The 229448-nt window shown below is 43.5% G+C and overlaps 19 protein-coding genes and 1 long non-coding RNA gene across 61 annotated transcripts; 11 read left to right on the forward strand and 9 right to left on the reverse strand.

Moving 5' to 3' along the window:
• Window positions 1–6776: 6776 nt before the first annotated feature.
• LOC120285085 lies at window positions 6777–27794 on the reverse strand. The gene is made up of 3 exons (XR_005544387.2): window positions 26079–27794; window positions 11629–11687; window positions 6777–9285 (listed from the first exon to the last, which is right to left on the reverse strand). It is a non-coding gene; the product is annotated as an uncharacterized LOC120285085 (long non-coding RNA).
• Window positions 27795–31011: 3217 nt separating this feature from the next.
• On the forward strand, window positions 31012–74638 carry LOC6727632 (regulating synaptic membrane exocytosis protein 2). 30 transcript variants are annotated; one of them, XR_005544358.2, is made up of 25 exons: window positions 31061–31408; window positions 32382–32592; window positions 38002–38992; window positions 39435–39639; window positions 41356–41481; window positions 41542–41898; window positions 41997–42594; window positions 52616–53607; window positions 54687–54933; window positions 55067–55372; window positions 55902–56515; window positions 56634–56771; window positions 56836–56970; window positions 57644–57829; window positions 59867–59989; window positions 60871–61263; window positions 61452–61795; window positions 62740–65336; window positions 65555–65680; window positions 66021–66270; window positions 69779–69956; window positions 70019–70186; window positions 70247–70378; window positions 71493–71656; window positions 71891–74638. XR_005544358.2 is itself a non-coding variant. In XM_039295941.2 (24 exons), exons 3-24 carry the CDS (start codon window positions 38883–38885, stop codon window positions 71891–71893), a joined length of 8328 nt encoding a protein of 2775 aa, XP_039151875.1. In that variant the 5' UTR covers window positions 31062–31408; window positions 32382–32592; window positions 38002–38882; the 3' UTR covers window positions 71894–74638. The 30 variants fall into 30 exon arrangements, 2 of the variants coding, with proteins under 2 accessions (XP_039151876.1, XP_039151875.1); XR_005544375.2 differs by having other exon boundaries at window positions 31062–31408; window positions 65254–65336; XR_005544360.2 differs by lacking the exons at window positions 66021–66270; window positions 71493–71656 and adding an exon at window positions 68450–68669 and having other exon boundaries at window positions 31059–31408; window positions 70247–71111.
• LOC27207056 lies at window positions 35609–37616 on the reverse strand. The gene is made up of 2 exons (XM_039295494.1): window positions 37603–37616; window positions 35609–35747 (listed from the first exon to the last, which is right to left on the reverse strand). The coding sequence occupies exons 1-2, from the start codon at window positions 37614–37616 to the stop codon at window positions 35609–35611; spliced, it is 153 nt and encodes a 50-aa protein (XP_039151428.1).
• Window positions 40257–41218, reverse strand: LOC27206446. Its single transcript, XM_016175512.2, has one exon. It carries the CDS (start codon window positions 41099–41101, stop codon window positions 40775–40777), a length of 327 nt encoding a protein of 108 aa, XP_016034232.1. The 5' UTR covers window positions 41102–41218; the 3' UTR covers window positions 40257–40774.
• LOC6727635 (protein tincar) lies at window positions 73763–136378 on the reverse strand. 3 transcript variants are annotated; one of them, XM_016175511.3, is made up of 10 exons: window positions 136065–136375; window positions 134377–134463; window positions 111419–111503; window positions 94751–95445; window positions 94372–94487; window positions 89442–89676; window positions 81231–83054; window positions 80083–80545; window positions 78223–78949; window positions 73763–77522 (listed from the first exon to the last, which is right to left on the reverse strand). In XM_016175511.3, exons 4-10 carry the CDS (start codon window positions 95058–95060, stop codon window positions 76677–76679), a joined length of 4521 nt encoding a protein of 1506 aa, XP_016034234.1. In that variant the 5' UTR covers window positions 95061–95445; window positions 111419–111503; window positions 134377–134463; window positions 136065–136375; the 3' UTR covers window positions 73763–76676. The 3 variants fall into 3 exon arrangements, with proteins under 3 accessions (XP_016034234.1, XP_039151877.1, XP_016034233.1); XM_039295943.2 differs by lacking the exon at window positions 111419–111503; XM_016175510.3 differs by lacking the exon at window positions 73763–77522 and having other exon boundaries at window positions 78727–78949; window positions 80138–80545; window positions 136065–136378.
• Window positions 136379–136703: 325 nt separating this feature from the next.
• LOC6727637 (chitobiosyldiphosphodolichol beta-mannosyltransferase) lies at window positions 136704–138449 on the forward strand. Its single transcript, XM_002102978.4, has 3 exons — window positions 136704–137413; window positions 137475–138035; window positions 138103–138449. The coding sequence occupies exons 1-3, from the start codon at window positions 136854–136856 to the stop codon at window positions 138320–138322; spliced, it is 1341 nt and encodes a 446-aa protein (XP_002103014.1). The 5' UTR covers window positions 136704–136853; the 3' UTR covers window positions 138323–138449.
• Window positions 138450–138701: 252 nt separating this feature from the next.
• LOC6727638 (transcription factor Ouib) lies at window positions 138702–140470 on the forward strand. Its single transcript, XM_002102979.4, has 4 exons — window positions 138702–138934; window positions 138989–139710; window positions 139773–139892; window positions 139950–140470. Exons 1-4 carry the CDS (start codon window positions 138818–138820, stop codon window positions 140272–140274), a joined length of 1284 nt encoding a protein of 427 aa, XP_002103015.1. The 5' UTR covers window positions 138702–138817; the 3' UTR covers window positions 140275–140470.
• Window positions 140471–140665: 195 nt separating this feature from the next.
• On the forward strand, window positions 140666–142400 carry LOC6727639 (zinc finger protein 705F). Its single transcript, XM_002102980.4, has 4 exons — window positions 140666–140971; window positions 141029–141867; window positions 141938–142051; window positions 142112–142400. Exons 1-4 carry the CDS (start codon window positions 140849–140851, stop codon window positions 142224–142226), a joined length of 1191 nt encoding a protein of 396 aa, XP_002103016.2. The 5' UTR covers window positions 140666–140848; the 3' UTR covers window positions 142227–142400.
• A 275-nt stretch (window positions 142401–142675) lies between these two features.
• LOC6727640 (transcription factor Ouib) lies at window positions 142676–144588 on the forward strand. 2 transcript variants are annotated; one of them, XM_016176512.3, is made up of 4 exons: window positions 142677–142898; window positions 142957–143891; window positions 143953–144075; window positions 144328–144588. In XM_016176512.3, exons 1-4 carry the CDS (start codon window positions 142785–142787, stop codon window positions 144452–144454), a joined length of 1299 nt encoding a protein of 432 aa, XP_016034235.1. In that variant the 5' UTR covers window positions 142677–142784; the 3' UTR covers window positions 144455–144588. The 2 variants fall into 2 exon arrangements, with proteins under 2 accessions (XP_039151878.1, XP_016034235.1); XM_039295944.2 differs by lacking the exon at window positions 143953–144075 and having other exon boundaries at window positions 142676–142898.
• A 67-nt stretch (window positions 144589–144655) lies between these two features.
• Window positions 144656–146316, forward strand: LOC6727641 (transcription factor Ouib). Its single transcript, XM_002102982.4, has 3 exons — window positions 144656–144892; window positions 144943–145955; window positions 146012–146316. Exons 1-3 carry the CDS (start codon window positions 144782–144784, stop codon window positions 146148–146150), a joined length of 1263 nt encoding a protein of 420 aa, XP_002103018.1. The 5' UTR covers window positions 144656–144781; the 3' UTR covers window positions 146151–146316.
• Window positions 146317–146485: 169 nt separating this feature from the next.
• On the forward strand, window positions 146486–149052 carry LOC6727642 (gastrula zinc finger protein 5-1). The gene is made up of 5 exons (XM_002102983.4): window positions 146486–146798; window positions 146881–147201; window positions 147284–148122; window positions 148180–148500; window positions 148562–149052. Exons 1-5 carry the CDS (start codon window positions 146763–146765, stop codon window positions 148770–148772), a joined length of 1728 nt encoding a protein of 575 aa, XP_002103019.1. The 5' UTR covers window positions 146486–146762; the 3' UTR covers window positions 148773–149052.
• Window positions 149053–149556: 504 nt separating this feature from the next.
• Window positions 149557–151674, forward strand: LOC6727643 (inhibitor of growth protein 1). Its single transcript, XM_002102984.4, has 3 exons — window positions 149557–149915; window positions 149996–150948; window positions 151010–151674. Exons 1-3 carry the CDS (start codon window positions 149774–149776, stop codon window positions 151214–151216), a joined length of 1302 nt encoding a protein of 433 aa, XP_002103020.1. The 5' UTR covers window positions 149557–149773; the 3' UTR covers window positions 151217–151674.
• Window positions 151560–152821, reverse strand: LOC6727644. 2 transcript variants are annotated; one of them, XM_016175509.3, is made up of 5 exons: window positions 152737–152821; window positions 152235–152513; window positions 152074–152173; window positions 151961–152011; window positions 151560–151888 (listed from the first exon to the last, which is right to left on the reverse strand). In XM_016175509.3, exons 2-5 carry the CDS (start codon window positions 152507–152509, stop codon window positions 151805–151807), a joined length of 510 nt encoding a protein of 169 aa, XP_016034237.1. In that variant the 5' UTR covers window positions 152510–152513; window positions 152737–152821; the 3' UTR covers window positions 151560–151804. The 2 variants fall into 2 exon arrangements, with proteins under 2 accessions (XP_016034237.1, XP_016034236.1); XM_016175508.3 differs by having other exon boundaries at window positions 152665–152787.
• A 457-nt stretch (window positions 152822–153278) lies between these two features.
• LOC6727647 (rho guanine nucleotide exchange factor 17) lies at window positions 153279–179498 on the forward strand. 7 transcript variants are annotated; one of them, XM_039294588.2, is made up of 18 exons: window positions 163075–163307; window positions 163738–163898; window positions 163971–165583; window positions 166999–169184; window positions 169243–169333; window positions 169400–169822; window positions 174061–174321; window positions 174454–174644; window positions 174708–175153; window positions 175218–175440; window positions 175519–175610; window positions 175674–176314; window positions 176374–176525; window positions 176587–176654; window positions 176713–176855; window positions 176917–177038; window positions 177095–177445; window positions 177505–179498. In XM_039294588.2, exons 1-18 carry the CDS (start codon window positions 163192–163194, stop codon window positions 177662–177664), a joined length of 7440 nt encoding a protein of 2479 aa, XP_039150522.1. In that variant the 5' UTR covers window positions 163075–163191; the 3' UTR covers window positions 177665–179498. The 7 variants fall into 7 exon arrangements, with proteins under 7 accessions (XP_039150523.1, XP_039150521.1, XP_039150522.1 ...); XM_039294589.2 differs by lacking the exon at window positions 163075–163307 and adding an exon at window positions 153279–153685 and having other exon boundaries at window positions 169243–169822; XM_039294587.2 differs by having other exon boundaries at window positions 163074–163307; window positions 169243–169822.
• Window positions 179499–184853: 5355 nt separating this feature from the next.
• Window positions 184854–198434, forward strand: LOC6727648 (octopamine receptor). 2 transcript variants are annotated; one of them, XM_016176515.3, is made up of 6 exons: window positions 184854–185328; window positions 189634–190318; window positions 192051–192153; window positions 192247–192372; window positions 193130–193313; window positions 194314–198434. In XM_016176515.3, the coding sequence occupies exons 2-6, from the start codon at window positions 189784–189786 to the stop codon at window positions 195256–195258; spliced, it is 1893 nt and encodes a 630-aa protein (XP_016034240.1). In that variant the 5' UTR covers window positions 184854–185328; window positions 189634–189783; the 3' UTR covers window positions 195259–198434. The 2 variants fall into 2 exon arrangements, with proteins under 2 accessions (XP_016034240.1, XP_016034239.1); XM_016176514.3 differs by lacking the exon at window positions 184854–185328 and adding an exon at window positions 188302–188644.
• A 1478-nt stretch (window positions 198435–199912) lies between these two features.
• LOC6727649 (probable G-protein coupled receptor No18) lies at window positions 199913–211611 on the reverse strand. The gene is made up of 7 exons (XM_039294526.2): window positions 211383–211611; window positions 209351–209514; window positions 208025–208501; window positions 207263–207365; window positions 206553–206678; window positions 203078–203255; window positions 199913–202410 (listed from the first exon to the last, which is right to left on the reverse strand). Exons 3-7 carry the CDS (start codon window positions 208431–208433, stop codon window positions 201493–201495), a joined length of 1734 nt encoding a protein of 577 aa, XP_039150460.1. The 5' UTR covers window positions 208434–208501; window positions 209351–209514; window positions 211383–211611; the 3' UTR covers window positions 199913–201492.
• A 2408-nt stretch (window positions 211612–214019) lies between these two features.
• On the reverse strand, window positions 214020–214837 carry LOC6727650. Its single transcript, XM_002102991.3, has 2 exons — window positions 214628–214837; window positions 214020–214548 (listed from the first exon to the last, which is right to left on the reverse strand). The coding sequence occupies exons 1-2, from the start codon at window positions 214787–214789 to the stop codon at window positions 214339–214341; spliced, it is 372 nt and encodes a 123-aa protein (XP_002103027.1). The 5' UTR covers window positions 214790–214837; the 3' UTR covers window positions 214020–214338.
• A 415-nt stretch (window positions 214838–215252) lies between these two features.
• On the reverse strand, window positions 215253–222723 carry LOC6727651 (lutropin-choriogonadotropic hormone receptor). 2 transcript variants are annotated; one of them, XM_016175505.3, is made up of 17 exons: window positions 222528–222723; window positions 219770–220152; window positions 219092–219246; window positions 218929–219003; window positions 218775–218852; window positions 218208–218282; window positions 218082–218147; window positions 217950–218018; window positions 217820–217894; window positions 217636–217753; window positions 217216–217577; window positions 217000–217152; window positions 216717–216862; window positions 216417–216645; window positions 216153–216348; window positions 215888–216084; window positions 215253–215832 (listed from the first exon to the last, which is right to left on the reverse strand). In XM_016175505.3, exons 2-17 carry the CDS (start codon window positions 220091–220093, stop codon window positions 215655–215657), a joined length of 2496 nt encoding a protein of 831 aa, XP_016034244.1. In that variant the 5' UTR covers window positions 220094–220152; window positions 222528–222723; the 3' UTR covers window positions 215253–215654. The 2 variants fall into 2 exon arrangements, with proteins under 2 accessions (XP_016034244.1, XP_016034243.1); XM_016175504.3 differs by having other exon boundaries at window positions 219770–220222.
• A 750-nt stretch (window positions 222724–223473) lies between these two features.
• LOC6727652 (gamma-aminobutyric acid receptor-associated protein) lies at window positions 223474–224111 on the forward strand. Its single transcript, XM_002102993.3, has one exon. The coding sequence runs from the start codon at window positions 223633–223635 to the stop codon at window positions 223993–223995; it is 363 nt and encodes a 120-aa protein (XP_002103029.2). The 5' UTR covers window positions 223474–223632; the 3' UTR covers window positions 223996–224111.
• A 1557-nt stretch (window positions 224112–225668) lies between these two features.
• On the reverse strand, window positions 225669–229162 carry LOC6727653 (chorion peroxidase). The gene is made up of 8 exons (XM_002102994.4): window positions 228868–229162; window positions 227774–228561; window positions 227217–227643; window positions 226783–227110; window positions 226547–226721; window positions 226326–226484; window positions 225952–226271; window positions 225669–225898 (listed from the first exon to the last, which is right to left on the reverse strand). Exons 1-8 carry the CDS (start codon window positions 229031–229033, stop codon window positions 225832–225834), a joined length of 2430 nt encoding a protein of 809 aa, XP_002103030.1. The 5' UTR covers window positions 229034–229162; the 3' UTR covers window positions 225669–225831.
• Between the last annotated feature and the right edge of the window lie 286 nt (window positions 229163–229448).

Consider the following 229448-nt stretch of genomic DNA (forward strand, 5'->3'; position numbering starts at 1 on the left):
AAACGATCTGATTTCTCGCTGTGCATGGGCATGACTTGCCCAAAGTTCGCTTTTCTCCCCCAAGTGAACGCTATGTACATATCTTACTCTCTCGATTGGGCTTATTGTTTTAGTTGCCTTGCTCCGCTTCGCTTTGAGCAGCTGCTATATAGACTTACATATATATATATATACATATACATATAGAGTCAACAGCGACTGGGCAAACAACAACTACAATCTACATACAGTTCATTTTAATTGACATCGATAATTAAAAAACTATTTTGAGTTTGACTTTTTGTATCGCCAAGTTTCCACCACGAGCTGAGCTAAGCAGTTTTCAGTTTTTCAGCAACGCTCTCTTTTAATTCCGTGAGCTTGCATGTTGGCTTTATGATCTGTAACCCCAAAAGCCTTTGTCTCACAGATACTTGCTCTACTTTCCCGCGTTTTCATTGTTTCTCAGCTGCAACCACTGAAAGGTCGAGGTGCTGGCCACTCGCCACTCGAGAGGCAAACCAAGTCAAGGGCCAAGCTACAAGTTTTGCCCCAAACAGCACCACCTCCCCCCCTTTGCTATCTTCTATATCTGCTGCTGTCGTAATTACCCAACAATTAATAAAGTTAACCACTTTCGTTGTTTGATATCTACCTCATTGCGCCGTCAAGTGCGAGGTTCTGATTACGAATCACGGAAAATATCTCGAGCTCATAAAAGTAAGCAACGCTATGAAAACCCAAAAGCCGTTCGCCTCTGACACACATAGTGTAATCGGTTATTGGTATATTGATAAAAAAAGAAAAGAAAAAACTAGAAAAAGAAATAAGTACTATATAAGGCGCTGTGTTATGATTCGGAAGGCGACGACACCACAAAGTTGGCTTTAGATAAGATTCTCTACCTATACAGTAGCAGCGGTTTAATTGAACTTAATTGAAGGTGGTTGATTGCAGTTCTAGATTGAAAAGAGCGCTGCTGAATTTGGTTGAAAGTCATTGGAATTGACAGCTAAAGTTATAAATAACATATAAAGTGCTTATTCACAGAAGTTCTCACTTAGATTCTTCTAATCATAACGCACTGCATAAGATATATTCATCGTTTTTCCTATGAGTCAGTTAAAAATATATTGATCTAGAGCAAACTGAGTTCTTGTTCCCAGAAGTTCCCAGTTCGTTAACAACCTCTTCTACTCATATTCCAAAACTATCACCTAAAAAAGTCTATACCCGTGTGTAATTCGTGGAAATAGTCGTTAGATATGTATACATAGATATTTGTACATATATACTTTTTATCGTCGCAACTAAGAGGCATTAAGTAAAGTCCCAGCTTTGGTTCCCACTGCGAGGTTTCCTCCACGGCAACTTGGGCGATAAGAGTTGTGTTCCCTAGGCATAATTTGTGGGTCAAGTACAAAACCACTGCGTGGCTGCAGTGGAGCAGTGGGGCAGCTCTGGTAATATTCAGCAGATCGCAATTTCAATTTTCACTTTTTGATTTCGAATTCCGCTAAATCGGTTTACAATTCGATGGTGTTTATCGATTTTCTATAGACTTTTATGCGGTGTTAATAAAGCCTTTTCAGACTTTTATAAATTTTGTTTGGCATAGACGAGAGAGCTCAGTTTGAATTTGCGGACCTTTGTAATTTCTTTGGCCGCTCTATGGTTATTGAAATATTTTACCTTTTTGTAGTTATTATTACTGCTGCTGCTGTTGCCAGTCACTTTTAACTGGTTTTTGTGCCGCGCCGTTGGTGTGTGGCTATAGTAGTTGTTGGATTGCTGGAGTTTTACTTTTCAGCTGCACTGTAATTGAAATTTTTGTAGCCGTTGTTGCTGTAGAGCATTTCAAATTGTTTTGCACCGCCCACTTTGAATTATTTTATTCGCGTTTGATATATATACTCTGGGGATTTCCACATATATATGCATATATATCGATATCGGTATTTTTATGTACGGATTTATGGGTTTTTCGCCTGTTCAGTTGGGTTTCGCAAATCAAATAATTTGTATCACAATTTTCTTTTTGGGTTGTTTTTCTTTGTATCGGTTTTTTCTTTCTCGGGATATATCCTCACTTTGATGCTACTGCGAGATTGAATAAATGGTAGTTAAATCATGGGTTGCGTAAACTTCGGTCATTAGCACTTCGTTTTGTCTTTTATGCAACATTAAAAACAAACACACGAATACACACATATGCATAATCCGAGAGTTGAAAGTTCTTGCAATGCGGCAAGAGTTGGCCATAATCAAATAAACCTGTTGGCTAAGACAAGAACGCAGCAGCAGCAGCAGCTGATTTATGTTGCCGAGCTGGGAGATATATGTACATTGTACACATATAGAAATATGTATATTTATAGAGCTAGCGTTTTGTTAACCGGTTCTCACAGCGCCTGGGTCTCGGATTCTTGGCCCGACAGCCAAAAGTCTTGGACTCGGCCAACAATTGATACAATTTGCGGGATAATTTTCTGCTGGCATTGCCGAGTTCTCTGATTTTCATGGCCGTTAGCGGGCGTGTGTGTGGGAAATTCCTCCCAGCTGCCGCCAGCAACCGGACTTTGGGGCCTGGGGCCACTTGCATAATGAGTGCAGCAACAGCGCAAGAACAGTGCAAGTCAACGACTTTCACACGCCCAAAAACAAATCAAAAAAACAAAAACCCAAACCATTGCCACAACCAAAAACCAAAAACCAAAGCCAAAGACTGCGAGCCTAATGAGGGGAAAGGCAGCAGTGCGAGAGTTGAAAAGGTCAGCGGCACCAGTGGTTGGAATGGGGGAAGAACGGCACAGAATTTACACTGAGAAAAAAGTAGGAAGTATCCCAAATAAAATAGTAAAGTTCTTTCCTTTTAACACCAAATACTTTTATGTTAAAATTACTAGCAAAACAATCTTAAATGAGCGTACTTGCTGTATGCAAATAATGAGGCAAAGGGGAGGATTTCTATATTATGTTTACAACTATTTTGCCCAGTGCATCCGCTGACCAAGTCCAACTCCAGTGCGATCCCATGTCCGCATTGCCTCAGCGGAAATAATCGTAAAGTAAGGTACCACCGAGGGCACCAACAGACACATAAAGACAAAAGCCAGGTTCAGCTGGCCAAGAAGAGGAGCGAGAAGAAGCTGAAGCGGCGGCTGGCGGTGCTACCAAGAATATGGTGGAGAAAAGAAGAGTATAAGCAGAGGCAGAAGCAGGACAGAAGTATCGGGCAATGGGCATGAAATAAAAGTTTAGCGCAAAGCGGAATTGAAATGGATGGCTGGCCAAGAACTAGACGCTCTCGCCTCGACTGTTGACTGTTGTCGACTGCTGTTTGAACTTGGCTAAAATAAATAAAGCCATACAACAGACCAACTGGGGACCAAAACTCCAGCTCCCAACCCCCCCTCACTTCCCGCAGATGTTCCCTTAGTTTTGGGTGTCAGAAAAGTTTTGTCGCTGGCAAAGTTAACATTTCGCACCCCAAATGAAAATGAAATAGTTTTCTTTTCGCTCGCAACTTTGCAGATATACCAGTTACTTTTTTTCGCCTGATGTATTGGATTCATAATTAAATTTGCTGCTAATTGTGCGGCGCTCTTAATGAAGACACACAAAAATGATAGCTGCCCCAAAGTTGTAAGGCTCCAGCTAAACGGACTTTCGACTTTTCCTTGGGAACTCGGAAATGGAAAGAAATTCCTCTACTCGTAAAATTGGCACTTTGCAATTGCAGCACGCAATTGCAGTGCGAAATCCATCTGGTTGGGTCTGAAAAACGGGGGGAAATGGAGAGCCGGGAAAGTCTAGCCCGTTGCCAAGGGCTTTGGATTTCAATTTGCGGTTGCAGCTGCTTTTCCCCTTTCCCCCCGCTACCCTATCCGCCAAATGAGGAAAATATTTTGCGGTTCACTCGCAAGATTATGGCCCAAGATTGCAATCCCTTAACTAACCAGCTAACTAGCAATCGCTGCGAAGAACTTAGAGCAGCAGACCTGCAGCTGGAAAATTTCCATAACTGAAAACGGATCTGCAACTGCAACGTTCGAGGTAAGAAAATTCGAGCTATGGAAAATATTTTGAATTTGGAGATTCGATAATAAACTTTTGTCACTCAAGTAAAAAACTTGTGAATTACTCAAGAGAAGATCAAATGGAACTTGATTTTTGGGTATCTGAATATTATTAGTCCAGATATTATGTAGATTTTTAGCTATACGCCCAATAAAAATTAGTTAAAGTGTCCAATTGGTTTTTATGAACCCACTCAATAAGCATATAAATGGAATATCCATAAAATGTTCTGCAGTTCCATTCAATTTCTCTGATCTTCACGCAAAATGTTCACTTCTTCATCATCAGATGTTCGCCTCTGAATTTGCATAGCTAAATATGTATTTAAATATTTATTTTTCAATTTTTTTGGTCCCTAATGAATTTGCTGGCTGTGCCTCTCTTATTGTCTTTTATTTATTATCTGTTTTGCATTTAACCCAAATAAATGGGCGAGCAAAAAGTTCTGAGTTTCGGAATCGGATTCGAATCGCGACTCGAGTTTCACATCGTTTTTTGTGGGTTTTAGAACGTGACTCATTTGTGTCTAGTGGCCGAGTGAAAACTGCACACCATGCACACCTTAATTTGTTAATAAACAATTACGCCGCTCGTTGTTGGCTCTTTAGTGTGGCAATTAAAATGTTGAATTGAAGCCCGGCTTGCGAAATGGAGCCGAAATGTATCGAAATGCACGAATTATACACATTCGCGAGTGTAATTGCCCAGTGTTTCCGCTTTTTGAGTTTGCGATATAGTTTTTTGATTTATGCGAATAGTTTCTGGTTGCGAGATAGGCCAATATTTCAGTTGGATATGTGTGCGTTTGCGTGTTTGATATTCGGTATTGCAGCTTTATCGCTCGACTGCCGTTCGATTGCTCGTCTAGTTTTTGATTTACAATATTTCGAGTTACGGCCGATTGTTAAGTTGCTGTACTAGTTGGTTTACTGCTACCGGTTGTAGTTACAGTTTGTTTATTATTCGGCTAGATTATTAGTAATATTAAACGGCCAGTTCTGAGAGTTCCGCACGAGACGAGCAGCTAACTGCGTTCCTGACATTAGACTGAAAACTGAATCTGAAGCCCGATCCGAACCCAAATCGCCTGAACTTAAAACGCTGCCTTCGGCTCTCGCTCGGCACTCGCTCGGCTGGGACGTCGACTGCGGCGCCGGCAGCGACAACAACGATTGGCCTCTCTCATTCGCTTACCTCCTCTCTCTCTCGCACTCTCTCTTAGCGGTAAAATTTCCGGAGCGCCATTCGGTGTTTTCCTTACATTTGTTTTGCTTTTGCGGTTCGCCAATGGCCCCCCAAAAACGAAAAGAGCGCGCGAGAGCTAGCTCCCACAGTGGATCCTAAGAGAACGGCCCCTGTGGACTCCATCTAGCTAAGAGAAAAGCGCTTAGTTAGTTTCTATTTCGGTTGTTTTAGTACTGCTAGCTGCCAGTTAAGTGTCCGTCCAAAAACGGGGGTGGAAATGGGGGTGACCACTTCAAACATGAAAGCGAAATGTCCTGAGACCCTACAAAAACTAGAAATACGCGGGTGCACTGAGAGAAATGTTTTATTTCAAATAAATTGGCAGAAACTACAAATAAAACTGCTGGGGAAGTGAGTTTTCAACGCTGACGATTCTACAGCATGGAAAAAATGAAATTCGCTCTTTCCATTTTTGATGTTCTTAAGTTACAAGAACCACTTTGCCATAATTTATACTAGCTAACATTTTATTTTTAGCTACATGATATAGACTCTGTCCTACTCTTACCATTTTTTCTTCAGTGCATCGCAATGCTCATAGAAAAATCGGCACACTGACAATAAATCACGTGCGGCTCTGCTTCCCTCAGGTGAATGACGGTGTGTGTGTCAGCTACTTTTCCAATCAAAAAGCAAAAGTCTCGTTAGGGTTGCTGCTCGGGGAGTTTGCAGTGTGTCATAGGTATGGTTAACAAATCATTTGCCATTTTTAGAAATCTACTTGACTCGCACACCAAGCTCACACAGCTCGGAATAGCCAGGGGGGAAAGGGAGGGGGAGGGTTGGGGATTATGTAAGAGGCAAGAAAACTCACTCGCTCGCTAACTAACCTCCCATCATACTCACCCTCCTCTTTCTCCTTTTCCCCTCGAGGAATGTGCCACGAATGTGTGGCAAACTGGATCGCCACAGACTGCAGCGAAAAAATTCGGGATGGAGGAGGCTGGCTGCTGGTTGGGTGGTTGGGCGGAAAAGTCTGGGAGTGTCGCCTAGACAGGCTTGCGGTTCAAATTGCCCGACCAGAGCCATGAACAACACTTAAAACTTTATTCGCTATATCCCCGCACCCCTGCTACTACCACTATTTTTTCCCGCTCCCACTTTTTCCCAGAGAGTTTCAGTTTTATCTCTTTGCTCCTGCTATAGTTTCTTTTCCTGGCGCTCTGGAACTTTGAAACTTGCACTTTTTTGGCCTGAATGGCAGGGGAGATGGGTTGGCAGTCAGGGGAGAGCACATCCACCACATGGGAGTGCTGTCCATGGCAGCGTTCATTAATTGAACAGCTCGAAAGCGCTCCCCGAGTGCTTGGCCACAAGTCTAAGCCCCAAAACACGCTTCCTGGCCACCAATGCACCATGGCGGTATTTTCATAGCCAGATCAAAGCTTTAAGCCATTGTAAACCTATTGGCAAGGGTTCAACAAGAGGGGATTTGCTCAATAGCCTATAATTAATATTTCAAACATTTCAAATTGTTCAGATATTGTGTGAATAATTCAGTTATGTTTTCCTGGAATCTACGGAGTGGCATAATGACGCCAGAACAAGCATTTAACTTATAAATAGTTAATAATCGTCCATTAAAATCTCCAATCGCAGCTCCTTCCACCAGCTAACCCCAACAATATTCAACAAAAAAGCGCCCACCCCAACGTTGTCACAATTTCTTTTGTTTTTCTTCGATAATTTGTCATAAAAATTGATCAAACAAGCCGGAATAATGACAAAATGCAATTTGCATGTCATGAATCGCCGCCCATCAGCCCTTCGTCAGCCCCCCAAACCATTTATCCTTGAAGGCATTGCATGTGTGTCGTGGATAAAACGGAGGGGAACTACATGTACACAACGACAGCAAGTCACGATAAACCATTTACAATATTTATTTATTCATAACTCACCGACTGGAATTAACTTTACATACACAAGATGGTTCAGTTTAGTTTGGTAATAGTTGGCCGGATTTAGTTGGGCTTTTTTTTTTCGAACGGCATTAGTCCTGCTGTTGTTTCATGTCGGGCCACGATTTCCTTGGATTTGCGTACACAAATTGAAAATTGTGGGCAGGACAGGTGGAATGGAACTGAGTCGAGGTGGAGGTGGAGATGGAGTTCCAGGAACTCTGACGTGATCCGTAGTCATAACTTGGTCATATTTATAGACTCTGCAGGGCCTAATCAGAGGAGGGGCAAGAGTGGGCCAGGAACCAATTCCCATTACCAATTCTTGTTTATGCATCGAAAACAAATTCAAAAATTGAATTTTCTGCCTTTCTCTTTTGGGAATCTAAACAGTTGAGTTCAAGTGCCTTTCGTTTCCTTTTCCCCCTCCCCCTTTCTTGCTCTCCCTTCATCTATCCTCTGCAGACACCATCCACACAGACCGCTGCTCTTAATGTTTGGCCAATTGTCCCAGGTAGGCGGCAGACATCAGGCAGCAGACGGCCAACATTCGATGGTCGATAGTCGACGGTCGACGGCCAACAGCCGGCAGCCGGCTTGTGCTGCTTCTTCCTCCTTTGGCGATGGCTCAAGCCAGAGAGATGGGACAGGTGCACTACAAGCACAGACTATCAGTACACTCAGAAAAATAGTTTCCTATTTTCGGGAATTTATTACAATGCGACACTTTAAAATGCCAAAAACATATTGAGTTTGATTCAGGAGTTCAGAATGACAAATACACTAATTTAATATACTTAAATATATCTCTATATAAATTTATTTCTTTCAGTGCACTTGTACTTTGCTATGGTTGTAACGACTTCGGGAAAAAGGGAAGCGTACTTGCTCACAAACACAGTGGGGAAAACAACACGCGGCACAGTCAGGTGTTTTTCTGTTTCAAGCCATATGCCCTATGTATTTCCCCGTGTTGTTTTCTTTTTATAGAGGGTTACTTTTTGGGCAGGGTGAACGGACTGAGAAGCGAACGTTTTCGGAAACCAGTCCGTCCAGCAAGTCCAACTCGAACTGCAAACCAAGTACGCCAGCCACTTGCAATTGCAATTGCCAGAAGACAATGACAACGGGGATCTGTGGGGCCCAGACAGTGGAGTAAACTGAGAGAATTCCGTAGTCAGGCCAGTCATTGCGGCACTTACTCGCCATGAGTTGGCCACTTTTTTGGGTTCCATTCTGCAGAAACAGCCGGACAATGGCAATGACCACGGCCTCAGTCCGGCAGTCGGCGCATAATGCAATAAACAATCACAGAAATGCATAATGCATGTCAGATTAAGAAATTATTAGCTGCATTCGTGCATTAGACTGTCTCGAGGAGGAAGGAGTTTGACTTGCAGTTAGGCGACTTCCTTCAAGTTCTAACTGGCTTTAGATGAAGGGGGATTCCTGGCTGAAAGGTCAATTATAGTGCAGGGAAAACCAGTTATGCATATGAGGAAAAAAATTGGTTGATGTGGTGCAAAAAAGCAATTATTAATATCTCTTAAATTTGTATGGAATATATATATACTTATTGGTATTGTGATAATGTCTATATTTTATAACTTTGTTTCAACTTAATACATTCAGTCTTCGTTGGACTTTGACTGATTCCCGACTGCAGAAAGATCTAAGGCATTTCCCATCTGATATTCCCCTTCATTTGAAATCGCACAGGATGCCATAAGAGCTTCCCCTGCTTTTGCCAAGCAGAATAGAACAAAAGTCTGTCATTCATTTATTTAGCTGAGCTCTAGCCAAAGCGACTGAATCGTGCTGAACTATACCGAACTGAACTGAACTGAAAAGAGCAGTAGCAGTGGGCGGATGGGTGGCAGCTGAGTGCCGCACTATAGCATACCACGTATTATCCGATCGGGAGGTCCGCAGATGGGAGAGACAAATGTTGACGGCCATTCTTCAATGCGTGCGCAGCGGCGAATGCTTCCGTTTCCGTTCTTAATAGCTTTATTGTGATTTACTCAACAACAAACAGTGGGGCCAGCTACTACAACTACAGCAATAGCAACAATAACAGCTGCAATGAGCGAAAGCAATCAACGGAATTACAATAGCGTTAAAAAAGACAACAACTGCTGTAACGATAACTGATAAAAACAGCATTCAATGATTGAGAACAATCGAAGGGAGAAAAGTTAAGCCCCCCCAAATAAAAGTGAGGAAAATTAAATGGGCGAAATTATTTTAACGGCCCAGGTGAGAATGGGCGCAAAAAGCGTGAAATATGGCAAGCAATCTTAAAGATACCCGACCCACCTACATATTTTACACTGCATTTTGAAGTCTGGTAAACAGTTAACAAAAAATAAAGAACAAGCTGCAACTTTTAAGGCCACTAGGTGAGCTACAACCCTTTTCTTGCATCACCTTTGCACTTTGAGGAAACAGGGGTGCGTACTGCCCGTCAATCAGGAAAACCAGGTACAACAACAACCATCCGCTCATGACTCGTCGACACTCCAAGAAAAGTTATCTAAATATTGATATAACAGAAATATATGGGTTATAATCTGCCAATTGCTTAGCTGAGTAGTGGGTATATGATAGTCGATACGGTCTCCTCTGCTTTTCTTACTGTTTCTTCAAAATATATAAAGTTTTAGAGTAAGAGTCCTTTACACACATTGTTATACATTTTATTTTACTGCCCTCCTCTTTAGTCAATTGACTTCAAGACTTAAGTGCCTTGCAGTTAAGTTCTATTTTTTTTTTAAGTGTATTTCCCTACCCCATAAACGGTCAATGTTCTGCCGCTTACGTCACTCGAAAGAAAACGGAAGCCTCATCCAAAACCGAAACTTGAATGTTTTGTTCGCCGTGTTGTCTCACTTTATGCCAAATTGTATGTGATACCAATGGGGTGTATAGGGCGGGCGGGGAAGCAGGGATATGGCCAGGCTATACTATGATGTGCCATATAGTGGATATGTCAGATGTCGGTATATAGCATATAGCATATGGAAAAGTGGTGGCTTCGCCGTTGCTGCTTTGTTGCTTGGTTGCGTTTCAAATGCTCAGCCAGGTGAAACGCGTTTTTTTTTCTGTCTCCGTCTCCGTGTCTCTTTGTTGTTGCTGTTCTTGTTGTCTGGGCCGCCAACTCAGGTGTGACAAATAATTATACATACCTGTCTGTATACAGGTATTAAGCATATACGTACGTACATACATTCATTTAAAAGAAGCGTCAGCAGCAAAAGTTCATTAAAAGGCGCACAATTTTCACTGCTAAAAAGAGCAAACGAGTTGAAGTACGATAATAACCCCAGTTCCAACATAAAGCACTTTTCAGCCCAAAGTGAGTTGGGTTCTGGAGTTGTCAACCTATGCCGACACTTTTCTGACTCATTAATCCCGTCGAGTTTGGGGCAAACACATTTCAATTAAAAAAGGAGCACTCCAATTGGACTGATTTCCATGCTGGCCGCAGTTCCGTTCGGTTGGATTTTCCGCCTAGAACGACGAACGAAGGCCAAATAGCGGAAAATGCAGAAAAATCTAGACCACCAATCGCTAGAAGGGAGCTGGCTGACCATGGTCCATGGTGTTTGGACCACGTGTGTGTTCTGTTTGTGGCCTTCTCAGCCAATTGTGCAACAATTTGCGGCACTTACGCCGCAGGGAATCCGCTCAAGACTCAGTGTGTGTGTATCTTTGGGCCAAGGGAATTCGGTTTCGAGTTTGGTACTAAAAGCAAAGTGGAGATGGTCAACAGCGGGAAACGTGGCCAAGTGCCAGGCTCCAACTGAGGACCAATCAAGCTAAGCGGTTTACAATCGAGATCAAAGAAAGTCACGGATAATGGCTTAACCAGCTGTGTGAGAATAATGTTTTCTAAGCCTCTAAACTGAATGGAAATAATGATGTAATACAATTGTAAATAGATCCCAACAAATAAGTTAAGCTTACACTGCTTTACTTCAAATTGCGCATTTATGAACTCATTGGCAATAACATCTGGATTATTGTAATGCAAAATCCATCATAGTGATTAATGCTGTCACTGGCCAAAGAGCCAATTAAACTTGGCTCAGCTCGACTGATTCGACTTGCGGTTTTCCAACTATCATCTATCATGCATCAAACTCTATCGACACACTTATCTATTTGCGTAATTTATGACTTCCTGCACGCTTTCATTCGAGATTAAGCTATCAAAACAGCAAAAGCCGCACAGCTTCCCATAATTACAACGTTTTCACAACGTAAATGAATATCCAATTGTTTCGATGAAGTCGAAATGTGCTTCAATTAATTGATTGCCCAGGGTCTTTGCATGCATAATAATATAATTTATGGGGCTTAGCAGAAGTAAGTGGCCGAATTTAAGATCTTATTCATATGTTAATGGATTACTACTCACCTTGGTTAACAAAATGTAAACAAATTGCTCGGAGCTTCCGATTGCAGCCCAATTAAAGTCTGAAAACGAAGAAATAAAGAAAATTGAGTCAGGAAGTTGTAAATGTACGTGAAAGATTTCCGGGTGACAGTCCGGCTTAATTGTAGGTCTTATTATATTTTAATTTGAGCTGCAGTTTCTGAGTATTTTTTGGATTTAACGAAAGACTACTCCCCTTTAAAGCTGTAGATTTTGGCACCACTCTAAACCCATCTCCATTTACCTCTGCCATTTAACATCCTTGCCATTTTCCGCAATCCCCAATACCCTCCTGTGCCTTTTAGTTTTATTGCACTGCAATTGCAAAATGCTCTTGCCGGGAGTTCAATTCAATTTATCTTTGATTTTCACGGCGCTCCACGAGAATCCACTCCATTGCACAGTTACCACACCTCAGTCGGTTTGATTAATTTTGTATATTTTTTGAGCTGACAGCTTTCGGTACGTTCAGCATCTTCTTATCCACTCGATTGCCCAGCCGGACTAATTACTCTTTTTCCACTTAGCCAAAAATACCTAGTGTCTGCCGTCCGGAATGCTTTTAAGTAAATTACATTTGCAATTAGCGACCACCGAAATCAATTTGCGTTCCTCCTGCTGTGCCATTGTAAATTGTAAATTTCGCCTGGCTCCTCGTAAATTCCTTTGGCGGCAAGCAACTGCATTTATGCAGCAGGCACGGAGAATCCGGCCAAAAAAGCGAAGAATGCAGCTGACAAAGGATCCCCACCGACTAAAGCTGCAAACCAGCCAAAGAAACACACAACGGGGCCAAAAATACACACACACACATACTCATGGACCACATACTTACAGGACCACAGCCAAAGGGCCCCCACAGGAGTGTCCTTGTCCCCCTGTTCCTTTTTGGCCATGTGAAAACAATGTCATTTTTACACTTGGTCATTTTGCCTTTTAGTCCTGTGCCGCCGCGCTCTTCTATTTGCCGGGTTTGTGTATATTTTTTGGTTCTCGGTGGAAATTTAGCATATGTTGCTTAAATGTTTAATGAAATCCGCCATAGTGCCAAACACAGAGTTGCATTTTAAAGCCGCCCGAAATCGCCTCTTCTGTATTTTTTTTTTTTGTTAGTTTTCCTGGTTTCCCTGGGCAGTGGAGGCTCAATTTTCTAAGCCAATTTTGTCGCACATCGCCCAACAAGTAAACAAAACCAGCAAGGACACTACAAAAGGGAGTAGGCAGTGGGGATTGGGGATATATGGGTTTTCAGAGGCTGTTCTTGGGGGCTTTTTCCAGGGATAGTAGAGCCTGCTGCACCACCACTGCCAGTGCATGCAAAGTGAATCTAATGGAATAGTCAAAACTTGCTGGCAAAGTGCTGGGAGCCCAGAGGCCCGTCAATCGCAATAGATTGTTATGGTTGCGCTGTGTGGATAGCTGGGTTCTTTCAAAGCCACCCAGAAGATAATCCCAAAGTGCCCAGCCGATAAGGTGTGGGTGTTTGGGCGGCTATAAAACAAATGCCCCGATTTTCAAAGGTTGATAAAAGAAAATTTAGTACAGGTTCGGTTTTTGATTCAGGGAATTTCGTAAAATGGCTATGAAGAGTTTTAAGTCTGCATCGACATTAAATTGAATACCTCAGTTTTCTTTTTAACATATTTATCTATAGCAACGTAAGCTGAAATATACCAAAGCCTCTTCTTATCGAACTGGAAAATGCTTGCAGCCTCGTTTTTCCCCACTTAAAAGCTTTAAACATTTCTTAGAAGATTTCCTTTGCCATAATTTGTAGTCAAAACAAACTCAACGAGTTTGGCAGAAGGAAACTCAACGGGCTTTCATCTTCCCCTTTTTTTTCGGAGCTCGCTTCAAAGCCAGCAATCGACAGGCTGTCAATTAAAATGGAAATGTTTAAGTTTCGTTGGCAATAAAAAGGCTGGCAGGACTCTTGGCCCAGTACGGAGGAACTTGGGTTGTGCTTGGCTGGATTCTAGGGATTGGTTTAGTTGGGTTCGGTTCGCTCATTCATCCAGAAAGAAAGGCAGTTCTTCCTGCTGCTGTTGATTTTGCTAGTACCTCCGTCGTCGCCCAGCTGTATCCCATTTGAACTTTGACCCAATTTGGTGTGTGCAGCGGCAGCGACGTCATCCAGGATTGCCTCCGAGAACTCCTTTCGTCCTTTGCGCAGGCAACTCCTTGTGCCTGCTCGCTGATTGCACGTGGCACACTCACTCTCGCACAGAGAGATATGGCACAGAGTGTGCTACAAATTGAAGTCTTCAGCAACGAGTCACGAAATCTAGAGTAGTAGTCTCTAGCACTGAATATGTGGCACATGGAGCGCCGGCACGTTGCACGTGTATTATATTTTCCTATTTCGCAATTCGCATTTCGTTTTCCCTTTGCTGCTGTTGAAAGGAAACTGTGTGATGTGCCTAGCTGTAGTCCTGCTACTGGCCTACACTCTGTGGTGCATACACTGAGCGAAAATGTAAGTACTTAGCGTAACAATAGCACACCTTTTTACACATCATTACTAATGCTTTTATAGCTACTGAACTCTTTCTGCCAATTAAGAATTGTAGATTTATTCAGTCTGATATTCTGAATGTCAATTAGAATATATGATTTCTCACTGTGTATTCACACTGCTAATAGCCGGCAGCTTTTTTAAGCTAGCTTTCCTCCTTTTCGCAGACAGACAGCAGCAAAGTGCGGAGACTTGTCCCTGCTGCAGAGTCGATTTTTATATGCAACTCTATAACAATTCCACAGACGTGGACGGTTACGTGCAATTTCGCCTGGGAACAGACAACTCCTCGTCGGCTTAAATACAAAGATCTCGGCTTTTCACGGCGCGCAAGGGGTTAAGTGCGGGAAAATCGGGTGGAAAATGGGGGCAGATATGGTGGGGAAAGGAGCACCTTTCGACTCCCCCTTTGCATTTCGTTTACTTTTATGAAAATGGCTTCCATGTGTTGGGGAGCGAGTGTTTTTAAGGATTGCGCCAATGTGTAATGAACTGCACAGTGAACTGGAGTGCTCAGTCTGTGTGCACTTTTCACTGAATTTTCCGATTCCTCAGATCGTCAGTACCTGAATTTTCCGCTACCTTAGTCTCTTCGGCCTTTTCCTCAGTTTCAGCGCTCGGTTTCAGTCCAGTTCGGACTTATTTGAGTGTGTTCGAGAGCTTCGTCATTCTTGAAAACTAATTTTATTTACAGGTGAAGCGTTGCTTTTACCTGACCACCCCACACCCCCCACCAACCACCAGCCCCATCCTGCCCGCTTTTAAACCCCTTTGCGCCCACACCCATGCCCCCTCATACCCCTTTTCCCTTGGACAGGCACTCGATTTATATTGAATAAATGCAAAAGGCGTGTTAATTGACAGACCATGAAGAAGGAAAAATATTTTTGCACTTTTCTCGCTACCCAGCCCCCCCTGATTTTCCCCCTCCCGCCCCAGCAAACTGAAAACAACAACAACAATTGTTGGTGAGGAGAAGCAGTCGAAGCTTTCAAGCTGCCTTCGTGCTGAACTGCAAAATGACCAGCTAAATGAATGGGGTAAAAATAAAGTGGTAGAAAGGCGGATTGTGGGGGGCTGTATAAAAAGCTGTTTGCATCGCTCGGTTTTGCCAGGTTTTGCTGAATGGGTCTAATGATTTGGTTATTCAATTTGTAAAGCAATCAAGGGGAAAGACGAAGTTGAATTGCAGCAGGAGCTCACTCGATTTAAGGAGTTATAAAGAAAGAATTGATGTTAATAATGCCAATGGTCTCGGAATTGCATTTCTAATGGATAATGTATTGCGCATGATTTATTGCGGCACTCGAACTACAATTTAAATGACCACTTAGAGGAGTGGATTTAAACTTCACTCGGAAAAAGAGTCATAATAATAACTTTTTCAAATTTATGGACCATTCGGTTTTGAGCTAATCCTTTAATAAGTAAATATGGCTGTTCATTAATGTGAGTACTTTATATGGCTTTTATATTCATATTATCAGAGCATTTAGACTTCGTTATTCAATGATCTCGAATACCTGATTATAAAAGTTCTTAAATTTGGGAATAATGTGCAAGTTTTGGTAAGAACCGTCCAGTCATTGGTAATTATGGTAATTTGTTGCTGCTCCTACTTAGCCATTTCTTCTACTTTTATTATTAATAGCCGTCTAAAAAGCAGAGGGAGTTGCGCACGGCGCCTATAAATCTGGCGGCCAGCGGCGTACATTTTACGACGCTTGGCTGGTTGCGTCTCTGCCTTCCGCTTTTCTCCGCTTTTCCCACTTTTCCTGCCATTTCCCCAGCGCCCGCTGGTCAGTTTAAGTTGCGTGCGGCACTAAATCGCTCATATTTATCTATAATAAAGGCAATTTCGAGCCATTCCCCATAACAGCCGCCACCCCCCAAGAGCTTCAAGCCACCGCCCCCACAGCCTGCATTTTCGTTGGCTAGAGGTACTGGCTGAAAAATCGATTAAACAAATTGAGTAAAGTGTTGCCAGTGCCTGCCAGGCACGCCATATAGCAGTATGTGGCACACGTATACACGTGGATGTAACCACAGTTGTACACAGGGAAAAATGTGCATTAAGTTGTATACCTAATACCATTGAGTATTGGGTTTTTAAGTAAATTCGAGAGGTGTGTAAAAGTATGCAACGAAAAAGTGTGTGTTTCTCTCAAATTGGCTTGAATGTATTGTTGCATACGTTCAGATATCTATACAAATGATATAAATATGCAATTAATGCTTTTTGATCACCGTACCATTACTATTACTATTTTAGAGAAAATGACAAACTAGAAGACCACATTTTTTCGCCCGTCTATAACTATGCCATGTAGGTGGGTACTGTTGGTCTATAATTATATGCCTGGCCCCCATTTCGCCGCCTCTGTTTGTTGGGGCCAACATGCGTTGCCTTGGCTACGCGTCGTCAATAAGCCAACCTCACTCACACACACTTAATCGCAAGGATACACACTTGGCCACAAGCACACACACACTCGCACTCACACTTACAGACAGGACACTACCGAGCATGAAATGCAAATAGTATTATTTATTTTTACTGTCCGCTTTGGCTTGGGCGAATAATTTAATGCTGCATATGAAGCGTCACTTGTTTGTAATTGAGTTCACTATCGCTGGTTATGATTAATAATTTACTGTGTCGGCAGTGAGCTTCCAACCTCAGTAATTGTTCAACTTCACATTAACCCGTGACATTTTAAAGCTCTTCACTTAATTTTGTTTCCACTGCACTCTGCGAAAATATCTTGGAAGGTTCCTGAAGATTCTCTTTGTTCCATTCTCACCTCGCGTGTCCTTGCGGCGAGTCCTTGCGCAATTTGACCGCAAATTTGTGGCAAAACCTCTGCGTATAACTTTTAATCTTGAAGATCTTCTGACCCAGCGACATTTTCCTACCTCGATCTTATGTCACCATTTTCGAGTATTTTCCGCCCTCTCTGTCTCTTAGTTCATTATCGATAGTTTCTTTTTCTTTTTTGGTTACGATCAATAAACTTGTGTTTTGCTACTGGTTAGCTGCTGTTGCGACTGCTGCCATTTGCCACTGAGTCCAACTGCCAACTGGCGTGCCAGGACAATGCGTGTTTTGTTTTGGCCTCCCCCAGTTCGTACTCGTATCCTAGCAATATGTTGGAGCTTTCACATTCCGCATTTTGCGTGCCAGCGCACCAGCACCAGCACCAAAGGTCCTTGGCTCGATAGGCTAAGCTGGCTAAGCCGCAGGGCTAGCACATCCACAGCCCCGTTTGGAAACACCTCCTGAAAAGCGGAAAAGTGGCTGGCGCTCGTCGGTAGTCAGAGAAACGCAGAGAGAAAATTCTAGAGAGAGTTGAGCAACTAAAAGCACTAAAAGTAACTTTCTCCAAATGGGAATATATTATATTCATTGAATAAAAAAAATGTCTATCTATATCTAAACTATTTGTAAATTATGCAAAGAAATTTAAGTTCTTATTTTTTACATTTTTAGTTTTTAGGTTTTATAACTAAATGAATTTTTGTAAGATATATTTCTCCCTCTTTGACTTTACTTATAGCCCTGTAGATGGCGCTTTTCTCGTTGTTTGGGAAGTAGCAACAAGAATTGGCTAGGCCGTTGCCAAGGCAGCCACCACTCACCAGCTCCATTCACCCGATCCGTTGCTAAATTGAGGCTTACTTAGTAATACATAAAAATATCCCACTTCTCCGTGCCGAAGATTTCAATTAAAGCCGACGCTTCAAGTGCCCGCAATTGCGGTAATTAGAAGAGCAATCACAGTGACAGGACCTACGCATATCGATATAATTGTGGGGCGGTGGTTGGGCGGTTGGCTTAGTTTCGGCGAAGTGCTGGGTGGGCTGGTGGTTTGCTGGGTGGTGGTTGGCTTAGTGGGTGGATGGATGGCTTCATTGTTTCAGTGGTTCAGTTGGTTCAGGTCAGACTATGCAAATTTACTTGGCACACATCGCTTTGTCCCTGTCTATGTTGCTTTCCCTTCCGGCCTTGCTCTCTGCTCCAACCCCCGCCCCAATCTCGTTTTCCCCTCTACCAATTCGCTGGCTCCTCCGCATTCGTGGCTGGCCATCGCTCGGCATAAATAACAAGAGAAACCTGTTAATCGGGCTAATTGCATAAATTATAATGGATAATGGGCACGCACAAATGGGGCACTGCAAGGACATTCCAGCCAGGATGGCAACTGAAATCGTTTCCATTTAAACCCAAAAAGTACCTAAATATAAATTTCAAGTTCTAGCTAATATGTAAAGTTAATAATCAAAATTTGAAGGTAATTTCCCAAAATATAGACAGCTGTTCAAAAATATATTTCTCCAGAATTGTAAGATTTTTAAAAAAGTATTTCCCGATCCGCCTTCTTCTACAGCAAATACAGCGACGTCAGCGGCAGACATCTCCAGCGGCGGGCCAACTTCAAAGTGAAAATCAATTTCTCTTTAAGCAATTTCCAATGGAATTGAATTTTCATTAGACAACAACGCAGCAGGAAGAGCAGCGAAATGGGGGAGGAATTGGCGCTCGGTTGCCGGGAAACGGCGGCTGGCGATTGAATTTCCATAAATCCCGCGCTGCGACCCCTTAACCCGTTTTGCCATTTACCGACACTTAAAGGCTCTCTCGTGCTTTGGAGCTGAAGTTTTGTTTGTAGGCGAGTTTTGGCCCTGAAAGAAATGGCTTGAAAGCGGCGTAGAAATGGGGTGGGTTGGGGCTGCTTTGATTGACGGCTGAGTCGCTTGTCATTTGCCAGGACCTGCTTGCCTCTGCTCCTGACAGTTTTTCGCCTATGATAAAAGCCAACTGCCTGCATAAATAACATTTTGAAGAATTGACAAATCGTAGAGGATACAGAACGTGCTGGCAAATATTTATAGAGGTCCCGTGCGTCAATGGCGGCCACAAGTATGTCACAAATAATTTTAATTATTTAGAAAACTCAACGGCAGACGCAATGTTCAAGCCGAGCAAGGACAACTATTCGACCAGAGGTCCTGCGAGAGCCTTCTACAGGATAAAGCTAACGAAATATATTTTATGCCATTCAAAACTTTCTCCCAGGACTCGACTCATCACAATAAATCAAATCAAAAGCTTGCGTAGCGAACAGGGGACAGGACCGACTGGTTGACCATTGTTCGGCTTGCCCTGTCTGCCACTCATCAATTTTTGAAAATTATTAAAAATTTAAATGGAATTCCGAAATGCTTGAAATGCACTCCACACACAAACACACGGCCACACAAAACCATAGAGAGCTGGCCGTAACAAGGATATGGCACTATATCCATCGTCCTTCGGTGGATGAGTTGTTGTCGTTATTTGTGTGTCAGCCATGTCAAACATTTTCCCATTCCATCGATGCCATGCGTATGAAATTTTAATTTTAATTGTTCGCCAAATGCGCCGGACAAAATAAGTTCACAGGACATATATACATGTATATGCATATGCACATGTGTATTTTCCATGTACGTGCATATATCTAAAGGATACTTGTTTTCGAGTGGTATGCCATTCAATATACGTATATTTACTGCCGTCGAGAGGCGGGGGCACTTTTTATATGACTGACATTTTAATGGCCGAAATGAAAAGCCTTTGACCGCCGGCACACAGATTTTCCAGCAATAAAAACGCCTTCAATAAAAATTGAAGAACAATTGCGGGCCACAAAGTCGCCTCCTTTGCGATGTAAAGCCCGTTTTAATGACTGCCACTTTATTGACTTTCTTGCGGCAGTCGAAAGGAAGGAGCGGCAAGGGCAAGGACCCAAAGTGTCCATCATTAGCCGGCAATCCGACCGAAAAAATCCATAATTATAATGCACCTTACATAACGCTTCATTAAGATAATGATAATGAATACGTGACCGCAAAGTGTGCGTTCGAAAGAGCGAGGCAGAGCACCACTTCCTGCTAGGTAATGGCACGCATGAGGATACCGATGGTGAGAGTGTGTGTGAGTGTGTGTGTCATTGTCGGATATGAGCTGCATAAGTGTGTGTGGGCATTTCTGAGAGTGGGCTAGTGGACTCTGCATATGCTTTCCCTGTAAATGTAACCAGGCCCGAGGCCAGAGCGCAAATGGCCAGCCAGCAAGTGGCATTAACCACTTACCGCCCCAAAGGCAGCGGCGCGACAACCCTACACTGGGAAAAACCAATGAAACTAAATGGAAATACCTGTCCTTAAACCACAATAAAGTATTTATGTTAGTAGTGCATCCTTGTGCTTTCAGTTTTGATCAAATGTGAATGCAGCTCAATACAGCAACTAATCTGTAGGTAGAAAGTCTCCTTATTGGCATATAATCTTATAAAGTTTTCAGTGTAACTAGAGCGGATCGGAATGTAGCAGAGGAGAGACAGAAAGTATAACTTGCCAGAGCCGAGTTGTAAGTCCTTCGTCCTGCAGACGCGCGTCGCATGAAATGCGGTCGATAATTTACATAAAAAACAACAAACACAGACAACGCACACCGTAAATGAAAATGAAATAATATTTCATCAGGCAAAGGACCATATATGTATGTAGCATGGAAAAGGACTTGTCAAGTGGCTATCTCTGGCTATTTGGTTACCTCAATAAAGTTGACCAACTCAAAAGTTTTGAATGAAAGTGATGGTTTTAATTAAATTGCTGTCCCCAAGGTATATGTGCATAGTTTTTAATAAATGGGTTATGCATTTTTAATTGATATTAATTTGTAATGACTTACACCGCATTAGGCTAAGGGCTTTTCCATTTGGTCTATCCACCCCTCGATTGGGAAACTTATTTCCCTTCGATTTCCCAATAATCATTACAAAGCAGGAAGAAAGAAAATAGACAATTGGGCGTGGTCAGTACATAAAAAAAACATAGGTAAATTGTGTTGGCGGCTCAACTTTAAGCTGTTCAGTCATTGAACCCTAAAGACAGTAAACAATAAAAATATTTAGGGATGGTTTGGAAAAAAAACAACAGGGTTGGATGTTTGCTGAATTGGGAAAAAGATGGCCAACATAATTAATTCACTTGCATGATAATCAAAATATCATTTGATTAATGTTGTGCCAACTCTTGTGGTTCGCCAAACACAACACAACACGAAATATTGTTTTCATATTTAAAATTAGCCAAAAACGGGTTGCTCGGGTTCGAGGATGTGGGAAATGGGAAATGGGTCCAGAGCCCATGCGAAATGAGTTTTATGTTAAGAGCTAATTTGGGCTAATGCCGTAAAATGTGGCGCAGTTAAACAAATGCCAAACGAGTGTGGATGAGTGGGTTATTTAGGGGTGGGGGGTGGAAATCGGGGTGAAGAGCAAACTTTCATCTCGCTACCGTGCTAAGGCTGCTTTTTAACATGCTCCTCAAAGTGTGCTACATAAAATTGCACAATATGCGCATAAGCCACAGGAATTGTGAGCTGGTGTGAGTGGGAGTGTATGTGTATGAGTGTGTGGGGAGGGGGCGGGTTCATTAGTGTGCGTCTGAGTGTGTCTGCAAGAACTGTAGCATACTTTTGTACGTTTGCCTTGCCAAAAAGATTTCATTATGTATGTGTGTGCATGTGGGCTCCACGCTGCGCTCGTATGTGTGAGTTCCCCTCCCTTCTCTCTCTCTCTCACACACTCTTCTTGGCTTCGTTTTCCTGGTCTCCTTCATCTGATTTTACTGCTGCTGCCGTGGCCGCCCGAGGCTTTCATTTTAAATTAGTCAAAATGTCAACTTGACACAGATTTTCGGTGCCCGCCAGCAATGAAAAGCGGTTTGTGGCTAAGACGGAAAGTGAAGAAAAGTTGCCCGAGCGGAGCCTTGAAGTCCGCATCTTTGGTCTTTCAATTAACTTCTAACTTATGAATCGCTCATGGGCGCATTAAATGCACTTGCTTGGGTCATCAAATGGGAATATTGGGGAGTTCAAGTATTTCTACTTGAAAATATCAATAATAATTGAATTATGATACTGTCTTTAGAATATGTTAGCTATACACGTTCTATTTTTGAACAAGTTTAATAATAATAAATGAGGCACTAAGATAAAAAGTATATTTTACAGTAGAACTAGTAATTCTCGTGCTTAACAGCATCACAAGCTGAGTACAAGAAAAGCCAAAAGCGGAATTCCCCGGCAAACTTTATTTTCAAGAGCCATCTCTTGACTGTATGAATGTTTAAAGTGAGCACTAAACGTTCACCTGATCACGCTGATTCGAAAAAAAACCCCTCCCCCCTTCACCTGTTCGGCTTCTTCGCAGACAAATATTGACAAAACATTCGCCATGCTCCTCTGCAGATTTCCCAGTGCGATTCCCTTCGCAGCTCCTTCCTTTGCTTATCTTAAATTACAAATCAGTCAATATCGAATTGAAGGCAAACAGAAAAGACAGAAGTGGAGGAAGGAATCCCGAAAAGCGAGGAGCACTGCAGCTGGGGAGCAATTGGCATGCACTTGAGCTGGAAATCAGTTTGCAGCTTGGATTTTCCTCCAGTCTGACTGGCTGGCTGGCTGGCTGTCCTTTGAGTGTCCCCGGCGCAGTTGAAATTTGAATTTCCCTTTGCGTGAAAATATGAGCAACTATTTGGGTAGAGCGAGCACCTGAATGGAACGGGAAGTGGGCCACCATCATCATCATCATCATTATTTGCATGTCTGGAGAATTAGTTCAATTTAAAACTCCTTGCGGAAACCTGACAGCTGTCCATGTAATTACGACTGGTCATCGCTGAAGGGGTTTTCCCAACCACACAAGTCGCCCCACCAAACATCTGTGCATATGTGATGTATTCTAAACTTTCACACTGACACATTAAAAATTAAGCCAAATGGGACAATTAAAAGGGAAAATTCACGTTAAGGGAGGTCCTGGGAAAGCCAGCAGAAGTTTGGGCACCGAAACGCCACGCCCTCCGGCCAGCAAACTGCCAATCAGCCGTCAAGCAGTCAGTCAGTCAATCAATTTTCCATGTATACTTAAACAAAGGTAGCTTTTTGTATATATATATGTATATGTATACATATCCCGGGCTGTAATTTCATAAATATTTAATGCGTGCTCGGGCCCGTGCTAAAGTATATAAGATATGATACAAATACATATAGACAGGAGCAGCCGTAAGTGACAATTATCCTTGTCTTTCTGCTCCCACCCCCTCGGTTGGTTTTTCTTCGCCTGCAGCGGCTGGGAAAATTTACTTGGACTTTTCCCCGGTCGTCTTCTTGGCCAGGTTAGCATTAAGTGTAATTTTTTGTTAGTGGCAAACATTTCATGAATTAACAATGAGCGCAGCTCGGAAAAAGGGCCTGGAAAAATCGAAGGGGGGGTGAGGCGGGGTTATAATAGTAGGAAAAGTGCGTGGCGCCGTTGGCAGTTAGTCATCTGAAGTTTTCCTGCCGCCGAAAAAATGAAATGTTCTACTACGTCATTGTCACACGTCTACATAGGGCTGAAGGACACAAAGGGCGGATGAAGGAGGCGGCGGTGGAGGGCTGAGGCGATGGGGGCGTGTCATCTAATGTAATGAAGCGTGGAAAATGGTGGGTGTTCGGTGGGTCAAAGGTCGCTCGGCTTTTTCGCTTATTACCAACAAAGCGGCAGGAAATTCTGTATGCCAGCCGAGTTCACTTTTCCCACTCGCATATGATATATTTGTGCGCTTGTCATGCGGCGCTTGAGGTGGCTAAAACGTAAGCTATTTAAATGATTGCTCTGGGCCACATACACACTCGAGGCACAGCTCAGCCTAATTGCGTTTGTTGTATTCAAGAGGGTATGCTACATGAATTTTGATTAATTCGCTGGAGCCAGCGATTAAGCTAGATTGTCCACCTGTAGGTAACGCACATTCACCTCCCAGTTTCCCAGTTTCCCCCAACTCCCAACCTCCCTCAACTGGCTTTTTGCAGCCCAGCTGATGACATCACCTGGCTGGCAATCGACCTGCGTGAGCGCCCAGAAATGCCATAAACCATGCACTCAAATTTTGAGCTTAGCAGAATGTTGAGGACTTCATGAATACCGCTTAAATACCGCTATATCCAGCACTCCATCCTGCGAAACTTTAACTAAGTATAGCGCAGAAAACATCAAGAAAATAAGCTCACGCAACAGAACGAGAACAAGCCTGAGAATCTGCACAAAAAGAAAAAACAATTTGCATGAAATGTCGACACGACTACGTGGAAAATTACCTTCACCCACTTTGGTGAAAAGTTCCGCTGGCATTACGTTGGCTAAAAAAGCCCGGCCCTGGCTACTTTAAGTTGGCCAAAAGAAGGCGACGCATTTCGCAACGGAAGTAAAGTAATTTTAAACCGAGTATTTTCATTGGAATGAATCTACATAAAAAATGCTTGCATATTTGGGTCATTAAATTTTGTAGCTACAGAGTTTTTGAAGGGGAAAGTTTAGTAAACGAAAGGAACTCAAGGTATTAAAGAACCTACATGTAAAATGTATCTAAGTTCTTATTGAATCTCCATTCGAATGTGAACTTTAAGCCAAATGAATAGCTGCAGAAGGCGAGTTTCCCCCTTTTATTAACACCTCCTTTCATAAAAAGCCACTTTAAAGAGCGTATTTATTACATAGTTGACTGAGGATGAGCTCAGTGTAATTATGATATCCAAGGCTACTTGGAGAGTGTCCTTTCATGTTCCCAGCGCCACTTTGTTGCTGCCGCCGTTCAGCATTTCCCGAAGCTCATTTTTGCACTCATTAGGGGCTGGCGCCCGAAAGTGTGCAGCGCCAGAACTGGCCAGTGGCGAGGAGGAAGACCAGTCCAAGAAAATGGCGAAAAGTGAGTGCGGGGAAAATGGGAAAGTGCGCGCGAAAAGGCGAAAAGTCAGCAGATGCTACTGGCCGCTGGCTGATGGAGAGCTCTGGATGCCGGCCAAATGAATTTTTGATGCCCCAAAGTGAGCCAGCTGCAGCGAGAGCGGCCTTAAAGTGGCCACAGCTCTAATGGCCAAAAGGTGAGCCAACTGAAACTCCAGTTCCCGGCCAGCTGGAGCATTTTTTTTTTTTTTAATCGCTTCGTTATTCCGCCGTGGGGTGCAGTTGCTGCAAGGCCAAAACAAACCGTTGCCAGTCGCGATAATTGAAAATTAAATTTAATTTTATGGCCAAAGTTAAACATTTGCTCAGTCGCGGAGAAATAACACGCATACGCACTGTATTCCCTGGCTCGCGGCTTCGTCATCGTAGGTGTCCTGCTGCCTGTGCGCCGTGTCCTTAGTCCCTTTTGCACCGTGTGAACCGGCACAATTGTTGCGGATTTTCGCAAGCGATAATCATAAAAATGAAAATTTTAATAGCGCGCGTGGAGACGAAGGCGAAAATCCCCTCTCTCTCCCCCGCCACCCTTCGCTTTTCCACCGCCTCTTGCGTGAGTGTCGGTTGATTTTTCTAGCTGTTTACCCACACACAGGCACACACACATGGCCGCCTATTGATTTTGTCCCGTATGTTGGTGCTTGCGGATGTTTGTGGCATGCTCCTAGGCGCTGCAGCAACAAATTTCACTTCGACAGGCTCATTATGGTTTAGCGAAACACGAATCCCCTCCAGACCCATTGGCGCATAAAATGCTGGGGTCCCGACCGGTTTTATTTTGGGCTGTTTTATGGATTACCTAAGCTCACACGCTTTAAGCAAAAAGTTTATGATTGCTTTCGGCGTATGGAAATACATCTGGGTGGCTTGCCAAAACCACAAAAGCATTCTCCGATTTGATTTTCTAATTAAGAGCCCTTTGACGTAAGAGAGCATGTCAATTAGTGTATAGAATTTTTCACCACATCGTAACTGTAACTAATGCACTGAAACATCATTTCTAACTACATTAATCCTTTTGTTTATTCCTCAGAAGGCAACCATTTTTAGTTAATGGTTTTATTATAGTGAAAACTTACCTTTTAAGAACTTTAGTTATTCTTCGATCCGTCGTCTGGAATTCAATGAAGTCTTCTCGTCATTTGCAATTGGTCCGCTTGATAAAGTAATTAATATTTTCGCGTAGCATTCATAAACACGCAGTCTATATAATTGATAAGTTTTCTAGTCGTTATAGTTTTAGACTTTTGCTGAGGCTTCCTCAATGATATGTGACAATATTGTTGTATATATCTCTTTCTTGTTATATTCGAGACAACTAATGTAAAACTTCTAACAAAAATTACTATTCTTTGGATTTTCTAAGGTAACTAGATCTTAGATAATTGTAAATTTAATATTTATATTTGCTCTTTGCAAGAGCTTTGATATGTATGCGATAATTTGCACAACTCTCCTTAGGCTAGTTCATTTGTTTTGTTTTTATTTTGTTGATAAGATAAAAAAGCTTGATTAGGGATTCAGCAAGCTTTTTGGGCGTTTTACATGATATGTTTACGTTACCATTCGTAGATTTTCTTAATTTCTTGAATTACATTTCTCTTTAATGTGCTAATTAATTATACTTTTCATATTTCACCTTTTGGCATTAAACGCTTTTACATGATATGTATGGTTATCGCATTGGTTTCTATTCTTTTAAGACAATTAAATATCTTTTAGTTTTTAGGTAATTGCTGGATTTATTTATCAGCTTTTCTCAGCTTTCTTTTTGTATATTTAGTTATTTAATATTTTCTATAGACTATAGAATGATATGTGTTGATATGAGTCTTTTCTTTTAAGTTACATTTCTAAACTTATATTTATTTTGCGTTTTTTATTTTGTCAGCATTCTCTTAAGGGCTTAACGTTTGTTTATAAAGTTTCCATCCACTGTGAATGTCGTCCACAAAATTGCGATGTTGTCTCTTGGACTTTCTCTGCGCCTTTCTCTTCCGGCTCCGGCTCTCTTTCGCAGTAATGGCTGCTTTCTCTTACTCCTCGAGCCCCCTTTCTCCAACTCCGCGACCTCCTCCGCGCTTTCTTCCTCTCGCTCTCTTTTTGCCCACGCTCCTTCTCCACCCCCTTCTCTTTGCTTTCACAGGCGGCAACGGCAGCGGCAGTTTCTCTATGTATTCGTTTTTTTTCTGCCGTTGTATTTCAGTAACTTTTTCCGATTCCGCTTTGGGCCCGCATTCGCTTTCACCGAAAAAAACCGTAGGCGCACAAACAACAACAACTCGGGCTGGAAATTATTTATTCAAGTCAATTAAGTTTTCATGCCCGGGAATTTGGCGATTTTCGCTAATTATCTCTGGCGCAGATTGGGTTAATCCGTATATCCTGGAAGATATATATAGATAGATATATCCTCTTTGCCGCTGCCGTTGGGCGCCCACACCCGTAAAAATAGCAAAGCAATGGAAATTATACAATCACTGGCTGCGAATTCGAAGCAATCAATTTTTGGTGGCACTCGCGTTTCGAAGAATTTCTCGATTTGGCTTCGGAATAAGATGGCTGCGCCCTGCGGGTTATGCAGCGCTTTATTTATTGCACAATTTGGATTTTGGTCTCAATTTGGCTATATTTTTCGGGGCTTTCACTATATATATCGCTGGCCTCTGTGTTCGCTGCGTGTGACTGAGTCGGAGTGTTTTCGTTTACTCAGGAGCCAGCGCAGGATGCGTGCGATGCCAGGCCATGAATTTTTCATCATCGGGCATCCTTATTAGAGATTTTCGCCCCATCTCGTCGAGATTGCTGCGCGCAGATCCAAAAAGCATCCAAGAGAGCGTAGAAAAGAGCGAACGGAAGTCCTGCGAGAGCGCCCACACACACACATTTGTTGTTAAGTGCTTGTTGTGGGTGGTGCATCTCCTTAATACTAACCCCCCCTGCCTTAAATAAAATTCTCAATTTTCCTCGGCCCTTGCATTTCGTTCAAGGCCCATCATAATCTCATTCAGGTATTTTTCCTGAATTTTTTCCTTGCTTTTTCGGGGGTTGTTTGGCTGTCTTCCGTTTGGGGGTCCGTGTGATACGGCAAGGGGCGGCTTTTTGGGGGTGGCTTTATCTTTATCTGTTTGTTTTTCGCTCTCTTGTCGCTTATATAGCTTTCACATTGTCTGCCTTAATGGTCTTGTCACTTTGACATATCCCGTAAGAGAGCGAAAGAAAGAAAGTGTATTAATTCTGCGCAGGTTTTTAGAGAAGACGAAAGGCGCCCTTTGGAATTGGTTGCTGCATCGGCTAAATTATTGACTATTTCCGGTGGATGCCTTGGCTAATAAAGCGAAGTTTCCAATTCGCCGCACAAGTGAATTGTTATGGCGCGCCGGCAGGTGTCGCTTTAGTTGTAGATGTAGATTTTCAAAAACATGTATATTTTTCTATTAAAATAAAAATATATTAAAAAATCCTTGTAAAAAATAATTGAATTTCTTTCTAATTTCAAATAAATCATATACATTTTTTTAAAATTTTATTTATATGACAGAGGTAGAATTTTTAAAAAAACACCCTTGTGAACAAATATGCATTTTGTTTGTGATGTAGCACAATCTGCACATTTTGTTATGATTAACCAATGTCTTAATTAATTATAATTTTTTGATAATATATAGTTTAATTGAACTTATGCTCATCCAAAACCAGGCAGTCTTTAATTTCCTGTGCAAATAGACCTAATATTCCATAGCTTCCACCAGGCAACAAAAATAACAAAATCAGCCATAACGATTGTTTGACAAACAATAATAGAAAAATCAAAATACATCAGGTTTATATGTGTACTCTTATATAAACAGCCTGATTACGCAGTTGAGCTTGCAAACAATAAATTAAATTACACCATAATACATTTGTGGGCTTTCACTTGTATTTGAAGTGCTTTGATTCACTTGCAGCTTGAAATCAACTAAGTTAACTCTTAGAAATTGTAAAGCATCTCTTCCTGCTAAATTACCTTACAACACAGAATTCGCTGGCCCCAAGAAAGTCTTCTCAAAAACTTCCTTTAGAAAGCCCCTTTGCAATCTCTCTCTCTTTAATTGCGCATTTCGACTTTTCTTGGATGACATCTGTTGGCCTTCCTGCCCTTCGTCCTAGCCCAAGTATGTTTTCTTCTTGTTTTTTTTTTTTTTTGGTTAAAATGAAAATCAATAAAAAGCTCAATGACGTCAGCCGCCCAGACACACACAAACGCACACACACGCACACTTACAAAGTAAGCGGCAACATCGGAAAATGCTGGCGGCCAAATACAGCTCCTGGCTCTCCCAGACTCCACCTGCCACTCCCCCCGCCCACGTAGCGTGCTCTCATCTCCGCCGGAAATCCAATCGCTCCCCTTCGTGTGCCAATGTGTGCATGTGTGTGTGTGTGTGTGCCGGCGACTGTGCGAGTGTGCGGGTGTGCGAGTGTTGTGAGCCGAAGACACTGCACGTGAGCAGGCTATCAGCAATGGAATAAGAGTTTCGACAGCCAGAATCGCGTTTATCTTTCTGTTTTCAGCTGTCATACCCTGAGAAAAAATTTGTAGTTGAATTAAATAGACTAAAGAAATATTTAATTAATTAAATGATATAGTTTTCTGAACAATAATAAAAATATACATATAACTTGTACCTAGATCTATTGCTTAGTATTTCTATTCTCTTACATGTTAGCAAAAAGCTAAAACAATTGTTATATGGGAATTTTATAGTTTAAAGACAAATTGTGATTAGCTTGAGTACAGAACACGCAATCTAGTTTGATTAAAGTGTCTGATTTATTACTTATTTATTTCTCTGTAGCTCTGCCACAGGCATCCAAAGTAAAGTAAAATGCACTGGGGCTAAAATTGGCCGCCGACTGGAACGGAAGGCTGGCCTGGAGTGGCTGTGACAATTTACGCCAAATCTCATGATGGCTGCGATAAGCTGGCAGATAAAAGCGATAGCAGCGACGACAACTCAAGCCAATTGCGACGAAATATGCAACAGAAGTGTACAAATTTTATGGGCTTTGTGTGTTGGATATTTTTGACAAGCACGTGACGTGTAAAGGTCAGAAGTTGGGCATCCAAAAATAGATTTGGCTCAAATGGATTTAAAGCAGATTTAAGCAAAAAAAAATCATTTTCAATCATATGAGATAAACAATTACCAATACCAATAATTTACATATATGCTATAATAATTTCTAGCATAAATACTATCATATTTATCTATCTATCTATTTCGCTGCTTGTTAACTTGTTCAAGTTTATTGCATTTTTAAGCTCGATTGAGCGCCAAATCTTTTCAATAACATTCGCTGGGAAGGGATCCTTTCCCTGCCCCTCGAAGTATGCAATAAAGAGCGATTCGTTCCAAATTGGCGCTGCTGCTGCTGCTGCAACACCATCCCCAAATGCAATGAAAAACTGTTTTTCTTTTTTGGCAACAGCAAGCAAGAGGGGAGGAAGTGAACAGTGAACACATTTCCATAAACACACACGCCCCCCTAAGATGAGGAGTTGAGTTTTATGAATATGCAACACGATGTTGTTGCTTAATGTTTGCGCAAAACAACCATATGAGCATGTAATGCCCAAAGGGGCGGGTATTTTGGGGGGTTGGGGAAAGTTGGAGTCACACACTCGGCAGTTAGTTTGTAGTAGGTGTTAAAATTGCACATGAAATATGAAAAGCCACTCATAACATTGAGAGAAACATGTGCTCCCACTTGCCTGGTTAACAACTCCCTGGTCAATTCACCACGCAAACGACAGACAGTTAAAGAGAGAGAGAGAGAGTCCCTTTTCATGAGAGAGTCCGAATGATACGGGGATAGCGAGAGAGAAATTCCTGAACTGCTGACGACAATCGAAGCGAATTCCTGATGTAGGTGGGCCATATCGTGGGCTATATAGCTTTTTCAGCTCCAGCTGCGGGTCCAGTTTTCAGTCGTTGTCGTGCCGTCGTGATGTCGTTGCCGTCGTCGCATCCGTCGTCGTTGTCGTTGTTGTTGTCGCCGCACTCCATCTAGTTGTTGTTGGTGCAGCAGGCAGTACAGCAACAGCAACAAATCACACACCAGCAGAAAGCAGCAACATCAGGCTTTGAGCGCCAGCAAACAACAATTAAACAAGCGAAAATTGCAGCAACAAACAAACGAAATGAGTTCGCTAAACGGAAAATTCATTTGCGCATATGGAATGCTGCACACATAGATATATACATATATAGCCCCGCATACAAGCATATATATATAGATATATACGTATATGTTATACACACACAAATCTACATAAAATCTAAGTGCAAACCAATTGTGATTTAAGCTAATGACCACAACCGCAAAACAGCTCCAACAACCAACAAGAAAGTGTATAAAAAATGTAAGAAAATTCTGCATTTTTCATTGGTCTCCTCGACAAAATTTGATTCGTTCATATTTTTTTTCCTGCTTTTTTCCGCCGTTCGTGAGCTGGTTGCTTTTTTCTGTACACACAACGCCACGCAATCCCACCCAAAACTCTCCTCTCTCCGCTCTCTTCTCTCCTCGACTTCTCGCCTCTGCGCTCCTTTGTTGTGTTGGCCGTGATCCTTTTGGCCAGGATTCGGTGCGGATGAACGCATTAAATATGCAGAAAAATAAAGCCATACACTCACACACTCAAGCAGGTCTACCGTAGTTAACGATTGTCCTTCATACTTGAGTTTTGTAATTATAATTTGAACTAGAGAAGATTTTATTTATTTTTTTTTGATTGCTTTGACAGCTCATAAACTTAATATAATTTCATATGGAAAAAAGTTACTATTAATGTGGGTGAAAAGTCCGAGGAGAGCGACAGTTAACGAGAGAGAAAGTTCACCACACACAATCAAAACTAAAGAATCTTAGCCAAAACAATTATGACAAAAACTAGTTACTAAACTTCCCATTTAATTTGAAATGCCTTGAAATTAAAATCCAAATCGGAGTAAATATTTTTTTTATGTACAACAGTGCGTATGATTAACTTGGCTAACCCGCGTTGGCCTTTGGCCTCCGTTCAGTGTGTGGAAACCCAGTATTGCCACAAAAACGTCCCAGTATTTCCTGCCAGCTGCATTGTGCTCTCTCAGTCGCTCACTCGCGCGCTCTCGCTCTTTTATTTCCCCAATGTGCGCGACTGTGTGTGTGAGTGTTACAACAATAGAGGCAGCATGCAACATAATTACAACTCAACTTCAACTTTACACTTAGACGACAAGCGAAGCTCGCTAGAGAAACAACAAATGTCGAGCGCCGTCTAAGTGTTTAACAAAAATAAGGAATACACATAAGTGATTAAAAGCCATAATTGATGTCTTTCTACCGAACAGTTTTCAAGTTTTTTAAGTATATGAAATTCAACCAAAGCCTTGTAAATAGCCAACAAAATAACTAAAGAACAAGAACTCTTTTCTTATTAAAAACAAAACAACAACAGCAAATAAAACCAAATTAATTAACTCAACTAAGGAAAGCCATAAACAACAAACAACGAACGAATAGACAACGCCGTTTACACCGCAACCTGATAGAGAAATGCATGTAAGTTGAACCAAAAGAAAGGGTATTTCGAGTTGTACCGAATGACTAGTCCTATGTACTGCAAAGTCAACGAATCAAGAAGCAACAACATCAACAGTTGCCCCAGACAATGACGAACAATGGCCGAGAAATTGCCACAGCATATAAAGCAAATTTAGCCCCTGTTCTCTCTGTTGTGTGCAGTTTACTTCTCTTTTGTGGCTGTTACTGCTCTGTTTACTGGGCAATAATGAATAGTAAATGTGGGTGGTGGGTAGTGGGTGGTCCTTCGATGGGCGTTAAATTTAATTAAAAGGTAAACTAGTAGCAGACAGCAACAGGCAGTCAGTTGGAATCGATTTTCCTTTTCACTCGATTCACTTGGCAAATGGCGAACGTCACTAGGCAACAACAACGAATCGCAGGAATGGGATCGTATCGGATGAGATGGCTATTTGGGTTGTGGATGGGTATTTTGCCCTACAGGACAAATGATGGTAATGACGACACACAAGCACCCACACACACTTGGGCACTAATACACTCGCCAAAATGGACGTCATAAATGTTTGACAATGCACACGGGGCGTATGAGTAATGGCAGTGAGCCCACAATTGGTAAAGGGCTTTGTTGTTTGGATACAAGTGGGCGTGGATGTGTGGGCGTACTGTTGGCTGGTTGGACATCGCTGAAACAACTATCTATTGACACTGTATCCCCCACTCATTTCCCCCGCATGTCGCCAACATTTTGAGGGGGTCAATGGGTGCATGAAATTGCTTTTTATGCTTCGCTGTCGTTGCTCGCCCCTCTGCCACTTTCACCCCCTCTTGGCCACGTCCATTGAACATATTCAATGCGCCTTGTTGGGCCAACTTTTAGCTACGTTATACCCTATATTACCCCCCACCCCCTCTCTGACAGGTTTTGTCGCTCGCATTTGTTCGCCGTTAATTGCATGGAAATTGTGCGCGCAATTGAAAAAGTTGAACAAGCAAAACGACAAAGTGGCATTGTTCCAGCTACCCTTTTCCGGGAAAGCCCACAGATATCCTTTTTGGCCCAGTCAATGACTTGTGTTCGCTGCAACTATGAATGAATAAGTGCAATTATGGGCTCTAGGCCCATGAATCAAACGAAAGGCGGCTAGTCGCGACTGTAGAATGGTCATTAGTCAGCAGGCTGGCGGGGCGAAAACCCTAAGACGTTCCATTTGGCAGGCAGCCGCAAAAAGTCACCAAGTCATTGCCTCGTTTATAGTTTTTGGCTGCAGCAACAACTAGCGTGGCAACTTGGCCACGTTTTCTTTTATGGCTCTATTGGAGTGTATAAGTGTGCGTGTTTATTTGTTTGTGTCCTGCGAGTACTACCAAAGTACAGTGCATTGCACCCGTTGGCTCGAAATGGCTGACGCCATGAAAACTCGCTCGCCAATTCAGTTATCTGCATAAATTTCGAGCGATCTCCATGGGCGGCGTGACGTCACGGAGACTGAAATACATATACGGCTCGATAAGGAAACCCCCCGTTGACAGGTGATGTCAGTTGATAAATGACCCAGTTCATAAACGAGCAACCAGTTGAAGCTTCGCCCTTTCAGTTGGCCAACTAAATGCAAAACTACGAAACGTGTCGCAGTGTTTTAATTTAAAGTGAAATTGAAGGAGATGGAATTGTTTTTCCGGGAATTATATGGTAGGAATGCAATGCCTGCTTTGCTTTTGGGTTCTTGAGAATTCGAGTTATTAACATTTACTTAATCAGTATTGCAGGGCTATTACTTTTTTTTGTCAACTATTCTGGACTTTCATGGACTATTATGATTTCTATTCTTACTTTAGATGTTTCATATTGATATAAGTCGGCTCTAAAACAAAACTCTTAGCACAAGGAATAAAGTTTTCACGTGACTGAATATTTAAACGTACAAATAATAGTTTTCATTTCATTTACATTTGAATAACACAATGCAGTAAACGTAACTTTATTTTCCATATTCCGACTTATAAATAGTATCTATCTTGCGACGATTTAATGAAAAGATTCATACCTGCATATTTAATTCATTTCGCCTTCGATTGCGGTTGGCCATTTAGCATTTTGACCTTTGCTTGATGGCTTTCTTGTGTTGCTGTGCACTTTGACTGCTCCGTGCTCATTTTCAAGCTTTTCCAATGTATTTCCGATGAGGTTTCCCTTCTGCCGGGCAAATTGTTGTTGCTGCTTTTGTTGCTGATTGCGATGGCTAATTGAAAGTGTCAATTATCAGCCGGGCAGGAGCAGCAGGACCAGCAAAAGGCAGAACTATCAGCAGCAGTGGAAATAGCAGTTGCATTTGCTGGCAGTGAACTTTCACATTTGTGCCCCTGCACAACCCATGTGTTGGTGAGCCATAACCAGCCATACCCTGTTCTGTGGCCCGCGGGGCGTATGCGTAATGTGAAATAACCTTGGCCAGTGGACAAGGAATGCAGAATGTGCACCCGCGCACCCGCACCCCTGGATTTTTCATTATTATTATAATTCATCCTTGTGCCTGATAAGTTTTCCCTCTGCCCTGCTTTGGGGTTTTCCATTGCTGCGCTTTTTTTTTCCTGCCTTAATAACTGCCATTGTGGTTGCTGTTGTTGTTGTTGTTGTTGTTGGTTCTAAGTTCGCGCGGTCAGCGCATGAAATTTTCTATCTACTGCGAAGCAGGTGGCTGGGAAATTCATAGCGGGAAATTCCTGGGAAATTCGCTCACTGCTCAGCAGTTAAATTGCTGGCGCCCTCAAAAGCGCGCGCATTAAGTCGAAGTTCGTGGTGAAATGTTAACCGCGCTCTCTTTCTCTCTCTCTCTCGTTTTCCCCATTTCTCTCCTGTGAGAGAGCCCAGTTAATATGCAGATTTTTGTGTTTTTCTCGCTCTATTTGTGGAGTAAGGCCAAAGGGAAATGGTTAACAGGCCGTGCCATATCAGGCACTTTTATCCATTGATTGAAGAGCCACAAGATTGATTTCTGGTATTAAATTTGCTCCTGCCAGACCGTAAGCGGTCCTATGTTTTTAGCTCCCTGAATGTCCTGCTCCTTGGTCGCCCATAAAGCAGCCACTTAATCCCCACAACCACCCAACACCCAACGAAACCATCAATTTTGCATGGCACGTTGGCGCTGTTGTTGCAGGCCGTACTGCATCTGCTGCATTATCAATTCATGAGCTCCCGCTGAAACACAAGACACCATACGTACCAGATACAAGATACACGCCATCGCCGGAGGACCTCTGTGGATGGCAGCATAAAGCAGGCCCATAAACACCATGGAAGCTGGATTTTATCTCGCTTGAACTACATAAGTTATAGGCCAAGAGGGGGTTGCAACTGCACAGGCAGAAATCAAAGGGTTAAAATCATTTTGCATATTAGGAACGAGGAACTGAATTCTTAATAAAGTAAAGTCTGAATGTGTTTAGTTGACTAAAGTTAAGAAAGTAAAGAAATTATATAGATGAATAGAATTTAGATTTCAATCCTATCATGGATTAGTTAGTAGTGAATTCAAAGTGAGCAAGCTGTCATTATTTAGGATCTTGACTTAAGATTGCTTAGTTTTATTGACATTTTGAAAGGACTCATTTTTCAATTAAGCAGGTACCTTTTTTTAAAATATAAAGCAAGCGTAGAATTTTTCTCGCACTGTAAATATGCGAATTTCTGCTGTACATGCCCCCTAAGGATGCGCCATAAAGCAGCAATAAATACACATTCATGAGAGAAATCAATCGCATTTTGCATGTAGTTGATGATTTGACATGGATTTTAATGATACGCCAACACAATTTGCTTGAAAGTGTGTGGGAAAAGTTGCAATTTTATTACTTTACGAGCGGAAAATTGTTTTCAGTGAAGGCCGGGGCCATAAGCATTGGCCATTTAAGTCGGACATCTCTGACCTGCTGTCCCTGCTGCAATATTCATGCAATCAAGGCTCCTGCTGCAATATGCTGCCCAAGCTGGTGTTCACCTTATCCCGGTTTGCTGCTTTCAAATGGGATTAGAGTTCGATATCCTGGCTAAGTCGCCTGTTTGCCGGGCATTGGGCCCACTTTATTTTGCGCCCGCTGCTTGACGGCTTTTAATTACGTTGGCTTGGATTGCTTCCTGGCCCATTGAATGCTAATTTCGAACGCCTTTCAGGCGGAGGAAATGAGGCACATGAAAGCATCTTTTGCTCTCCTGCTACTGAAGTGTCTGCTTCCGGTTGCACTCTGCACTCTTCCAGCGGGTTTGCCTATATAAATAGCCGTCTCGGCCTCTTCCCCCTTCCGACTGACACCCGCATCCCCATCCCATCCGCTCTTCCGTCTGGCCAGGCAATCTCCCATTTTGCGTGAGTGCCAGCAAGCGCACTGAAAAATAAAAGGGCTAACATACTTTCAATTAGAGGTAATAGTATTATATATAAATATTAATATAGTAATATATCTTTCAATACAGATTAAATTAAAATTTGTGTTAGTACCCTTTGCTAGCGACATTTTAGATTTTTATAAAGGTTTAAAAAGTTTAAAAGCAAATACCAATATTACTAGTAGATTTTTCGCTATTATAGCTATATAAGCAAAGAATAGGATTGAAAAGGGTTGATCTATTTATTATAAAGGTTTGGCATTCAACATATTTTCAACATACATTCAAGCATTCAAGCATTCAACATACATTCCAAGCTAATGGAATAATGTTCTATATGTGTTATATTTTTCTCGCAGCGTATTTGTGCATGGCCTCATATATATTTTCGCATTTTGTACGTGCGTCACGGTGTCAACCGCAGTGCCCCGTCGCCCCTCCTTGCTTCATGGTGCAGCCGTATCCTCCACGACCCCCTCCATTTGGCCAAGGGACCTGCCGGGTTTTTGCGGCTGGTTGTTTGCCCTGGCACGTTGATGGCCATAAATACAGTTACATATGTTTGCATTGCGGCCAGATACTGACCGACCCGGCATCTCGTTTGGACCCCTTTTCCCCAACTCCTGCCCAGTGCCACCCACCTTTGCCTGCTCATCTCGTTAAAATTCTCATTTCCTACTCGCTTACTTTTTGTTTGTATTTTAAATTTCGTATTGCATTTAGTTTACGAGATTTAATTAAATGTTTCACTCGCCATGAAAGAGTTTGGCATTCATTGCCGTGCAAATAAATCGGTTAAAATATTTAGCCAATTTTTATTGCTCCAGCTTAAAGCGATTTAAAGAGATAGTATGAAATTTAATACAGATATAGAGAAGAAAAGATGTATTCATATTTCGTTGATTTATCACAGCTATGAACTGATAAGCAGAAAAGTAATGGGTTCGGCATAATTGCATGGCTCTTTTAACTTATGGAATATTTATCCTTAAATTGATATAACTCATTCATATAACTCATTCCTCTTCTCTTTATGGCAGTGCTAAACAGCTGGGGGCTACTAACTCCCTTTCAACCGAGTGGCCTGCAATTCGAAACGATCTCAACGCAAAAATGGCACAGCAACGCACTGGGCAGCAACAGCAACAAAGGACGAAACTAACTCGACACGGGCTGCAGCAACAACAACAGCAATTAGAAACAACAACAAAGGCCCGGCAACGATATAGAGCGGTGGGAAAATGAAACAAAAACCAGAAACGAGTTTTCCACTCAAATTTGCATTCAGCCAAAGAAATACAAAGGTCTAAGCAAGGAGGAAGGAACCGACACAAACCAACAAACCAACAAACAAACGCAGCACAATAAGAAAGTCGCCAGTGAAAAGGGGTCAGAGGGCATACACACGCACACAGACACACACAAAAATACAACACACAGGAGCAGACCGCAACACAAATACAAGCATAAGGAGAGCATAAAACACAAAACACATTCAACACACGGACACAGAAGGACGAAGAGTGCATTGTGAACAATTTTCAACGAATTTCCAAAAGTCTACAAAGTAAAATAACTAACAAGCGTTCATTACGAATAACAAAGGAAACCATAATATTTGAAATTTGCTCTGTGATTTTCTATCGGAAATGGTTTAGTAATCCAAATAATAATAATAATAATACTATTTAATAACAACGTATTTATAAATACTGCAAAACTGCATTCCAAACCATAGAAAAGTTTATCAAATCCCCCAAGAAAAGCTTTAAACTCAATCGAAAACGTAAATCAACAATTTCTATAAATATTATCAAGCAAAGTTTATTACACTGCGACTAATTAGACCAGCTAACGCTACTCGAAAACATAATTCGACCACAACCACAATTCCACCAAAGGACATCGCCACACCGGAGCCATGGACGAAATGCCCGACCTGTCGCACCTCACGCCCCACGAGCGGATGCAGATCGAGAATGTCCTTATGCGGCAGAAGCAGGAGGAGGAGAAGCAGAACGAGATCATGCGGTGAGTTCGGTAGCCAGATACAATCAGATCTTTCAACTCTCGAGGGACATTTCGTTTCGAGAAAGAAATTACTTTCAACTAACAAGCATGTGCCTTTTTGTTGTTAAAAGAACAAAAAGAGTCTCTCTGTCTCAGTTTTGTGTATTTATTCATTTCTATTAATAATCACAAAGGTTCTGAATTTATTAAGATTTTCTAAAATGGGTTTCTTAAAGGCTTTCATTAAAGCATGCAACGCTGAATCTTATTGATTATTATTTACTTATTGACATATTATTTACAAAATCCTGTTATGATGGCGAATCTTAATGAACTAGCTTGTTTATACCATTCTGTAACATCTTAAATTTGTTTAAAGCCTTACAAACTTAGCCCTACATATTTCTCTCAACCAAATCTCCTTCTAATACCAATTCATCCTTGCATCTTGATCCCCCTGCAGGCGCAAACAGGACGAGGTGGTGACGCTGGAAATGCAAATCAGACAGCGATCCGAGCAGCAGAAGAAGGCCGGCGTCGAGCTGGATGCCACCTGTCACATATGCCTTAAGACCAAGTTCGCCGATGGAGTGGGCCACATCTGCCACTACTGCAACATACGCTGCTGCGCCCGGTGCGGCGGCAAGGTGACGCTGCGCAGCAACAAGGTGAGAGTTGTCCTCAATCCCATTCCCAGCGTCTGACAGCTCCGTTTGGACTCACTCCTTGGCTCAGTGTCCTGCCATTTGGGTTTACCCACCACTCGTTGAAAAGCGCGCAAGGCAGCGGATAAATGTTCTTTTTTCGTAAAGGGTGTCGGACTTATTTTCCGCTCATTGACAAATAGCACAACGCTGGTGCCAATATTACTGGCGACCCGGCTCCCGCTTGGCTAAGCAGCCATCACTCATACGCCCCATTGCCACATCGACATTGAATGGGATTGAGTGGCATAGCCATAGGCCACCGCCGCTTGTTGCCAACTGTCCCCAGTGACGCGTTGGCCACATGAATAACTGCCCCTTGTCGCCTTGTAGTCCGCTGGATAATTGGGCGATGGGCGGGATCGAGTGGGTGAGCCTTGGAGTAGAGCCATGGCACTTGTGCTCCATCCTGGCGCCTCTCGATTCGACACTTATAATTTAGCCATAATTTCCAGTTTCATGCGACGCCTCTGGTCAAGGATATGAGATGACGGGGTCACTTGGGACGCTACAAATAGATATATCGTTCGTAGATTCAGAATATACTAAATACCATGCAATAATCAAGGGTCCTTTAAAAAGTGTACATTCTTTTTTCTTTTTATTTTATTCTTAGCTGTATAAATGAAATTTAAAGAACATAACTGGATGGTTAAGTTTATTTCGTGGCACCTTAACCCGTAGCCTTGATGGCAGGAAACCTTATGGTGGCATTGAAGAAAGTCTCTTCCGAATTGCTTCCTTGAAATCCACCATGGCAACCCTTCGCTCCTCTCGTGCATTGCATTTCAATTACACTTTTTCCAATTTTTATTTTACTCAGTGAACCGATTCCTCGGTTGCTTCCACCCGCTTTTCTTTCCCGCTGGCCAGGCTTATCATTTTCTGGCCGTGCTGCCAAACGTTTTTCCGTTGAACTGCTGCCAAAATGTCACACACACACACGCCCACTTACACAGGGGAACCGAAAAGGCCAGAGATGTGGACTTTGGGGGGTTCAGGAGCGAAAGCCAGGTCGCAAAATGAAACTAGATGGGCCAACAACTCCGAACAAATGCCAAATGGAATTTCAATTTGGCTGTGACAGGGTGGCGTATCTTCACCAGGACTCTGTCTTGGATCTGAAGGCGCGGAAGATGAGCGACAGGTGGATCCAACGGTACCGCTCGCTATGTCGATCACCCTGGAATGGAGCCACCAATTCCAAGTTGCTGAATCCCGCAAAGTATTCTCTCTCTCCGCGCTCCACGTAGGTGGTCATGAAGATATTCCCACTGAGAACGTGGTACAATCTTCTGAAGTAGTACAGCAATCTGGTATCAGGACCGCCCGGTGCTTCGCCTTCAATATCCTCGTCGCTATCCTCCGCAGATTCCTCCAGTTGAAACTGTATGCCGCTGAGACCCAGATTTAGTAACTCGTCCATGGCAAAGCCTGGTCGCAAATTTGAAAGCGTTGCAAGTGCACGTGTAAATTCCCCGGAAAGTCCTGGAGCTGTGTATGTGTGTTCAAATGATTGAAGCACCTGGGTTGACTAGATTGATATAAACTTTAAGATGTACCAGAAAATGGTACGTAATAGGTTGATGTCCTCCCTGTTGATGTCCTTAAATTTTTAATATGATACAAAGATATCTAATTGTGCCTCAATGTAATTCTAATGTCCTTCCCACATTCCAGGTCATTTGGGTGTGCATACTGTGTCGCAAGAAGCAGGAGCTGCTCTCCAAGACTGGCCAGTGGATCAACAAGACGGCGGCACAACAAGATGGTTTCATCCGACGCATCGAGCCGGATGGGAGCAGCGTGAGTAGATGTGCCCGCCCTGGACAAGTTCCCCACTTCAAGGTTTATTTTATCCGACAGGACATTTCGCAGCATCCCATCGTGGATCCGCACGACACCACGGACAAGCGGCCCAAGCTGGAGAGGACGCGGAGTGCCGCCGAGAAGGAGAACCTACCGATGCAGCGGGCGGGCAGCATGCTGAGGCGTCAGTACTCGCAGCAGGAGCAGCCCACGAATCGTCGCCTCTCCGCGTCCGACAGCGGAATGGATCCCGTGATGAGTCCTGGCCAGCAGATGCAGCACCATCAGCAGCAGCAGCGAGCTCGGATGCAGCCGATGAATCCGCAGCAGGGGCAGCAGGGATACGGCATGCAGCAGCAGCAACAACCCAGATCAGGTGGCGCCTATCCCGATGATGACCCCAGATACTATCAGGTAAGTGCTGCGGAAATAAACTCACCAAATCAAAGAAATTTTGAAGAGGATTCTCTTCATTCGCTATGGTATTTACACGCAAAATTGTTTTTTTGCAGGGTGAACTCGATGGCCTGATGAGGCAGCATCCCCACTTGGCGCATCCCAGTCAGGTACAGCCACAGCATCCGCCGCAGTCGCACTCGCAACAGCAACAATCTCAGCACCAGCAGCAACATCTTATGCCGCAGCAACATCGCCCATCGCCGCAGCAACATTCCCAGCAGCAGCAGCAGCAACACTCGCAGCAATTCGCGGCCAGGCAGCAGCAGCAGCAACAGCATCAGCAGCAGGTGCAACAATCGTACCACGCGCAGATCCACCAGCAGCCGCAGCAACATCCGCATCCCCACTCGCAACAGCAGCAGCAGCAACATCAGCAGATGCAGCAGCAGCATGGCCAGCCAGTGCCGCAGATGGGCGGCTACCAGAAGCCGCCACCTCTGACCCGCAACCTGACCATCAGCGGTGGTCATGCGATGGACTCCAGTGCCTACAGCCAGCAACAGCAGCAGCAGCAGCAGAGGCGCGCTCTCGCAGGATCGCAGTACGCCTCGCAGCAACAGAGGTCCTTCAGCAGCTCCGAGGAGGAGTTCCAGCACCAGCTGTTGGCCGCCCAGGGCGCGGTGACGGTGACCGCGGGATCGGACTATGACGGTGAGTTGAGACGTTTTGTCCAATTCGCATCCAGCTCCTCCCTTCTCTATCTCTGCTCTATCTCCCTCTGAGATCTCTGAATGTCTCTATCCTTCGATCCCTGTCTCCCTGTCTGTACATCTATATATTCGTATCTATCGCTTCCATACTTTCCGCTCTGAATGTCCCGCAAGGCAATGCCCCAACTTCCAAATCCAAGTTAAATTTTCGTATATAATTCACTATCTCTCTCTCTCTCAATGTAAAACTCTCTTTGACTCGCTCGCTCTACAAAATCCAATATCCAAAACCAAAAAAAGAAAAACGTAAAAAGCTAACTTTCGAAAATGTAGCACTATATCTTGTCTCACATTGGTGCGTTGTCTTTTTCTTTGACTCGTTTTTGAGAACCAATATTCGATGTTTTTTCCAAGCCAATTCAAAAATTCTTTAACTTCTGTTTGCCTCACATTTCTGTGTTTCGTTTATCGGTGTACATATTTAATTTTTCAATGTCTATTAAACTCATCTTATAAGTTAGCGTTAAGCTTAATTTAAGGCCTTAAGTTCGATTTAAGCTGGATAAGGAAACCCCCAAATTTGCGCTTTGCTCCAAAATGAAAGTTTAAGCTGCTAAACTGGAAAAGTTTTGCCAAACATTTTCCCCGCAAAGGGAGAAACGCAACTTGCATGCCGGGGGCTATAAAAATAGAGAGCACACGCCCACTCAGACACACACACACACCCACTACACACACACATACAGTAGCACTCCTGCCGTTTTGGGGGAAAAGCGAGGAAAACTGAGGAAAAGCTTGGGCAAAAAAGAGCGAAAGGCGAATGGCGAGGAATGTTTTGTAGCGGAAACATTTCGTTGCGCTTATCTCGGGGGCACTTGACTCGGCGCTCGACAACAGGCAGCGAATGGAAGGGAAAATCTGAAAAGGGGTGGCGGAAAAGCGCTGTCGGTGGCTGGTGGGTGGTGGGTGGTGGTCGAGTGCACAAGAAGGTGCCGCGGAAGCGGCGAAAGTAAAAATAAATTGTTTACAGAGAGAAAAGGCGAAAAGAGCCACCGCCAGCGAGACAAGTGCGCACTCCTGGACGCTGCCGCATACTTTCACTTGGTTTTCACTGGCCGTTAAATGCAATCAGCATAAATTATATGCCAGTGCAAGGCAGGAAGGTTGCACACAGCTGACCCGAAAACACATTTTCCAACGGGGGAGAAGGCAAGCGCGGGCAGTTGGCGAAAAATAAAATTGGTAAAATGGGGAAAATGCGGAAAAAGGCCGAGTGAGCAGGCTTTCCTTTTTGGCAGCCACCACAAAACATCAAGAAGTTGGCCAAGCAGCTGCACTCGGCTGATGATGTCGAGATGGTTGGGGGCTTTTCTGTCCCAAAGAGGGGTGGTGGGGGTGGCATTTCCTTCGGCGGGGTGGGGCACTCGGCTTCCTTCTGCTCTTCATGTTTTGAAAGATGCCGGCGACGTTGTCAAGTGCGATGCTGGCAAATTTATTATCCTAATTAGAAAGTTTCTTGTTGGCACTTGCTGCAGTCGTGCCACCCTTAAGTTTCCCCTCATGCACTCGAAAAAATAGCCTTCAGATAGATCAATCATCACAGGTATACTTTTGCTTAAAACAAGAAATCATCATCTGATTATTGAGCTTGCTGCGCTAAGCAAACTAATTCAATATAAATACAATCTGTTCAAAAGGTTTTCTAGACTAATTATTAGTAACTTCCAGTAAAATAGTATCTTTATAGCCATGTCTTTATTGTTTCTAGATATCTAACTTAGAACTTGGTTTGTTGCAAACATTTTCCTTAAAGTGTACCCAGATTTCTCCTCGTTTATTTTCTTGTAGTCTTTCGGTGGCAGTGCAACATGCGGCGCTTGGTGATTTAAATTTTTTATTGCTGCACATTAGCGCGCAAGTTTCTGGCAAGCATGTTGCACTTACACCGCCCACCGCTTACCGCCCAATCCGCCATCGGCCCGCCCCGCCCACACAACTCCTTCTGTCATTTTCAATTTTCCAACAAACTAGCATATAATAATTATTGATTTCAACTTTGGCCCCAGGCTCACTCCCAGTACGAGTGTGCTTGTGGCGCATGGAGTGTGGCATAAAATTAGGCGCACCAAAGTTACAGGCCTACACCCACTCAGCCACCCACCCACTGACAAGCTGCACCACCCACCTGATCTGGCGTGCAACCACAGCGATAACCAGGTGGCCAAACTTATGTCTGCATCCCGTAAATTAAATGCCGAAATGCAGCAAAGTGATAAAAGAAATCGAAACTGGAACCGAGACCGTGGCAAGTGAAAGTCTCAAGGGAAATGGAGAAAGTGGGCGGATGTATGGTGCACTGGTTGGACGCCATGTGGGTCCTGTTGTGGGTGCAGTTGCACTATGGGTTTTCCACCACAGTTGTGGCACGGAAAACCCACCATGTTGGCTGCTAGTTCACAATGGTCACAGTGAATACCACCAGACGTCATGCGTTGGAATTTCCCGTCGAAAGAGTCGCTTGGAAAATTCCCACACACCATCGCGTTGCATTAGAACGCATGCGCTGAACTTTCGCTCCCCTCTTCGTACCCCTTTGTTGTTTTTACATCCACTTCCATGGCGGTGGGCGGTGGGCGGTGGGTTGTGGGCGGTCAAGTGGGTGGGCGGGGCAGAGAGCAGCTGATGTTGGCGTGAAGCGCGCGTAAACCCACAAAAAGTTTTGCTTAACCCGTGATTGAGGAAACTGAACGGATCAGAATTAAAAATACTATGAATAGCATTTATTAATCTTATAATCCTGCCTAGTAAAATACAATTTTAAACTGAAGTTTTAGGTTAGAAATCTTTGTACATCAAATTTATATTTATCATAGAACATGCATTAAAAGTATATTAAAATCAAACTTATTTTTGGCAAGAGTTTACATTGCTAACTTATAGGAATTTATAGGTGCTTAAAAGTATGCAATAAATTGCTAAAAATGTTCTTTTGCATAGTTTTGGACAGCTTGATAATTGATTTAGGAGCAATATATTAATATTATTAAAAATCGGAGTAGAATAGTTATATTTTCGTAAAGGGTTTATTCTATGCCCATAACTCTTTCCAAAAAAGTTAGCAACAACATCGATCTGCGTCACATTAGCCACTTTTGGCTTTTTGCCCTCCTGTTGTCCTGTTGTTGTCCGAATGGAGTCCTCTTCCCAGCTCGGGTTTTCCCTGCCAGCGACGTCATTTCATTCAGTGCCTCTTTTAGTTTCGCCGATTTTTGTGCAGCGTCATGGTCCTTACTACAGCCAGCAACAACAACGAATGCACTGCCACTTGCAACGGCAGTGTCAGCCATCCGTCGCTTCAGTTACCAGCTTTTCCGCATCCAGCACGCGCAGCACCGCCCACTGACCCGCCCACCGCCCACCACCCACCGCAGCGCCCGCTTTGCTGGAAGGCAAAGACAAACACGTTGACTTTGCCACAGAGATTCGCCTTGAAGGTGGCAAACACAAACAGCAACACACACACAGGAAAAACGCGCTGACCCTAAGGTGGGCGTTGGGGTGGTGGTAGGTGGAAAGTGGGCGGTGGGTGGCAGCAGCAGCTGTCAATGTTATCGCTGCTGGCTGCTGCGTCGGCTGAGGCAGCGGCAGCGGTGTTGGCCACGCGCTTAACTTTATTTTTAGTTCGGCACTGGAAGCGCCATGGGAAAGTCGGCAACAGCAACAACAACGACTGGCCGCCGTGTAACATTGTTATTGGAAATGTGTTGTAGGCTCCCACAGAAACAACAACGATGGCAGCCGAGAGAGAAAGAGAGTAGGCGCAAGGGAAAGCGAACGGCAGCGTAAAGTGAAAATTCCATTGAGATTTTTTATGAAATCGAAACGAAATTAGTTTTCGATGAACTTTAAAGGCGAGTAAACAGCCGCAGCGGTCCCGCTCGCAAAATTCGCACGTGTGTCGCAAACGGAAAAAAATAGAAAAAAAATATTCTACTACCCATAATATATAAGCAAAATTACGTTTGCTGGAAAATCGGAAAATCCCCGCTAACGAAATACGAGTGAAAAGCGCAAAAAGCCCACGAGTAAGTGAAATCGAAAGCGAAGCGGGCGGAAAACGAAAGCCAAACTCTGTGAAATGTGAATGTCGAGTTAAAAATAACCTTGGTGGGAAATTGTAGAAGCCAAAAGGAGGAAAAATAGGCCCGAGGAAAAGCCTGACATGTGGCTGTCCGCCAAGGAAAGCGGAGAGTGCGAAGAGAGAGCGGCGGTGCCAGTTAAACAACATAAAGTGTACTTAATTGGCCCTGAAGCATAAATAATTGAGAGCTTGGCATTGAGCAGCAGCCAAGGCTAATTGGTCAGCTTCCGAAGCTGCAAAAAAACCAATAACTACGCCAAAGTGTGCAAAATTTAAATAAAGCTCAAATAAGTTGCAAACAAAGTGAAAGTGTTTTAAAACAAAAGAGGTAACCACGACCTTGAAGTCTCTTTAAATCTGCCTAATTGAGCGAAAGCGTACCCAACAGCCAAGGCGAAAAAAGGCAAACAAATTTGCTCTCGAATCAGTCAATCGACTAACAATACACTGCGCAAATTGTGGCGCCCAACTGACGCTTTTGCATTTGGCCAACCACCCGAGCCACGAGCCACTCAGTGAACCACTAAACCGCCCTTCCACCCACCTAGCCCCTCTATCCACCCATCCACCTACGACCCCGAACCCAAGGCACTCGCATGGAGGGCCTAAAAACCCCACCCTCCCAACCACCCATCCACACACACACTTGCAAAAGAAAAAGCGGAGGCAGCAGCAACTTAATATTATTGTTTTATTTTTTTATTTTTATTTTTGTTTATTTGCCATTTTTGTGTTGGTTAGCAGGTAGAAGAAAAACGCTCGATTTGTTTACTGTACTGCCACGCAATCTGTGTGTGTGTGTGTGGGTGGCTTTGGGTGGTGCTCATTGGTGCCACCTGAGCCCCACCGTATGTGTGTGTGTGTGTGAGTGGGTGGTTGGCTTACATGCCCAGCAATTTGTACCACAAATTAGGCAACGGCCCAAACAAACCAAAATTTCAATAGCAAGCAAATCTGTAAATAAGAAAAGCAAAATCGTAAAATAAAACAAAGGAAATTCTTCGCAAATTACTGACATATGGAAAAATAACTTCAAAACGAGTGTACCCCAAAAAACTGAAATAAAATTCTAAAAACTCAATATAGAGCAAAGCTGACTTTTGAGGTGAGTGTCAGTTGCAGTTAGTCAAGCTTCTCTTGAAGTGCACCCACAACAGCTACAACAACCACCAGAAAACCAAACAACAACTGCCACACACACTCACATCAACGAACCACATTCAAGCCACAATGAAAATGCTTAGATAGCCAAAAAGTTGAATATTTAAATGCAAAATGCAAATAGATTAGCACCCAGCGTACAGAAATGCTTATGGCCAAAAATAAAAAACAATCAGTAACAAAAGCAACTGGCATTTGTCGACAAAGAATGCAAAATAGCCACTTTTGGGTAGATGCCAATAATTAAGTTTTCCTTGGTTGGGTTCGAATCAAAATAAAGCTGGAAATTTTAATTGAATTTTATTACAATTCTAGTCAGAACTTCATCTTAAACTCAAGTAACTTTTGTAGAAACAGTTCATTTTGAAAGACTATAATTCTATAATTAAGTTGGAGCTCAGTTAATGCTTAACTTTAAATCCTTTGGCTTTATAGTGATGTCAGTCAGAAGTTTATAATTCAGTAAAGAAGTCATTTAATATATAATATATTAATCAGTATCAGTTGAAGTATCCATGCCCGTCTGTCCCTCTGTTCGTCCTTTCTTTTTTACGAAAAGTAGTTTTCCAGTTTTAAAACAACAAATAAATTATTGCTGTAAGGGTATATAAGTTTTGATTTTCTGATGATATCCCTTTCCTTTACTATCTTCAGTTATTTCTACAAAAATAACCAAGTGAAAACTTAGTCTGACAGACAAACAAAACTGTAAATTAGACAAAGATTTTCGATGAAAACTCTTCTATCCCGATTTGGTAGCCCTACATGTTCTTGGTATAGATTCAATTAAACGAGGCAGGTTACAATCCCTCTCAGTCACTTTCATACGAACTTCATTGCACTTAGCCAAAACTAAAGTGCGCTTTGTAGAGAGCTCTCGGTGTGTTAGTTACATGTTTCAGCTTTCGTGTTAGCCGCAAAATGTGAATGTGTGTGCATTGTCGCCCCCTCGCCCCTCAAAAACTTCCACAACAAACATCCCCCGCTCAAACACCCCGCCCAAAAACTGTGCAACAAATTTGTGAAATGAATTACGTTTTCGATTAAACACACAAAATCAATAGCTCCTCCGATGGGCAGTCAATGGGATGGGGTCGAAAACTAAAATAGCAACCGCAACATCAACGCGAAATGTGTCGCATATGGGCGACCAGGCTGTGAATAAGTAAATATAGACCGCACTCCTGCGTGGGTGAGCTGTGTGTGTGTGTGTGAGTGTTGTGCGTGTGTGTGAGTGTCACAGGACATATGAAACGCGTGTTTGTTTGGCTATTTTAAAATGCTACCAGCCGAGGATCTTTGGGGAATGGGGCTGAATTTAATTAAATCGTTGACCAACACCAGTTGACGTTGATGTTGCCCGTTTATTGTTCTTGTTGCTATTGCTGTCGTTGTTGTTGTTGTTGTTGTTGTTCCTTTTCGTCCTGCTAGTTGTTTGTTTGCATGTGCAACTGTGCGTATGAGTGACATTAATGCGAACATTGAGGCTGGCCCACGCGTAAAGTGCGTGCGTGTGTGCGAGTTTGTTTGTTTGTGCTGGTGTTTGTGGTTGTATGTGTGAGTGTTTGCGTGTGTTTGTGAGCGCCCGTTTGCGGCCATTTGTGTGCTATTTATGCGCCTGCGTGTGTCTGTGTGTGTGTGAGAGTGTGTTTCGGAGCGTTGGTTTAAAAATAGCACAAGCTACGGCTGCTTTCTCCCATTTCTCCCGCTCTGCCGCCTATGATGATGATGATGATGATGATTTTAGTGTCCTTTTGCCAGCCCAACGCCCGTTACACCTACTCTGCCCCGCTGACCCCGCTCGCCCACACAGACTCCTTATACCGCCTGTCAGCCAAACTGGCTTAAATTTATGGCCAAAAATATAAAACAGGAAGCACACACACACACGCACACACTAATGTGAAATTTGTTTGATTTTTCGTTTCTTTGTTTGTTGCACAATGCGATGATTGTGCGCAGCCTTTCTCCACAACAACTACAATAAGTACAACAACGAACAGCAGCAGCAACAACAACAACAACAGCAACACTAACAACAATGAGAAAGGTCGCCAAGGGACAGAAATGACCGTGTTTTTGTGTACATTATTGATTTTTGCTTTCTTTTCTTGGTCTTTTGCGCCTTTCACTTCCTCCCCCCCTTTCGTGCCAGCACCACCCCCTCTTCCCCCCTTGAAACAGATTGTGCGTGTGGTTTCTCAAATAATTTACTTTACTTTGGCTTTGTTTTACTTTCGTGCCTTCTTTTGTTTACATTGTTATCGCTGGGTCTTGCTGCCTTTATGTAATTTTTTCACTCGTTTTTATTTTCTTATTTTCTTCTTATTTTTATTTCACTTGTTTTTGTTTTGTTTGCCGTCGCTACAGCTGTTGTTCTCGTTGTTGTTGCCCATTATGCGCAAAATAAACGTTTTGTATCGTGACCAAAGTCAAATGAAAGTATGCCAGGGGTATGGCCCACAAAACTATAACTGTATGGGTGACTACGCCTGACTGTATGTGTGTGTGTGTGTCTCGGAAAACTAGTTCTTTTTCGCACCCAAGGCGATTGTCTGAGTGAGTGCTGGCATGGTGTGTGAGTGTGTAAGTGTGCATTTGTTTTAAAGAAAATGGTTGAAAATGCGTTTGCAACAACTTTTATTGCCTACTTTCAAGGGCGGCAGATAAACTGCTCTTTTTGTTGAGTACAAATGCAGCAGTAATGTAAGTTGGAAAGCTTTTAGTCGCTTATAAGCACTGGAAATCATCAGATCTAAGTTATATACATTAGGCCTAGCACGGTAGCTATAGTTATTTAAATTTAAGTATATCATTAAGTACATTTAATTGAAATCCCCTCAGACTTATGTATATGCCTCATAGAGTAAGCTAGTAAGCTAGTTAGTCTAACTCACATTTACCACTCGAACTCACCTTTGAAATGTTGTTTTCATATATTTTTCTCCACTCTTTCTCTCTCTCTGGTCTACCCTGAAAATGAAACTCCAACCAACTTGCCCGCCACAAAAACCAAAATAAACCGAAAAAATGCCCAAAAATACCCTATGAATAATGTAAATGATACCCAAAATAAACATCGAATAGCAGGTAATTTTGGCGGCGTTCAAGGTGTCCAAACCGTACTCTCGCCCGGCGATCTACAGATTCATGCAAATGTAAGCGAAACAAAAAAATGATTAAAACCAGGCCCAAAGGCATTTAATGCGAATTTGAATTTGAATGTGTGTGTGTCTCTTCGATGTTATTGTTTCTTTTGAGTTTCCCAAACACGCGTCACAAGCGAAAGCAAGGAATGTGCGATTTTCTTAGTTGTTAACTTTGTTTCCTTTGTTCGAGCACTATCGTCCCTCACTCACACTTTCTCCCACACACGCTCCACAACTTTCTCCTCCCCTAGAATTGTCTATAATAGCCAATAAGCTGGTGATGCGTTAAGCGTTTGTTTCTCGCTTCCGATTCAGATCTCTCGATCGTCACTTGATTTCCTCAACCCCTCAACCACACAACTATCTCTCTTTTTTCTGGCTGTGAACACACGTTATCGTTGCTGGACAACATTTTTTAAAAAACACTTTTGAGATCCTTATATATTCGTTACTTTCTGCTTTTTTATGTATCTTCTACGTTTTTAAACCTACCTGTAAATGTGAACTGATACGAAAAACAAAAAGAATTTTGACAACACATGAAATCTTGGTGAACAATTTGCATGGATATCGTAACGCTGTTTCCCGTTTCCTCCTTACTTCAACCAGAATATTCACACTACCTTGAACACACACCCCAACATTCAGAACAGTCTACACTGTCCCCCTGGGCCAACAATTCCCCGAGTTTCCGATTTCCCCGAAGACTTAGCTTGTAACTTAATGCTCTTGCGACTTTTAGCCACAACAGATAAGTATTTCCATGCCTTGTACTTCTTCGAAAACCTTTAAAAACCGGGCACTTACCCCCCTGATTCATCTTCTCCCGGCTCCCGGCACTTTTAGACCCAGCAGTCGCGGGCACTCGTAGTTCTAGTCGTAGGTCTACTTATGATACTCGTACTTACCCAATCTTAGCTTACTCATGCAGCTCTTGTCCAAATTGTATGGTAATGTCGCGGATTTTTCGAAAATTTTCCATACTATATACATAGTTTTGGTCTAAAGATACCATATAAACTTATCTGTAATAATGCATTTTAGTTCTCTAAAGCCATTTTATTTTACCACAGATTTGTTTACTTAATAGAAGGCACAAACATAATAGTGAAAGATACTACATACACTCATTACAAAATCCAATTAAATTCTAGCTAAAAATTCAACTTGACAAATTCAGCATAACATGTTTATTTTATGAAGTTTTCGAAAAATCAGGAACTTACTCCATTTTCCCCATTATCTCGAACTCACCAGGCTGGATCTGAGCTGATCCACGAAACTAAGTCTTATATCATACGTATTTATTTGCTTTGAACTTTTGCTTTCTCAACCGATCGATTACCATTATGATTGTGTGCATTTGTTGAAACATCTGAAAAGGACAACAAACTATGGCAGGCAAGCGGCGCAGTCCCCTTCCAGGAATAACCAATCCAAACCGAACCCCTGAGACCCCAAGAAACCCCCAAAGACATCCCAGAGTCCCCTGAACCACCCCAAAAATCCCGAAGAGCAACCCCCTAGTAGCGTTTATAGCCACACCCAATCAACATCTACCACCCCTACAGGCGGGCGCCTCCAGGTGCGCACCTCATTGGATCCGTGGCGCCAGCAGCGCAGCCTCAACGAACGGGATCTGCTCAGCAGCGGTGGTGGTGGTGGCGTCGGTGGTGCTGACTTCCGCCACCTGTCGCACGCCACCCAGCGGCTGTACGCCTCCGCCGATCAGCGGGATCGCTACGAGCTGCAGCTGCAGCACCGCGAGCGCCTGGAGCAGTATCCTCTCACGCGCACCGCTCGCCTGGACGTCCAGCAGCGCAACTCGCTGAACCGCAGCAACCACGAGCGGCAGTTCTCCGGCGGCGGAGCAGGCGTAGGGCCAGGAGGAGCGGGTGGTGGTGGTGCTGCTGGCGCCTACCGACGTGCCCCGCCCTTGGCAGCCGCCGGCGGCGGTGGCAGCAGCAGCAGCAGCACCACTAGCAGCAGCTACTATCCCCAATCGAAGCCGCAGATTGTGATTGGTCCGGGATCGGGCTACGATCGGGGATCGGGATCCATGGCTTCCATGGCATCGGCAGCGGCGGCAACAGCGGCGGATGCCCAGGGTCAGGCGGCGCGGAATAGCCAGCGTGGTGGTCTGCTGGGCGCCACGAGAGGCGGCGGTGGCAGCAGTTCCGTCAGTTCCACGGAGGCTGCCTACTGGGACGAACCGGCCACCAGTTCCTCCTCATCTGCGGCCCAAGATTCGCGGCGTTTCACCGAGCGTAGAATAAAGAAGACGGTGCGTTTCGATGCCCACGACGAAGAGGCCTCCATATTGGCCAGCAGTTCACTGCCCCCAGTCACGGCCATCCTGCCCTCCACGGCTGTGGATGTGGGTGCAGCCACCATATTGAGCAGTGGAAAGAGCCTGGATGCCGGCGGAGTTGGTGGAGCTGACTGGTCGCGATGGGAGGCCGAGCGACAGGGTAGCCAGGACTCGGCCACCAAGGACTCGGGCATCGATACCAGCAGCACGTTCACCAGCAGCGAGGACTCAAATCGAGGAGATGGGCCCAAGGTACACACAGATCGCAGCTGGAGAAGAAAGATGAAAATATAACCAAGATGGGCAAGAATGCATTGTGTCTGTGTAGAGTCCTCTCTCTCTCTCTCTCTCTCTTTGTCTCTTTCTCCCCCTTTGGAGTCCACAATCCGTTTGTCTGTGTGGGGAGTAACCCCATGAAACCCAAAAAAAAAGAAAAGATATCCCACCAACTTTCTCTGTTTGTTGTTCTTGTCATGTCCAGAAAGCAACCATAAACCCTAGACCATAATCAAGCAATGATATCGTTTTTGGTTATCACTCCCAGCTCGCAACTAACTTCCAGCTATTGTGACAAACATCTTGACAATTTCAGCATACAACCTCACTTCAAAAACTAGAACCCAGCGATATTCGAAACCCACAAATAACCAATCTTGCATGCCCCAAAATAATCCGACTTTTTCCAAACCTCTAAGTGTTGTGCTTGCATGAATCTCCACCCAAAAAACCAAAAATCCAAAATATCCCTTAGCACGCCCTGCATGATTGCTAAATGTCGTTAATCCACACCGTTTTTTAGCATTCGAAATTTATATGATCCGCACCTCAGGTTGAGGTAACTCTTGAATCGTGTGTGTTCTCAAAACAAGTAGGAATACCAATAAAACTACTCTGTATCTATATCTATGCGCTATGCCAACTATCCGTGATTGCGTAGAACATGTTTCTAGACTCTAAGAAAAACAAAACAAAAACTTGAATGTGAAAAACTGTACAAAACTGTTACTTTCTACTGTTATACATATGTTTTCGTTGACCGACTCTAATTGTAAGTTACGTCTAGAGTATAAGCTGTATGTCTAAGGTGTTTCGAGCAGTGCAAAAAGCTAACTAAAAACAATTCTACTTCCCGCATACGATGGCTCCCCACCGACACCACATCCAACTACTTACAACCAAAATCTATGCACGATCATCCGCAATCCGAACTGTAAACTGTAAACCACCAATCCCACCAAAATAATAATAACCAATCACCAAACCAAATCAAACCAATTACCATCCCAACCACCACACCCACGTAAATCGTAAATCGATCGCTGCGCAAATAGAATCCGGTGAATTGGCAAACATCCGCGGACAATACTCGCCTGATCGGGCACATGATATTGCGTAAATACTATGATGGGGAGGATATATTAGGCTTAAAGGTCAACGGCGGTCAGCCCCTCGCAACGGGTGGATCGGGATCGGGAGCGGGAACGGGAGCAGCGGTAGGAGCAGGAGGTCCATGCGGGGCCATTGTGGAGAAGGTGAAGCGCGGATCGGTGGCCGATCTCGAGGGAAGGATTCGACCAGGTAATGTGCATCCCACTTCATCCAGCCATCGCATCTCACTCTGACTTTTCTCTCTATTCTTTCTATCTGCCTGTGCTCAAACATCTCCATGCCATTCATCCAACGCTCATCCATCGATCGATCGACGGAGCAGGCGACGAGATCCTCGAGTGGAATGGCCGCGGCCTGCACAACAAGAGTGCCGACGAGGTCTACGACATCATCGACGAGAGTCGCCTGGACGCCCAGGTGGAACTGATCGTCAGCCGGCCGATCGGCAGCGGCGGCGGCAGTGGCGGCAGCAGCACCAACGTCAGTCCCATCAGCGGAGCCTCCGGCGGATCCGCCAACAGTGTGCCCGCTCGCCGCTCCTCGGCCAACTTCCCGCACAGCGGGTTGGCGAGCAGCATGGCCGGCAGTGCGGTGGTCAGCAGCGGGGGAAGATATCTGCAGCGCAAAGGTACTATACCGTATCCATATAGTATGTATGGTTCCCAAAGTCGGCGGTTTCTTTAGCAGTTGTGTGTCTGTGGAAGAGCGTGAGCAAGTGTGATTGAAATGGGTGTTTCGCCTTAATTTCCAAATACATCCTCAATTACAATGCATCATTAGAGGTGCCAAAATATTCATTAATTAGGAAAATATTAGAGTCTACATATGTTTTTTATATCGCCACCAACGATTTCTAAAATAAATAATAAAAGCACGATGCCTAAGCTGAGGAACTTCCATGCGCTATATTATAAGCACATTAATTAAACTAGAATAAAATCCATAAACATTCAATTAAAGTCTATTAAAGATATAATTGTTGTCATTATCTTCACATCCTGAATGAACATGTGTCAAGTGTGTATGGTGGTGCAAACTTATGACTTATCATCTAACGATACCACACAGTACATGATAACTCGACTTAACCGCAACTCAAATTTATCTGAATACCAAGCATATTCCCAAGCATAACCTTGGCTTCAACCATTTTACAGCTCCCGCGGTCGAGGCCATTGAAATCCATCGGGACAAGCCGAGCGTGCTAATCACCTCGCCCGGCTCGCCGGACATCCACACCAGTGTATCCGGACCGGGATCGGTATCAGGATCAGGACTCCGGCAACGTGGCGGCGTCGGGCAGACGCAGCGCCTGGGACCAAGCCACAGTACCCACAGCCACAGCAGCAGCGGGAGTGGCAGCGGCAGCGGCAGCAGCACCAGCAGCGTCCACGCCCCCGCCTCCGCCCACGGCCCCGTCCACGCGTCGGCGTCCGCTTCCGGTTCCGCCCCTGGCGGCCTGCACGGCACAACGACGGCGGGCCACCATCACCACCCGCACCCGCACCACTACCACCCGCACCAGCATCCGCTTCCGCATCCGCACCAGCACCAGGGTCCGCCCGCCGCCCACCTGCAAGGCCACGGGGTGGGCGGTGGCATCGGCATGGGCAGCGGCTCCGGCACCACCACACAGCCCATCCCCATCGAGGGGCGGCTGCAGCTGAAGCTCGGCTACGACCAGAACACCCTGCAGCTGATCGTGACCCTGGTCTGCGCCACCGGACTCTCCCTGCGCCAGAGCGGAGCGGGCCGCAATCCATATGCAAAAGTGAGTGAATTCAGCCAAATGAAACTATTAAGATTCCTTTCGTTAAAGTTTGTACATTTGTTTTGTATGTTAACTAGTTAACTACCTATAAATGAACTATTATTTCTTCCCGTGCAAGGTGTTCCTTCTGCCCGATCGAAGCCACAAATCCAAGCGGCGAACGAAGACGGTGGGCACCACCTGCGAGCCCCGATGGGGCCAGACCTTTGTCTACTCGGGTCTGAGACGCTGCGACCTCAACGGCCGACTGCTCGAGGTGAGTTGTCCCACATTAGAGCACCTCTATATGCTTAATCCACCGAGATGATTCCATTCGAAAGGTGACGCTGTGGGACTATGTGCGGTACGGGGCCAACGACTTTATCGGCGAGGTGGTCATCGATCTGGCGCACCACATCCTGGACGACGAGGCCGAGTGGTATCAGCTGCAGCCCCACCAGGACACCTCCTATCTCGTATGTGTGGGCCGCGGCTCTTTAAGTTCGTTCATTTGGTTTCCATTTTGCGTTCGTTCGTTTCCGTTTCCTGGTTGTTAAAGAGGTGTTGGTAAACACTTGAAAAGAATATGAAATGAAATCGATGGAAACACACAGAGTTCAGGTTCAGTTCCACGAACGAAGTTTCGGCGAGTGAAAAACTTAACACAAATCTGGCTAAAAGTCAAATGGAAAATGTTATCGTTTGATTACAATTATTTGTTTTTGTTCATTGGTTTGTAAAGCTCGATGTTTAGGTGGATTTGGTCTTCACTTTCCCAGCTCACAATCTATAACTTCCTAATAGCTTTGTAACTTAAGATCGTGAGATTTAAGGTAAATGGATGAAAGTGAAGGCCAGAATCAACCTGGTAATGTCCTTTACCCACCCTGCTCAGCCCCCCCGCAGCAGCTGCCCGGTTTGAACAAAATTATTAACTCCGCATTGTCATAATCTGTTTATTTTTCGTTGGTTTTTTGTCGTGCACCCGCCAATACATCACCACCCAAATAAAAAAAACACCACCCACCATTGCCAACTACAACAACAATAACATCATCAAAAACAACAACACGTGCGATATCCATACAACATTGCGACGCAAAATTTATGACAACAACCAACCAACTAAACAACCAACAACGAAAACAGTTACGTGACGAGGGCAGCGATGTGGACGGCCTGATACTGACACCGACAGATCATTTATCACCGCCGAGCACCATGTCGCGCCTTAGTGATTCGGACACCACGTCCGACTGCGACATCGATGGAATGACTCCGGGGGCCAGCATCTCGTCCATGGGCAGCTCAGCGAGTCCGCCGCCCCTGCTAGAGGTAACAGCCACCACAACAACTTGAAAACAACTTCAACAACAACAACAACAACAGCCTGAACAACAAACATCAGAGCAACACTACACTGAGCGAAAGCACCACATAGGACACACACAAGAAACAAGCTTCGGGAGTTACAGAAACCGAATCAAATTTATTATTTCATATGTATATAGTACACATCGAGAAACGGGGAGGTCTCATCCAAGCCAAAACAACTGACAGCAACAACAAGAGCGAGGAGACCAAAAACACCGACACGTGCATACATTAGACTTCAATCGCAGCTTGCCAACTTCCAGTGGCACTCAGCCCCACACACAGATACATGCATACATACAAACAAGCGAACATTTCCGCCCCCAGCCACCCACTAAGCCACACACACACGCATATGCCCACAAAGCATTTGACGCGAAAAATCAAAACTATACCGGCTGAATACTCTTACTTGGAAAATATTCATAAAAAAATGAGAGAGAACTCAAGCTTAGAGGAGATGGATCCATTGAATACCTAAGACCTTAGTGTTATGATTACTAATATATTATCTTAGTTGAAACTCGAAGCAATCATTTGGGTTGATCTATAAAACATTTGAAGAAAGTCTTGTGACAATTCACCTTAACCTTTGACATTAAATCATAAAAAAGTTAAAAAGTTTCTTAGTCTGTCCAAATAAAAGTAAGAGAGTACAGTCTTCGGTGAATCGAAAATTCTGTGGAGCTTAGTGTGCTTATTTGGGTTCCTATAGTTTGTTATCTGTCTCCCCTCTTTGTGTGTGTGCTTTTTCTAACTGTAACTCACAAATCACACGCCATGAGCAGCAGCATCAGCATAAGCATCACCATCAGCCAGCACAGCAATCGCAAACGAAAAGAAATAAAAGAATAACCCATACGTACATGACCATCCTGTGTGCTCCATCAGAGGGCTCCATTTTGCGGTTCCAGTTCCTGTTCCTGTCAGTTATCAGTTCTCAGTTCGCATGCACAGACACAAATACAAATACAAATAGAAATACCAACACAGACACGGATACAAACACGCATTCTAACTGGTTCATGGTCAGGGACAGAATCGGACTGATGCCGACTGTTCATGTTTTTGGCCAAAACAAGACATGACACCCTCCAGCAATTGTACAAAGTATTTTCGTTATCATGGTGTATTTTTAGTTCGTTTGAAACTTTATTCAACTAATTGGTGTCGTTGTTTCGTTGTGCGTGTGTTAAATTTTTCTCTCTCTTTCTCTCGATCTACTGCCTCTATCTCTTCGAAGTCTAAACTGTCGTTCTACTAACTCTCTGTTCTAAGAGCCCAAATCGAATTTATGCCCTACTTGGTCGCGTCTTTTCAGCTAACGATAACGATAACTATTGCATTTAAGATGAAAGTTAATATAGTCTAAGTCATATAAGCCAAGTGCTTTAAGTTAAGAATCCGTGTAAACCGTGTAAACTTGAGAACACATACTGCCCAAGGCTATCTCTGAACTCTAAACTCTAAAACTATCTCTCTGTCATAAGCTCCACGATCAAACTAAAAAACCATTGAAGAGCACCTGAAAACTTGAAAACTTAAAACCGCTTTGCATGCCCTGGTAGAGAACCGCTTTAGTCCATCTATCCATCACTTAGCACCATGCCCTTTCCACCGCTTTCCTTGTGGCTTCTTCACCCCGTAGCTTTAAGTGTGTAGCATTGCGTATACTTGATGTGAGTTGAGTTTATCAATCGAACACATACCCCGATAAACCACTGAATACCCAGAGACACTCCCACACAAACACAATGTATGAGGTCTATATTTTCAACGCAATATCTGAAATCCCACACATTAAAAACAGCATCACACTGTGCTCCAAACTCTCCATTCATTTTGATCATATGTAAATTTCTCTATTGTCTGCTCCTTCTTTTTCTCTCGATTCCAAACCCTCACTCAAATCAACCCCAAAATCCCACCACCCCCACCCATCCGTTGGAAACCCCTGCGTTCCGACCTCCAATCCGAACCCCAAACACGACGATCCAGCTCGATCTAAACGAGCGTCGGTCCCGACGTGACATGTCGCCCCAGGGCCGCAAACGGGTGGCCGGGATGGTGGCCCGCGACTACCGCACTGTATCTGGCATTGGACAAAGTTACCACAATCAGGTTTGCACCCAAGCTAAATTAACGAACCACCCAACAAAATGGCCAGCAGGCCAAACAAGCAACAGAACAGTACAGACAAAGAAAACACTGCAAGTGGGGATATATTAACTTAGGAACTACCTTGGGGTAGAGTTCTCAAAATATCCCTAGGACCAGAGCTCAAACGGTTCAGTTTCTCATTAAATTTGCATTCTATTTTGCTTTTAAAAGAGTATTAATAATAAATATTTCATCATAACTTTAAGCCCTGTTGGCTAGACCTTTTGACCTTAAACAAACCTATATTCGAAAGTCACATTTCGACTCACGTAAAATCAGTCCTAACATATCTTGACCATTCCCACAAGTTTAGCTAGTGTCTTAGTTAGACCAAAACCACTGCCAACTTACTGCACTTTCAATTCAGAGTTTATGCTAATCTTTTACTAAACCTAACTAACCGATTATAACCCACTAATAAGCTAAAAAGTCGCGTGCGGCTCTAAATGTATCTTGATTGATTTCGTTTCGAAAGTGTATTTTTAACCAATTTGTTTGGCTCTCTATCTCTTGCTCTCTTAACTCAGCTCCTACGTTTAATCATATATATCTATATGAACTTACCTGTGTTTTTGTTCCAGTAGAAGTTGCAGTAACAGTTAATCAATGACACGAAACACTGTCACACACATAAGACCGAAAACACACTTTTAATGCCTGCCACAAAACCACATGAACCACCCAGATACCACTCACTCAAACCTAGTCAGTAAGCTCTAATCCGAATGTTTGTCAGAATCCCTGCGGGATCCCTCGTGCGGGGATCACTGAGCTTCGGTCCAAGGGTGCACCACTAAACCACACTCTACTTTCCATGCCACCATCTGATGCACCACGAGCAGGCCTCTGCCACCGGCTACTATCGTCGCGGAGGTGGTAATGGTGTCGGCTCCGCCATCGGTCCCGGTGGCATGAGCCTCAGCCAGCGGAGTCACTCGGCGGCACCCAGCGACGGTTACCACAGCAGCGGAGTAGGAGGAGCGCCCTCCGGCGGACCCGCCTACGGCTATCGGAGCACCAGTCCCCGACGGGGCTCCTTGTCGCCACCCGACGACCGCTACATAGACTATCCAGTGCTTCCAGTACACGGCTCCTCGCCCAACGCCCCATCGGTCTACCAGGGACCGGGTGGTGCGTCCTCAGCGGCGGCGTCTGCTTCGCAGCAGCAGCGATTCCAGTCGCGATCGGCCACAGCCACGCCCACGGGATCCCCAAAGAAGAGGCAGCTACCACAGGTAACCAACAATTCGGGATGAGTTGTCAAAAATGAGGGCTATAATATAGGAGGGTTATATATGCCACATCCTTTAACAAATAGAATTTTTAATTATTCTAATACATACCAAAAAACACCTAGAGCTTTCGGATTATAACTTCTTTAAACAATCTGCAGACAACTCAATTTCCGCTCCTTCTACTCCAGGTGCCGCAGACCTCCCGCAGTGCGATGCTGCGAGATCGACTGGGTCAGGACTTCGACGAGCGGTTGGCCTCGGGTGGTCGCTTCGGGCGGCACCGCACACGGCAGCCGCACCACCAGGCCACCTACCGCAGCACCGGAATGGGCGGATGGGAGCGCCACTACACGGGACTGTCCGACAGCGACCTGCACTCTATGGACGCGCGGATGCGACCAAGACACTCCCTGTCGCCGGACAAGGACTTTATGGGCGAGTTCGGCGACTCGGACATGGAGTCGGTGGTCAGCGTGACCTCCAGCGCCTTCTCCACGCAGTCGGAGCGACCGCGCACGTCGCGCGGACTCAGGTAAGTGGGCGGCAGACTGAGGAGAGGAGGAGGTGTATGGAGGAGTGCCAGTCGAGCCCAAGTCATTAGCTATTAGTTAAGTAAGCCAACTATGCCAAGCTACGCTGCCAAAATTATGCTGAAATTCCGCTCTGGCCCATTGGTCTTCCTTCACATTAACTTTCTGCGTGGTAGATGCGAGCAAAATCCCAAATTACCCTGAATTAGGCTCTAAACTAGTATTGGTATTGGATCACGATCAGAATCGGAGCGCTTACCGCCCAACTCTCTCTCTTTGACTTGAACACATATACACGCACCAGTATCTCGCTAACACAGATACACTAACACCATGAAGGGCACACTGAAACCAACGAAAAACGATAGCGAAAACATAAAGTTTCTTTTCTGCATTTACTTTTTGCGTTTGCCAAACCAACCGACAAAACCAAACCGCTTAAAATAAAAATCAAATCTCTATGAAAATCTCAACAACAATCAACAACGCCGCTATCGTCGCGCGTACTCTCTTTGTGTTTGTGTTTAAATGCTTCTCTCGCGTGCTGTGCTCACCACACGCTTACACGGCAACTACTCACCACCAAACTCAACAACACTCAACTACAACTCACCACAACAATCGAAAAAACCACACACTCACCTCGAACCAAACGCTGACCTCGGACGTTAATCGTTCTATCTTCCCCACGAATGCGCCTTGTTAATTGTTCAACAACAACCACCAATCCACCACACTCTCAAAACTCACCACATGACGAGCGCTGTCTTTTGAAAAATCACGCTCATTTGGTAACAATATGTGGCATTACTACCAACATATCCGATCCCTTTCTACACTCTTGCATGCCTCGAAACTGAAATGTTTTCACCACAAACCACTGACCACCGCTGCCAACCGTTACCACCCGATACCACCCGTTACCGTTGTCCGCAATAACCATTAGCTTCCCCCGCAACTGGCGCAATCTCTTTGGCGTCCGCAACAGCTTCCTCGGGGGAGCAGGAGGCGAACCCATTACCGGACTGCGGCTGCACCACTCGGAGCCCGGAAGGGCCAACACCATCGAAGTGGATGACTGCGACTATCTGCCGGTGGGCGGTGCCCAGCAGTTGGTGTTGCTGGAGCAGCTGGAGCAACTGCAGCAGCTGGCCGCTCTGGCGGCAGCAGATTCCCCACCCATTTCGGCGGGAATTGGAATACAGCCACCTCATCAGGTCTTGGTTACCGATGCCAATAGCGGCCAGTTGGTGGAACAATTCTACGTTGAGCCCGGCACAATGGCCGAGGAGATGATGGAGCCACTCGATCCCCATTTACATCCACATTCCGTCTTCTACTCGCCATCGCCCCATTTGCCACCACAGCCATTCGACATCGATATCGATAACATTTATCCACCACGACGGTCCAACGGACTGAAACCGAACGTACAAGCCACCGCCGCTGCCTATCCGCTGCCGCTGCTGCCGAGCTTTGAGCAATTCAAGCGCATTACCACGCCCATCACGAATTTCTTCCGCAGCTCCTCGCCCGCGGGCGTCCACCCCCACGCCCACGACCACACCTCCACGACGCCCAGTTCGCTGGTGGGCTATGTACGCGACCACCAGGACAAGAGCTGCAGTCACTGCCAGAATGGAAGTCAGCCGGTGGTGCTGTCGACGCACCACACCCTTCACTTGACCGCCGCCGGTCTGGCAATCGGCGCTTGCCAGGATCCCTGCTGTCTGGCGGATGCCCATCCGCACCCACAGCATCAGCCGATGGGCTACGGGGAGCCACCCACTTCGGATCCTGCGATGTGCGGCGAGTGTGTGGATCAGCACTTTCTGGGTGGATTAACGGGACCGCAACTGAATCTTGGTGTGGTTCCCACTTACCATGTTCACACGCCCACTCCAAATGCGCATCGGCGTGCCAGGGGACAAATGGCCACTCCTGCACCTCCGCCCACGCAATCGGTGCTGCGTCTGTCTCGCCAATTGAGCGAAGATGCCCTAGTGGCAGCCGTTCCCATTTCGGAAGCCAAGGCGCAACCAACTTCGATCCTGAAGAAACCGAAGCTGGAGCGAAGGAGACTCTTTCACGAGGGACAATCCCGGTCGCTAGACTACGATGATCTGCACACGAAGAGCTGGGGTCGCCGTCGAATTCGATACGAGGACGAGGTGATGCCTTCGTCTGGAGACTATCCTTATCCCCATTCGAATCCGTATGCCAGCTACTCACCCACGGCGGCAATGTCGCGACGCTACGGATCGGAGACCAATATTCGGCAGAGTTATATGGGTGCAAATGTGGATGCCAACCATCCGCTGAGTCACTCGCATTTCCTGGTAACGGATGACAAGATAGTGACCATTACCTACGACTCGGATGTGGGCTGGACGCGACGGGGCGTGGCTCCGTCCCTCTTTCGCGGAGCGCACCGACAACGTGGACTGGCGGATCCCAGGAACCACATGTCGCTAGATTTGCAGCGAACCAGTCAACAAAAGCTATACGGACCGGCGGCACCGTATTTGAAGCGCCGAAGGAATTTGCCGCATCCGCCCAGTGCGCAGAATGCCCACAACTTTTCACCAATGGAGCCGGGATCGGGAATGGATGGGCTGAATGCTGCGGCAGCGGGAATGGTGGAACAGGGCAACGGAATGGGTAGCGGTGGTGCACACAACACTACCAGTACACACAATAGCAACCACCACACCAACCACCACAATAGCCAAGCGAGTAGTGTTAGTGTTAGCCAAAGTCACAATCAACAACTTCAACAACAACAACAATTACAACAACAATCAGTTAGGCAAAAAGGGAAAGAAGGCACCACCGCCATTAGCGGATCGATGATGGCATCGGAGCAGCTGACGAAATCTAGTAGTGGGAGCGGTGGTGCAACATCTGCTGCCGCTGCTGGGCATCTTGTCGTCGGTGGTACTAATGCTAATAATGCTTCTTCTTCCTCTTTTGCAAATCCCCAACCACCACCACCACAACAACAACAACAACTTCATGGATCACCCAACAATCTCAACAACAATAACAAACGTGCCCCATCATCAACACCACAACAAAACACGAACACCATAAATGACGCCAACAACCTGACGCTCGACGCCACACAACAACAATCACAACAACAACAACAACTACAACAACCACCAAATACATGCACAAATCAAAACACGAATCCAACAACCACATTAACAACAACAACCACAACATCGTCGAATGCAACGAATGCGGCGACAACGACAACCGCAAATGCAACAAATGCTACAACAACTGCCACAAATCCAAAAACAACAACAACGAATAACACGAACGAACCAAACGCAACAACAACAACCACAACAACGAACGCTAATGCTGACGCGGATGCTGACGCGGACGCTGATGCTCCGCTGGACGCCATCGACTGGGATGCCATCGATGCTATGCTGGACGACGACTTTAGCGAGTACGACAAGGACAAGAACGGCGCCGAAGAGGCTGGTGGCTCCAAGTCAGCGGAGGGTGCAGGTGCCGAAGATAAAGTCGGTGAGTAAAAGGACACATAGTGGGAATTGGGGAGAACCTCCACCAATATTCACCAAAGACTTAGTTGAACGGGCATAGTCCCGCACTTGTATCATTAACATTTAGTACTCTAAATATGATACGCATTGTGTATCTATGGCAGTAATTACAATGCCCTTAAGAATCCATAATTTCTTCAATTAATTCAACTTGTATATGTAACTAATGTCCTTTCACAGATGGCAGCCTCTCGGACACCGCGAACGATCGGAAGAAGGGCGGCGGCGTCGACCAGGAGCGATCCCCGAAAGGAGGCAGCGGCATGGGCAAGAAGTCCAACTCCACGTCGCAGCTTTCGGCCACAGGTAGGGCGAATTTGTTCCGTTCTCTGTTTGCGCTCGTTAACCGTTCTCGTTCCGTTGCCTTGTGTTGCTCAGTCAGCCAGTCAATCAATCAATCAATCAATCAGTTCGTCATTTGCCCAGTTATTCGTAGGCTCAGTTTGGAACTTGATTTCCTTCAGGAGCATTCCATATATATTCTTATTTTGATCCATTGCTTTGCCATTCGATTTTGCTTTTGCCCAACTAACAACTAACCAGTAACCCAACTCATAACCATAACCATATAGCCAAGCTAACCAAACTAACCAATTATAAAGTAATACTAAGAATACTAAAATTGTGTAAAATGCCATACTCGAAGGTCGTAAAAGACGTATGGGCTTTGGAAAGAAGGGTAAGAACTCGTTCACGGTGCACCGCAGCGAAGAAGTGCTGCCCGGCGATATAACGCGGGAACTGCGAACCGGTGGCGGATTGGGCGTCAGTCTCGGCGGTGCCGGTGGTGCCGCCGGTGGGTCAGGTGGCGCCGGCGGGGGCGGCCTGTCCCGCGGCTCGTCCTCGGAGGCGGACGCCATCGAGCAGTTCTTCGGCGATGGTGCCGGCGGGGAAAGGTGCGCACAAGTCCAACTTTCTACTCCAAACTATCTTCTCTCTCTACTCTCTTCTACTCTACTCTAAACTTCTACTTTAATATGCTATGCTATCAGTTTTTTTCGGTTGATTATCGTTTTGTGACTTTCTTTTTAAGTTTTGAGTTGCCTTTTTGGAGGAGGAAAGCGAAGCTGTTTAACGAGTGAAGCCAATGCCAGTCAGGCTATCGATTGAGATGATAAACATTAGTCGTATCAGTAACCGTAAGGCAGTAACAGTACAGTAACGGTAACAGATACCCCAACCCGAAAACAAATTCCCGTTCAGCACACAGGATGTTAGTCCTTCAATCCCTAGATATAAGAGCTTTTCATTCACTTTGCTCTCTGACTTTTCGCGCGCGCTCTCTTGCCAAAGCTTCAGCCAAAGCTCTCTATGTCTATATTTTTCGCCGGCATGACCAACTTTAACGTAACTTTTAACGTAACCCGCCTTTCCCAAGTTAACTTGATTTATTATTTCCGATATCCTTTTAAAGCGCAGGCGCAGCAATACAAATTTATCCAGAACCAGAACCACCCAAATAAACCAACAAACCAAGAACCAACAAACCAATCCAAAGTCGATACGTATTTTTAGGCTTACAAGGGGTAATCCCTATAAAAGGGGAAGCCCCCTTTAAAACGAAGCGGAGCACACCGAAAGCTTTGCCCATCCGCAGTTTTCCCGGAAAATGCCGGCTCTTGAGCAAAGCTTTCGCATGTGCGCACACGTGGCACACACTTTTCGCACGCACTGTGCGTCGGTGTGGCTGCGCCCCAATTGCATTTTACTTTCGTAGCAGCATACTCTATGTACTATTACTAACCTAAGCCGTACCGATTGCTAATGCCATTCTTATATAACCAAACCACACAACATTTATTATTATCCTAGCGTTCTATTCGATTTGCATGCATTGAGTTAAGCCAACCTATACCTACTTATATACTCTCTCTCTCGTAACCACCGTACTCGACATACCAAGCTACTACCACTCTATTACAGCCTCTCAAAAAGATATTGTCATAGTTAAAGCCTAAAGCTAGATACTTGGCTTCAGCTACGGCTTTTTGTTGTAAGCGGTAAGAGTCTACATCCCCAACACGGAGTGCATCCACACAGCCGGGCAGAATCTCCCCCCTTTCAAAGAAAATTAAAAAAAAAGTAAAAAAAAAGGACCCTATATCGGTTGAGTTTCTCGATTCTTCCGCCAACGAACTAATGTTTATCATCTGCCTCCCGCAAGATTATCCTTCAGTTCGATTATGTTTACCGCAAATACGATTCGGATAACTAAGTATGTATACAGGGAGCTCTGTCACAGAAAGTCAAAAGACATCCAACAACAACAACAACAACAATCAACAACCAACACACCACAAATTCAACAACAAGTAGCTCAAACAACAGCTGCATTATCAACAACCAGAAACATCATCAGAAAATTGGCCAAAATCAAGACGCAAACAAAATTCGCATTGCACACGATATTAGTGGAACAAAAAAAGTGCATAGTAAATATATATAAATCACAAGAAAGCTTCAACACACTATAAATACCAGATGTGTAATACACAACCAGACGGGTTGAGTTTCTAGTAATACATCGCAATTGTTGTTGCCATTTACGCCACTAGTTTCGATGAATTTTCGCTGATATATAAATATATATATATACATATAATGTGTTCTCTATAATATTTGTTCTTATGGTTATTCAGTTGAAGTTCTCGCTTGATTTTACCCCTAATTTTGTATTCCGATTTCCGTTTACGTCTCTACTCTGTCTCGTTCTCCTTTTGGGGTTTCGCTTTTCGAGATTTGTGGTTTCCAAGAGCCCAACGTCGCAATCTCACCAACCCTACATCGTCGCTATTGAGTTTCTAGATCAAAACTTTCTTGTGTTATATACCAGAGATATACAAAATATCTAGTTAAACATCCAGAAGTCCTTGATACATCTTATTTCATTGGTAAACCATAAGTAGTGGAATTCTAAAGGTTGTACATAGTGACCCTATATATTTCGACCATATAAATATTGAATGTCTAGATATGATAGGATCATCCAATTGATCATACCCGATTAAGATCACCCCCTGTATATACGCGCACACACACCACATCTGTATAAATATGTCTTGTTGTCTCCGGCAGAACAAGAGCAATACCAGGCACAGTTCGCAATAGCAGGCAGCTCGACCAGCTCCGCTGGTCACCACCATATCACACTACCACCACCACATCCATACCACCAGCGGCAGTCGCGCGGCTCGGCGGGCAGCATCCAGCGGTCGGTGGAGGTACCGCCGGTGCCTCCGGTGACACGTTACAGTGCCGGCAGCATTCACTCGATCACTAGCTCGGAGGGCTCATCGTAAGTCTCCCGATCGCATCCGCCTGGCCGCTTGGCCATAGCAAGTCTATTATCAAGCCTAGTATCACCTTTCCGGCCGAAGGACCTCTATCTTGCCTGCCTCTGTCTTTGTCTTTGTTCCTGTCTCTGTATCTCTGACTCTATTCTCTCACACTCCGACTGTCCAGCTCAATCTAAAACTCTCTATCCATTGGCTTTTGTATATGGTAATCTGTGTGGCGATCCCATCTCCAATTTTCCTACAATACAACAAAACTATTTCATCCTGCAACTCTTTTTTATCGATGTCTATATGCGTGCGCCTTGAACATAAACAAAAGAAACCGCTGAAAGCGAGCCTGCATTTGCGTACATTTTTTCTCTAAGTGTATTCCACTTTTCCTACCTTGAGTTCCGTTTGATTCTTCGACTTGTTTGTGTATTTTTCTGTCTTGTAATGTGTATAAATTGTGATTTTTTAACTTAATTTTAACTATAATTTTCAGCAATATCTATATTATATATATATGTATATAACAAGATATCCTCACTTATCGATGTGTGTGTAAATGAAGGGATTATAATAAGTCGATCACCAAACAAAGCTTTGTAAATCGTAAAAACAAAAACCACTCTTGAGAACTTGTTTCTCTCTATTTAGATAACCTAGGTTTCGGCTAGAAAGCTCCTTGTCCTAGTCTTACCTTCTCTGCACTTTTGCTCCGCGAAACGAAAAACACTTGCATGCCACCATCAAACCGTGACTCCACTAGTCTCTCTCCTCCGCACCCACCACCACCAGTATCACCTTCAGTATCACCTTCACCACCGAAACCACTTCTCAACCAACCACACTGATCCATTTCAGACCACAGAACAGTTGCGATCGCAACCACCAACTGAAACTACAACATCTACTGTCTTTCTACAACTCCCTGTGTATAAAGAGTTATTTCTTTCTCTGAAAACCAAATTCCTTTCTTTGTGTAAATTTTGTTACCTAATTTTTAAACAAGATCTTGAGATGAGAGATGATACAAAGAAACATCACCAACGACGCTGTACTAAAGTGCTTTCTTTACTGTACCCCACACCCGTACCTCCTCAAAATCCCCAAACCCCTCACATAGATTCTCCCCTTCGTTGCGCAACGATGGAGCCCTCAATGAGTTCGTGGATGGCCTGGGACCTGGTCAACTGGTTGGTCGCCAGGTGCTGGGAGCTCCTTCGCTGGGCGATATCCAGCTATCGCTGTGCCACCAAAAAGGCTGTCTGGAGGTGGAGGTCATACGGGCCAGGGGCTTACAGGTAGGTCGGACGCATTCATTTAGCAATTTCTGATTTTCTAACACTTTATCTGTGATCCCCAGCAAAAAGCCCAGTCAAAAATGCTGCCTGCTCCGTATGTAAAGGTGTACCTAGTGTCGGGAAAGCGCTGTGTGGACAAGATGAAGACTTCCTCGGCTCGACGCACCCTGGATCCACTGTACCAGCAGCAGTTGGTTTTCAAGCAGTCCTACACCGGTTGCATACTACAGGTGAGTTCTCATTAATTGATATAGTTTTTTGATCAAATTCTTACATCATTTATGTTGTAGATTACCGTGTGGGGCGACTATGGCCGCATCGAGAAGAAGGTGTTTATGGGCGTGGCGCAGATAATGCTCGACGATCTGAATCTGTCGAATATCGTGATCGGCTGGTACAAGCTCTTTGGCACCACCTCACTGGTCAGTTGTCCCACTAATATAGGCTTAGGCTCTAGGCGCTCATCCATAGCCTCACTCGACTCACTCAAACTCTAGATCTAAACTAAACTGAAACTCGACTAAAAACCAGATTATTTCAAACTCAAATCGTACAAGAATACAAAAACAAAGTATAATAGAAATTTCGCAAATCGCAAATTTGATAAACAAAAAAAAAAACACTTGCATATATTTATATAAGTCAACACACAGAACATATATTTATATAGTACTTAGCTCAACGTTTTGTTCATAGCAAGTTACCAAGAACAAAAGTTATTTAAATTTGTAGCGTAATCAGTCTTAAAACACCTGTAAAAAGAAATCCCAAGCTCAAAAGATCAGTTCAACGGTCCAGCCAACCAATTTGAAATTAAACCGATACTATACTGAACATCAAAGCATTTGTTGTTTTTAGTTAGCAATATACAATATACATACGCACTCCTGTAAATGAAAAGCTTATTAAACTCACGGAAACTCACAAGAACACTACTCCCATGAGGCAAAGTAGAATGAACCAATTCGCATTGTGTACTGAAACTGAAACATTGAATGGAGAGTTGATCGAAAGCAAACCAATCAAAAATACCAAACTGCAATACCAAATTAATACGAAAATAACCTTTCGCAAGTCACCATAAATCACCGTTACCGTTAAAGTTACCGTTACTTCAACGTAGTTTTCACATAGACTCGTATAATACTCATATAGGTATGTTTCTCTATCCCCAACTACCCAATCAAAATCAATTTACTAGAACCGAACCGAACACAAAACCGTTTTGCTTAGCATTTTCCTAGTGCATGCGTAGCTAAGTATCCAGTTGATTCATTTTAAATTACTATTATTTACGATCCACACTACGTATGCGTAATATTTTGCTTTCAATTTCTCTAACACCAAGTTTGACTTACCTTTGGTAAAACACATCCACAATAACTACATTTCGAAACATAAAATGGCAAAACTTGGCTAGTCAATCAACATACATACATAATATAGCAGTTTTCTAGGCCTAGCTCTTTTGTAAACCTATTGCAATGAAATAAGAAATACCAGTGCTGTTACCAACCAACTTTGAAACTACACCAGGGTCGTCCGATTGTTTGGGCCGGCGAATCAGTCATTATGGAGGAGCCCGGCGAATAACAGTTTCCAACACTATCGACACCCAAACAAACAGCCACCACAACGAAAACACTTTAAGCACCCAAGCACAATTCAATTCAAGCGAACCTTAAACTGAACTGAATTCAGTAAGTGCACCCAAATCAATAACAATTTAAATCAATTCAAGCTTACTCCTCTAGTGCTAAACAAATTACACACATTGCGCCACTTTGCCATTTTACACAAACAAAAGATATGTATAACCCGATTCAAATCGAAACCGCTACTAACCCACTTTGTTCGAAAAACGATTAACAACACCCACAGATAATCACTCTCCCAGTTAAATTGCAAGCTAATCGATCCACGTATCCTTGCAGTAACCATTCGCCAGTGCTGTCAGCCCGGCAGCCAAATAGCAAAGGACCAAAGGACATCCTGCAGCGGCGGATCCCAGAGGAAGACGCCCGATCCTCATTCGGCAGGTCGCTGGCCTAAGCTAAGTCCACATCTGTTGTTTTTCTATTCTACGGCGGCGGAAGACTTTGGAGGAATACAAAATATAAAACAAAGAGAAATATCTAATTTTTATAAGTCATGAAAACAAATGCATTTAAAAGAACCGAGAACCGAGAAACGAGAACACAAGAGCAGAGCAGTGCAGTAAAATGTTTAAAGACGTAACTACGGAATACAGCTAAATGATAAATGTAAAGGCAGTCTATATATACATATACACATATATAACGGATAACATTTGACAAACGGATACTTGTAAATTATGCATATTTAAAATAATTTTTATTACACACCTAAGATCACTATTATTTTCGTAATACGATTACTACGATTATTATTACTTAAACTATTACTGATAAAAGCATAAAAAACCAACAAAAAAAAAAACAAAGAACAAGGAGAAGGAGAAGGTGGATAAAGTTCAAGTGCTAGTGTCAGTCATGCCTAAGCCTTAGCCTGAGCAGAGACGCAGAAGGATATAAATTGTTTATTGAATAAATAGCTAAATCTAAATCAGTAAAGGGAGTTATAGATTTTCAGAGACGGGAGTTATTTAAGTATATATACATACATATATAAATCGATATATACATAAATATATTTACTGTTTAAGCAAGCAAAGAACCACTAACACTTAAATAAGCCTAACTTACGATAAAACCGATAAAGTTAAAGCTTAAGATTAGGTAACTAAAGAGAAGGGACATGAGATATGTATTAATCGAACAAAAAGAACAACAAATATTTACCAAGCCAGAAAGACGAGAAAGTTTAACTTAATAATGCAAAATCTGAACCTAAGCTGTACATAGGAGATCCACACACGTTACATATACACCACATCCGGATATCCGACTACCAACTACCGCTTCCCCGATTATAGGCTATATAGCTTTTGGTTAGCTCTGCGCCACCTTGAAAAACTACGCAGTCACCCCAAAATGCGTGAGTTTTTGACGTCGGCGATGAGGCAGAATACATATTTGAGGCAGAAAGTATCGTTTAATTTAACTTAGAGCAATGGAAGGCTTTTTCTCTATATGAATAAACTATATCGCGATTTTGTTGTAGCTCCACTCGCTTCACTAGTCGCTTTAGCATCCTTTTGCCGCCTTGGTTCCAATCAACTTGCCTCGAAAACGCATCAAGTACCTTCAAGTTAATAGTGTGAGCTGTAAAAATCGTTACCTGCTTGCCAAAAAGACACACGTACACGTACATACATTAGCGTATTTATATTTATGGAAAATGGAAAAGTGTAACGGAATACCAAAAATAGTTTGCAATTTACTGCGAGTTCATTTCAGATATTTTTTTGGCATTCTTTTGGGCAACATTTTGCAATGCATTCCTTGGGAGAAGCAAACATATCACTGGCCTGCAGACAGATGATGGATGGGAGCAGTTAACTTTTATAAATACAAATTAGGTCATAGGGCAGAGTGCAGAGGGATAACTATGGAGGATTATGAGACACCTAGCTATTGTTCCTATCCAGTTGTTTAGTGCTCGTTTTTTTGCTTTCACTCATGGCTACAGATATTGAGTTGAACCTTTCCGTCCATTCATTCAGATACACACAGCTAGCTATACATAGACACAGTTGCAACTACAGATACAGATACCGACACAGATACAGATACAGATTGAGGTAAAGTTAAATAATATATTGACATGTGCATATCCATCCAAGCAGCAGCTTCCTATATCAGAACTAAACAACTTAGAGATACGTAATGAAATGCCGAAACACAGGGACAATGCATTCAAAATGTTGCTGCAAAAAAATCACAAAAAAGTCGCGCATCGAGCATTTGGGAGATGATGAGGAGGATAACGCGCTTTAGATATTTGAGAAAAGTAAAAAACTACCAGCGAGGTTTCCAGCAACTAATTATACGATATATAAGTCAGAGGAACATACATTCAGATACATACATACATTATAGATAATCAGATTTGTAAACTCCGCTCTTCACGAACCCCATACGAACTTTTCTATGATAAAACTCTCTCTATCTCTAGACCTTTATATTGTTTCCACTGCTCTCCTTCAGCAAGACATTAAAGTTGCTTTGACTACTCAGCAATCCAGCAAAAGGACGAACAGAAATACAAAACTTCGGCCAGGTCGACGTTTTAATGCCCTTTCCGGAATCAATTGGTTTAAAAAAGATACAAATTGCTGAAGAAAAGTGCTATAAGAATATTTCGTAGTGGGCATTCCAACCGTACAGTCATACCAGAAATTCTTATTAGGATTCCTATAGAATTCGTTACATTTAAGTCACAACAAAGACAAAAGCATATAGAAAATGTTAATGAAGCAAATGATATATTATGGCAAGTTATTTCAAAGGCAACCAATACAAGAAACAAAATGCTATTTACTAAGTTCAATTCGAATGACAGGCGACGTTAATACACGATACACAAGATCAACAACACGAGAATATATCATTTATTGCAAATGTTGAACAAAATTGATTAAAAAGGCAAAGGACTGCGCTCTCGTTGGGCGCCCCGAACACCTTATATTGTATTTTAATATCTCGACAACAATCGAAGGTCGAGAAACGACAATAAACTGTGAAATGAATATGTAAAAACAAAAAAAAAAAAACAGAAAACCAAAAAAACACAAAAACTAAAATTATACTAAAATTTGCGGAGAGGAGCATTATTAATATTGATGAACACAGAAACTTGAATTGTGTAAAACTAAAAACTAAAGAGAAAATTTAATGAAAAGCAAACATTTAAAGAACAAAACAAAAGAAAATTCATTAAAAATTGTTTTCTAATAAAGGATAAATGTGTGTTTTATTACAACTTTTCAGGAAAGTGGATAGCATTTGGAATTCCTTTAAAATTGGCAACCATTTAATATCTCCCCTTAGTAAAAATACGGTTTTTGGGATTTTACATAAAGCGGTGGTATTTCTTTATTTACCATTGATAAACCATTTAATTCGTATATTGTATATATAAATAATTTAAACATTTATTAATTTATATTGTGAAATATAAATGTTTTGTGTATGCATGCGCCATATCTTGGGATACTGGGCGTAACTTTACTTTCATTTACAGATTTTGCTCTGTTGCGCAAAAAAATAGACCCAGTATATAACTCAAGTGTTTATAATGTTCTTAAAGGGCATACTTAGTATCTCTTTTGGATATTTCAATTGAATAATTCTTCTTTAATTAATTGGAAATTATTTTACAAAAGTGTTCTTTCTTAATCGTTCATATCTCGTGTAGTTTAGTGCGTTTCTCGAAGGAACCAAGTTAATGACGACATACTAAACTATATTTATGGCCTATCCACTATCGTATCAATGCTATGAATTTCTCAAGCCAACATCGGATCGTTCAAGTTCTGTGTGATGGGTGTGCTTCTCAAAATGTATTATATTACTAATCAGTCTTGACAACAAAAATAAATACGACCGGCTATAGTAATGCTCTACCAAAAGGGTCAGCAACTGAATCCATTCTTTATATTAGATATGATACCAGAGCAATTATTGACCCCGATCCAAAATAGGAGTACATTTATCTACTTACGCGGGGCACAAAAATCAAAATCAAAAGCAAGCGGGTGCAATGGGATGAGGTCAAAAGTCTTGTGCGTGTGAGATATGTATGGGGCGTGGATAGTATTCATTCGTATCATACATTAGATAGTATTCATATTGTCGCTTTGTTACATTACATTTTACATTCATCTTAAACGGTAAGCGTTGAGAGACCATAGAAAATACATATGCCAAAGCCTTGCTGGGTGTCTATCCTCTATGCCGACTAGCTGAAGCATAACGTGTTGGCTAGTTAGTGCCATAAAATTACGATGTACCACTTTACAGTTTAACCTTACAATAAAAACCATAGAATTGCTGCTTAAATTCGTATGCCTTTGTTCATTCCGTTTTTCGTTTGTTTGATAAGAGAAATTGCTTAGGGGAAAATACTTTGAGTGCTTGCACATGATCGAGCTATGATATTTTATTCTTTTCGCATTAATATTTGTTTAGGGTCTTACAGTTAGCTATCGATATTCATTCATATATGATATGATAAACTTTAGTTTACATTGATTACTTAAACTCGATTAGCTTATTATCTTACACATTGTATACGAGCATAGCATGTATAAATATAAATATATATTAGATTTAGATTTAGCCGTACATGTAGGTGTAGTTTAGATGTAGATATAGTTAAGCTTCAATTCTCAATTCTTTTAGTGGGTCATCTGGGTGGCAATTAGCGCTACACACTTGAGTGGATCATCAAGGCAAAGCAAACGAGAAGTAATTTAATTCATTTGGGGTCCGGTAACCAGCTGATCCTTTGGAAGATTAGTGGATTTGGTATGGCTTCTCTGGGCGCCCGGAGCTGTACAAAAACCGAGAAGCTAACTTAGAGCGAATGGGATCTAGGGACTAGCGGCATTGCAAGATGGTAAGGCTATGGGTTTAAAAACCGATTGCACCACGACACTCAATACAAGTTTTAGTGTTCCATGCCGCAGAGCAATCAGACTTTAACTTATGATTTTAAGGGCTAATACATGGTGCGCAATGCTCTTTGCAATAAGTCTAAGTTCATAGTATAAATGAAGTGGGATCCCTTGTCATCCTAGTGCAGCTGGGCCGTCACATACAGACCGCAATCCTGGTCGGAGGCCATCGAGTAGTTGGCGGAGTCGCGATCCTCCGGAATCGTGGGATGCGTCTCGTGCGGCAGCTTTGCGAAGGCGTGGTGACCAGCTCCGTAGCCCAGGTGTCCATAGGGCGACTCCGCCGCCTTGGTCACGTGCGGCAGGCGGCGCAGAAAGTGCGGATTGGAGTAGCGCACTCCATTTGGCAGCGTAGTGTGCGGCTGCTGTTGACCACTACCATTTCCCAGGGCCACTGAGGCATTGGCGTAGTGCATGCTGTTGGGCGTCATGAAGCTGGAGACCTGCGATGGCGGCAGTGGTGGCATACCGCCACCGCCCATGGAACTGGTCATGGCCGAGGTCGAGGCATAACCATTACCGCTCCCGGCGAGCTGCTGGCTGTGACAGCCCACCGGCAGTGGCATTGTGCTGCAGTGAGCCGTATAGTCGAACTTCTGCTCCGGCACCGAACGCTGCGGCGGCAATGTGGCACTATTGATGACCGCCGACGAGGTGGCGGCGGGGTCCGCATTGAAGCTGGACATGCGCATGTTGGTGCAGCGGCCGTAGGGCTCCTCCTGGATCGGCGGCTGTGGCGGGCGAGGCGGCGGCTTGCTGTTGGCCCTTGGCCGGATGATGACCTCCAGCTCGCGCTCCTCGCCCGAGTGGACGCCACTGGAGGACTCGGAGGGTGCGCGTTCCGGCGGTGAGGTGGTGTTGGTACTTTCGGTGGTGGAGGTGGTGTCGCTGCGCGGTGTCAACGCCTCGTTGGGAACGCCCGAATCGGCGCGACGCAGGCAACGGGGTGTGGAACTGGATGCAATCTGGGAATGGGGCACAAGCATAAAAATAGAGAGAGAGCAAGAGAGAGCGGGGAGTCAGTGAAAGTGGTGAAGGAGCTGTTGGGATAATGAGAGATTCTAGGAGATGACAGTAGGGGCTCTGCTTCAGTGTGGCCCCTCCTGCAAGTGAAAACGAAATCAAATCAAATCGGGTAGACTGCCTTTATTCCCTTCGCCCCATCCTGCTGTTCCAGGTCATCCATCAAACCGGAGCACTAATTCGGACAGTGTCGCTGCCACTGTCCCCCAGACCAGAGATCCCCAGTCCCCAGGCCATGTCCCCATGTCTGTGGCCCTGGCACTGATTTATGCTGTCTCATAACAGCAAACATAAATCTCAGGCTGCTGCTCCAGGGGCGTGACATGCTACACGCCCCTACATGACGACGCATCGCCTCCCTGCAATCCCACATGCAAATCACCCAAACAAGAGCACAAAAATATCCACTATGCACTATGCTGAAGGGCAAATACACTAGCTGTGGGTATGCCTAAAAGTCTGGGAATTCGCTGCATTGTCAGGGGAAACTTGAGTGCTACATCAAAGGGGCATCATGATACACTTATTCAGTAAACTATAAATCCCAACTTAAGAACATTAGCTAATATTATCAATCAGCTTGATTTTATTAGGGTACCTACCTGTAGTTTAACCTTACTTATACCCACTTCCTTCACTTACATGCGCTTCGTTGGTGTGAACTGCGACCGTGACCGGAGCCAAGGGGCTGACTAGATGCTGGTGCGGATTGCCCTGCTGCTGGAGAGGATGCTGTGGTGGCTGCTGCTTCTGCTGCTGCTGGAGAGGATGGTGCTGTGGATGCTGCAGCGAATGCTGAAGTGGATTGTGGTGGTGCTCGGGCGACAACTGCATCATCTCGGGCATTGCTTGAGGAGCGCGTCCGTAGATGCCGGTAGAGTGGGGCATTACCGCTGGTGGCTGAGGAACGGGTGCTCCCTTCATGGGCAGCGGTGGAGGTGGTGGTGGTGCCTGGGCCGACGGCTGTGGTGGCTCCAAGTCCCTGGTGGATGCGTAGGTGATGCTGTCATCGCGCACACAGGCCAGCAGCTTGCCCTCCTCGGAGATGTTGTCGTCACTGATGCCACCCAATCCGCTCAGGTTCGCATAGTCGTGGGGATGTCCATGGGCAAAGGAATGGGCCTGCCGCTGCTGCTGTTGCTGCTGCTGATGGTGATGGTTGGCCGGCGGCGGCGGAGGAAGTTCGTCGTACTCGGAAAGGTGGAGCAGACTTACCCCCACCGAGGTGTTGCTGACGCCCCTCTTCATGCTGCCCATGGTGATGCCCACGACGGCCCCGGCGGTGGCTGCCCTTAATGTCGCGTACTCGCCGTCGTCAACTTCCCCCGTAGCACTGGCAAAACATACCGAGGCTCCACGGCTCGTATGGCTGGAGGAGAATGAGATTCTGGTCAGTGGATGATATACTACCAAATTAAATTGCCGCCTTGTGTTGGTTGCCACGAGGTCTGTCAGGCACCTCAGGGATCAGAACGAACCCAAGGAAGGAAAACATTTTATAAATTCTGTATTTTAAAGGAATGCAAGAGAATATTTTAAAGTATTCTCCCATTGTCCGCTACAGAAATGTAAATTGTGCTCCTCCAAAGACCACACTTACATATAATAAAAAAAAAATTTCTAAAATGCATTATCTTCATTTGATTCGTTCAAACACTGTCTGTGTTAGTTCAATGGTTTTCCAGTTAGTTAAACAAATTACCAAGGACAACAACAACAACACGGCGACATCGACAACAACAACATATAATCTGCGAACGCTTTGTTTTAGTAGTAGTTAATTGTTAATTGAAATGCAATTCGCCCACACTCAATTAGCTAGAGTTAGTAGTAATTAAGTTCTAGTAAATCAAACAATTTAAAAATAAAATAAATAAGAATCGTTTTTAAAAAACAGGCGACAAGCGGAACAAAATAGTTTCTCATTATTATCCTTCATCCTCTATACATACATGTCTCTCTATGGATATATACGAACATATATGGATAAATCGTTTTGCTATGTTTAATTGAACAATCGTTTTAGTGGACAAACAAAAGCTTAAACTAAACGAAAACACAAAAGTGATTATATAAATGGGCGAATGTCAGAAGCACGCACGAATCGAAACTGAAGAGTACAGTGCTGGTAAATGTGGGGTAAATTAGGTGTGGCAAAACGCTGCACTAATGACTAGTGTTGGGCAATTAGTTTTCAATAATGGCTCTTCCCGAAAATGGGACGTGCAGAGGAAACACACCGATAAAGTACAAAATGAATGAATTAGCAGTCTAGGTAAGAACGAAAACACAAAATCACATGAAATTCCTGAAAAATAGTGCTGGGTGGGTTTACTTTTTTTTTTTTTTTGGTTTTGGCGGTGCAGTGTGTGTGTGTGTGAAGAAAAATCAAATGAAACTAGTTGCTATGGTTAGAGTTAAGAGAACGGACAAGTACGGAGCTTGGAAACCCGCAATGCTTTTGTTGTTTTGGTTGTTGGTAGCTAAAAAACGATTTTTTACCGCTTGCCATCAGTTTGTTCTTGGTCACCAATTAGTAGGACATCATCAGACGTACTCGTAACTTCGTTGAAGGTGACCTTCAGCTTGGGCGAACTGGGCGTCAGCTTGGGCCAATAGATGTCCTCCTGGGCGGCCAGTCCCATGCCCGTTCCGCCCATGCCCCCATTGATGCCCCCACCCATGCCCATGCCCATTCCCAGTTCCGTGCTGGTGGCGGTGCTCATCATGTCCGGCTTGGAGTCACCACCATTCACCGTGGTGCTGGTCGAGTTGCAGCCACTGCTGCTCGAGTTGCTCCCCGTGCGCTGGCCACTGGACATCAGGAGCGGCTGGGCACTGGACTTTCCCAGCAGTCCGCCGTAAGTGCTGTCCAATGGAGGCAGCTTAAAGTGCCAGCGCCGCTTGATGGTCAGGCAGAGCCAGATGACAATCCATAGCAGCAGGTGTGTCACTCCGACAAGAGCTGCAAAATCGAAAGGTGAAAGGGGGGAAGGTGAGATGGTAACGCTGCACAGGTGAAAGCGTAATACGGTTAAGGCGGCAATCGGCCGTATGACAGCTTAATTGGACCGAGTCTGCAGTTCGATTGTCTCGCCCCAAGTGACACTTAATACGGCTCCTTTGTCTCGTCGTGTTATCTAGCTCCCGATTACCGCTCACCCGACGACAGAGCCGGAGACCAAACAAGGCCGCTAATTGGCTTAGACCACAAAACATACCTAAGACCGAGTTCAAGGCGGCCCGGCACCCGATTACCGGCCATCTAATTATGCAAATCCAACATACTCAATCGATTGGGGAATCGGACATTGCAGCGATTTGCTCGCTACCGCTCTATATGAAATATCGTTATCTGAAATTATCGCTTTTAAGGGGATTGAGAAATGGAAATGTCTTGTTTCACATTTAAGTGTTCAAATCTTGATAAAGACTTAAACGGGCAGGCAAATCCACAGTATTTAAATGCGTTTCTTATTCAAGAGAATAATTAACTTCCAAGAAAAGATTTATTCGTAATTTATACCACTAGATACCGAGTATTTCAATGAGCTTTTCTAAAGAATGAAAACAATCTTTTACGACGCATTGCTTACTTATTTTCAAGTAGTGCACTATTTTAGGTTACCCCTTATCTCTTTTTTACTCACCTGCTAGGAAGGTGGGGCAGTGGAGGTTGTTCTTGTAGGTGGCACTGAGATCATTGAGTAGCGGAGCCTTCACCACCGCCAAGGCGAGGACGAAGCACAAGGAGGCGCAGTGGGCGAAGTAGATCCAGGTTTGGTGGGTCTTCAACGTGATGATGGAGCGATCCCGCATCCGGGTGGCCAGACGTCCGTGTCCGTACAAGTACATGACCATGGAAGAGGCCAATACCAAAGTGGTGGACAAAAGATACAAAGCCAAAGTGACCACTGCATTCAGGATGAGTCCCGGCTGATGAACCGGCATGGCCTCGGCGTAGATCTGTAGCTTGTACAGATTCGAGATGCCCACATAACCCAGTATGATGTCCAGGGCGGCCACCACCATCTGGAGGCTGAAAACGCAGGCAAAGGCCTTTGAGGTATTCCAGAAAACGGCCGGATACCGAACGGACCACACCAACAGGGCGAAAAGTAGGTTCACAAACTCGGCACTGGGTGGCTGGGAGAAAATTGCCACATCGATGGGTTTATCAATGCCAAAGAAGAGCTGCAGCATTCCGGCAAAGCCATCCAGTCGGACGTAATCCTGACCTGGCTTCGGACCGTTTGGTTCAGCAGGAGGTGCAGGCGTCAGGGCGGGCACTGCCTGAAAATCACCATCCTCCAGCTCGAAGTCCTCGCTCTCTTCAGGTTCCTCCTCATTCGATTTGGCCACGAATTCACTGGAATTTATATTGGCATCGCCGAGCAGATATTCCGGCTCGATTTCAACCCCGGCAGCCCGTTTGGATATCCTGCGCTTCTGGTTCTTCGCTTTGATGGCAATGATCTTGGAGTTGGAGGCCGAAACGGGCGTCGAGGGAATCGGTAGCTCCGGCAGGACTTCGGGTCTTACGCGATGAATGCTGCTGTCGCGCGTGGTGGTTTCCTCCTCTGGAAAGCTCTCGAGGATCGCCTGCTCGTGGGAGGCCACGTGATGGCGACGAGGTGGCTGCTGTTGACGCTGTTTATTGTGATGTTTGTGGTGTTTGCGGGACTTTCCATGATGATGATGTGCTGGTTGTCTGCTGGTTGTTATATCCATCGGTTTAATAGTGGTGGTAGTGGTGGTGCTGGTACCCCTTGTACTAGTTGTTGTGGCTGCAGTGGTTGTTGTCGATGTCGTAGTTGTTGTTGTGGTAGATGGTGTGCTACTGGAGCTGCTGGATGCGTCCCCTTTGCCCAGAGTTCCCAGCTGTTGCCAATTTTCCACATTCAACTTGTCGTCATCAGAGGACGCCTTAGCCGTTGTGGTTGACGTTCCAACTGCGGTTCTTGGCGCCAACTCATCGAAATCTGGCATGATGACGGTTCCCTCTTCGCCGACACCCACACCTTCATCTCCATCATCTTCCTCGCCACGAATCGCCTCCTCCAGCTCTTGGCGCTCCTCCTCGTCGATATCTTGATTAATTAAATCGGGCACTTCAAAGTATTGGCCCTTGCCCGCATCCAGTTTATTGGCGGTGGTTGTTGTCCTGGTCGTCGCCGTCGTCTTGGCCGCCTTCCTGCCGTTTGCCATCCTATCGGGTCGCAGATCGAACAAATTGTTATTGCCCCCGGCTGGCACTCCACGGATGGCCGTGAACATGGTATCGTTGAAGTAGTCCTCCTCGTCCTGTTCCAAGCTGTTTGCGGTCAAGTTTAGTCTGGCATGCTGGTGGTGGGACTGCTGCTGGCTCGACGGCTGGTGGTGCCTGGGAAAGGGTGTGGCTCCCACCACCGACATGGCCATCAAATTGCGTCGATTGATCACAACAAAGTCCAATTCAGTGGCCCAAATTTGCTCTGGAATGGTAGAGAGCGAAAGAGAAAGATTTAAGGGGGGGTTTGTGGATTGATGGCTGCTCAAGTACATAGAATTAATTGCTTTGAACTCGGTAAGGAAGGCAAGTTGCTTTCGCATCTAATTCGAATACATCACGCAGGATTACATGGTAAGCACCTGTTAAGGACGAAAGCACACACACACCACTTGCATAAACATGAGCTCGTGTAATAAGCAGGATGCTTTCCTGTCTTCCACTCGAATCCACCCTTCAGCCGTGTGGCAATCGTTAATTAAATGAGGCATCGATACTTGCAGGACTTCTATAATCCACGCCCCGTTGATTATTAGACGCGGGACAATGGGCTACGCTGCTCTGCCTGAATCTCAATGAATACCAATCAAGTCAAATCAATGACGACGTGAACTGGAATGTCCAGACAATGGGGAATCTGCGCCGTATTCGCTCTGTTCGAAAGCCAAAAGAGGAAAACAGAAAACTATTTTTCCGCCAGATCCCATTTCCGTTCGATTCAGCACCAAATGGGAAAACAATGCACACAATTCCACCATTAGGCAACATGGCCGGTCAGTTTCGGAGGTCTAATTAGGCGCACAGTGGAAACATATGTACATATACGAACCTCCGGAGCCCCCTACTATTTCACCCGATCTCCTTAAGCTATCATGCATACTTGCCCAACTTTCGAACTGATAACTACTTTGCAGTGGCTTCACTCCTGCTCAGCAGCGGAGCTTAATATTCATGTTTATTACGGTCAGACCCTGGTAATGCGATTTATTGGAGCAAGCCGAGAATTGGGGACTTTTCACCCGGGCTGGCATGCCACTCCATGTTCCTTTGTTCCACAGCAGTTCAGGAGTGGCCCAATGGAGTCCGAAAACCAATCAGGCGAGCAGATAAGCACTAAACTAAGTTCTTAGTTTTGGGTTCTCTTCAATACACTTTAAGGCTTATAAACCATCTGATGCTTTAAACTCTCCAGTCACACATTTTTGTTTAATTAATGCAGTTAATGAGTATGCGGTATTTTTTCCAAGACTTTGCTTTCAAAACTTTGATAATTAGACAAGTTTAGCCATTAATTATATATTTTACACTTAAGAATGTAATTCATTTAAAAGTTTACTCCTAAAAACATGGCTATAAGTAAATAATTACCCAGTTTCTTGAAAGCCAATTGATCAATAAATAATCCAGACACTTCTATTGACAGCGCAATTCCTTTGGGGTCAGAACAGGTAACTTTCCTGCCCCAAAGGAGTGTAAGCCCACCTATTTTTTTCGGCCACAGTCTCAATACTTTCCCACCACCACAGTCCCTAATCCCAATTAAATCCGCCTCGGAGCCACGAATTTGTTTGTCTTAGCCCAGTTAAGACGCTGCTGAGCTCTGCAAAGATCCCAGAAAGCTTTCTAATTAGTTTACTTTATGATGTCGCTCATGGCATATACATACATAGCACCTATAGAATGGCCCTCTTAATAATGGAGCGCCCAGGAAAGAAATGAAAATTTGCCAAGTTAACACTTTCATAAAATAATTTATTAGTGGAATTGCTTTAAGGACGTTTACCCAGCGGGCGGTGGGAAATAAAAGAAAGCCACTAAAAATGGGAATTGCCGAGCAAATATTAAAGACAATGGCCCGAAACGAAGGCGAAGGACGAAGGAGGAAGGACGAAGTCAGGCAAGGATGGGCGAAACCAACTCGAAAGCCAAGAAACACGAACCGATGTGGAATTACAACAATGGCTGCCATAATAATATGTCCCTTCTGCCGTTGTCGTTGTTGCAATGGCCAAAGACGATGCTGGCGAAGCGGCAAGTGGCTCGTAAAACCGACAACACCGAAAATCTGAAGATTAACCCGGAGCTCCCCACCACCACATGGCAGCGTAGACACCCAACCCAACCACCACCCATCCTCCCTCTTGATTATGCCAATGACAATAACACCAATGAGAAAAGAACGAAAACGAGCGGCCGAAAGGACGGTGATGCCGTAGATGCCGCCGCTCTGGGGATAAGAGTAATGAAAATGCGCAAATCCAACTCCGGCCACGCCGACCGGAGGCGAAGGCGGCGGTGACTTCCAGCTGCGGTAATAGTTGCGATAAGACGGGCCCCACATTATCCTGGAGTCCCCAGCACCATCCCCCACCAACCCCCCACCTGCAGCTCCAGCTCGCGCTCGTTAAGTCTTTAGCATGAATAATGATAAGTTCTCCGCTGCAAGAAGCTAAGCCCATATACAGTGGTGGCTAGAAAATTAGTTACACTCACAACCCTAACCTTTGATTCATTCGCAAACTTAGATTTCCGAAAAGTAATAATAATTAATATTTTGCATAAAATTTGAATATTTTGTTACTCTTTTTCCCACTGATATATAGTCTTATAAATAATGTATATATTTTCTACCGCTGTTGTGCCTACAACTCACACCCAACGGACAGTCAGGGGCCAATGTCTTGAGCCACTTGCGAAGCTCCCGTCGAGCAGGCCATCCACTACCACTTGGTTCTCCATCCACACACACTCACCCACCCAACCAGGAACCGCCTGGTAATCTGAGCCACGCTGTTTAGCAGCCTTTTATGCGCTCAATATGGCACTGGACTAGGCCCTACTGCTTTCCATCCGCTTTTCCCGCCTACCACCAACCTTGCTCATCAGAATTTTCATTTGTTTTTCACCAGAGATGTCTGCATTAATTATTTATGAGTGCGGGATGGCGTATAAGTGATTTCGCCATAAAATTGTTCGTCGTAGTGATTTTTGTGTCATCTATTAATGAAATTAATTAACGAATTGCGGCCACTTCCTTTCCGTCGCCCTTCCCTCAAGCACCTAACTTTTTTTCAGTGTTCTTTTCTGATGGCGACAACAGCTGCAGGCCGCCGTGAACTTTTTATTATAATATTTTAATAAGTCTTTTACTTTGTTATGTAAATGAGACACTTTGATGGGTCAGTGGGTAAGTGAAGAAATGAAAATATTAAAATCTTGGAAAAATCTTTTGCTTGTTTTGAGAGTGAAGTTCTATTAAATAGTAGCCATAACCGAAGAACAAAATTTTAAAACAGAAACGAATCTAATGACCGAATTATCATATTTATCTGAGTTTTATTCTCTTATTGTTTTATCTTTACCACCCTAGTTTTAGAAGTTCTTCATTAGTGAATAATTAAAGGGCTTCCAAGAAAAACACTGCGTATACGTAATTTCTCAAAAGTCGTTAAAGTTCTCGCTGAATTTTATGAAATGCATTTGTGGCCACTCCTTTTGATGGCTTTCTTCCCTGCAGCTTTTTATGCGAGTTGGGCGAAAGTTTTAAAAGCATTTTTTATGATTCGCCTCGCCTAATTGCAGCATCTTTCTGTGGTCCCGATATTATGCTAATATAAACTTCAGATCCCCTCGCACCCATCAGATTCTGCCAGCCAATCATGGGGCGTCAATCAAATTGAAGAAAATCTCTAATTGCCGGCTAAAAATCATAATTCCCAACTTACTCGCATAAGCGCATCATCATCAACCGGGCCGACAGGCCAATCTTGGCCAGCTTAAGTCTTTAAGGATGTCAAACGCGTTGACAAATTGCAAGGGACAAAAGGGCAAGAAAAGAGGAGGAGCAAAAAACTATGGAGAAATGGAAGAAAAATGGTGAAAAGCCAGCCAGCCAGCCAGTCAGTCGAGCGTGAAAATGGCGAAAACGGAGTCGCGAGACAAGGCATTGCACTTAGCTTGACCAGCTGGCCCCTTGACCCCGGGCCATTCCATCCATAAACTCCATTTGCACCACCACCATCACCCTTTTGGCCAAGTGCAACTTTAGCTTTGACTGCACATTTTATTTGCGCCGATGATTTTCTAATTTAGGAGCGCGGTGTGGGTGGAAAAACAATTTCCCGCCCAGCATGGATTGCACATCGACCGCCGATGGAATGTCTGTCAGCGACAAGAGATCGACTTTGTGGCACTGAACCAGCAAAAACAGCGTATAAAAAAACTGAAACAGGAGCATCACAAACAACAAAAACGACATCGAAATTAATTGAAAAATCACACAGGAATGGCGCGGGGGCGATCCAGCATCCAAGTCACTCAGTTAGTCAGTCAGCGAGGATTTAAACTCATCTCGTCATGGTTTTTATGATGCCAATCCAACCCAATGCCCCGCTGTCGGTGCCACATTTTTAATTTAGTCCGCGTGGCAACGATGGACCGATGGACCGCTCCACCGCTGGTCGATGGCATTGTCTTTTCGTCCTGCCTGCCTGCCTTCCTTCCTGCCTGTCCAGTGATTCACTTCTGTTCTGTACTCCGTTTCCCACTGGTTCAATAAACCGGCCAACCACTCTCGACCAACTGCTGGCCGGGGACTTGGACTCCGGCTCGGCTATCCACTTTAAATGTAGTAAATTTTGATTTGCCTGCCGATGGTGCAGCTACAGCTGTAGCCTTTCATCATTGTTTCGCCCAACGCGATTTTTTCCCCTTTTTTTGCAATCGCAGCTGCCATTCGTCGGCCATTTAGTGAAAGTTTTTGATGGAAAATGGTATGTGTACTTTGGCAAGCGGCTTAGCAACTTTAAATTCTGAACAAACCTTTTAATATTAAGCAGCTAAAATGTAATGGAAGTTCATAAAGATATTTTTGGATTTTAAAATGCATCTTGTTATCACGAGAAAGTTCATTCAAAGATACTTTGTATCTTTTCTTCTTTTGTAGTTATATCTGGCTAACTAAATGACTGAGGAAATAATAATTTAAAAGTAACTCCAGGATATGTTTTACTCTAATGCAGTTTATAAATATCTCGCGAAATAACAAGTGTTTCTTGTCACCTTCCTAGTGCAGCTGAATGTAATTGCACCGTCATTTTTTATGCCAGCCTGTCATTAACTGTGGAATTAGTTTACTGGGCTGCCAGGACGTCGGCGGTATCATGTGAGACTCGTCGATCCAACTGTACACAGAGGCGGCAGCACACGTGGAGCTCCCAGGATGTGGTATGCAAACAGAGCCCGACGATGCAACGTGGCCCAGGACTCGACTCATTCGACTGGTGTCCTGCTCACAGTTGGCCAACATTTGCACAGTTTTGGGTCGCTTGACTCGTTTCCGCAGCGATGCCGTTGCCATTGCTGCTGCCTTGTTATTAACATGGCTTATTGCAGGCCATAATAACCTCCTCCCCTGCCACTGTCAACCTGTTACCCCCGCCCTTCTCCGCCTGTCTGTGTGTTTGTGCATGTGTGTGTGTGTGAGTGGTGTTTGCTCCTGCGGTTGTTAGCCTGTGTGCTCGCTCGTTCGTTTGTGTTTTTGTTTGCCGAGCGGTCGGGCTGTATATGTTTGGCCAGCAGATTTCCCCAGCGATTGCCTTTGAAGCTGCTGCTCCAGCAGCTCCTCGGAATTTTTTGTTTAGCTTCCTCCGGATATTCCCCTAAGTTCACTTTGTTAAGCGTCCTTCAGAGCATCCTAAACTTCTTGGTTAAACAGTTTCGTCCTGGCCCACACATATGCCAGCGAATTTAAATTGGCCTGCTCATTTACCCGGCTCCGGGATTTTCCCCCGAGAAGAATGAGAATTGCAGCCAATTTCAGTTCGTTTTAAGGACAATAAATTGAATTAAAACACGGAATGGCAAACGCGATTGTGAATTGATTGCATCGACAATGGAAATTATGATTGATAAAAGGCCCACCCATAATCCCATCCTTTTGCCAGGAAAAACTGCCTCCACTCATGTTCAATTTAATAGTTGTCATCAGCGACAGCGCCAGTGTCATCGCACCATCAATATGACAATGTACAACGTGGCGTATGCTTGACAACAATGAAAGCGGGGATAAACGCGATTCGTGCTCGGCAACATTGTGCATGGGTTATTCTCCTGCCCCATTGCCCCCCGGAATTTCCTTTTCCGCGGGAAGTGCATAATCGACATGCGATAAAAAAGTAGCTACAAAAGTAGCTCTAAGGGGATCGAAAGTTTTACTACCCTATGGGTTTTGCCAGTGAAGAGAATGTATGCAGATGGCTACAAGTTAATTAGTATTATTAGCTATACAAAGATTGTTTCAAGTAGTTAGAATCAGCACACATTTCGGTAAAGTTAATTAGGATTAAAGTTTAAAGTGTGGCTCTATATTGAAAAACAAGTCAAGTTCGATAATCATATCCAGACAAAAATGAAATTTAACATTTGACTCAGAGGAAGACGTGCACCGGAAATGCACAGCTGCAAATAAAGCAACATGGCGTACACTTCCGGCAGCCCCATATTGCCCTGCTGCTCTGTTGCCTACTTATGAGCGCCATCCGCTTCTGATTTCGCCCATTCAACGCGAATCCTGTTGGTTAATTAAGCTCACCTTTTGGCAGCAATCCGTTCTCAATGATGCGAGCCTCGAGCAGCAAACGCGGCAGCAGCAGGCAAAGTGCAATCAGGATGTGGACGAAGGCCGCCGTAGGTCCGCCGTGTGTCCAAAGGGCTCGAAGGGTTCCGCCCCGCGACTCCTCCTCCAGGCCATCGTGCGGCGAGAGGGTGCAGCGCCGCTCCCTGGCACCTGTGGCCAATTTAATTCCGTCGTTTGCCAAGTTGCCAACCTGTCGAGTAGTCCACAAAATGCCAAATTATTAAAATGAAATGCACTACATATGATTTGGGTTTCGACAAGCTCATTGGGCTGGAATAGGGGAAATGGAGTATATAGTTCACATATGCAAACAATCATTCAGTTGGGTGGATTTAACTAAGCAGAGCCAAGGACTTGGCAATGAATGCTTATTGATTCAACCTCGCTTTCGCTTTTCCCTCTTGGGCGGAAATTGAAAATTTCACAAGACTCACTCCACTTTCTGCGAAATGTGCATGCATATGCAATTTCAATTTCTCTTATTTGCGCTGGAATTACTTATTTAGTAAAACACAAATGCTAGCAAAAAGCGCATTCTGCGTACTGAAAGATATAAGTTAAAAATACAGAAAGCAAAGCTTAAATCCGAAATTCTACGTTACTTTTTTAATATAAATAAAAGAATTCTGTATTATTACACCAATTAAACAATTTTAAACGGACTAACAACTTTTTATCAATTGATTCTGTTAAAAAAATTGTAAGTTTATTTTAAAACATGACTAAAATCAATAAGCACTCTGCAAGGGTAAAAAAATAGGGAAACAGTATTTATATATGGTTAATGTAATTTATTTCTTGTCACGGACTTATTAATAAATCCACTGATATTTTACACTGCCTATTTTTCATTGCCGTGATTCATAACAAAAATGAAACACACTTAGACCGACAATCAATTAGTATTTTGATTCAAACAATATTACTAATTCCATGAAAGTAATGCGATATGTATGTATATATGATTTGAATTGAATTTCAGGATGTCCAAACTTACACATTCAGCCTAATTTATGCTAATTATTCGGTATGGGATATCAAATTTTCTCAAACCGAGTGGCACCTACCATATTCACTGAATAAATTACTCAATAGTGAATCTATCAACTGGTTTGGCATTTCGCATTTCATAATCGCCTGCAACAGGCGACTGGCCAAAAGGGACGATATCCATGGTTGACCGCACACCAGTCCAACTGCATGTCGGACAATTTGGTGTACACGTCCCTGGGGCCCGGGGCCATTATTAAAAAATCTATTCGCAAATAAAAAAAACTACTAGAAACTGAACATGTGTAGAGCAGAAACAAAAATGCGCACAAAAAGTGCTTTTGTGTTTGGGTTTTTAATGCATTTTTTATGCGCTCAAAATGCGAACACATCGCGATTTGAGCGACAGAGTGAGGCAAACCAAGGCATTGCGCATACGACGCGTTGGCGCATAAACAAGAGCAACAAATAAAGGAAACGTTGCACGTGACAAATGGCAAAATGAAATATTTATATACGCGCACCCATGCAATATATGTATATGCATCTATTATTTTTCCCACATAAAGTATAAAGTATATATTCCCACGCTCCCTCCACATTTATTTCCACGAGCCACAAAAACAAAATAAACGAGTATTAAAATCACGTGTATATGTACATATAAATAAAGGCGAGCGTTCGGGCTTTTAAATTAAAAACAAGCAGACATCAGAATGATGAAGGAGCAGGATCTGAATCAAGGATCTGAGCCAAAAGCACCATGAACAGCAAATGGAAACCGTCTCGTTCACTTTGTTTTTCTGCGCTCCGGTTTCGTTGGTTTTGTCTCGTTGGTTTGGTTTGGTCTGGTTTGGTTTGCTTCCGCGGAGGAGCAACAATGATTGCAATTTGCAAAAAGCGAAGTGCATTCCAAGTGCTGGCGGGCTCGAGGAATCGCGCCGAGTGCCAGGCGCATAATACATTTAAATGTGCCAACATTTCGCGGCTCCTTCCCCGCAGGCAAATCATCTCTAAATCGTGTCACTGCGATTACTCATTACTCGTTCATTAACGTCTTAGATGTGGTAAAATCCTAAGTGTCCTGGCGGGGATTAATTAGAAATCCAGGTGCAGAGGGAAACTGGTTTTATAATATCTGAATTGAATATCTCATAGGTGTTAATATATATACAACAGTTGTTTAATTTTAGTTTTTAATTTAAGAGAATTTTTTAGCATCACTTTAACGATTCTCATAAACATGTGCCATAAACTGAGTATATGCTTAGTTTTTCCGGCATTGAAAACTCCCCATTCACGTTGGTCAGCCATTTCGTTAGGGGCACTTGCCACATACGGTGTGCGGTCTATTCCGCCACCCAGTGGTTTTATTCATTCGTTTAATTTCGAATGCTGTGCAAATATGAAAGTCGCAAAGTTTTCGCATCTCGTTGTTATGGCCGTGACAGTTTGCCAGCAGCTCCTGCTCCTTTGCCCGGCTTTCCACCGCTTTTCCCACTTTCCAATTGCCTCAAGTCTTATCGCTCGACACATACTCGTACCCGTAGGAGTTGAACGTAATTGTGACTGGTCTGTGGGTCTGTTGTTTTGTTGGTCCGATGGCAAAACCTAAAAAAAACTAAGCAAAACTATGAACTTCTGGCCCTGTTCCTGTCGCCCGTCCTGATTTCGGGACTCCGAGTCCTGGTTCCTGCCAGTGTCCTGATAGCCACGCCTCAATGGTCAATGTTGGGATTTTAGTTTGCAACCAATTTCTGTTCGTTGTCGTTTGTTGTTGCCTTTTATTAAACGTTCGGCGACGTGTGATGAAGCCCTTTCCCCACAGCCCACGGCTGTCTGTGTTTTTCCCTCCCTTTGTCATTCAGCTCGTTGGCGGTTTTTGGTTTTCGGTGGGTTGCACCTCTACCTCTACCTCTCCCTACTACCCACCCACTTTCCACCCATTTTTCCTTGCTTTTCATCGCCCTCTGTCTGCTCGCTGACTGATAGGCAGCTTTTGCCGGGCTGCATTTTTTGGCGGCTCCTGATGATGTTGGTTGTGTTTTTGTTGTCGATGCTGTTCTGCCGCTTTTGTGGCTGTCTGGCCAGCGGTGAAAAGGAATATTTGCATACAATTTGTATACTCTTTTATGGCGAGGAAAGTCCCACGCAGTGATTTTTGTGACGGCTCCATGAATATTAATACCGAAATCAATGGGAAATTGAAAAGCTTTGAACCGGATTTTCTTTCTTTGTCAATTTAAATAAATAAATATTTAGAGTCACACAGCAATATTGGTTTTTTTAGAGTATTAGACGGAAACAGAATTGGAAAATTAATCATTTTATTCAGAATTTAAGGGGGTTTCTTTAAAAACTTACATTGACGAATATTTAAAGTCAAAAATACAATAATGATTTTAATATATTTTATAAAATGACTATTGGGTAGAAATGTCAACATAAGCCTAGTTAACCAAATCATTTTCATACATCAAACAGTATTTCCGGTACCAAACTGATGCTCCTGCTCCAGAAGGAGTATAGTCAACCCTTTCTGGGCTGTAAGTTCCATACTTAATGGCATTATGTATTTGGGAACTAAAAGGGGTGATGCATAGTGGAGGACAAGTGACGCCACATGCAGCTGGCCGACTTCCTGTGATAGGATCTACGGTCAGTCTGCTGTCACAGCCAATGGACAGTCTGTGGCGAACTATGGACATCAGTCCACGCCCAATTCCCCACTCCATATGCCAGCAGCTTCCTTCCATTTCGCTTGTTTTAAAAACAAGCCAATTATTTGTGAAAACTTTCAGTTTGAGTGGGTGAAAGGGGTACATACATATATGGGGACGAGGACCTGGAATGACAGGAACTCCATCGCCAAGACTCACAACACCACACCAAGCGAAAAGTGGCAGGAATCAGGAATATCATACTTTGGAAATTGCTACTCGAATAAATAACTAATATAATACTATTATATGCATATATTCCAATTAGTTTCAGTTTAAAAGGAGTATTTCCTTCAGGAAATTCAATTTAAGTCGACCCAAGTTTGCAAACAAGGAAAATATCGTTACTTTGTTCGATTTCTCGTTTAAAAAATTATTGTTTCGCTGAAGAAAAATAACTTTTCCAGTGCAGACAGCACTTTCTTTACCACCCCGTGCCTCCCCCCATATCTGTCTTTCATTTTAAGTGGCTTTTATCGGAAACACGGAGCAAAAGGAGTAAATGGTGGTGGAGTAAATGCCGTTTGTCGGTGATTGTATTTTCCTATCGAGCTTGTGCCATCATCGTCTGCCCGCACACTTAATAAATATGAGATAAATAAAACACTAACTAAACTATGGGAACTATATGTGCAGCTTGGCCAAAGGGAAATAGAAAGGGAAAACCATAATTGCATTTATTATGCTAATAAAAGCACAGACACTGGGAAAGGGGTGAAAGCGGGGTCAGTCTCGCACACAGAGGACTTACACACACACACACCAATAGAATGTTTGTTTGGATTGTGTGTTTGTGTGTGAGTTCGTCCTGTGTTGTCAGCCATTTTGCGGATCCACTGAAAAGGACCAACAACGTATGCTCCTACTGGTCTGCCGATGCTGCCGCTGCTGTTTTTGTTTGCAAATAAATTTAATAACGTGAATAATGCCACTAAAAATAATTCACAAAAACCCAAAGAGCCGCGGCGTACTGGCAAATGGAGGCACTGCAGCGGCAGAGAGAACAAAAAATTTAATTATTGAGTGCAACCGAGTACACAGACTGGCAGTAAGAGGACACTGCCATACACAGTTAATTATCGCAGGAGCATGATCCCGGTTAAAAGCCCATTGGAACAATGCCATCGCCACCGACAACACCACCACTACCACCTCCTCATAAGCCAACCACTCACCTTAAAAACGGCAGATGTAAAAAAGACCGGCAGCAGGATGAACACCACTCCAGAAAGGACAATCTGCAGATTGAGTTCGGCCACAGGCTCGATTTTCCAGGGTATCAGAGAGCATCCTGTGAAGATATATATATATTATAGTATCTTTAAATATTTTCTTTTGTAGAAAACATCAAGCTAAGACAAAAGAAAGCTATGCTAGCTATGTTGGCAATCACATACACATCTAGTAGTTTATAAATATTTAAAGTAACTTTTTTAAATAAACATGATTAAACATTTTCAAGTGAAATAGCTAAGTCAAACAGAATGAGAAATAAATTAAAAATGCTTAGAAATTCTTAAGCCAGCTTGCGATGAAACAGAACTTAAAACTTACCCAAGAACCTGTAGGCTCCGTGCATGGCCAAGTATCCCTGGAACAGGGTGAGCAGCACTCCGTACCAGATCGACCATAGCGAGTTGAGGTGCAGATAGCTGCCGGAATCGTGGCCGGAGTGCTGGAGGCTGGTGTAGCGGCTCTGGTGGCGCTTGGACTTGATATACTTGGCCTGGAGCTGCTGTTGCTGCTGCGTGAGGCTGCTGCTCGCCGTTGTGGCGTTCGTCATTACGGAGTTGCAGAGGCTGGAGTTGAGGCTGCCGCCTCCGGAGGAGGCTCCTGCTCCAGATCCCTGGTGCTTGCCACCCATCTTCGCTGGTGGACTGGGCTTTGTTTGGCTTTCGACGCTCCGATGGCTTTTGTCGTTGCTAGTCGGGTTTTTATTGCTCTGCGCGACAGCGAATAATGTTGACAATCAATTTCTGTCTATCGCCCCGCACTATTTATATTGATTTTGTATTGATTCTGAACACTGATTTTCTATTTACTCAAGTGCTGCTGTTGCTGCTGCTGCTGCAGATGATGATGATCGTGATGATGAGGCTGCTCATTGTTTTTCCCATTTCCCATTCCAGTGGGTAATATTTGTCCGCTGATATGGCTCATTATAACGTCCGACGTTTCTATTTGCCGGCGCATATTTGTGGAAATTCGTGTCGATTTCCCACACTTTGATTGACACTGATTTGCTGTGACTGCAATGACAGGCAGGAAAATAAATGTGAATTTTCGTTGTGGCGAGAGAAAATACAATACATTTTTAGCTAGAATATGTAACTTAGAAAATATAGTGTTTATGCACACTTTAGTAGTTAATTTATGTACTTATAAAATACATTATCTATCAACTATCTGATATCTGTTACGGGGGGTATTTTAAGTTATGATTTTTATAAACAATTTTTTACTTGCGAGTGGTAATAGTAAATAAAAAACCTTTTCCTTCTTAATGTTTTTTCCTTTTAATTTTTTAATGAAGCCTTTATAATATACAGCTAGAAACCTATATAACCTAAGATTTATTTTCATTTCTGTAGGGTATTAGTTTTCATCAAATAGTCAAATCATCAAAATAATTCCCGAACATCCGCCACCTGCCGTTTTATTGTAATTATACCTTTTTAATCAACCATTCGATTATGTAATTAGGCAAGCAATTATCAATCAGAGGCGCTCTTTAAATATTCATGACATTTTTAAACCCCACTTAAACCATAAATAATTAATTGTCGTGCGCAAATCCGAGCCGTATTTTAATTAGTCACCTACGAGGATGGCGTTGCCGTTGCTACACGACACATGGCCAAATTGACGCGCCCAAATTGGTAACAATTTAAATAAGATTACAACTCCCAAAAGGGGGAACGAAGGGGTGGATAAACTATAAATCAATCCGCTGGGGGAAATGGAGGAGAAATTGCCGACCGACCGTACAGTGTCTGCAAACCAATTTGGCACATGAGAGTTACTATACAGTTCCTGCTGCTTTTCGGAGTCGGGCTGTGGATATTGCTGTTGCTATTGGGTGTTGCATGCAGCATGTAGCATGTAGCATATTGCTGGCGCTGTTGGCTGTCGCATAATTAAGCCAAACCTCGTTTGCCAGACAGACAAATGCGTCGGAAGGACCAACGATGGGGAATGGAGGATGGGGAGCGGGAGATGGCGAGACAGAGGCAGAACCTCCAGGGAGGAGCCTCCTTTGTCTGGGCCCTTGTTAAATGCGTCGCGGCTCGTATTCTGCCACATCGGAAGCAGCATAATTATAGGCCAAAGAAACACTAAGCCAAAATTATGTAATTTGCGAAAAAAAAATCTATATATACATATTCATGTAAAATATATAAGTAATCAAGATAAGATGTCAAGGCTTTGATTTAAGTTCAACTCGTCCTTTTCTTCCTTTTGCCTTCTGGAAGCTTAGCTGTTCTTCAGATGAATTGGTAACCAAAAAAACGCTATTCTAATATAAATTATTATTATTATTATTATTTTTCTCACTGCACTTACTGCAGCTTGTTAACTGCGAGGCAGGTAAACTATTTGCAGCTTTGCGTGTTGCAGTTGAATCTAACACGTGTAGAGCCGTTAACATTTATGCCGCCTTTCAGCAAATTTTGCGTTTTGTTCGACACAACCGCGGGAAAAGTGTGGAAAATGGAAAATGGGAAATAGAAAACGCAGTTCCTTGGCCTTCCTTCACAATTCCCTTTGTGCGCCCCGTTAGCCATGCAAAAATAATAAAATGTTTGCAATTTGTTCGCGTCGATGTTGTTTGCAATTAAACGTGTTGCAACAACACATTTAACAAATGGCCCGGAATGTGCCCTTATCGGCGTTTTTCGCACTGCCCAGTAATTGACCCGATTTAATTGATAATGACTGCTCTGTGAACGTATTGTCCACGGCACAAGCGACAGCAAAATGGCAGTAAAATCAGAATATCAGAATATCAGTCGACCATCGGCAGTAAGCCATGGCGTTTTAATGTCCCGACAATGATAAGTATATTTTTACAGGTATTTGCAAGTCAGTAAACCAAATAAAATCCTTTTTTATTTAAACAAATAAATCGTTAATAAATGAAATTTCTGTTAAATTAAATATTATTTGCGGAATTACAAGCATCCGATAACTTCTGTTGGTCCTAATGAAACATGCCCGCCTGAAACCTAATATACTCGACATTTACCCTCAATCTGCTACCTTATCCACACAAACTCCAAGCTCCAAGTGTCGAGCATGATCCTGTAAGTCCTGTTTCGTTTACTCCTATTGGTAATAATTTGATGTTAATTACAATCTTCACCAGGCTCAGCCAGAACAACGAGTCCTGTTTCATGTTTGAGTTCCGGAAGCCATGTGCCTTTGTAGCCGGCAAGAAGTGGAGGGTGGTTAATGTGCACCCAAGGCAGTGCCACTCCCTCGAGTTCCTTCGTCCTTCCTGTTTTGACATACCCAACATGAGATTAGCCAGCCGCAAAAGTCATAAATGCAGATGTTTACATTTCTTTTCTCCCACTCCCAGCCCCTTCACTTGCTTCCTTTGGGGCATTTTCTTTGTCTTTTGCCGGTGCAGCAGAAGATGGGGCAGGTGGCTAGGGGTTTTGGGGGTGGTTGAAGGGGGTGGCGTTGTGCTTTCGGGGAGCAGTCGAGAAGATAGACCAAGAACTTTTGCCCCTGTCCTTGGGGCAATTTGTCGCGTTCGCACGACTTTTACGCAGATGAAACAGCCACTTTATGGGCGTCGAGAGGAGTGTGGGTACACAGAAAAAAACACGGACTTATTACGATAATGTAACCCCAAGAATAATGAAATTCGAAGATGAGACTAGCTGGTTTTTTAACTTTCCTTAACATACAACATGGTTTTTATATTACAACAATATTCTGTTTTCTGTAAGCAAGCTTAGTGTTGCTGTATTTATATAGTTTAGATAGTTTTTGGTTTTACTGAAATTTCCATTACATTTGATTCTCATTTTTTTCTAAGTGCATGTGTGTTTGTCCCTGGCATTTCCTTTGTGTATTCCTGCGTAAAATTAAAATGTTTTGCTCTGGCAGCAGAAAAAGATAGCTTGGCTGTGCCCAGCCTTTTCCCATTCCTCCACTGCTGTTGTTAATGCAAATTAAAAACTTCACTTAACTGCATTTATTTGGTTAGCACAGTTCCCTCTGTCTGTCTGTCTGTCATACTTTCCTTGCCACTTTCAAATTCTTCAGGTTGCCCCCAGTACCAACTCATTCCAACTTTAGTGACTCATTCTTTTGGAATGTCTTGTATGGCCGCTGTAAGGGCGCAGACTCCAGTTCCGCCCCCAAAAAACAAGAGGGTGAGTAATACAAGAAAATATGCTAAATGGCACTTGGCACCCCACAGCCCCAGCGCATTTTCCCGCTTTTCCCCGCCCACGCTTTTCCCCCCCTCGAATTCCAGCCTCACACATTGCCTTTGGCATGCTCAAGTAGGCCACTCTGGCTAATTTATATGGGCAAGCAGCTTCTTTTTCTTGCCACTTATGCTTCATTTATCTCGCTCCGAATGGAAAAACCCCTATTCCATATTCCACACCAACAACCCACTTTTATTTTTGATGGCCGAACGAACGAACGGTCATTGCTGAAGAGCTGAACAAAGAAAAACAGTCGCAATTTTCATCTTTGTGCAATTTTCTTGGTGCATATATATATATATATTTATTTAAGCTTCCATTGAGCTGGGCTTTCTGGCTTTTCTGCCATTTTGCATAAATGAAAATGTTGCATTTTCCTCGCCGCATCATTTACTCTCGTCCATTTCCCATTTTTCTCTCCATTCAAAATCAAACACAATGAAAACTCGCTTTCCTTCGCCAGCATCTTGGCACTTGGGTTTTTTGTTACCGAAAGCGTGACAAATGTGAGCACACTGAAAATATAAATTGGTCGGTAGTTCTACTAACTAGGAAAGAATAAATTAAGCATTAAATTGCTGCAACGAAATAAAGCAAATTTCACTTTAAACACGACTTTGCAGATTTCAAGAAGTTGAAAAGAAGAAAATAATCTTTTTTTTTCCAAACTTAAAGACAACTTTTCCTGGCAGCAGCATCCAAAATTTCTATTCACATCTCTGCAACATCGTGACTCACTTCTTATATGTATTTTCAGTCAGAGTTGCCAACAAACATGGACAAAGGAAAAGAATTTATTTTCTGCATTGGCTTGAAAAAGTTTTTGCCTTAGTGGTTGGGGGGTTTGGAAAATGCGGGGCAGGGTGGTCGTTTGGTTGCACGTGGCATGTTTTGAATTGGATTTACACATGTGTCGAGTTAATACGTGTTACACCCCCTAGACCCCCGCCCCCCCACGTTGACATTTTTTTCAATTTCCAACTTTACAGCAACCAATACGTGAGTGAGCTGTAAAATGTGTTGCCGACTTTCTGGGGCAGCCGGCAAATCCGCCAAAAAATGTTTAACCCAGAACGGGTGCAATTAATTTTGATTTATTATAGACCAAAAACTATGCTTACGCAAAAGCATAGCTCATAAGCTGTTATTAAAATCAATTTTTTTTTATTCCTAGCATTAGAACGCAACTAGGTCATAAATGCCCTGGGAAACCCGAAATCACCAAAAAAAAAAAAGAAACAAACGACAAAATAAACAAAAAGCGAACAAAAATAAAGCCACAAGGGAACTAGGCAAATTTATGACTGCAATTAAATCGCTACCAGTGGGAAAATAAAATTAAAACAAAACATAATAAACCATATAAATTAGAATGCGAATCGCATAAAATGACGCCAAATAAAAGCGGAGCACATTGTCTGCATGTAAATTATCGCATCGAGTGGGCGCACTCACTGCACCACCACCACCCACTCACCACCCCAAAACCAAACCACCCACCGAAAGAAAAAAAACCGGGGGCAGCAACAAATGAGCCACATGCCACCACTTGCAGACGCTCTAAGCCAAATATTGCGTTGAAATGTTACCAATTCTGGGAGCGCTTAAATTGCGTTACACATCGAGGGGGTTGATGGGTCACCAACCAACCCCCTTCGAGTTGGATTTTCCGTCGCTTGCATTCCCGTAGAGCACTTGCCCCTCCCCCCCCCTGACTGATTCCGGGTCGTAAAACTGCCGGGGAATTTATCGCATTCGAATGGATTTTTCGCAGGCTAAATTTCCGGCGGGGGTGTTTTGGGGGCCCAGCTATTGTGCAATCGACGTAGTCAGCGGTTTGTTGTTTCTGTTGTTGTTCCTGTGCACATTGCATGAGTGAGTTGGGTGGACTCAAAAAAAAACTGAGTGTATTCAAAGCGAAAACTTTTGCCGCTTAAGAAAATCGATGAATCCACCCAAACACAACATCAATGTTTTCCCAAATCCACCCTCTTTCTGCACAGGTGGGTCGCAAACCGGGGGCACGCCATATTAAGCGGCATTTTGTTTTGACATTTCCTACGGGTTGCCTACTTTGCCGCAAAAAACCAAAACAAGAAGGTTTTTCTTTTGGAATGGGCAAAGGTTAAAGGAAAACTGGAACTGTGCACATGGCAAAAAATGAAAGGCTGAACAAAAGGCATGCGAAAAAAAATCAAGAAAGTAAGAACATGAAAGCCACTTTCATCAAATGTTGTACAAGTAGAACACGAAATGCTGAGCGGAAAATTTACCCTTTTAGCAGGCAAAAGAGTTTACAAGATAGCAAAGTAATGCTTTGTACTAAGAGATTACACAAATTATTCTCAAGAATGTTTGACTTAAACACTTTACAGACATTTCGGAAATTTATAAAGTAAAAACTATTAATACGTGGGATATAGCTTACAGTATTATGTATTTCTATCTCATCTAATGACGGAAAAATTCTTTTGAGATATTATTATATTTTTCTTCTACTTTTTCATTCAAGATAAGAATGTATCTTCATCCTTCAGAATCGTATCTTTTATTTATTTATATTCCCATTGCCATTTCACTGCCGTTTATTTATTTAGTTTGTTGTTAATATTGCTAGCCCTAAGCGAAACAGTAACCCATTTATTTCTATCCGTTTTATATCCCTTACCATTTTCCCAGAGCCACAATCGCTGCTCCTGACAATCATTTCCTTTCAATTTCAGCGGCTAAAATTGGTTTTTTAATTAAGCCATAGCCAAGAACAACGATATTTTCCAGCTCCCTCGATGCTTCAGTAGTGATATACCCACAGAAAAAAACAGCAGCAACAGCCATGTTACACAAGCTAACCGAGTGACCAACTGGCGGCCATGAGCTGCTCATGTGAGTGGTAAACAAACAGAAGGGCGAACAATGCGGGAAAAAAAAGGAAAATGCCGCCTCGGGCTGAAAATGAAAAAGGCTGGGGAGGAGGAAAACTAGGGAGTCCGTGGCTCATAATGATTGCATTCCAATTGAAATCAACTTTGGCATGTTCGCCTGACGGTCGTTCAATGGGCACAGAAACCGCAGCTCAACGGGGCGTATGCGCAATATTGATTCATAAACACATTTCGGCACGTTAAGCCTATACAAACAATCATAGACAAATATATGTATGTGTATACTCGTATATTCGTTTATGCACATACGAGTATATGGAAAACAGAGTGATGTGACTTGGCCGGGATTTAATTGATTTTGTATTGTATGGGAAATTGCAAAATCTGTTACAAGCATTTTCACTAAAGCCATCAGTAAGCCATTGAATAAATTATCCACACTCTATTCTGTACGTTTCTGCACATTTTACCAATAAATTGAAGCAATTTTCAGTGTGAGTAAGCGGGGTAGTAACCGCACAAAAACAATTGCAAATGTTGGGATTTATATGACAAGTTCAATTATTTGCCAGAGTGCCAAAGGGCAAAGGCAGAAGGGGGTGAACAACATGCACAGCCTAGCAACAGAGTGCTATCGTCAATCAGGAAATTTGAGCTGAAAGTATTTTGCTCAAGGATCAAACCGCAGCAAAGTGAACAGACGAGACAAAACAAGCTAAAGGCCAAAACCGCAGGGCAATGAAGGATCAGCCAGCCAAGTGACAGGACAAACTGAAGCTAAACCGAACCATTTCGAACCGAAGCCAACCTGACCTGACCTGACCCAATCCCTCCTCCGCTGGTAGAAGCTATTAAAAATTGCACATGCCAGTAAAATTGAGACGGCAGCCAAAGTCGAGACCAGAGGTTTCAATTTCACTTAATAACAAAACCGCAAGGGGGCCAAGTTGAGATGGAGCAGGAAAAGGAGCTGCGAAAGATGAGAAATGGCCAGTGGTCACATTTGAGCGAGCAACAAAGTTGTTGCCACTGCTGGAAATACAAAGCGGAAAAATGCAACCGCAGCTGGCAGCTGCTTTTCCTGCAGACCACCTACCGCCCCATCAAACAGCTGCTCGGAATATGCTCTTCCACTGAGAAGAAATCGAAACGCAATCTAGAAATAATAATAAACAATAAATATGTAATCAAAATTATGTCTTCTATTTCAAGAAGTTGGCTTAAAGGCGAAAACCAGCAATTAAGTAAAGCCAAGTGAACAAAAAAGTTTTCAAAATTGCATTTCACTCTCAATTCAATGATATCAAATATATGAGAAGAGCTGATTCTTCATTCGATTTAAATTTATGAGGAATATATTTATATAACCATAACAGAAAATAGTGCTTTGAAGAATATAATATAGCATTTTAGGCAACTTGAAAGCAGTTACTTAAAGAGTACAATTGCCATTCTTGCATTTTATTCATGACTTAAGACATCTCAATTTTTCAGCAGTGTTAGAAAAGAAGAACGTAAGCCAAGTCAGCAAATCAAATGGCATGCAGATGCGGATGCCAAGTGCGTTTGGTTAGCAAAGAGGATTGTCAGGGGCGTAGAGGGAAAACGGATGGGGACAAGGGGTTAGTTCAGCTGGCTGCCACATGAATGCCGATAGTTGTCAGAGATTATGACACGAGAATGCCACAAGCAGGACCCACCGACAGACAAAGACAGCTGCCTGGGGAAGTGGGGCCTTGCCCCAAAGGGGGAGGCTGCGAAACTTTCAAGCAATGAACACATTTGCGCATATTTGCATAAAACTCGCTGCAAGGATGCAGCTGCCGAGCGGCGGATGGGTGGGGTGGAAATTGGAGGTTTGGCTGGGAAATGCCAGAGCAACTCAAACACGGACATTAAAAACGGCTCACGCTGACAACACGAAGTCTCTATGCACTCTCTAAAATTCGATTTCCAGATGGAAATCAGCAAAGTGAGCGCACGGAAATTGCCTATCGGAAATGCGGCTTAACTGACGTTTCCTTGTCGTGCGCATTTCTTAGCTGCAGTAGAAAAGGTATTCAAAGAAAATCTTAGTACGAATATATGTTTTAAAAATACATAATACATAGATGCAAAATTAAATATTTTTAGACTAACTGAAATAGCTCTAAGTCTAGATACATTGCGTTAAATATCTAGCAAATCTAGAGTATCTCTATCTTCAGAATCAATAATGCCGTTGGACAGGAAATATTTTGCCATAAAACTTGATCAACTTGGGTGAACATGCAGAAAAGAGGGCCACAGGATGAAGGAAAAAAAAGGAGCGGGTGGGATGTGACTTGGTACTTATTGGGAATTGTGGAAGTTCATGCCTGAAGAAAACTCATAAAAACTGCTGACAACAACAAACAAAATTACAAAAATGTATTCCCAGAATACTTTAAGCCCTGCGTTAGTATGTGTGTGTGAGTGAGTGTGTCCTTTGGCAGCATCTTTATCTGCGCACCGAAGTCTATAAGGTTCTATAAGCTACGATTATTAAAAATGGAAAATACTTCTACGCCCAGCAAAGGATTTCCGCAAAGCTGTTTTTCTTCTCTCGTTTGATTGCAGTTTATGCATATGAATGAAGTTGTTTGGCCCTTAACGTGGCCCACAACAAAGATGGAAGCAATAGGCCAGGATAAGATGAGCTGAAAACGAAGTTGGGCAAAAGACAAAAGTCCAGCGGCAAAGAAAAACCCCAGACAATTTGCATTGAAATCGAGTAATAGTTCGGTCATGGAAAACCAAAACCCCGATGCAGGACTCGCAATTAAGTTATACAAAAAGCGTAAGGTTAGCTGGCAGCTTAAGTTTCTGACTTAGTTAGTGGCTGGGAAAATACAACTTTTGCCGGCGCACAACAGGCAAAAAATAAAAGACGCACACAGCCAAAGTTGGCTAAATTGTGGATAAAAATGCATTATTCATTTAAGGCGACCTCTGGCCTCTCTTTCTTAGCACATCGCTCTGTTTCTTTCGTTTGTGCAGTCCGTCTCTTTTGCTCTTCATAACTCATACTAACCATTAGTCAAGCGTAAAATGCTAAACTGAAATTTTGTGTTCAACAAATGTTGACAGCTAACGCAGACAACTCCGCCTCTCTGGAGGGGATTTCCCCCTTCGCCGACCGATTTTTCCACGGTTTTCCCCGCCGATTTCCCCGCATTTTCCCACCACCTCCATTAGGCGCCGCCCTTGACAGCTGGTGGCGATGGAAGCGATGGAAGCTCTGCGACAAAGTGACGCAAAGTTTAATTGAAATTCTAAAAGGAATTTGCACAAAACTCCGGCGGATAAGCGCAGGAGTGAGGAAAACACCAGCGGACTGACTTTCCGCAACTCGAAATTAGTTTTACATATTATTAGGTATATTGAAAATAAAGCTAAAAGTTTGCTCCACAGCCAGATGGAAAGCGGCGAAATGCAAAGAAATCATAAAACATGATTTCAGAAGTGCTTAGAAAAAAAGGACTATGAAAACTTTTTAATTAGTGTGTATAATTATTTACACTTTCTGAAAGAATAAATAAAACGTGATGTTTACAATTAATTGTAAAGTTAATGTTTTAGTTCACAAAAAAAGGTAATTTATTATATGAATCTGTACACAAACAAAGAAAAAAAACTTGTTGATTTTTACTTTTGTTGTTTCAAATGGAAATTAGGCTCCATAAATATAACTTTTTAAGTTAGTAATTATAATTTGAAAGCATAAAAGATTTTCAAGAGTTGATTTCATAACCTTTACATTTTTTGAATAAAGTCATGTAGGAAGCACTTCAAGTGCTTGTATTTCCAAATATAGAAAATATATTTTTCTAAGCTTTATGGACCCATGCTTTTTATGCTCCCTCAACTTGCAGTAGAAAACTCCGCAGAAAGCCAGCTCGAATTCCCTTTGATTCATCAGCCACTTTTGGGTACTCGGCTGGTTAAGTTGCAGGTCGAAAGCCACTTGAAGAATGAAGAATGAAATTTCCATTTGGCCTTATGAAAATTAAATGAAGCCAAAGCTCCGAAATTCCAAATTCCGAACCTACAGAAAGTGAATGGTGAATGGGGGGCAGGAATGGGGGTCAGTGTTTCCAGGGTGAGAAAAGTCAAGTGCCACAAACATTTAGGTTTCAGGGAGTTAAGTGGGCGTGCTTCTCATATGGCGCAAGCTGTTCATAATTTGTTTCCCCGGGAAAACTCCCAGTAAACAGAAGGAACATTTTTCAATTTTTTTCCCCAGTCGTTCTTGTTTATTTGCCGTTGGGCTTGACTCTGCTGTCTTTCTCGTTTTTGTCCTGCCTCTGCAGTGTTTTTTGAAGTTTATTACATCTAACTTTCTTTGGTCGCAAGCTAAAGATTTCCCAATTGAAGCTGACAAATTTAATGTCGAGATAAGAAAATGTATAAGTGACACACACGCACACTGGCGAAATGCGAGCAGCTACCAGCTAGCTACCAAAAAAGTGGATAAAAAGCTGCCTAGGAAAAGTTCGGGGAGGCACATCTCCTGGTAACATGAAACTTTCTACTTTTTTGCGGGGGAGTGTCCGGGTTTAGAATCACAGCTGGCAGTTGAATATAACACTTATCACCCAAAAATGGGGCTGGAAAGAGAGGAGATGGCCTCTATAAAAGTGGGTTTATAGATATGCGATCTTTGCTTTTTATTGGCTTTCATGGGTTGCGAGGAAGGTGGAAAGCTCGGCTGTCGTTTGTAGTTTTCCTACTCAACTTAATCCTTTCTTATTGAAAACCGTAAACGAGGAAAAAGGAGTGGCCCAGGCCAGGCCTCCCAGGAGATAAATCTTTATGTGTCTGAATGGCTGGGTTGGTTGGCACGTGCGGCTTGAAAGGCAGTTTACAGCTGCTTGTGGGCCGGGAAAATGCCTGGTAACGCTTTAGACCAATTCGCAGTTGAGCAAATTTATGACTTGATTACAATACGCATACGCCCCGTGGCCGCTGACAAAGGGAGCGAGTCGGAAAAACGGCGGATGGCCGGGAAATTAAGCGGGAAAAACTTGTGTGTGCCCCGGCTGGTCTAAGGCAAATGGCAAATAATGTAATAATATGACAGAAGAAAAGAAGCCCGATAATGCACACAGTAAGAGCAACAACAACAAAAGCTTGCAAAAAGCGAGCCAGAATAATGTCGGAAATGGGGGCGTGGCTGTGTAAATTGTGGTGACAACAATTCAATTTAACGCCCCACTGAACTCAGTACTCGGTGGATTCTCTGGCTTTTGTTTTCACTCTACCATTTTGCTGCCACTTTTTGTTCAGCACTGCGTTTTCTATAAAACTTAATTTATATTTAATTCAATTTATTACGATTTCTTTTGTCTGCCGGACAGCAAGAGTTTGCTTTTAATATATTTAATTGAAGTAAAAAGCAGTTGAAAAGCAAAAACCATATATATATTTTATAATGTCCAGTCTGGTTACCTGTCAAGTTTTAATATGACAACCAAGCGAGATTGATTGATGGTTTGATTGATGAATGACTGGCGGGCTGGCTTAAGGAAATTAAAAGTGCCAGACGGCACTTGAGTTGCTGTCAGTATATTTAAAAAAACACAAAGAAATCTCAGAAATAAATTTAGAATAAGAAAAAATACATATTCTAGAAAATAGGGTTAAAAATAGACTTAAATTTGATATAACCTATCTATTCAATTTTCTGCACTCCTCAAACTTAATCTGCTTAGCTTAGGTGCCTATATTGTGCTGACATAACGAAATGAAAAATTATTTCGGCAGCAAATGAAGAAATTTTTCATTCTATTGAATTACAATTCCATTGCCTTCAATGGCATGTGTTGTCCTGATATCCCTGTGTGCCTCTCTGTTTTGGCACCCATGTGCTCCTTTCAAATGCACACACACACATTTACAGTATCAGTCATAAGTATATATACGTTTACCCAAAAAGAATACAAAAGCGCACAAGGACACACATAGAAGTCAAATCTAATAATCAGCTTGCCACCTAACGAATGTGAAAATGCTGATGGTGAAAACTCGTGGCGAGGGGGGGAGAGCGGGGTAATGCGGAGAAAAATTAGGAAGGGGAAAATGCGGTTACTGCTGGCGGTGACATTTGAATTTTTGGCCATTTTAGCGCAAATTTCTTTATTTTTTTGCTCGTGCTATTTGTTTCTGTGCTACCCAACTCATGATTGTTTGGTTTGGTTTGGTTCGGTGGGGTTTCTTTCGTTTCTTTCAGGTTTTTGTGCTCTTTTGCCGGAAAATAACGTGACATGCATAAATAATTGACTTTTCACAAAATGCGCCATGGCAGCGGCAAACAAACAAAGGCACCAGGAGCAAAAACAACAAGCACGTGGAGGAAGCGGAAATGAAATATGGCGGAATGGTAAAAATGGCGAACTAGTGAATGCCAAAATGGCGGCGGCCATATTGTATTCGAAAGCGGTAGAGAGAAAGCGAGATAGCACATCCAAAGTGCCATAAAATATTTATTTGCAACCTAAAAGCAGCTGCCACATGACGAAGGAAAACCAGATGAACGAGATATAAGAAAAGGACCAAGGAAGTGGAGAGCCACGGAATCAGGAAAATCTATTTAAAAATCAGTCCGCGAGCGTATCCTTGCGGCTTGGCTAAAAGGCCGTGAAAAGCAAATATGCCCGCTGATTGACAATTAATCAACTAAATTGAACTGTTATTGTTGGCATCTATGCCATCTAGACAAACAAAGTATCCGTATGGAATGTACACAGTATGAATTTATTCAAATGGACAAATCAATTTGCCAAAATGAAAGCCAAACAAACGGCAAACGGAGTGGAAAAGGGAAAATATCAATGGCTTGAAAAGTAAACTCGAAACTAAAAGCATAAATATTTAGACAGAATCTATTTTATACAAATAAACCGAGCGACCAATTGTTGGCTAAACCTTTTACAACATTGTTGAGTGACCACTTGCCAACAGATTTCTGGGGTATGTGCGACTGTTTCGAATTTGGGAACATGCAGACAAATACAAAGTTAAGGTAGCAGTTTTATTTCACAAATAAACATTGGAAACAGAAGTAACTCATGGAAACCGCCATAAATTCATCGCTTAAAAATATTTCTGGTAGTAACCCGAATTAAAATGGGCATCCGACGAGGCAGCCCTATATTTTAGTGCACTTTTTTCCTGCAATTTGTCGCAAACTTTTTTTTTCAGCCCCAAAACCACCGACTTTTCTCTGTCCGCTTCTGGTCTTTATGGCCAATTTATAAACTCGGCTTCGCTGCGAAAGTGACCGAACAAATTCTTTTACTTCTTTTGTGCCATAATAATTTATAAGCCATTTTTACGAAACTGTTGCTGTTTTCTGGCACTTCTGCAAGAAACTTACATGGGCCAATGGATGGCACTCTTCGAATGGTCAATTTGCTGGCGACCATTTGGAATTATTAATGGGCGGCTTTGTTCGGTCTTTTCCGAGTTTTCCTGGGCTGGCTGGAGTTGGGGAGTAAATTCAATTTTGGTTAAAATGTTTTCAATGTAACTGCTTGCCTGCCTCGAGTCCTGTAATTGCATATGTGGTTGTGTGGTGACATATGCCAAAAATGTGACTGCAATTCAGGACTGCCTGGAAACGGGACACGAACATTTTCGGGGGACACAGGACTCGGATTCTTGGCTGTCTGCGTATTGTCCTTTCTGTGTTTGCCCTGTTGTGCTGTGTACTTTATGACTTGTAGTCACTCGAGATCCCCATCGCCTCCGCCCACGTAGTCTAGCTTCTGCCTTTTTTTTTTGCAGCATTTCAAAAGTTTTTCCAGTGAGATTGCAAGCAAACATTCGCAACATTGTTGTAGTTGCTGCAGCGGTGGTTGCTGTTGCTATTTGGGTTTTTAGCATGCGACGCCATTTGTGGCACAGTCTGCCAAAGTTCCAACCGTTCCCCCCCTTCTGCTTTCCCCTTTCTAGGAAACTACGCACGTTGAAAGGAAAAGCTACAAGACACAATGCTATAGCCGACTATCAGATACCCGTTACTTAGCTAGTGTGAATGCGAACGCGAAATTTCTTAATTTTTCTGGGATACCGATTAATATTGGGGAATAAAAAGAGAAGGAATTTTAAAATTGGGGACAGTCGGCGGAACATAATTGATCCTCAGCAATAAATATACTTTATATAGTCGGAAACGCTTAATTCTGCCTGTTACATACTTTTCAACAAATCTAGCATACCCTTTTACTTAGAGTAACGGGTATAAAAAGCAAAGCAGCAAGAACCCAAAAACCCAATAGCACTTTTTTACCCGCTCTTCAAGTAGAAATGGAACTAAAAGGGATCTAGAATTCTGGGACTACAGCCATACTATCCTACATCCTCCTCCTCCTCCTTCAATCCTGCGTGTTCGAAAGTCCTTCTGTGTGTGTGTGTGTGTGTGAGCAGGCGTCCTTAAGTGTTGAACGCGCATTGTTGCTGTCTCTGTTTCTATTGTTACTTGCTCATACCCTATTAAAAACAAACAGGGTGCATATAATGCCAAAGATTATTCAGAGTTTCGAGAATTCAGAAATTAAGCCCTTTGTAAAGCTAACACTTTGGGAAACCATATAAAATTTAGTATAGCTTTATTTGATTTTTAAATTTGTAGTTCTTTAGAACTTAAAATTTGCTTAATTAAGGAATATATAAAAATTACCCAAGAAACCTGATAAATTGACCATTTCCTGACTAACAAGACCACTTTTCTAATCCCTCTAAGTGCACTTTCCAGGGAATTAAGCAGGTCTCAAAGTTTTGACCAACCTTTTACACTTATTTGCTGTGCTAGCCAGTGCCTTCCGTTTTCTTTTTTCGCCCCCAACTTCGACAGGGAGAGGTGGAAAATGTGCCAACCTTTCCAAGTTTTTCTTTGCTTCTTGGGGGGGTATGGAAAGGGAAAAGGAAATTTTTTGCCTTCGCTTCACCGCTTTGTTTACGACCAAATCCAAAACAATGGCATTTTTGCACATGAGCGCATTTAAGCCAAGTTCTGCTGCCTGTCGATGTGGTTCTTGTTGTTCTTCTTGTTGTTGTTGCTCTTACACTTAAACTAAACTTTTCAACTGCTATTTTCTGATGCTCCTTCCGTGTGACTAAGAGTCTTCCTGGTCTCGACTTGTGCTGCATATTTAATCCTTTTCCCAGGGCTTTCTGCCCCCTTCTGGCCAGATGTGAATTATTACGGACATCTTTCCGGCTCAAACCCAAGGATATCTGGGCCAGCTAGGCAGGCGAACGAGCAGTTTTGCTCCTTTGGAATCGCAATTGCCCGAATCATGCGACTCATTGGCTTGCCATTGCCATTTTTTCCCTGCACTTTTCCCCAGCTCATCTTTGTTTGCCGTTCGCATTAGTAATACAAATTAGTAATAAAAAAAAATAGTAATAACAAACGGGAAAAGTTCAACAAACTGCATTTAAATGGAGCAAAAATGGAAAAGAAAAACCGAAACCTACAATTACTCGTGGGAAAAAAACTGATTGAACTGCGATTATGGCGCAGCCAATTTTTATTGCTTACTTAATGTTTCTAAAAAAGAAGTGTAAAATACATATTCACTGCTAAGTTTAGTTGAATTTTAAATTCACTTCTAAGATACCCAATATCCATATATTCCACTCTTTAAAATCGATACAATTTATAGCCTATACCGAATAGTGTGCAAACAAATCAAAATGGACTACCATAAATTTCATTAGCCTGCATATTTCGAAATATTTACACACCGTATAGACTTAATTGAGTTTATGGCAAATGAAATTTTATTGCAAAATGCAATTTATGGAAAAATGCGAAATGCATTGCAAATAAAGCAAGTGGACATTTTCCGGAATAAAAATCAACTCACCATCGATATTAATTGGCGGAACCGTAACGCACTTTTGCCTCAAAGTTGGTTCCGATTGGTTGGCTTCAATTTGTTGTAGTCGATGCTGCGAAAAAAGGGAGGAAAAACAACCGAAATGGAAATATAAATAAATTGATTTATGACGGCCACAGGAAATCGATGAATCAAATGCGCGGTTAAGCAATAAAGCCAATAGACCTTTCCCTTAAAAAATTGTCGGGCTGAGCGTTTATCTTCCGAAGGATTATTATGATGAAGATTAATATAAAGATATTAATATAAGACAATATTTTATTTTACTTATACAACATATAAAATATTTCCCTAGATAGTTAACTTTTACCTTATAATCTCAAATTTCCGTCTCAGCCATTTATAGCTTCATTTTGTGTGTTTATTGACTTTATCGAGTGTCAAAAATAGCATCATAATCAGCAGATCCAATAAAAATACAAACAGAAAGCAGTAAAATAATACAAACAAAATATCCAGCTATTTCTCGAAGGAAGAAAGGACAAAACAATATCAGGCACTAAATCAAAAAATAGCAAAAATGTCTGCAAACATTATGAAATCAACAAAGCTCAGCCACAGCGGGCTCCCCAAGATGAAAAGGAAAAACTTTGGTGGAGCATTCGGGGGAACATTTTTCCAAGTATACTTATGTCATATTACTGACGATGATGGCAAATGAACCACGAATATTGAGGGGGGGCATGAAAAACAGTGGAGTGGGCTGGGGTCCGTCAGTCAGCAATTTCATCAGCTTAAACTGATGACAGTTGAAAAATGTGCTTCCACTTGACTCCGGTTTTTTTTTTTTTGCATTTTTTCTTGGCTGTTTTTGTATATATTTAAAAATACATAAAATGGCGGGTGACATTTGACGGAGGCAAAAACTCGATAACAGAAAGCACACGATGAAAAGTTTCCAGTAATGTTGTTTACATCGCAAGATGGTTTTCCATGAAACTTAATGGTCTTAATAAAGTTATAAGTATATTGAGCATATTTAGAATATATAAATGCCTAATTTAAATTAAAAATAATGCTTAATTTATTTATTAACCAAGATCTACAAGCACTTTCCTAATAGCATATTGTTTTTTGCTGCTTATAATCAATTTTTCCATTTTATATACAAGCTGGCATTTTTTCTTCCCGTGTAGAAATGCTGTCAATGCCTCATTTTGTTGTTGGCTAAGGAGAAAGGCAGGCGAACGGAGGCAGCTGGCTCACATTTCGCAAAGTGTGGCGCCTCAGCCGTATGCAAATGACGTGCGCGGCCTTTGAGCAGTGCTTTTTTGTGGAAGCGTCCTGCCGAAAATCAAACAGTAAATCGAAACCATTGCCGCAGGTGTCCTTGTGACATTCAAGCCGCAAAGTGTCGGGCATTTCAAACGACAAATCGGCCGCACACGTTGTCAAATATGCCACCTCAGTGGCTTGTCACACTGGAACAGCCAGCTGAAGGACCCACCTCCCCAACCCAGCACATCCAGCACACACACACTTGCAACATACAACATACAACACCACACCGCAAGTGGGAAAGTTCTCCAACCCGGAAACTTTCCACACGCCAGAACAATTTGTTTCGCTTCGAAGGCAAATCCTTCGACTGGTGTTTTCCTCTGCATAACAAATATTGCCTGTAATTTAATTAATCTCCCACCAAAGTATTAAAGTTTGACCCGAAGCGAATGCTGGTGGTGGGGATTACCACAGTAAACTTTCACAGCTGAAAAACTATTCTTGATTTTCACAATAAAGTCAGAGAAACGCAGTGAATATTGAAGATTAAAGTCACACAACATATTTTATAGAACTAAAGACTTCTTAAAATTTTAAATTTCCCTTACGTGACTTCAATTATGGTTTTCCTTAGGTAGTCTTTACTGTTCCCGCATGAATTTTGGATATCAATTAAATGCAAAACACAAACAAAAAGCGATGGGCAGTGGGAGGGGGGCCCAAAATCTATTAGGACACCATCCAAAAAGTTTGGCCAATTCAGGCACGCACTTTGATTAATTTTAAGACAATAATCATAAAGGAGGTTCGGTCTATCCCATCGCCCCGTCACTCTCTAGCTCTCCGCGGCCATCTCTGTCGCACTCATCTTAATGTGTTTACGTGCCTGCGAGAATATCTATAGCATACTTATCCGGGTTCTCGTTCATAGAGAACCCAGGCACGTCCTTTCTCGCCATCATGCTCTTCTCTCTGTCTATCCGCCGCCGAAGAACGAGGTTTTCTCTTTTCCGGGTTAGTTAATTTCGACGCCTCGCGGGCAGGAACTTTAAGTCGATGGAAAACTTAATCAAACTTCCTTACGGCAACCGTAGTGCGAGCTCCTTGTCCTGCAGCTGCAAAAGTTTCTCTCTCGGTTCAGTTTGCTTTTGGCCGAAAAGAGTTTTCGGCACGCAACACTACGGCCAATGGCTTCGTTAACTCGTTTGAGAATTCCCTGCCCGTCGCCGCCTTTCTCCGCTTTCACCTGGCCGGCCAAACGGTTTGCGTGTTCGGATGTTATTTATAATATGCTAAGCTCGCTGCTCGCATCCTCCTTTTGGCCTCGACTGCAGCTAACCGGAAGCCTTCAACTTGACCAAGGAAAAAATATTCAGTACTTCAAGATATGACACTGGAAAAAATACTGCACATGTTCTTCAAATGTTCTTTATAACGATAAAGAATACAATTAATACATGGCTTTATTCTTCAGCTATAAAGTAATAGCTTGATAGCCTTTAAAAATGCACAAGCTTTGATTTAATTGTTAATTAGATTATATAAAATTTTGTTCCGTGGTTTTATAGCTTTTCCTGCTTTTTTCAATGGGTTTTGCCTTTGTGGCGTTTAACTTTTAATTGGGTTTCAGTTTTGGCTTAGTTAATGGCGAAATGTTGCTGTTGTTGGTCTGTGCAAAATATTAGCGCATAATTTCCACAATTACTTCCACTGACTGACCACTGGAAACACCCATCTTTCAGCCCTTAATCATTTGCATATTTCATTAGAGTTTCACCGTTTCATTTTGTGTACCTTTGAATATTTATCTGCTTGAGTTAAGAAAGTTTGGTTTATAACTTGCCTAACTTTATTATACGCAACCAGAAAATCCCGACATAAATTAAGATTAGATTCTTTTGGGTTTCCTTGCGCACATTAGGGGTCATTCGATCACTTACCACCGCAAATTCCAAAGAATAATTTCCATATTAGGTTCATTGAATTGGATTAAAAGGAAACCGTAAGGTGGTGGGAGCATCTAGGATGCGATCAAAAAAATCGATGAAATTCCTCAACCGGCTTAACCAAAAATTTCTCGACAAGCGAAATGCCAAACGCCTTCCTCGAGTCATGCCCCCAAAAAATTGGGAATCTAACCCCTGGCAAATTCCCACCCACACCATCCATGTAAGCACATTCAGCGCCATCAACAATTTATCACAGCAAACTGAACGAAATCTCATTTGCAAAAGCAGTTAGGGGGAAAAAGTTTACCAATGTTCAGAGCTTGTCAAACTGTTCAACACGGGCCACGGAAAAGTGAGGAGGAAAAACCCCAAACAAAAAAAAAAAAAGTAGAAAATAAAACATGACCAGACGGAAGCTGCGACAAAGCAAATTTATGTTTTCGGGCAAAAAAAAAAGTGGGGAAAGCGGGAAAAGCGAAAGGAAATGCGTGCAAAAGGGTTCTGTGCTGCGGAGTCTGGAAAGTTGAGGGAAATAAATAAGGAAATAATGTTTAACTTTCGCCGGGGCAAGGAGCAATCAAATGCTACAAGCTGTGCCTGGGGAGATTTTCACCATCTCCTTCGACTCATTTATCAAAATCAGTCGGAGAAATAAAGAAATATGCGACTCGAGTCGGGCAATTTACAATGCTGATCCCAATATGATTGCCGAGCGGAACACCAACTAGAAAGAGTGCGACACGAAAGTCCTTCGTTTCCATGTCCTTTGTCCTGTGGCATTAAAAATGAAAAATATCCCATCAGTAGTGAAAAGCAAAGGAAAGAACAAAGGCAAAGTCAACAAGCAACTGAGTGGTTGCAGCAGCCACTTGCTCGCTGGCAAGGGAATGTGTCACCTTGCACCATCATCCTGCACCATCAATGAATCCACCTCCCTCTGCTTTTTGGCCACTGGCAAAATTGTTGCAGGAAATTTACGCAAACATTTGGTCGTGGCAATCTGCAGACTTTATGGGTGGTTCCCGGGTGGCTCAACTTTTTCCTTCGTCCTGCCAGGACATGGGTGTGTGTGTGAACCGAGTCTTTGTCTCAGTCTGGTTAATGGCGCAAAAGGACTTTAAACTTTTTTATTGTCAAAGCTGCAAAAGTTTTGTCGCCGCTTGTGCGAATTCTACAATTTATTGGAGAATTATACAAAGGAAAGATTGAAATCTATGACAAAATTATTGGTATTCTAGATAAAGTTTGAGTGTGCGAATAATTGGTTATGATTTACATTTTTGAGTATTGAACAAAAGTTGATTCAAAGATTTAAAATTATGGGGAAATTCTTAATAAGCCTGCGCCACCACTAACAACTCATTAGTTTGCACTTGCAATTTTTCAATCCAACCTGCAACAAAGAAACGCGAAACCTTGGTGGCGGTGGCATGTCAAGTACGGAATTCCTTTAGAGCTCCAGGATTCGAGCGCATTGCAAATGATAAATTTTGCATTTTCCTGTGGGGCGTCTTTCGTTTTTCGGGGAGTGCGTTTCTTTGTTGTCTGGCACGTGGCATTAAGTTCTTGATAGCACAGATTAGGGATTTTGGTAACGAATAGCTATATATATAAATATATAGATGGTGTGGCATGTAAATAAGTTGTAAGATTTTGCCGTCAGAACTAACGACCTGATCCTTCGTCACTTATAATTTATGGCCATTTGGATGACGGCATCAAGGAGTCAGTTAACTTTGAGTGAACCCGATTCGCTGGCAAATCTCTCGCAAGCAATTTGCCCAAAAGAGATTTCTCCATCCGTCATTACTATCCACACCTGGCATTTGTGCGGTGGGTGCTAAAAACAAATGAAACGGTTGCCATTGCCCACTTCATTAGCATTTCGTGCTGTCACGTGCCGAAAAATGTCTGCCTCTGTTTGCCGTCCCACATGGCACTTCCGTTTCCGGCCATTAGGGCAGGATTGTAAATCAAATTGCTGGCAACCCTTTTCTCGGGTCAAGACATTCTATTAGTTGGCCATTTTCACGCCCCGTACGGGTGCTGAACAAATGAACCTTTAAACTAAGCCCACCAAGGTTATCCCGCTCACATCGGCACCTTCAAACACACTCGCACCTTTCACACACAGCTGTTACGCAGGACACACCTCCCCCAAAAGCAAAAAAAATATCATGCCTCACCAGCACTCCCGTGAACTCTGGAATGTCCTGTGACTAGGCGAACGCATTCAAACATCAATAAATTAAAGGTACAAATGTAATTTCGTTTCCTGACAACGAGGGGTAGAAAATCCGTAAAAACGTAGTAGGAAATAATGGGAAATTCGGCAAAGACGAAGCTTGAATGTCCTACAAAATCCATTCGAGCAACCTAATTTATAACTTAATATTTTTATTAATAAAACAATTTTATTCAATCTTAGATATAATATATAACTTAATAAAAATAAATACTGAATTTACTTCTTCAAGAAAAAACAACAACATATTCCTTTCTTCTTACTAATTTAATCATTTTAACAAGTTTAAAAGAAATATTTTTTATGATCAAGAGTAGCCCCTCTAAACTCTTGTTGCCAGTAGAGAAGAGCATCGGAAAATTAGGAAATAAAAAGCAGAAAGGCAGAAAAATAAATAAATATATATTTCCTCCCCGCTTTTGGCAGGACATAGATTAGGGTGCTGCCATGACGATGGCTGGAAATGAGACTCCCCCCGACCGGGTCACGTCCTAATGTCCATGTCCTACTCCCCCAGTCGATACTCCACGGAATGGGTCGTTCCACCCACACCACCACCTAATGTCAGTTTCAGCCTGGGGCAATATTTTAGCCATTTTATGACACGCATTGCTCATATGCGTCCACCTCTCACCTTTCTGGCCAAGTAAATTGCAATTTTCAGTCGGCAGTTGTTATAATGCGGCAGGGCACTTTCAATCTGGTATTCTGTTGTTGGTTTACACCTCATCGTCAACTGCCCATCATCATCATCCACAGAAACCGTGTTGCTAAAAGGGCTGGACATCGACACATTAGGGGAGTGTGAAATCCCCACAGGTGGATGAAAAGCGAAGGATAAACGGAGGACCCCTCGAAAAACTGGGCAGCTGCAAAAGGAGTGTGGAGTAATGCGAATCGAAGCACTCGCATGACAACTCGCAGACCAGACCCCTTCGGAATCCAGTGTGTTTGTGCCGTATCCATTACCTCGCCGAATGGCAAGACTCCCTTCAGCCGAGTGAAATTAATGGGTCGGAAAGTGTTGAGATTAATCATGGCCGTCGCCCTGGTCGCGGAAGTAGCTGGGTCCCCCATTTATGTATATCCTGCAACCTCGGTCCTTTTGCTCCAGCCCGCTGCATTTGCTCATTAAGATGTGACGCAATCTGGGCAACTTTATCATGCGGCCGAAAAACTTAAAGCCCCCAACAAATGGAGCTGCTCCTGCCAGTAAATGGAAATTCAGGACGTGAAAATGTAGGTGGGGCAGGGCATTCAGCTGCGTTTTTATGCTGGCGGAGGACAGGTGTACGCATGGGGTAGCCTGAGCACCTGGTAAATGAGACTTAAAGCCAGCATTGTGCATAAAGGCAGCCCTAAAAGGGCCAACAAATTGGTAACGAATTGTAGGTGCCCTGTACCTTAAAGTAACGTTACAATTCTAAACTGCATTTATTTTTCAACCGATGAGAGTATCATACAATAGACCCCCTCAAATGGTCTGAAATTCTCAGTCTACTTATCTCTAATTATACTTAAATCCGCACTCCAACATTTTTCAGGGAATTCGAGTAGCTAAATATAAAACGCATAAAACAAAACTAGAAATGTAGAACTGGTTTAGGGGAATAGTAAGTAGAGGAGACAGATAAACAGACCAACAGTCGGCATAGAAACATAAATTAAGCAGAAATCTAAGGCAATGAGGGCAGGACTTCAAGGGAGGAATTCAAGGAGCTGCAGGATCTGGACTAGAGCACAAATTTGAAAAACTTATGTGCGGGTATGTGGGACGAAAAAAGCAGGCGGACAGAATCACAAAAATGTTTTAGGCAACTTCCGACACGGCCACTCGGGCAATCTGCACTAGAGAACTTCGAGGAGAAGTCAGAGGATGAAGCGGAGAATGTGAGAGTGTGCCACCCACGACGAGGTGGCAAAGTAAGCAGAGATAAAGCCGGAAGCCCCCGACTTCATCATTAAACATAGTCACAAAGTGTTGGGAGTGGGGCTAAAAAGCAAATATCACACTGCCTCAAATGAGGTGAGGTGCTGTGCGGGGAGGCACCACAAAAGTTCACTAACTGACACACATAGATAGCATAGTCACACTACCCACTAATACAAACACAAACATTCCTTCGAGATAGCAACATTTATTGAAATAATGATATCTGTGATACCTGGGGAATGGGGTCAAGTCAATAGGGAAATGCTCGATTCGGAAAATGAGTAAAATTCCCAATAAATGGTGTGAAGTACGTAAAGTTCTAACAACTTTAATTCTTTAATGATGATTATAAAAACTCTCTTGGAAAATAAAGAAAATTACATTATCCACTGAAATGCAAACACAATGCTTCAGTGTGTAAATAACATCTGTTGAAACATTTACCATTGTGTTTATTGTGTATTTTGCTCTTTTTTACAACAAATTATTGATAAAAGCTATGGAAACGCGAGTTTTATTTTAAGCCATCATAATTAATTATGACAGCAGCACCTGAATACATTTTTTACTAATTTGTAACTCACTCATGAAGACTAAAAACCGACATTATCAGATACCATAAATCCCAAAATCGAAGGCCAAAAACCGTAGTTTGTATTTCATTTTGGTGTCATTTTTTAACATTTTCGTCTTACCAATCTCTTTCGCTTTGCACTCGTTTGTCACTCGATTCGAGCCCAGAGTGCAAAATGATAAATTTCCAGCGACAGTACAGGAGGACGCAGGACACTCTTGGAACCTGGACGACCCCAGGATCTCCGGCCACTCATCCGTCTTTTCTCATTTGCACTCGAGGCGATTCAAGTGGCACACTGGGCTCCACTGTGGGCTCCCACATTTTGGAGGGGTTTTTGTGTTTTATGGCCTGGCCACTTGAAGTGATATTTCCTCAATTGATAGCAGCCGGAGGATGAGTCAGTTCCGGAGGATAGCAGGCGGTACATTCGTTGCGGTTATCAACAAAGATTTTCAAACTGCTCCGACGTCGCTACCTTGACAGGCATTCCCATTCCTCCGGGGACTCCGGACCTCCCCGGCCAAACACGTACTTCTCAGCGTCTGTCAAACAGAAATGAAGGAAACAGACAGCAGCCGGAGGAGGAACCACATTCCACATCCGTGGGAGGTTGGTTGGAAAATTGGAAATAAAAACAGTCAGCCGGACGGGGAAGAGCGGGACTCTTCCGTCAGGCACTCTATTTATTGGCAAAATGACGGCTTTGCGCCGGCACTTCGTTAAAAGTCTATTTAAAAAGTTTCGACACTTGTCTAAAGGTTGATAACAATGATGCTCAATACTTTTTTCAGACACTGTACATTTGAAACCATTTTTAATTGCATTTTTGCTTTCACCTGTAACCTGAAATATGATGCATTCCCTAAGGCATTTTAATGGTTGTCGGCAAAAGGAAGGAAGAAAACTTATAAATATTTCTAATAATTCATTTTTAAATGGTATAACTGTCTTCGATAAAATGTTTTATGCGCTTGAATTGTTCAGAACTCTTTTAAACATTTTAAATACCATATAGCTTAGCAAAAGCCTCCAAAGAATGATTCCCCTGCCATTCCCTCGTCTGTTATTGGTATCGATTTTTGGTTTAGTTTGGTTTTGGCTGGTTTCTCTCACCAATTTCGGTGTGTATAGTCGGAAACTAAAGTTTTTCTTTTATCTGCTTCTGGGCTGTTTTCGGGGGAGGGGGGTTCAGATGGAAGGGAAATAGAGACAGAACTGTCAAACAATACGACGGCGAGTGGCGTTGGAATAACACTGGCAAATGCAGTTGGGATTTGGGGAGTGCCGTGGAGAAAGGCGATGAGGGGGTGGTGAAAACGGGCGGTCTTCTGTATTCTCAGTGGGTGGGGAAAGTCTGCTCGGAAAACACCAACTGCGCGACAGTTCAAGTTGAAGTGCCCCCCCTGTACAGCAGTAGTAATTTTCGTAAATCTGAACGACAACGGCACGACAAACTGCAAAATGCGAGCTGAACTCGGAATAGATGTACTCAGAGATAGCTAAGCCTCTTGCCTCCATTCAACGTCCTCATCCCCCATTGCAGAAGGACCTTCCCCTTCGAGGCTCGGCAATTTCAAGTTTAGTTTTCGGTGTTCATTCATTTTAATGAAGGAAATTTTATTTGGTCAAGTGAAACTGAAGTGGAATCACTTCATCAAACGTTGATAAGAGCAAGGGGGCTTGAATAAGAGAACGAGAAAATGGCAATGCAAAATTGAAGGCAGACACAATTATTTAAGTATTTCGAATTTTCACATTTTTACAGAGTTTCTATGTCATTTGAAAAACGGTAAACAAAGTGAAAGTTTCAAGGGTCATACAAAAGATATTAATTCGATTGACACCTAGGACTGTCACTGAAATTAACACATCTTCAAGGAGTTTAGTTTTTGTTCCAGTGATTCGACGAGGTCGTTTCCAGACAGTAGCAGGTAGTGGAATAATTTATGGCAATTATTTTGACACGGACAATGATGAGAGGTCGTTCCAGACCCGACCGCCCTAAGCCGCAGATTGTAATCTTCGAGGGTCCTGCGCAGGATACAGACTTAAGCACTTTCGATTAACGCAGAGCCCAACAACCAAAGCAAACAAATTGCGAAAAGGCCATTATGGCCACAAAAGGATCACGTCAGCCTACCTGCGTGAGTCAGAGTGCAAAGAAGAGATATAGGGATATGCATACATGTGCAACTCGAAGTTCAGGGGAAGATCGCAAACAAGGACAGGACAGCAGGTGTGCCACAGCCAAGGAAATCAGTTAAGGCAACGGACACAAAAGCCAGGGAAAGGAGCAGATATACCTGCACTGAGGAATATCTGTATATCAAGCTAGAAAGCCAACGAATTACTACAATTTTGAGTGATCATGTTTCCAAGGATATTAATGATGCTATTATCGAAACCAGATTTTTGTTCTAGATTTAAGCATTAGCTCTTTTCTATACTTAAGATAGAGGAATACTATGTATCTCACAATATAAAGATGGATCTAATAGTAAATTGAAAGCTAGTTAATACTTTTAAAATTCCAATTAAAATATAAATATATATAATATAGAGGATTAGATATTACTGCTCCCCTTTTCTCTCAGTGCCCAGAAACAGAGACCCTAAAGCGCTGATCAGGCTTGGATTTTTGCACCTGCCACTGCTCAAATCAAAGAAGACAGCATATATCGTATAATGTGGCAGACGAGAGCGAAGCGCTCCGATCTCAGGTAACTCGACCGCGATCGCCGACATCTGTTCTTGTTGCAGGTCCCTCAATGATTTGTTTTTTTATGTTTTTTACTTTTTTGGGGCCCAGGGGAGCGGAACTTACTTCGCGAACCAGTCGCTGGCAAACCCGTTTCCTTGTTTGTAGTCTTTTTTTTTTTGCTCGTTTTCGAGGGTAACCCAAATTTTTTGGCGGATACCGTTGGCCATATAATTTTCGGCATTAGCTTTGTTCAAATTAATGGTCAGTCATTCGAAGCAGTTGGAGGTTTCATCTGCGCTTCAGGGGCAGCTGTTAGATTTCAGATGCATCCGAATCGGGAAGATGAAACGTGTTTCCTTTATTTTTGGCAGTTATGCTTACACTAAGCAACAAGGTTGAGATGTTCACAATTGCAGTTGTAGCTTTTACTGAAAATTTGTCATATTATAACCAAAGTTGGGTGATATATATGAATGTATATATACTTGACCCTTGTTACATTGAAATTAATAGCAAATTGTTGTATAAAGTTAATTTAAATATATAGTTTTCCCTGCAGCAGACTTAACCAATTATATACATTCAAGTAACTGCAGAACAGGAACAAGAATGGCGAAAAAAACCCATTAAGCACCAGCAATTAAGCATTCCGCAATTGGCTCAATTGATCAAAGGATGTCTGGGTTTAATGTGATTGCATTTTAAATGGCAATTTGCGATGAAAATTTCAAGAACTTCTGCCATATTAACAGCGATACACGTTTTATTTGCGCGTAATTAAAACTTTTTTTGCCAACCGCAGTGGAGAAAGGGAAATTCATCAGGAGCTTAATCGATTTTTGATTTCTTTGGGCAGGAAACTACGCAGCACACACACACATTCCATCCCTCTTGTTTATGGCTAATGGATTTTATCGATTGCGGTGTATTTTTACTTTTATCAGCCAATTATTAAATCGATAGCAAACTGCCATGGGCGAGTAATTGAGTTGGTTATTACATGCATGCCTTGAACTTGATTGCGGGGTGCGGCCAAGTTGTTGACCCAAAGGGTTGTAGTTGTTTCGAGGGTGGTTTTAGAGCAAGTTTGATTGGATTGAATTGCATGGGATTGGATTGGTTTGGGTACTGAAATTTGGGTCGAAATGCTGACCCACTTGGAGGCAGTGTAAAGGAATTAAGTGGTTGGGTATGGATTACAGGGAGTTCTTTACAGTAATTAGACTTCAATTAGCCAAATTTCACTGCCCATCATCTTTGCTCTCATAACTGAGTATACTTTTCATTGAGGTAATCATCTGATATGCATATCATGAGTCTCCTTTTTGCGTGCAATAAAATGAAATCCCTCACATAAATTATGCTCCATTTAATAAAGCTGCGACTTCAAGAAAAAGTTAAAAGCAGTCCGGAAAGATAAATGCAAAGTCGGTTGTAGTAATTCGGTGGCATTTTAATACTCGACTGTCAACAGGAACGCGAATGATGATGAGGATGATGATGATGGTGATGAGCGCCCTGACGCCAGTAGCCTCGTTGATGAGCAAGACAACCATAAGAAGTATAAAAAAAAGTCACAAAAGTCACGCAACTCGCATTTGAGAAAAAGGATATTCTTGGGCCAGGTTTAAATGGAGGCAACCCAGTCGATAAGTCCAAAGCCGAATGGCATATTTCCCCAGCCACATGTGACGTGACTGGCTTTGTGCCAGCACCAATCTGCACTTGCCATTTATTTTTTTATTCTTTAAGCTTTAAGCAAGTAATTTGCATAAAATGCGCGAAAGACGGAGAAAAACCAGCTCACGCCGAAAGCTAACAAGGATTAAGTAGGGAAAAAAGAGACAGAGAGAGAGAGAGAGAGATAGGGACAGACGGAGGAAAGCCGGCGAAAAATGACTTCAGGCTGCCATGTGGCGATGGGGAAAACTTACGAGCTGCACAAATGAAAATGAATTCGGGGCCAAAAGAATAATAATGAAGAGGTCGAAACGAATACAGGACTTTGGCTCCAGACCGTAGCGAGTAATTAAACGAATTTAAGCGGAATGCCAGATGAAGTGAGAAGAGCGAAATTAAGTGTTAAGGATGCACAGCGCAAAGGAGCAGGAAGTCCTTAAAAGTAGTGAAAATACAAGTAATTTCTGCTAGTGCATCTCGGAAACTACATCTGCTGCAGCAGCCGCAGAAATTTAATGAGTTATAATACAAAAGTTCGTGATGCTTCATTATGGGAACGCAGGCAGCTACAGAGCCGCAACTTCCCCTTAGTCCTTCGTCCTTGCTGCGAACTCCCTACATCCAATCCTCTGCTGAATCCCCTGCGTCTCCTCCTTGGACTGCTTGTGTGTATTCCATTTACCCACATTATGTACTTCATGTACATCAGCGCACCGGATGCACAAATACAGTGCGTATTAGAACTCAAAGCCCAATGGGACCAAGCGGATTAAATTACTTAATTACGAATTAGTTTTCCAAGTTTGTATAACAACCACATTGAGTTATCTGGTAAATTTATATATCGCTTTATAATATTGAACAATTATTTAGTTTCCAGCCTCATGAAATCATTTTGTGGAATTAAGCAAAGCTTAAATCAATCAACACACAATTTCATTGTAGTAACTAAATAGTAATTCTTCAAAATGAAACTAAATCTGAAACTTCAAACTTTACTCATCTTGATTCCATTAATGAATTCTACAAATTTTTATATCTTCGATTAAATATTTCAAAGGATAATTTAACATTATCAAAATTATGTTTAAGAGCTTTAAAGATAAAAATTTCAATTTAAGCCACTCAATAAGATTAAAGCAATTGATGGTTTGTGAATACTTTGCAATTTCTTGTTTAAATTCCTATCAATTATTTTACGACTTTTCCTTATTGTTACGAAACGGACTGTATTCATTCCGCTGCTCGACAGTTAAGTGTGAATGTCTTGAAGAACGCACTGCTTTTGCTTTTCTTGGTCCTCCAAGTCAACGAAGTGCAAGTGCTTAACCCATACCCTGGCATCCTAATTTCCCAGCTATTTTCGTCCTGTTTCCTTTATTTTTTTTTTGGGTAAGCGACGTCGCATTTCATGCAAATGAAGTTAACTTGCATATGCAAATGAGATTTGTTTGTGTGCGCCTTACATTTCACAGCTGCCAAGGAATTTGTGCGTTCGTTTTTCTCGCCCTCCTGGATTATTATTTAATTTTTTTTTTGAGGTGCGCAGTGCGCACACACTTCTGATTTATGACTAATGAATTAATTTTGAATTTGGTTACAATTAACACGAAATTTTAAGCCGTGGCAGCCAAATTCCACATAAGCCTTTACGCCCACACACACATGGCAGAAAGAAATCCTTTCGTTACACACACAGGCATAAATCAACGGCGTGTGGAGCAAATGCGATTAGCATTTTATACCATTTAAACACTGTCGCACACACCACCACATGGAAAACAATGCAAAAAAGCAGCGGGGAAAAGCGGAAAACGTTGTGACAAAGCTGGTGGGGCCACTCATCCCCTCTCTTTCCACCTCTGTCGACCTGTCTCCCTCTAGCTGCCTGTTACCACTGAATGTGTGCATCTCCCTTCGAGCAAACCAGACACAATTACATATTACTTATATGAAGGTTTGAAAAGGGAACACACAGTTAGAAACGGTTCTGAAACTCAAAAAGAAAGGGTTCGAACCGAAGGTACTCAGTGGTTTAGGATAAAGTAACGTCGATTTTGAGGGTATACATACATATAAAGAAGAAAGTATTAAGCAGAACAGCAGTTAAACAAATTTAAATTAATACTATGCATTTCATTCAAGCCCAGAAAATAATTGATACAAAATGCAAGGCATAATTACATGAAAAATATAAATCTAACAAGTTACACCTCACTAAAAACAATGAAATAAATCATTTTTAAATAAATGTAATACCTTATTAAATGTGAACTCCCGGTCTGAAATAAATTACTGAGTGACAATCCGTCGTTAAATGTTTATTACCTGCAAAAAAGAGATGCATTGATTAATAATCAACTTACTGGAAATTCATGCAGTGTTGTAAATTATTATAATTTATTAGAATTCAATTGGGCGTTAATATCAATTTCAAGCCAATTCGTGACGCCAACAAACCAACTTTGTAATACCCTAAAATAGAACGGAGTATGGCGAATAGGAAACCCCAAGTAGAATGCAAATTGCGCAAAAATCGGTGGAAAAAACAAATGTGCAACAAAGCGAACAATTGTAATTTAACTGCAGTCAGACTCTAGTTGGCAGCACAACAACAACAACAGCAGCAGCATCAAATGGCAAAAAGCAACAAAAAGCGGCAAAAACCAGAGAGCAACAGCCAGAATTGTGCGAGCCTCAAGTGTTGTACGTAAGCCGCTTTTGTTAGGCAATTGTTTGCCTGCCTGGCTTCTGCAGTGTTTTCCGTTTTCGAGAGGAGTCCACCCCCCAAAAGGGGGGAAATTTTAGGGGAGCCGGGCAAATGAAATATCCCCACTACAACCACACACACACACACTAGCATAATCCACTTTGCCCAGGCAGCATCCCAAAATAAAAAAAAAACATGGCAAAGCACAATAACAACAAGAAAATCCGGAAGTTACACATACGCCCCGTTGTCTGCGATGGCCCCACAGCCCCAGCCGCTCAATCTCAGCGTTTTTGTTCTGGTCGCCAGCCAGTTGACAAATGTCACTGGCTGCACTGCAAACAAATTGAATATTAACTAACTGCTAAATATGTTGATTGCATTCAAGCAGGAGAGTGTATATTAGAAATCATTCCATTTTAGTGTATTAAGTTTATATATAGTGTATTATTTATATATAATATATTTATATAGGTCATCTGTTTGGTTTTTAGCGTAATATTGAATGGATTGATTTGTTACAGGGTATATTCTTGCAGTGCACGCCTGAAACGCCTCTTTAGCGCGCTTTGCATCCGCTCCATGCCGAGACAAATGTAAAACAGCATAAAACACTCGTCGTCACTAGTAGCAGTTCAGTTCCAGCTCGCCATGCTGCTCCAGCCCCCACCATTATAATGTTCGTGAAAAACTTGACACTTAATTGTCTGTCCATGTCCATGTGCGTCATGTGTGCTCCTCCAGCTCCGCCACATCTGCCAGCTCCTCCTGCTGCTATATGTTGTTATATCTATGGCATCGCATCTCGTCTGGCGCCTGTTTCTGTTGTCAATTGTTGCACATTTGCATGGCAATTGGATTGGACCACTGGAATGGCGAGCGGGGAATGCATGCCGGCGGAGTGGCGTTTGGGCCAATGCCCGTTGCTTCATGAGGCGTCGAGTGAAATGAGCCGCCTCTTGGCTAAAAGCTAGTTGAACAGCACATCATCTCCAGCTTCTTCACCATTTTCAGCTCTATTTTGAGGCAAACATCACAATAGGAAGCAGCAGAAAAAGCAGAAGAACAAAATTATAGCTTCAAGTAGAATGAATTCCGCGGAATTGCATGGAATATTTTTGGCCAACTCGCAATATTTTCAACTCATATAATGTTTATTCAAATTTAAAGCATATTCAAGCTTTTTATAAACTTTACTGCCGCTAAGCCGTTCATTATTAAATATTCATGCCTCTAATGGCAACTAATATGTTTAAATACATTGTATCTAACACAAATTGCAGGTGATTAATAGTACAGACTATAATTGGCTATTTAGTTTAATAGTTTTGAATAAGATTACAGTTTTGTGAAACAAACTGCTTAGATGCGGATTAAGTGTTGACCACTTGAAATCAACTTACTAAACAAATCACTCAATTGTTTCTGCTGCACTGCTGAACTTAAGTGATCAGATGATCAATCATTCTGAACTTAATTTGAGCTTTAAAGGACTTAAGCTACCAACTTCTTCTTCTAATCGCTTTGAATTATCAAGAATGAAGAAAAATGTTTGTTATGGAGGGCAGCTAAATATTCTTTTTGCCTGGAAACTGCATCCCTCAACCGTTCACCCATTTCACCAGGTGATGAGATGGAGCACATCCGGCGGATGGAGCTGCATTGGATGAGCAGATGAACAGATGAACAGATGCACAGTGGCCACAATGCCGCGGGGCATTTGTTTTGGTTGGCGGTTCTGTTTCTGGTGCAGGTTCTGGTCTGCTCTGTTCGCTTCTGACTTGGTTTGTTTTTGGGCTTGGCAGTAGTAGTTTTGCCAACCCCCAAAAAAGAGGGGGGAAATGGATAGTGGGTGCAGTTGGACGATTTTTGGCTAGATTTTGCACTTTGCTCGCTGTGCGCTAATGAAAATGAAGTCGTAAAAGGGTTTGCCACGTGGCTGGTAATGCCTTCGCCTTTCCCTTAGCCCGCTGCTCCTTGTTTGCTCTCTCCGCTTTCGGAATCCTTTAAGCGCCATTTAGTTTCAACGAGCGCTTAACTTAATGAACACAATGGCCGGAAACCGGTTGAGAGTGCTGGGGAAAATGTAATGGAAAATGTTGGGGCTTCCGCAATTCGCTGTATCTGTATGTATTCCCAATCCCATTGGAGCACATAATCAGATTTTAATAGCCAGCCCGAAAAAAGGACATAGATCAACAATAGCATGAATAGGGAATAGAGTAACAACTAAAAACGCCATTAATGAAATGATGATGACAACGACGAAAGTTTAGCACGACCCAAACACATAAAACAAAAATTCCCCAAAGTCACACAGCGAAGAAAACAAAATCCAATCGCAAGTGGAATGGAAATATACACAGTGATAAAATCTATCTAAAATTTATGCAAGAAACTTTATAGTATCCTGGCAAAACTTTGAAAATATCCCTAGCAACCAAATAGATACTCAAGGCCATATGGTCACTATTGTAGGTCGCACTATTGAACTATGGATTAACTTTATTTTTCCCAGTGTAAGAGCCAAGAACCCGGAAGTGATAGAGGCAAGTCTCAGCTGGGACATGATGAGAAGCAAAAATAAAACATAAAACAAAATGCCCAAAAAATTAACGACAAATTGCGCATCATTAAAAGTAAAGAGGGAGACGCCTGGGAAAAACACGAAGACAGTGGGACATACATACATATGGCCCGTTTGCGAGGAGCAACAGAAAGGAGCCTGCCTGCCAAAAGCCAATAATGGAGCCAAACGCACGTTAAGGGCGAAATGAAGCCAAAAACCCAACGACTGACAGGCAATGAAAGAAGCTTTAAGAGCCGAGCTATACACCTCCGTATTGTAAGGATGTGGGTGGAGTTTTCAAAAGGGAGGTGGCCATGCCGCGTGGGTGGGTGTGGTGGCACACCGCCTGCGGCAACACCTGGGCGCAGTCATTTGTTTGATTACAAGCCACGAGATACAACGACAATGAACCCAAATTGAAGATGCCAAAGTGAAAAAGAGGGGCAGGTGCCGCCTGGCGGGGCACGAACGCATCCCCTCCTGGCACCACCCCAAAAACCCACGAGTGAAAAATATTTGGCCATTCATTTTGTTAATTTAAACAAGTCGATCTAATAAAGATGTTGAAGCTCCGCCGACTAACTCCCTGCCTTCTCATTGTGCACAAGAGAAGATTGATAAATGATGAATTTTGTATCTGATTAAATAAATAGAGAGAACTTGAAACCAAAAACTAGAAATATGTTGATTCTATTTCTGATTAAATAAATATATATCTTAAAGAAGATATATATCTCTGAAACAATTATTTTCATATGGTAACCAACAGTTTTGCTAATTGGTAATAAAATAGATTAAGAGGCATGGAATCTAAAAGCATTTAATTAATGTTGTTAATTCATTGGAAAACATGCATTGAAATACTCATTTCACATAATTTATTTCGTTTGCTGCAAGATACGATTTGGAATGCTGTTGATATTCTTCTTCTCATCATTACTTAGCTTTCTAATTAATTAATTTTTCTGAGTGCAATGAGCTTAGTTTCAGCCGGGGACAGCGCTTAATTGCCCGACAATGCAGCTGCCCCGAAAACACACGCAGTTACACATCCGATCCTTGTGGGGAGAACAAAAAAAACTGAGAGGCGCCAAAGAGGACCAGCCCCTGCCCCCCGCCATGGTTTCCCATCCAAATGCCGGCCACAAAAACCCTCCGCTTGCCACCATAATGACTCACTCACTTTGTGGCAACCGAGTTTACCAACTGCAGAGGTTTCGGGTTTCGCTGCTCTTTTGCCAGTTCGCATTTTGTTTTTTCCCCTGGATTTTCTTCGTTTTTTATCCCCCCCTACTTTTTTTTGGAGGTGTGACAAGCCACCGGCTCAGCTGAGGGAAGCGTGTCCTGTGTCCTGTATCCCAAGTCTCGTGTCCTGGCACATGTAACATGGTGTTCCCCTCGCCATTCGCCGGGATAATTTTAATTGGTTTCCAAAGCATCAAGTGAAAAATGAAAACTTTGCGGTTAACAAAGAAAATTATGTTCAACACAAAAGTCTCATTAAAATTCGATTCAGCTTTTACACGGTTGACATGGAAAACAAACATGGTCGAACAAATTGCCCGAAGGCATGATTATTTATATAATAATTAAAAGTAATAATACTTTAAGCTTCTGCTTGGAAAGACAAAGTCGGGCAAATAATTAAAAGCAGTTGCTTATGAGCAGGAAATTAATACAGGTATTAAAAGTTAAAAATCAATTAAGTTAAAACCAATTTTTAACTTCGAAAAATATAATTTTTTCCTGAAAATATTTACTATTAAATTAAACCATTTTTAAGCATGTTAAAGCCCGCTTAGCAACAACTGGTATTTTGTTTTACTAATCTGCGTGTAGGCTACTTGTAATTACTGCTTTTGAGATTCCATTAAAACTATCTAGTGGGAAATTACATCACATTATCAAATCTGAACACATCTGGCCAACTAAACTCGACTGCCACTTTTCCCTGCCGTCATGCTAGACAGAACATTTTAATTAAATCCAAATAAAAGAGCCACTGGAGCTGTCATCGAGATATTTGAAAGTGACATCTGAGTTATTTGCACAGGGAGCGGAAAATGGGCAGAAATGTTAAGTGAAATGGTAGATTATTTCCCATCCACGTTTTTTTTTTTTGCGTAATTCATGTTATGTCATCTTGCCTTTTAATAAATTTCCGAGCGCCACAAGCTGGCTCTCTGGTCTTGGTCATTTTAATCAGCATTTTTCACTTAGCCGCAGAATTTCATATATATACTTTTTTTTTTATTTTATATTCCCGCTCCGATGTCCTGAAAGTGACCGCCGCAGTGGCAGCTATTTACCCGCCCACCGGCTGGCCACGCCCCCGTTTCCTTGACCAAAGTCCGTACACACCGCACTTTGTTATGTTTTGTTTGCCTTTGCCTTTTGTTTGCACTGCTTCTGATTTCCCCTCTCTCTGTGTATTCAGTGTTTTTCCTCGTGTTTTCCTCGTTTCCAGCTGCTGCGGTGAAGCTGTGGCTCAGTTTTTAATCAAAACATAATGTAAAAAGGATGCAAAATACACAAGGAAAGTGGCAGGCACTAACCCAGCAAAGTCCATCATCCCAACCTTCACTCCCCGACCGTCGAACCCAGACTTCTAAAAAAAAAAAAAAAGAAGGAAAAAAGTGTTTGCCCTGTCGCGTTGTTTTTGTCTTAGTTGTTGTTGTTTTTGTGTCGTCCATTATTCAAAGCATAATGTCACAATAAACGTAAAAGGTGCAAAATATGGCCCAAAGGCAACAAGCAAAAGCAAAAGCAAGTGCCAACAATGAGAAAGAGCAGTGACAACACAAACATACAGTCCAACTTCACTAACTCAAAGTTGCCCGGGTTGATTTCAAACTTTTCGTTTGCCCGGAACTCTGAACTTGCTCAGATTGAAATTCTCACAGCTGCTAATTAAGTATCTTGTACTAATTTTCACTCTCAAAGTTGACAGATAAGCAAGCAGAATCGAATGATTTTAGTCTGTTTTATTAGCTAACTAATTATAATAGTTTGGAAATTAAGTGCTACTTTTTTATGGCTTAAAGTTCTGATAACTAATATTTGGGTGTAAATATAAATATTCAGTTGATTATTAAGATGATATCTATAAGATGTAACTATCTGACAAATCGATGTTCTACTGTAGTTACAGAAGACAGTTGCAACAAAAGAGCCACCGTAATAGCGGCACAACAACAACTCAACTTAATAACACTTTGCAGTTGTCGCTGTCCAGGGCACTCACCCGGTACTTTCCTCATCCACCCCAATGACCTCATCCTCCTCCTGCTTCTCCTACTCCTCCATTTGGAGGTGGACTGCATAAATTTGGAAGGCAGAACCTGGGAAGGAAAAACTTGATCACTTCCTTCTTTCCTTCTCGCCTTTCTCCTTTCAGTCGTTTCTGTTGTTGCCACAATTGTTGCGTGCCCCGTCAGTCAGTCAGTCAGTCAGTTAGTCCGCTAGTCATTTATTCGGTCAGTCAGGCATTCAAGTTGCCAGTCATTCAGTCAGTCAGTCATTGAAGTGTCCACGTGCGGGAATACGGGCCTCCACTCGAATGACCCGCTGGCAAACTTGCATCTTTGCCGAGACTTTAGCATCCGACAGTTTAACGGAATCTCTAGCACCTCGCAGTGGACCACTCGGCAATTGAATCTTTGAGATACCAGTTTTCAGTGACCTCTATGCACTTCTGATATTGGATATTTGTAAACGATTTAAATTTTATATGACCATTTATGAACAAAAACTTGTTTGCTGATTGTGGTTATTGCGTAAAAAGGTCTTGTTAGTGTAATGGGCAGTAAAGAACAAGCTTCAACCACAGAAAGAAATATTAACAATATTATTATTATTATATCTACACAGTAAGAATACTTTATGCCTTGCTTCTACAATAAGGTTTCAAATTATAGAGTTTAGCAACATAATACCTGTATTAAACATAGCAATAAATGGTAGTACAACAAACGCTAGTCTTAAAAACTAAAAAACAACTAAAACTAATTTGAAATTCCCTGTACAAGTGAAATTGCGTTTAGCAATGGGAAGAGACTCTAGTCATTGACCCGAAGAAACTGTTCTACATATCTCGTATCTTTCTCCTCCGTTTCTGCTACCTGAATTGGTCCGCATAATTTGCCTTTTGATGACACCGAGTCCACTATCTCAACCTGAGTTGTTCCACATGTTTGTCACGTGTGGCGACTGAACTCAATTGCCCTCGAGCTCGTCCTCCTCCTCCTCCTCCTTCAAATCCAAATCCCCTCCTGCTTCTCGGCAACAACTATCACAAATTGAAGTGCAGCGCGAGAATTGGAGAAAGAGAAAAGAAGAGTGAGGGAAAAGCACTTCCGCAGCTATTTTCCCCGCTTTCCACGAGCGAACAGTTGTCGATTGTTATGTGGAAAATGTCAAAGGCACTTGATATTGATCACAGACGTGGTATAGATCTTGCGATACGCTGAGAGAAATTAATGGACGGTAATTAAAAAAAATATATGTTTCTATTCTTGTTATTAATTTCTCACTAATGACACTGATTAATTACAAAAATAAATCATTTTATGATCATGTCTAGATGAATATTTAAAATCATTTATTATTCCTCAGATTTAAAACGTATACATACTTACATGTATACAGCTTAAGATACAAACTGGTCAATATCTTATGGTTTTATTGACTGGAAAGCATTTTTATCTAATTATTTTTGATGAAAACTAAGAATTCCTCACTTTGCAGTGCTCGGCTGTAAAACAAGCAAGCGAGGCACCAGCGAAAATAGAAAAAGGGGCCTGGATGCGTTGCACTTGCCACGCTATCGCGCGCTCTCTCCCACTGCCATGCGGCACGCGGTGGCCTCTCGCTCGCACCGCTTTTAATTATAGCCACCTCTGCGTCGAGAAGTCGACGGCGTCTGCGAAGCGGAAGTTTGTTTAGGATATTTGGCATTGTCTGCTGGCATTTTACAAGCTCATGCAGCTGCCTGCATGCGGCGCCGTCTCTTCAGTTGCCCTGTCTTGCCTGCCACGTCCCTGCCCGCCTGGAATATCTGCCCCATTTGGAGACAGAGACGAAATACCCCACAACATCCGAGAGTCCATGATGCGAATTATTCAAATAGCTCGCGCCGCCTTTGGAGCGGTCTGCATGCGGGCCCATACACATAGCTCGACGACTTTGGCATACAAATTAGATGCAGCGATAATCGACTATTCAGGTTGACTGCCTCAGCTCCCTGAATCACCACACCGCCCATCCATCCATCCAACCACATCACCCACATCCATCCCATTCCATACAAAATCCACACACACACTGCCTGCAAAAGCTTACCTGTCACGGGTTTTTGCTCTTGAGCGCCTTTAAAGTGAATTTTTCAGTCCAAAATAATCCCTTCTTTGATATGTTTTGCCGGTGCAGCTGCAAGAGAGCAATTTTCCGGATAGATTTTAGTTATTTTTTTATTTTTTGGGCGAAATAAATTTTCAGTGACATAAATTCAACATGAAATTAATGCTAATCCTGATGAAGCAAAAGCAGAAAATGTCGCAGACAGCAAACACGCACAGAAATAAAGACAAATGCAACTAAAATGAAAGTAGGTTTATACGATTAAATTTGGCATGGTACATGGAAATAGATATGTTGTGACATGTGAGCAAAAATGGGTTGTTTCTTAGAACTAACAATATTCTTTAATTGATTTCAATCATTCCAACAACTATTCTAGCTAGTTACTAACTTACCATAAAGGTAAAGGTTTTTATCGATTTTAAAACAAATAATTGAGTACAATCAGTCCATTTATCGTTAAAAATAATAGCTTTAGGGCAAATATATGAATTAACCTGAGATATGATTTTTGCAATATTGCCACCGCATAAACCTGGTTAAGGAAAATGTCCTTTTGATTCCGTGTCTAGACCGAGGATAAGTTTTCTATGCCAAATGCTGCCATACGGAAAGAGAATGGAAAAGAGCGGAAAAGGACGAAGGCAGAGCGAAAACTTCTGCAGCGCCATAAAAAGTCGCACAGAAATCAAAAATCAAGAGTGGAAACTTGCGGGCCAACCCCAGGAAAATACAGCCACCCACCGAAAACCACCCAGCCACCCGGGCAGCAGTGCAACCACCACCCCGCATTCACCGCCCACCGTTTGGGGGTGGCCCGCTGGCTTGGCTATTTGCCTTCTGCGAAGGACGAAGGACGCAGGAGCAGAAGGACGATGCGCGGAGCGTATCGCGTCTGGATCAGAAATTGCAGACGAGCCTAATGGGATAAACTACGTGGAGCACACACACACAGCTGGGTCCAGAATAATACAATATCTGTATCATGCGGAAAATCATAATCAAAAGCAATAAATCTGGCTCGGAATATTAGTTTTACAGCTATAAGTCAAATAAGTAAATGTCTATGAATGTTTAATTTCTATATGGGAAATTGTTAATATTAAAAATAGCTTTTAAGATTATCATACTTCAATCAAGTCTTTGTTGATCTTTAAGAGCAATTACATACAATAACAGTATCTTTGACATTCCTTTGACTTATGCAAATAAAATCCTTAAGGATATTTGCAGGCCTTATAGGTTATAGTATTCTCTTAATTACTTATTCATACGCGTATAGAAATCTGTAAGCGATATTAATATTTCTACCGCATCTGTACACCTAGTTATAATCCCAGACAGTCGTGTGACAAATTTGATGATGGCACTAGAGAGGAAAATACTACGCGCATAAAAATGCATAAATGGAAAACAAAGCCGGCAGGAGCTTTGGAAATTGTAGTGTGTGGTGTACGAAATTTGCATTTCCACTTCATCGAAATTCGATGGCTCGAAATACCCCCACACACACACACAGGCACAGATACACACACACGCGGACATCGGTAGAGCCACCCACACATTGACAACCAGACAGGCGCCAACTGGAGGGTGGAAAGCCGGCTTGTTGTGCCGGCGAAAATGCGTAAAATAACGGCAGTTGGAGTGCTTTTCCTGATTTTACTCACCGGCAATTCTCCCGTTTGAGCAGTCTTAAGCTTTGTAACTTTGTTTGAACTACTTGTTTTTCATCACCAACTAGTATATTTAATAATATTTCCTCTACTTGAGCATTAGTTGCTGCGAAAATTGTAACACAGCTTTGTGGGTAAACACTCACACACACCGACGCAATGTCGCGCACACACACACACTGAGCTTGAAGTCCCGCTAGAAAAGTGCCGCACTCACGAGCCGCGACGTCACGTCCATACGAATCCGAATTTGAATGGAGAATTCAGTTTGAGCGGTGTGGTGCGACCAGTCTCGTTTACTGCAATTAAAACCATATATACGCAAAGCAGGTACGGTCACTCTGCAACTGTTAAGTTATTTCCCTGTTAACCGCACTCATTTTATTTAACAGTACTGTTAATAAATGTAAATGCTATGTTAGAGAAATAATGTAGCTTAAAATTATGAATGTTATACTTCATGTTCACCTATGTTATCACTTCAAAGTCTGAAATCTATATAGTAGAAGATATTTGTTCATATACATTCTGATAAAGGCAAGTCAACAGATATAAGCTCATATATTGGATGGATAAAATGATAAAATATCACAAGTGTTAAAACAAGTAGTAAATAAACATTCAAATGAACCACCCTAACATAGCGCTATATTAGCAGAGTTCCGTGGTTTTTTTGCAGCCGCTGAGTACGGTCCCACTATTCCGCAGGATTCAATCGAACCACAAACAAAACGCGAAATTGCCTTTGATCGCAGATAAAGCGCGTATTTTTCCTGCCCAGCGATGACGGAAGTGCCGCCCAAGAAGCGCAACGCCTGCGTCATCGTGCTGGGCGACATTGGACGCAGTCCGCGCATGCAGTACCATGCCCAGAGTCTTCTGGAGGAGAACTACCACGTGGACATGATTGGGTATCTGGAGACGAGGCCGCTGGAGGAACTGACCCAACATCCACGTTGCCGAATCCACGAGCTAACTGCCGTCCCAGTGACTAACCTAACGCCCAAACTGCGCCTGCTCTTCAAGGCCTTTTGGCAGACACTCAGTCTGCTGATGGCTCTCATCTCCATTGGCCGTCCCAGCTTTCTGCTCGTCCAGAATCCGCCCGGCATTCCCACGCTGATTGTGTGCTATCTGTACTGTGCGGTCACACGGACCAAGCTGGCCATCGATTGGCACAACTACACGTACACAGTGCTGGCACTGGGAATGTCGAAGGGAGAGCAGAGTCCTCTAATACGATTGGTTAGGCGACTGGAGCGATACTTCGGCTCCAAGGCACACACCCACTTCTGTGTGACGCGGGCCATGCAGGAGGATCTGCAGCAAAACTGGGGCATTGGGCAAGTCCTCATCACATCCATTTAAACGATGTAAATAACTAAACCATGACTCATCTTTCAGGCCTGTCAAAGTTCTGTATGATCGTGCGCCCGCGCAATTCCATCCCATCGACTTAACTCACAAGCACGAGCTGTACCTGAAGCTGGCCAAAGACTATCCACAGTTCCAGGCCAAGGACGCCGAACAATTCGATGTTCTGGAGGCCACCGCTCTTACCCAGAAGCTGGCCAGCGGTATTGTGCAGTACAGACCCCAGCGACAAGCCGTGCTGGTTTCCAGCACCAGTTGGACGCCGGACGAGGACTTTGGTATACTCCTTAAGGCTTTGCAAGCTTACGAGGAGACTGCGCAAGCGGAGCCGTTGATTTATCCTTCCCTGCTGTGCATCATCACCGGAAAGGGGCCACAAAAGGAGCACTATGTGGCGGAGATCGAGAAGCTGCAATGGCAGAAGGTGTCGGTAATCACGCCCTGGCTGGAGATCGAGGACTACCCCACTGTTCTGGCCAGCGCCGACCTGGGCGTGTGCCTGCACTGGAGCACCAGTGGGCTGGACCTGCCCATGAAGGTGGTCGACATGTTCGGCAGCGGGCTGCCTGTCTGCGCCTACGATTTCAAGTGGTAAATAACCCTGCCATCTCTTCGCTTTATTATTATTTCTTACTAACTACTACAAATGACTTTTTAGCCTTGATGAGCTGGTGAAGCACGGCGAGAATGGCTTCGTGTTTGGCGACCACGTTCAGCTGGCCGAGCAGCTGAGGCTATGGTTCGAGAATTTTCCAAAGAATCCCAGCATCCTGGAGACTAGAGCTGGTTTTCAGCGCAAAATCCATGAGTTCCAGGAGCTGCGATGGCGGGAGAGTTGGCTCCAGATCGCGGCACCCGTACTGGAGGCATTTCTGTAGAGCATTTTGACAAAGATTTGACAATTACACGTTATGAGAGACTTTCTTTGATTGCTAATCGCTTTTCCTAGGTTAGTTACTATTAATTCTGTACACAAAAGGGCTTAAAACTTGCTTATGCAGATTATACAAGATGCTTATTTTATTTTTATAATCGTAGACTAAAGATAAAAACAATTGCTAACAAAAAAGGTATATTTACATATATACAAATACTTACCAAAAATATATTTTCTTTTATAAAGCGTGATTTCTTAGGAAAAACATATTATTAATTAAAAAAGAAAATGGAAAGGTGGCGGTGTCGTTTTTTTTATTTGAAAGGCCACCAACATCGATAGTCCGAAATAAACATCGATGTATCGGAAAATAAAAAAATCGATGTTTGGACAGCTCTAGATGCGGACGACGGTCACACTGCAAAACCAAACCGGCTGCGCAAAAATTACAATAATTTGTAATCAAAATTAATCAATTTTATTTAATTTCGTAACAATGAGCAGCGAGTGTCGGATCTGCGGCGAGCGGATATTCACGCCGCACCCAAAGAACATCTTCGAGAAGCGCAATCATCGCATTCGGATGGCCATCGAGCAAATCACGGGCTTAGAGGTGGCGTCCGTTTTATTTGTTGTCCGGAATTATTCATAATCCATGCATTTCCAGATCGTTTTGGAGAAGATGCTGCCCCAGCACATATGCGCGTGTTGTCTCCTGGACCTGTCCCAAGCCGTAGCCTTCAGGCAGCGATGCCTGGATACGCACGCAATTCTCCACCAGAGGAACTCCTCACAGGCGGGTGTCGCCTCAAAAGGCTCCCCGGAGGTTTCGCCGGTGCATAGTGATCCGCTGCTGAAACGGGAGGTGCTCGATGACAACGAGGACGATAAGGAGCTACTGGACGATGATAAGGAGTTATTGGATGAAGATAGGGATTTCTTGGAGGACGAAAAGCCGATTTTAAGATTTCCTTCGCCCAAAAAAATCAGGCTTGAGACCCAAAATTTATCGAACAGCCAGTCTCCACGAGTCAGGGTCAAGCGCCTTCGTGTGCCGGTGGTCGAGAAGGCAGATAGTCCACCGCCACCTCCGCGGGAGCTCGTCCGAAAGCCCAGAAAGCGGCGACCGAAACCCAAGGTCGATCGCTCGATAAAGCGATACGTGTGCGACCAGTGCGGTTGGTCGTTCAACGATCACAGCAATATGAAGGATCACAAGCTGCGGCACTTCGAGGAGAAGTTTTCGTGCGACGAGTGCGGCCGCAAGTTCTACACCATGCCACTGCTCCGATTGCACATTCGAGTCCATCACAAGGGCGAGAAACCGTACGTCTGCAAGTTCTGCGGTATGGGATTCGCCAATAGTCCCAGCCGCTGTCGTCATGAACGGTGAGTGCTGGCCTAATCACATCACTAGTCCTTATCTATATAAAACATAAAAACCTTGACAGTCAAATGCATGCCAACGAGCTGGTCCACCCGTGCAAAATATGCGGCAAACGATTTAACAGCGAAAAGGGAAGGCAGAAGCACGAGGAGGGGCACAAGAGTGACCAACCGGATGTCCACATGTAAGAATTATTAAAAAATACATAGCAATAGATGTACAAACGCTCATTCTCTCACAGCTGCCTCACCTGCAACAAGGAGTTCAAGGAGGCGCAGTTTTTGCAGCGGCACTACTCCACAAAGTATCACCGCAAGCGGGTCAACTTGCTGGTGAATGACCCGAAAGAGGAATTCCAGTCAGAAGCTGATCCGGCGGAGAGTCCAGGATATATGGAAGAGGGTCAGGCAGAAATGGAGGATAGCCAGGCTGAACTGGACGTAATACTAGAGAACATAGAGGAGGAGCAATATGAGGACCACGAGGAACTTCAGGATGAGGACGCGGATTTTGAGGACTTCGAGTACGACGAAGCCTTGGCGGAGGGAGAGGAGCTGTACACCTAATTTTAAGCCCAAACAAAAATTCGACTCTGTTGGCGCCACAAACTCGCCAATGCCAGGGATGCAGACTATTTGACTTTTTCGGTGGTTCAGAGAACTCCTTTGAACCACCAGCCGAACGATTAGCACCAGCGTGGAAGGAATTCAACTTCGGTCTTGGATTTCAATTTGTTATAAAATATATTTTATTCTAATTACACACCACGATTTTTTTAATAAAAATTATATGGAACCAATTTTAAAAACGGTAGGAATAAGCCGAACATGTGTTATAGCTTGAACCTTTCTTTTTGGGAAAATTTAAACTTTCGTTTATAATAAATACATTTTAAACTAAAAAAAAACTTTTTCGGTGTTGTGTCCCTGGTTTCTAGAAAACAAGAACAGTTATTTTTCACTTATCTGGTAACGCCATTTAACAGCTAATTTTGCTGCTTAAGGAGTAAACAGAAATTCTGGGATTGCGTACGCTCTTTTACCGTTTTTTTTTCTATAATTGACAACATAAACAGTTAAACTACAGCTGATTGTTTTGGGAATTCAACCGGTATAAATGATCATAAATGATAAATGATAAATGCTTGAAATGGAAAAGCCTTCGCAATGCCATTTGTGTGCCTCGTGTATCCGACGCCTGAATCCCACGATTATTTTTAGCCTGGAAGTTCTGGCCAAGATCAAGGATCTCACTGGAATATGGGTATGTTTATGGCTTTTTTGGCGTCTGAATGGCATAACCCAGTTACTCCATTTACAGTTAGAACAGAATGAACGCCAGCCGCGTCATATTTGTCCATCTTGTCTGAATGACTTGAACACATCGATTAAGTTGAAGAATCGCATTCAACGAGTTCACGATGAAGCAACACTAAGGCGGGGATCTTGGCTTGATGAAGATCTAAGTAGCACACACACATCCGATATAGAGCCAGAAGAGGATTCCAGTGACTTGGAATCGGAGGAGTCCCACACTACTTCGTATTCGGAGCACCAAGAAGGAAAACTATCTGATTTGGAAAACTATCCATTTGACATAATAGCAGAGGAATCCGAAAAAGATCTAAATCTCGACAATGAAGATAATAGAAACGGACCACATAATCCTAATGATTCGGAATCGCCCTTAATATTTAAGCATAAAAATCCATTAATTGAGACTACTTCGTTGGCAAAAGAAAACTTGCCTGAAACAGTTGATGCACAAAGCCCAAAAAAAGGAAACTTTATACAAATTGGAAGCGATATGAGCCTACTTAAAACGGATCCCTCTATTAAGGTAGTAAAGCCTCTTGCATTATTTCCAGAAGATGAGGCAGCTGAGAATGTACCGCCTACAAAGAGGAGAGCTCGGAAAATTCAATCCCTGGAGTGCCCTAAGTGCGAAAGGGTCTTCAAGACTCCATACAACCTGAAGACGCACATGGTGCGCCACACGGGCGAGAAGAACTTTCCATGCACGTTCTGCGACAAGCGGTTCGTCACCAAGTATCTGGTTCGTCTACACGAACGTGTGCGCCACATGGGCGAACAGCCGTTCAAGTGCAACTTCTGCTCGAAAACGTTTTTCACAAGTTCAGCTAAGTCGCGCCATGAGCGGTAAGTCCTTACTGCATTTGTATTTAATTTTAAAAGCGCTGACATAAACCATTCCCTATCACTATGACAGAATACGGCACATCAGAGATCTGAGCTACCAATGCGACCAGTGCACTAAGAGATTCAATACCAAGACCTGCTTGAATAAGCACAAGTTCCTGCACACAGGTCTTAAGCCCTTTGAGTAAGTGAACTGATATGAAACTGGAGTATGTTCGATACAAGTCGTGTATTTCCCTCTCAGCTGCGTAATTTGCCAAATCAACTTTGCCCGGAGGGCAGCGCTAAGGAGACACTTCGATTCGGTTGCTCACCTGATTAGGGCAAACGCCATCCTGGAAATCGAAGAAGAGCACTGATCCGCCGACGAATTTGAGATCGCTTCTAATCCCGTCTTGGAAGATGCGGACTATGTAGTTGTCCAATTGGAAGCACGACCTGAATAATTTTAAGGCTCAGGATATCTAGGCATAAATGTTTGAACGTATTCTTATTATTTTGGCACTGGATTGCCCTTCGTTTGCTATAACTTATTTGTAATACATTTTTGTCATTTGGTTTTCCTATTATAATGTAGCTTCTTAAGAGTGTAATATTTGGACAGCCATGCAACCATTCGAAATAGCTTACTATTTAATCGTTTTCATTTAAAAACAGAAAACTTATGTAGAATATTTATTTTTAATACTTGTTTAAAACGTTAAATAGGAATTATTTGCCACGAAAAGCATTTGCCATCGTTATTCCATAACGACTTTCATAACAACCCTTGAATAAAAGGTGCCATTTTCAAATTCTGGCGCCACCGCTTTCACCAGAGACGCGGACCAAAACAACAGTTCTCTGCGAATGGCCCAAAATGAAGAAGCAGCTGTTTATAAAGTAAGGAATTTTGGCTCGAAAAATAACTCTTGGAAATGACGCCACAATGCCGGTTGTGTGGAGATTCAATATACACGCAAAATCCATTTAACATATTCGATGAGCGCAGCAACATGGTCAGGCAAATCGCATTGGTCACGGGTCTTTGGGTGAGTGTGTAAATTAAATTGACAAATTCAAACCGCAAATTCTCTTTTGGTTTTCAAGCTCACCGATCACTCGAAGATGCCCCGGAATATGTGCTCCTGCTGCCTGCTGAGCTTGAAGAGCGCCATTGCCTTCCGGCAAGTCTGCATCAATACCAACAATCGACTGACAATCCAGCGCCGAAGGCTGGAAGCCAAGGACGACGGATGCTGGGATGATCCGCTGAGCGACGCGCACGAGGTGCTGAAGATCAACGATGCGGAAGTGGAGCAGGAGGTGTTGTACGAGGTGTCATATGCGGATAATGAGGGACTGGAGGAGGACCACGACCTGTTCAAGAAGGAGGAGGAAGAAAGCGAGGTTGATGAGCAGAAGGAATTTGTAGATACTGCCAGCGAAATACCCTCCAATAAGGAGGATAATGATCAAGAGCAAAAACAGGAGTGTGAGGATATGGTGGATAAAAGGAAAGGACATGATGCTGGCGAGGAGTCACAGGAATATGAGGAGTCACACCCAGATGAGGAGGACGAGGAGGAGTCACAGGAAGAGGACGACGAGCTTTGGCAGAACGAGGACGGCGACAGCGATACAGATATTGCTTCTATGTCAGATAGAGAAGCCACGTCGCGTCAACCGGCCCTTGAAGAAGATAAGAAGTCTATTCGAAAATATACCAACAGGTCATCTCCCAAAAACGACGATACCGACATTCTGAAACCTGCGAAGAAAAAACGAAAAACCTACATAAGCCGAAAGGTCCACGTCTGTGACCATTGCGGCAAGAAATTCACCGACAAGGGCAACTTTAACCTGCACGTGCTGCGCCACTCGGGCGTCAAGCCCTTCGAGTGCCCTGAGTGCGGCCAAAAGGAGTTCAATAGGTACATCCTGAACATTCACATTCGGGTGAAGCATCGCGGAGAGAAGCCATACGCCTGCCAGTTCTGCGACGAGAAATTCGTGCACAGTACTATGCGATCGCGCCACGAAAAGTGAGTCTATAGCATACCTTAAATCCCTAAAATTCCCCCACGAACACTCCCATTCTTTCAGCCGGGTACACCGGAACAGGAAATCACCAAAGAACTTCAAGTGCAACTATTGTGACAAGCGATTCGAGTCGAACTACCAGAGGGCCAAGCACGAGGTGGTCCACACTGGCGAGCGTAAATTCCAGTAAGATCTTATGAAGATATATGGCTAGATTTGTTTCTCCATGCGCCATTTGGAAAGCCATTATTTGCAACACTACCATATTCCTTTAAATATCAATGATCTTATTATTTCCTGGTTAAAATGTTTTGAATTCCACTTTGTAACTCTTTATTTTCTATTATCCACTGTATCCATCAATAATGTTAACTATTTTCTGATTGAAAAGTTACTTTTTCAAATGTTTAATTCTGTTTTTATCTACTTTCCCCTCAGCTGTGAGGTCTGCAAAGTGTCCTTCACACGGAACTCGAACTTGAGGACCCACTACCGCTCCGGGCAGCATCAAAGGAGACAGATCGCAATGAGTGCTAAGTCCGAAAAAGATTCCAAAAATAAATAAGGTACAAATGTTTTATTTTTAATTGTTGTAATCCGTTTAGAGACCTAATGTTCTTATCTGTTAACAATTGTAATAGTATAAAATTATTTCTAAGAATTTAATAAGATTAAATATCATAATATATTTGACTGTGATTTGGGTGTATCGATCAGTTTTAAAAGTGGATATCTCATCCTCTTAAATATTTTGCGTGAGAAGAACTAATAACTTGTAGCTCACTTTAAAATTTGCCATTCACACAAAACAATGATAAACTATTCTGTAAACAGAAGTCCAACTTTGTTTACTTGGTGAAACCTAAACAATTGAGTTGAAACTGCAAAAAGGATGACCACGCTGTGCCGCACCTGTGGCCAGGAGGCGGAGCACGCCAAGGCACTTTTCGACAAGAAGGCCAGAGATGTCCTGAGCAACATCCTCAAGCTGACGGGCCTTTGGGTAGGTGAACATTCCCGGTAACCAAGGAGTCATTTCCTCTTCGATTCCAGTTGAGGAACTTGCCGGGTGTGCCCACGAGGATCTGTTTATCCTGCTTGCTGGATCTGAACAATGCCATCGCATTCCGGGAGCGCTGCATCAGAACCAATTCGTCTTGGTTCGAAAAGCAGGGCAAACAAGAGGATTCGGACACTGAGACTGCAAAGGAAGGCGGGTATAACAGGGTAGAAAGTAGGGTGTATGTTATGCCCATTAGTATTGCACAGCCGCAAAGGAGGAGGATTCTGCCACAACGCAGCAAGAAAGTGGATGGAGTGACTCTTAAAACAGTAGAAACCCCAATTTACCCTTTGATTGTCCCAGAAATACCGCCTGCCGATCTAGTAGATCCTCTCCGGTGCGAGGACCCTATTCAGAGCGAGCCCCTGCTTTCAGCTGATTATCCAGAGGAGTCCATGAATCACGAAGAGGCAGAATCCAAAATGCCCCAAGTCATGAAGGAAGAGCCCAGAACACCACAAGTCATCGAGGAAGTACAGAAAAAGCGAAGAAAACCGAGGAACAAAGCTTGCTTAGAGGAGTGTCCTGGCAAGGACATGGCAAGAATAGAGAATATTGACTCAATTACCAATAAGACCAAAGAGGACAAGTATGCCACACGAAACAAATGGGGAGCTGCCAAAAGAGCCTATGCACTGGAGCACAGACTATATTTCTGCGACCAATGCGGCAAAACTTTTAGCGAGAAGGGCAACTTCAATGTGCACCTCAGACGGCACAAGGGCACCAAGGAGTTCCAGTGCCAGGAGTGCGACCGCATGGAGTTCACCCAACACCTGCTCAATTTGCACGTGCGGATCAAGCATCGTGGTGAGCTGCCCTACGTATGCAAGTACTGCGGTAAGCGATTTGACAACTGCCTCAAGCGTCTGAACCACGAGCGCAACCACAAGGAGAGTCCCGTCCACCGACCACACGTGTGCTCCACATGCCAGAAGGCGTTCAAGACTTCGACGGCCCTGAAGGACCACAGCGTGGTGCACACGGGAGAACAGCCATTCCAGTGAGTTTCGGTCAAACAGCCACTTGTTGGATCTTTACCTAATACATTTTCTTTAGCTGCGAGCTCTGCCAAACGTCCTTCAATAGAAGGAACGCCCTAGCCACCCACTACAAGTCGAAGCACCATCGTCTGAAAGTTGAGGAGCAGTCAAAAAACACTGTGGGTGGAGATGCTACTGTCCAGCCCGATGGGTAAATCGTTGGTTTCTTGAGTGGATTATTAAGCATTCATCCTTGCCTTTCGCGTGTTCTGCTGTTGACATGCAAAATGCCCCTCCCTTGTTTCTTAAAAAGATATTGCATAGTAGTGGTTTTGGTTTTTATTATCACTAACATCGGTGATAATATTTTCTCATTAAAATCAAATGGAAAATAATTTTCAATAAAGAATATAAATTAATAATAATGAATTGTGTATTATTGTGCCGAGTACATTCATCCATTCTCAACAAGTGTTTAAACTAAAAAAAAGCCATATACCCCAGACTATAATCGCTACCCCCTGAAAAGTGCTTTTGGCTACGCACATGGATGCAGCCCTGAGTTCAACCCCTAGTTCAAGGTTATGCAGCCCTGCAAATCGTGCTTGCTGTTTTGCAGAAATTCGCAGTTTGCCGGCAAAGGATGAAGTGCGCAGTTCACATCCGCAGCAATAGATTCCTCTGCGAGTCCAAGCACATCTCGGTGAAAAAAGAAAGCCGGACTTTCCGGACTTTCCCAACTGCCCGCGAAACTTTTCTCCGGAAACTTTTGACTCAACATTGCCGAAAACGGTAGAACTCCAATTATTTGCGAATAACTTTCAGAGATGAGGTCGTCTAGGACATCCAGCGATTCAAAATGGGTGTGTCACTCGAACCCTTATTAATATTCTAATCTCGTATATTATGTATACCTTCGTTTTTTTTTTTTTTTTTGCATTCAAGGGGCGCCAGTCAAACGACAACAAAGATACAATGCGCTCGGCGCGGCAGGTTAACAAAAAGCTTGTGAAGCTATTCCTGGCGGAGGCAGACGACAGTGACGCTACCTGCACCACATCCACTGCCCTGGACACCACCACGGCAGACAGTGCGTTTTTTGATAGTACTTTCGACGAGGAGAGCACTGGGCTCCAGGACTGCGATCCAGGAAGCCAGTGCCGCACCTGCTTTCGCATCATATCGCGGCATGAGGATGCCCAGGATCTCTATGACAGGGTCAACATGGCGCTTCTGCACAACATAAAGGTCATCACTGGGGTGTGGGTACGTCTAATAAATGCATTTAAAATAAACCCACTATAATATTAAAATAGAGCTGCATTAAAAAACTAACATTTAATTGCAGATACAACAAGGAGTGAAGGAGCTACCGCATCACATTTGCGCATCGTGCCAGGAAACTCTTAATAAATCCGTGGAATTCCGTGCCAAGTGCCAGCAGGTCGACAAAAAGCTTAGGCAAACGACGGAAAAGTGCAATATGCAAATGGGTGACGAGGAAATGGAGTCGGAGCTGGAAAATGTGCTCTATGAAGAGTCCGCTCAGCAGGCAAAGGAACTCCAAGGACTACAAAATTTCAGTTCAGAGTTGTGGTCGGATAGTGAGGGTGCCCTGGATGAAGAGGACTTTCCACTGGATGCAGAGCCAACTCAGTTTTCACTAAGTGAAGAGGAGTTGGATCTAGACAGAGATACAGAAGAAGAGTTTGCTTTGGAGCAAAACAAGTCCTTTAATGAAATAATTAGCATACGAAAGTGTAAGACTAAGGAAGAGATTGGTAAGGTAGATCACGGAGCCAAGGTCTATAAGGTTGTGCTCGGTGAGTACAATAGCCAGAAGGAAACTACACCAAAGTATTCGCTTCCACTACCAAAGAGACCTCAACTCAGGGTGAGTCCAGAGGAGAAAAAGCGAAGGCGACGCGAAAGGATTCAAGCGAAGCCATTGAACTATGTCTGCGACAAGTGCGGGCACTCCTTTCGCCAACGCAGTCAGCTGGAGATGCACTTGCTCCGGCACAATAGGGCCAAGAATTTCGAGTGCCCCGAGTGCCCGAAGAAGTTCTACGATCTCTATACGCGCAACATTCACGTAAGGGCGATGCACAAGGGCGAGCATCCCTTTCCCTGCAACCACTGCAATGAGTCCTTCGCAAACGCAAGCAGTCGTCACAGGCACGAGAGGTGAGTGCACAACTATTTGATGGTTCCATCATCTAATCACTTCGATTGACTCACCAGGGATGTTCACGGAGCAGGCAATCGCATTCGCACGCGGACGAAATCGAAGGAAGAGGGACCCAGTCGCCATTACTGCACCATGTGCACCAAAAGTTACACCAGCAAGAACGGACTAGTCCTGCACATGAACTTCCACAACGGAAGCAGACCCTTCCAGTGCAAGATTTGCCAGATGAAATTCGCAGACCCATCTGCCATGAAACGACATCAAGCTTTGCACGACAAGTTTCCCATTCGCTGTGACATCTGCCAAAAGGGATTCCTGCTGCGCTCCCAACTTATAAAGCACCAGGATGTACACACAGGAATGCGTCCTTATCGGTGGGTTGAAAAGGGAATCCCGACTACTGTCCGTTTACTTATTTTTGATTTATTTTAACAGGTGCGAGGTCTGCGATGTTCACTACCGCCATAGATATAATCTAAACAAACACAAAACCACCGATTTGCATCGGGATAATATGCAGAAAGCTATAAAAGAACAAAATAATGGACTGCAACCAGCATTTAAAGATATTGATAAGGATATCAGCAAAACGGACTTTGAATCTCAAACACATCACTTGACCACATTTAAGCCAAATGCACATTGAGTGCGAGCCAGAACTCAGGATGAAAAGACTCAAATTCTTGAATATTTATAATTTTTATAGAAAATGATATACTTTCATGGCAAAGTACGTAATACTTTTAAGGTGATTGCACGTTAATAGCCGACGTAGAAGATTATGACACAAACAATATTTTAAAAATATAAGAAGAGTATAAGAATAGAATTATGCATTTAATAACATTAAACTTAATGAACATAAACTCAATCTGAATAGTTCAGACGTATGTTTCATGAAAGGAACAAAAAATATTTATATAATTATTAATATTAAATAATAATCAATCAAAAAATTAAATAAGTTTTTTATTTGTTTTTCCTAATTAAAAAACTAGCTGATACTGTTATTTGAATTACTGCAGTTTCCCGGGCAAGTCAGTAAGGGGGTGGGTTTTGAATGTTTTTTCCAACTCTGGTCGTTGACTATTCAAAAGTGAAATAAAACACAGTAATAGGAAACAGAACCATTAACTGATTTTAAAATTACGATTATTATAATAATAGTAATTATATTAATTATATTATATTATATATTATAAAAAAAGAACTGAACGTAATAACTTAATGTCTATTTAACTGGAAAGTATTTTAATACTTTCTATTGCCTAGGGAAATGATGAGTAAATATTTATCCACAAACTATTTAAACCAATTTATTTATTTATTAAAAAGTCAACCGAAACAGCAGTGCCGTTAACCACCCCGATTTCAGTGTAGCAAAACAGAAGCCGACCAGTGTTGCAAAGGACCACCACCCATTGTATACATACATATAAATAATACCTACTCACACATACACGCACACACGAGTACAGTCGCAAGTTGCGACTCGCAACGCCATACAAAAAGTTGGAACTGAGTGGAATCGGAGTACTATATAGCCAGCCGATCCCTTCCAGAGCGCCGGAAGATTAGCTCACATCCGAACCCACGTCCCCGAGCCAATGTCGCGGCGGGAATAGCGCGATTCGCAGTCCAAACACGATGATAAACCCCATTGCATCCGAGTCGGAGGCCATCAATTCGGCCACCTATGTGGACAACTATATCGATTCGGTGGAAAACCTGCCGGACGACGTGCAGCGCCAGTTGTCACGCATCCGCGACATAGACGTCCAGTACAGAGGTGAGTTCTGGCCGAGATTACGCCTGTTGGAAAAGCGGAAACCTAACCTCGCTCCTTGGTCCAAACCCTTCGATTTGCAGGCCTCATTCGCGACGTGGACCACTACTACGACCTGTATCTGTCCCTGCAGAACTCCGCGGATGCCGGGCGACGGTCTCGAAGCATCTCCAGGATGCACCAGAGTCTCATTCAGGCGCAGGAGCTCGGCGACGAAAAAATGCAGATCGTCAATCATATGCAGGAGATAATCGACGGCAAGCTGCGCCAGCTGGACACCGACCAGCAGAACCTGGACTTGAAGGAGGACCGCGATCGGTATGCGCTTCTGGACGATGGCGCGCCCTCGAAGCTGCAACGCCTGCAGAGCCCGATGAGGGAGCAGGGCAACCAAGCGGGCACTGGCAACGGTGGCCTAAATGGAAACGGCCTGCTTTCGGCCAAAGATCTGTACGCCTTGGGCGGCTATGCAGGTGGTGTTGTGCCCGGTTCCAGTGCCATGAACTCCGGCAACGGTGGCGGTTCAACGCCCAACTCGGAGCGTTCGAGCCATGTCAGTAATAATGGCAACAGCGGGTCTAATGGCAATGCCAGCGGCGGAGGAGGCGGAGATCTGCAGCGCACAGGCAGCAAGCGGTCGAGGAGGCGAAACGAGAGTGTTGTCAACAACGGAAGCTCTCTGGAGATGGGCGGCAACGAGTCCAACTCGGCAAATGAAGCCAGTGGCAGTGGTGGTGGCAGTGGCGAGCGCAAATCCTCGTTGGGCGGTGCCAGCGGAGCGGGTCAGGGACGAAAGTCCAGTCTGCAGTCAGCTTCCGGCAGTTTGGCTAGCGGCTCTGCAGCCACGAGCAGTGGAGCAGCCGGAGGTGGTGGTGCCAGCGGAGCAGGCGTAGTCGGTGGCAATAATTCCGGCAAGAAGAAGAAACGCAAGGTACGCGGTTCTGGGGCTTCAAATGCCAATGCCAGTACGCGAGAGGAGACACCGCCGCCGGAGACCATTGATCCGGACGAGCCGACCTACTGTGTCTGCAATCAGGTAAGTTCGCAGTGCTTTTCCTATCGGAAGGCTTGGCCACTAATCACGTTGTCTCTTGCAGATCTCCTTCGGCGAGATGATCCTGTGCGACAACGACCTGTGCCCCATCGAGTGGTTCCATTTTTCGTGCGTCTCCCTGGTGCTGAAACCAAAGGGCAAGTGGTTCTGCCCCAACTGCCGCGGAGAACGGCCAAATGTAATGAAACCCAAGGCGCAGTTCCTCAAGGAACTGGAGCGCTACAACAAGGAAAAGGAGGAGAAGACCTAGTCTATTAGGCCAGCCTATCTAACCCATTGCTCTGTGTCTAACACCAGGCTCTGTAAAATATTCGATCCTAAGATTTACCTTAATGTATATTTAGTGACTTTCTTAGACCCGATCCCTTTCCGACTTTCCCCTCTTTTACCCAGCTTAGGTCCCTTGCTTCTATGGTTATAGGTCGTCAGTTTTCATTTAAAGTTTCTGTACAAACAATATCTTTCTCAATGTAAACACACACAAACTCGTATAATTAGAGTACACCTAAACTTAATTTACGGTAATAAACGTTGATATTCAAAGCCCACAATGATTTCTTGGCCCCAAGGAACCCCGTATCCAGTACCAGTAGTTTTACGAATCTATTTGTTTAATTGTCGTTTAGAAGACTAAGGCATTCGAATTACACATAAGTATAATTGATCGTGTATAAATGTGTGTAAAATATATAAATTTATATAAAACTATTTGGTAGGCATCTGTGGAATTGTATGGAATTCTTATTGTAAAAAATGCGCATGGACGGAGTTCTTGTTGCGTGTCAAGTCAAAAAGTATTCTAATAGATTATTCGAACTTCTGTGCGGAGGTTCTTCCATCATGGCATGAGCAGCTCAATGTTCGGATTCTGGATCTCCAGGAATATCTGGTACTGCGAGAAGACCACCAGCCAGCAATAGATCTAAGTGGATGAGTAAAATGGTTTTATAAACACGGAGTTGGTGCTGCTGTGCCTTGAATCTCAACCACTTACATTGTAGGCTACCCAAACGAAGTTCAAAAGGGCCGAGAAGGTTTGCTCCAGCTGGCGATAGAGTAACACGGAACCATTAGATATAACTCACGCAAAATATAATCGCTACTCACATAAATATAGTAGCCTCCAATAAGCCAAAGGCTCCAGCAAAACTGGAAGAGAATGGCCAGTCCAATTAGACCCAGCCAGGGCAGTAGCCATCCGCGAGTGCTGAGAAACAGATGCAAGCATGACTAGATCCATACATATAGAAAGCCAAAGCCCGTCTTACCTGATCTTAATTCCGTAGTAGACCAAATAGGAAGACAGGATGATCAGCAGAAAGTAGATGATGAAGAAGCCACCTGCCACGGGCATCGAAGAACGGATGTCCGTCTCAAAGAGCGGGGAATAGAGCTGCGCAGACTCCCCGCCTGCTAGCATATAGGAAATCATCGTGATCATTACGGCGGATAGCGCAGCCGTATAGGCGGCCACGGCGTAGCTTCCCGTCCGGACATTATCCGACCAAATGATGGGCGACCAGCAGGAGCTCAGCACTACCATGTTGCTGTGGGAAAAGACCGGGAGACACCAATGAACAATTTTCTCCGATCTTAAACTTCTTTGGCCTGCGTGACAGCGTCAACGCCCAAATATTTTGGTCAATGAAAACGCAGTCAAAATGTATGATTTTCTTCAGCTTTTCAATTGATAGCTACTTCTAAGGGTTATCCTGGGATATATCCTTCAAAAATGTCCAGATTGTTTTGGTTTCTAGGGCGTGGGCGTACCTTTTTTTAAATAATAATCGCTTAATTGAAAAAACAACAACGGCTTGAGCAATAGGGTTGCCATGCGTGCTTAAAAAAGGGAATTATCGATATTTATTTTTTTGAATATATCGCGAAAAGTTATTATCTGTTTAATAAATTTAAGACATTTTCAGTAAATAGAATGTTTGCCAATTTAAAGTATGAGAATATTTTAAATAATACTGTGATCATAAAATTAAAATAGGTACTATACTAAATAATCGCTAATTGACTATCGATTATAAAAGGAAACGCAATTATGAGCACTGTACAGTAGAAACATGTAAGTAATTAAAAAATATTTATTTCCTATATTTCTATTAACTAACAAATGTACAGCAATGTATATTTTAATAAATATTTTAAAAATTGTTAAATTATATAAGTAATTGGTATATATTATTAGGTATTTAATTTTTAAATTGTGAATTAGTTTAAAATTTGTTTTACACTTTTCAAGTATCAACAAAAATAACACAATCTGACCACCGATCGGTCCCACTGTGCAGCACTGAGCAGCTGAGCTGACCGAATCCGAATCCGAATATTCACCATGTGTCGACTGGCGACTGCAGCAACAACAACCACACGGCAGAGTACAGGGCCGGTTGTTGGAGTGATCTTCATTTGGCAATTACATTTGGCCGTGTTCGGAGGTCTCCGCGGATAAAAGCGCCAAAACAGAAGCCGAAAAAGGCCCAAGTCGCTCGCGCTGCGTGAATCAGTTATCAGTGGGATTAACCGCGCGATTCGCATTCGAATTCAAACGCACATAGTGCGCAGTGTTCCAACTTCCCAGTGATCGCCGCCTAACGGTAGAAAGGTGAAAACCCGAATCGAATCGAGTTGAATCGAAGGGCATAGCACAGTAACCACACTGCGTGGGCAAGGTCAGCTCCACGAGATCCCAAACCCATACCCCTACCAAGTACGTACATCAGAAGGCGCCTACATTTTCGATGATTAGCCATTAACCCAGTTGTGTGAAAGTTCTTTGGACTTATGAATAAGTATGAATACGAGTGCGAATGCGAATGCATGGAGGTGCACTCGTCGCGGTCTCATGTTCCAATTGGAACGATCTTTCGTGCCGAATTGTGGCTCATTCCGCACATACGTACGCTGTATGAATGTTTGGGCCAATTTCTCGCCCCAAAGAGATGTGGGCTTAAAGTGCACCACCGAAAAAAAATTCACAAAAAAAAAAGCAATTTGGATCCCAGCAAAAAATGAAGCATGGCAAAAGAAAAGGTTAATAATTCGTGCCAATAATGCTCTCGAAATTTTGCTCGCATCTCTTGTTGGAAGTGGAAGTGTGTTTCGAGATCAGGAGTTTTTTCATCTCTGATTTTTCTGATTTTCGAAGGGGTTTTTTTGGGGGGAGAGGCTCGAAAAAAAATTAAAGCGGAATCGGAATCAGACTGCGCGCCGACGACCCATATTTCGATTTCATTTCATTTACGAAAATAAAAATACAAATACAAATTGAGAAGAAAAAAAAACAACAGAAAATAAAAAGGGGAAAAATCTGAAGAAAAGAGCTGCGATACTTAAGTGCGGGCAAATAAGTAAAAGATATGCCATAAAAAGACAGCATAAGTGTATTTTGAAGATACTTTTTCGTGTTTTGTTTTCCCCGCCTCCCCCTCGCACATCCTCCTCTCGTGTTTCTTATTTTTATTGCTATTGTTATTGTTATTGTTCGGTGTTGACTGCTGACTGCTGCCGACGCTTAATGTTAACTTGTTTAGTGTGGGCAGCAGAGTTGGTAGTTGGAAGTTGGTAGTTGGTAGTTGGCTTTGTTTCGTTGTTTGTTTTGCTGTCTCTCATATTATATTGTTACCTGGCCATAACGGTAAAGGACACTTGGTGCGCTCATATGTAAATGCCCCGTCCGCCACTCAATTGAATTGTGTAAAGATGCCTCTTACCTGGTACCTCAACCACCCTCCTCCCATCGTGATCCTCGCCTGCTCCTTGCTCCTCTGCTCCTCCGAGCGAAGCCGATCTGCAGCTGCACCTTTATCGGCACAACTCGATCTAGGAACCTCGCAATGGGACAATCCCGAGACGTCTCGCGGATATTTTTAACTCTGGCGCGACTTAATTCCACCAGCATTTGCAGTGGCCGCAGCTTATTTAATGTCTACAAATAATCCAAATTGGGGCTTAGCCTCAGTTGTGAAAAGCGATGGCGCAGGGGCAGGAGGAAGTGGGGTCGTATGCCCCGTCAGATAGACTGGGATGCAGTGGGATAAGAAGCAGGAGGAGGTGCCGGGGGTGGAGCAGGGGGAGGAGCTGCAGATGACCAGCCCCGGCACTTGTGCATTCGATCATCGGTGCAGTGATGCAAGAGTAATTCGTATCTGTTACACTAAACTCACGATTTATTTATTACCTCTACCTACCCATTCCACATAAAAAGGAAATTAAAAGGAAAACTATTAAATCGGTGTTAACATATTGAAGAAGCCGATTTCATTTACTTTTAAAATGTAATATCAATCGTATAGCGAAATTCTTCATTCCAAATCTTTAGTGTTATACAAATCATCCATTTCCTCCAAAGATTAGACATTGAAAATATTTTTAGTGAATTTGTTAACTTAATAACGAAACTATGGCTCTAAATTGTTAATATTGTTTTGACATTATGATTGAAATACCAATGCGCTTTTAGAGTTAGTATCATTTTCAAAAAAAATATTTTTTTCATAAAATTTGATTTAGAAATATTTCTTACGCTTGTTTATTGCTTAATAAATATTTAACAAAGTCCAACTATATTCTTAGTACAAATTTTTCTCTGTAAATTTCCATATTTCTTATCCTCTCGGTTTACTTAAAGTGTAGGATGCACTATACCCATATTGCGACTGCCAAAGTTCGGGCAACAACGAACGGTGCATGAACGCGGAGGATGCGGCAGAATGATGCCGCGGGGCATGCGTTGGAAAATTGGGGAATGAAGTGCCATTTGCTCAGTGGGACAAGTTGTGGCCAAATAATGACTATATTAAATAACAGTTAGCAAACATTATTGCATTGGCCGCAGGCTGTGTAGCAGCGATGTGCCCAAAAGGCACGGCCATTGGAACTGTGGAGAAGATGCAGCCGTAGTCGTACCATTCCCAGTCGAAGTCTAAACATTTGAACGCTGTTGGAAATGGCAGTAATGTGACCATTTAAGACCTCTTTCTGATGTCTTATGGAGTGAAAACGTCCTGCTGTGTGAAAACAAATTATAGGCATGTAATGTTGCATGTTACGTCGCGACTCTCAAGCCATTGGATTGGTGGGATTGCTGGGCATTTGGGGGAACCGGGGCAACTGGGGGATCTGGGGGATCCAAAGGAGATCTTTTGGGAGCCGGGCTAGCCAGCCAGCCAGCTAAGCTCAGTCAGTGCTGCAACACTCAAAAGTTAGCCCGGTCGGGCCAGTTGGGATTGAGGATTGGGGATTGGGGCTTGCGGATTTTGACTTGACGCTGGCTGTATGCTGATGCTGATGCTGTACTGATGCTGATGCTGATGCTGGGGCCTTCAGACCCAGACTCTCAGACTCAGACTCTGGCCCAGACACTTTGGGCCTGCTGTGGATGTGTTTCTCCGTTTGTCTATTGGTTTGTTTGCTGGCTGTTTTTCGCCGTTCGCCATTTGCGAGTGTGTGCTAGCTGGTCTAATGCTCTCTAACTGCTTATCAGATCTGTGAGGATTGCGCAAAAACGATTTCTGTTTTCCTTTGCGCCCCTGCCAGCTCCTTCCGCTCCTAGTTTTCCTTCTAAGACCTATAAATACCCTTTGTCAAGGCGTATGGAATATGCCACATTTGGATTATCAGCAGCTGATTAGTGAGGCAGAGGAGCTTCTACTTTATACTTTTATTATTATAATAATATTAATATTTCCAAACTATTCCCCCTTATCACCGCAAACCTGTTTAATATTAGCATCCATGAGTTTAAGTTGTATCCCCCAAAAAAGTATCAAATGTCAGATGGGCAGAAGAAGTTGCTTAAATTAGCTGATTGTATAATCTTGATTAATTGATTAACATTTTGGCTAGGAAGATATTCCCATTCTGAATTCTTTGCTGTGAATGGGAACACTAGAGTAAAGATTAAATCAAAATACATGATTAATATTAGCAACAAGTAACTTTGATACGATCTGCATTCCAATCGTGCCACAAAAAGGCGTGGTGCTTTATTATGTGCACCATGTGGTAATCTTGTAGGGTATCCCCGAATCGCAATACTTTGGATAACCTTTAGAGTAATATACTTATTTCTTGTTTTCTTTCTGTCTGTCTATTTGGGATTTTCAAACAACGAATGCGATTGCGACGCCGCATTTAAACGAGCACCGCGAGTCCGGTGCAGTTTTCCCGCTCGCCGGCTGGTGTTGTTGCTTTTGGTGTTTTTGGTGGCATTGCTGTTATTGGCAAGACAGATTCAGATTGAGCCCAGACTCGAAAATAAAGTAATGAAAAGCTAAGCCCAACTGCAGACCTCCCAACGCCCCGGCGACTGTCCCGTCCCGTCCTGTGCCTGTGGTGAACTTTTATTGCCTGGTCGGGAATCGGTTGCTCCCAGCCCCCATCCCCATCCCCATTCCATACCCATTTCCATTCGCATTCCCATTTCAATCCTCCTGCTCCGCCCGGCTCCTGGGGGAGGTGAGAAAGTGGCAAACTGTCGCTGGGGACAAGTGGTCCCTCCAAGCTCATATTCGGATATGTGCCAGAGCGCTCGGCCCATTATGGGGCCTCGTATATAACGACGTCGTCTCTGCCAAAGGAGTTCAGCGCTGAACGGCCACGCCCCCCAGCCGGCTAAACTAACAGCTCCAATGGGGCAGCAAAAGCGACTTTAACTGCGGTCTGTGTCTTATAAATTAGGGTGGACCCACACTTTATGACTTTTTATGGATGCTCAATTTTATTTTATTATGATAACTAAGTGTGCTTAACGAAATTAAAAGAATCGTAATAAGTTAAACAACTCTTTGTTAAACATCAGTTAGTAACTTTTTAACTTTTTTAGACATATGTTAGATTCATTTATTATATTAAAATCTTTATACTTATTTCCACAACACTTTTCAGAAGGTGTCTGTATAATACATACTGGTTATTACTTCCCAAATATTTTAATAACCATTAACTATTGGTGGACCAAGGTTTCGAAATAACCTTTAGAAGAGTCCCGCTTTCACTTTCCGCGTGACTTTCCTATGGGGGAACCCGTAGATCATAATAATTCACCAAGATCTGGGGACCACCCCAATGCTCACATGTTACATTTACTGTTTCTGTTTCGGCCGCTGTCCGATGATGAATGCGGCGAGGCAATTTGAGTGATACTCACGACCTCGTCAGTAGTTAGCTGCGACCACGCCCACACCGCCCAAAACGCTATCCATCTGCATCTCGGCGTGCATTTAGCATTTGGCTGGGCGGCTGGCCCGGCAGCGAAAACCTGGCGTCCGGAACCCGAATCCGAAAATTAGGAAACGACGACGATCGAACTTTGATGGGACTACACCTCCTCCTGCGGCCACCTTTCCAACGACCCTTGTGCATATATCAATGTGGAAACGGAGCTTACATAATTGAAATCCATCAAAGCGCCTGAGAATGGCTTTCATATCAGATGGCTAATCGGGCATCCGGGTTATGCAACCTGTGTATTTGAAAACATAGTTGGGGGATCAAATAGATACAGCTCTTATATGTAGTGAACGGGGGGATGTTCATTTAAATGCTCATCCATTCTGCGCAATTATCTGGAAAAGTATCTCACAGATGCGATGTTCGCATTAGGGCGTAGTTACTATTTGATTAGATAACAACTCTGTTGCTGAGTTCTTAGTAAGTAGAGAGATTAAGTTATATCAGGTATTTAGTGCTATGCATAGCTGAAATCTTCAATGAAACTGGGATTCTTATGAAATGCAAGCTAGAAACTTAAAAAAAAAGAATTCCATATCACTTTCTTCTGCTTTATTAAAGCCACTTTAATCAGATATCTATTTTATTACCCAAAAAAATGTATATAATTTAATCACCTCACTTTTCTTGACTTACCCACCTCCGGTAATCTCGATGCGGAAATAACCCACTTTAAAAAGTATCTTAAATGTAGCCCAACTTAAGTACCGATTAGATAAAGAACTCAATGGCCAGCAATTTATGAAAGTGATTTTACCCGTTTTCGCTGAATTTCGATCTGCGCCTGATTGCCGCCGAGTTATCACCCAAATCGATGTAACAATCAATGGCCGGAGATTTTAAAGTCCATGTTGCTGTTCAACTTTGACTCTCGACTGGCGCATCTGGGATCGGAGTTGGAGTCGAACTCCAAGTCGGGGTCTTCCTGCACTGCATCTGCAGTGCACTTTCATACCACAATTTATCGCTGTCTGCTGATACAAGGCAGCAGATACAAACTACAAAATACCGCTCATAAAAACTTAAATCGAGTTAAGTTCCGCTTCATTGTTCGGACTGGCCAAAGAAATCAAAAAAAAAAAAAAAAAATACGCCAACAAAATTACAAAAAAGAGAAACCAACAACAACGGGCAAACAAATTTAATATGTACTAATTGAATGTTGTGCAGACCCAGCTAAAGACCCACTTCAGCCCCAAACTCCAGCTCAGCTCCAGCTCCAACTCGAACTCCCTCTCCATGCCCATGCCCATGCCCATTCCCAATCCCATTTGTATCTGCATCGCTTCTACATTGAGTCGGGTTCAGGCGGCTTGAACTCTGGGGGTCACTCCGCCAGAAACCCAGAAACTCGGCTCGTGAAAGTACGAAATCGAAAATCAAAAGTGAAATGTCGAATGCCTGGCCCAAACGGACAGACAGACAGACGGACAGTTTGGCTTATGGCTGACTAACTGACTGACTAACCGACTGACTGACATAATTTGATCTTCGATCTTGGCCAGCTGCATTTTTGGCTTGTTCCTAAGTCGAATGCCGAATGCATCTGGTATTACGCGCCTCGCCCCTAGAGCCAATTTTACTCCGCCTTTGCCTCGAGGTGTGGGTTACGATTTTGTGGTTTGATCTACGGGCACTCGTCCGATGCAAGACACTGCGGGAAAAACCCCTATATAAGGCTAACATTCTTTTTGATAAAGCTTTTGTAAAAGAAGATAAGCAAATTCAGGAAAAATGTTATAACTCTTAACTTCTTGAACTGCAGTTAGTATTTAAGGTCCAAGATGGATAGTATCTAGAGATCGTTACCTATGAATGGCTACGTTCTTCTCAGTGTAATCGCTTTTCTAACAACCCTATAGAGTCTGATCATTCCCCAACTATGTGTGTTTAGTATCGGGTATCCAATAGACTCATTCTAATGCGTGCCTCCTTGTCGCTCCGAACCAAACCGATCTGAACTTGAACCGAAAGATACGATTTCAAGCTCACACTTTACAGAGCTCGAACAGCCTGCACAAGTGATGATGATGGTGGATACGAACTGGGAGAATCGTTTGATTTGCAATGCAAAAGAGACTGGCAAGGTCTCTGGGCCACGCCACTCTTGATTTCAATTCAATTCAAGTCCAAGTTCAGGTGAGCGATGGATATGGTAGGTGCGCTGTTGTCGCCTCCAGCTTGCGATCTGGATTGGGACTGGGCATCGGCTTGGGAATAGCTACCTCTGGAGGTGTGCTATGTGCATGTAAATGGTATTGAAAGGGATCCCAGCTAGATGCGCTCCTAATCCCATCACGCATTTGGACTGCGGAGCTGGAGGTGTTGCTGATATGCCGCTGAAAAGCTGTGCAGATTAATCATAAAGGCCATAACAAAGAGGTTTTGCATGCCGACGAAGATGTGGGATGCTGGAATGGTGCTGTGCAGCAGGGGGCATGGGTATGGGTATGGATATGGGCATCTGGCACGGATCACGGATCCCGCTGTCACGTGTCAGTCAAAATGACTCTGCCGGCGGAGGGCAGGCCTATGGAATAGTTACGAAAAAGAGCGAAAAAATAGGTGTTACCCGGGGGGCTGAGGAGCTGGCTTAATTGTTATTATTGTTCGGAGATGGAAGCCATGAGATGGGAGCGCTTCTGCAGCTGACAGCGAAATGTTCGCAACATGTCAAAACTTTTATGGTTTTTTAATGGTTCTCCATATAGATTTGGCCAGCGTGCGATTTTAATTGAATTTTTGTTTATTTATGAGTGGCGACAAACTATTTATAATGTATCTACTTATCAAGAGGGTTCTTATTTATTAATTATTTTTTGTCATTCTTACATCTTGTTTATCTCTGACTTCTGATTGCTGACGCCCGTTTTGCCTTGTCACCAGATCTGATATCTGTGCGTGGTTTATCTGCCCAGGTATTCCATGGGCAAACACTCAAAAAACTTGGGTATTTATCAAGAAGCTGGCGTACAGCAAAAAGAATTCACAATAAACTCACGGATTTGTACAGTATTTATGTGCCAAAGTTGTTTTGGAAGTACTAGATAAGCTAAATCAGCTGCTCGCAGTTGGATCTCATTATTCCGGCGACCTTGAGGCGCTTCCAATTGCGCGTCGCAGGTGCGATTGTGCACATTAGGTGCATTTGTATCTGCCGTTTTGACAAGTGCAAGTCCAGCTGCTGCTGATAAGCCAGCTTCAGATCTGGCCGGATTATAAATATAGACCAGGCCGCGCAGCGGCGAGATCTGTGCATCTGCATTCCTGAGTGATTACGCTGCGAAAGATACATTTGTATCCGATGGCCTAACACGCCAGAAATCTCGGCTAAAAAATGCCTTACACAAAATTCTATGTACACACACGGGCACAACCATTTATATCTAGAGATGTGTACAGAAAGTTTCATAATTATTGGTTGACTGTGCATGAGTTGAATAATAAACACATTTCGAGCTTTGACAGCTTTAAAAATACATTTCTAATGGCTTTCAATATATTCCATTAAAGTGGTACGATCTATAAAAGAGTCATTGCCTCATTTATTTTTACTTGCTTTCAGTTGGAATAATAATTTAGTTGCACTTACGTTGCGCTTTCCCAGACTTTTACTTTAGTTCCGCACTGTATTTACATACACGACATGCAATTGTTTCGCCACGAGCATCTTTCACTCAAAGTATCTTCGGTGTTCTTCTGGTGGAAAAGATATTTTTGGTTTTCTGGCGGAATGATATTTTTGGGACAAATGTGTGACTCCCAACCAGCGTGATATTTACAACCCGAAAAGTGTGTAGTTTTCGATTGATAAAGAAGATTTTCGGATTTTATCTCTACAATTTCCCATTTTTTATTGATTTTTCCTACTCATAGTTAGTGCATATATTGATAAAATCCTTTTGTTTACGGCTTCAGTACCCACTTACAATTTTTTGCAACCTCTTCCGTCAATTAGCTTTAAACGATTTGCTTATATTATTAAAGATAGCTGAGAAGCTCATGCAAATCTCTCCTTAAACAATGTGTAGCTGATGGTAAACTCTTGCTGGCGATTTTTGTGGCCCGAACAAAAAGTGGAGACGTCTCCGGCTTGTGCAACATGCTCTGCCGTTTGTTCAACATCAATTAAGATTATAGGAAAGCCACTTGTTCGGCAAAGAAAACAAAAAAGAAGGCTAACAGCAGCCAGGCAGAGAAAAAGTCTTCCACTGAAACAAAAGCCTGGCCAACTCGGGTAACCAATCCCCGAAAGACAATGGACAGTGGATGGCAGTGGTTGCCAGTGGATGCAACAAAAACGGGCTAGCCGCCGACCAAAACATATTTAATGACAGGCAACGGATAGTGGCTGTGCCACAGATAGTGTGGCCACAAGGAGGGGCATGTCATGGTCACGGCTTGACTAGCAGCTCTGTGCTAAAAATTCGCATGCGTAACACTCGGGTCCGTTGGAGGAAATCGAAAGGTGGCAAATCTGCAGCTGGGGCCAAGGCGGTGATTATCTGCCGGTCGGTTTTGGGGCTTTCATTAGAGATCATAAATAGCGGTGGTAATTAAAAAATATATTCAGAAATTACTTGTCATCCCCAGCAACTTCATTAATTATGTGATAGAAACAGAAACACATATGAAACATGGAATTTAATAATAATTAAATTGATTGAAAAGCTCTTGTAGAAGGTTAACCTCATTTAATATTTCCTACATTTTTATGATTTTAAATTATTAAAGTTTATAAATTACTAAGGTATTTATTAAATGTATTGAAAATAAAGATTTTGAAATGTTTTCATTGCAAGGCACCCATTGAAATGGTATAATATCATATCTTACTCGATCGGATTGGGAATGAAGTATGCGCTGCACCAGATAAAAATAGATGGGCTGTATGTGCTATATCTGAGGCACTGAACTTTACTGCGAATACACTCGACCGATTTGGGGCTGTCATCGCCTTCTATATCTTTTGGATCACGAGAAATGCCGGAGGCACGTCAGGGATATATTACATACGATTTACCCACGCGAGGAAAATTTGATGATCTTCCGATGAAAACCTATTATCTGAGCAATGAGAATGGAAACACTTGGCGGAGGTGAAAATTCAAAGCGATTTTCCAGCTGATTTGCATGAAAATTGGGAGTTCAGTGCTTGTGGCATGCTTTTGGGCGAACATTTGCAATATCCTGTAACTAATTTAACCACGCGGGGCATATTAGTCGCTTGTATTGTTGGACAAAATAAGTTTTCTATTCATTGCATGCCTGGAATGAGTTTATTAATTATCTCTACCAATTCACCTTGAACCATTCTAACATCGCAGTTGTTTGTTTACTTTATAGTTATCTTCAAAAGTGTTAAACCAAACATAGACTATTGTATGCTTGTCCAGGTTTATTTTAAGCTTATCAAGAGATATACAAATAAGCCAAGGCTAAAAATAACCAATGCAGCTGAATGTTTGTCACTTTGCCGTAACGACTTCTAAAATATTTACGATACTAAAAATAGCATTATTTTTGCAGCGATTTGAGAACAAGCTCGAGAACACCACAGCCCATTGAAGTTGAGCAGGCGGTGAGGAGAAGGAGCAAGAGCAGTCGCCTCATATCCTGCTGTTGCATGCGCCACTCGACGCGGACCGTCGATAGCGAAGCTATCCAGCTCGAAGGGGAGGCAATCATTGGTAAGATTGCGAGTACATCTATCTGAAGCTAAAAGAACACGAACTCGACTTACATTCACCACCTTTCCACAGGCGATCAGCAGGTGCCGCACCTTGCACCACTCAAGCTGTCCAGCTCCTTGCCAACCACACCGCAATTGGGCCAACGGGTGGTGCGCGGACGGGGCTACAAGAAGCTCTCATGGAATGAGGAGCAGCCGCGCCGGCAGACAGGCGAACGATCAATGATCGCCCGGGGCCAGGAGGCCAGGGCCAATCCGCCGCTCACCTACCAGCATCTCACCCACAACAATAACAATATTAATAATAATAATAACAACAACAATAACAACAACGATGGCGAGGAGTACGATCCCATTGCCAAATACTTTGCCAACACGCAGCACCAAAAGCTATCTCCTGGCATCGCTGCGAAAAGCTCACGGATTCTCTGCGAGAATTGTTGTGGCGAGAGGCAGCAACAAGTTGGCAGCTCCATGGACCGCCAGAAGCAACAGCCACAGCAGCCTCATCCGCAGAAGCAGAAGCGGCAACAGCAGCAACATCAGCAGCACCAGCAGAAGCAGCAGCAGCAGCTGCCGTTTGGGGACTACGATTCAGTGTCCGATTTGTCGTCGTTTGGCTTTGTCTTCGATGGGGAGGAAGTCGATTCGACGAGGCGCGTATTAGTCGATGCTCATTATGAGGATGCCGCTGACGACGACGATGACGTTGTGCGGCCGCCGGTTATAGAAATAGAAAAGCGGCAGCCAAATACATCAACAACGAAAACGGAAAAATCAACAGAGGCGGCAACAGCAACAGCAAGAGCAGCAGCAGCAACATCAGTGGGAGACGCGTCATCGCCAGTGTTGTCCCTGTCATCTGAAATCAGCGACGAGTCACCAGCCATTTGTTGTTATACAATTGACAAAAAACTGTCACAGCAGCAGCAGCAGCAGCAACAGCATCTGCAACATTACAATTCCTGTGCCACCGTTAGCTATCGAAGCTATCGCCATCCGCCGCCAGTTCCTCCGAAACCGCGTGTCTGCGTGGATTCCTCTGCATCCGATGAACCCGCTCTGAAGACCCGCCGTTTGGTCTGCCAGCAGCAACATCATCATCACCCTCACCCTCAGCCACCTGCCAATCCCACTCACTTTCCGCCTCGAATCTATCCGGCGAACAGCTGTTGCATCCCCAAGGACTACCAGACCCATGCCTTCGAGGGCAACTTCAGCAACAACATCAACTACAATTGCCGCTTTGGAGCGAGTGGGGAGTGCACTTGGGGATCGCTGAAGGGGCCGCGATCGCTCTGTTATGATCGACACGGTCGCCTGACCTTCGACTCCGAACCGGAACCGGAAGTGGTGGTGGCAAAGAGCAACGGAGTGCACAAGTCACTGAGTGAATCGCGTTTGCCAGTACAATATTACGCAGAACCCAAAGTTCCTTACGATCCGTACACCGATTTGTCGCGTGTGACTGCGAATGTTATAAACCAGAAAATTAGTGATCGGAATAGTTCGTTTTCTCTACCACTGCAGCACAATCGTGGGTGCAATGCACTGAACCAAGTGAGTGCTGCGAGCGAAATCAACAATCAGCAAACAAACCACGTCAAGCTAAACAATATTCTTCTGCCCTGCCACTGTAATTTCCATGTGGATGCTCCATACGAGGTTAACAAGGAGAACGGGGTAAGTTTCAAATAAATGAAATGAGACATGTCTTATAACAAATGGGATAAGCTATAGGCATATTTGAAAGCACATATGATCAGCTTAGATAGTAAGCACCCAACATGGAAGAAATGAGCAAGAGAATATCAACCTTAAACAGATATAGATGTAGATAAATGTATATTTGCATTTCCCGCAACTCGATGGCCACCATTCATCACCAAACTGTCAGGGAGCGCAATTTTCAGCCATAAACCTTTTGTTTTGATCGATTTTATTGATCCCATATATCATATAGTTACTCGTACGTTTGTTTCGCCTTCAATGGGCCAGAATAGATCTCTTGGAGATTGTAGTTCTGCCAGAGAATAAGTCATATATGTACGATTGGATGGATGGACACCACCTGAAAACGGCACGTTCTGCTGCTCAATCGGAGAGATCGGGAGAATGTGGGCTTTTCGCCAGTGATTTGTGTTGCTTGCGAGAGTTCTGCTCACCACAGATTTCATTGGTAGTATTGCTCTACTTTTGTGTTGTTTGTACAATTTTTTTAATGCGTGCACTGTGAGAAATAGGTGGCTATAACTGGGAAATTTAAAATCGAAAAAATATTTATAAAATATAAGGCAACTTTTATGATTTCATATTATATGTTGTTATCATGGCTTTCAAGTACGACATATCTTAAAACTTTTGATTGTCCGATTTCCTCGCAGTGTATTGTAAGTTGGCCTGTCTGCTCATTCATTCCCAGTCATAGTCCCAAAGATCTCTTGTATTTTCTGTATATTCCACCTACATACATACATATACCTACATGTATTTGGATTTAAATACGTATGTGGAATACGTACTCTTATATATGCGGCTGAGATCTGTTGTTTATACTAAAAATATCACTGTGTGCGTATGTATACATCGAATCGGCTTAATATATATAGAGCACCGTGTTGGCTTGCCTTACATTGTGTTCTCGTGGATTGGCTGGTATGTGTGTCATTGTGCAGCGAATATAATGACGCTGGGGATGAGAGGGCGCCTAATATAATCATGCTGGCTGGGTTCCGGACATTCAAATACATAATGCTTATGCTCATTCCAATTAGCATTCCGTATATCCCATACGATCCTGCGGGAAAGCAAAATCTCTTTGTCGATATTACACATACGCCGCGTTGACGTTGACTCAATGTTTGCTGCCGCTTCAGTGTATCGAATTGAATTGCCAGCGATTTGTTTGTTTTTATTTTGTGAGCGGGGTGCAGTGGGTTGGGGGTGGGTTCACAAGTACGCCCACAGCTAGTCCATAAAAAGACATGAGGCTGGGGGGGAAAGGGGGGAATGGATAATGGATAATGGGCCCGGGCAGGCCGAGCAATCCGTCGATGAATAATAAACGTTTAACTCGAATTATCCCTCCGCATTTTTAGCACACAATGGAGAAACGACGTAATACCCTGGACCGCTTTCAGCGCCTCGGCTTCGGGCGTAAATCATCACCAGCGGCAGCCGCCTCCGCGTCCACGTCCTCCTCCTCGCCGTCATCTACTTCCGGTCCGGAGAAGCAGCGCAAGACGTCGGACCGTTCGGAGCGTCTGCGCGAGCTAACGGAACTTTTGCGGGGAGGAGGCGGCGGTGGCAGTAGTTCCCGCGCCTCGTCCACGCCCACTCCGCCACCGCCTCCGCCGCCACCGGTGCCACCACCCCGCAAGCCGCGCACATCCCATCTGGAGCGCCAGGATACGGGCGCCAGCCAAACTTCGGAGTCGGAAGCGGGCAGCGCTCACCTCCGGATGCCCAGCGAAGAAACCACCACACGTCACAGTGGAGGTGGTGGTGGTGGTGGTGGTCTCAGCACCGCTGCCCGTATATTTGCCTCCCTTCGGCCAAACACGAGTCTCTCCAACCTGGAGGCCTTCATGTTGAGCAACCGCGAGAAGTCCAAGTCCCCGCCCCCACCTGCGCAGCAGAATCACAGACCTGCGGCCAGCAGATGCGTAGATGCGTCGGCCACTGCCAGCAGCAGTGCCAGTTTCGAGAGCACGGCGCTAGCATCACGGCCGGATTCACGCAGCGCGCACAAGGCAGCCCCATTTCGATCCGTTTCGTTCTCGCAGATCGACTGCAAGTCCACTCTATCAGCTCTAAGAGATCGCTTAAAACGGGACAAGGCCATCGAGGCGCCCAGTCCCAGTCCGACGCACTCCAGGGAGGAGGAAGTTGCTCCTCCGGATCCCGGTTGGGTGCGAATACCACTCAAAAAGACCGAACTCAGTATCAATCTGAACTACGGACAGGAGAAGTCGCTGGATCACGACGCCATTCAGGAGGAGGACATCTTTAGCAACGAATTGGCAGCGAGTGACAGCTCAGGCATCCTGTTCCCGGTGGCCACCGCTAGCAGTGTGATAGCCGCACATGCCACTATGGAATCGCTCACGGATACCATTCAGTCGGAAACCGATTGCCTGATCAAGGAGGAGGTGCCGCCGCCTGTACAGCCAGTAGTAGAGATAACACCACCCGCCTCGTCAGTGAGTGGCAGTGCTCCGAATTTGGCTACCCTGATGGAGGAGCAGTTGCCCCTGGAGGCCCCGCCGGATAACTTCCTGCAAACGGCCACCACCTGCGAGATCCCAGTGCCGGTCTATGAGTGTGCCGCCCAAGAATGGCTGGAGACACCCGCCCAGGAATGGGTGGAGGTGGCGCCCGAGGAATTCGGCATTGTTCCGGAGACCATACAGCCACCCATTCCGCATGCAGCCTGCAAAATCTCCCAGACGCCGTCCACGTTGACCACAGCCGTGAGAAGTGACCTGGTGCCCACCATATCCGTGAGTCGCTCCTCGGAAGAAGGCGACGAACTGGCCAAAATCGAGGACGAGCCGCAAGTAGAGGTGGCCACCACGGCGAGGAATACATCAATGGATCGCCACATCAGGGAGTACAGCCAAGATGATCTGGACCTGGCCAATGTTGATCTGAGGAGCTCCTTGGAGGCCATAGCCACGCCGCGACACAGTACGGATGAGCGGCAACGTAGACATCTGGATAAGTCGACCAAACGTAAGGGCATGTACATAGACAATGCGGACTGGCAAGCTCCCACGGAGCCACCGCAACGTGGTCTAGCCCTGGACATAAGTGTGGCCAATCTGAATGCAATTAAACCCGAATCTCCGGAAGCCAACACCCCTGGTGCTTCGCAAATGTACATCAGCAGTCCGCAGAGCTCCTATTCCTTTGAACTAAATACCCCCGAACTGGAGAAGGGTTCGCCATCGTGGGGCAGTGGAGGATTGGTACGCGACAAGGCGCAGCTGCTAAGCAACTTTAGTTGCCACAGCAGCGAGGAAAAGGACGATGCCTCGTGTCGGAGCTTGAGCTATCTGCGCACCGATTCCACCTCGGATAACGAATGCGATCGGGCTATCCGGGAGCGGGAAAGGGAGCGTATCACTTCCAGTCCCACGCCCAGCAGCGGCGACTACGACTACAAGAGGTTTTCAAAGCGACCGCTCAGAGGACCTTACGGCCAGATGCTGGAGGCGGAGATGAAGAAGCCCAACCGTATGCACTTTGAAGAGATTCTGGAGGAGCTGCGAGAGACGGACAGGTGAGTTTAAGCCTTAACGTCCTTATAGAGCTTTGTTATAACCATCTTCATTTTCCAGCTTGCACCTGCGTGGATCAGTTCCTGGTGTGGCTGCTGGTGGATCGGTTGGCCCTTCCCGAAATCTGCCACAGTACTCCAATTCAATGCGGGTGAGAAAGACAAGTACCTTTTTGCCAGTGCCATCTCATGCTCGTGCGGCTTCCACGCCCTCGCAGCTGGAGCACGCCAGCAAGGGCATCTCAGCGGCCACCGCCCAAATCTCTGTGTCCGCCAAGAATCTGAGTCAGGCGGAACTGGATGACCAGGTGCACCACATGAAGCGGGCTGCCTCCGAAGCTCCGGCTCCTAAATCTAACCACAGCAAACGCAGCCAATCGATGAGCACGGAGCGTCCCAGTCAGCACCACCATCACCATCATGGGCACAGCCATGGTCATCATCATGCTGGCAAGCGCAGTTTGGATGCTGGATCTGGCGACAAGGCTGTCAAAAATGCCTTACTGGCTGGAGGAGCCTCGGGATCGGGATCAGGAGGAGGCGGAAAGGCAGGTCTGAAGCCAACGCCCGCTTTGTTGGCCGAACTACTAAAGGGTTCTAGCGAGAACATGATTTCTGAACAGCGGAAGAAAACAATAGCGGTAAGTCAATTTTATCGATATCAGATTTTGTTATATGGTAACCCAGTGCAATAAGTAACCAGAACTGTATGAATCAGTTCTGAGTAGAGTTTTCGGAAGACTATTTTCAAAAATATACTTTAACACGACTATTCAAGGGAAAGTCCCCCTTTTCCACTAAAATGACTCAAAATCGAATAGGGAATTGTTTGCTTGTTGTTTATTGTACCACTGCCAATGCTTAGCGTTTTACATACTTAATGTCCCGAGAAAAATTAGATTGAATAAACATATTAGTTGATTTATAAGTGGAGGTATTTTAAATATAATATAATAGATTGAATTTGATATCAGCTGAGCTTAGACGGCCCAGTTAAGTATGCTATAATCTGTTGGCTTTAAGCGAGGTTTCAAAATGGTGGATCTTTCCAGAAAGTAGACTTCTTTCTCTCTCTCTCTTTTACTCTCAGTCAAAAGCTTCCCAGCGATCGTTAGCTTCTTCTCGCTCTTCCCTACCCTTTTTATTCCAGCTGCCTTGTCGCACACACTCTCACCCACACGCTCACATGTTCTGACATTCTCACGCTTTTTTGTTGTGCTTGCTAAGTGGAAGTGCATGTTGTGGGTGTGGGCAGAGGAAAAGGCAGCGGCAGAGGGAAAGCAGCGGCAGCGGCGCCATGTGAATTTCGAAGCGCATGCTCCAAACAGAAAATAAAGAAAACGGTGCGCATTGGAAATGTGTGTTAGTGTGTTAGTCTCGTTCCGTTTCGTCTTGTTTCATTCCTTTCTTTCAATCCCTTCGTTCCATTTCGATCCGTTCCTGGCACAGTGGTTGCAGCATACTATTTTTACATTGGCAGCAAGTTTTAGTAGACTGACTGATGCGTGCTGTAAATTGGGTTGGGCGTACAAAGTAAAATCATTATAAACTAGTAGGAGTAGTTTTTAAAATCCTAAAGTGTGTGTTTAACCGTTTTAGTTACGCATTTGGTTAACCGAATTTCCAATAACGAAAACATTATGGATGCTTTAATGTTTTTGATGCCTTATTTAAAGTTTATCTTCTCTTCTCCTATCTTATCTTAAGTTTATCTTAAAGATACAACTTTTTAACGGGTGAAGGAGAAAACGGATACTTTACTGATTTATTATTTTTCTCTTAAGAAAAGTATAGAAAAATCCCGGCATAAAAATAACCCTTTCACATTATCTTTTCGGACACTTGTCGCATGCAAATCGGGGGAAAACCCACATCAGCCGCTCTCTGAGCGCGACGCATGGCATTCCAATGGGGCCTTAACAGCTGAGACTAGCGCACTACACAATGTTTTGAGTGTGTTTACGATCTGCTTTCGGTTCACATGGATAATTGATGTTTGGCCATAGAGCAGATAAACCGAAATTCTTAAATTTACTTTGCGCGTTTTCCTGATTGCCAAATACTCGTGCTGATGTGTGTGTATGATTTTTGTTTTAAACGCGATTCTCTCCAGCGTTCCGCGCTCTCTCTCTCTCTTCCACTATCCGTCGCTCTCTCCGCTTTCGGTGGGTGGTGGGTGCCATTTGGAGTGGGGGTGGTGGGGTTGGTGGGGTTGGCTTCTTTTTTCAGTGCGCTTGGAATATGAAAAATGGAAATTAAGTGTGTATATGGCACAATGGAATGTGTTGGTTGAGTCGAGTGGCGGAATCGCGCACTCCTGTTGTTGGCCTTTGGATTTGGGATGTGCCACTGTAGCTGCTCTCCCGCGCAGCAGCAGCAGCAATAGTCGCAGCAGCAGTAGCCACAGCAGCAGCAGCGGCAGAGCAGCGGAAGGCTGAAAGGAGACCACTGTGCGCTGTGTTTCAATTCTTATTTGCTTTTCTACGACCATTGTGTGGCGGAATTGTTCATGTTTCGTTCGCTCGTTCGTTTGTTATTTATTTTTTGTGGAGCGAGGAATCCGCTAACGGCGTGTAAAAAGCAACAAACAAATCGGAATACGTGAAAAATAACTAAAACAAATCGTAAATTGCCAAACAACAACGTAACCGAATATAGAAAAATAATTTATCGCTGGAGTGTTTTGTGTGTCTGCGTGTGTGTGTGTTTTGCATAGGTGGAAAAAGGAATGCATGGTGATGTGCGTGGGAAAATGTCTCGAAAGGCGAAAAGGCGGAGATGAAAATCACTTTTCATTTTATTCCAAATTCAATTTTTCTTCTCCTCTCGCTGTACATGTGTGTGTATGTATATGTGTACCTGAGTGCACAAGGCCAACCTCTTGTTGCGCCGCGTTACGCCAATAATATACATTGAGTGCAAATATAAACTCTCAACTTAGCCATCGTAACTGAAGCGAGTGCGAGCGAGAGGCCAGCAGTGGAGAGTAGCGGAGAGGAGTGGAGTGGAGAGAGCAAATCAATTACCTGTCAGCCCCCCATGAATGTATGTGTGCGTAGTGTGTGTGTGATTGTAAAATGTAAAATGGAATTGTGTGGCTTTTGCAGCCTGCACTGCTCTAACCTTCACATATACCCACTCGCGTATAACGGTAACTGCAACGGCCATCTAAACTGCGCACAAATGTATGCTGCAAAGTACGGCTACATAACTAACTGTGCAACACGCTCACCTCCCCCATAAACACACATACACACATATGCAAAGGTGTGAGCGAGCGTGCGAATGTGTGTGTGATAACATGTTGCTTGCTTGGCTTTTGTTGTTGCCCTAATCAGGCAATTAAAACGCAACAGCAAAACACAGCTGAACAGCAGTTAGTCCGTGATTCAAAGCAAAAACAAGAAAACAGACAGACCGCAACTGGTTTTTTTTATGTCGCACCCATACATAAATGTCTGTGTGTTTTTCCTGCACCCAACCCACGCTTTTCCTTTGTTTTTCCTTTGCGCCTTATTGGCCTTCAGTCAGCAAAGGCAAACAACAACATGGTCAGTGTCATTATCAAATCACACACAGACGCACGCACACACGCGCGAACTGCAGGCGGTGGGCGGTGGGCTGGCTGGAACGGAGGAGGAGGTGCAGGGGCGGGGCGGGGTGCTCAAGGCTGTTCCTGTGAGTGAGTGACTTGTGACTCTCTGTAGTTACTTACACTGACAAAATAGTTAAATTACCAATTACTTAATTATGAACTAATTTTCTTTTGAATGTATATTAAAATAACTATCCACTCTCCACGATTGTAAGATTTGTATGTGAACTCGTTACGTAAATCTATCTGAATCTGTATGTGTGTCATCTCCTACTCTATACATTCGAAATGCTTAACAATAATTTCCGGCATATTTATTTGTTTATATTTGCCAACAAATATCCGTAGTGTATTTCGATGTTCTGAGTGTAAGTGCAGGGCATGTGGAACGTGGGCAAGTGGTTCTCCCACTTTCCGACTACGCAGGTTGTTCTCCACGCGAGTGAGTGAATGTGGGTGTCTGTTTTGTGGATGTGCAACATCCTCGTCCAGCTGCAATTTGCCTCTAGCCAGTCGCTTGTTGCACTTTCAGTCTATTTGGGCGTTTAAGCCAGGCCAGACGTGCGCTTTTGTCTTTATACCAACAAACAACAACAATAAAACACACAGAATGCTTCAGCGTTGCTTTAAGAAATCAGTATCGTTGCGGCAGTGAAACAAAAAGAGGCCTAAACTAGTGACGGAGTTAACAAAAAAGAAAGCGGAGAAAGAACACTTTAATACACATTCCGAGCATGTCGCACAATCGCGAGAATCTGCGACTCAGCCTGTTAGATCTGCAGGCCACCCTGACGGCGCCCTCCCAAACCGTTGCCGCCGCCCTGCTCCCCCAAGCTCCCGCCCACATGCAACAGCTGCCGAGTGGCAGCAGCAGCAACATCAGCAACAGCAGCAGCAACACCCACTCGCACAGCAGCAGCAACATTAGCGCGTGCGGCAGCAGCAGCAACATCAACACTGGTGTCTCGCAGGCGGTCTCGATGGCCACCACAACGGTGGCGCGTCTGAGCAAGGCGGGATTCGGGGCGGCTGCCGGTTCAGGGGGCGGGGCCGGGAGTGTCTATCAGAACGACAAGTGCGACAGGCTGAAGAAAATGACTTCGATCACCTGCTCCGACTCGGAGGACGACTCCGAGCGACGAGCGCAGTTCGAGATTAGTAGTAAATGGAATCTGGGCGGCTATGAAGGCGTAAGTCTGGTCGCAATTAACCCCCAACTACCTTTTAGCCAAGTGACAATCTATAATCCATACTAATCTCTTTTGCAATGTATATTTTCTTCAGGACACACGCACCTATGTGGTGCAGGAGATCTATCGGAATGAGCAATCCTACGTGGAGTCCCTGCAAACCGTCGTTGTCAAGTATCTGAAAGTGCTCAAGGCGCCCGAACACGCCGGTATGATAGATACACGCACTGTGGATGAGATCTTCTTCATGGTACCCGACATTCTCGAGATTCACGAAAAGTTTCTGAGCGACCTGAAGAGCCGCTTGGATGACTGGGATGTCCAGCAGAAAGTTGGTGATGCCTTCATGGACACGGTAAAGTCTATCTGACTACTTTCAGTTTAGCTACCAAGTGAAAAAACAAACCCATCATTTGATACTAGATTAACATTGTTTACAATACTTATATATTGCCAACTGTTCTAATAATGGTGTTCTTTCTCACAGTTCTCGAAGCTAGAGGTCCTAGAGGTCTATACATCCTTTGTGAACAACTGCAATAGGGCAAAGAATGCCATACGCTCCATGAAGCACCAGCGACCCTCGTTTTCCAAGTTCCTTGAGACAACCGCTCGAGAGCACAAGGGCAAGCTAACCTTAGACAATCTGCTCATAAAACCCGTGCAAAAGTTTCCCAAGTAAGTTATTTACAATATAAATTTGAAGAAGGACCAACAACTAAGAAAATCTATTGCTTCCAGCTATGAGCTGCTCTTCCAGCGATTGATTAAGCACACGGATCACGATCATCCAGACACGAAGCATCTGCAGGATGTGCTGAAGCTAGTCCACGATATACTGGTGCACATCAACTGCAAGGAGCGCGAGATCATGGAGAATGGACAGAGGGAGGCCACGCTTCGGGAACTAGAAGGCGTCATCGAGGGCATCACCGATCTTATAGCCCCCGAAAGGCAGTTTCTGCTTTTCGATCTGGTCTCCATGCCTTCGGGACAAGGAGCGCGCAAGGATCGAGGCTTCTTCCTGTTCAACGATTTGCTCGTCCTGACGAGCATCAAGAAACGAAGCGGTACCATCCGTAAGCCGAACAGCAGCATCTGCCCGGGCACTGTGGCCACCACTTTGGACACCAATAAGTACAAGTTCCTCACCAAGATCTCGCTGGACTGCTTGGAGATTGTCAAATGTGAGTATAGCTAATGATCTTAAAAATTCGGAACTTTAACGAACTATTGTTTATTGTTTTGCAGCCAAGGACGAGAACATCAAGCGCATCGTCAGCGAAATCGAGACTTTGGCCGAAGATTGCAATAAGCTGCAACAAATCACCGATATAACCGTCACCCTTAAATACCCGCATCAGTATCTGGAGGATGTAATCCGCGAGCTTCACCGCGAGGTGCAGAGACAGCTCTCTGAACGCCAGACAAACGACACCCAACTAAATATGCTCGAGCTGACAGTCAGTTCTCCGTAAGTGGTTTTAAATTAGAAATTAGCAAAACCTAAACTAGTGTTACTATTCTTAATTATATCTATCTTATTTTTCAGAAATGGTAACCAGAAGCTGGCAGTGGTCTTTAGCAAGACGGAGAAGCGCACTCAGTGGGAGGAAAGCTTCAACGAGGCCAAGCAGAAGCTGGGTAAGTAATTTAACTGCACCTCATCCACATTGAATAAGTATAACATATCGCAATTCCCTGCAGCTGCCACCCTGGAGCGGCATCCAATTCCCGAGTTCCTTACATCCATACCCATTCGCAAGACCCGAGCTGGCCTTCAGTTCACCTGTGCGGCAGCCACACTGAGTGACAATCGGGACGTATGGGTGTGCAACAGCGATGGCTATGTGGGTCAGGTGTGCATCATGTCGCTGCATCCGGAGCCGAATGTCACCAGCTGCAATGGCGTGTGCAATGCCCGCATCTTGTGCGTGGCTTCCGTGCCGGCGTACAGTTCGGCGGCCTCCAGTCGCAATAGCAGTGGCGAGCAGCCGACAGGATCCGGCGGCCAGGAGGAGAAGGATAAGCGCAACACCCCACAGAGCTATACCCAGCAGTTAAGGGACTACCGCAAGAGCATCTCACCCAGTTTCCAAAGTGCCTCCGCATCGGCCACGGCGACGCCCGAAAAGAAAAAGCTGACGCCGACACCTACGCCGGTGGCTGGTGGTGAACCCGCGGATGCTGCGACCACAGGCGGCAGCGATACTCAGCTGGAACTGAATCTAAGCTCCAGCGACGATGAAACAGAGGCTGCGGCCGCCTCCTTAAACGTCGCCGGGAGCACAGGATCCACATTAGCGGAACGGGTACCCAGTCCTGCGCCCTCATATCATGGGCATCAGGTGAGTTGTGGCCAATCACTCTGCGAATGCTCCAGTGACTTACTTCATTTGCCCCACAGGACTCAAATCCCGAGGAGGGCGAGAGCAATCAATCAACCATGTGGATTGGCACTGAAGACGGCTGCATCCACGTCTATAATAGCACTGACAATATTCGCATTAAGAAAAACCGCATCAAGATCGAGCATCATTCGGCCGTCTATTCCATTTTGTAAGCAGAACTAAAATAAGTTAATAACTTAATAGTTATTTATATGTTCTATTTCGATTAGGTACCTGGACAATCGTGTGTTTGTATCATTAGCTAATGGTGATATCTGCGTTTACCTGAGGGATGGTGGTATGTGTTTATTATTGCAGAACCCACGAATAAGTCTAACGATTGGTTAATCATCTAGCCACCTCCTGGAATACTTGCTCATCGCATTGCCTGTCCATAGGCACGGTCACCAGTCCGGTGAATAAGCTGTTGAACGTCAACGGCCGACTATGGTGTTCCATACAGGGCATCATCAAAGTGCTGGACGTAGAGACATTAACAGTAAGAAAAACATTCCTTCTACCCATTGAAGAACTCATCAAATGATTCTTATATCCACCAGGTCGTTAATCAAATTCAGATTTCATCGGACTCGAAGCCGATTACAAATATGACAGTCTCAAACAATCATGTCTGGATATCCATTCAGAACTCAGCGCACATTAAGTGTTTCCATTCCAATACGTGAGTAGAATCTATATCCTCTGGCTTTATGTCAGGGTAACACCTTCCAATTGCAGCCACCAACTGGTCACTGAAGTGAATCTCGCCCCCGCCGTAAACAAGATGCTATCCAATTGCGATGAGATCATCCGCCAGCACAAGGCGGCCTGCCTGCGAGTAACATCGCTGCTATGCTGCAAGGATCTCATTTGGATTGGGACCAGTGCGGGTGTTTTGCTGACCATACCGGCGCAGGGCTACGAAAAGGGTGCCATAAACATAGTGCCCACAGGCATTCCTCATGGTCACACTGGACACGTTCGATTCCTCACGTTTGTGGAGACTACGGGCTTGGAGGGAGCTGCTCCTGGTGCAGGCGGAGGTCGCGATGCAGGCAGTTCCAACAGCGATGAGTACACCAAACAGGGGTAAGTTTGAGAATGTGACAGAAAGTAGCGATATAATTAACAAAAACTATGTGTTGCAGGTCCATCAAGCACTCCAAATCCAAGTCGGAGACGAACAACACCCTGATCATTTCCGGCGGCGATGGCTATGAGGACTTCCGCAACTCCGGTGCCAACTCGCTGAGCGAGATCGCTGGCCGCGAGGACAGCACCAACCATCTATTGATATGGCAAATTTGAAGCAGAAGGCGTAAAAACCGCTGGAGGCTCCTGCTCTCGCGCTGGAAGAACAACAACTGAGATCGCCTCAGTGGATGTCCGAGGCCAGCGTTCGAATGGAGTGACCGGCGGTTTTTATGGGCCGAGCATTAGTCGAGATCGCCAGAGATCAACAGCAGCTGCTAAGCTGGAAATTAGTAGGATTAGCTGACGGACTCAACGGACCGAGGGACGAACTGGACGGATGTACAGATGAATTTTGATTGACTTATGGCTTGGCATCTGATGTATTGTGTGACTCAAGACCATCATCACCCCAACTACTTGGCTACTCAGTACGGTGCCAAAAACAGAACCTTTACGACTCCTGCGCCAAATCACGATTTGGAAGGCACTTTCAATGTACATACAGATCGCACCGCTGATGGAGATGGAAAAGAACTCGATTCCACGGCAAAGTACGATAGATATTTTTGTATTGCTTAGCAGGCAGACTAATTGTACATCTAAATCCCCCATTCTCGTCTAAGTTTGTTTGAATCGAACACGGGTCAAACTTAGATCATGAAGTTATACTACCGACCTACATTACATACGCATGGTGTTGTAAGGTGTACGAGTTAATCCATCTGAGATTCGATCCCCGCCCGCAATCCAAGCGCATTAATCGAATTTATAATCTACAAACCACTCAAGGGTCATGTCACTTATGTTCGCATGTGTCTCCAACAATGAGGACGCATGCCCATGCGATAGGCTTTGTAAAAATCGTAGTCTAAGCATCTCCCTATTTTTATTGTATACATACGCGCGTAATATATACATATACATATATATTAATAACTATATCGATAACTGATTAAATGGCGTTTATAAAGTTTATTGTAAAACCTATTTCATGCAAGAGAATTGAATTTGAAAATTGCAAATTTTAACATAAATACGAGTGATATTCAAGTTTTTGCTAAAGTTTTTTGGGCATGTACAAAACGTTAAACCGACACTAAACACTCACAAGTCCCCAGCCTAAACCTAAACCTAAACACTACGTACTTAAAAATATACATCTATTTTTTCTAATTGAATACTATTTGTAAGTTGTGCGCACCCAAAATCAAGCAACTCAAGCGACCCAACAATTTGGAGGTCGCGTCTCAAGCTCGATCGTCTGTCTAAGGTAGAAAATTGTAATAATTTAAGTATGAATATTTCTATGTTATAGTCTGGTTGGTTATTAATTGTTCAGTGCAGTATTTCAAGTGTATGCTAAGCTCTTCCACCTACCACCATCCACCAATCCACTTCCACATCCACCACCCACTTGCCACCGCCCAAAAGAAAATCACTTAAAAACAACACACTTAACCACAACACACCGAACCACCGAGAGCGGTTTCATCTGTTATTTGAGTGGCTAAGCGCATCCTACGAAATGCATTGAATGCATTTTCTCACATTCAGTGAACATTTGACAATTGTTATCCTACCTCTACGAATACCAAGGTGTTGAACATACATATATACATATATATACTTATATACATTGTACTCGAGGTAATGCTCTCGCAGGATCCCAAACTGGGTCAGGATGGCAGGAGCGGGAGCAGGAACTGGAGCAGGAGCTGGATCTGGAGCTGGAGCTACAACCGGAGGAACTCCCAAAACGAGCTGTAATAATAGAATCTAAAACAATAATTCCCCCCTTTTGCCAAGCTGCATTGTAAGGTTCAATAATAAATTGTAAATGTGTTAAAAAAATTAAATATATATATACTTGTATGGAGGTGTAAGCATGTATTATGATTATGTTTGTATCATCTACAATATTAAATGGAATCTTTAAGCCCAACTAAAAGCCGAATTGTTATCAGTATGGGGTGTTTTAGTGGCTTTAATTGCAATTTAAGCGAATCTATCAAACTCACTGGAGATTCCATGTCCTAATGCGTCCATCCAGAATGCAGCCAGAATTATTTATAATTCGTAATTTAATTGTTTTGCCGGCCATTTAGTTGGCGAATATATGCAGCTTTTGTAACTTTTTGTTGCTGATAAGCGTGTAGATTCAGATGCGCGCATATTTAATTATCGCATTCATTTGTAAAAATTAATTATAAATGGATTTATGCTGTACCTATCTGTGTCTAACCGAATATGCATATGCATATCCCAACTGACGTGGCCAGTGGCCATTTTAATTGGTTTACCCAATTCCCTGGGCCTGCAACTCCCTCTTCGCTCCAATTAAATAATTCATTTTAATTAGTGTTTGTCAAAATCGCGGACTCTGCCGCATGTTGCACTATCGATTCCAATCCGATTTGGATTATCATATAATCCCGGCCAGAAGAGATACATATTTAGGCGGAGAGCGTAACGAAACAAAACCAAAGTTGGGACTATTGATTGTTTTTTGTTTACCTTTGTGGTGGACTGCACACGAGGCGGTTTTGCTGGAGGGCAGGAGGCAGGGGATCAGGAGACAAGGGGATCCGTAAGTAAAATAAAATCAAGCAAATTATGCGTAAAACTCAATTATTCGGGACTTTTAAAACAGCCGGAACAACAACAAAGGGGAAAAACTTTTGCCGTAAGGCATTTACGTAAGTGCTTGGCCATGGAGTTCGTGGGATCCGTAGGCGGCCGATGCGGCTGTGGATGCGGCTGCGGAAGCGGAGCAGGTCGCTCAGACGGCGAAAGGAGCGGGTCAGGCGGTGCCTTTATGTTCACTCCTGGCCATGATGCTGCCGCCATCTCGATACGCTTGGCCACATGTGTGTGGCAACATGCTGTGTAAATTACGCTGCCATAATACCCTTCCATATGGTCAACTGTTCCGCCTGGCCACATCCATTGCTCCGGATAGCGGAAAACAGAGGGGGCGAAACTTTCGCCCAGCAAAAGTTGCCGCAACTTTCGCACAACTTTGAGCCAACTTAAGGACTTTACCGATTTGCTAGAGTATCTGGACTTCTGCTCTCCTTGACTGGCGTGATTCCTTTCGACCGTGTTTACACAGGGTTGCCGTCCCCATCTTCGGTGTTTTAACTCCGCATAAGTTCTTAATAAATTTCATTATTGCATTTTAAACTTCGTGTGGCATTATTTATGGCCGCCACCAGTCCAGTCGGGCGGAATTTCAGCCACCAGAGTCAGGTTGGCCCCACTTAAATGGTACTTCACCTTAATGCACGTTAAATATTCGCAGCGAAAGAGCTTATACTTATAGTTATTACCTTCACTGCTTATGCATCCTTTTACGCCGTTAAGAACTTTCAAAGCCTTCGGTTTTAGCCTTTACTTAACCTTGTTGGTTTTCATTTAACTTTCTATTTTGACCATATATGTTAACATATGTATATGGATATTGGAAACATTAGATACTTTAGTGTTATAATAGAAAAGGAAAGGAAAGGAAACCTTTATGATGCAAACTTATTCTTTAATATAAGTAACTAATTTTTTAACAAACCATCATACAAGTTATGTGTTAAGATTGTAGTCACTAGTATCAAGTGTTAATCTGTGTTAGCAGTATAGTTTGTTTTAAGCAGTATTGACTATATTTTCAATTTCCTTCCACCCGTTAATTGAGAATGTTTTTTAATTCCCAAATAGATAATTTTGGTTAATATGCGCATAAATCTCTTTGGGCCACTTGGGTCTTGCTTTCTCTCGGCCCGCCTCATAATTTCCAATAGCTTTTTCTGCTTTCAGCGCTCTGGTTTTGTACGTGGTCAACGCATTTAGTGTTTGTGCGGCTTTTGCGGTTGCCACAACAGCAATGGGCAGTGGGTCATTTGTTCGTGGAGCTTCCGCACATTTATGGCCACAAGCGAAATTGCCATTTTGCAGCAGTGCCTATATTCTGCAGCTGTAAATTTGATTAACCAATTCATACTGGCTGATTGGAGATTTCGAGGAGGAGGGCGGTGGCGTTGCTCTAGTATTTTGCACTGTTTTGCATGCCACGCCCCTCAATCGCGTAACTAAGTCGAGTTGGAAGGGGGGCACTGGCAGGTCCTTTGTATGATTTTTCACAATTTACCACCAATACCAATGCACGCAATGTAAGCTCGAAATCTGCTTAACGGACAATGGGCCACTAGGTTGGTTGGAGGAAGTCCAGGCCGGAATGACCGAGGATGGGGTCTTTCCGAAGGGAACAATAAATTGAAAGAAAAGTGGCAAAAGTCGAGGATGCTCGAGAATCAAATTTAAAATATATACAAATGTATACCGGTGACTGGAGTGTGTGTCTGCCGCCTGGTAACCGTAATCGGAGTATATAGCTTGGGTATCCTTCGGTCTGTCTGCTGGCCCCACCAAAAACCAATGGCGTCCGCATCTCCAGTTTCGGTTCGCCGTCGCTGATCCCGTTGACGCGAATAATATTACACTTATTGATTGAAAATTATTAATAGCCTCTGGCCTTTGCCGTCTCTAAGCGGCCATGCCATGCATTAGGGACCCAGCGGGTTCGTTCACCTATCAATTAAAAGCAACTTTAACAGGCCTGCACAAGGAGAAATGCCGCGGAAATTGGCCATAAATGTGGCGCGTTTTATTCTGTCGTAAGCCGATTTTACATTTGGCATAGGAAAACGTCATTTCGCCAATTTAATGAACTCAATAAAAGACTAAGTCGTCTATGAAATGGGCGAATTTTATGGTTTGACTTTTGGGTTGAGTGTTCTAGCAACTTAAATGAAAGTTCTAACTTTTCTTAAGAAAAAGCTTAATTCAATAATAAGCATATTATTCTAGTATTTTCGTGTTTATTTTTACAGACAAAGCAATTAAAATCATGCCCAAAAACTAACGTAATGCTATTATTTACCCAATAAAACCAACTAGCCTTCCATATAACAAACATATTTCTTCCTGTGCGCAAATGGAACTTGTCGAGTTCCGGGAATGCGACAGACGCTGGGATAGGGCTTCCTTCCGCCATTTCCCCAGACTAATTATGCTGGCGAAATTAAAACTTTATGACGCTGGAGTACACATGGTGCCAGGACATTAGGCGACCAATTGTCGTGTCCGCCCGATACATGTGCACTTTTGGATTGGAGTGGAAATGCGGCAAGGAAAGTGCGTGAGTGTCATGCACCACAACGCGTGGGGTAGCGATTTGTCAGGCAATTACTGAATCCATTGCAAGTGCCACTAAGACAAATTGTTAAACTCAATTTAGCATTGCCATTGCCATTGCCATTGCGATTGCGATTGTGACTGCCAAGTCTGGCGGGTGCATAGAAATGGAAAGTTGACTGTTTTTCCCTTGCGCCCAGAACTTGTGCGGGTGCACAAACTTTCACTTAGCCTTGAAGTTTTGGCCGGAAAATGGGAAGCGGGAAGAGGGGAGCGCTCTTCTGAGGGGGCTGCAACGCGTGAGACGACCTTCCTGTCACTGCAAAACTCACTTATGTACGTGCATTTGATAATTAAATGATGTTGCAAAACTTTGTCCACGGCCAGTTGCCATTTTTGGTACCAGTGGCAGTGACTCTCTTTACCCTTTTTCGGGATCATCGCCTCTTCGCCTGGACACCAATTATGCCCGGCCATTTCAGCCGAGTCACGTACCCGAACCGCACAGATTCCCCAGCATTTAATCAATCTAAGTGATGTCCAGCGGTCGGAGCCCAATCCGCTGCAGAGATTACAGGTGGCCCGGAACTGTTCCGGGCTAGCTACGGTGGGCGGAACAGCCCGGAGGTATGCAGTGGTTTTGGATCTGATCTGGGGATTACTAACTGCGCCGCAAGCTGGGCAACACGATAATGGGAATTAGTGATTTTGAAGATTAAATGGAAATTTCTTAGGGATTCATTTATTTATTTATATAATGCTGGCAACTAAATTAGAATTGATGCAAAAAGTGGGTGTTAGTAGGTTCAATTTAATTTAATCATTTGTTTGGCCTTTTCTAATTGATAATATTTACACGAAATTCTGATTAATAATTATAACAAAAGAAAGTGTAAAAGATAATTTATAATCCGACATACATGTCGTATAAGTAATTTTTGTGAGAGCTTTTATAACACTTTAAATTTGATGTATATAATACATTGTTGCATTCTTAATACATAATACATACATTAATAATTATAAGCTTACAGCATATATGCAAAAGTTTTGTTACAAATGAATAACTGAATAAATACTACAAAGCACACACGTCGTATACGTAATTTTAAGTTCAGCACACTGTTACCTGCAGAATTTAATAACTTTAAAAGGAAATTCTTCTGTTAATCAGGTGAGCGTAGGAGTATTTAAAGTATTGAGTATTTAAAAACAATATTTGGCGCTAGAATGGCCCTTTGTTTCACTTCAGCTGATTCCACTTGTCCCCTGACCTGCGAGTCCCGTGCCATTGCCATTATTTCGGTTCAATTGCAGACGGCTGAGAGCGCATGCCTTTGTTTACCTTCCATATCGGGCATTTGGCCATTTGGGCCTTTTGGCATTTTGGCGTTTTACCATTTGCCATTGTAGCGTTTTTAGCATTTTAGCGCCACTGTGTGTGGAACGCATTCACCTTGACAGGTGAACCCCTGTGGATCGCATTCAAATACAATCGAATCTAACCTCTAGCAACAGCAGCAGCTGTTGACACTACTCATTATGAGTGTGTAGTGTGTAGTAAGAGCATTTGCGAAATCCGCGTGGAGACGCATCTGCAAGTTATAAAATGTACAAACAAAGGCCAGCTATACGAATATTCATATAGATAGAGCCGGACCGCCTGTGCACGCTTGGCTATATCTATGTCTATGTCCATAAGGCTACCATAAAAGTCTTAATTTAGATTTCCTGAGTACCCGCGAAATCGTTTATGTTTTCATTTGGAAATTTGTCGTAAAAATCTGCTCCGCTCCGGAGCCCTGAGAATCCGCAGTGGTCTCCGTTCTTATCAACACGCCGTGGAGTTAGACGCGGCTTTATTAAACATTATTCCAGGAATTAAGTGTGCTTCGCATTTAAATATTAAACACTTGAAGTGTTTGCGAAGTTCTTTAAACACAACGGGAAGCCACTGGCCACAGGATTATTTCGAAAGTCGCGTGTTTGCCTGCCCGCCAACTTGGGATCCACAGATTCACTGGAAACCCAGTGACAGATACTACTACTACCACCACCACCACCGACGACTTCGGCCGACTCACTTCGTCAGCTTTTCAGTTCAGTTTTCAGTTTTCCTCGAGCGCTCAACCGAGGCGGTTGTCCATCGGTTCGCAGGAGCACATTTGCCGCATTTCGGGGCATCTCAATCATTCGAATTCGACAACGAGCATCCAAAAGCGATTGATCAGCCGCCGGCTCACCTGATCAATAATGTGAACTTGAATTAATTATATACAGTGCAATGAGTTCGTCACGCAGCTAAATATATAAAAAAATATATTTATAAATGTATAAATACGTGTATAAAGAAAAACCAAATGAATAATATCAAATAACGTGCAATGAACGTGAACGAGCGTCTCCTTTAACTGCGTTTGTAGTGCACTTATAAAGTATCCAATTAAATGGGACTCCGGCTCCTCAGACAACAATAACAGTGAAATACCTGCCCGGGGGCAATAAAAATAATAACAGCTTTGTGTCAATAAAACAATGCGAAATGTTTTGATATGAAAGCGGAGGACTGCGCAGGAAAGCGATTGCATTAAGTAAGTAAACAGCGCGACGGGGAGGACCCTTCTTCTGGAGGACCCTCACAGAGGACCCTCTGGGCAGAAAACCCTTCACCTTCGCCCGGTTCCAGGTGTGCTCAAAGGGAGCGGGCAGGAGGTGGTGGGAACCATGGACGATTTGCATAGATCAGCGGAGGAGCTTGAGCCAAGGACCGGGTAATGGATAAATGCTTTCACGCTAAACACCTCGATGGCACTGCCAAATAAAGAGGACAAATAAGTGTCTGACAGTCTCGATAAATAGTGGCTTCTATTGGCTGACTGGGTGTTTTGACGTCAGCGGGAGTCCTTTCGGGGGTGCCACCCATTCTTGACACCCTCCCCCCATCCCGCAGCGTTTATTTGCCGAATGCAAATGAAATATTATTGCACATGCACATGCACATTACACATACGCCATGTTGGCCGCAAATTGCAACAAATGTTCAACGGAAGTCGGATGCTGGTGCGGCGTGGGCGGTCGAATGAATTTTGACGGAGCTCAGCATTTTTTCTTGTTTTTTCTGCTTTTTGGTGTGCTCTATATGGTAGAAAAAAAAAAAGAAAATTACATTCCAAACGCATTCCGAAAAAGTCAGGAAAGTATTTCGCCTGGCCTTGCAATTGTCACACTTGAAGTGCCCTTCTGGCTTTTCCGAAAAATATCTCTTAATAACGCGTATGTGAAATGGTGCTTGGTCGATTAAAGCCGAATAAGGTGAAGGCCAAACAGCTGGCCAAGAGCTGGAAAATGTCTAAAAAAATAGGCAATGATGTGGCAGCATTAAATAAGTAAATGTGTGGACCAGAGCTGCCAAATAGCTCTCCGTCCTTTTTTTCTTTGGCCAAACCAATAAAATATGTTCAAAAAATTTAATGTTCGAAAATAGGTTTATAAACTTATTTAAGGAAAAAAGCAAAATAACGATTTTAATGGTATAAAAATTCCAGCAATAATTCAAATTATGATATCTGAATAAGAGAACACATTAGAAGTAAACACAAAAATTATGAAAATGAATTCCAAACCTATTGAGTGAGATTAATAATACAATTAAAGTCTTTCAAGATTGCTGCATTTTTTTTGCGAAAAAACTATCTTGTTTTTTGGTAGCTATAGTTGGCGGCACTGGCGTATACATAGATTATTCTGCTCCATTGTTTGGGTTGAACTTTTAGTGTGAAATAAATCTTCCATGGACACCAGCATCAGTGATACAGATTTATCTTATGCCGGAGATGAGTGCCCCTCTGATTGATGACCCTTTCTGCCAAGTGCGGCGGAAATCCATTCACCGATCTTTCAAGTTCAGCCGGCCAAAAAGGATGAACGCTTGCTATCAATTAGAAATTCATAAGTTTAGGTCTTTTCGACAAAGTAATTGGATTTGGGGCAACTCAATTTGTTGCCTTTGAAGAAATAGTTTATGCCCCCCGTCTCGATGGGCGAAAGGGTAAAACTCTGAGCTGATTGCCGCCATTGTCATGGAAATGGCACTGAAAATGGAAATGGAAACTGGTCAGGAACCAAGGAGATTAGGGTGCTCCGCTCGTGCAAACTTGGCAATTGAGTTGCGAATTAGATTATCAATCAAAGTGCCAATAAAAACGCCATTGCTTATCGCGGTCAATTGCCGATGGGTTTGCCGCCAAAGAATGTTCCAGCCCCCGATCGCAAAACGATTTCAGTTTTCCTTCGCTTGGCTTCCACCCGGAATCCCAGTCACATTCTAACGAATGTGAGTTCATAAATCTATTTTCGGTCGAAAGCCCCCTCGAAATATACACATGATTTCCAATGCCACTAATTGAACACTCGAGATTGGAAGTCTATAAGCTATAGGAGACCCGATATCGCTAGACCCCAAGTTGCGGGCGAAAGAAAGAGGACCTTATCTTGTGGGGATGACACATTCTCCATTGAGCCCGATCGATACCTTAACCCTGACGGACAGCCGTGGGCTTTGGCATCGCTTCTAATTAATCAGTTTCACCTTTGAGTACGTCACTCGGCCGGGCCAATATTTACACATCAGCCGGCAGCATAAAAAACTAAACTAAAAGTACCCCTTGCACACCTCGCCACCAAGCCAGATTGCTATCATGTGAGCGATAAGCGCTTTTATGACCATTCCGCGTCAGCATTAAAAGGCTTAAAGAAATGGAAATGGGACAGGAGGAGGGTGGCCGAATTGGTGTACACCCTTACCGAGCACCTAAGCCCCTAATTATTAAGCTATTTCTATAATTAGAAGCAGGCCCTGTTATGTATTTCAAAATAGTTTCAGATTACTAAGCAAAACACTTAGTGTGTCATGCAAGGCAGTGATTTCATGCCACAGCAGTTGGCATTTTTCGATTATTTAACAACGTAAATAATTAAACATATTGGCAAATGAAACCGCCTCTATCCTCTTGCCAAAAAGGTAGAACTACCCCGCAAAACGAGGATATAATTTAATGTTGCATACCAACCACCCTAATGTTTATACATAAATTAATTAAAAGTTAGTTTAAAATTTTGTGGTTCCACGGAATTTATTACGCACTTCCCATTTCCCGTAGATACTTGCAGCCCTTCCCGTGTTATCGTTGAGCTGAAGTCTTAAGCTAATATTCCAGCCATCCCACACAGAGATTTGAATATGCAAATTGTTGTACTGAATGTGAATTATTCCCTTTTTGCGGCAAATGTCTTGGCCTGCGGCTTGATTTTGGATTCCCATACCCAATCCCGTTTCCATTGCCATTGCCATTGCCATTGCCACTCGGATTGCGTTCCACCGCCAGCTAGTCTATTGCGATATCAGTTTTAATTTGGTTATCGCCCACACACACACACACAACAGACGCTCACAAGGAGTCGCAATCTGGAGTATATAACGCACACTATCGCAGGCTAAATAAATAATACTTAATGCCAAATTATTGTCAACAGAAGTGGCAAGAAGTGTCGAACTGCCAGCCCTTGCCATTCGGTCTGCAGTCTCGCACTCAGTCAACAGTCATCCGCGTCGCTGTGCTGTTTATTCCGGCAATATTGCGCCGATACTCCGCCGGAATCACCTACATATAGCACCCGTACATAATTTAATCGGATATCTAATAGAGCGTCGAGTATCAATCTTATCGCCCAGGCGCACGTGTAGCTCTGCCAGTTGTGGAAAAAGTGAAAATAGTGAATGGTGGAAAAGTTTCGGTGATGAATAGTCGAATCCGGCAGACGAATGACTATCGATGGAACGGGTATCTCCTAGATACTTCGTAGCAAGTGTTAAGTGTAAATAGTGCACAGATAAACACACGCATTGAGGTAAAAGCTACAAACAAATTTTGAGATTCAAATATATTAGGCACATTGAATATTTCTGATGTTTTACGTTTTCAATTAAAGAAAATATGTCCGTAGCCTAAATTCCTTCTACAAATTAATAAACTGCAGTATTTATTTATTAATTTAATAAAATATTCCCAAATTTAGCCATTTCCTTGGCAAATTTATTAGTAATATACTACAAAACATTTCACAACTTTGTAGTAAAAGTATTTGCTTTGTATATGAAGCTCATTACATTTCTAATTTTTATATAATGATTATTAGAATGCGCCAGGAATTCCGAAGCTGATGATTTTCTTGAATTTTCTATACTGACTAAAGCGTGAATATGTATATAATAATTTTTAATTTTCTGTTTGAAAATACCTCCACGAATTATTTTTAAGTCTCTAAAGTTTGGTACCTAATCCAAAGCAAATAGAGGCATACATTTTAAATTAAATCGAGCCAGTGGGGGTTTCTAAATGATAAGGTAAACTTAATTTGATTTATTGCTCACAGTAGCGCACTTCGGCATTTTCGTTGAAAGCATGACTAACCAAGGGATTAACGTTTATCTACTTAGAAAGTAAAGTATTTAACTGTGTGTCGGTAATGGCAACCCAAGACAAAGGACATCTTAAGAATCTTTTGACACCGTTGACAACTCTCAACGTAAATTACAAATGCTGTGCACTTTTAGCCTTCAGATTGTTGAATCCTTAATTGCAGGCGAATGAATGAAATTGACAATTTCGCCGATTGCAATTGAAACGAGATTGTATTGAATGCTGTGAAATCAATTTAATTTCGGAAATTGTCACAAGGAATAAATCAGATAATGCGTGCATACATGAAAAATTAAAACAAATACAAATAGTTTTCGGCGTAAAAGGGATATGCAAATGGTTATTGTTTCCTGCTGACTTCGTTTTTATTACTATGCAAAGGACATTGCTAACTGCCGAACTTTCCTTTAATTCCAGTTCCAACGGACGTGCACACTGGACACCATGACCACTGTTGTGCCGTGTTCCTGCTCCGTCAACTCCAGGGATATGGGAGGATATGGATGGGCCTAGGCGGCCTGCTGCCGGAGATAGCCACTCTCGATTGAGAACCCAACTGGCCGATCTATGGCTGTCAACTTGCAGCTGAATAATTTAAGCGCCATTTATCCATCGCTCATGTATGTGGCCGCCTCCTCCTCCTCTTCCTCCTCCCTGCGGGGATTGGGGCTGGGATCGGGAGTGGGAGTGGGTGGTCTGCCGGAAAACATATCCATCGTGTACGAGGATGCGGCCAATGGGACAGGAGGAGGAGTTGGAGTTGGATATCCCAGCGGACCGAACGGTACGGATGCAGTGGCTCTCACCGAACCCGGACCCACGGCACCCGTGACCACATTTAATTACTACAACGAGTCGGCGGCGGCCGCCGAGTGGGCGCACTTCTACGATCTGGTGCTCTCCTGGCAGGGCATCATCCTGATTGCCGTCTTTGCCACCTTCATCGTGGTCACCGTCATCGGGAACACCCTGGTCATACTGGCCATATTGACCACGCGCCGGCTCCGCACCATTACCAACTGCTTTGTGATGAGCCTGGCGGTGGCCGACCTCCTCGTGGGCATCTTCGTCATGCCCCCCGCCGTCGCCGTCCATCTCATAGGTGAGTTAGGAGGACGCATGAGTGTGAGTGTGCAAGTGTGTGTGTGTGAGTGTGTGGCAGCGCCATTAAGGCATTAGAGTCCTTCCGCGAAAGGAGGCGCCGCTGGCCGGGCTTTTCGCGTGATTACAAGATGAAGATGCCATTCCGGTAAATCCCTCAAAAAATTGCTAACAAAAGCTTGGCGCCCAGAACGAAGCGTATGCACTGAGAAGAAATCTAATATCCAAGTCTATGTAATTTGTATATCTTAAAGTTAAAATGTAGTAGCAATGATGGATTTGGAATGAGGTTCTGTTTAGAGCATTGTGTAGGGATTTCTATGAGGACTAGGATATATATGTATATCTTTTTCCAAGTGTATCCCAAAGTAGCACGAACAGGAATAGCAGCACGGACACGAACAGGAACTCGAGGAGGAGGTGTGTCAGTTGGGGGGCGGGGCAAACGGGGCGTGTATTTATGTAAATGCTGCTAGGTGAAATATGTGAGTATGTATCTCTCTCGCCTTATGGATTTGTATTCTTTGAACTGAAAGAATTTCTTTCATTTTTTGCCTCGGCTCTCGTGCAATTTCCTCAGCACAAAAAAAAAAAAAATGGAGGCGAACAGCCGAAAAAGGGGAAAATTCCCGAGCCCAACTTTGTGGAAATACTTTAAAGGCAACGGCATGTCGAAAGTTTGTCATAATCATCCGGACCACTGACAATCCGAATCGGAATGAATTATTCTCGTCAGAAAATAGTTGCTTAACTCTCCTGGAGTTCAATGGAAAATATGCAAATTGGATGAGCCTTGATTTAAACACTTCTTATTTAAGCTTACGTAGCTTTTGTCTTCCGAAACATTAAGCTTGTTTTCCAAACTTTCATCCACTAGTTTCTCTCTGTGGAGATACCTTTTGAATCTCATTCATAATTACTCATGCCCTCAGGTTTTTTCGAGGCAAACAATTTACCAAGCCCCACATTCAGTTCATTTTTGTCTAAAGTATACGCACATATATCATTAAGTTAGGACGTAATACACCCACACATTTGGGATTTATAGTTTGCTTTTTGGAGCCTTATCATCAAGTTGAAGTTGGGGTAGGCACTGAAAGTGCTGATATGGCGACTGCTTTGTGCTAGTTTCTACTCCAATTTTTTAGATAAAAACATACCCTACCACAACTGGTCAAGCATTTCCATAATTAATTAAGTAATCCTTGTGTTTTTCTAATTCACTCCTAATTTTGCCTTTAACTGGTTCAATCCGAGTCCTCTGTGGTTCAGCAAATTGCAATCTTACATTGGACCAGACCAACCCAAGTGTGCTGGCCCATAGGCAATATCCGTGTAATGAGCTCCTTGGCTCCTTGACTCCCAGCGCCTTTCACAAAAACAACTTTTCATTTGGCGCTGGGAGACCATTAAGGGGCACTTGATTTAAAAATTAATCGCTTGACAGGCCTCGGACTAGGAGAAAGCACTGTAGGAGCTGGTCCAATGGAGAAATCGGTGCTTTTTGGGTGTAAAATTAAACCACTAACGGGTTGAAGGGGACCTAAAACATTGCCAAAATTTGCCGAGCTGGCCGCTTTAATTGGCCTTAGGTGAGGCATTTGCTGAAAGCCATGGAAAATGTTGCTAATCAAATTGACTTTGGACCGGAATTTTAAGTTGGCTGCCCCTCCCCACTCCGCGCTGCAAAAGGCTGGCGGAAAGTTTTTAATTTGGAATCTTCTGGATTGCAGGCTCGTGGCAACTGGGCTGGGTGCTCTGCGACATTTGGATCTCCCTGGACGTGCTCCTCTGCACGGCCTCCATTCTCAGCCTGTGCGCCATCAGTGTGGACAGGTGAGCAGCGTCCGCCGGGAGCACAGGCCTACCCAAAACATATAGCATTCCCCAGTATCGTAAATCTTTGCATCCTTCACGTTCATCCCACAGATATTTGGCCGTGACCAGGCCGCTCACGTACTCCCGTAAACGGCGCTCCAAACGATTGGCCCTCATCATGATCCTAATCGTCTGGCTGCTCGCGTTGGCCATCACCTGTCCTCCCATGCTGGGATGGTAAGTACACTCGAAGAAAAAATCAATATATAAGGGAATTCCCATAACCTAGTAGCAGGAAGTCTTCTAATTTGGACAACAGTCCACAAACTTCATAGATACATGGAATTTTAAACTAAACATATACTTCCTTTTTGTTATACCGCATCTACTAGCTTTAACAACAAATTTTGTTCAGTGCGGAAAAATCTCTCTACTTTTGCCTAACTAACTAAAAGGATAATTAATTAAAGTGCTTTGTTTATATTTAACTTCGTTAGCACAGTAAACATATTTAACGAGAAGTATAATAAATAGCAGAATTCAGAAATGTAACCTGTAAAGTAATGTAAAATGTAAAGTTTAATTTATTTAACTAACAATAATTAAAGCTCAATTTGCCTAAATGAAATGAAATCAACAATTTTGTTGAGTGCAGGAAACTGTGCCAAAAGATGCCATTGCATAATTTTGAAGGACCACTTTGGGTATTATTAGCTATTTTTGGTCCATTTTAAGCATTACAAATGTCGCCGAGTGTGAGTGTAAATTAATTAGAATAAATTTCGAGTACTCCGAGCAGACTGACTGGCGACACCCAGCTGAACAAACGAATATAATTAGCTGGCAATTGTCTGCTGCTCTTGCGACCTCCGACCTGCGACCTCTGACCCCCCTGAGCCCGCAGCTCCGTAGGGAAATAATTGGGAACTTCCTGCATTAGTTGACTAACTTGGTGGCCCATTAAGCGTATCCTGCTCACTTCCATTTCCCGCAGGTACGAGCCAGGACGCAGGGACCTGCGCGAGTGCCGATACAACCAGAACGAGGGCTACGTCATCTTCTCGGCCATGGGCTCCTTCTTCATACCCATGGCAGTCATGATTTATGTGTATGCAAGAATTTCCTGTGTCATTGCATCCCGGCACGACAATATGACCGACATAAGTGTTCACAACAAGGTAAGCTCCGTCGCAGCCATCCGCAACCATGTCCCCATGTCCGCATGTCCTTCTGTTTGCCTGCAAACATTCGCACGTCTCCCGCCATCCAAACCCCAAAGCCAACATAGTGCACAAATACGGAATATGGAATAGGAAAACCACGGCAGCTGCAAACAACAAACGCTGGCCCGACCAGCGAAAGTCATCTCTATTGCGAACCACTCCGGCTTAAAGGACACTCCACGTGCGGCACAAGCTGCGGCACGTTTGCCTCATAATTCCCAAATGCCAGGAGCTCACACAGATTTAAATACCATACCCTCGCATCGGGGTATGTGCCAATTTCCGGTCCAGTGTCCGCTATAAAACAAGTTTTTCACTTCAACTCTGACAGCCCATATAGCTGAATTAATGAGTTTTCAACTAACCGTTTTCAGACGAGAGCAGTTTTGCCGCTTTGGAGTTGAATGCTTTTCAAAAATGTTAGTTATAAAATGTTGCTACATCCTTTTAAGCATACTACATACAAGTTTCCAATACCAACTCTAGGGCAATCACTAATTCGACTCTTTTTTGTCGAGCCTTAAGTCAGCATCACTAAATAGCTAACACTAAACGATGCTCGCTTCGAAAATTGCATCTGCATATATACATTTGTATATGTACCTGGTGTGCATTTTAAAATAGGCTTAAAATTCACTTAAACAGAATCAAGTCCAGGCAGCCATACGCATTAAAAACAGTCTGAAATTCAGTTTTATGTTTAGAGAGATTAGCACATCGTGCAGTTGATAGAACAATGGCCTCATGGCATCAGCTTAAAGCCACCTGCTTACCAGGATGGTTCCTTTTAAAGTGGATGATGATGCCTACAAGAGTGTTTAAAGCTTCGGCTTTTGCTAGCGTGACTTCCGTTTCCGTTTCTTTCATCTCTGCCGCCTTTTGCCGCCCATTGACTTCATTTTAGTTATTTATCATCGACATTGACTTAACCGCCTTGTGCACTTTGCGTGTCTAGAAATTCAAGCGCTACACGGCAGCGGACGTAGAGAACGAGCTGTCGGAGCAGGAGCAGCACAGCTCGGTGGGCCAGCGCCAGAGACAGGCCACATCGAGGACGTTCTCCAACCAGACGATAGCCAAGGAGCTCCACGACATGATGCTCAGCGACAGCGACAATTGTGCGCCAGTCGGCGCTGGAGGAGCAGTTGGTGGGGGAGGAGGAGGAAGTAGTGCCACTGGCGGCACCCACTGTCAATCCCTGCTGGCTCTGCCCTCCGGCGGAGGAGGTGGCTCCATGGGCTGCGCCAAGAATGGGTGCTACGAACTCACACGACCCTCCTCGCTGAAGCGCGCTTCCACCGCCTCAACGACCATTACCACAATGACGAGTGGCATGGGGCCGGGCAGCAGTCTCCTGGATGCGCAGTGGCAGTCCCAGCCGCCGGGCCAAACGGGCCAGGTGCAGACCCACTCCCTATCGCAGCCACCGCGAACACACAGCTTTAGGCATTCGCATGGGGAGCGGGACCGCGAGAGACTGCGGAGCCATCACCACCATCCTCATTATCATCACCAGGCGGGCGTAACCACGACATCGACCAGCGGGAACACCGGTGCCAACACCAACAGTAAATCGCTGTCCAATCGGATTACGTCGCTGAAGAAGGAGAACAAGACCACTCAAACCCTGAGCATTGTGGTGGGTGGCTTTATCGCCTGCTGGCTGCCCTTCTTCATCAACTATCTGATCACCCCGTTCCTGGCCGAGCACCAGGCCAGCCAAATGCTGGCCAAGGCGCTCACCTGGCTGGGTTGGTTCAACAGCGCCATCAATCCCTTCATCTACGCCTTCTACAGCGTCGACTTCCGGGCGGCCTTCTGGCGCCTCACCTGCAAACGCTTCTTCAGCGCCGGCCAGAAGCCGCAGTTCCCCACGAACACCATGTCCATCAGGCGATAGAGTTGGACTGGGCTGGACTCGCCTGGTAACAGAAACACAGAAAACCCCTCAAGCCCTGAACAAATTGCCCGCACATAACATATTATTAACATATTCATTAACTTTAGACGCGTCGGCGGCGAAAAAGGTGTGGTCCCTAATTGCACCCACAGTCCATGTGTAATTGTTCTCCAGTTTCTCGTATAGTTTATTTCATCGTCAGGGTTTGCTTCCGATTCTGGATCATTTTGCCACTTAGGAGACGAACCTCGCCCACCAGCAATTCCACTGCTTTCAGTTGACCTTTCAGAAATGCCAAGGCATTACAGCATTTTCAAACAGTCTATAGTGAAGCTTCTTATATCAGAAACTCAACCGATATAATATAGAAGATTTTTCAGAAATATCTTTGTTGACTCAGAACACATATAATATATCTTATTTGTAGACATAAAAGGTTTTTATTATATATACTTCCAAATTTTCCTAAGCTTTGAGATAAACATTTCCATTGCCGCTAAAATTTATGGAAATAATATAGATAAAAGGTTGAGCCACACAATCTACCTATCTCATAAATGCCATGAAAATCTTTATATGATCCAAATTTGTTTGCTAGTCAGGAAAAATAGAAATTCCATCGAAGTTAGTGACTCATTCGCTTTAAAACCTTTTAGTAGAATAATGTAGAAAACAACATTGACTTAGTAAATTTCGACTTAGTGAAGCTTGACTGTACAAAGATGGCAATACGTGTATGTATGCGACTGCAGGCAAGGATTTCAAGGTATTTTTGCATGCAGAACCCGTGGAAAATCTGATACGCAGCACGTATCGATTTAGTAATTTCCGCGCGACTTTTCCGCTCAGCGGGCGGCGCCTCTAAAATGGCAACATTTTCCTTGGATGTTGCTTTTTGCCGGGCCGTCAAGACAACTTGGACTTGGCCAGTGGCACAGACAGCGCAGATGGATGGGAAAACTTGTTTGTATGGCTCACCGAAATTGCGGCCATTCCTCGAGCTCTAAAATTCAGCCGCATGCTTTTGGGTAGGTTACCAGTTTTGGTGGTGACCCCGAACCACTTCCGCATTCCCTTTTGGCGCTTTACGATGCAGCTAGCTGGTCCCCATCGTACTTAAGTTTAGTGCAGGCATATATATCATATATATCACTAAATATCACAGTATATCATATCAACTGATATCAGGACATCATAAAGAATATGGCCCAGAGATACGAGTTGATTGATTTACATGGCGGAGGTACTGAAATCAGTGGAATATCTGGGGGCTGGGGATCAAGTTGAGAATTAGCTTTAATCAGCTTTATCGGAATACCAGTTAAAAACAGTTACTGTGATTTAGTTTATAGTTGCAGTTGAAGCTGAAACTTCAAGAGTTTTCCTTTAGTCTTAACAACATTAAGTGTGTGCAGTGCGTGTGTGATTAAGTAGGTGAAAGTGAGCTTGTGTGAATGGGTTGTAATGTATTATATAATTTAAGGCATAATTTATTCAGGCCATCAGCAGCTTAGCTAACCCCCTAAGTAGGACTAATCTTCGTGTTGTACCAAGCAATCTACTTTTCGAACTCCATCCATTGCCGGCGGCGGTGTGAAGTCATAAACGCAACCAAGCAATGCTACGCCTACGACATAGAGATTAAGTCAGACGAAACTCTCATCAGCATGCCATCCTTCTTCCTGAATCCTTCTGAATATCTGATTTCCGGAATATCAGCTCACATCACGTCAAGCCTAACAAGTCAAAACAGATGCTCCGCTCCGGGTGAGACGGTTTCCGTCCCGTCCAAGGTGAGGAGCAAGCTCGGCGGATGGAGCTCATCATCATCGCACGCCCACCAATCATATTGCATATCGCATACTCGTATATCTCATATCGTCTCATTCCGGCTGATATCACAGACATAATCCGCATAATCTGCATACAAATATATGTATATTTATTAATAGTTGTGTGTGTACGAACAGCAAGTTTTTGGAAACGAACAAATAAATAGACAATTCGAAAAGACAAAACTCTCCCAAAAAAGAGCTAGAGATTGGTTTTTCTATCATTTAAACTCGGTTTAAGCTCTCGCCCTCCGCTTAAAGGTGCCGGTATGGGAAGGACCCTCTAGTCCTGCGAACAATGGTTAGTGCGGGTAACGTGAATTATTGATCAGTCTCAAAATTGAATTCGCAACTGCAGATACACTGTACTGTACGCCCCAGCTCCTCATATGTGCACATATGTGTGTGTACTGTTTGTCTGTATTTATATTTAACCAGGACGAATTCAAGGGAAAACCCCGGAAAAAGGAGCCAAGGGGAACGGGAACCGAGAGCAAAGTTGTGTTTGGTGCGCAAAATAACCATAAATACGAACCCCGCCATCCCGTCATGAATATTTCATTGTAGCTACAGCCAGCCAGCAAATCCCCCCATTCCCAGCCCAGAAATCCGCATCCATCCCGCGGGGAGGAGATTCAGTTGAGGAGCCTCCAAATGGAGTTTTAAGACTCTAATTGAGCCCGAGACCGAGCCGGAGACCGAGCCTGGAACTTGGCTAACATTAATTGATCGACTGAGTCGAGGCCCCCTAAAATTCAATTGGGTTGCAGAGTGGGCGGCACTTGAGGAGACTCATTGGAGCGGTTGGCCCAACTTGGCCAGAAAACAACTTGACGAGGCAAACAAAGGAAGCCGAAATAAAACGAAAGTTCATTCGAAAAACATTTGCGGGGGGCATTTGTCATGAGAGTTTCGCCAACTTTGCCTGTCCCAAGCACTTGTTAAATGTTAAATGCTCGAAAATATCGATGTATTGTTTTTGTCCCTTTGTTGTTCATAACCCAGAAATTGCTGCGATGACATAACCGAAAATCTCGCGGCAGCAAAACAACATTAGCCCAAAGGACCCTGTCGGCAGGCGTCTGAAAATAGGATGTCGGCATGGCTGTCAACTTCATCCCGAGCTCCACCTCCACTTTTTGCCTTTTTTTTGCCACCTGAAAAAACGGCCATTTAATTTAACACATTACGCGATATCAGCCAACAAAGCGATGGAAAATGGTAAGGTTTCCCAGCAACAAAAAAAGAAAGGGAATAAAAATACACAGGGCATACAGAGTGTTATGCCTGAGGTATACCCTTTAATCAGCGTTATAAATGCCAGTTATGACTGAGAGGTTCATTAAGCAAGCAACTTTGCGTTGAGTAACATTTAAAGTTATTTATGTTGCTCATAATTGTGCTTAATAGGTTTTGGTTATGAATATACGTATCTACATTAGATTGCAGCTGCTTATAAGCTATGGTCATAAAGTTATTGCTAAACAATTTTTAACCGCTACCCTATAAACAGGATTGAAGTAGACCAAAACTGAAACTTAATGCAAGCAATTTAAAGAAATATTAATGCTAGAAGTACATAAGAAGTAGTTTTAAAATAAGAGCAACTATAACACAGCTCATTGTAAGGATTATTATAAATTAGAATTGTGATAATGGTAATTGAATACATATAAACTTAATATACTGTATGTATATTATGCTGCAACTTCATGTACATAAATATTCAGAGTAATATCTGCTACTTGGGATGCCAAAAACTTTCTTATCCCTGTTTTGTACGCCTCCGGAGTACAACATACCCCTTGTTTGCGACGAGTACCGGCTATAAAAAGCCAAATTTACGGAGCGGCGTACGGAGCACAGGCTTTCCAGGTTTTCAGGCCGTTGACAGGGGGCATTAAGGACGACCGTTTCCGCTGAGCTCGACTCGAAAGTGAAATGTGACAGCGAAATGTGTTGCAATTCATTAGAGAGTGGGTGGCTGGCTCCTTCGTTTCCTGCGCCAATCCTGCCCCATCTCCGTCCCCATTCTCCGACCATCGCCGACCATCCCGTCATGCTTTTATATTAGTCACATGTGTGGGCGGTCCGCCATTGTGAGTCCTGGGGGCCTGGGCATATGTAATTATGATGACCGCATATTTTTTCACGCCTTATTTCCAGCTAAATTAATGTAACGCCACCGCACACAGAAACAGCTGGAACCGGAGTCACACAGCCGTATTCCGAAGCCATTTTCCGGGTCTCGCTGATTCAGCGTTTCTTTCTTTTATATTTTTTAGCTTCCGTCCTCTGTGCCGTAAACAACTTAGTGGCGGCCACCGGGTTACCACTTGCAATGATAAATCACAAAAAATGGAGTCAAGGCTGCGCGGGGAAATGCGCCATGCAATGGGCTCTACTCCCCCGCAGCATTTTTCGCCCTCTTTTCCAATAAATTAAGACTTCTCGCTAAGCTTTTATCAACCGAAACTGGGAACTTAAAGATACTTATCAGAGAAGTGAAATAAATGGAAATAGCAGCGAAACTCTTTTAATTCTCCAGCTAATGTATGGTTAGTCCCTGGAAGTCAAAGAGTGTCCATAATATATGGGTAACCCTATGTGTTTTAACTTAGCAAATCTTTCCATGTCTTGCAGATAGCACGTACCATCGTCATTTTGAACGAGAAGACGTGTTCGGAAAATTGCACATAAAACTTTTGTGTGACAATTTATAGCCGAATGGCGAAAACCACCGCTGTGAGTTGTGAGCATATTTTATATTTTTGGCATATTACCATCGTTCACCTAACTACACCTTTGCCCCCAACATTTCCGGTATAATAAAACTGCCTCTGGGTTGAACTTAAAGTTTATTAGTTCGGAACTCTTTCGGCTGGCCGATAGGTTCCTTACAGAGATCCATTCCAGGTGAACATTCATAAAGTACACATAGTTACACATAGATGATACACACGGTTACAGGTATAATTGGGTATGGTATATGTATAATACATCTATACAAATTAGTTGGGCTAAAATGCTTAACGAGTCCTAGTGTGTGCACAAAGGGGTTTCCACAGGCCATCTAAAATCCCGGCAGGCTCAACTGCAGTTTGAAATCCGGCCTAGTTTTAGTTACAGTTTCACTTTCGCCCGTCGAGGAAGGAGCACGGACTGCCGTGTGCGATTGCTTAAACATTAAATAGGTTGGCCGGAATGGACTGGACAGTGGACACTGGACACCGAACAGTGGACAGTGGACACTGGACAGTGGACGCTGGACACACAGTGTACCGTGCCTGCGGGGCTAGGCCGAGCTTGACCGGACTTGGCCAACAAAGGATACGCCAGACATGTCGTTGGCAGGCCACCATCACACAGACGAACTAGACGCACACAACAAAGGCATAAGGATGAGGACATCGCCATCATCATCATCATCCCACTCATCCCGATGGTCAACAGTTGCCGTCAGGCAACAAAGACTCGCAAATACTATAATTTGTCTTTTGTTTCGTTACGTTTCGCCTCGCACAATCAACGCTCACGCAGAGGAAAATACTATATATATATAGGATTTGGATCTGGTCTAGGCAAGAATCTCAACTTCCGGCCAAGTCCAGTAAGTCTTACAAAAAATGGCGACCGTAAAGTGACCTTTAAGATGCTGCTCGGAATGCGGCTTTCAGAAGCTTCAAAAGGCAGTCGATTTTTGGGTTTAACAAGGCAATCTTTGCTCCAATCAATATTGACCGTAAGTATCTTAGTTTTACTAGCTGCGTTTGGCATAAACGATGGAGATGGAGTGCGGCAAACAGCTTATAGTGCCTGGCAAATGAATACTTGGTGAGGTAGTTGCCACGAGTTGGCTTAAAGGTCGCTGCTAAGATATTAGTTACAATCTTTGGAGGGACATGTGTGATAAACTATTAAAACTATTTTCCATATATATGTTTTCATGAAAGAAACTTGAATTAAATTCAGCAGTTTTTTAAGCTAATATTTGATTATCATTATCTTGAATTAATTTAATTATTATAAATAGTGCATTTCTTGAACATCTGATCTAGTTATATTAGCTTATACTTCTTAAATTCCTTCTTATTTACTATCTATTCTGTAGTCTAGAGTCAATTTGAAGTCCTTGCATTGGCATAACTTGTAAAAAGATAACTTTAAAAAGATTGAAATGTGAGTTCGTAGTTTCCCCACTTATTTTGTATGCTAATTACGTAGAAGTTGGTGAACCAGCACGGCGAAAAGTTAAGGATATGCCTGAGATATTTCCCCCACCACCCAAAGTGAGCGTCGATTGTGCGACTGGAGATGGCGACACTAGGACACACACTCAAGTGCTCAGTGATTCGGAAACCGGTTCCGGATCCGCATCCGCAACTGCATCTGCATCCGGAAACTAGCCACGGAACATGGCCAGGTGGTTGGGCGGACGCTTCTGCTTGCAAATGGGGCGACAAGTGAGCCGCCAGAAGGCAGTGCGAAAGTCCGGATTGTAGAAGGCGTAGATGAACGGGTTGATGGCACAGTTGACCCAGCCAATCCAGGTGAAGCCGAACATGAGGTCCTGGAGGACGGCGGGTCGCGGCAGGAAGGGTATCAGCAGATAATAGACGAAGAAGGGCAGCCAGCAAGCAATTAGGCCGCCCATCACAATAGTCAGGGTCTTGGCGGTCTTGCTATCACGTTTCGTGGTCGAAACTCGCATCGGCATGCGATGGTGAGGATTGTGATGGCTCTGCTGGCCATGGGAGCCATGATGGTGTGCATGTGGGTGATGATGGTCGAAGGAGGATCTCTGCTGCAGCGGCTTTTGCTTGGCCTCCGCCTCCAGTTTCTCGTTGGTATCCAGTGCGGCGGTGTTGGTGGTGGTGGTGATGGTGTTGCTGCTCACATTGCCACCCAGGCAGGTGTCCGAGAAGGAGGCCTCCGTGCCCACGTAGTGCATGCCCGAGGGCGTGGAGTGCATGCAGGGTCCTCCATACTTGCAGCTAATTGCCGAGCAGTGAATGAGCGACGAGAGACGCGACACCTCGACCAGCTCGTAAAAGGTGGGCTGATGTTTGAACGTCAGCGTTTTGTCCGCCACTCCAGCTCCGGCTGCAGTTCCAGTGGCAGAGGAGCACTTGGAGCACTTGACGGACGACTGGTGTCCCTTGGCTGCATTCGTGGCGGCGCTCGGTGGGTCGTGCAGGGAGTTGAACCTCCAGCGGGACTTCCTGTTCGGCAGCCACTTGGTTGGCGTGCAATGATAGTGCTCCGACTCCGAGATGAAGTTGTCCCCATCCACATCGTAGTCTGCCGTGCGCTCCGAGTGCTGTTGGAAGGACATAATAGAAGAGGAATATGTAAGCAGAGCACTGACAAAAACGTGAGGAATAATTTAGATTGCATGTCCGGGCATAGAGATTCAGGACTTGGATTGCTGTAATTACTTCGTTCCACTTCACGTCACCTACTTTCTCCTACTTTCTCTTGGCAGCAAACGTCCAATTAGTACTAAACTAAAAGAATATATTTAACAACTAGTATGCACTCTTTTTAAATATTCAAAAAGTTTCTTATTGCATTTTTATATTTTTATTGACCTTAAAGTTCATTGTTCATTGTTCAACAAATAAAAGATAAGTAATTCATTTTACATCCAAGAATTCACAGCAAATATAATTTGTGATTAGAGAAATTAGTTGGACTTCTGTTATCAAAGCTCAGCACTTAAAATATCACCTGCAGTACTGTGCGATAAGTGGCTGGTACTCAAGTGGGATACTCAGTGGGTATCGCAACTTAATGAAGATCTGCGCTTGAAGTGTTGAGCGAACTCCTGGATCTTTTTCCCCAGTGCCTGACAACTTAGTCCCCTGGTTAGCTGGTTAGATGTGTTAGGTGTGACATGATAAATTTCCGGACACATTTCAGGGGACACCAAAAGGGGGTGGACACGTATATGCTTATATAGCGATGGAGCTGGAGATGGTGCTTACCGCATCGCGCACAATGCGCTGTCGCCGTGACGTGAGGACATAACCAATCTTCACGTAGACGTAGAGCATCACGGTGAGGGGAATGAAGAACGATCCCATCGCCGAGAAGACCACGTAGCCCTTGTTTTGGTTGTAGCGGCAGTCCACGAACTCCGCCTGGTGCCGCCCGGCCTCGTACCTGCGAATGTGGATGTGAATGGCAAATTGAATTCCAGTTCGAATTGCATGTGGTTTGCGGGTTGGAAGGCTGAGGGATGTGGTGGATGTGGGAGGCACATGGTCTGGTGCCCTGGTTTTGGTGGCTCTTGCGGTTGTGATTGCGGCTGGGGAACTGGGACTTGGGGAATGACAACTGGCTGAGTTAAGCCGGGCGAAATTCGAATTCAAATCCTAAACCTAAGCCAGTCGGAGTAGTCCCTCCTGTAAGCCTTTTACTTATGCACATCGCAGTGTGTTGGTCATTCAGGCAGTACAAATCGGAGCTGACTTTAAATCAATATGCGGAAGAAAACGATTCCGAGGCAACAGAGTAATATAGTGGCGTAGACCAAATGTGTCAACTAAAGGTACAATCGTGTACTGTGGGGAATTGAGTAACAAATGGGCAAATTGTCACATACCTCCACTGTAGGTGGCAAAATTCAGCCATACTTGCTGTTTAAACCCATTACTCTTAGAGTAAAAGGTATACTAAGATCGTATATATCCTTGATCAGGATCCGGTTATGTCCGTCTGTCACTCGTAGTCCAAATCTCGTGAACAAGCTCATTTTAGAACATTACCACGCCTACTCCAAAAGACTCACTCCCACACTATTAAAAAATAATTCCCAGTTATTTTGGTTTCTTTTTTGGGGTGGCCAATTTTTACAGATATGCCAACCACAGTTTGGAGCACGCCCACTGGATCCACACGCGTTGCCGAAACCTTTTTCCTTTAATGTTTCTCTTTCAAAAAGTTTATTGCCGCATTGTCATTACTGCCAATGGAATTTTCCGGTGTTGTAATACAACTGAATTATCTGCTTGTTACCCTAAGTATGTGTTATACGAAAGCTCGCGCTAATTACTGGTACCCGATACCAAAATAACCCAACACTACAAGTGTACATGCAAGTTTGGGTATTTACAGGACCCGAATGGAAATAGTCGATTTTTCCACAAAACTTCTTGTTTAATATTAATTAATCAGTCCGAAATTTAAGGCAAATCAATACATTAGCTACTCATTAGTTAAATTAAAAAATGAACTAAGCAAACAATGCTTAAATCAATTAGCCGAAAGTGAAATCCAAATTTGACTAGCAAGCAAACACAATCAGTTTAGTATTCATTAGGCAATAACAAATAGCAGATTGTGAGTAAAACAAACAGTTGTTGCAACCGCTGCATTTGCAAACTTTTTTCATAAAACTAGTTCGCTTAAAGAATGAAAATATGAAAGTGGCGCCATCTGCTGGCGCTTATAATTGCGATTTTCCCCCAGCGCAAAATTTCCAAATTTTCCAATGTCCTGCAGCTGTGGCTGTAATTCGGCCTCAGACCGTTTTAATGTGCCCTTTAAGCCATGCTCTTCGCTTTCGGCCAAAGGGGGCCAAAACTAAGCCATGGCCAATGGCATTAAGGACATGCTGGCTTTGTGGTGTGTGTGAGTGTGAGTGAGTGTGAGTGAGTGCTGGTTAATTTGGGCGCCTGGAAGTATGCAACACACAAGTGTGTGGCTTTCGCGCTGAGAGTGTGTGCGTAGGTGAGAACAAAGCAAATGCGCCGCGGCAAACAAAGTCATTAACAACTCATTAAAACTTCAATGTAATGGCTGCACGACCAACAGCACAGAGAACTGCAAGGGTGGCACTTTTTTACCACTCGACTCACACCCTACAATTTTGTGTGCGGGTGCTACCCGCCACGCACATCGCGGGTACTTACAAACACACAGTATAAATCTGAACATGCAGACAAGACACCCCGTTGTGCGCGCACCCGAATAAATACGGTGCTCTGCGTCGCGGGTGCCGATCACACACTGCCTAAAAAGGGATGAGTGACAAAAACACTTGTGGGTATACCGTTAAACACATGGGTGTTTCCAAAAATACTCGGGTGTTTCCAAAAATACTCGAGTGGTCTCGTAGGTAGTCGAGTCACAGACAAGATGCGTAACTCCATGCGTTTTACACTCCATACGTTTACACACTATTCTTTCGGCGTGGCTCTAGACTTTGTCGAATACTTTGTAAAATATGCCCTTCATCTTATTATTATATATTATTATAATTATATATATTATATTATATTTTATTATATTATATATTATTAATATAATATATATATATATATATATATTATATTATATATTATTATATATTATATATATTATTAACGTTATTATTATTTAAATATAGATTATAGTCATAATGTCACAAAATTCATTTCAAAAATAACTTTATATAAGAATATTTGTCATTAGAGTATTCAGGTAGCGACGTGTGAAAAATTAATAACGGAATGATTCGAAACGGGTGGCACCCATTGAGTCCATCAAAGACGTGAGCACGAAATTTTTCTTGGGTATTCCCTTTTACCCTTCATTTCTTATACCCGTCACGCTTCCACCCATACAAATTTTAGGCGTACAAAAAATGACCAGAGAACTGCAGCCCGCATACAAAAAATGACGTGCGGCCGATCGTTGACTGTGCGTCCACTCACCCAAACGGCTCTTGCGCAGCAGGCCTCGGGTGGTTTTTTTACTCGTAACAAAAACACAACGTCGGTAAAACACTCGAGTATTTTGTGTTGCCGCAAGTAGGGTGTCAAAAAAAACGGGGTGCCTAGAGTACCGAGTGTTTATCGGGTGGACGTAGAGTGCGAGTGGCGGGCTGCAGTTCTCTGCAACAGCAACAACCCGTCGCCATTACGTAATGTTTTTTAGGCGCAGCCGAAGGCGCAAATATAATATAAATAAACGTGTGTATTTCGAGACCCTTTTGTAACACATTATCTATGCTGCGCCACCACACAGCCATTAGCTCAAAAAAGAAAAAAAGGAAAAGCGAGCAGGACTTCCAGCCACAAAAGGCCACAAAGTATTGTCACGCCTCCGGAAGGACAAATTTGGTAAAAAAATATGTGGGGTGGGCTCAATAAAAATATTACATATTTCAAAATACACGGCAAAGAGTAAAAATTATATTAATTAATTAAATTAAAAATTAAAAAAATCAAATTAGAAATAAATTTCCCTTGGCCATATTTATAATATAATATTATTAATAATATATTATGATATTAAATATATTATTATTTCCTTTCTTTGTATACTGATCATAATCACATGTTGTCTGAACTCCCAACCCTGTGTAATGCGTTCAATTAAATGATTATAACATGAATGGTTTTCTTAACAGATGAATTGCCGATCCATCATGGGTTAAGGTTGATTTTGTTCCCCGTGCAGCTGGCGCTTACTTACCAGCCCAAATAGGGTGGACATGTGATTGACAGGGCAGTTATCCACACGACGAGAATCATGAGGAGGGCCAGTCGCTTGGAGCGGCGCTTCTTGGAGTACGTCAGTGGTTGTGTGACGGCGAGATACCTGCGAAATAAAAAAAAAAGAAGGTGGGAAAGGGGAAATTATAAAAGCCGGGCCAATAAACGCAACGGAAATGGCCAGAGAAATGCTGGGAAAAAACAAAAGCCAAGCGGACATATTGTTCGCAAAGCCGCAGACGGCTTTCTGGCCAGGCCAAAAGGCACACACAACGCCAGTGGGCGTCGGTTGTGTCCTGGCTGAGGTTCAGGTCCATGGCTCAGCTGGATCAGCTCAACTCGGGAGCCACAACACAAAACTTGGAAATGCCATTAAAATGTAATTGAAACTTCCAACAAAAGCAAACGGTGGAATGGCTAAATGGGGGAAATGGGGAGATATGGAATGGGGGAATGGAAGTCCAAGCCCAAGCCGATCCTTGCCATTGTGGCGTCGCACACTCAAAGGATATGCACTGGGAATGGCCAGGACAACGGTCATGCGGCAATAAAAACGTCAACAAATAAATTATTTTGCACTGTTTTTGCACCTTGCCATGACTTTATCTAAGGACCAAGGACCGTGGACTGTGGACTGTGGTCATTGCTATGACATCAACGGCAAATTACGAAATTAGTTGGCCAACTCACCTGTCCAGACTGATGGCGCACAGGCTGAGAATGGAGCCGGTGCAGAGCAGGATGTCCAGCGAGATCCAAATGTCGCACAGTATCCAACCAAAGCGCCAAGTGCCTGCAAAGAACAAATATTTATCGCCGTGCTTCAATCGGTTTGTGCACCTGGCCGGGATTAAGGAGGCATTACACTGGCAGATCCTTCCATATAAACCACTATAAATTCTTCTTTTTCTTTATGACAAGGAATATTTAACTTTATGTATTCATTTGGCTTCGAAAAGATTACTTGTTTGATTGCTTTTCCATAAGTTTTGTGAAATATGTTTAATAAGAGATATTACTTATTTGAAACTAGTAAGCTATATTCCATTTTTTACCACAAAAAATGTTTAAAGCAACTTATGCTTTATTCAAAATTCCGCTAAAATTATAGACACCTGATATATGGATTTTCAGAAAAATTATCAAAGGTTTTCCATCGAAACCAATAAAACACTCGCACCACTCACAAGATATTTTGCAATCAAAAATATGTATATTTTGGCAACGGAGAAATTTTATAATTTTCGCTGTGGGATTATTTAAAATCGGAATCGACCAAATGTGCTCCCCCATCGATTTGGGCAAATGTTTACTACCCGAACTTCCACCGGAGGGCTGCGAATAGTAAACACTTGCCCCGATTCCACCTTCCCCGGAAGTGTAAAGCCCCCACAGAGCCATAAATCTTTGGCCATCGATGGGCTCGGACAGGACCTCCGCTGCCACTCTCACCTGTTATGTAGAGCACCACCGATGGAGGCATCACGCAGGTGCCGACCAGCCAGTCGGTGATGGCCAAGTTCATCACGAAACAGTTGGTGACCGTGCGCAGGCGGCGTGTGGTCAGAACGGCGAGGATGACGAGTGTGTTGCCCACCACGGTGACCAGGATGATGACCAGGAAGACGGCCACCGCCAGCGACTTGGGCCACGCCATGCTCACCAGGTACGAGTTCATCGAGGGCACACCCAACTTTGCGCCACCGGTGGCCATCACATCGCCACCTGGTGCCGCACTGGCCTGGATCAGCAGCAAGGTGCCATCGGAGGAGTTCGAGTTACCACTACTGGCCACAGTGAGGGCTGTTGACAGCAGTTTGGAGTACGGCAGCATGGCATCCGGATGTTCCAACGCCGCCATCCCGTCGGATAGCTCACTCACTTGGGGTGGACCTTATTCGCACCGTCGGCGACATGAACAAATTGATTCTGTGTGGGCGAAACACGTAGGTCACTTAATCAAATGGCTGCAAAGGGAAAACTGGGCTAGGTAACGTCCCCAAACGCGCTGGCGTCATTATAAAAATGCTTGAAAAATGCTAGAACCGGCGACCGGAGCGTCCAGAAGTGCATACAAATAATGGAATTGCCTGCGACCTTACACAATTTCCAATTACGGCCGGACTGTGGCCACATAAATTGCAATAAGTAAGCGTAATTGGCCTTGGACAGCACGCGAAATACACAAAATGGGGCGATAGTAATTAGCGCCCATAAATTATGCCACCGAACATGCATAGACCGCACAGCACAGAAACACAGAAAAAATCAACGGAAATTTAAAATGATTCCCAATTAATATTGCCATTTACAATTCAATTTCAGCTCGGAACGGACCAGCCGTTCGAGAAACTTATATTCGCCCATTCTCGTATTGCTCTGTTTATATCGCTCGAAAGACTGGAAATAAATAAATCAGCCACATGCTCCCACCCCCAGAGGAATTCCTATGGCCAAAGAATCGGATTCGGAATCGGAATCTCTGCGCTGGTGAGGCGACCTTCGATCGGATGACACTACAGCCGGTCTGCTCCGGCTACCCCACTCCTGAAGTCTGCTCGCTCGTCCACACCCGTAAGACAAACAGCTTGAGTAGTGAGTACTTGGTACTTGGTTACTGAGAGTACGATTTGAATACGGCTACTCAGAAGTGCATCTCTCGAAAACGAGTATCTCGCACTTTATGCACGGTGCAAAATGGTGATATCTATCTAACTAACCACTCGTATTTATACAAGATCAATAGGAATTAGATAGTATTTACTTTTGGTTACCTACCCAACATCGCTGAGATATGCGCCGCTTTATGTTTGAATTGATTTTATAAATAGATTAAACCGATAAGCCAATGGGATTAACACTTAATGAGAATTCTTTTATTAGCTGTATTCAAGCCATTCAACACCTAATTTTGCGGTCAAAAATAACACTTTTATAGTTCACTGAGGATGGGAGGATTACTAATAGAGCAACACGCACAAATAAATATGTTTCACACAAAAAACTTTATCATTCAAGATTTCGCTCATCCAATATTTTTTTAAAATAATTTTTAGAATAATAAACACTCTGTGCTTAGCACATTTGTTTATATAGTTTAGTTTATAAGCTACCATTTCGATTTAAGCGCTTGGAGTTCAAACGAATTGGGTTCATTATGGTCACTGAACTATGGTTGTTTCCTCCAGTTGCTACACTTATCACTGATTCCATTCCGGAATGGCCAAATTCGAATCGATCTGTTGGGTAAATTCGGTTTGTTTTCCGTGTACACTTGCATGTGCGTTGTTTATAAATAGTTAAGTGATTAGTCTCCGGCTTAGCACAATGGGCTTTCGTTGGCAATGTACTACTGCCATTTGTTAGCCAACGATGGGTTATAGGTCACGGCATCGAACAGGATCACTGGATGGGTTGGTTGGGTGGCTGGCCAGGTCAATAGGTGGGTCGATGGGCGGGCAGCTGCCGCTGCCGTTGGCACGCGTTGATTACAAACTGACAGTTGGCTGTCGCTTGTCGGAGCGTCCAACCTGAGATGCTGACGATGCTGCTCCAAGCAAGCCCCCTTCCCTTCCCGCACCAACAGCTTCTCCAGCATTCGCGTTGCCCAGACCCAACCCCATTGCCATTCCCCGTCCCGCTCTACGCGGAGCAGTCAACGTAGCGTATGCGCGATATTTTTTCTCATCTTTTTGTTGTTGCTCTTCTTTTGTGTTGTCGATTAAAGTACACAAATGTCGGCAGGTCGAAAATTCTTCCAATGCCTTACATTTTTTATTTGTTTCGGATTTGTTATTTGCTATACTCTGCTATCAAGGGGTTATGGCAAAAAAGATTCCAAAAGTAGGGAGACATTTTTGGGCCTAAAGGTGCATTTCGTCACTAGCTGAGTCGATAGTTTAGCTCTCTTAGTCTTAGCAACTAGTTTTATTAACTTGTTTTAAGTCTAATAAGATGGCAAATATTGACATGATTACGTTGCGCTTAAACAAATGATTGAAACGATCTTTAAGAGAAATCTGTACTCTTTAACCATTTCTTAACGTTTGTAAAGATACATTTGTTTAATTATGTATCTACGAGGGCATTCGCACTTCGTTCTGCAAAATTAGACCCTCTCTATCATATTTATATTTATTTTGTTGCTGTTGTTTTATCACGCCGCACACACATTGGCCAGCAGCATTTGTTTGGAAAATATTTAGAAAAATCTGATATAAAATTAAAAATCTGTGCAGTAGTTGGTGGGGAAGGTGGGGTATGGGGGCCCCAACTGACTAATCGAAGTGCTTAGCGCGCGGATTAAGTGCAAACGCAAATCCAATTGGCTGCATTAGATTTTCGCACGACCCGCTATGAATCATCAAATTTTGGCCATTCAGAAACGTGCCCCATTAAAATTAAAGCAGAAAAGAAAGATGTACTAAGCACAGGTAACAGCTGCCAGTGAACCCAACGATTCAAGATGGGAGTTGGTTGGGTGGGTCGGTGGTTGGGTGGTTCAGTGGTTGGGGTGCTATGATGTTTTGCTGGGAGCGTGGGCGCAGTTACCACCAGAGTCTCATTAATATGCATTCCGCAATTAACCGGCGTATTTATTTGATTAGTTCGCGCCGGTTGAACAGACCAATCCGAGTGTCAGATCGCAGACTTGTTGCACACAGATACACACAAACACACAGGCGCACGAACAACGCGACAACCTCATTAGCTTAGCTTTTTGGCCACAGATAGCGGCTATAGTTATTTGATAAATTTATCAGTTGATTGCGGCCAGATGTTTGGCCAAGATCAGCAAAGATATACATACACATAACGTACATTATTGCACACATAATTACACACACTTTTCGCACATTTAGCGTTTCGAGTTCCTACATCACGTTTGCCACGGATTTTCCCGACCAATTCGCTTTCTTTCTAATTTATTTTTTTTGGCTTTTAACTCTGGGCTGCTGCTGGCTTTTTGGACTTTTGCCTTTCGCTGGGTTTTTGCGGCCAAACGCCAGGACGTTCCGTGAGCGACTGAAACTGAAATGCTTGTGGGCCAAATAACGCATTTGGCTAATTTGCCAAACGCGCTGGCTTTCGTGCTCGCTTGTGTGTGTGTGTGTGGGTGTGCGTGCCACGCTGCTGCCAGTTGCTGTTGTGTACACAGAGGGCTCACTGTACATGTCGTTCGCGTTAATTTCGCCCCTCCTCACTTGTTTTTTACATTCTCTTCTTTTTTCGAGCACCTCGCTTTGGAAAACGTATTAATTATGAATTTTCCTTCAGCTTGTCAGCAGGATTCGTTCTAAGGACACGCGGCCGAATAAGCAGCCAGGATTTAGATGAGATGAACTGGGCTCAGTGCGGATTTAGGAGCGCTTCGTGGGTATATTGGTTTGCATATGCAGATGGTATCGAAATGAATGGGTTTAATTGAATTGATAAGAACAGAACAAATATCGGTTATTGAATAAGTAAAAGGTTATGCGAACTGCCGCCATGTAACTAAAGTCATTATTATACTCAACACTTTTGTTAATATTAGGGGAAGAATTTAAATAGATACATTTATTTTTTATAATTTATTTTAGAACTCGAAGATGTGGCATCCATAAAAATCTCTTTAATATCTTGATGGCCCTTAGACAATGTAAAAAAGAAAGTTTTGAGTTATATTATTTCAAGATTATTCAAAAACATTAAATAAGATATTTAACATATGTCACTTGCTTGATTTTAAAAACCATTAAAAAAATAATTAAGCTTACATTTAGTACCAAATGCATATATTTTGTACAACTCAAATCTTAAATCTAATCCCAATTATGGTCAAATGGAGTCATTTCCGTGTGAGTGTGTATGTTTCACTGTGTGTGTGTGTATTTTGCTGGACATTGACATTCAGTTGAAAGGGGGCGTGGCTGGGGAGGGCGTGTTGGCGCACAGAAATCGATCGCGCCCATTTTGGAGCTGTCACTCAAATTAAGCACATTAAAAATCCATAGGGATTTCAACACCCACATGTCACAGTCGCCTTTTGTGCCACTCCCCCAACCCCAACCCCCGCCACGCCCCTTCCATGTGCAACGGTATTACACACGCACAGTGTCAAGTGACACAGTTGTATGTGCTCGACAAACACACACACACACGCGCTTAGACAATGCTAATAAATTTTCGTTTTATGAGCATTTGGCTTTTAATTACCGAACTAAACTTAAACGCCGCACTAGCACAAATATGCGTATCGCAGTGTGTGTGTGTGTGTGGTGTGTGAGTTGTGCGTGTGTATGGGTGAGTAGTTTATTTATACAACACGCTTGATTTGGCTTGATTGATCTAGGCATACTGGGAAGTTGATAGATATGGGGGAACTCGGAGGAAACTAATGCCAATTGTTGTCATAGGCGCACAAGTCGTAAACTTAAATTGTATTTTCCTTCGGAAATTGCAGCCATAACTGGTTGAACAGCACAATTTTCCCGCGCTTCACTTGCTCCGCCGCGCACTTTGTTCAATTCAATGGAATCCATTGGTTTTCCATTCAAACGCCCAGTTGACCAAATGCTGGTTTGGCTAACTGACAGGAGCAGGAGCAATTATGGGTGGCAGCAAGATGGATATAACCATTTGCCTTCGTATTGCTTTTTTGTAGAAACTACAAATTATCAGGATTTTTCGAAAAATATAGTCATAGGAATTCCAATAAGTATGCTTCGTTTTTAGTGCACATCTTGTTTTGCTAGACAAGTGTTTTAGTTTCCCTAGAATATAATACCTGTTAAATACCCTTGAAAATTAAAACCAGAAAGGAAGTTCGCTTCTGCAAACCAAAGTTCAAATACCCTAGGACTAATCATATATTCAAAAAAGCAACTGATGTATACCAAATAAGAATTAAGAAAACTAAACTAAACGAAACTATTATTTAAATATTTTCAATATTTTTCAACTGTTCTTTTTTCAGCTAAATAATGTATGATTTAAGTCAATTTAAAATCTAAATTATATATTTGAAAAAAGTGATCTAAATCATGTAAGGTGTAATTTTTCCTAACTTTTTTTTGTAATATTCCTATGCAACTATATGTTATAGTGATTCGATCCGGCCCGTTTAGACTTATATACTACCTGTAATAAAAAATAAGTCTTTTGGGAAAGTTTCATGGGAAACGGATGGACGGACAAGCAGACAGATGGACTTAACTATAACTACTCAACTGTTGAATTGATTAAAAATATGTTTATATACTAAAATAAACATACTTATGCATTGCAGACTGCTAACTGAAATGAGCATACCCTCTGTTAGGGTATAATAACCTGAAAAAAGGAAATGGATAGCTTTTCTGAATAAAATGAATCATCTTGCCAGTTTTATGAGCCCTAAAATCCTGCATATTAAACCGGAAGTTAAACAGTCACACTCTTTGCCACAATAAAATGTTAGTCTTACTCTTTTGATATAAGTGAAAAAGTTTATTTCTAAATTTGGCCTTAATCAAGGTGCAGTCTACCGATCGCAGATGCTATGCAAACGTTCATTTCATTGCAGACAGGATGCCACAGAAGCCTCTGACATTCAAAACTCAAGCGGAACTCCTCGCAATCCAATGGGCATTTGGTAGAAAGAGGCTCCTGTGTGTTATCCTTGCAGTCAGGCCAATAGCTCGAGAGTCCTCGGAACAGATCGGCATTGGCTCCATTTAGTAGGCGATGCCGGTGAGCTCCAGCCACTTGAAGATGAAGCACTCCTTGAACAACTGCGGTCGCTGCTACATGCGCTGGATAACGCATCCCTTGAAGGAGTTCAGCCTGGCGTCGATTTCGCCCTCCTCCAGCTCGTTGAAGGCATAGATGTCCTGGTAGCACGATGGCGAGATGCACTGCCGGATGCAGTTGATCTTGGCCACGCCCACCGGGCTGAGGCCAATGCACTGGGCGTGCTGGTCGCAGGTCACCTCCAGTTCGTGGTAAGTGATTTCCTGTTTTATATTTCACCATTTGTTGGGCGAAAAATGGGTTAGTGGACATGTTAAAAAATCAATAGGCTCGCTAACTCACATTTTTGCTGGTCTCCTTGTAAGCATATTCGGGAAAATTAAACGTCGCCGCCTTCGGAAACAGCTTGCCATTCAGTCCGTGGATCTCCTTGTAGCCATTGGCGAAATTCAACAGAGTTATTGAGCAGACAACGAGGACAACGACAATCGCAGGACGCGTCATTTTCCTTTCCCTTCAATTGCTTCGTCCTTTTCGAGGCCAGCTGTTCGCCAGGGCTGACAAACTGCAGTCTTGGCACTTTGCACACGTAGATGGCGCCACTAAAAGCGCCATGTCGAATCGCATGTACAATATGTGTAAGATACACGAAGTATACATACACGTTAATAATCCTGGAACAACAGGTGGGTGGGACAGATTAGAGGCACATGTCAGCGGGACAGGTCGGCAGGACAGGTCAGCAGGACAACAGGTCGGCGGGACAATGCAGCGGGACAGGTCGGCACGCAGCTCGGGACATGGAGGGACACAACTCCTGGGTTCGGGGCTTTGGACTGCGGAGCCACTAGCTGAGTAATGGGTATCTGATGGTCGGTAAGCGCAACTATAGCGTTTCTTGCTTAAAATTATTTCACTAGCAATAAAAAATGGAATTTTAATGAAAGGAAAACGGAAACTACAAATGTACATCGATATACATATACACAAATTTAATTCGTTTCTAAATTGGTTTTTTCAATTCTTTTCATATATTTAAACAGAACATTTGAACATTTAGAGTTTTAAATCTGTACATTTAAACATTTAATACCATTCAATGGGAAACCACTTAGTTGTTATCCGGGGACAAGCTCCTTCCTTCAAGCAATACATCTCTTAGCTAAAACTGAATACCTTAGGAGTAACAACTTAATTATGACAAGATAACGTAATCAAACTTATGGCTGTTAAATATCATTAATCGTGGGATGCTAACAATACTGCAACAGATAGCAAATCGAGGAGAGAGCGTTAACTAATAGTACACGTATGTATCATATATCACAACGGGGTGGGAAGAGGTGAGTTCACAATACCCAGGTTCGGTTTAAACATAATCCTCGCTGTTCTTCAGCATTTTCTGCGTCTCAGCGCCCATTACAGTCTGCATTTTGCACGTGAGTGAGCTGTGCCGCTGAATGGAGCCGTGGATTGTGAATCTGGTGGTGGCTTGGCCGGAAAGGCTGTCCTTGTACTTCAGAGCGCTCTGCCGGCACAGGCCCAGTCTGAAATAAATGCAATTTAGATCCTTTTACCACGATGGCCGTTTTTTCGTCTTACTTGGACAACAAGGTGAACAGATCCTGGCGATACTGGGACGTCAATATGGCATACAGATAGGGATCCGCGCAGGAATTCAAGGGGTAGAAGAAGACTAGCAATATCTTCGACTTGGTAACATTAATCAGTGGGTATCCGGCCAACGCGGTGAGTCCAAAGAAAGCAATAGGCGACCAGCACGCAAAGTTTGTAAAGACCTACAGGAAGTTAGTAGTTAGTAAAAGTAGCTTACATCCTTACAGTTGCAGTTTGGAAGTCTACTCACCAAAAGGGCCATCTTCTTGGCAACGCTCAGCTCGCCGGGATTATTCTGGTGGGCCTGCCGTGTCTCGCGACCCAAGGACAGATAGATCTGGGCATAGCAGACGGCTATGATGGAGAAGGCCACTCCATTGGAGCCCAGTATGGCAATCAGGTAAATTGTGTCGTACACATCGCGATTCTCCATCGGAAGGCAGATGCTGCAATGAGCGAGGGGCAAGCATTTGAACCACAAAGCTCGGGCAGAATGACATATTTACTTGCTCACCTCGTCGACGAATAATTACTTATGCCAAACAGGGGCATCGAGGACATAAGCATCGAGTAAATCCAGCCGCCCAGCATGATGAGCGCAGCAGGACGCAACTTGATGCGATGGTTCAGGTACATGGCCTGCGTGATTGCCAGCCAGCGCTCGATGGTAATCACGGTCAACGTGAACACCGACAAATGACTGGCGAACACGGTGAGAAAGCCGGCTACTTTGCAGCCAAGCCCTGCGGGAAAATGGAGAAGACAGTGTAAGCTAAATCCATGACGGCACCGCAAAATCAGCTGCACCACCCACCGTACTGCCAATCGTAGGCGAAATTGAAGTACTCCCCCATGGAATGCGCATCGATGCAGGCCACCAGCAGCAGATAGAGGCCCAGGCACAGGTCGGCGAAGGCCAGGTGGCACATCAGAAATCGCGGCACCGGCGTCGATTCCGCCCTGGAAAGGTAACAGATTATAGGCACTTTAACAAACTAGTTTTAACTATTGAAGAACCCAAAAAGCATTCATCTATTCTGGAAAATGTGCTCAGTTTCTCTGAGTGCCTTTGGGCAAATGGGAATGTAACGACTTACCTAATCGATAGTATTACTGTCAACACAGCCACGTTGCCCACGACGGCCAGAGCCACAACAATCCAGACGGAAATACGCAGCCATTGATAGCCCATTACATCCTCGCAAGGATTCAGATCGTTGGGCATGGGATAGCATTCAATATTGGGTTTTCTGCAGTGCATAATATTAGCTTTTAGCACCAAGTATTGCTAAATTAAGAATATATCAATTCACCTGAATGTAAAATTGCCGCAGAGTTCGGCCGAGGAGTCATCATCCGGGTTCAGGATGATCTTTTCGTGAAAAGTGCCCTTGTTCATGGTGTCATCGGCCATGTAATCGAAGGAAGCGAAAGTGATCGGGGTCATATCTGTTGCCGAGTCGTCGGTGCCACCGAAAGAACCAAAATCTTCTGGCATATTGAAGGAGTTATCCAAGGTTGATCTCTCCTTTCGCGATCCGGAGTCACTTTTGCACTGCTTCCGCCACTTCTCAATCTCCAGCATGCGCTGGGCATGTCGCTGAGGATCGTGCCGAGATGGAAACTGAAAGGCGCAGCAGTGGAAGGAGTGGGTGAGATAGGCTCTCTGCAGATTCTATAAGAAACCGAAACTTTGGGTTTAAGTTGTTTGGTAGAAAGTGACTCTTACTTACCCGGAAGTTGTAGATAGATGGTATGGTCTTCAAAGTGTGGGTGTTCTGAATGTACAACGCTTCGATGTTCTGAAGTCCGGCTGAAGGAAGGCCAACTAGCGAGGTGCTGGAGAGATCGCTGTGGAGATAAAAATACAAAGGGTTAAATCTTAAAGATGCAATAATTAAACATTTCCAAGCTTACAGTTCAGCTATGTCTATGATGCCATCGAATGCGTTGGGATGCATTTCTTGCAGCTTTTTGTTTTCCTTCAGCGATCTAAAAAGCCACATGATTAATAACTATTAACTATCTAAAATTAAGTTAAACTTACAGTTTGGCTATCTTGGAGCCGAAGAAAGCGGAGTCATCAACGTAGCTTATTTCATTGTTTGTCAAAATTCTGCAAAGATTGGAGCTCTTCAGAGATTACTCGAATGTGTGGCAATTAACCAATTATACGTACAATTGGGCAGTCTTTACTTTTATGGATTTACTGTCTATCCGAGTGATTTGATTGTTATCGAGATCTCTGCGAAAAAGATAGATACATATTAGTACCACAAGGGGAAAGCTGGGTGTTGCTACTCACATCATTTGCAGAATATTATGAGGTGGCAGGTGGCCCAAGTCAGGAACTCTGGTGAGGCCACTATTTATGATGCGTCTGTGGGAGTAAAGTGGCATACTATTGTTAGACTGCTTAAATCTCAAGGACACACCCACATCCTGCCCGCAGCAGGATTATTTTAAATAGTGTGTAATAAAAGTTCAGAGTAAATAGTTCTACGCGTGAAAATACATTTGTATTTTGCCGTTCGCGCATAGCAATTAAGCCGAATATTTATTTCTGCCTGATGGACATATGAATTTTTCGACAATGTTTATTAAATTGCATTTTTTTGCCAGAATGCGTTTGAGGAATGCTCGACATGGCAGACAATTAAAAAAACATATTGAAGGAGGAAAGCGCACAAATCCGCGTAGATGGGCATTAAGTGCTATTTTTACCGATGACACAACATATTGCCCATCTTCTGGCCGAAACAAAAACCATACAGCTGTGTGTGCTTATTAACTTGGCTGCCACCCCCGAAGGCCCCATGATGAATACCCCACAGATGGGCATCTGGGCATCTAGAGCTAGATTTGGACTCACATAATGTCCACGGTGTCCGAAATGCCAAGGAATACGTCCTTCGAGAGGAAGGTCAGCTTGGGTGCGTTGGTGATGTAGCTGAATGGATAATAAAGGATAATAGGTGAGTCAGTCAGTCGGTCGCCTGAAGCCGCCACTTAAAATCAAGCCTTACATTGTTCGCAATAGGGTTAAATTAGCAAAAGCGCCATCCTGTATCAGTTCCAGCTGCAGGCAGTCGGTGAAGGCCCTGCGAAGCCAAAGGACGATTAGTAAACGCATGGCGTGAGGATATGGATATGTCGGGGGATATGTCAATCCATCGCAATATAACTTACACATCCAGCAACGTGGACCCGTAGACCTTCAGCCCCGTGTGGCGTAGGCGTGGCAGCCCCGCGGATGCGATAGTTAGGCGCTGGATGGGCAGCGTCAGGGTTTGCGGTACGCGATTCAGTCCGTCGCCCTCGCAACGGCACTCCACCTCCTCCGCCTGCGGAAATAGTGGAATAGGTTTTTATGCAGGTGCGTGGGAGTCGTGCAGTTGGGAAAGTAATAAATAATATAGCCTGCAGTGTTAACCTCATATTTCAACCTAGTTTCCTAGTATAATTCTAAAAATAAAAGCGCAGGCCTTTCACTTACAACGACCTGCTATCGATGGCGACCCTTTGACATTCTGCGATCTTGAACTTTGGCTGTTAGTAGTTATTAATAAAGTTAGTGGGTAACTTCATTTCAGTCATGTCAGTCAAAATCACAACTAAAACTCAATGAACGTCGGGGCAAAATGCCCCTGTGTTGCTGACTACTTCAATTAACTGACATTCGGAACTTCATTGGCTTAAAGTTGCTACGGACACTCAACTAAAGCAGGAGCCATCGGATCTGCCATCTAGTTTCGCTGTTTACCCAACCTTCAAGTTCTGCAGTTGACTTTGGAGGCCAGTGCGCCGCTGGCGCAGCTGGTAAACATATAGAATTAAGTAGAAAGTGTGCGTCTATCAGTCACTTACTTGATTACTTGCATTCCAGCAGCAACACTTCCAGGCGGACCGTGGCATCGCCGCGGTCAGGGGCGTGTCCGTCGATTGAGCCAGCGAGACGGCCGTGGGATTGGGGTAGACATCGAATCCGTGGTGGATGTCGTGACAGTTGCTGGCACTCAGCGCCCCCCCGGCGGCACTCGTGGCGTATACGCAATGCCGGCCACTCAGCGACGTTAGCAGCAGATGGTGGAGAAGCAGGCGGCACTGGAACTCGAATGACAGACACTTCAGGCCCTTCCTCGGACGGCAAGTGGTCTCCATCCGCTGGGACAGACTCGGGTGCTTTTCCATGGCTCTCTCTGTCGTTTCCACCCAGCGATCCTAGGTACATAATGTGCGGCTCATTTCCTCTGCAAATATCCGTATCCGTAAACACTTCTAATTAGTTTTGGATGCGCGTCTGCATCTTGTAGCCGTAGCCTGTTCGGAACGAAAGGGAACGAGCAGGAGCTGTGATTCAGTGAGTGCCTAATGAAGCCATCAAGCTGATGATAAAGTTAAATAGCATCGAGCAAACAATTCAGTGCCATCCCTGCTGATCCGTAGATATTTGGCATGTCGCGAATTGGACGGTCACGTTGTGGGGCGCGGACGCGTGTTTGATTGATTTTCAAAACCGTACAAAAGCCAGCGACAAATCGAATAAATCGAAATCATTGGCGAGCAGCCGAAAGCAAATTTCTTGGGCAATCAGTTACAGTGAAGCCCATGGGCAGGGAAACATGGTCGAGAGGACACTGACTTACTTGGCTAAAAGGGGCTGGCAAACAACAGAAGTTGAGCAAATATCGAATGGAGTTCGTTAATTAACATATGCTATATGCAGGCATAAAACTCATATTTAATCCATGGCATTATTTTTAGACACCAGTATCCGTAAACATTTCATGTCACGTTTTTTGGGGGCCTATAAAATATCATTTCGCTGTTTGTGCTTAATTTTAGTTCTCGCCAGCTAATTGAAACATTCAGTTTTGTGTAATTAGTGCTGCCATAAACCCAGATTGTCTGGGAGCTCAGTTTTCGGGGGATATATACCATATATCCATATACCATACAAGCGCCCAGAACCTCAACTATTTCTGTTTGAATTCTGCCCACTTATCAGAGAGACCTCAAAGAATGCCGACAGCTGTGCGCCATGTTTCAACCATGTTTCTTAATTAGCAAATATTTGTTCTGGCATGTGCTCCAGCTAGCTTTATGGCGGCGATCTCTCGCCCGGAGTGCACAATCTGGCTATATCTCCGGCCCTGCGTTAAAGGGAGAATTCCGAGTTAATTAGCACCTACGGCTGGGCGACCTCCGCCGGAATGCGAAAGTTACCGTGAACCTCTGCCGGAATTCAATGGCAATCGTTGGCCGAGAAGCAGATAATAGGCAACAGAGTTTCCAATGGCAGCTGGACAAAAAGAAATCATCACGAAAATCCAAATGTGTGACGCACATTGCTTAGAAAATGATAGAAAAAATCATTTGAGTATACAAAATCTATCATTGGGCCATCGGACAAAGCCAAGAAAATGAGTTAAATCAATTATTTACACAATATTTCGCTTGATTGGCAGCTCTGGCTGATTATTTGCATTTCGAATCAACACCGAATAGTTAGCAGCATTCAATTGGATTAAATCCACCCTGACGACTCTTGCATTCCATTTAACTAATTCCCCTTTGAATGGCGGACACCAAAGTTGGAGTAATTAAGCCAGGCGGTGGTCACGATTAAGTGGGCGGAACGCAGAAGATTCTGGTCCAGTGAACGCAGTGCTCTCGTATCTGGACTCTAAAAAAAAACGGTTATGGTGTCGTTTTTAACGAATTAATGTTAATTGCCGCATTAACAACATGGTAAAACAAGTCAGTTTGAGTTTATCCAGGCGCAAGTCGCAATATTGTTCATATAAGTCGAATTAGAATATTCTAGTTCAGTGGCCAGCAAAACTCCATTTTTTACCCACCTAATTGCCCTGTTATTTCAACAAGTTCTTATGCATTTTTCACGAGAAAAGGGAAAACAGACACGCGTTTGTTTCATAAATCAAATTAGCTTTTGCCAGTTGGCTGACCGCAAAAACTCGTGTGTGTGTGTCTCCAAGCCAACAAAGTGCATTTTAATTTGTTTTAAAATTGCATTTTGTGCGTTTAGAAAGCGCATTGCTGTGCGTCTATCTATCCGGACAAAGATGCCCACAAATCTCTCCGATTTTTGAAGTCTATTAGCATGGACTCATTAGCAGGTATGCGGTAACCACATCACAAAATCCGTACGTTTCTATCGAATCTCAGATCATCTCACAAACGAATGGGCCGGACTGCACATTTCTAGGTGAGCCAAAGCAACACCATTAGGGCGATTACTTTTCGGATTACGGAACACAATTGGTGATTTGTTTCGCACCCGTGAGTTTAATTAGCAATTGCCGCACACAATCAGTACACAAACACATAGATTAGCTGACCGTGTTTATGGCTAATCGCCACTAAAATCAAGAGTCGATTTTGGGCAAAATGAAAATTGATAACTTTATGGCCAGGTTTTTCAGCAAACACACACAACACATCAAAGGAGAGATCGTGGACTAAACATTTTTTCGAACATCACATGAGCGCATAAACTCTGAATTATAATGGATTTTCCGAAACATTATTTCGCCCAGCACACGCACACACACGTTTTTTTTCTAGCGAAACGGAAGGGTCCGTTCTTGGACATGTTGCTCACCGGAACCGTAGATATCCAGGTATTTTACAGTTGTCTTCGTCCGAACTGGAGTGCACCTGTTGCAAGGGATTACGCCCAGGCCACAACCGGAAACCAGCGATGCACGAACTGCTCCAAGAGTCGGAAGTGGAACGACGAACTGAACTGCCGAGGCACCGAGCGCGAACAACCGAGCAGCTCCAGCAGCTATGGCGGAATGAGAGCTCCAGCGCTGTCCGAGCGACGAGCAGCCAGCGACGACGGACCCCAACAACACATCTGCTCCAGCTTTGCGTGTGTTGCGTGCATTGTTGCCGTTGCGGTCGGTTCAGGTGAAAGCTTTCGCAGTTGGACGCCCCCAGCACACACACTTGTTGAGCTCCCTTGTGGTCAGCGCCTTGGGAGCCTTGGGGGTAACGTCTTCGGGGCAATTGTCGCCTTGGGGCACCCAGCTTAAAATGTTCCTAGAGCGGTGGCAGCTGCAGGGATTTCTATAGTTTCAATCGTTTTAAAATAATAATTATTTATATAAATAAATGAAAATATATAGAATAAGTGCGCCAGTGAAGCCTTGAATGGAAGGTTTCTGGCACCGAGAGTCCTGCAGTCGTGCGATTCCAAGGACGCAATTACAATTAACAGTTAAACGGTAATGGATGATACTTCAAATTAATTAATTAGAGCGATGCATGAAAAAGAGACAACAAATATATGTAAGCACCATGAAAGCCTCTAGGGAAATTGGCACTCATAGTAGTATATAAGTAGTTATTCTTTCATTTAGAAGGTGCTTGACTCCATTGCTAACATATTTCGTATGTTCCTGAAGGCTTGAAGGTATGGATATACTTTTCCAAGAAAAGTAATGAACACAAATTCATTGAATATTTAATTGCAAGAATACTAAACCTGATACCAATGACATTTTCCCTCCCATTTCCCATTCAATTCCGAGAAGAGCAGGCACTGTTCTATCTGCCAAAGCTATCAGTGCATTAAAGGGGATAAATCATACATAGTTCCCAGCAACTCAGGCCGGCAGCTACAAAAGACCTTCGTACCAAATCCAAAACGAAAACCCATTTTTCGCTCCGTTTCGATTCGAACCGAATTTCAGTCCGCCCAGATGGATATGAACTATCAGTACAAGAAGGACCACTCGTTCGACAAGCGCCGCAACGAGGGCGACAAGATCCGGCGCAAGTATCCGGACCGTGTGCCCGTCATCGTGGAGAAGGCGCCGAAGACGCGCTACGCGGAGCTGGACAAGAAGAAGTACCTGGTGCCGGCGGACCTGACGGTGGGCCAGTTCTACTTTCTCATCCGCAAGCGCATCAATCTGCGTCCCGACGACGCCCTCTTCTTCTTCGTGAACAATGTGATTCCACCGACATCGGCCACCATGGGTGCACTGTACCAGGAGCACTTCGACAAGGACTACTTCCTCTACATTTCCTATACCGATGAGAACGTCTATGGACGTCAGTAGACGCGGGCTTGACCCGCATAATCGTTTTGGCGGTCGGTTGAGTTTCAATTGTCATTTTTTCCCATTGGCACTACTCGCTCAATAAAGAATGACTGCTCCTAGCCAGCTAACCAGAAGCAGACAACGTCGTCATCACATGGCACATGCTGGGTAAAACAATAATTATCACAGTATGTGCTTCCCCCGCGTTGGAAGTGGGTGTATAGCACTCGCTAATCCCTTGCCCCTGGTCTCGCCGCGCCCTGGAAAGAGCAAAAATTAATTGAGGCGCTCGAAAAAGCATTTAGTGGACTCACTGCTTCGGCTTAATTATAATTCGCATATCGATAGCCGTATGGTTTGCTTAAGTTCACTAATTGATGAAAATATGAGACATAAAACCAGTTTAAATCGGGCAAAAGTGTGCTCCAAAGTCATGCAATAAGATTCAACAAGTTGGTTTGGGTAGTGCATGAAGCCAAGTCCAATGTGGTGGGACAAACTTGTTGACACTGGAGTCCATAGATTAGCGAAGGAAATTTTTATATAATAATTACGAATTGATTTTATTCCTGTTTTATTCCATCAGACACCCACCCACAACTTCCAAACCCTTTGATATAGAGCTTTTGTTTATCAAACTAATCTACATGAGCCGTATTCTCCGAAAACTTCCATATGTTATATGGAAAAAGTAAATATAAATATATGGGTTCACAAATAAAATTGGTCTCCCTCGCATTTAAAAATTGGAAAGTTCAATAATCAAATTGATTATATTTCAAATGAAGAAGTTGTTCATTTGACAGCGATTACAAACTGCGTATATTTTCCGCGACTGATTATTTCACATGACTTACGTAAAGATTGTAAAAATAGAAGTTCAAATAATAAATATCTAAGGTTAAACAAGACTTCACAGATATATGTCGACACACAATTCACTGTGAAATGGAGCGGAATTGATATAGACGTTTAATAATATTCTGTTATACATTTTAATTTAGCTTGAAATTTGCATATCATGTTATTTACGAATGCGAACAGCTACTAATTGACTAGATAATCCAAAGCGATTCCACGCCAGAAACAAACATATCACTGTGCACGGCATTCCACATAGTGACGAAGCGCTATATGCTATATATCGGTTGTTAAAATCAAACGCACCATTTAAAACAAGATTTTTAAATTGAAATCTCTTGTCAGTTTGTCTGTCTGAAAAAAAACGTTATTTAAAATTTTAAAATATTTTTTTCTTTACAAATCTATTGCCAAGATAAATGTTGTTTTTCATTTATTGGCGTATTTTTCCAAAAACTCATTTCCATAAAAATGGAAATGTAAAAATGTTTAAAAGTTATTAAGTAAACAAAAACAAAACAAAAACTGTTAATGTTTCCAATTAGGAAGTGCGATCGTCACTAGTTTTTACCCCGTTAAGCCGTGTTTTTGCTTGATAAATATTCACATACATACATCATAACAGTAACAGATGCGCAAAACAAATTAGTCTATTGAATTAACAAATTAGTGGGATGCCGAAAATAAATGACATCTTCTGGGTTATTTGGTATTTGTACTTGTCACCCAATCAACAATGTAACACCACAAAAGGACAAAAAGGCCTCAAGAGGATGCGGAGAGAGAGCTGCGCTTAAAACATTCATTGGAACAAAGAAATTTGCGCTTAATTAGCAATGAAAATCAGCTTAATCGATCGCAGTTTTATTTTGGTTTCTGTGTTAAGCCGCAGTTACATAAAGCGGGGATATACAATTCGGCGGCACATTCGCATATATAAATACAGTTTAAAAAATGGATAAATAAATTAAAAGTGGATTAAAAAAAAGTGCCTCAAGCACGCCATGCCTCCAAGTTAACAGAAGGCAGGTTGGGATCATCACAGCCAATCATTTGGTTGCTATAAAGAAATGAACTAAAGGAACTGCACAGCTTATTTTACACTCCACTTACCCCGGATGATCGGCACGTACGAATGCGGCCAATGGCACAGCTTGGAGCGTAAGGCGATCGGAGTTGTCGCACAGGAGGCGGGCCAACGTTACCTTGCGAATTTCCTGCAGCTGCAGAGGGTTGAATGCGCCAGGATTGATACCATTGTCGTACTCATAGTAGTAGCGATCGCCCTGCTTGAAGCGTGCAAACTGATCGGCTATGATCTCAGCAAAGGTCACTCCAACAACACCACCCTCCACTGCCTTCTCCAGCAGGCCACCCACCCAGAGGTCAATGTCGTCGGGAGTGCGGTAAACGCGCGACAGCTTCTGGGCAATCTATTGCATAAGAATTAGTTGACTGCAGTCGAGAGCCATTGCGTAAGTACTCACTTCAATTGGGAACTGCTCGAAGCTATGCAGTTTTGGTGCACCCATCAGTTCCAAGTAATCGTTGTAGCTTCGCAGACCCTGGTCGCGTCCTCGCTGAATATTAATGGCAGCTAGATCCAGGCCAAACGGATTGTCCCCGCGAAACAGAAAGCGACTGAGCTGCTCAAGGTTGAAGCGATTAGCAAACCACATGAATTTAGTTAATGAAGGTTAATCCCTACTCCCTGGCTGATTGAGCTGTCCACCTGCTGCATGGGTTGGCTGTATAGAGTGCGCAGCATGTCGTCGTAAAACTCGCGCTTGCGCATCCGCGAAGGATTGAACATCACATCTGGTATATTGACCACTTCATCGATGCGACCATGTTCCTGGCGGATTTGGAACTTGCCATCAACACTTAAAGCAAAAATAAAAATTAAAATTACATTTTCGTTTGCAGTAATCAAATATTTGTTACCTGGAATGGCCCATGCGATAGGCAGCGCCCGAGAATTCGTTTGTGATGGCTGGATTCACATTAACATTGTAGTCATGGGAATAGCCCTGGTGCTGGGGCACCAAACGGAAGCGCTTCATCTGCTGTGGTCCAATTATAATGGGCAAAAACTCGTTGTAGGTTATATGCTGCATCTCGGCAATGACGATGCGTCGAGCTTCCTGGAAGAGCCTTTCATCGCTGGCTGAAGGATTTAGTTCGTGTAGTGCACCGGCTACACGGTTGTGCTCCCGGGCCAGCAGAATTTGAAGGGTGATCAGGGATATGATCTGGTTTGTTCGGCCATCACCTAAAAGTGGAAGTAAGTAGCGCGCCGCATTAGCAATAATGGAAGTTAGAACAGTAAATATAGGCCAGTAATATCTTAATTTTGCGTAATAATAATGGTGATTTACCCGAATGGAAACAGGACTTTCCGGCTTCCTCACTGGGACATGCCTTCTTGTCGTTTGTCAAGGGCAGCAGATCACGCCCGAAATCATTCATCATTCGCAGACGTCCTCCGCGGAAGGCTCTCAAACTACGAGATGCTTCATCACTCGACCCATAGACCGGCGAGGCGTCCACATAGTGTGTCACCTTGGTCAGCTGTTTGCCGTAACTGAGTTGGCAGTCGGGACTAGGCACCAGAGACAATCTAACAAAGTTCAAACAACGCACACCAAAAGCTGCAAAGAACTCATCATCCGGCTCGACGTGGATCGGCATGCAGGCAAAATGGCTTTGCTGGGGACTGAGAGCTACTTTTCCCTCGGGGGAACAGCATTGCACCAGGCTGCCATCCTCGAGACGAATCGAAGAAGTTTGTGAAATGTCATGAGCCTGGAAAATTAACATATTAACTTTATTTATTAACCAATGAACTAGTTTATTGGCCCCTCATATGTATAGATCCGTCTGATTTTTATAGGTTTTTATAGACTAATAGGTGATCTTTTACTTGATTACTTACCAAGACCTGCCCAAACTGCATCACCATGAGATTGTACATAGGATGAGGACGATCAACGTCCGAGAGCAGAGTTCGTGAGATTTTACGGGCGCCCAACAGCGGAGTGCCGTCAGAAGAGTGAGCACGCGGTGTCCAGATACCATCTTCATAAGCGGGGGGCAGCATGCGCTCCATCGGTTGACCAGCAGCACCCCACAGCGATCTCTGTGGTTCTGGATTATTGCAAGTGCCATCCATGCTGCGATAAACAGAACGAATATTGCCGCAAACTGGGGGCGGTTGGCAATGGTGTGCCAGCGGAGTCTCAGTGAACTTGATGGGCACATTGTTGGTGATGAAATCTTCGACGGGCACCTGCTCCTTCTTGCCAAACAACTGGGTGGTCATCACTTGTTCAATGGCACTGTTTGATATGGCGAAGTTGTGAAGGTCATCCTTGGCCGTCGAGTGGAAAACCAGGCCATGGGCAAAGTCGGGAAAGCCACGGCGCACCGGAATCTGCGCAACTCCATGCATCAAGTGCTCGAAATTGCGACGCGCCTCATCCAAAACTGCGGGTGACAGAATGGTGGGAAATCCGGATCGGCGCTCCTTGGAGGAGGTCTCCGGCTTGGGAGCAGTGTGATTCTGTCCAGTCTCGCAGCAGTAACCAAATTTACCAGCCGGGAGATCGCAAATCTGAGGCTTTTCATGGCTTTCCATGCGAACGTGGGCGGGACACTGGATTTGGGGCACGCATCTAATACCATCGCTGCAGGGAAGACATTTTTTCAGCAGACCACTGGTAGCTACACAGAAAGACCAAATTTGTACAATTTACGATATAAAAAACCATAAAAATATAATATTAAAATTTAAAAATATATATATATTTTTATATTACATTGTATTTAAATTTACAAAGATTTCATTTGGTTAATTATGTAAATATGAACGTTTTTTAGGCAGTTGTTTTCAGTGTACAGCGATTAACCGTAACTTCACAGAGAGCGGTCAAGAACCGTTTCACCAATTAAGCCATTTTGAAATTGCCGAGATATTCAATTTATATCACTAAACGTACATATGTACATACATATGTAACTAATATTCACCTTTTTCGGGTTTCTTAGAAGATTCAGTGGAAGTGGCCTCAGGTGCAGGAGTCTGCAAATCAGAAATTTCATCAAAACGATTTTGGCGCACAGAAAATGCTGCAGCCTGCAACTCGCCCAGTTGCGTCACAATAAGTAGCAACGAAATAAATAAAATGCGACTCATTTTGCGTTTAATGAAACATTTGTTGGCTTATACTTATAAAAGAACCGACAAGCTCAACCTAATCGTGTTAAATTGAACTTAAAATGCCGCCATTTTGCACTCGATACCAGGAATGCTCGATATCACAGCTAGTCGAAAGCAGTGTACTGTAAATATCGTACAGTGTGCTGTAAATATCAGTAACATTTTACTGTTAAGCGCAACTTCTCTTATTAGTAAATTGTGCAAGCAGTGCACTAAGCAATAATATTCAATAGAATAGAAAAGAATTCATTACTAATATAAATAGAATAAGCAATTTTTTAATTTTTTCGGTTGACATTCTTGATCAAAAAATATTTTTGAACTTTATAAGTAAGAAATACGGAAGCCAGTAAATCGAACACATAGTGTTCTACAGGAAAAAATTAAATAA

The sequence above is a fragment of the Drosophila simulans genome, chromosome 3R (assembly GCF_016746395.2).
Source record: "Drosophila simulans strain w501 chromosome 3R, Prin_Dsim_3.1, whole genome shotgun sequence".
NCBI classification, from domain to species: Eukaryota; Metazoa; Arthropoda; class Insecta; order Diptera; family Drosophilidae; genus Drosophila; species Drosophila simulans.

What these genes read in the sequence shown, in the direction of transcription:
- LOC6727632 (XM_039295941.2), top strand. Translation starts at nt 38,883, where the DNA reads ATGGACGAAATGCCCGACCTGTCGCACCTCACGCCCCACGAGCGGATG. An exon ending in TCAACGGCCGACTGCTCGAG is followed by an intron (nt 56,772 to 56,835) that starts GTGAGTTGTCCC and finishes TCCATTCGAAAG; the next exon opens with GTGACGCTGTGGGACTATGT. An exon ending in GATGGTGCCGGCGGGGAAAG is followed by an intron (nt 66,271 to 69,778) that starts GTGCGCACAAGT and finishes CCCCTCACATAG; the next exon opens with ATTCTCCCCTTCGTTGCGCA.
- LOC27206446 (XM_016175512.2), bottom strand. Translation starts at nt 41,101, where the DNA reads ATGGACGAGTTACTAAATCTGGGTCTCAGCGGCATACAGTTTCAACTG.
- LOC6727635 (XM_039295943.2), bottom strand. Translation starts at nt 95,060, where the DNA reads ATGGGTGGCAAGCACCAGGGATCTGGAGCAGGAGCCTCCTCCGGAGGC. An exon ending in GAACGGATTGCTGCCAAAAG is followed by an intron (nt 83,055 to 89,441) that starts GTGAGCTTAATT and finishes CTACCATTCCAG; the next exon opens with AGCAAATTTGGGCCACTGAA. An exon ending in CTGCCCCACCTTCCTAGCAG is followed by an intron (nt 80,546 to 81,230) that starts GTGAGTAAAAAA and finishes TCGATTTTGCAG; the next exon opens with CTCTTGTCGGAGTGACACAC.
- LOC6727637 (XM_002102978.4), top strand. Translation starts at nt 136,854, where the DNA reads ATGACGGAAGTGCCGCCCAAGAAGCGCAACGCCTGCGTCATCGTGCTG. An exon ending in CAGCAAAACTGGGGCATTGG is followed by an intron (nt 137,414 to 137,474) that starts GCAAGTCCTCAT and finishes CTCATCTTTCAG; the next exon opens with GCCTGTCAAAGTTCTGTATG. An exon ending in TGCGCCTACGATTTCAAGTG is followed by an intron (nt 138,036 to 138,102) that starts GTAAATAACCCT and finishes ATGACTTTTTAG; the next exon opens with CCTTGATGAGCTGGTGAAGC.
- LOC6727638 (XM_002102979.4), top strand. Translation starts at nt 138,818, where the DNA reads ATGAGCAGCGAGTGTCGGATCTGCGGCGAGCGGATATTCACGCCGCAC. An exon ending in AGCAAATCACGGGCTTAGAG is followed by an intron (nt 138,935 to 138,988) that starts GTGGCGTCCGTT and finishes ATGCATTTCCAG; the next exon opens with ATCGTTTTGGAGAAGATGCT. An exon ending in AGCCGCTGTCGTCATGAACG is followed by an intron (nt 139,711 to 139,772) that starts GTGAGTGCTGGC and finishes AAACCTTGACAG; the next exon opens with TCAAATGCATGCCAACGAGC.
- LOC6727639 (XM_002102980.4), top strand. Translation starts at nt 140,849, where the DNA reads ATGCTTGAAATGGAAAAGCCTTCGCAATGCCATTTGTGTGCCTCGTGT. An exon ending in AGGATCTCACTGGAATATGG is followed by an intron (nt 140,972 to 141,028) that starts GTATGTTTATGG and finishes CTCCATTTACAG; the next exon opens with TTAGAACAGAATGAACGCCA. An exon ending in GCTAAGTCGCGCCATGAGCG is followed by an intron (nt 141,868 to 141,937) that starts GTAAGTCCTTAC and finishes TCACTATGACAG; the next exon opens with AATACGGCACATCAGAGATC.
- LOC6727640 (XM_016176512.3), top strand. Translation starts at nt 142,785, where the DNA reads ATGACGCCACAATGCCGGTTGTGTGGAGATTCAATATACACGCAAAAT. An exon ending in CATTGGTCACGGGTCTTTGG is followed by an intron (nt 142,899 to 142,956) that starts GTGAGTGTGTAA and finishes TTGGTTTTCAAG; the next exon opens with CTCACCGATCACTCGAAGAT. An exon ending in ATGCGATCGCGCCACGAAAA is followed by an intron (nt 143,892 to 143,952) that starts GTGAGTCTATAG and finishes CCATTCTTTCAG; the next exon opens with CCGGGTACACCGGAACAGGA.
- LOC6727641 (XM_002102982.4), top strand. Translation starts at nt 144,782, where the DNA reads ATGACCACGCTGTGCCGCACCTGTGGCCAGGAGGCGGAGCACGCCAAG. An exon ending in TCAAGCTGACGGGCCTTTGG is followed by an intron (nt 144,893 to 144,942) that starts GTAGGTGAACAT and finishes CTTCGATTCCAG; the next exon opens with TTGAGGAACTTGCCGGGTGT. An exon ending in ACGGGAGAACAGCCATTCCA is followed by an intron (nt 145,956 to 146,011) that starts GTGAGTTTCGGT and finishes CATTTTCTTTAG; the next exon opens with CTGCGAGCTCTGCCAAACGT.
- LOC6727642 (XM_002102983.4), top strand. Translation starts at nt 146,763, where the DNA reads ATGAGGTCGTCTAGGACATCCAGCGATTCAAAATGG. An exon ending in CATCCAGCGATTCAAAATGG is followed by an intron (nt 146,799 to 146,880) that starts GTGTGTCACTCG and finishes TTTGCATTCAAG; the next exon opens with GGGCGCCAGTCAAACGACAA. An exon ending in AGTCGTCACAGGCACGAGAG is followed by an intron (nt 148,123 to 148,179) that starts GTGAGTGCACAA and finishes TTGACTCACCAG; the next exon opens with GGATGTTCACGGAGCAGGCA.
- LOC6727643 (XM_002102984.4), top strand. Translation starts at nt 149,774, where the DNA reads ATGATAAACCCCATTGCATCCGAGTCGGAGGCCATCAATTCGGCCACC. An exon ending in CATAGACGTCCAGTACAGAG is followed by an intron (nt 149,916 to 149,995) that starts GTGAGTTCTGGC and finishes TTCGATTTGCAG; the next exon opens with GCCTCATTCGCGACGTGGAC. An exon ending in CCTACTGTGTCTGCAATCAG is followed by an intron (nt 150,949 to 151,009) that starts GTAAGTTCGCAG and finishes TGTCTCTTGCAG; the next exon opens with ATCTCCTTCGGCGAGATGAT.
- LOC6727644 (XM_016175509.3), bottom strand. Translation starts at nt 152,509, where the DNA reads ATGGTAGTGCTGAGCTCCTGCTGGTCGCCCATCATTTGGTCGGATAAT. An exon ending in TACTACGGAATTAAGATCAG is followed by an intron (nt 152,174 to 152,234) that starts GTAAGACGGGCT and finishes TCTGTTTCTCAG; the next exon opens with CACTCGCGGATGGCTACTGC. An exon ending in TTGGAGGCTACTATATTTAT is followed by an intron (nt 152,012 to 152,073) that starts GTGAGTAGCGAT and finishes CTCTATCGCCAG; the next exon opens with CTGGAGCAAACCTTCTCGGC.
- LOC6727647 (XM_039294587.2), top strand. Translation starts at nt 163,192, where the DNA reads ATGCCGGAGGCACGTCAGGGATATATTACATACGATTTACCCACGCGA. An exon ending in GAGCTGCGAGAGACGGACAG is followed by an intron (nt 169,185 to 169,242) that starts GTGAGTTTAAGC and finishes TTCATTTTCCAG; the next exon opens with CTTGCACCTGCGTGGATCAG. An exon ending in CTGCTTGGAGATTGTCAAAT is followed by an intron (nt 175,154 to 175,217) that starts GTGAGTATAGCT and finishes ATTGTTTTGCAG; the next exon opens with CCAAGGACGAGAACATCAAG.
- LOC6727648 (XM_016176515.3), top strand. Translation starts at nt 189,784, where the DNA reads ATGGCTGTCAACTTGCAGCTGAATAATTTAAGCGCCATTTATCCATCG. An exon ending in CGTCGCCGTCCATCTCATAG is followed by an intron (nt 190,319 to 192,050) that starts GTGAGTTAGGAG and finishes TCTGGATTGCAG; the next exon opens with GCTCGTGGCAACTGGGCTGG. An exon ending in ACATAAGTGTTCACAACAAG is followed by an intron (nt 193,314 to 194,313) that starts GTAAGCTCCGTC and finishes TTGCGTGTCTAG; the next exon opens with AAATTCAAGCGCTACACGGC.
- LOC6727649 (XM_039294526.2), bottom strand. Translation starts at nt 208,433, where the DNA reads ATGGCGGCGTTGGAACATCCGGATGCCATGCTGCCGTACTCCAAACTG. An exon ending in GGTGGTGCTCTACATAACAG is followed by an intron (nt 207,366 to 208,024) that starts GTGAGAGTGGCA and finishes TGTTCTTTGCAG; the next exon opens with GCACTTGGCGCTTTGGTTGG. An exon ending in TGCGCCATCAGTCTGGACAG is followed by an intron (nt 206,679 to 207,262) that starts GTGAGTTGGCCA and finishes TTTATTTCGCAG; the next exon opens with GTATCTCGCCGTCACACAAC.
- LOC6727650 (XM_002102991.3), bottom strand. Translation starts at nt 214,789, where the DNA reads ATGACGCGTCCTGCGATTGTCGTTGTCCTCGTTGTCTGCTCAATAACT. An exon ending in ACAAGGAGACCAGCAAAAAT is followed by an intron (nt 214,549 to 214,627) that starts GTGAGTTAGCGA and finishes AATATAAAACAG; the next exon opens with GAAATCACTTACCACGAACT.
- LOC6727651 (XM_016175505.3), bottom strand. Translation starts at nt 220,093, where the DNA reads ATGGAAAAGCACCCGAGTCTGTCCCAGCGGATGGAGACCACTTGCCGT. An exon ending in TCGGACACCGTGGACATTAT is followed by an intron (nt 218,283 to 218,774) that starts GTGAGTCCAAAT and finishes TTACTCCCACAG; the next exon opens with ACGCATCATAAATAGTGGCC. An exon ending in CCAAGAAGATGGCCCTTTTG is followed by an intron (nt 216,085 to 216,152) that starts GTGAGTAGACTT and finishes AACTTCCTGTAG; the next exon opens with GTCTTTACAAACTTTGCGTG.
- LOC6727652 (XM_002102993.3), top strand. Translation starts at nt 223,633, where the DNA reads ATGGATATGAACTATCAGTACAAGAAGGACCACTCGTTCGACAAGCGC.
- LOC6727653 (XM_002102994.4), bottom strand. Translation starts at nt 229,033, where the DNA reads ATGAGTCGCATTTTATTTATTTCGTTGCTACTTATTGTGACGCAACTG. An exon ending in TGCAGTTTGGGCAGGTCTTG is followed by an intron (nt 227,644 to 227,773) that starts GTAAGTAATCAA and finishes TTAATTTTCCAG; the next exon opens with GCTCATGACATTTCACAAAC. An exon ending in TATCGCATGGGCCATTCCAG is followed by an intron (nt 226,722 to 226,782) that starts GTAACAAATATT and finishes TTTTGCTTTAAG; the next exon opens with TGTTGATGGCAAGTTCCAAA.